The sequence below is a fragment of the Salvelinus namaycush genome, chromosome 22 (assembly GCF_016432855.1).
Source record: "Salvelinus namaycush isolate Seneca chromosome 22, SaNama_1.0, whole genome shotgun sequence".
Classification (NCBI taxonomy): Eukaryota; Metazoa; Chordata; class Actinopteri; order Salmoniformes; family Salmonidae; genus Salvelinus; species Salvelinus namaycush.
The window spans coordinates 21,355,149-21,643,506 of NC_052328.1; the positions used below are offsets into that span (position 1 = coordinate 21,355,149).

At 41.3% G+C, this 288,358-nt stretch overlaps 7 protein-coding genes across 7 annotated transcripts in view; 5 read left to right on the forward strand and 2 right to left on the reverse strand.

Moving 5' to 3' along the window:
- The first annotated feature begins 5,584 nt into the window (after nucleotides 1-5,584).
- Nucleotides 5,585-70,514, forward strand: LOC120017440 (VPS10 domain-containing receptor SorCS3-like). The gene is made up of 27 exons (XM_038960186.1): nucleotides 5,585-6,061; nucleotides 35,071-35,138; nucleotides 44,561-44,654; nucleotides 45,440-45,598; nucleotides 45,797-45,870; nucleotides 47,325-47,389; nucleotides 47,936-48,054; nucleotides 50,362-50,451; nucleotides 50,714-50,893; nucleotides 51,165-51,311; nucleotides 52,107-52,209; nucleotides 52,519-52,595; nucleotides 52,716-52,810; nucleotides 54,065-54,166; nucleotides 55,927-56,044; nucleotides 56,336-56,469; nucleotides 57,021-57,134; nucleotides 57,310-57,481; nucleotides 58,590-58,773; nucleotides 59,064-59,197; nucleotides 59,338-59,461; nucleotides 61,222-61,334; nucleotides 61,547-61,678; nucleotides 61,918-62,017; nucleotides 62,911-63,016; nucleotides 63,194-63,354; nucleotides 70,504-70,514. The coding sequence occupies exons 1-27, from the start codon at nucleotides 5,585-5,587 to the stop codon at nucleotides 70,512-70,514; spliced, it is 3,453 nt and encodes a 1,150-aa protein (XP_038816114.1).
- A 990-nt stretch (nucleotides 70,515-71,504) lies between these two features.
- LOC120017788 (VPS10 domain-containing receptor SorCS1-like) lies at nucleotides 71,505-123,010 on the reverse strand. Its single transcript, XM_038960760.1, has 27 exons — nucleotides 122,684-123,010; nucleotides 114,261-114,328; nucleotides 112,274-112,373; nucleotides 111,733-111,891; nucleotides 110,782-110,855; nucleotides 107,997-108,061; nucleotides 106,841-106,959; nucleotides 106,545-106,634; nucleotides 97,644-97,823; nucleotides 96,393-96,539; nucleotides 96,196-96,298; nucleotides 95,423-95,499; nucleotides 94,899-94,990; nucleotides 94,359-94,466; nucleotides 92,550-92,667; nucleotides 92,081-92,214; nucleotides 83,223-83,336; nucleotides 82,916-83,087; nucleotides 80,891-81,077; nucleotides 80,580-80,713; nucleotides 80,007-80,130; nucleotides 79,406-79,518; nucleotides 78,384-78,518; nucleotides 76,602-76,701; nucleotides 75,353-75,461; nucleotides 74,056-74,210; nucleotides 71,505-73,320 (listed from the first exon to the last, which is right to left on the reverse strand). The coding sequence occupies exons 1-27, from the start codon at nucleotides 123,008-123,010 to the stop codon at nucleotides 73,262-73,264; spliced, it is 3,363 nt and encodes a 1,120-aa protein (XP_038816688.1). The 3' UTR covers nucleotides 71,505-73,261.
- Nucleotides 123,011-203,352: 80,342 nt separating this feature from the next.
- LOC120017661 (gamma-adducin-like) lies at nucleotides 203,353-225,024 on the forward strand. The gene is made up of 15 exons (XM_038960575.1): nucleotides 203,353-203,583; nucleotides 204,963-205,243; nucleotides 212,162-212,306; nucleotides 213,228-213,379; nucleotides 213,687-213,767; nucleotides 214,420-214,569; nucleotides 215,115-215,258; nucleotides 215,537-215,635; nucleotides 218,988-219,161; nucleotides 220,324-220,584; nucleotides 220,900-221,016; nucleotides 221,429-221,518; nucleotides 222,796-222,919; nucleotides 223,098-223,190; nucleotides 223,446-225,024. Exons 2-15 carry the CDS (start codon nucleotides 205,043-205,045, stop codon nucleotides 223,673-223,675), a joined length of 2,061 nt encoding a protein of 686 aa, XP_038816503.1. The 5' UTR covers nucleotides 203,353-203,583; nucleotides 204,963-205,042; the 3' UTR covers nucleotides 223,676-225,024.
- Nucleotides 225,025-232,969: 7,945 nt separating this feature from the next.
- On the forward strand, nucleotides 232,970-245,497 carry LOC120017662 (max-interacting protein 1-like). Its single transcript, XM_038960576.1, has 6 exons — nucleotides 232,970-233,278; nucleotides 236,369-236,471; nucleotides 236,709-236,738; nucleotides 238,239-238,353; nucleotides 242,993-243,170; nucleotides 243,795-245,497. Exons 1-6 carry the CDS (start codon nucleotides 233,062-233,064, stop codon nucleotides 243,956-243,958), a joined length of 807 nt encoding a protein of 268 aa, XP_038816504.1. The 5' UTR covers nucleotides 232,970-233,061; the 3' UTR covers nucleotides 243,959-245,497.
- A 145-nt stretch (nucleotides 245,498-245,642) lies between these two features.
- On the reverse strand, nucleotides 245,643-252,299 carry smndc1 (survival motor neuron domain containing 1). The gene is made up of 6 exons (XM_038960577.1): nucleotides 252,177-252,299; nucleotides 249,483-249,602; nucleotides 249,192-249,334; nucleotides 247,062-247,217; nucleotides 246,781-246,934; nucleotides 245,643-246,443 (listed from the first exon to the last, which is right to left on the reverse strand). Exons 2-6 carry the CDS (start codon nucleotides 249,600-249,602, stop codon nucleotides 246,306-246,308), a joined length of 711 nt encoding a protein of 236 aa, XP_038816505.1. The 5' UTR covers nucleotides 252,177-252,299; the 3' UTR covers nucleotides 245,643-246,305.
- A 1,014-nt stretch (nucleotides 252,300-253,313) lies between these two features.
- LOC120066950 (alpha-2A adrenergic receptor-like) lies at nucleotides 253,314-254,525 on the forward strand. Its single transcript, XM_039018289.1, has one exon. The coding sequence runs from the start codon at nucleotides 253,314-253,316 to the stop codon at nucleotides 254,523-254,525; it is 1,212 nt and encodes a 403-aa protein (XP_038874217.1).
- Nucleotides 254,526-281,315: 26,790 nt separating this feature from the next.
- LOC120017664 (BCL2/adenovirus E1B 19 kDa protein-interacting protein 3-like) overlaps nucleotides 281,316-288,358 on the forward strand; it is a 14,159-nt gene continuing 7,116 nt past the window's right edge. The window contains exons 1-2 of the mRNA XM_038960578.1: nucleotides 281,316-281,498; nucleotides 281,888-282,047. Of these exons, the coding sequence (XP_038816506.1) occupies nucleotides 281,456-281,498; nucleotides 281,888-282,047 (203 nt within the window). The 5' untranslated portion in view covers nucleotides 281,316-281,455. The remainder of the gene's footprint in view (nucleotides 281,499-281,887; nucleotides 282,048-288,358) is intronic.

Genomic DNA, 288,358 nt, shown 5'->3' on the forward strand with positions numbered 1-288,358 from the left:
TGTTTCTCCCACCATGTTTTTTTGCCATCCGCAGTCGGTAGGTTTTTTGTCTTTAATCGATTGACTCACGTCTGTCCATCTAATTAACCAAATAACAAAATCTGCATCAAAATCCGCCTGTTTAAGTTTTTTTTTGTATGAGCTCTTTTGTATGGGCTCAATCATCGGCCTATGTCCACCTTCCACATCAACGTTGGAAAGTGGCAGAGCTACAGCGCTGTTTGTCAGACCAGGAGACATCCCGAAAACCGGTCTTCTTACAAAAATGTCTGTAGCGTCATAACGGTTTGGCCTTCAGACTAATATGAACACAAACATGGTGTTCTCCGTTTTGCTCTACGTCCCCCACTAGTGTCACGGGACTCGTCTGAAGGTAACCCGGTACTGGGGTTAAATATACAGTATGTCCCAAAAATGTATATACAGCGCCTTCAGAAAGTATTCAGACCCCTTGACTTTTTTTCACATTTTGTTAGGTTACAGCCTTATTCTAAAATTGATTAAATTGTTTTTCCCCCTCATCAATCGACACACAATACCCCATGATGACAAAGGAAAAACAGGTTTTAGAAATGTTTGCTAATTTATAAAAAATTAAAAACAGAAATATCACATTTACATAAGTATTCAGACCCTTTACTCAGTACTTTGTTGAAGCACCTTCGGCAGCAATTACAGCCTTGAATCTTCTTGGGTATGACGCTATAAGCTTGTTACACCTTTATTTTCAAGCGGGCTGTCATGTGCCTTTTACTGAGGAGTGGCTTCCATCTGGCCACTCTACCATAAAAGCCTGATTGGTGGAGTTTTGCAGAGATGGTTGTCCTTCTGGAAGGTTCTCCCATCTCCACAGAGGAACTCCAGAGCTCTGGGCATCCAGAGCTTGGTGGTTCCAAACTTCTTCCATTTAAGAATGATGGAGGCTACTGTCTTCTTGAGGATCTTCAAACCAGCAGAAATGTTTTTCTACCTTTCCCTAGATCTGTGCCTTGACACAATCCTGTCTCGGAGCTCTACAGACAATTCCTTCGACCTCATAATTACATGCTTTTTGCTCTGATATGCAATCTAAACTGTGGGACCTTATATAGACAGGTGTGTGCCTTTCCAAATCATGTCCAATCAATTGAATTTACCACAGGTGGACTCCAATCAAGTTGTAGAACCATCTCAAGGATGATTAATGGAAATAGGATGCCCCTGAGTTCAATTCCGAGTCTCATAGCAAAGGAAATAATACCTATGCAAATAATGTATTTCTGTTTTTTGTATTTTATACATTTACTAACATTTCGATAAACCTTTATTCACTTTGTCATTATGAGGTATTGTGTGTAGATTGCTGAGGATTTTTTTAAATGTTTAATCCAAATGTAATTTTGACTGTCGGTTTTGCCATTTTTTAATGTGTTATTCAGTGTATTTCTATGGACTATAGTAGTAAAGGACAAGTTCAATATTTCATCAAATCATTTTTGGATATGCTTTTTTGATACCTACAGGGGTCCTAAAATTCAAAATCAATTAGCTAAAGGATCCATGGTATGACCATCTTTAAACAATTCCATGTCAGCACCAGCCGAACCGAAGCATAAGGAAGACTTTAGATTTTTAAGGGTTAATGGCATGGGGAGAGTGCACCTTGTTGTTCATCTCCAGTGCCGGACTGTGAGTTGTCTGTGTGACGGCCATTACTGTTACTGTTACTTCCAGTGTGTCTGCTCTGTCAGGATCAAGGAAGTGTTGAAGCTAGCAAGCTTGGAATGCAGACAGTGGATGCACAAATGTGATTTTATCCTGAGAGCTTCTGGGCTGCTCCTCCTTGTCTAGGCTCGGTTGGCTGGAGGCTGAGAGGCTGTAGGCTGAGGAGGAGCTGCTGTTTTCAGGGCTCGACTCGGCAAACCTACTTAAAGTTCTGCCCCCCGTTAGAATGAGAGGATTTGATCTGATAATCGAATTAATCATCTAATCAGGGGAGGGGAGTGAAAAGCGCAGATACACACACGCAGAGTTGGAGTCTGGGAGACTCTCTTTTTCTCCATCTCTCTCTTTGTCTCGCACGCAGACACATGCACACGCGCACACACACACGCGCTCGCACACACTTCTGCTCCCCCTTATTCTTTCCTTCTGTCTCTCTCTCTCTCTCTCTCTCAGTCCCCCCCTCCTACACACACACACACACACACACACACACACACACACACACACACACACACACACACACACACACACACACACACACACACACACACACACACACACACACACACACACACACACACACACACAACCACACATGCTTGGAATGGCTCAAGGTTAGAATAGATTAAAAGATATGTCATTGATGGAGGTGGTTTCCCTTACTGGTCTGCCATGGTCAGTTTGGGAACTGGCCACTTCATTTCAGGTGAATAATAGGTAAACAGAGTCTCATCAGTCCAATTAGACTTCCATGTCAGAGGGGTTGTGGTGGCAGGATTGGCCCACATAGTGTGTGTGTGGTTCTGTGTGTGAGTGTGAGTGTGCGTGTGTGTGTGGCGTGCGTGCTTGCGCGTGTATGGCGTCTGCATGGGGCTGAGTTTGAGAGCCACAACAGTAGCACCTGCTGCCCAAGCTTCCAGTTGCATGAATCTCAATTTGTTTATACAGCCGTGCAGAAAGGAGTGGCCAAATGCAAAACTCCTGAGACACGGAGTCACTGGATTCTCTTTTGCTTTTTTGTACATTACACTCTATAGGGATCTACTGTGGCACTGTCATAGGTTGTATCAGCCACAAATTGATTTGCTGTCACTTTCATCCATTATGTCAACAACTCATGTGTTGCGATTTTCAATTAAACCTTCAAGGACACTGAGTGAGTGTTACATGTGATTTAAAACATGCCTTGAGCTGCTTATACAGAGTGTATTTCATAGCAAGTTGGTCATATACAGTAACTACAGAACAATCATGATATACACTGAGTGTACAAAAGATTAGGAACACCTTCCTGATATTGTTTGCCAGGGGATGGACTCTACAAGGTGTTGAAAGCGTTCCCCAGGGATGCTGGCCAATGTTGATTCCAATCCTTCCCTGTTGTGACATGTTGGCTGGATGTCCTTTGGATAGTGGACCATTCTTGATACACATGGGAAACTGTTGAGAGTGAAAAGCCCATCAGCATTGCAGTTCTCGCCACAAAACGGTGTGCCTGGCACCTACTACATACCGCGTTCAAAGTCACTTAAATCTTTTGTATTGCCCATTCACTCTCTGAACTGCACACATGCACAATCCATGGCTTAATTGTCTCAAGGCTTAAAAATCCTTACTTAACCGGTCTCATCCCCTTCATCTATGCTGATTGAAGTGGATTTAACAAGTGACATCAATAAGGGATCATAGCTTTCACCTGGATTCACCTAGTCAGTCTATGTCATGGAAAGAGCAGGTGTTCTTAATGTTTTGTACACTCAGTGTACATGTAAGTGGCAAGAGTTGTTTCTTACGTGAGTTTCATAACTAGCATATTACAGTTTATATTGCAGGTTTTGCTACATTATTGTCATTCATTAGCAAGAATAGGATAGAAACATAATTGTAAAAAGAAGTCATAAGAGATCCAAGTTTGATAAAGTGGGAGTAATTGCATAGCCTAATTATTCTATGTAACGATTGCCCTCTCTTTTGATGCAGCAAAATGCTTTGTCACCTTCCTTTGATGCAAAGACACTTTGGCCTTGAAGGAAATGGAAATCTTTGTTCTAATTTTTCTATCAGAGCGCGATTGACAGGTGATGTAAATATCACATACATTTCACTCACTATCTCCTGCATAATTATGTTCTTCATAGACCTCCTCCCCACTTTGTTCTCCTGCTTCTCAAATCAACTCTGCCATATCCTCAAAGATTGAGATGCAATTATAGGGAGCGCTGACAGACACTGACAAAAGGAAATGCCTCTTGATTTGCTGTGCACCTCTAATTGAACTTAATAATTTTCAATTAGCATATCATTATAAAGAATGCTACTTCTCCTCAAATGCATGTAAGTAGGTATAAATACATTGTTTACTTGATAAGGAAAGTGTATGCACATTAGCATACTTTTCAAAAACAGGCTATATGGCTGGACTTACAAACAGAACATTTAGAACACCAGAATAGGATATAGTATTGCTAGAAGGCATAGAAATTCTTGAAAAATACAGCAACCATACAGACTCAATATGATTTCAAAGCACATTGTTTGTTTGGCCTATTAAAAAAAATTGTACATCCAAATATGCACAGATTTGTTGGATAAAGATAAACTGCTGTTTTTTTTTCTTCAGTTAGACGTTTTCTGTAGCACGGTGATACACAGCAATGAGAGTTTTCCATGACTCCGCACCACCTCTGAAAAACAGCTAGACTGCCATGTTCTGAGCTGGTTTGAGCCAATGACAATACTGTCATTCTTGAATACTTCTTAATACAAGTCGTTCCTATTGTTTTCCTGGGATAGTTCACCCAAAATAAACATTTACATGATTTTCTACTCAATTTATGTTGCAGAGGTTTGGAAGGAACTTCCATGCTAGGATATACCCTGTTGAGAGCCATTTATTTGAGGTCCGATTAAGCGAATGCCAGCCAGAGGCTGCTGAAATGAATGAAATAACCTAAATATGCACAACATATAAACTGTCTAAGTCAAGGTTAGAAGAAAATCATGTACATTTGTATTTTGGTTGAACTCTTCCAAATGTAGGCCTAAATACACATACATGTCAGAAAATTGGCAACATACTCTAGATGTTTCTTTCTTCAAATCTACAAAACATATCCAAAATGTGCCTATTATGTGCATATCCACATGGCTTATTGGTTGTCTATTAAAGCTGTACACTCACCTGTTCTGCAGAAGGAAATTCAATGGTAAAGATTGCCTATACTGAGATTCATGTTTTGTCGATGAACCAATGACGCACTGGAGGAGGCTATTTTGAAACTCTCCAGTTGGCTGGGTAACTATTCCATATGGATTTGGCAAATAATGATACTGCCACAAATTCATGTTGATTAAAAATAAATAAACAAGTTTAGATATTTAATGCGTTTTTAACGTAATTCATGTCCTACACACCCCTCCAATTGCCACAATCACTTTCTGTCGGGCGCATTTTGTCTGCTGTGCAGCGCCTCCCCAACTGGTTGTTGGTCACTTTGACAAATTCCTGGACGTGAGCAGATCAGCTTAAGCGACTCTTGATTGTAACGGTAACGCAGTGAATATTTCACAAGTTGATCAATCTACTACCACCGTCAAACGTATTTTTATTTTTAACATATTTGGCAACAGTGAGTTGAAAACCATGGGCGTCTCGGGGTCAGTTTGGTGTTGGGCTCTTTTGACTTGCATTTTAATCTCTTTTTACAATATGATGACGGCATACGCTGAAATAAGTTGGCCAGCGAGTTCCACGACGACGAACGTTTGGTTTAACCGTATGGATAAATTGCCTTTGGAGCTGCGCGCAAACCTAAAATCCGCATGGGTCAAAGTCCCAAAGTATATCGACAAGGAATCCACATTTTCCAGAGCTTTTAGAATGGAACCAATTGATGGAAAGGCCGTAGTTCCAAAAGGTGAGGAGAAATTGCCAAAGGACTTGGACGGAGTTATTGGGAAAGTGCCACCAGACGCTGTATCTACTGTCAGAGATAAAAAGGCGCCAAACCGTTCCAAGCATTTTACTGCTGACAGCAAAAAGTCTGACAGTTCCTTTGAAGTTAAAGACGCTACACTTGCTTCAAGTAACCGTACGAGGACAAAGCGAAGCACATCATTTGGCGAATATTCGGACAGGAGTCAAATTGGAGGTCCTGGTGACGCATTTTCAGCCGAGAAGCTTGTGGAGCCTTTACAAGGCGTTTACAGTCCGAGGACAGAATACCGACGAACTGGGGAGGACGCAAGAACTAGCCCGAGGCAAAGTGAGCCGCTTCTGGTTACCTCCACTTTCCCTCTGTCCGGAGACTCTGCGCACAACCAGGCAATGGGGCACTGGGTTGGAGAAAACAGCAGCGTGAGTTCAAATTAAAGTTAATAATGTACATAATCACTGTATTTCAAATGGTGTGCATTTCTAAAGACGATGTTTAACTCAACCTTTTAGTCTTTTACTCAATGTATCACCTGCAGTATATTTCAAAAGCCTTGCGTTCAAGTTGCGCATCATTACTCACAGCTTTCTCACCCCGCGCGAAATAATTCATGGTTTTATTGTCAATTAAACTCAGAGGGAGCATTTCTCTGAATTATTTAAATACATGAGATTATTCATGTATAACATGTCTGTCTCATGATTGAGGTTACTTTGCTTTATGGCTAATTAATTATTAGTGCACAGGGGCAGACAGTGACCTGTGAAACATAGTCCTCCTTTTCTCTTTTCAGCAGCTCATGTCTAAGACAAATACAACATGTAAAAACTCTGCTGGTGATACAACTCACCACTATAATTGGGCCTCTGTTGCCTCCCTGTTGTGCGGTCTGTCTCTGCATCTTCTCTGCTGTCTGTCTGTTCTGTTCTGTCTGTTCTGTCTGTCTGTCTGTCTGTCTGTCTGTCTGTCTGTCTTTCTCTCTCTATCTGTCTGTGCTTCTCCTTGTTCTCCTCTGTTGTCACTGTCTGTCTTTGCTTCACCTTGTACTCTGTCTGTCACTCCTAAGTGTTAATGGCTATTACATATAGAGCCAACATATTAAGAAACTGGCAGTACATCTGTGTCTCTCTGTTTTCTTCCTACCTCCACTGCACTCACCTCTGAGCTGTCTCTGCTAAGCCTAGCATCCTTTCTCACATCACTGGTACCAGAAGACCAGGGGACCACACTGCCTGTACTGGGCCCAGCAACATCCTAGATGTGAATTAATAAACATATTTATTAGATAAAGATGAACAATTACTGAATAAATGCCTAATAGATGACCATTGGCCCATAATACCTTATGAAAGCATACCCCCCCCCCCCCCCCCCCCATGCTAAGGGTTAATTACTATTACATATATAATACAGAGCCAAACTATCAATAAACTGGCAGGACATCTGTGTCAGTGTGTGTGTTTCTCTCTCTGTTCTCCCTACCTCCACGACACATGACTGCTGCAGCGGCAGCTGAGATGTCTGTGCTGCTAAGCCTAGCATCACTGGGACCAGAAGACCAGGGGACAACACTATATTTTAAAGTCCATATTAAACCATTTATAAGGCATTATAAGGCATTTACAAACCGTTTGCTCATCATACATTAATCATTACTCCCACATTTGTAAATGTTAGCAAGCTAGTTATTCACACATGTATATATATTCCCTTAAACATCCTGTGTTTTGTGCTTATTCTTTTACCAAGTACTGCAGGAATGTCTACCAATGGCATGCACAACTTTTTGGGGGAGAAATTACACTTGTCACTCAAAACAGTGTAAATAGCACTCACTTTAGATTAGGGGCTGCAAAAATATTTTACTAATTATTAGTAAATTGTATATTAATGTGGTAATAATGATTAATAAATGATGAACACACAATTTATAAATGCCTTATAAATGCTTTATTATGGACCCTTAAAATAAAGTGTTACCCATCCTAGTTGTGAATGAATAAACACATATATTAGACAAAGAACAAAATCACTGAATGAATACCTTATAGATCACCATTGGCTTATTTAATACCTTTTAACAGTATAAATACATATTTCAAATTAGTGCCTGACGTGTTCCCCCCTGCTTACTTTGCTAAGTGTTTAAATATTAGGCTACATATCATTCAATAGAAGAAAACAGAGCGAGAGCGAGGAGAGAGAGAGAGACAGCCAGTTCCTTAATGCTTTGGCTGCAGCCAATGGCTACATTAAGGAACTGGCTGTCTCTCTCGCTCCCTCTTTATCTATTTTATTATATTGAATTCAATATAAAACCTTCTGTGTTTGTCATAGAATGATGCCGGAACTAGTTTATGTGGATGCGGATAGATTTCCCGTGTATGAGTATCTTTCTGCAAAGAAGTTACAGGCCTTTCAGCGAATGAAATAGGCGGGAAATATGCAGGACTTTCCAGCCTCCAGTGGCGGTGACTATGCTCTGTAATTCAACAACAGAGTCACTTGTTACTACAGCTCCTAAACTAAGACCCACTCGCTGGCTGAAGAGACTGAGATTTAGAAGCGAATAAACTTTAATAAAACAATTAAAATACACAGATTGTCCCCGAATTTACCTTTAACAGAGGATTATTTAGCAATTATTGTGCATTAATTCAGTGTTTCATTGTAATACATAATGACTGGTATTTAATAAAAAGCAGTAGCACTGTATGTAATGTCTTATACAGTAGATGGCTATTGGGTTATGTGTTATAAAAGCAAGTCTAATGACTTTTTAGGTTATTGCAAGTTAGTGCCTGTCATATTTGTTCCCCGAATCCCCCATTCTCTAATTAGGCCTAAGTGTTAATTAGCCTACTATTTCATACAATATTCAGCCAAAATGTTAACTGATAGCACTAGGCTTAATCTGTGTCAGTGTGTGTCCTTCTCTGTTTTCTCCCTACCTTGACTGCACTGTAGCAGCAGCTGATCTGTTGGCGTTAAACATAGCATAATTTCTCATCACAGACACAGTCACAGTACTTGGACCAGCAGAACCAGAACCTTAAGAAAATAAGTTGGTTAATTTCATACATTTAGCAGCGTCCGCCTCAAGATCCTTTTTTTGGTCCCTAATTTTTTCGGCACCACCTTTCTGTTTTATACGATCCATGATCTGGGATGACTGATGACAGAAAGTCAGATCGGGTCTCTTTGCTAATGTGAATTTTTGCACGACCTCACCTCAGCCAATCAGAAAAACAGAAGGGCCCATCTTGGTAGGGGAGGGCAGCCATTTCCCACTGATCAGGCAAATGCTCAAACATATTATTATGACAACAGAAAAATTGGCCATTTTTTAAATAAAAAATCTTAACAGGCCCATGGGCCGCCGGCTGTGTCCCTTTTTTTTGTCAATTTCGACCAACCCACCCAACAAATAGATGGTTCGGCGCTTCTGGAATTTGCCAGTATTTCCAAATGGCCAATCCGACCATGTTAGTGCGTAATTATAGGAGAGGGGTTAGAATCAGCAAATGTGAGCGTACCTGTTGGAGTGGACTAAATGGGTAGGCTTTTTGTCTGTGTTGTCTGTGAAGTATTGGTATTTCCGTGAAAAAGGAATGAAGAAAATGTATTGCACTGATATGACTATTCTATCTCATTCCATTATAGAGAAAAACATATTCATAATAGATGAAATACTCTTATACACAACAATCTGCACAGACAACAAACAATCATTTTGTGCAAAAAAATCCAAGTTACACAGGCCCACTGGGCTAAAAATGAAGCAGCCCATCTGGCATTTGCCCAAAATGCCAAATGACCAGTTCACTCCTGGGCTGTAGGCTACCCAGGGTATACTCTGCGGAGCATTTTCAGCTTTTTACAATTAATTGAATACCTCCTTTGTCCATGGCATTTGGCCCACTGTTGTAAGTTCAAAATTAGTAAAAGTGCCAACATCAGTAAGGTATGGCAATAGTAGCAGTAATAGGTGTGGTCTAATCTACACTGAGTGTATAACACATGAATAACAGCTGCTCTTTCCATGACATAGACTGACCAGGTGAATCCAGGTGAAAGCTAAGATCCCTTATTGATGTCACTTGTTAAATCCACTTCAATCAGTGTAGATGAAGGGGAGGAGACTGTTTAAAAGAAGGATGTTTAAGCCTTGAGACAATTGAGACATGAATTGTGTATGTGTGCCATTCAGAGAGTGAATGGGCAAGACAAAATATTTAAGTGCCTTTGAATGGGATATGGTAGTAGGTGCCTGGCGCACATGTTTGTGTCAAGAACTGCAACGCTGCTGGGTTTTTCATGCTCAATAGTTTCCCATGTGTATCAAGAATGGTCTACCACCCAAAGGACACCCTGCCAACTTGACACAACTGTGGGAAGTTGGAGTCAACATGGGTCAGCATCCCTGTGGAACACTTTTGACACCTTGTAAAGTCCATGCCCCGACGAATTGAGGCTGTTCTGAGGGCAAAAGGGGTGCAACTCAAAATTAGGAAGTTGTTCTTAAAACCAGTTAAATGTAACTAAATGTAATCAAAAATGTAATCTACATAGTCCCCCAAAGTAATTATTTATCTTGAGAGGGCCATAAACAATAATTAGTAATGCTGCATACTCCAAGAAAGGTTCAAATTTCACCTTTCTGGTACATTTTTTTGGGGTGTAGTCACTTTTGAGGACACACGCTCAAATACACAGTAAAAATATGATAAAAATATGAAATATTTTATATGATGTATTTCCTATTCAATAAAACTGTATGATTAAGGCCTGAAATGACTTATATGCTTTCTAAATATATCACCTTCCTTATAAAATACATATTTGTATGTTTAGTGTTAGAGAAAATGTGCATATTTGCTAAAGATCTCTCTTGATGAAAACGTCTGCCCCCATCGCTGTGAACGTCTCACATAGCTGTAGCTTGACTTCCTGAACTCGTTAGCTCTATGACAAACAGAAAGTGTTTTTTGTTTAAAATATATTAATTATCTTAGATTACTGGCTATAAATTGATCTCTGAATGTGCTACTGCGACGAAACCACTCTCTCCTGCTGCAATACTTTGCTAGTGGGCTCCCAAGTGGTGCAGCAGTCTAAGGCACTGCATCTCAGTGTTAGAGGCGTCACTACAGACCCTGGTTCGATTCCAGGCTGTATCACCACCGGCCGTGATTGGGAGTCCCATAGGGCGGCGCACAGTTGGCATAGCGTCGTCCGGGTTAGGGTTTGACTGGGGTAGGCCATCATTGTAAATAAGAATTTGTTTTTAACTAACTTGCCTATTTAAATAAAGGTTAAATAGAGCATGTGAGTAGTGTTCAGCCAGGAGTTGATGGACAGTCGGAAGAGCGAATTAAATTGTAGAAGGGACATCCCAGGTTCAAGTGGTGTCAGATTTCACATCCCGCTTCACACAGGCCAAATATACATACTCCTGTGTCCGTGAGAATCAGGGCTATCGCTCAATGCAATCCATTTAGATCTATGGCGATTTATAAGCAAAGATGCCGGTCGGAACCGGTACCAGAACCGGTACCAGAACCATGCAGGTTCCCAAAACGGGACATTACATCTAAGATGTTTTAATGTTTTTTTATAAACTGTGTGGTTCGAGCCCTTAATGCTGATTGGCTGACAGCCGTGGTATATCAGTATACCACGGGTATGACAAAACATTAATTTTTACTGCTCTAATTACGTTGGTAACCAGTTTATAATAGCAATAAGGCACCTTGGGGGTTTGTGGTATATGGCCAATATACCACAGTTAATGGCGTCGCGTCTTGCCTAAGAACAGCTCTTAGCGATGGTATATTGGACATATACTACACCCCCTCGTGCCTTATTGCTTAAGTCTACTCAGTGTATAATAGGTTACCACAGTGTGTAAGTGTAGCAGACACTGTAAGTGTAGCAGACACTGTCATTGACACTGTAGTCCAAACTGTTTAGGGGTCTATTGGAACGTTTCACTTTCTGTAGTCTCATGCTTCTATGAGATCCACTAATTCACTCTTGCTGATGGGGACTATGTGTTGCAGATGTAGTTCAGTGAACTACACTGTGCCTGGGTAACTTTGCCAGAGAGCTGAAGACTCATGTTAGAGCTCAGGGATATTCCTTAACCATAGCTCAGTGGGCTACCGTGGTATTGAGGCGCACATACAACCGGGGGTTGGATACCTGATTGATTACATCATACACCACCGTGGAAGGCTGTAATGAAGACCATATTACTCTGTGAATGTTCCCCCACAATGTCTTAATGACATAGTATTATACGTATGTGGGGTTGATGACAGAATGATTTGCGGTTATTGAATAGTGTTAGTGTAATTATTCCTGTCAGTACAGTGTAACAAATATTGTGATTACTCATTGTTACATTGCACTTGCCATGTGTTTAGGGTTAGAGTGAAGATTAGAGTTAGGGTAAGGGTAAGGACAAGGGTAAGGGTAAGGACAAGGGTAAGGATTACAGTTGTAAGTGCAGTATAACCATTTGTAATTACAATACTTTTTACACTGTACTTACAGGAATACTTATACAGTAATAAGGGCACTTAGAGTGTTAGCCTTCCACTCCTATAACTATATTTGTACTCCTCCAAATGACACTTCTATTTGCCTTTATCATGAATGATTTGTGTGAAGGGACCATAATGCAGAACATCACTGTGGGGCCTCAGCACTTCCACAGCACTCAGATTCATTTGGCTTCACAAAGTGCATTTAAAGTCAATGCTGCACTTCTGTTGCACGCACGCACGCACACACACACACACACACACACACACACACACACACACACACACACACACACACACACACACACACACGCACGCACGCACGCACGCACGCACGCACGCACGCACGCACGCACGCACGCACACACACACACACACACACACACACACACACATGTACATAGGCACACACACACACACATTATGTCATGGACTTAATCAGAGATGAAGCAGGCGGTGAATCAAATTTGACAAGCTTGCATATAATGAATTATGAATAACTGTCACAGCATAGTAATATTGAGGAGTATAGCCTGATTTGCTGTTATTGTTTATCTATTTATTTTCATTGGCAGGAGATATTATGATGTTCCCCATCTTTTTTTCACTCAAATCTCACCTTTAGTTAAATCATGACCCTTTCAACATAAAATTGCAGAGGTTTTGACATTATATAATCTCAAAATGTAACTGTTTGAATGTACAGGTACTGTATATACCAAATTCTTGTACTCACACCTTATGGATGCCAGAATCTACAGAACCTTGTTAACTAAAATATAATGTTGTCATGTGTCATCCCTTACAATGGTGCATGAGCCACACACAGGCACCTGCCTGAAGCAAAACAGATAATGCTATCATGTTCTAAGCTGAGCGAGGTCGTGAAACACTACTCAGCCGATGTCTCGTAGTGCCATTCATACATCCATTATTTCTCAGGTGCTTGGAATGCAAAGGACTTATTATGGAGTAAGGAATCCTCATACACTTTGACGTTTTAAACATAGCAAGCATGGCTGTGTGGATTGGGGATAATGGAGTGTTGGCCTACAGCAAGCATTTAAAGACTAATGTTGTTCGCCAAGCTCAATCAATGCATAAGGGCTTTCACCAGAGTTATGCTTGGATGAAATTGGTACTTCACAGAATAACTTGTCATCACTCACAAAGACAAACAATCAATTCAATCCATATTTGTGATTAGGAAAGACCAAGGTCTTTCTATAGCTAAGCAATATATTTTTTGTTTGTCATTTGCTACTAAGTGTTTTTTTGTAGATGTCCTTTTGTAGATGTCCTTTTGATTACAATCAAGATGGTGTGCTTTTAGCTAACTAAATGTAACCAATCAATATTTCACTGCAGGTGTTTGATGAAAATTATTTCTTATGAATATATGAATACATTAATCCTTATTCATGAGAGCAAAACTTGTCACATATTGTCATAAGTGTTTATCTTAGTGATTGCACAACTTGCTTTCACAGTCTGTTATTAATGTGTGCCTGATTATTAGGTTACCACAAAATTCAAATCTCTGAAAAGTTTGAGGGGTGCCTCGAAACAGCAACAGTAATCAGAGTGAGCATCACCAAATGTGTTCAGCTAATGAAAATACAGCTTTTCTAAATTACTTATTTTCAGCATCTCTTTTTATGCTATTCCAATCCGAGAAGGCAATGTACCAGTTTTAACAATGAATCAACTTGAGATGTATTTCAGTGGCCTCTGAATTGCCTGTGCTTCCCAGTGCAGTGAAATGGGTTGCAATCTGGAGAGAACAACAGAGGCACAGTCACAGTCTTTCTTCTCCTGCTACCTGCCAGCTTTGTGCTGTTTGACAAGTCTTTCTCAGTGGCACTGCAGATCCAACTAGTGTGTTGTGCATCAGGGGCCCAATTAAATGAATGTGTTTGCCACGATGTCTAGAGCAGGGCTCTCCTACCCTGTTCCCGCAGAACTACCGGCCTGTAGGTTTTCATTCCAACCCTAATCTAGCACACCAGATTCTAATAATTAGCTTGTTGATAAGCTGAACCTGGTTAGTTACAACTGCGGCTGGAGTGAAAACCTACAGGAGGGTAGATCTCCCGTAGTGGAGGCTGCTAAGGGGAGGATGGTTCATAATAATGGCTGGAATGGAGTGAAAGGAATGGTATCAAATGCATTCCATTCACTCCATTCTGGCCATTATTTTGAGTTGTCCTCCCCTCAGCAGCCTCCTCTGCTCTCCAGGAACAAGGTTGGACACCCCTGGTCTAGACCTATGAGCCATATTTTTTTTCAATCTTTTGATGCATTCAGACCCCTCCCTACCTCATCTTTTAAGGAATCAGGGCACGACTGGCCTCTCTCACGATCAAGTCTTTTTTTCTTTAGTGGAGATGTTGATGGCTATAGAGTAAAGCATAGTTTGGGGAAAATGCAGTGGTGTTTAAAACCTTGCCATTAGCTGGTGTACGTTAATGGATTGATTTAATTGTTAATGAATTAACCTATTACAGTGAAACAAGGCTATGCCTGCTGGGAAAGCTACTATATGTGAAATCGGGACATTTAGGCACTGTACACCAGATAGTCTTTCAGACCTTTTCAACATTTACCAACTTGGATATTTAAAGGTAATAAAGAAACAAATCAATAATTATTACCAGGAATGAATATACTAGTGGAGGTGGGTAAACACACAGCACGGTGGCCCAGTGGACTCTTTTTACTAGTGGAGTATGCTAGTGGAGGTGGGTAAACACACAGCATGGTGGCCCAGTGGACTCTTTTTACTAGTGGAGTATGCTAGTGGAGGTGGATAAACACACAGCACGGTGGCCCAGTGGACTCTTTTTACTAGTGGAGTATGCTAGTGGAGGTGGGTAAACACACAGCACGGTGGCCCAGTGGACTCTTTTTACTAGTGGAGTATGCTAGTGGAGGTGGGTAAACACACAGCACGGTGGCCCAGTGGACTCTTTTTACTAGTGGAGTATGCTAGTGGAGGTGGGTAAACACACAGCATGGTGGCCCGGTGGACTCTTTTTACTAGTGGAGTATGCTAGTGGAGGTGGGTAAACACACAGCACGGTGGCCCAGTGGACTCTTTTTACTAGTGGAGTATGCTAGTGGAGGTGGGTAAACACACAGCACGGTGGCCCAGTGGACTCTTTTTACTAGTGGAGTATGCTAGTGGAGGTGGGTAAACACACAGCATGGTGGCCCAGTGGACTCTTTTTACTAGTCGAGTATGCTAGTGGAGGTGGGTAAACACACAGCACGGTGGCCCAGTGGACTCTTTTTACTAGTGGAGTATGCTAGTGGAGGTGGGTAAACACACAGCACGGTGGCCCAGTGGACTCTTTTTACTAGTGGAGTATGCTAGTGGAGGTGGGTAAACACACAGCACGGTGGCCCAGTGGACTCTTTTTACTAGTGGAGTATGCTAGTGGAGGTGGGTAAACACACAGCATGGTGGCCCGGTGGACTCTTTTTACTAGTGGAGTATGCTAGTGGAGGTGGGTAAACACACAGCACGGTGGCCCAGTGGACTCTTTTTACTAGTGGAGTATGCTAGTGGAGGTGGGTAACACACAGCACGGTGGCCCAGTGGACTCTTTTTACTAGTGGAGTATGCTAGTGGAGGTAGGTAACACACAGCACGGTGGCCCAGTGGACTCTTTTTACTAGTGGAGTATGCTAGTGGAGGTAGGTAACACACAGCACGGTGGCCCGGTGGACTCTTTTTACTAGTGGAGTATGCTAGTGGAGGTAGGTAACACACAGCATGGTGGCCCGGTGGACTCTTTTTACTAGTAGAGTATGCTAGTGGAGGTGGGTAACACACAGCACGGTGGCCCAGTGGACTCTTTTTACTAGTGGAGTATGCTAGTGGAGGTGGGTAACACACAGCACGGTGGCCCGGTGGACTCTTTTTACTAGTGGAGTATGCTAGTGGAGGTGGGTTAACACACAGCACGGTGGCCCGGTGGACTCTTTTTACTAGTGGAGTATGCTAGTGGAGGTGGGTAAACACACAGCACGGTGGCCCAGTGGACTCTTTTTACTAGTGGAGTATGCTAGTGGAGGTGGGTAAACACACAGCACGGTGGCCCAGTGGACTCTTTTTACTAGTGGAGTATGCTAGTGGAGGTGGGTAAACACACAGCACGGTGGCCCAGTGGACTCTTTTTACTAGTGGAGTATGCTAGTGGAGGTGGGTAAACACACAGCACGGTGGCCCAGTGGACTCTTTTTACTAGTGGAGTATGCTAGTGGAGGTAGGTAAACACACAGCACGGTGGCCCAGTGGACTCTTTTTACTAGTGGAGTATGCTAGTGGAGGTGGGTAACACACAGCACGGTGGCCCAGTGGACTCTTTTTACTAGTGGAGTATGCTAGTGGAGGTGGGTAACACACAGCACGGTGGCCCAGTGGACTCTTTTTACTAGTGGAGTATGCTAGTGGAGGTGGGTAAACACACAGCACGGTGGCCCAGTGGACTCTTTTTACTAGTGGAGTATGCTAGTGGAGGTAGGTAACACACAGCACGGTGGCCCAGTGGACTCTTTTTACTAGTGGAGTATGCTAGTGGAGGTGGGTAACACACAGCACGGTGGCCCAGTGGACTCTTTTTACTAGTGGAGTATGCTAGTGGAGGTAGGTAACACACAGCACGGTGGCCCAGTGGACTCTTTTTACTAGTGGAGTATGCTAGTGGAGGTGGGTAACACACAGCACGGTGGCCCAGTGGACTCTTTTTACTAGTGGAGTATGCTAGTGGAGGTGGGTAAACACACAGCACGGTGGCCCAGTGGACTCTTTTTACTAGTGGAGTATGCTAGTGGAGGTGGGTAAACACACAGCACGGTGGCCCAGTGGACTCTTTTTACTAGTGGAGTATGCTAGTGGAGGTGGGTAACACACAGCACGGTGGCCCAGTGGACTCTTTTTACTAGTGGAGTATGCTAGTGGAGGTGGGTAAACACACAGCATGGTGGCCCAGTGGACTCTTTTTACTAGTGGAGTATGCTAGTGGAGGTGGGTAAACACACAGCACGGTGGCCCAGTGGACTCTTTTTACTAGTGGAGTATGCTATTGGAGGTGGGTAAACACACAGCACGGTGGCCCAGTGGACTCTTTTTACTAGTGGAGTATGCTAGTGGAGGTGGGTAACACACAGCACGGTGGCCCAGTGGACTCTTTTTACTAGTGGAGTATGCTAGTGGAGGTGGGTAACACACAGCACGGTGGCCCAGTGGACTCTTTTTACTAGTGGAGTATGCTAGTGGAGGTAGGTAACACAGAGCACGGTGGCCCAGTGGACTCTTTTTACTAGTGGAGTATGCTAGTGGAGGTGGGTAACACACAGCACGGTGGCCCAGTGGACTCTTTTTACTAGTGGAGTATGCTAGTGGAGGTAGGTAACACAGAGCACGGTGGCCCAGTGGACTCTTTTTACTAGTGGAGTATGCTAGTGGAGGTGGGTAAACACACAGCACGGTGGCCCAGTGGACTCTTTTTACTAGTGGAGTATGCTAGTGGAGGTGGGTAAACACACAGCACGGTGGCCCAGTGGACTCTTTTTACTAGTGGAGTATGCTAGTGGAGGTGGGTAACACACAGCACGGTGGCCCAGTGGACTCTTTTTACTAGTGGAGTATGCTAGTGGAGGTAGGTAAACACACAGCACGGTGGCCCAGTGGACTCTTTTTACTAGTGGAGTATGCTAGTGGAGGTAGGTAACACACAGCACGGTGGCCCAGTGGACTCTTTTTACTAGTGGAGTATGCTAGTGGAGGTGGGTAACACACAGCACGGTGGCCCAGTGGACTCTTTTTACTAGTGGAGTATGCTAGTGGAGGTGGGTAAACACACAGCATGGTGGCCCAGTGGACTCTTTTTACTAGTGGAGTATGCTAGTGGAGGTGGGTAACACACAGCATGGTGGCCCAGTGGACTCTTTTTACTAGTGGAGTATGCTAGTGGAGGTGGGTAAACACACAGCACGGTGGCCCAGTGGACTCTTTTTACTAGTGGAGTATGCTAGTGGAGGTAGGTAACACACAGCACGGTGGCCCAGTGGACTCTTTTTACTAGTGGAGTATGCTAGTGGAGGTGGGTAAACACACAGCACGGTGGCCCAGTGGACTCTTTTTACTAGTGGAGTATGCTAGTGGAGGTGGGTAAACACACAGCACGGTGGCCCAGTGGACTCTTTTTACTAGTGGAGTATGCTAGTGGAGGTGGGTAAACACACAGCACGGTGGCCCAGTGGACTCTTTTTACTAGTGGAGTATGCTAGTGGAGGTAGGTAACACACAGCACGGTGGCCCAGTGGACTCTTTTTACTAGTGGAGTATGCTAGTGGAGGTAGGTAAACACACAGCACGGTGGCCCAGTGGACTCTTTTTACTAGTGGAGTATGCTAGTGGAGGTGGGTAAACACACAGCACGGTGGCCCAGTGGACTCTTTTTACTAGTCGAGTATGCTAGTGGAGGTGGGTAACACACAGCACGGTGGCCCAGTGGACTCTTTTTACTAGTGGAGTATGCTAGTGGAGGTGGGTAACACACAGCACGGTGGCCCGGTGGACTCTTTTTACTAGTGGAGTATGCTAGTGGAGGTGGGTAAACACACAGCACGGTGGCCCAGTGGACTCTTTTTACTAGTGGAGTATGCTAGTGGAGGTGGGTAAACACACAGCACGGTGGCCCAGTGGACTCTTTTTACTAGTGGAGTATGCTAGTGGAGGTGGGTAAACACACAGCACGGTGGCCCAGTGGACTCTTTTTACTAGTGGAGTATGCTAGTGGAGGTGGGTAACACACAGCACGGTGGCCCAGTGGACTCTTTTTACTAGTGGAGTATGCTAGTGGAGGTGGGTAACACACAGCACGGTGGCCCAGTGGACTCTTTTTACTAGTGGAGTATGCTAGTGGAGGTAGGTAACACACAGCACGGTGGCCCAGTGGACTCTTTTTACTAGTGGAGTATGCTAGTGGAGGTGGGTAACACACAGCACGGTGGCCCAGTGGACTCTTTTTACTAGTGGAGTATGCTAGTGGAGGTGGGTAACACACAGCACGGTGGTCCAGTGGACTCTTTTTACTAGTGGAGTATGCTAGTGGAGGTGGGTAAACACACAGCACGGTGGCCCAGTGGACTCTTTTTACTAGTGGAGTATGCTAGTGGAGGTGGGTAAACACACAGCACGGTGGCCCAGTGGACTCTTTTTACTAGTGGAGTATGCTATTGGAGGTGGGTAAACACACAGCACGGTGGCCCAGTGGACTCTTTTTACTAGTGGAGTATGCTAGTGGAGGTGGGTAACACACAGCACGGTGGCCCAGTGGACTCTTTTTACTAGTGGAGTATGCTAGTGGAGGTGGGTAACACACAGCACGGTGGCCCAGTGGACTCTTTTTACTAGTGGAGTATGCTAGTGGAGGTAGGTAACACAGAGCACGGTGGCCCAGTGGACTCTTTTTACTAGTGGAGTATGCTAGTGGAGGTGGGTAACACACAGCACGGTGGCCCAGTGGACTCTTTTTACTAGTGGAGTATGCTAGTGGAGGTAGGTAACACAGAGCACGGTGGCCCAGTGGACTCTTTTTACTAGTGGAGTATGCTAGTGGAGGTGGGTAAACACACAGCACGGTGGCCCAGTGGACTCTTTTTACTAGTGGAGTATGCTAGTGGAGGTGGGTAAACACACAGCACGGTGGCCCAGTGGACTCTTTTTACTAGTGGAGTATGCTAGTGGAGGTGGGTAACACACAGCACGGTGGCCCAGTGGACTCTTTTTACTAGTGGAGTATGCTAGTGGAGGTAGGTAAACACACAGCACGGTGGCCCAGTGGACTCTTTTTACTAGTGGAGTATGCTAGTGGAGGTAGGTAACACACAGCACGGTGGCCCAGTGGACTCTTTTTACTAGTGGAGTATGCTAGTGGAGGTGGGTAACACACAGCACGGTGGCCCAGTGGACTCTTTTTACTAGTGGAGTATGCTAGTGGAGGTGGGTAAACACACAGCATGGTGGCCCAGTGGACTCTTTTTACTAGTGGAGTATGCTAGTGGAGGTGGGTAACACACAGCATGGTGGCCCAGTGGACTCTTTTTACTAGTGGAGTATGCTAGTGGAGGTGGGTAAACACACAGCACGGTGGCCCAGTGGACTCTTTTTACTAGTGGAGTATGCTAGTGGAGGTAGGTAACACACAGCACGGTGGCCCAGTGGACTCTTTTTACTAGTGGAGTATGCTAGTGGAGGTGGGTAAACACACAGCACGGTGGCCCAGTGGACTCTTTTTACTAGTGGAGTATGCTAGTGGAGGTGGGTAAACACACAGCACGGTGGCCCAGTGGACTCTTTTTACTAGTGGAGTATGCTAGTGGAGGTGGGTAAACACACAGCACGGTGGCCCAGTGGACTCTTTTTACTAGTGGAGTATGCTAGTGGAGGTAGGTAACACACAGCACGGTGGCCCAGTGGACTCTTTTTACTAGTGGAGTATGCTAGTGGAGGTAGGTAAACACACAGCACGGTGGCCCAGTGGACTCTTTTTACTAGTGGAGTATGCTAGTGGAGGTGGGTAAACACACAGCACGGTGGCCCAGTGGACTCTTTTTACTAGTCGAGTATGCTAGTGGAGGTGGGTAAACACACAGCACGGTGGCCCAGTGGACTCTTTTTACTAGTGGAGTATGCTAGTGGAGGTGGGTTAACACACAGCACGGTGGCCCGGTGGACTCTTTTTACTAGTGGAGTATGCTAGTGGAGGTGGGTAAACACACAGCACGGTGGCCCAGTGGACTCTTTTTACTAGTGGAGTATGCTAGTGGAGGTGGGTAAACACACAGCACGGTGGCCCAGTGGACTCTTTTTACTAGTGGAGTATGCTAGTGGAGGTGGGTAAACACACAGCACGGTGGCCCAGTGGACTCTTTTTACTAGTGGAGTATGCTAGTGGAGGTGGGTAAACACACAGCACGGTGGCCCAGTGGACTCTTTTTACTAGTGGAGTATGCTAGTGGAGGTGGGTAACACACAGCACGGTGGCCCAGTGGACTCTTTTTACTAGTGGAGTATGCTAGTGGAGGTAGGTAACACACAGCACGGTGGCCCAGTGGACTCTTTTTACTAGTGGAGTATGCTAGTGGAGGTGGGTAACACACAGCACGGTGGCCCAGTGGACTCTTTTTACTAGTGGAGTATGCTAGTGGAGGGGGGTAACACACAGCACGGTGGTCCAGTGGACTCTTTTTACTAGTGGAGTATGCTAGTGGAGGTGGGTAAACACACAGCACGGTGGCCCAGTGGACTCTTTTTACTAGTGGAGTATGCTAGTGGAGGTGGGTAAACACACAGCACGGTGGCCCAGTGGACTCTTTTTACTAGTGGAGTATGCTAGTGGAGGTGGGTAACACACAGCACGGTGGCCCAGTGGACTCTTTTTACTAGTGGAGTATGCTAGTGGAGGTGGGTAAACACACAGCATGGTGGCCCAGTGGACTCTTTTTACTAGTGGAGTATGCTAGTGGAGGTGGGTAACACACAGCACGGTGGCCCAGTGGACTCTTTTTACTAGTGGAGTATGCTAGTGGAGGTGGGTAAACACACAGCACGGTGGCCCAGTGGACTCTTTTTACTAGTGGAGTATGCTAGTGGAGGTAGGTAACACACAGCACGGTGGCCCAGTGGACTCTTTTTACTAGTGGAGTATGCTAGTGGAGGTGGGTAAACACACAGCACGGTGGCCCAGTGGACTCTTTTTACTAGTGGAGTATGCTAGTGGAGGTGGGTAAACACACAGCACGGTGGCCCAGTGGACTCTTTTTACTAGTGGAGTATGCTAGTGGAGGTGGGTAAACACACAGCACGGTGGCCCAGTGGACTCTTTTTACTAGTGGAGTATGCTAGTGGAGGTAGGTAACACACAGCACGGTGGCCCAGTGGACTCTTTTTACTAGTGGAGTATGCTAGTGGAGGTAGGTAAACACACAGCACGGTGGCCCAGTGGACTCTTTTTACTAGTGGAGTATGCTAGTGGAGGTGGGTAAACACACAGCACGGTGGCCCAGTGGACTCTTTTTACTAGTGGAGTATGCTAGTGGAGGTGGGTAACACACAGCATGGTGGCCCGGTGGACTCTTTTTACTAGTGGAGTATGCTAGTGGAGGTGGGTAAACACACAGCACGGTGGCCCAGTGGACTCTTTTTACTAGTGGAGTATGCTAGTGGAGGTGGGTAAACACACAGCACGGTGGCCCAGTGGACTCTTTTTACTAGTGGAGTATGCTAGTGGAGGTGGGTAAACACACAGCACGGTGGCCCAGTGGACTCTTTTTACTAGTGGAGTATGCTAGTGGAGGTGGGTAAACACACAGCACGGTGGCCCAGTGGACTCTTTTTACTAGTGGAGTATGCTAGTGGAGGTGGGTAAACACACAGCACGGTGGCCCAGTGGACTCTTTTTACTAGTGGAGTATGCTAGTGGAGGTAGGTAACACACAGCACGGTGGCCCAGTGGACTCTTTTTACTAGTGGAGTATGCTAGTGGAGGTGGGTAAACACACAGCACGGTGGCCCAGTGGACTCTTTTTACTAGTGGAGTATGCTAGTGGAGGTGGGTAAACACACAGCACGGTGGCCCAGTGGACTCTTTTTACTAGTGGAGTATGCTAGTGGAGGTGGGTAAACACACAGCATGGTGGCCCGGTGGACTCTTTTTACTAGTGGAGTATGCTAGTGGAGGTGGGTAAACACACAGCACGGTGGCCCAGTGGACTCTTTTTACTAGTGGAGTATGCTAGTGGAGGTAGGTAACACACAGCACGGTGGCCCAGTGGACTCTTTTTACTAGTGGAGTATGCTAGTGGAGGTGGGTAAACACACAGCACGGTGGCCCAGTGGACTCTTTTTACTAGTCGAGTATGCTAGTGGAGGTGGGTAAACACACAGCACGGTGGCCCAGTGGACTCTTTTTACTAGTGGAGTATGCTAGTGGAGGTAGGTAAACACACAGCACGGTGGCCCAGTGGACTCTTTTTACTAGTGGAGTATGCTAGTGGAGGTGGGTAAACACACAGCACGGTGGCCCAGTGGACTCTTTTTACTAGTGGAGTATGCTAGTGGAGGTGGGTAAACACACAGCACGGTGGCCCAGTGGACTCTTTTTACTAGTGGAGTATGCTAGTGGAGGTGGGTAACACACAGCACGGTGGCCCAGTGGACTCTTTTTACTAGTGGAGTATGCTAGTGGAGGTGGGTAAACACACAGCACGGTGGCCCAGTGGACTCTTTTTACTAGTGGAGTATGCTAGTGGAGGTGGGTAAACACACAGCACGGTGGCCCAGTGGACTCTTTTTACTAGTGGAGTATGCTAGTGGAGGTGGGTAACACACAGCACGGTGGCCCAGTGGACTCTTTTTACTAGTGGAGTATGCTAGTGGAGGTGGGTAACACACAGCACGGTGGCCCAGTGGACTCTTTTTACTAGTGGAGTATGCTAGTGGAGGTAGGTAACACACAGCACGGTGGCCCAGTGGACTCTTTTTACTAGTGGAGTATGCTAGTGGAGGTGGGTAACACACAGCACGGTGGCCCGGTGGACTCTTTTTACTAGGGGAGTATGCTAGTGGAGGTGGGTAAACACACAGCACGGTGGCCCAGTGGACTCTTTTTACTAGTGGAGTATGCTAGTGGAGGTGGGTAACACACAGCACGGTGGCCCAGTGGACTCTTTTTACTAGTGGAGTATGCTAGTGGAGGTGGGTAACACACAGCACGGTGGCCCAGTGGACTCTTTTTACTAGTGGAGTATGCTAGTGGAGGTGGGTAAACACACAGCACGGTGGCCCAGTGGACTCTTTTTACTAGTCGAGTATGCTAGTGGAGGTGGGTAACACACAGCACGGTGGCCCAGTGGACTCTTTTTACTAGTGGAGTATGCTAGTGGAGGTGGGTAAACACACAGCATGGTGGCCCGGTGGACTCTTTTTACTAGTGGAGTATGCTAGTGGAGGTGGGTAAACACACAGCACGGTGGCCCAGTGGACTCTTTTTACTAGTGGAGTATGCTAGTGGAGGTGGGTTAACACACAGCATGGTGGCCCAGTGGACTCTTTTTACTAGTGGAGTATGCTAGTGGAGGTGGGTAAACACACAGCACGGTGGCCCAGTGGACTCTTTTTACTAGTGGAGTATGCTAGTGGAGGTGGGTTAACACACAGCATGGTGGCCCAGTGGACTCTTTTTACTAGTGGAGTATGCTAGTGGAGGTGGGTAAACACACAGCACGGTGGCCCAGTGGACTCTTTTTACTAGTGGAGTATGCTAGTGGAGGTGGGTAACACACAGCACGGTGGCCCAGTGGACTCTTTTTCTCCCAAGATATGGCTTATGTATTTGTTATGATATGTGAAATCCTGTACATATTCATGAGTATGCAGAGTAGCAGTACACTAGCTCATATTACGTTGAACTTTTCAGGGAACTTGAAAGGTAACTTACATGTGGTATTGCTTCTGAAGTGGATTTTTTGTGAAGTATATTACAAAGAACCTTCTGATAGTTGACTGATATTAACTGGGTGTCCCTGGAAGTTAATTTAAATTGTATGTTTGGCCCCTCAGGATACTCTGAGTCCAACAGAAAAGTGTCTGCAGTCTTCTATCACAGTGTTCCACATTTCTCATACAAAATGCCCTTTTTAAGATGAATGATCATATCGCTCCCCTACCTACCCCATTAGAATGAAGTGATATTTGAGGGATGCAATCTTCTTACAGTACGGTCCAGTGGGAGAGAGAAGGATAAACTAAGTATGATTGGAGGCATGTAGTTGGAAAGCATGACAAGTCCTATATGATCCTTAGGGAGTGAGAATGTCTAGGACCTGGATCTATCACTCATATTGTTTCTAGTTTTAATGAAATAGCAGGAAACAAGCTGTCTTCTCTACCTCTGTTACAGAAGTAGGATCATAATTTGAACCAGTTTGCTACAGCAGAATTGTTTTTATTATTTTGTGGATTATAATTAATGGTCATTTTTGTGACGGTGGATAAATGCTTAGTAAGACAAAATCAAGTCTGAAATTGCAAAGTGGAAATTACAAACTTCTGAAGCCTTTTTAAATCTCAAATACACACAAATGTTTAGTTCTCCTGCAACAGGATGCTCAAATTAAGATCCTGTATCTGTAAATGAAATGCCCTGGTATTTACTGGTGCAGTCCATGCTTGACTGCTGCTTGGCCAACTCTAGCTACATGAGTTACTCTTGACTTAACCTCATCCCCAGGAAAGTTGCTCTTGCACATACCAGTTCAACAGATAGAGAGCCAGCTGGTGGGCGAGAATACTATTGACCAGCATTTCTTCAATCAATTATTATGCCCCTGATTAGGTGTGTTAGCGCTGGGCTGGAACAAATACCCGGGCATCCTTTAGATCTCCAGGACCAGGATGTTTCTCCATTAGCAATGAATGTAGTGATTCAAATCGTTTTAAAGGAAAGTGTCTGTCATAAAAATGCAAATACAAGTTAAGAGCCGATGTAACTGTAATCGGCCAATATGGAAATGTTCTGTTCTGTTTTTGATGATGTGAAGTGTTGTAAGATGTAAGAAATCAGTGTATAGGCTAGGGTATTCTGTGAGACCAAATAATAATCTCAATTTGCCCTCTGCAGCTTTGTGTTGCCTCATCCAAGAAAAGAGAACACTTTGAATTTCAGAGTTTCCGTCCTTGGCTGGAAACCAATAGTTATCTAGTAGCACAGAGAATTGATTTTGTCAGAAGTGTGCTTGTCCATATGTGTGTGTGTGTGTGAGAGGGAGAGAGAGAGAGGGAGAGAGAGAGAGAGAGATGTGTCCAGCTGGTATCACAATGTATATCAAAATGAAATTATGGCTAGAACACCTCTGTTGCCATGGAGTCTGTCCATTCAAGCATCTCCAAAGAATCTAAATCTCTGCAAACAGCTCTTTCCTTTGGTATACCTTTTATGTCTCTGTCTGCTTTCACGTTCCACAAAAGATACAGGATTGGAATTCATGGTTCCATAACAAAACCAGGCACTTGGATAAGCCAATTAAAACAAAACAAAAAACAAGAATAGAATGTTAAGATAAAGGAATGACTGATCTCCACAGAGAGTGGGAGCCAATCTGAAAATGATTGGTTGACTTTCCTGGGGCAAAGTTCTCTCCACATCAATAAAACATAAACATGAATAAATGCACTGCTTTCGGGCCTTTCCTGGGTCCTTACTTAATTTCATGTATGCAAGTGAGTGATGATATGCATTGAAATGTGTATTTACCTAGAAGGCTCAAAATAATTTTAGTTGCCATTATTGTTTGTTTTGTTTTGGATATTTACATAAATGCAATAATGCATCATAAAAACTCTTGAATTTGGAATGTGCCTTTTGCGACATCAATAGTCAAGCATTGCAGATACAGTATGTTAGAGGTTCATTGCTGCTCGGTCCCTGGTGGCTGCAGTATTTGCATGTATAGTAGTTGTTCTCGATTGACATGAGCTGCAGTTGCGCTGCCTACCAATAATGAGAGAGACGTAGGAACATTTTGTCTCCAATGATGTACCCGTGATGAATCCACTTAGGGACAATTTCTCCTTCTAGTTATCTGCCTGGGCAGCATGCTGCCCTGCGGTGGATTGCTGTTGACCTAATTCTATGGGTCAGTATAGTTAACAGTGATGAAGCCAATGGGGAGAAACAACAGATATGTGGAAAATGCTCTCACAATTTAGACAGCATTGACTTGGTAATGGATGCTTAGCCTGAACCCAAATCTTGGCCTGACACTTGTGTTAAGGTCAATTACCCCCAAATCAACAGATCATCTCACATGGAATTGTATGATTTGTTCTTCATTAGGCTAATGGTGGGTGAAATCATGAAACTTATGACAATGATGTCACAATGTAATTGTCACCACACATGCCTCTGGCGTCACTTAAGCTGTTAAAATGAAGGACAACCAATGCCTTTTGGTGTGATATGATATGGCGTCATTATATTCCCTCCAGAAAGAGGTTTAGTTGGCAGTTGAAATCTTATTACAGACAGATGTAATTTACCATGCGAAGTATCAGGCTCCCTTGCCACTGACCCATCATAACCAGCAAAACAGGAAGAAATGAATACTACACTCCTAGCATTTTTGGGATGAGGGTTGTTCGGTTGTCCCCATAGGAGAACCCTTTGAATAAGCCTTTTTGGTTCTAGGTAGACCACTTTTGGTTCCAGGTAGAACCCTTTTGGGTTCATGTACTATCCATTCTAGAACCAAAAAGGGTTATCCTATAGGGACAGCCGAAGAGCCCTTTTGGAACCTTTTTTTCAAAGAGTGTAGGCTACACTGTTTGGTGGACATTTTTTCCTCCTCGTGTTTTTCAAAGAGGCAATTAGTTCGAACATCAGAGCCATTTAACTAAATCTATATTCCAAATTGATTCTGACTCTGGTGTTGGTCCTTGCAGACATGGCGCATTTAGTTATGCAAATGGTTATCTTTCTCCTTGATTGGTTAATTAACCTGGAATGGAGATAGTCCATGCCTAGCAGAGCCGTCGTTTGATGGGTAAATTGTGGGTCAATTGGGTTTTTAGCATTTTGGAGTCGGGCTGGAGGCATGGCATTGTTCTTTAACTCTTTTGCGGCTTCTTTGGTTTAATGACTCGTTCTATGGGTCCCATAAGGTTAATGTGTTTAAACTCACTGTAATTGAGCTTTCGACCTCTCTTTCAGTCCCCATTTTTTATTCATGATGCTACGGCACATTGTTGCTCCTCTCTTGATATTTATCTTCTACTCTCTCTATCTCTCTCCCTCTCTCTCGATCTCCCCCTTCACTCTCTCTTTCTCTATCCCCCCTTTTACCCTCTCTTCCTCTCTTCCTCTCTCTATCCCCCTTCACTATCTATCCCACTTCACTCTCTATCCCCCACTTCTCTCGCTCTCTCTCACTCACTCACTCACTCACTCACTCACTCACTCACTCACTCACTCACTCACTCACTCACTCACTCACTCACTCACTCACTCACTCACTCACTCACTCACTCACTCACTCACTCACTCACTCACTCACTCACTCACTCATCTATTTAGGGCTCCCGAGTGGCGCAGCGGTCTAAGATACTGCATCTCAGTGCTCAAGGCGTCATTACAGACCCTGGTTTGATCCCTCTCTCTCTGTAAGATCCACTTCCGGCCAAGTTTCAGACTCCCGGTTTTTGACTCAAATGTCTTGGTACTTAGGAAATTGCATGATGCCGTTGGCAGTGGTGGAAAAAGTAACTAATTGTCATACTTGAGTAAAAGTAAAGATACCTTATTAGAAAATGACTCAAGTTTAAGTGAAAGTCACCCAGTAAAATACTACTTGAGTAAAAGTCTAAACGTATTTGGTTTTAAGTATACTTAAGTATCAAAAGTACATGTAAATCGTTGTAAATAAGAATTTGTTCTGAACTGACTTGCCTGGTTAAATTAAGGTCAAATAAAAAATAATTGCTAAAATATACTTAAGTATCAAAAGTAAAAGTGTTCCTTATATTAAGAAAATCAGACGACACCATTTGTTTGTGTTTTCAATATACGGATCACCAGAGGCACACTCCAACACTCAGACATAACTTACAAACAAAGCATTTGTGTTTGTGGGTCCGCCAGATCTGAGGCAGTAGGGCTGACCAAGGATGTTCTCTTGATAAGTGAGTGAATTTAACCATTTTACTGTCCTGCTAAGCATTCAAAATGTAATGTGTAACTTTTGGGTGTCAGGGAAAATGTACGGGGTAAAAAGTAAACTATTTTCTTCAGGAATGTAGTGAAGTAAAAACAAAAGTAAAAAAATATATAAATAGTAAAGTACAGATACCCCCAAAAACTACTTAGTAGTACTTAAATAAGTACTTAATTATTATTATTATAATTTTTTTAATGGGGTGGATCAGTTTTAATATTGCGGATAGATTGTTGCTTCCATCAATGTAATTGTCTGCATCATTTCCAATCCCCCATTTTTTGGGGGGGTAAATATATATATCCATATACATAGAAACGTACATACCCACAGATTTTTTAGAATACACCTTCACTTTCCCTGCAAACCCTACCACCCCTCCCCCAATTGGAGTAAACTAATAAACAATAACACTTAGGCTTCTACCTTCAGTTTATACACATTTTACAGACACAGTCTATTTTGCAATATATTATATTTTGTTTGTTTTTAGTCCTTCCTCTATTTCTGATGTCCATCCAGTTTGACTTCCATTTGCTGCTGTGCTATTTCACAAAATGTCTGAACCTTTATACATTTTACATTGGTTATGTTGTTGTTATTAGTCCCACCCTTCAGCTCCATTCAACCCCTCCCATCTATCTCTTAACACCATCCATTTTGGATTTCTATTTGCCATATATTTTTCAACTGTGCTGTGATGCTTCACAAAAGTACTGAATCTTTCTATTCTCATAGCTACTACAGAGTGTAAATTAAAGATAAACATTTTTGCTAAAATAATTATTATATTCTTGATTGACTATGACTTTTCAAATCACCCAGTATTGCTATCTGCAATGTTAGTTCAAGGTAAATGTTGCAATTCTTCAGCCATTCCTGGACCTGTGACCAAAAACGAGCTACATATGGACAGTACCAAAATAAATGATCTAATGGCTCTGCCTCCTCGCAGCAAAATCTGCAGAGCTGGTAAGGTTGTATCCCCCATATACACTACCGTTCAAAAGTTTGGGGTCACTTCGAAATGTCCTTGTTTTTGAAAGAAAAGCACATTTTTGGTCCATTAAAATAACATCAAATTGATCAGAAATACAGTGAATGTTGTAAATTACTATTTTTTATGGAATATCTACATAGGCGTACAGAGGCCCACTATCAGCAACCATCACTCCTGTGTTCCAATGGCACGTTGTGTTAGTTAATCCACTTTTATAATTTTAAAAGTCTAATGATCAGAAAACCCTTTTGCAATTATGTTAGCACAGCTGAAAACTGTTGTTCTGGTTAAAGAAGCAATAAAATTTGCCTTCTTTAGTCTAGTTGAGTATCATGAGCATCAGCATTTATGGGTTCGATTATAGGCTCAAAATGGCCAGAAACAAAGACCTTTCTTCTGAAACTCGTCAGTCTATTCTTGTTCTGAGAAATGAAGGCTATTCCGTGCGAGAAATTGACAAGAAACTGAAGATCTTGTTGTACTACTCCCTTCACAGAACAGCGCAAACTGGCTCTGTCACACCCTGATCTGTTTCACCTGTCCTCGTTATTGTCTCCACCCCCTCCAGGTGTTGCTTGTTTTCCCCAGTGTATTTATCCCTCCCACTCTTTCTATTCAGGTTCGAGACAGTTTGCACTGTTCGTAACAAGTTTCAATACATTTTGGTAGCATTTCTATGTTGAAGATTGAAAAAGAATTTGGTGCATTTTTCCCCATATTCCATCCAGTTTGCTTTATTTTTATAATATTACACTGGATCTTGAATAAGTTCCTCCATTTATTTTTGTTTTTCCTCTGACTTATTCTTATTCTAACTGGACTGTTAGTCCTTCAATTTCCTTTGTTAATATGGACTCTTTTTATCTAAATTGCTTTTGTTTTATAGATGAGTGCTGAATTGCATGGCCTCTAAAGGCACATTTAAAAGTGTCCCATACAATAAGGGGATCTGCTGTACCTATATTATGTCAGAAAGAGTAAGTTACAAATTATTCTGTCCTAGTTATAAACAAGTTATCATCCAGTAGGCTTTGATTACATTTCCAATATCCTCACCCACGTGGAAATTCTGTAAGAGTAATATATATGCCAATTATGTAATGATCCGACCGCATTCTGTCCCCTATCAACACTTTAACTTTTGGTGCCAACGAGAATGACATAAGAAAGTAATCAAGACGACTAGCTTGATTAAGCCTCCGCCATGTATATCTCACTAGGTCAGGGTATTTAAGTCTCCATATATCCACTAATTCCAATATATCCATGACATTCCTGATTTCCTTAAGTGCCTGAGGGTGATAGTTTGTAGTGTGATTTTGTAGTGTGAAGAACAATGCATATGCAGAAAATACTGGTGTGCCGGTGGAGCTTTGATGTTATTGGGCTATTTTTCTTTCACTGATCCTGGGGCCCTTGTTAAGGTCAATGGCGTCATAGCCACCATTTGCCTTGATGACAGCTTTGCACACTCTTGGCTTTCTCTCAACCAGCTTCACCTGGAATTCTTTTCCAACAGTCTTGAAGGAGTTCCCACATACAGTACGCTGAGCACCTGTTGACTGCTTTTCCTTCCCTCTGCAGTGCATCTCATCCCAAACCATCTCAATTGGGTTGAGGTTAGGTGATTGTGGAGGCCAGGTCATCTGATGCAGCACTCTATCACTCTCCTTCTTGGTCAAATAGTCCTTACACAGCCTGGAGGTGTGTTGGGTCATTATCCTGTTGAAAAACAAATGATAGTACCAATAAGCACAAACCAGATGGGATGACGTGTCGCTGCAGAATGCTGTGGTAGCCATGCTGGTTAAGTGTGCCTTGAATTCTAAATAAATCACAGACTCACCAGCAAAGCACGTCCACACCATCACACCTCCTTTTCCATGCTTCGCGGTGGGAACCACACATGCAGAGATCATCCATTCACCTACTATGCGTCTCACAAAGACACAGCGGTTGGAACCCAAAATCTCAAATTTGGACTCATCAGACCAAAGGACAGATTTCCACCGGTCTAAATCAAATCAAATCAAAGTTTATTTGTCACGTGCGCCAAATACAACAGGTGTAGACCTTACAGTGAAATGCTTACTTACAGGCTCTAACCAATAGTGCGGAAAAAAGGTATGTGTGTGTGTAGGTAAGTAAAGAAATAAAACAACAGTAAAAATACATTTGAAAATAACAGTAGCAAGGCTGTATACAGACACCGGTTAGTCAGGCGTATTGAGGTAGTATGTACATGTAGGTATGGTTAAAGTGACTATGCATATATGATGAACAGAGAGTAGCAGTAGCGTAAAAAGAGGGGTTGGCGGGTGGTGGGACACAATGCATATAGCCCGGTTAGCCAATGTGCGGGAGCACTGGTTGGTCGGGCCAATTGAGGTAGTATGTACATGAATGTATAGTTAAAGGGACTATGCATATATGATAAATAGAGAGTAGCAGCAGCGTAAAAGAGGGGTTGGGGGGGGCACACAATGCAAATAGTCCGGGTAACCCTTTGGTTACCTGTTCAGGAGTCTTATGGCTTGGGGGTAAAAACTGTTGAGAAGCCTTTTTGTCCTAGACTTGGCACTCTGGTACCGCTTGCCATGCGGTAGTAGAGAGAACAGTCTATGACTGGGGTGGCTGGGGTCTTTGACAATTTTTAGGGCCTTACTCTGACACCGCCTGGTGTAGAGGTCCTGGATGTCAGGCAGCTTTGCCCCAGTGATGTACTGGGCCATACGCACTACCCTCTGAAGTGCCTTGCGGTCGGAGGCCAAGCAATTGCCGTACCAGGCAGTGATGCAACCGGTCAGGATGCTCTCGATGTTGCAGCTGTAGAACCTTTTGAGGAGCTCAGGACCCATGCCAAATCTTTTTAGATCCTGAGGGGGAATAGGCTTTGTCGTGCCCTCTTCACAACTGTCTTGGTGTGTTTGGACCATTCTAGTTTGTTGTTGATGTGGACACCAAGGAACTTGAAGCTCTCAACCTGCTCCACTACAGCCCCGTCGATGAGAATGGGGGCATGCTCGGTGCTCCTTTTCATGTAGTCCAATATAATCTCCTTAGTCTTGGTTACGTTGAGGGATAGGTTGTTATTCTGGCACCACCAGTCCAGGTCTCTGACTTCCTCCCTATAGGCTGTCTCGTCGTTGTCGGTGATCAGGCCTACCACTGTTGTGTCGTCTGCAAACTTAATGATAGTGTTGGAGTCGTGCCTGGCCATGCAGTCGTGGGTGAACAGGGAGTACAGGAGGGGACTGAGCACGCACCCCTGGGGAGCTCCAGTGTTGAGGATCAGTGTGGCAGATGTGTTGCTACCTACCCTCACCACCTGGGGGCGGCCCGTCAGGAAGTCCAGGATCCAGTTGCAGAGGGAGGTGTTTAGTCCCAGGGTCCTTAGCTTAATGATGAGCTTTGAGGGCACTATGGTGTTGAACGCTGAGCTGTAGTCAATGAATAGCATTCTCACATAGATGTTCCTTTTGTACAGGTGGGAACAAAATCTTATTTTCAATGACGGCCTATGAACAGTGGGTTAACTGCAGTACATCATTCCATGTGTGTTATTTCAATGTAGAAAATAGTACAAATAAAGGAAAACCCTGGAATGAGTAGGTGTGTCCAAACTTCTGACTGGTACTACAATATACATATTTATTTAGAGTTATATAATATACCTCTATTAAACATAAATATATATTTATTAAATATAATATACCTTTATATTTATATATATATAATATACCTTTATCAGAAAATGTTGAGACATCCATGCTTTTCTAAATGGAAAAATACAAAACACCATGACTTTTTACAGAAGGGGGGTCCTTAGAGGAGCCAATGATGTGCTTTGGTGAAGTCACATCACATGCAACTCCTCTGTGTGGATCCCTTTCCCTCACATGCAGTATAGCTAGCTAAGAGCTAGCTACTTAAATGCTCAGAAAGTCATTAAATAATCTGTACATTTCTCCTTCAATAAAAAATGGAAACTCAATCTCTGGTAAATTAAGAGTTTTATTCAGCATTAAACCAAATGTTCATGGAATTTGTTTTTAGTAAATTGCTCAACTGTGAAACTACAATTCAAGTGGGAGGGACCTGAAAGTCATAGGCAAGAGACAATGAAGGCATCATTTTCTGTAATTATTCAGTCATTTTGGCATGACTACTAATATGATCTATTTAAATGTATTTTTGTAAAATGGCCAGAATGATTTCTTCTTTCAAGAAAACATAATTTCAGATACTGTGAAGTACTAAAAACCATATAATTTTAATTCAAACACCTAATTTCTAGTAGAAAACACGCGTTTGTATGATTTTAGTAATTGCCGTTGTGTAGTCCTTCTCCTCTCTCCTGTCTGACCCCTCTATCATCTGTCATGCACCTTAAGCATTCCCAAAATAACTTTAGAATGCCATTGGAGTGACAATAATGCATTTGAACACCATTTCACACTGCCCTCTGTGAATGTGTAGACATTTATGGCCAATATTTCCCTTCCCACAAACACTTTGTGTGCCCATCCACTGTGAAGACAAAACAACATAAGAGCAAAATAATGTACTTGTACAGTGCAACCATAACTAGTACTACAGCAATTGAATGCTTGTAGAACTAGAAAACCTAAATCAACACATTATTGGTTGAATACTGACTGTTCACATTTTTAAGTTGAAGTCTGCACTATGAAAAGTTATCTGATTTTATATATTTGAAGGATAGAGAGAGAAGGAGAAAGAGAGGGGAGTTAGAGATTGAGCGAATGAGAGAAAGAAAGGTGGGAGGACTGGCTGTACTTCATTTTGTTGTTCACTGAACAATTTTCTGAATCCGCTGAGGGACTGTCACACGACTTGACAGCTTGCATGGCTGTTCAGATCATTGCATCCAACAGACTGGCAGATCTAGACAACTTGTGGATCATTTGTCATTGTGCTGTCTTACGAAGATGATATTTTATGCTAATGTAGCAATCATAGTGGATATTCCATGCTGTTAGACACAGGTAATACATGTTGTAAGTGAACTTGATTGCAGACGTACAGTAGATGTGCCTGCAATTGCATATAATTAAAGTGCTTTTGTTGTTATTTTTAGGTGATCCTGACCTTGACGAAGCAGTATGACTTTAACTTGGGTGCTTTCACTGAGAGTTCTCTGTGGAGGTAAGACTTCATGAACATGTTGTAATTCATATGTGCTGAACCTACTGTAGGGCTCTGTTCTCTAATTTTGGTAATTAACAGGTAATCTATGGTAGATTTTGTAATTTATGCTTGAATAACTTTAAAAAAATGTATTCACATATAATATTACTATTTGTTATATCTGTGTCCATATTGTCCATACTTTTTTAGTGGATAGACCATATGGTTCAAGATAAAGTCGTGTAATTAATTTAAAAAGCATGTAATCATCAATGGCATTATTTTCAATTGACTGCATCTCTTCCAACTATTTACTTTTTTCAGACCTGCCACCAGTTTGGAGCCGAAACATTTACAAAAAAGACATACTGACATAGTAAAATAAATGAAAGTGTGTAAAAAAATTAAATAAAGGATATTGTTTGCTGAAACCCTCATATTAAACACCAATGTTATTCACTAAGTTGATGGTTTATATTTAGGATAATGTTTGACAGCTTTACCATTCTATTTGAAAAATAATTTCATTTCAATTGATTATTTTATATATTTTACATGTGATAAGGCTACAAACTTCTTGGAATAACCCTGGATTGTAAACTGTCATGGTCAAAACATATTGATGCAATGGTAGCTAAGATGGGTAGAGGTCTGTCTGTAATAAAGTGTTGCCCTGCTTTCTTGATATTGCTATCAACAAAACAAGTCTTACAGGCCCTAGTTTTGTCGCACCTGTACTACTGCCCAGTCATATGGTCAAGTGACACAAAGAGGAACATAGGCACATTACATTTGGCCCATAACAGAGCTGCACAGCTAGCCCTTAAATGTACACAGAGAGCTAACATCAATGATATGCACGCCAATCTCTCCTGGCTCAAAGAAGAGGAGAGATTGACTGCATCACTACTTGTCTTTGAGAGAGGTATTGACATGTTGAAAGTACCAAGCTGTCTGTTCAAACGACTAGCACACAGCTCGGTACTCACCATCTACCCGACCTTCCCAAATTCCCGGAGACAGTGGAACAATGGTTCTCCTGTGAGGCCCCGGGTTGCCTGGGAGTCCTACCGGAGAGTAGGAAACGAAGACGCTGTCGGAGAGGGAGACGGGGGGAGGGGGGCGGCTTAGTGAGATTGAGACACTGGGCAACCCGTCCTTCATTACTGAGCATACTACTCGCCAATGTTTAATCATTGGGAAATAAACTTGCCGAACTCAGGGCGAGGATCTCCTTCTAGAGGGACATCAGATTCTTTAACATACTCTGTTTTTCAAAGAGCTGTCTTTCCTCCAACATCCAAATGAATTATATACAACCAGCTGGTTTTACAGTTCATCGAGCGGATAGGAAAAGGGCTCTCTGGCAAGAACAAAGGCGGAGGGCTCTGCTTTATGACCAATAACAAGTGTTGCGACGGGGGAAACGTGCAGGAACTTGAGAGCTTTTGCTCTCCCGACATGGAATACTTGGTCATCAAATGTCGCCCTTTTTACCTTCCAAGAGAGCTCTCAGTATTATCGCCATGGCTGTGTACATTCCGCCACAAGCCTACAACAAAAATGTTCTCAAAGATCTTCATTGGACCCTGAAAAAACTGGAGACCGTGTACACGGAGGCAGCGTTCATTATTGTGGGGGACTTTAACAAAAGTAATTTAAGAACCGTGCTGTTACTGTCCAACTCGCAGAGATTCTATGCTGGTCCACTGCTACATGCCTTTTTGACATGGGTATAATCTCCCATCCTCCTTTCAGCAAATCTGACCATGACTCCATTTTGCTTCTTCCTGCCTACAAACAAAGACTCAAGAGGGAATTTCTGGTGTTCAGGTCTGTACAATGCTGGTCTGACCAATCAGAATCCATGCTCCAAGACTGCTTTGATTACGTGGACTGGAATATGTTCCGGGTTGCCTCTGGGGATAACATCAATGAATATGCCAACTCCGTCACTGGATTCATAAAAAATGCATAGATGATGTGATACCGATGCTGTCTTTCAAAATGTATTTGAATCAAAAACTGTGGATTGATGGCAGCCTTGTCGGGAAACTGAAGGAGAGAGATGCTGCTTATGAACACGGCAAGGTGAACGTGGACGATTGTATGGTTAAATAGTACAAATACGACCTAGGCAGATCTATCAAGATGGCGAGACACAAGTATAGGGTCAAAGTGGAGGAGCAATTCAGCTGGTTGGATGCGAGGCGCATGTGGCAGGGGCTCCTAACAATCACTGATTACAAAAAGAAAGCCAGGCACGTCGCAGACACCAACACCGCCCTACCGGACAAGCTACATACCTTTTTCTCACTCTTCGAGCAAGACAATTCTGAGCTTCCGAGGAGAGTCCCTGAGGACAACGAGGACTACGTGCTTACGGTTTCCATGGAAGACATATGTAAGTCATTCAAATGTGTTAACCCTTGCAAGGCTGTCGGCCCAGACAGCACCCTAGCCACGTGTGCAAACCAGCTAGCTGTTGTGTTTTCTGACATTTTTAATCACTCGCTAGCTAAGGCCGTTATCCGCACCTGCTTCAAGATGTTCACTTACATCCCTGTGACCAAGAAAGGGAAAGTAACTGAACTGAATGACAACCAACCATTAGCATTCCCTTCCGTCATCATGAAGTGCTTCGAGAGGCTAGTCAAAGACCATATCAACTCCTTCCTCACTGACACACTCGACCTCTCCAATTTGCCTACTGTCCCATTGCACTGCACACTGCCCTCACCCCCCTGGACAAGAGGAATGCATATGTAAGGATGCTGTTCATCGACTACAGCTCGGCCTTCAATACCATAGTGCCCTCTAAGCTCACCACAAAGCTCACGGCCCTGGGACTGAACTCTTCCCTATGCAACTGGGTCCTGGACTTTGTGACGGGCCGCCCCCAGGTGGTATGCAACATTACCTCCTCCACACTGATCCTCAACACGGGGCCCCACAAGCGTGCGTCCCCTCCTGTACTCCCCGTATACCCACGACTGCGTGGTCTCACACAGTTCCAACTCCATCATTAAGTTTGCTAACGACAGTAGTAGGCCTGATTACTAACAACAACAATGTGGTCTACAGGGAGGAGGTTAGCACTCTGATGGTGTGGTGCCAGGTAAACAACCTCTCTCTCAACATCAGCAAAACAAAGGAGCTGTTTATGGACTTCAGGAGGAATCAGGCTGGGCACGTCCCCATCCTCATCCACGGGGCCGCCGTGGAGGCGGTCAAAAACTTCAAGTTCCTCAGCATACACATCTCCAAGGAGCTGAAATGTTCAAAACCACACGGACACCATGGTGAAGAAGGCACGACAGCGACGCTTTAACCTCCGGAGGCTAAAGAAATGTGTTCTGTCCCCGAGAGCCCTCGCAGTGATTTACAGGAGCACCACTGAGAGCATACTGTCGAGCTGTATCACAGCATGGTACGGCATCTCCTCCGTTGCTGACCATAAGGCACTACAGAGGGTGGTACGCTCAGCCGAACGCACCATTGGGTGCACACTGCCTGCCCTCCAGGACACATACAACATCAGGTGTTGCAGGAAGGCCAAGAAGATCATCAGGGACCTCCCAAGTCATGGCCTGTTCTCCCCGCTTAAATCACTCAGAAGTGGGTGGTACAGGAGTATCATGCTTAAAACTAACAGATTAGCCAATAGCTTCTACCCCCAGACCATCAAGCTGAATAGTCACCACTAGTCAGCTACCTGCTTCCACTGACCCCTCCTGACAGCTTATGTAAATAAAGTATTTATGTTTTTATTTTTAATACATTTGCAAACATTTCTAAAAACCTGATTTTGCTTTTTCATTATGGGGTACTGTGTGTAGATTGATGAAGAAAACATTTAATTTAATACATTTTAGAATAAGGCTGTAACGTAACAAAATGTGGAAAAAGTCAAGCGGTCTGAATACTTTCCGAATGCACTGTACAAGTTTTGGAGAGGTGCGGGGGGCAGGGGGCTGCCACCCTGGGCGCCAGTGAAGCAGCGGTAATAAAATAGCTGGATAAACTGTGATCGCCAGTCCAGGTGAAAAAAGTAACTCTTCCTATTCTTTCAATGTATTTTTCCGCAAAAGGTGGGTAAACTATTGGGGGGTAAAGTGGGTGAACTGTGTTTTGTGTTTACCCTCCACTACACCACTGTTGGGTGCCCCGGGGAGCTGTTGTGGGGGGTTAAGTGCCTTCTTCAAGGGCACAACGGCATCAAGGATTAGATACCAGCAACCCTCCGGCTGCTAGCTCACTTCCCCTCAGATTTTTCCCATCGGATCCGGGATTCATCGACTCTCTAACCACTAGGCTACCTGCCTTATCTCAACTACCTTGCTATTGGTCAATGTTGATTTTCCTCATCCAGGAAATTCCCTGATGTTGGTTTTGATTGAATAATGCCCCTAACCATTTGTTGCAGAGCCAATACACACAGTACATGCAATAACTGCAGGCCTACCAATCCATTCACCCTATATCGTATGTTGAGTTACTGTATGCTGTCACATCATAAATAAGAATGGAATTCATTAAGGATTATATGGAGGCTGATACGGTCTCTTGTATTTTTTCCTCTCACCTTTTCCTAAGCCCACAGGAAACTCATTTCATTTTGAAAATACACCTGACAAAAAGACCATCAGTTCACCAAGCAGAGAGACTCAAATTAATTTCTGTTTCACTAGAGGCACCGCTAAGATTTACACCCGACTTGACACGTTTTGAAGGCCCATATTGTGTACAGGTCTTCCATCATCAAGGTGTCTGGTTAACAATAGCACCGCCAGTAAATTAGACTCTACCTCAGGGGATGCGGCAAGGCTCTTAGTATGATATTAAAAAAGGAAAGCATTTGAATGTTATGAAAAGAAACAGAGTAAATGATATCTGTAATAATACGATAAAGGATTTATGGATATAGCCCCGGGGCACTCTGGATGGCAATGGGAAGATCAATTGGTGCCTCACGAAAGGTATCTTAACAAGCATCTCCTGCAGTACATGTTTTAAAGTAATGACTGCTTCCCTTAGTGAAGGAACTTCCCACTGTAATAACGTCATTTACGATGCCGTCTTTCCAACTACAGTTGGGGATATTTGTCAACGGCAATGAAGAGCTCTAAGACACAAATACAAAAGAGTTGAGGAGGAAACCTTTGCAAATGGTCTCAACAGCCAATGGAATGATCCAGCTTAATGCAAAAGCAGCGATAGCAGACCCTGGGTTTCTATCCAATTATGCAATGAAATTACATTTGGAGGCGCTCAGGTAGAACTGAGAGAGACGAGTGGGTTGTGTGTTTGGTGAGTGGTAATATAACTATGTAGAATAGAGAGGGAGGGAGACATATTTACCCTTGTTATGGAACAACACTAGGAGTTGTAGATAAGGGACAGAGAACGTTCAGAGAAGCAAATGTCTTTTAATGTCTTTCATTTGTTTGTTTCTGGGGGGCAATTCAGCATAGCCTACTGTGTGGACATAGAAGCTTAAATATCTCATCTCTCATCTCACTCTTCAGGAATTTAGGTCAATCGTACACTCATTCAATTAAATAACTTACCAGACAAAATACACTTCATTCACCAAGTTGAAGCACAACAGAGTTTAACTGAATTCTGAAAGGTACTTCATTATATGAAAGAATGTAATGTAATCAAATGTAAAGAGACTGTCCTTACATCTTTTTTTGGCACACAAGGTGCAATTTAGAAATTTGGTTGTGCATCAGCAGTTGTTCTCTTGTTATTTCAGTCACTAGCTAGTCACATCCAATTGGCAACAGATTTTCATGCGAATATTCTAAAATGTGCATGAAGAAAAAATTCACATTTTCCCACCTGTGGTGTATTTCCACCAAACTGACTTGTTGCAGATAAAAATGACTGCGTGATGACTAATGCACACAAAATGTACTTTTTCGTGTACGTTTTCATGTACCGAATACAAATGTAAAATGCAATGTGTTTCCATCGCATTTTCAACATTTACCAATAGCTTTGTCACAAAAACTGTTGCGTTAAATAGCAAATGTGCCTACTCTGGTCTGGGTATGTGTCACGCCCTGACCTTAGAGATCCTTTTTATGTCTCTATTTTGGTTTGGTCAGGGCGTGAGTTGGGGTGGGTATTCTATGTTCTATGTTTTGTAGTTCTATGTTTTGGCCGGGTAGGGTTCTCAATCAGGGACAGCTGTCTATTGTTGTCTCTGATTGAGAACCATACTTAGGCTGCCCTTTTTCCCACCTGTGTTTGTGGGAAGTTGACTTTGTTTAGGGCACATAGCCTTTAGCTTCACGGTTTGTTTTTGCAGTGTTTATTGTTTTGTTCGGCGTCATTTTTATTAATAAAAGGAAAATGTACGCTCACCACGCTGCACCCTGGTCCTCTTCTTTTAACGGGCGTGACAGAACTTACCACTAACAACGGACCAAGCAGCTTGGTAAGGAGGAGCAGCGTGTCCAGGATTCATGGACTTGGGAGGAGATCCTGGACGGTAAGGGACCCTGGAGGCAGGCTGGGGAGTATCGCTGTCCACGGGAGGAACTGGAGGCAGCAAGAGCAGAGCGGCAGCGTTCCGAAGGGACACGGCTAGCAAGGAAGCCCGAGAGGCAGCTCCCAAAAAAAATTGGGAGGGGGCACACGGGGAGTGTGGCTGAGTCCGGTTGGAGACCTGAGCCAACTCCCCGTGCTGACCGTGGCGAGCGTCGTACTGGTCAGGCACCGTGTTATGCGGTGGAGCGCACGGTGTCTCCAGTGCGCGTGCACAGCCCGGTGCGCTACCTTCCAGCTCCCCGAATGGGCAGGGCTAGAGTGGGCATCCAGCCAGGTCGGAGGATGCCGGCTCAGCGCATCTAGCCGCCAGTACGTCTCTACAGCCCAGGATATCCTGCGCCGGCTCTGCGCACTGTGTCTCCGGTGCGTCTGCACAGCCCAGTGCGTCCTGTGCCAGCGCCTCGCATCCGCAGGGCAAAAATAACCATCCAGCCAGGACGGGTTGTGCAGGCTCTACGCTCAAGACCTCCAGTGCGCCTCCATGGCCCAGTGTATCCTGTCCCCAGAAGGACAGGGCCTCTTGTATGTCTCTCCAGCCTGGTGAGTCCTGTGCCTGCGCCTAGAACTAATCCTCCTGTATGTCTCCCCAACCTGGTGAGCCCTGTGGCAGCTCAACGTACCAGACTGCCCATACGTCTCCTCCCTCCAGTGATGATCCACGGCACGAAGCCTCCAGTGATGATCCATGGCAAGAAGCCTCCAGTGATGATCCATGGCACGAAGCCTCCAGTGATGATCCATGGCAAGAAGCCATGGCAAGATGCCTCCAGTGATGATCCATGGCACGAAGCCTCCAGTGAGGAGTCATGGCACGAAGCCTCCAACGAAGGCCTCCAGTCCGGAGCCTTCAGCGACGTTCTCCAGTCCGGAGCCTCCAGCGACGGCCTCCAGTCCGGAGCATCCGGCGACAGCCTCCAGTCCGGAGCATCCAGCGACGGCCTCCAGTCCGGAGACTCCAGCGAGGGTCCCCAGTCCGGTGCCCGCTATGAGGGTCCCCAGTCCGGGGTCGACGACGAGGGTCCCCGCACCAGAGGTGCCACCAAAGTGGGGTGAGCCAGTGGTGGAGCGGGGTCTGCGTCCCGCACCTGAGCCGCCACCGCGGATAGATGCCCACCCAGACCCTCCCCTATAGGTTTAGGTTTTGCGGTCGGAGTCCGCACCTTTGGGGGATGGGTACTGTCATGCCCTGACCTTAGAGATCCTTTTTATGTCTCTATTTTGGTTTGGTCAGGGCGTGAGTTGGGGTGGGTATTCTATGTTCTATGTTTTGTAGTTCTATGTTTTGGCCGGGTAGGGTTCTCAATCAGGGACAGCTGTCTATCGTCTCTGATTGAGAACCATACTTAGGCTGCCCTTTTTCCCACCTGTGTTTGTGGGCAGTTCACTTTGTTTAGGGCACATAGCCTTTAGCTTTACGGTTTGTTTTTGTAGTGTTTATTGTTTTGTTCGGCGTCATTTTTATGAATAAAAAGAAAATGTACGCTCACCACGCTGCACCTTGGTCCTCTTCTTTTAACGGCCGTGACAGCATGTGCGCTCAACAGCTGGCAGATATAGTAAAGAGAGGCTGTGTGGCTAGGCTACTCTACATTATGGGATCATTATGGATAATAATATATATGGAATATATATTTTTTGTCAGCAGCAGTCAAGCATCGATAATCTTGTCACCAGAATTACACCTTCAATATGTATTGGAAAGGAGCATCAAGATCACTGTGCACTTTCACCACCCTGTGAAGTTCATCATAATGAAAATGTTCTTCAGCCTAATAAACCACATTGTTTCCCAAGTCGTAGTGGGAGGACCACACACCATATCCTCGCATAACTCAAAGTTTACTTTGATATGATGGTTATTATCAATATTTGCGCATAAAGGCGTATTGTCCCATCACTGCAACTCCCATATGGACCTTCCTCTAACCCTTGACGACGCTTGGCCAATTGTGCGCCGCCTCATGGGTCCCCGCTCGCTGCCGGCTGCGACATGCCTGGGATCAAACCAGGATCTGTAGTGACCACTGCGCCACTGGTCCATCTGTCGGGTTTTATAAAATTGTACCGAAACTTCCCGTTTTCATCACAGCTGTTGTGATTTTTTTCATATGCTATTACTTTTTTCGCATAAAACTGTGGATAGAAACCATGGCAAAATGAGTAGAATTACATGACATTTGTTATAAAATTGCAAAATCGTCTCTCCTCCCCATGGGAAAATGTGTAAAATTGCAGGAAATCGAAAACGTTTTTCTCTCTGTTGTCAAGAAGATGGCCGCTAAAATGGCTGCATGTGTGGGTATGGATGTGGGTATGCTGACGCACTTTTTTGTGGCCCCGATCAAAGTTGCCCATCCCTGATTTAGACAGCATTGTAACAGAGGGGGAAACAGGTAAGTTGGAGAGAGAGTCAGAAGGGAAAATGCAGGGATTGAACTCTGGTCTCCGATGGGGTAAGTACAGTGCATTTGGAAAGTATTCAGATCCTTGACTTTTTCCACATTTTGTTACATTACAGCCTTATTCTAAAATAGATTACATTTGAAAAAATCCCTATAAATATACACAGAAAACCTCATAATGACAAAGAAAAAATAGGTTTGTAGAAATATTTGCAAAAGCATAAATACCTTATTTACATAAGTATTCAGACCCTTTGCTATGAGACTTGAAATTGAGCTCAGTTGGATCCTGTTTGAATCCTGTCTGAATACTTTCTGAATGCACTGTATGTGGTAAGAGCAGCAGCCGGGCACGTTTCTGTTAAACCACAGGCTCTGCACTTAAAAAGATATCTAAGTATTAGACTTACTCCAGCCATATCAATGGAGAACAAACTCATACTGTGTTCCTTACATGGTCTTCTTTACTGTTCACAGATCAGTGGACTATGGGAGCACTTATATTAAACTGAATAAAAAGGTTGGGTCAACCTTGGCTTGCCTATACGTCTGCCCAACCAACAAGAGAAAGGTTTGTATCACATCTCCATGGTGAAGGACTCCAGTGAAAACCAGAATGTTACATGTTTATTCAGCTGTTCCTTAGCCTGGGTCTCTCTCTCTGCTATAGTAAACTCCTTTGTTGTCTCAGTAGCGTTGGCTAAACCAGAAATACTCTGGCATCCAGTGAAATAAGTAAACTGATGGTGGCTTGTAGGACCATCTTAAAGTAAAGTTTATAGAGTATTGTTGAGTAAAGACTGAAGTTTCTGGAATGATGTTAACTCCAGTTAGAGGGACCAGGACAAGGACTCCAAAGAACATTTCAACATTTATTATCAGCATCATTCTTGGTATATTTCAACATTGTCATTCTTGGTATATTTCAACATTGTCATTCTTGGTATATTCACATTGAAGAACACAGAACACCCAGGTTAGTTCCTAGTGCCAATCGATAATCCTACCCAGACACCAGTTTATACAGATTTCTGCTACCTCACCTTACTAACTACCCCACACTCACACTATTCTACTATACCCCACACTACCCTACTATAACTACCCCACAATGACTAACTACCTCACTAAAACTACCATACTAAAAAAACACTAAGATAGTTTACAACAAGCTGTGATGTTTTGTTGATCAGTTTATTATTGAAAAGGATGTTGGTACATCATGTCGCTTTTACTTTAATCAAAAATGCTTTAATGCTGCTGTTTATTCCTAATGCTGCACAATGACATCATGCAATCATATCCTCCGTTGAGCACTATAATCTATACTCTGTTTCTCTTCCTTTTGTACTTTAGATAATGATGCTTAGCGACCCAGAGCTGGAGCAAAGTGTACTCATCAGCTCGGATGAAGGTGCCAGCTTCGAGAAGTATCCCATTAACTTCTACATGGACGGTCTGCTGTTTCATCCAACTCAGGAAAACTGGCTGCTGGCTAGCAGTCCTGACAACAAGGTAGGCTAAGCGGCAGGACTTTTATTTCCATGTTGAATGGAAAATAAGTCTTTCAAGTTGAAAGAAGTCCAAAGTTGAAAGATAGAAATTCTGTTTTTGTATTTTGCTCTTTCATCACTTGTTCTGCATAACATAATTGTAAAGGTGGAATATACAGACATGATGTAACAATGTTTGATCAAATTCATGTTTTGTCAGGTGTACAGCACAATGGATTTTGGAAGAAAATGGCAGTTGGTTAGTGAGAATGTAACTCCTGGCCGGTTCTTCTGGTATGATTTCATTCCTGCCCATGTTTGTCAATATTCATTTAGAAACACTCCTTTCGGGAAAACACTCCTTTAGCATTTGTATCTTATATAGAATCTCATATGCAAATTAGAAATGCTATCTTGCAGCTATCTTGAAAAATATTATGTAAAGCACATTGTCTTTTAGCCCCGAATTGGTGAAGATAAAAACAGAAACTAAATCATAATGTAAATTGAATGACCAACTTCAGTGTGTGGTCAAAAGTAATTTTCCTAATTAGTAAATGGAGGTTATGTATGGATCCCTACTGAACTCTGTCAGATGGATTTACTAGTGTCTGTCAAAACAGGTCTTGACAGATTATGACAACCAACCTACAGTACTTGAACCCATATCACCTAGCTGGGAATAATGGACTCCTCTTTCTAAAGCCCAAGAATAACATGTTGTTTTTGCTAGTTGTCATTCTGTAATTTCAAGTGCACGTACACAAGGCATATTGATGTGATGCAGTTTATCCCAGTCAGTCACGTTATGTGTCAAACCCAAGTGCCTCTCAGGCTGAAAAAGAAAGGACATTGTTTGGAGGACACCCTCCCCACATGAACAGCAAAACAATTGATGAATAAGGACAGCATGAATGGACTAATAGCACCCCACACAAGACTATAATGTGTTTGGAAAATGTATGGTTTCACGGATGAATTGTTTAACTGCTTGTATTTACTAAATGCATTACATGTTTTTGCCTCTATATAATGTTTTTAGAATAGTAACATATAATAGAGTTTACCTTTCCTTTATATCATGTTAAAAATGAGAAAGAGAGAGAGAGAAAGAGAGCACCACAAACCTAAGTAATTGTGTAGTGTGGAGGCTTTCCCGCTTCTGTCTCCCTTTGTTTACGCTATCACAAATTAAGATGAATTGCTGAGGCTGGCGCAAATTGGAAGTTGGCGTACAGGAAATGGAGATGTGTTGTCTGTGCTGTAAAGCGAAACACAGAATAAGGCTGTCCATCACAGGCTACCACTGTCCTCTTAAGGCCATCCACCTACTTCTAAATCGCTTGTCTGCCCCCTCCTCTTCCTCATCCTCCTCCCCCTCCTCTTCCTCATCCTCCTCCCCCTCCGCTTCCTCATCCTCTCCGCCCCTCTTCTTCCTAATCCTCCTCCCCTCCTCTTCCTCATCATCCTCCTCCGCTTCCCCCTCCTCTTCCTCCTCCTCTTCCTCATCCTCCTCTTCCTCCTCTTCCTCCTTCCCTTCCCCATTCTCTTTTTCCTCCATCCCCTCCACCCCCTCTTCCCCACCTTCTTCTTCTTCTTAGTCCTCCTCTAAATTGCTGTCCTCCTCTTCCCCCTTTTCATTCTCCTCCTCTACCTCCTCTTCCTCCACCTTGCACCTTGCACCTTCCTCCCCCACTCTTGTCCTCTTTCGTCTCTGTTTTCCATCAACTCTCTCTCCTATGTTGCAGGGCACAAACTGGGCTAGACAGAGAGGCAGATGTGGTCCACATGGAGACCCACATTGCCAAAGGACGTGAGTGCTGCTCTGTAGCTTGCCTCCCTCCCCCACAGTAGCAGGACCCCAAGGACCCCTTGCCTCCCATTTAGAGCGAGGTCACTGGAAGATAAGGCTCATTCTGGGCTGCAGGATAGGTCCCAGAAGCACTGTAAAGCAGAGTAGGAGTCTCTTGACAAATATAGAGCTTTATATAATAGATTGATAGAGTTTTTTTCCCTTTAATCGGTCCCTTGTGCCCCATATCAGAACCTTGATTCTCCAAAAACACTAACACTATAGATTTTATTCAATCAAACCAGTTACTGAGATTTCTGGGTGGGACAAAATAGTATTACTTGTGTGATGTGAGAGACAATGATTGAATTATCAACACTTTTTTTGTTTTTGTCACAGTGCAAGAGGAATGCTATTTTTATCCTGTCCCCAGAACATTTAGAATTGGTTTGGAAAGAGTAGTGCCCACTAAAGATAGACAGAAGTCCATTCGTTTGTGATTTCTCCTCATTGGTTGTTTTTTCTAGGATTGTTACTGACAACTAATCTAGTTCTCTTCTGTGTTAGGTGCTCAGTATGTTAAGTGCAGAGCTCAACGATGCACAGAATCAAACAGACAATACCTGTTCCCGGGATACATAGACAAAAATTCTCTGGTTGTTCAGGACAACTATGTGTTTGTTCAGGTGTGTACTGTATCTGTCTATTTCTCCGGTACTTTTTATACGTTCACAAAAGGCTTGTGTTTTTCTGTGAACTCTGTTCTTCTGTTGCGGCCAATCAGTGTTGTACCGTTGAAGTCTTCAAAATGGCTTTCTTTCCAAATACCTGCTACACTTAGATCTTGATTATCTATTGTCCAAGCTGCCTATGATGTTGAAGGATTCTGTGACTGCTGAAAAAATAGGTGGTTTTTTCATCACATCTGCTGAAAGGCTTTTCTTATAATTGGGCAAGGAATCTGTATGGCATTTGAGGTTGTTATTGCCAACTAGGTTGACATGACATTGGCTCACATTAGGCAATGGCATTGTGTGTCATTATGACTGAGTTGATTTCTACTGCCTCCTGTTGCCATTGATTTCCATTTACAGCTGAAGATGTCTGTCTTTCTCTGTCAGCTTTGCTCTTCCTGCATTTACACAGTTTTGCAGCACTAATGAGGGTTTAGGTTCACCTATTGTGTAACAGTATTTAATAATATGATGTAGAAATGGTTTGCTAAGACTTACACGACATACAGTAAATACTCTTCAAGTGTTCTCTTTTGGTTTAGAATGAGACAGATATGTAATGTGGGGTTTATGGTTATGTGGGGCTGCGTCTTGCCTATAAAAATCACATTTGTGAGTATGTAGATAAATGGTAGGATTGTACAGTGGTAAATTGATTTGTTTCAACTATGTCAATTCAGGGATTTAATTGAAAATGCGATTAATGAACAAAATAATTCTCATTCTAAATAATTAGTAACTGTCTGGGTCATAAATGATGATCCAATACAATGTCTGAATCGAATTGGAGTTGAGATGGAATTGACCCCATCATAGATTTTGGCGAAAATAGCCCAGTTGGACACAGCTGGCTTGTCTCATAGACTAGGCGTAACATAGTAAATGGAATTCCGGACACTCAAATTTGTATGATATGTTATGCTGGGTATGGTTACATAAGACAGATGGTTACTTGAGGCAAAAACTAAAGTAGGTTGGTTGGTCGGGGTGGATGGTGGGTGTATAACGTTAATCTCATTACGGGCAACTTTAACATTTTAGCTAATTAGCAACTTTTCATCTGCTTACTACATTTTAGATACTTTGCAACTACTTAGCATGTTAGCTAACCCTTCCCCTAACCCTAACCCTAACCTCAACCTTTTAACCTAACTCCTAAACTTAACCCTAACCCCTAACCCCTAGCCTAGCTAACGTTAGCCACCTAGGTACAATTCGTAACTATCATACATTTAGCAAATTCGTAACATATAATTCAAATTGTAATTCGTAACATATCATACAAAATGGGTGATGGACATCCACAAATTAATACATACCATTCGAAACGTAACATATCATACTAAATGGAGTGTCTTGGATTTCTGTACAGAATAATATGAAATGCTCTGAGACCAGGTTGTGCAGGGAGCTGTGGCGGTACAGATGACTTTCTTGTGACTTTCATTGCTTCGGGCAGTTGGATTTAACTTGACAAAGAGTAATGAGGTTATCGATTGGGCTACAACGAAATAAGCAGTCTTCAACACCTCTCGAATGTCTCTTGGGGGAGAAGGAACAGCCAAGTGCAACATCCTCAGAAATCTGGCCTGTGAAAATGTAGCCCATTGATTTTCGATAGATTATTCCATTAGAGCTCTAATGTAGTCTGTTTGGAGACAATCGCCATCCCTCTAGTTGATTAGAAAATAAGAAATCAAGTGGTGTGGGCCATAGAGTGGAGGGGTGGTAGTGGTACATCTAAGACATGTAGAGAAGAACAAAACCATTTGTTCAGTAACTGTAAATACAGTAGTATTTAATTGGGATGTTGGTGTATAAACTTCTATTGCTTACCGTGCTGTAGCATCAAGTCCCTAAATTATACAAAAACAATTCTGATTTTAAATGTATTTCTTCATTATAATTTTTGTAAATTCTTGTATTGAAATGGCTCAACTCGATTTACCAAAACTGGATTTAAGTTGTACCTACATTTTCACTTCTAGAATATAGTTTCATTCCAATGGTGTAGGTTTGAAAAATAATAGAGTTCTTCTGTGGGGTAAGTCAGTCCTTCCACGACCTCAAGTCAAGGTGCAGTAAAAAATGAGTGTGTTAAAATCATTGACATTTCAAATTGATTCATTTTAATGAAGGCCAGCATGCCTGAAACATCGATGAGTTTAACATACTCAATAAAATATGAACTTGACAAGCTAGCGTTATGCTTATTAGCCCACAAGAGCTCTTGAAGCAAGACGTTTTTTTCTTCCACAGGTTACCAAGTCAGGGCAGGCGAGTTACTTTGTGTCCTATATGAGGGAATCATTTAAACGAATTCAGCTACCCAAATACTGTCTTCCTAAGGTAAGCATCAAACTACCCAAATACACCTTGCAACAGATGCAGCTACAGTTTGAGGAACATGAGACAATTTTCATTTCTGAAGCCTCACTTTACTTAGAATGCTGTCATGTTGTGGAGGCTGTAAGCTGCTCATCTTGAAGCACACTTGTTATTTCGCTCTCTCTACAGTATATTTCTCTCCATCTGTCTGTGTGTCTATCTATTTGTCTCTACCTACCTTCCCGTATGTTCATCCTTTCACCATCTCTCGCTCCTCTAACAGGACATGCACATCATCAGTACAAATGAGAAGCAGGTGTTTTCTGCTGTACAGGAGTGGAACCAGAATGACACCTACAGCCTGTATATCTCAGACTCTCCAGGGGTCTACTTCACTCTGTCTCTAGAGAACCTCCGGACCAGAAGAGAGCCAGGCGGAAATTTACTGGTCGACCTGTATAAGGTACATCTATTGTATGTGTATGTAAGACACTCAGCCTGTGGAACAACCTCCATAAGGTGCTCTTAGGTGTACCATATTACTATGTTAAGTAACGTTTGTTTAGTACCTCTGAAAGGCATACTTCCTGTGTATGATTTCATCTCCACTGTAGTTTTGCGCAGTCCAAGGAATTTTCATAACCATGAAGTTATTGTTTAAAATAATGACATACACTCTCTCTCTCAATGCGATACCTCTTTTGTTTTATCCATTTGGCTTATTGTCATTCTAGGTAGAAGGAATAAATGGCATATTTCTAGCCAACAAATTGGTGGGCCATGAAGTGAAGACATCCATCACCTATAACAAGGGTCAGACCTGGGCCCTGCTGCAAGCCCCCAACACTGATGTGGCTGGAAACAGTCTCCACTGCATCCTGGTGAGTTGAAGTTATGGATGGCGTGGTGGATGATGACCAAATTCATTCGGCTTCTGAACAAATTCATTCATCAAATGTTCCAATCCAACCAAAGCTCATTGATTTAAGAGTTGTAGTTGTTCATGGCAGTTGCTAGTCCACAAAGTGTGTCAAAATCTCCATTAACCTCAACTATTTCAATTTGCCTCCAGTAATCACTGTGCAGATACATTACAGTTAATGACAGTTAGTGGTGTTCTGGGTTAGATATGTTTGATATTAATTTAAATGATACAATCATTTGAAATGTTAAAAGCGAGTTAATAACATAATATGCACATATTATGCATTTAGGAAATAATGAGAGGAATTATTGATATAACACTGTTTTTGTCTGTGTCGTTCAAATGCCCGTTGTACTCTGGCCTCCCTTCTGGGTTTGTAAAAGCTTCTATTAATGTTTCACAAAGTGGCTGAATCAGAGAGATGAGTGATTCAGATTTATCAGTAAATGAAACAAGTTTGTCAGATTTATCTTTGCATCTTGAGGATTTTTTAATTACATGGCTTTAAAATGGAAATGCCAGCTCCAATGTCCTCTGCAGGCAGTTTCAATCTGTTGGTAGAAAAGATTAAAAAAGTGTATTTGTTCCATAAATGGTCTTTGTAAACCTCCTTTTTAAATAGAGATTAGTTTGCGCAGTTTGAATACAGTCAAATATAAATGAGTCAGATATGGATCCGAATAAGATGTTTGATTTGGTGTCTTGGTTTACGTCTATATCTAAATTGAAACCATTGTGTTTGTTTTGGCAGCCATTTTGTTCTCTGCATCTGCACCTGGATACGCCAGTGAACCCTTACCTGCCTGGACGCATCTTCAGCATGGACTCAGCACCTGGGATCATTGTAGCTACAGGTAGGACAGAAGTGGAAATAGGTTGATAATGCCTGTTTCTCTGTTCAACCAACAAATTAGTAAAGGTAGGCACAGCTGTTAAAAGAAAACGTTGTGCAAACTTTTATATGTGGTAGAAATGTAAAAAATCTGTAAACGGAATACAGATCAATAAACGTGTTTATAATGAGATCAGGTCCTTCAATTTATAAAAAATTAAAAGCTGCATAGCTGTGATGATGTTATGCAGGTTTGTTTTCTTTGAAAATATGTGTCTTTACTATGCAAATATATCGGTATATGAATTCATATATTTGTTTTTGTTTTCAGGCAACATTGGTACAGAGCTGTCCTCCACTAACCTTGGAATGTTTATAACATCTGATGCTGGAAATAGCTGGAGACAGGTGAGACCGATCTGTGCCTCAAAATGGGCTCCAACTTCAGTTAGTTTTGTCTAAAATTTGCATTTTGAATGTGAACAACTTCTGATGTAAATCATGTTTATTGTCTTCTACCTTCTTTAGATTTTTGAAGAAGAACTCGGTGTTTGGTTTCTTGACAATGGAGGTGCTTTAGTTGCAGTTTCTTTAGTTGCAACAGTACCCATCCGGCACGTATGGTACGTTCACTGTAATTCTACTACAGCGTATGGGAGTATAATAATGATATTCACTGTATGTAAAGATGCGTTATACTGTAACTTACCAGTTGATTTCAGAAACTGGTGCGCAAAACGTTGAGACTAATGCTGAAGTTCCTATTTCAGGACACAATTAATTTCATTTTGATTTCAGTTTTGGTGTTGTTGTTGCATACGATTATATTTAGCCTTTGAAATGCTGATTGGCAAGGTACGTTTGCATGGGATGTCTATCTCCAGCAATTGTAACTGTTTCTCTCACCACATCAAAACTGTCAGAATCCTTTCAACCAAAAAATGGCTGTTACCGCTTTGTACTGTTCGTGGGTATTTTCGAGAGCTTTTATGCAAATGTAGCCAAGTACAGGTTTGAAGTACCGAGGGACTTTGTTGGCCTGGGTCCTTGTGTTTTTGGAACTCTGTCACACCAGATACTTTGATGTCCCCCGCACTGAAACAGTGTCACAATCAATTAAGATCTGTGAAAGGTGATTTAAGTCCCTCAATTGTTAGAGCGTGAGCCATATCAATTTTTTTATGTTTTGTTGCCTTCGACATTTACCTAGACCCGTGAAACATTAGTTCCATTGTTGAGTGCGTAGTTGGGATCATTTCCCACATAGAGAACAAGCTGATAAGGGTACTTCATTTTTCATCTACGTCATGGTGAGAATGTATCTTACTGTCTTAAGAGCAGTAACACTAGGAATTTGGACACATTTTGTTGACCTCTGTTTGTAGAAATGGTCAGAAATATTATCTGTTATTAAACTCTTTTCATTGTCACACCTTACAAAGATTACAAAGATGCCATAGAGTTACGTCTTTTGGAATTGTGGTGTACTTAAGCAATAAGGCCAGAGGTGTGGTGTACGGCCAATATACCACGGCTAAGGGCTGTTCTTACGCACGACGCAACAAAACCTCAAGGAGCCTTATAGCTATTATAAACTGGTTACCAACATAATTAGAGCAGTGAAACTAAATGTTTTGTCATATCCGTGGTATACGGTCTGATATGCCATGGCTGTCAGCCAATCAGAATTCAGGGCTCAAACCACCCAGTTTATAATTGTAATTATACCATTGCTAACGTAGTCCTTGTTTTGAGTTTGCAAGAAAGGCATGTCACTGTACTTGTGCATGTGACATTAAAACTTGAAACTTGAAACTAATAACTACATTATGTATTCAATCAGATGTTAATAGTTGTTGTCCTGTGTTGTGAAACAGGGTAAGTCTGGACGAGGGTAAGAAATGGGATCGCCACAGTTTCTCTCTGGCTCCTTTGTTTCTGGATGGAGTTCTCATGCAGCCAGAGAATCACATCATCACGTAAGTGGAGTCGGGATTTGGCCAACATTAAGTAAACACAGACCTCATATTCTAGATTCCAGCTCATCTGGTTATGAGAGTAAAATAGTGTTGTTATTATGCATGAATGGATAAATAGCGTTTACACTTAATTTCTCAATTTACAATGTTTTGTTTGCCCAGAGGTGCGATACACGTAATTGTGTTTGCATATATATTATTTTTGTTTGTGTTTAGTTTGTGCGTCTCAGCCACAGCAGCAATATACTGGTCTGAGCAGACCCAGCAACTTAAAACTTCTTATGGCTGCAGGGGCAGTATTGAGTAGCTTGGATGAAAGGCCCATAGTAAACTGCCTGCTCCTCAGTCCCAGTTGCTAATATATGCATATTATTATTACTATTGGATAGAAAACACTCTGAAGTTTCTAAAACTGTTTGAATGATGTCTGTGAGTATAACAGAACTCTTATGGCAGGCAAAAACCTGAGAAAAAATCCAAACAGGAAGTGGGAAATCTGAGGTTGTTCGATTTTCAACCCAGCCCCTATTGAATACACAGTGGGATATGGATGAGTTTGCACTTCCTACGGCTTCCACTAGATGTCAACAGTCTGTAGAACCTTGTCTGATGCCTCTACTGTGAAGTGGGGCCAAAGGACACAGGAATTAGTCAAGTCTACCATGACCTGACCATGCTCTGACCATGCGAGATCACATGAGAGGGAGCTCTGTTCCATCGCACATCTGAAGTCAATGTAATTCTCCGGTTGGAACATTTTTGAAGACTTATGTTAAAAACATTCTAAAGATTGATTCAATACATCGTTTGACATATTTCTAGTGACTGTTACGGAACTTTTTGACATTTCGTCTGCTTTTAGTGAACGTGCTTCCTGACTTTGGATTTGTTTACCAAACACGCTAACAAAAATAGCTATTTGGACATAAATGATGGACCTTACCGAACAAAACAAACATTTCTTGTGGGAGTCCTGGGAGTGCATTCCGACGAAGATCAGCAAAGGTAAGTGAAGATTTATAATGCTTTTTATGAGTTTTGTTGACTGCACAATTTGGCGGGTAACTGTATGGCTTCCTTTTGTGGTTGAACGCTGTTCTCAGATTATTGAATATTGTGCTTTTGCCGTAAAGCTTTTTGAAATCTGATCTTTAGTGTATCTTTAATTCTATGTAAAACATTTATCTTTCATCAAAGTTTATGATGAGTATTTATGTTATTTGACGTGGCTCTCTGCAATTTCTCCGGATATTTTGGACGCATTTCTGAACATGGCCCCTATGTAAACTGAGGTTTTTGGATATAAATATAAACTTTATCGAATAAAACATATGTATTGCCTAACATGAAGTCCTATGAGTGTCATCTGATGAAGATCATCAAAGGTTAGTGATTCATTTTATCTCTATTTCTGCTTTTTGTGACTCCTGTCTTTGGCTGTATAAATGGCTGTGTTTTTCTGTGATTTTGCGGTGACCTAACATAATCGTTTGTGGTGGTTTCGCTGTAAAGCCTATTTGAAATCGGACACTTTGGTGGGATTAACAACAAGATTACCTTTAAAATGGTATAAAATACATGTATGTTTGAGGAATTTTAATTATGAGATTTCTGTTGTTTGAATTTGGCGCCCTGCACTTTAACTGGCTGTTGTCATATCGATCCCGTTAACGGGATTGCAGCAATAAGAAGTTAATTTTACAAGCGACAAAGACAATGAGGCAAACAACTTACCTAATGTTTTGTTTTGTTGATTTAAGTTTCACTGGACACTTAAGCCGTGTTTCAGAATGGCAGCTGATAAAGATTGACTACAAAGCCATCTTTAGCAGGAGATGCATGGATGGAGATTATCAGACTTGGCACCTACATAACAAGGTAAAAGACATATTGAAAGTTATTGATTTGATGCCAACATCAAGATGGGCATGTTCGTTTATTGTAACTGTAAACACAGCACATGAATGCACACACACACACACACACACACACACACACACACACACACACACACACACACACACACACACACACACACACACACACACACACACGCTGAATCACATTGTATATTCATACAGTATAATTTCAGACTGTTGAGCACTAAAAAACATTGAATCAATGTAATGAAATTCCCCACAGGGAATGACATGTCATGTTGTTTGATAGGGAGAGCCCTGTGTGATGGGAGAGAAGCAGACCTTTATGAAACGGAGGCCGGGTAACCGCTGTATGCTGGCCCAGGACTACTCCCGAGTCATATCCTCAGAACCATGCATCTGCAGGACATATGATTTTGAATGGCAAGTAATGGTAGACTTCCTCATTTGTTACGTCAGTGAATAGTCAAGGGCATTGTAAGTGTAACCCATTGACCCAACACTCTGCTGGACATTAAATGTAATTGTTTCTTAATTATTGGAGCCTGACAGACTTAACAGCCCTCCCAATCACACATCTAACCACCACAAATATTAGTTTGCTCAACTTTATACCTCTTCAATTCCCAACATGTTCTCTAGTTTATTGCATATAGCCACTGTTCATGCATACACACAATCCAATTATAGTTTGAAAATTGTGAATATGACTAACAGGCTGGTCTAATTTACATAATGTCAAATGATTTATCATCATCCAATTAATAAGTAAGTAATTGCTAAATGAATTCTAAATGTCTTATCTTTCTGTCTGAAATTCTCTTTGATCCTACATGTCTGACAATAGTCATGTCTCTAGTTATGATTTTAAACCATGTAGTCATACTAGCACTAAGTCTTACCTATCGTTCAACTGAAAATACTTTTTCGTGACAGATAGGGGAAAGGAGACTGAAATGTCTCATGTTTTACAGTGATTATGGGTATGAACGTCAAGCCGATGGAAAGTGTACCCCTGCTTTTTGGTTCAACCCAAGCACTGTGCCAAGAAGCTGTAGCACTAGCCATAACTACCTCAACAGCACAGGGTAGGTAACTTGTAGTACTGTCCCTAATTCCTTCCTTCCTTGGGCAAAATAACACTCTGTGCTGTGATTTGATAGGGCCCTTTGTTCAGCAAATGACTCTCTCTGCATTGTGAGATCACATTAAACCTAGTCTCACTCTCCATTCTAAAAGTACATCTATGCTGTGAATGTTCAGGTACAGAAAGGTTTTGTCCAATAATTGCAAAGAGGGAGGGAAGGATGTGTACTCCCCCAGGAAACAGCATTGTTCCCCCAGGCCTCCCAGAGGCCTCAGACTGACTACCAGCCAGGGAGAGCTCACCGCCACCGTGGGCAGTAATGTCACCTTCCTGGTGTATCTGGACGATGTGAGTTTCCTCTCCCACCACTAACTGAAACTGTGCCATTACTAGCCATATTATTATTATTTCATCAGTAAACTGTGGATGTTTGTCCTGGATTATCTTGTGCTTTTGAAGTGTTGGTTGACGTGACGTCCCCAGAGCCTGAATTTTTCTCGTCTGGTTTTGGGATGAAAGCACTATGACTCACTACATTTGTCTGTGTCTGTTTGGCTTTCTATCTTTATAGAAAATTTAGGGCCCAATTTTTCCAAAGTTATCTGATCATATTTCGGCAATCGAATAGGACTAAATGTTAGAATTGGGTTTTTACAAAACTGAAAAAGGTGATTCTGATAGGGATACAGATTTGGTCATCCAATCCCACCTTTAAACAGGGTTGAATTAAGTGTTTGTGTTTTTCAAAACTCAAAAATAGTGATTGGGATAGTTTTGATGCCCAAAATCTGGATTATCTTGACACCACATGAAGGATGGATTCAGGGTGGATTTAGAAAGGTGAAAGCTCTACAAAAAAAGAAATGTCAACGTAACTAAGGTGACAAGGTTTTTAAAAACGTTCTTACATCTGATAACCAACGTTGAATTTTGTTTAATTGATCGCAGTATAGATATGTTGTTATATTGAGAAGTTTCAAATAAATGTACTTACTTATAAGTGATATGCAGGCTCTATTATTTATAGTCTAGGTACATTTGTTCATGTAGTTTACTCATCTCTGTTTCCCTATGACAGTGTAGAAGTAGTCCCATAACCTGCCCAGTAGATGGCAAGGTGTAGGCCTGTTCAAACCACTGAATATCCGGATTCTGTGATCTTGATATTGTGGTATCTGGATCAGAAAGATCCTATTCGATTATTTTCTGAAAAAAATGGCAAAGAAATGGCCAGATTGATCTGATCCTGGATAGCAAAAAAAGAGGATTACAGAATCCGGCTCATTCTGATTCTGATTTAAAAGTTTAGAAAACCTGGTCCCTGTACTTCTCCAATGTCTAATCTCAAATCTCACCCCAAGTATTTCCATAGACAGCTCTTCCATGTGAAAGATAATGCAGTGTCATAACATAATCTGTTTTGACTAATGATGCCTGTCTTACTTCTTGTCTCCAGGGAAACTCATTGTGGACTTATATCCAGCTAGACTTTGGGGACGGCATCACGTTCATGTACAACCTGAGCCGGAGAGGCGATGGAATCAAACACAGCTATAGAGAAGATGGGATCTTCAGAGTGACAGCACATGCAGAGAACAGCCAGGGTTATGACATTAGCTCCATGTTCCTACACATCACCAGTATGTCAATGAGAAACACTGGTTCTCTTATGTCTAATGTGGTTTAATTACTTTTCCTGCCCAAGCATGTTACCACAGTAAACTACTGACACCAGCATAGATTACGGATGATCATATGTCACCAACTATAGATTGACCTACAACAACCTTTAATGGATTGAATGTTAAGTGCTTATGAAGCTGTTTGATTTTGTTGTTTTGGTCAACTAACCAATTTACTGTTCCCAAAAAGACTGCTTTCAGTTTGTATTGGCCAATGTGCTTCTCTTGTGTGCTTTGGTGTGTCTCAGGCCCAGTGGAGCGTGTGTATCTCTCAGCTCCTATTGTTGCCATCAGGAAGAAAGAAGCTAACCTAACGGCTGTGGTCTGGCCTGTCCACCACAGAACACTCACCTTCTTCTGGTGGTTTGAAAACAGCTCCGAGGTGAGGTTCCTTCACCCAATTACTCTGACCTTGAGTTTATTTGCAGACAGTTATTTTGGTCCTTTGTGTTTTCCATGTGTGCTGGAAAAGGCAAGGTTGTGCAGTTTTCTATGCCATTCTCTTTATCTTGCGAAACCCAGCCCTTAATAACCTTGGATGGAAGCATCTCGTACACGTTTTGGAAGGAAGGCATGAACAGGATCATGGTCCAAGTGTCTTCTGGGTGCAACATACTGCAGGATACCAAGGTCATCATTGTCAAAGGTGAGTGGGAAGGAGTCCTTCGAATGTCTTTATTGGTAATATGAATGTAACGTAGGTATGCAACATTTTAATCACCCATCTTCTATGTTCATGTAAAAACTGCCTCCTTGTTAGTGACAATGTGGATGTCATCTCTACTCCCAGCTAGTCACCTCTACTCCCAGCTAGTCACCTCTACTCCCAGCTAGTCACCTCTACTCCCAGCTAGTCACCTCTACTCCCAGCTAGTAACCTCTACTCCCAGCTAGTCACCTCTACTCCCAGCTAGTCACCTCTACTCCCAGCTAGTCACATCTATTCCCAGCTAGTCACCTCTACTCCCAGCTAGTCAACCCCAACTCCTAGCTAGTCACGTCTACTCCCAGCTAGTCACGTCTACTCCCAGCTAGTCACCTCTACTCCCAGCTAGTCACCTCTACTCCCAACTAGTCACCTCTACTCCCAGCTAGTCACCTCTACTCCCAGCTAGTCACCTCTACTCCCAGCTAGTCACCTCTACTTCCAGCTAGTCATCTCTACTCCCAGCTAGTAACCTCTACTCCCAGCTAGTCACCTCTACTCCCAGCTAGTCACGTCTACTCCCAGCTACTCACCTCTACTCCCAGCTAGTCACCTCTACTCCCAGCTAGTCACCTCTACTCCCAGCTAGTAACCTCTACTCCCAGCTAGTCACCTCTACTCCCAGCTAGTCACCTCTACTCCCAGCTAGTCACCTCTACTCCCAGCTAGTCACCTCTACTCCCAGCTAGTCACCTCTACTCCCAGCTAGTAACCTCTACTCCCAGCTAGTAACCTCTACTCCCAGCTAGTAACCTCTACTCCCAGCTAGTCACCTCTACTCCCAGCTAGTCACCTCTACTCCCAGCTAGTCACCTCTACTCCCAGCTAGTCACCTCTATTCCCAGCTAGTCACCTCTACTCCCAGCTAGTCACCTCTACTCCCAGCTAGTCACGTCTACTCCCAGCTAGTCACGTCTACTCCCAGCTAGTCACCTCTACTCCCAGCTAGTCACCTCTACTCCCAGCCAGTAATCTATACTCCCAGCTAGTCACCTCTACTCCCAGCTAGTCACCTCTACTCCCAGCTAGTCACCTCTACTCCCAGCTAGTCACGTCTACTCCCAGCTAGTCACCTCTACTCCCAGCTAGTCAGCTCTACTCCCAGCTAGTCACCTCTACTCCCAGCTAGTCACGTCTATTCCCAGCTAGTCACCTCTACTCCCAGCTAGTCACCTCTACTCCCAGCTAGTCACCTCTACTCCCAGCTAGTCACCTCTAGTCCCAGCTAGTCACCTCTACTCCCAGCTAGTCACCTCTACTCCCAGCTAGTCACCTCTACTCCCAGCTAGTCACCTCTACTCCCAGCTAGTCACCTCTACTCCCAGCTAGTCACGTCTACTCCCAGCTAGTCATCTCTACTCCCAGCTAGTCACCTCTACTCCCAGCTAGTCACCTCTACTCCCAGCTAGTCACGTCTACTCCCAGCTAGTCACCTCTACTCCCAGCTAGTCACCTCTACTCCCAGCTAGTCACGTCTATTCCCAGCTAGTCATCTCTACTCCCAGCTAGTCACCTCTACTCCCAGCTAGTCACCTCTACTCCCAGCTAGTCACCTCCATGCCATGAGGAACAAGAAGAAATTGTAAATTCATGTCAGATCAAAAGCAATTCTGAGCAAACTGAAGAATTCTTAATGGTACATTGCCACACGGAAACACTTTGTGGTAGAGGGTTCATGCAGCATCCTCCATGTATAACAGATTTCTTCAAATCCCTGCTGTTATCGTTCTCTCCGGCTTTGGACGAGCACAACCCTGACATCCCGGAGTGGAGAGAGGACGTGGGCCGCGTGGTGAGGACAGCTGTATCACAGGTACAGGAAGAAGTTCCCTCTGGGACGACAGTCGACATGAGGTTGTCAAGCAATGTCTTTTATGGTCTTAACAATTTCAAAACATGAGACATTAAGAGGATTACTTCATTCAATGTGACACAATAAGGAAGTAAAGTAAACATAGATGTTTAGTATCATGTGTTTTCCCACAATAGCAGTGTGTATGTTTGACTGTAAGACTGTTATTACAGGTTTCTGGATTTCCAGAGGAACGGCTGTTGGTATCGTTGTTTCCAGGTGTTCCAACAACAGCAGAACTATTTATCCTGCCTGAGACACAGTTGCCTGAACCTGGGAAGCGGAACAAAGAGGACTTAGTGAGTGTAAGCATATTTTGCTTGACATCTTACAAGAGTTTGTCTTTTTGGAAATCTTCTAGAACAGATCTAATCGTCTAATTCATCTGCTCAAAATCCACATTTGTATAAACAATGGGGTTTAACTGACTTAATTGGTTTTCCAAGAGAATGTTATCATAAACTTTTATTCAAATTTGAAAAAGAATAATCTTTGCAAATGCACATTTTGGGGTGCCAAGTAATTTGTCTATTATGTCAAACAGATATCAAACCTTGTTATAAATGCCCTGAACCAAGGATTGGTCCAGTTTGAGTTGAAAGCTGACACTCAAATAATTGTTTACATCACACAGCTAACTTTGGGTAAGTTGCAGTTTTTCTTTGTCTCTTTCACAGTATAAAGTGCAAAATAACAATACATAAACAATTCAAAATACTATAATAAGCACTGTACTGACACTCAATTCACCAGCCAATGTCAACTAATGTCAACAGCAGATATTGATGGACATTTTCCATTGAATCCCTTTTATAACTATCTTATTACAGTAGAGTGTCTTGGAGTCATTGCCATCAATAATACGATTAACAACGGGTATCTTTAGTATGCACCTTGGAAATCAGTGGGGTCATTTGGATATTAGCATATCACCAAAACGTGTCGATCAAGCACACATTACTTTACCCTTTTCATCCAGCGATTGATCTGTCTTCACTTGTGTTTGCATGGAAAGGTCTGAGAAGCCTTTAAAATGCTATGGAAAGGTCATCAACTTCACTGGTCTCATCTTGGAAGAGAGAAATATGGTTTGGGAGGGGTGGGCTAATACATACTCAGAATAATACGCCTCAGCACTTAAAGCCATGACTAAGCACAAACCTTTCAGATGCATGGGGAGATAGAGTGCGACCTCATGTATGGAGGCCCTTTGTATGCCGTCTTAAAATGGCACATGACAGATACCGCTCCTTCTGAACCGCTCAGACCTAATGGGCTCATACTACGTGAAAATGTTTGAATATTTGCTGGTTTCTCCCCTTGTTTTTCTCCAAGTCTTTTTTGTGTGTTTGGCATGATTTTTTTAGTTTATTAGGATCCCTTATGCAGCAGCTACTCTTCCTGGGGTCCACGCAAAACGTACATGACACAGTACCGAACAGTTATAGACAACACAAAGACAATACTACATTAAATAAATGATATCAACAAAGGAATTGGCTAAAGCAGAAACTGGTCTTTCTCTGTCTTTCCCCAGCACCTCTGGTTTACTCCAACCCTATTCACAGTAGCTCAGTCATGCTGATGTTGCTATCTGTGGCATTTGTTGGTTTAGCTGCGTTCTTCATCTTCAAGTTGAAAAGGTATGTTCTCATTATAATATTGATTGGTTGGTTACAGTCAACCTATTTTGTCTTATTTTGTCTTAGTGGCATTCGGAAGCCACATTATACTCTCAACTATTAACACATAAGTGAAGTTCTTACAGTACTGCAGGTTAAGTTTGCATGACGTCAGTCGAGTGGTGTTTGGCTTGTTAGGAAAATCCCTTGGATCCATGTCCAGGCTGAGGAGAACCAGGAAAAGGAGCCGGAGATGATTGGCACAGTCGGGCAGAACAATACCATGTCCAAGATGAAGCTCAGTGAGTTCCCCACAGAGAAGGAACTCATGGAGAAAGAACTGAAGATCAGGAGCAGAGGTAAGTTTGACTTAGCGTCTAGAACAATAACAGACCTGCCTATTGGATCTAGGCCTTCAGAGCCAGGCTCCCAAGAATATTATCACATGTCGTAGCCTACAGTACCAGTCAACGTTTGGACACACCTACTCATTCCAGGGTTTTTCTTTATTTTGACTCTTTTCTACATTATAGAATAATAGTGAAGACATCAACACTATGAAATAACACACATGGAATCATGAAGTAACCAAAAAAGTGTTAAGCAAAAAAGTGTTCTTTGAAGAAGCCACCCTTTGCACACTCTTGGCATTCTCTCAACCAGCTTCATGAGGTAGTCACCTGGAATGCTTTTCCAACAGTCTTGAAGGAGTTCCCACATATGCTGAGCACTTGTTGGCTGCTTTTCCTTCACTCTGTGGTCCAACTCATCCCAAACCATCTCATTTGGGTTGAGGCCGGGTGATTGTGGAGGCCAGATCATCTGATGCATTGCTCCATCACTCTCCTTCTTGGACAAATAGCCCTTACACAGCCTGGAGGTGTTTTGGGTCATTGTCCTGTTGAAAAACAAATGATAGTCCCACTAAGCGCAACCAGATGGGATGGCGTATCGCTGCAGAATGCTGTGGTAGCCATGCTGGTTAAGTGTGCCTTGAATTCTAAATAAATCACAGACAGTGTCATCAGCAAAGTGTCACCAGCAGAGTTGCAAAGAAAATGCCATATCTCAGACTGGCCAATAAAATGAAAACACAGACACTGGACAGAGGAACTCTGCCTAGAATGCCAGCATCTCGGAGTCGCCTCTTCACTGTTGACGTTGAGAGTGGTGTTTTGCGGGTACTATTTAATGAAGCTGTCAGTTGAGGACTTGTGAGGCGTCTGTTTCTCAAACTAGATACTCTAATGTGCTTGTCCTCTTGCTCAGTTGTGCACTGGGGCCTCCCACTCCTCTTTCTATTCTGGTTAGAGTCAGTTTGCGCTGTTCTGTGAAGGGAGTAGTACACAGAGTTGTACGAGATATTCAGTTTCTTGGAAATTTCTCGCATGGAAAAGCCTTCATTTCTCAGAACAGGAATAGGCTGACGAGTTTCAGAGCCAGGTCTTTGTTTCTGGCCATTTTGAGCCTGTAATCGAACCCACAAATGCTGATGCTCCAGATACTCAACTTGTCTAAAGAAGGACAGTTTTATTGCTTATTTAAACAGAACAACAGCTTTCAGCTGTGCTAACATAATTGCAAAAGGGTTTTCTAATGATCAATTAGCCGTTTAAAATGATAAACTTGGATTTGCTAACACAACGTGCCATTGGAACACAGGTGTGATGGTTGCAGATAATTGGCCTCTGTACGCCTATGTAGATATTGTAAGGCGTGCGTACTGGCGGTAGAGAAATCAGGCGCAGGAGAGCTAAGACAGTGTTTCAACGGCGCAGTTTAATGATAAAAATTACTGTGAACAAAACAATATATATACAATGGGACAAAACCCCAGACATAACGTGCACAAGGACTTACAATAAACAAAACCGGACAAGGACAAGGACATGTGGGGAAAAGAGGGTTAAATACACAACATGTAATTGATGGAATTGAAACCAGGTGTGTGGGAAGACAAGACAAAACAAATGGAAAATGAAAGGTGGATTGGCGATGGCTAGAAGACCGGTGACGTCGACCGCCGAACGTCGCCCGAACAAGGAGAGGGACCGACTCCGGAGGAAGTCGTGACAGATATTCCATTAAAAATCCCCCGTTTCCAGCTACAATAGTCATTTACAACATTATAAGAAACAATGTGTTGAATATCCCAAATTGTTTGCATAGTCAACTTACACACAGCTCTGACACACACACTTATCCCACCAGACATGCCACCAGGGGTATTTTCATAGTCACCAAAACCAGAACAAATTCAAGAAAACGTTCAGTATTATATAGAGCCCTTATTGCATGGAACTTCCTTCCATCTCATATTGCTCAAATAAACAGCAAACGTGGTTACAAAAAACAGATAAAGCAACACCTCGTGGCACAACGCCTCTCCCCTATATGTAGGCTACATGTGACTTTTTTTAAATGTATGTAGTTCTGTCCTTGAGGTGTTCTTGTTTTATGATGTTCTGTATTATGTCATTATGTATTATGTTTCATGTTTTGTGTGGACCCCAGGAAGAGTAGCTGCTGCATTTGCAACAGCTAATGGGGATCCTAATAAAATACCAAATACCAAGTCTACACTGTATTTCTGATCAATTTGATGTTATTTTAATGGACATAAATGTTGCTTTTCTTTCAAAAACAAGGACATTTCTAAGTGACCCCAAACTTTTGAACGGTAGTGTATGTTGATTTGTTTAGCACTTTTTTGGTTACTACATGATTCCATATGTGTTATTTCATAGTTTTGATGTCTTCACTATTATTCTACAATGTGGAAAATAGTACAAATAAAGAAAAAACCCAGAATGAGTAGATGTGTCCAAACTTTTGACTGGGACTGTATGTAAATCAGCTGTCCACACATAACATACAGAGCAGAAGACACATTTCCATCGTGCTATGTAACATATGGACAATAAAGTTGTATTGTAAAATGCCGTAATATACATCAAGCTCGTTCGGACCCAGTCAAGCACGCAATTTTATCAATTAATCACGCCTAATGCGTTGGGTAAAACAAAAAGTATAATTGAAACATTGTATTATGTTTTCATCTTTGCTTGGACAGCAAGTTAAAAAGCCATAATTATCTAGTTAGCTAACTCACACATTTTCTAAGAAATGGCTAATGCATCAAGCGAGCTGCAATAAAAACCACAGTGAAGCACTCTCTAGAAATCCATTTTACCTTATATTCTATCAGAATAGGTTTGTGTCAGATATGAGTTCTGTCAGAATTATGGATTGCAATGGCAAGCATTGTGTACATCTCAAGTGTCATCATAAGCCACTACAAGATACAGAAAGATTTACGGTATAGGCCTACTTTCCAATTCAATCTGCACCATAAGCTTCTGTAAGCATGAAGCATAAAGGTTGACATAGGGAAACCACTTTGGGTTGTTAAAGCAGGGGACTGCTAACTGTTTTTGACAATTGTGGCACTGCAGTGGTCCTGATAGACATTTGGGCTGGAGGCTTTTTGGGAGGTCAGCACTTTGGCCAATCTTCATCTCACAGCAGGTCTCTCCTCCAGCAGACCTTGGTGATCTGAGACAGATTGATTTCTCTTCTGTTGCCTTCCAACTTTTTATTTTCAATGGGCAGAGCAATACAGGAAATGTTATTTGTACCATTAGATTCAATGAATTGACCACCTGTTGTCTGTCTGCTAAGATTCCATGATTACTCTGATGCCTGCAGTGGTTCCTATGCTAGTTTAGTTGGTAGGCGACACAAAGATCCACAAAATGCTGCCAACATCAAAACATTCTATTATTGAGGGGTTGGTGACAATAGTGTCTTTGGGGTCACTATTCATAATAATTCTACTTTGATTTATGTATTCTATCACCAGGAGAATATGGAAGAAATGGGGAGAGAGTGATCACAAGAGAATTTCCTACTTGTACTAATGTCTAAGAAATTAGATTCTGAGTACTGTAAGTACAGATTATGGTGTTTCAATGTGCCAACTTAAAAAATCTTTGTTTTCACCATTTCCTTTGGTCGCTGAGAACTGCTACTAAATATGTATTTCACAAGACTTTAGAAATCTACTATATAGCAGGAGAATATATTATTTAGTGTATATACATCATTTCAGTATTGAAGAAGTGTAATTTGACATCTGTGGATGTTGTATTTGGCATTAGAAAATGCCATTGTTGAACAAAAAAATATTGTGTTCTTAAGTGCCAGATTGTATTGCTAATTAATTATTTAGCTCAACATGATTATCTCACGGATGTTCTCTTGATAATGACAACTGCATCTATTGTTCTATTGCACAGGGGAGGTGGAATGTAGGTAATAAGACAAAAGGCATACTATACTGAACAAAAATATAAATGCAACACGCAACAGTTTCAAATCAAATGTTATTTGTCACATGCGCCAAATACAACAAGTGAAATACTTACTTACAAGCCCTTAACCAATAATGCAGTTCAATAAATTACAGTACATATAAGGAATTACAGTTCACATAAGGAGTTACAGTTCATGTAAGGAAATCAGTCAATTGAAAGAATTCATTAGGCCCTAATATGTGGATTTCACATGACTGGGCAGGGGTGCAGCCATGGGGAGCCAGGCCCAGCCCATCAGAATTAGTTTTTCCCCACAAAAGGGCTTTATTCCAGACACTTCTCAGCACAGGTGAAGATGCCAGATGTGGAGGTCCTGTGCTGGCATGGTTACAGGTGGTCTGCAGTTGTGAGGCCGATGGACAGACTGACAAATTCTCTAAACAACGTTGGCGGCAACTTATGGTAGAGAAATTAACATTAAATTATCTGGCAACAGCTCTGGTGGACATCCCTGCAGTCAGCGTGCCAGTTGCATGCGTCCTTTAAAACTGAGACTGTGGCATTGTGTTGTGTGAAAAACTGCACATTTTAAAGTGGCCTTTTATTGTCCCCAGCACAAGGTGCACCTATGTAATAATCATGCTGTTTAATCAGCTTCTTGATATGCCACACCTGTCAGGTGGATGGATTATCTCGGCAAAGGAGAAATGCTCAGTAACAGGAATATAAACAAATTTGTGAACAGAATGTGAGAGAAATAAGCTTTTTGTGCTTATGGAACATTTCTGGGATATTTTATTTCAGCCCATGAAACATGGAACCAACACTTTATATGTTGCGTTTATATTTTTGTTCAGTGTACAAATCAGTGTGGCTGCTTGGTAAGCAATCTCTGGACTACAGTTGAGGCTGTTAGGATGTGTACAGGTCGATACAAAACATGTAGGCCTACATTTTTTCTTAAACTGACCATTCAAAAAGCTTGGTACATTGAACAGAGTTTGTATTATTTATTAGCCTACTGCTCATCTTACAATAAGTACAATACTATTGTTCACCTTTTCTAGCATGTCATAATTCACCTTTTAGCAGTAACATGTAAGATAATACGAAGAAGTAGTGTTGATCATGGTGATTTTAAGATTAGTCAAAGTATTAAACTGTTTATAAAACATTTGTCTGATGGTCTTGTTGAACATGTAGCAAACGTTGCTGTAGCGCATGAGCTGTACTGTATTGTTCATTTTGTTAGCGGAGCTAATATTTTAGTTTTTACTTCACATTTCTTACTGTAAACAAAATACAATTTTCAAATTGTTCAAAATAAATGTATTTTTCTATGAAAGTGTGTTGTTGTTGTTTTTTTACATATATTGATGGAGATGAAAACAAATATTTAAAGGAAACTAACCTTAAGTTCCAAGCTTTACATTCTCCATAAGCACGGATTCTGAGAATTAAGTGTCTCGGTTCGCAAGACTTTAACGAAACCAGCATAATTATCATGACCAATGCTTCATGTTATTCACCATTGTTCGGGGATAGTCTACCTTATAATAACTATTTGCCACACAAGTGATAGAGAAACAAAGCTATTTCCATTAAATAATGTATGCATGTCCTCTGTCAGAGGAGTTGTCTGTCTGTACTGTCATGGGGACAGCCTCTAACACAAACACCCCCCAGCTTCCTGAATCTTTGTTTCACTATTACCCCCAAAGGTATTGCAGAGTGAATCCTGGCTGGAACACATATTCCTTATATCTGCCAACTAAGGCTAGACATGCACACACGCACACGCACATGGACATGCACACACACACAAACACTTCCTTGTTATTCATCATAGGCCCTGAAGTTATTTATTTTTGCCAGAAGTATGATACGTTTGTGTGAGATTTCATTCCCCTGACATTGAAGTAATGTTTGGCTCTGAACCAGTGCATTTCTTTCTCTCTCACCACCCCCTGTCTCTATTTCTCTCTCTTTACTTTTTTGTGTCACTATTTCAACACCATGATGTCAGTCACCAACCTCCATCATTGCCAAACAGCTCCATGACCCTGGGAGTCTCACTCTACCTCAGTTTCTCATTCCAAATTATTGGCACTGCATTCCTGTAGCAGAGGCAGATACTATAATGCAGTACTCAATGAAAGGAAACATGCTCGTCAATTTTACACTGGGTCTAACACAATATTGCTGCAAGCTATTGTTGTAGGATATTTTCATTCAAGGCGCTATTCCACTTATGGAAATCCTGCTTGACTGTGTGTTGATATCCTGGAGAGGGGATAATTAATTTGTTGAGCAGCGGGGAAAATGTGAAACTAGTCCATTAGATACACTCCAGGCTTCATTGTCCTCCCAGTCGGCCCCCAAGTATATGCAAATGAAACCTTAGAACACATTGTATGCTAAATAACACTTGTTACAGTTAAAAACAAAACTGTGGATGGTTATCTTAAAGATCCTTATCATGAGCTAATCCCAGTCCGTTTTCTCCAAGATCGGTTCTCCTCCTACTCATCTTAATAAGATCTCAAATCTACTGTAACTAACTCAGGTTTATCAGCATCTAAATCAAACTGTTATCCAACCAACTGTTAGGGGCAGTTGGAATAATTATTTTCATGAACTAATCAAAACAGAATATCTATAGAAATAGGTCCTGCCTCTCGCTGAATAGTAGAAAGCAGATTATTCAGTCAACGTTCCTATCGGTTCTAGACTATAGCGACATCTTTATGAACGCAGCTGCCACTTCATTAAAACCGTTAGATGCGCACTGCGCTTTATTACGGGCGACAATTTTAGAACTCATCACTGCATTCTCTACCAGAAAGTTGGTTGGCCCTCTTTGACGTCACGTACTTTAGGTTGATATATTGCTATGTTTTCATTTATAAAACCCTTTTACAAAAAGTACCACTATACAGAACATCATTACTAAACTTTACACATACGAGTTACCACACCCGCTCTCAGGGATGGCTAACTCTGGAAATTCCTTTGGTCTCTACTGAGTTAGGTAAATCAGCTTTAAGTTTTCTTGCACGTTATTTGTGTGACAGTCTTCAAAATGTTCTTAAATGTGATGTTCTGGTCCCTTTAGGGCAAGTTTAGAAAGCTGATTGAGGATCTTATTACTGATGAATGTGTTTGATTTTTATGACTGTGTTTTTCTTCCAGCTTATATTTAGTATTTATATTGATGTGTGCATTTTCTGTAAAAGAGACCTTGGTCTCACTATGACTCCCTGATAAAATAAAGGTTAAACAAATACAAATAAAAATGTAGTTTCAGATAATCTTGAACCAAAAAAGATCATGTTCATTATGTTTGACCCTCTAGATCTTAATATTGCCAGTATTTTTTACATGTATTCTTTCAACTCACTTTGTCTGGTATGGAAGGATATCACCCAAAAACACATCTGAATTGATGAACCATAAGTTCCGTTTATACTTGATTCTAACATGTGTCCTTTGTCCTGATATTGTCCACATTCCTGATTGTGCCCACATTTTTAAACAGGTGTAGTTGATTAAAAGAAACCAACTCCGGAGGTAGTCTGAAATGCATTGTGTCTGGATCTTTCAAGTGTAGACGGATCTGGACTGTGAAATCATCACTATCCCACCCACTAAAGTCCTTGACAGGTGACATCATTGACTTATGGAATATATATGTGTCCTACAATAAGTAAATATTATTTTGAAAGAATATCTGTTAAATAATTTGCATACAGAGACAGACCAGGATATCTGGTCACAATAGGTACACAGTGGATGTGTACAAGACACATTTTACTACCATGTGTAAATGCAATGGCGCAGCGGTCTAAGGCACTGCATCTCAGTGCTTGAGGCGTCACTACAGACACCGTGGTTCGATTCCAGGCTGTATCACAACCGCCTGTGATTGGGAGTCCCATAGTGCGGCACACAATTGGCCCAGCGTTGTCCGGGATTGGCCAGTGTAGGCCGTCATTGTAAATAAGATTTTGTTCTTAACTGACTTGCCTAGTTAAATAAAGGTTACACAATGGCTACAATAAGGGCACAATCAGAATGTGGATAAGATCAGGACAAAGGACATATGTTAGCACCAGGTATAAACGGGGCTGTAGAGGACTCACAACACCTACTGTAGCTATAGCCTGTTTGCAAATGGAAAGTACTTTACATTTATCCAAATACATATTAGCTGTAACTCTATGTGAAGTGAAAAACAAATAACATGACAATAAATATGTACAGTTTTCTTGCACAGTATGCTTAACAAAGCGTAACAAAGTGTTGTTTTAGAAATGCCAAGCTATGAATAAAAACGGAATTGCTGATGTATGGTTTGAGTTGTTGAGTTCATTTATGTGTTAGTCTGTATTGAAGGAGTGTGGAGGCAAGTGGATAGCTTCTAGTTAATTTGTCTAACTGACATGTTATGCTGACAATACATTAAAAGAGAGTTTGATTCAGAACTTCTGTGCCTCTCCCAAAGAGACAGCCAACCAACCGAAAACTGTCAGTCATCTCAGGCTAGCAGACTGTCGACAAGAAGGAATATTCTTCCATTTCTCAGTCCCAATTCGGGAAACAAGGAGATTGGAAGTGAATCTTTCCCCTACAGCATTTTGCCCAAGTAAAGAAGTTCCGATGGCAATGTGTGCAACAATACTGTAAGTTGAGTGGTAGCATCCAGAGTTAATACCATGACACATATCCAGTGTGAGAATAAACGTAAAGAAAAAAAAGAGCATGCAAATACTGTATGTCCCTTTCTTATGTGCAAAACCTCTTCAGAAAATCCAAGCTTTGACAGACATGGAGTCTGCATGGTAAGTCCTGAACTATAACCTTCTCATGCAAGCCCCTGGGGTCTACCAGTCTCTTTCTGCAAGGACAGCGCTCCAATTTCAGTGTGGCCTCAACTTCTGATTCAGGCAGAATCCAGCAGAGCCAACCCACTGAGCACAGGCTTTCAGTTCAACGTCTAGTTTGGATTTACATTTGTTGTCAACTAACATGCATTCAACGAGAAATCAACAACAAATGACACCATATCATTGGATTTAGGTTCAAAGTTGGGTGAAATGCCCTTACGTTGGTGACCATTTGCAAATCCAATCAGTTTTCCACGTTGATTCAACGTCATCACAATTTTTGAGTTGAAATGACGTGGAAACAGCGTTGATTCAACCAGTGTTTGCCCAGTGGGAAAGATCTCGTCTGATATTGATATGTACTAAGTGAAAAGTTCCATCCTCTTACAACCAGCAGATATAACATAGGTTCTGTCATAACATTGTCATAAGAATGGCATAACACAGTCATAGATATGACAGGTCTCAGGTCACTGATTAAACTAGCGCATTTCTTATAGGCTGAAACCAAATTTGAGAAACAAGTGCAGAGTTTGTGCATGAATCTCAAGTTAGAACTCAGGCCAATGTGATAAAACCAAACATTCAGACATTTCTTTCACATCTCATTCAAATACAGCATTTCCATGTAGTTAGTCACTAAGTACACTTCACTTACATATCCTCCACACACCTACCACTAGAGATGAACTATAAATGGAACACTCAAATTAAATAGATTACTGTACATTACTGATTTATGTCTTGAGGTCATATACACAACTGTAACCATCTGAGTCAAATAATCTTTAGTTCAGCAATTCTGTATTTACACTATTTCCATAAACAACTTCATTGTTCTGGCAAAAATACAAGTATTTCGATCAAAAATTTCCTTTTTGAAGACGCATGTAAAAATCTGTACAGTTCCCCCCCCCCCCAGAGTCCAGGCAAAATAGTGTAAGCTGGTCTGTCCATGCATGGGTAGAAAACACCCGAGACCATCCATTGGTTCCATGACTTCAGAGTTTGCTGGAAGTAACTGCCAAAAAGATGTATTACAAGTCGGCTGTAGACTCTGAGAATTAAAACACATGGGGAGTTTCATCTGAGAGTTTGATGTCAGTGAGAGATGGCAGGTATCCTAGCCAGAGAGAAGTGACACAAGAGACAGAGCAGAAATGATATATCAGCATTAGCACACTAGCATATGTATTTTAGCATGCAAGCATATCCATCTTCGATACCAACAAATCTTGCTTGACAATGGAAAGGAGTATATCAACCACTAGAGCTCTACAGAGTCGCTTATCACCGCACTGCTACATTATTCAGGACACTCATTTATTCATAAACATAAAAATAACTGCTGTACACAATTCAATTTAATGAGGTGTATTGGCATGGTAAGGCCGTCTTACAGTACCAATGCAAACCTATGGGAACGTATCAACTTAAATGATGAACGTAAGGACATTTTCATTTCAATTCATTGATTTGATCTACCTGTGAAAACTTTTTTTTTAAATAAGCCAAGCAATAAAAGGATAGTGCAACATGTTGGCAATTAATGTTGGCCTTGTTTCTACTTCCCCAGAGTCAGATGAACTCATGGATACCATTGGTATGTCTCTGCGTGCAGTTTGAAGGAAGTTGAAGGTAGTTTCTGGTATCATGTTAGCTGTTAGCAATGGCTCCAGAAACGACCTTCAACTGACTTCAAACTCTAAGCAGAGATATAACAATGGTATCTATGAGTTCAGCTGACTCTGGGTAAGTAGAAAAAAAGGACTTGATTGCCAAAATGTCGCACTATCCCTTGGCATGAGTTATTCTTGATTACTTATCAGTAATTGCCCTTTTATGAAGGATACCTTACCTATGCCACGTGCATCTGGCCCTGTGTCCAAGTGCTCCAAAGAGGTCACCATGTCTCCCTCAGGATTTGGGACAGCTATGGACGCCACCGTAGGGATCACTTCCTGTTGTTTCTCTGACCTCTCCTCTGTGTATATGTTGATGCCAGGGATCTTCCTATAGGAAATATACATTGTACAAAAGAGTTAAGAGGAACAGCAAAGGAATAGTAAATACATCGTTATCTACTTAATCCCTTCTGTAATATATCTCATAAAATATACTGTATTTACCACCAATGAGGGAAAATGGAGTAACACTCCCTGTTAAATTTTCTGATAATTCTGGGTTTCATGGGGTAGTTACAGTCCCTTTTCATTCTGGTGATAAATGTTAAACTATGTACTACCCTCATTATGTCTTGAAAGTGACAGATTCACACACTTAACATCATTTTATAGCTGCAATATTGAACTTTTTGGGCGACCCGACCAAATTCACATAGTTACATAGTGAGTTATAGATCTGTCATTGTCAATGAAAGCAAGTCTAAGAAGCTGTAGATCTGTTCTATGTGCGCTATTTCTATGCCTCCCGTCCCGTCTATGCCTCCCGTTAAGTTTTGTTTTTGCATCTTTTACTTTCGGTTTAGCACACCAGCTTCAAACAGCTGAAAATACAATATTTTTGGTTATGGAAAATATATTTCACAGCGGTTTAGATGGCACAATGATTCTCTCTCTACCCAATGACTTCTTGTTTTGTCACAAACTGAAATTAGGCGAGCTATTCGAATTTTAGGAAATGGTGGTGCGATTTCTGCATAATGCACCTTTAACTTGTGGGAGAGTGTGCTCTTTTGCAATGTAATGGAAGCAGAGGATACTATCCATTTCATATGGCATTGTATGTTGTCTCAGGTCTTAACTTTTCAACCATTGCTGCCATTCTGTTGAATGCCTCACCCTGACTGGCTCTATTTAGCATTTCAGAAAGGTCAACTTTCACATTGTCAGATAGATTAATATTGATAAACTGCAGAATACTGACACCCATTCAGAACTTAGAGAATTGATTAAACTGTAATTCCCAGGAATATTCAAGAGGATAGGAAAGAGATGAGTGGCTTCGAAGAAGTTCAATTGTTAGGATTACTCTAAAGATAGTTAATTATATTTTGGCTCGTTTTAGCGATTGGATTTGAGGAGTAAGATGTACAGATGAATTTGCTTAAGGATTGGTGTGTGAGAATGGCCTGAATTGACAATATCACTCTCATTTGAATCAGCTTCATTAAAATGAAGTCTGGGATACCTTACCTTTTGAACTTGTAGATAACGAAAACTGCCAAACCCACAAATACTACAGACACTAGCATAATGACTGCAGCACCATTGTGCCCACTCTCACTGGTGTCCACGAGAGGAGCTTGGAAAAGAATAAAGGAGAAAAAAGGATATAGACATCAGACAAAGAGAGACATACAGGGTTCAGTCTTTTACTTCTGGCATCAAACTCCCAGGTGCTGTGAGGCTTTTCACCAGGGGTGATATCTGGTCCAAGTTTTTTACATTTTCACCACCATAGTGTAACTGAATTTGACCTTAACAATCAAAACCAACATGAGTTATGTCTTTCTTATATCGTTCTCATGAAGATATTGTGGCAGTAGACTTCTCTGGGTTGCTGGTTCAAATCCCAGGTGCAATATCCTGCTGTTTTGGCCTTGAGCAAAGCACTTAAAGATGCAGTCCAGGATGTTAAGCTCTCAAAAATTCGTAACATATCGTACGAATTAGAATTCGTAACATATCATATGAATTAGAATTCGTAACATATCATATGAATTAGAATTCGTAACATATCATATGAATTAGAATTTGTAACATATAATAAGAATTAGAATTTGTAAAATGTCATACAAATTGCGAAAAATAAATAAAATATTTTTTTTTGTGTGTGCAATTTGTAACATATACAAAATGGATGACGTACTATACAATTGTGTACAATTTTCAGGGACACGTTTTGGCTCGTGAGCACTATTTTCAAAACTACTGGCTGAAATTATACAAAACCTTTGGAGCATCATATGAAAGGGATACTTCAGGATTTTGGCAATGAGGTCTTTTATCTACTTTCCCCAGAGTCAGATGAACTCTTGGATACCATTTTTATATCTACTAGCGTGCTAGCACAGAGAGTTCATCTGACTCTGGTGAAGTACATAATGGGCCTCATTGCCAAAATCCTGAAGTATCCCTTTAACTTAAAGATTTGCTCAGGTGTATTGCTCTTTGGCTGACCCTGTGCTAACAACCTCTCAAGTATATGTGTGTGTGTGCGTGTGTTGTCTTGGGGGTGTTGAGACTGTTTCAACAAATATGAATACCTACTGAATATTCTACTATTTTATTCTACTACATGATAGCATCATTCCAAAATGGCCAACATCCATAACTCTTAATTCTAATTACATAGTAGTACTGTAGGTAGGACCTTATATCTGTAACTGTACTATGACCAGACATCAGACTATACTGTGAACACAGCAGCAGACTGGCTGACCTGGAGACGGTCGTGTGGGGTAAACGTTAACCTGAACCCCGGGCCGCAGAGTAAACTGGATGAGGTCTTGGTTCAGGGCACTTAGCAGGACCTGAGAAAGCTGTGGAGGAATAAAACACAGCTCTGGTTACCAGCACCATTTCACACTCATCAATATTTAAACTTCAGTCATGAATAGTAAATACTGCTTTGTTTTAAAGAAGGGCACGTGCTGATATGACATGAAAAGGCCTACTGTAATTCAATTCCTGTCGAAAGGCTGACAGACCAATCATAGCAATTGAAATCTTATCAGGAAAAATTGCCTTATGAGGCAAGAGTGAGTGACATTTGAAAAATGTATACTGTACAACAGTATGTCGCTTTTCCAATACTTTGGATGTTTTTTCTGATTAATAATATGGTAGGCCACTATAAAATACATTGCCTTAAGTAACCTTCTCCTCCTTTTCTTTCCAATACTCTATGATTTCCCCTGCTTTTCACACCTAGATGAAGCAGTCATTTAACAAGAGACCAGAAAGCCTTCCCAAAGCCCATTTGAGTCCTTAGCCATGGCTCACGTATTCCATCTCGTTCTTTCTAAACTCTTCCCATTGGTTAAAATTAGACTACTCTACTCTGTATGAATAATTACTTTTTATTCTAGTGGCATATCAGGGTCAGTAAATCTATTACACATTTTAATAAGCTGCACCAGACATCACGCAAGCACTCATGCACACACGCATGGACACACAAACATGCGCACACACGCCATGCCACTCACGACACAAGAAGACGTGCAACAGTGAACTAAGATGTATTACCCCATTGTCTGTAAGGTCTTGCCAGGTAATCAGACAGGCTGTAGATAAATACATCCCCCTAATTCCCAACTCAGGGTGCCCCACCACTAGTCTCCTCACTACATGTGTCCTACTACATGATGCATCATTGTTAAATACCTATTAACTCAGTTCAAGGCTAACTGATCCACTGGAATTGTGTTTACTTGTTGCAACATATGCAAATATGTCCTATGCAAATACGTGGATTTGGGATTGTAACAGATGATGCAGAATAAAAGTGTCTGATGACGGACTGAAATGGATATCCATTTTACTATAAGCTTGAGCTGCTGAAATGCGGAGGAAAACGTGGTGTGTTTTATCAGTTCTATAGAATGCCAAGAATTATAGAGCTGTTAAACAATTAGAGCGCAGTGCCAACATCTTAGTCATTCTATTCAATGTGCTTCTATTCGAAACAAACCCTTCGATATTGGAGTGAATGGTAAAGTATAGTGTGTATTAGAACTATCCACTTCTCATGGTTAGAATTGAGTTATGTGAAATAAATTGTGATGCAGATTACAATGCTGTATTGAGATGAATGCAGGTTTTCAAGGCTGAGGTTCTATTATTTTGATGTGAAGACATTGCCCTCTAGTGGTGAAAATGTGTCCTGAAAAGTCATTTTGTTGAGCTTATATTTCTAATAAAATAATAGTAGGCTCCACATGCACTTGTGATTAAAGCAGCAAAGAGAGAAAAACTCATTATGAGCAAATCATGACGCCACCATGATATGAATAATATAATCAAGAGGAAATGTGTTTCTACATTGTGCTGCTAGTGATGCTGATATTACTTGCTTGTATTGAATGTTGAGGTTGACCTAACTTTGGCATGATTCAAGTAATGGAACTATGTAAATGAGAATAACAATAATAATCAAAAATAATTCATTAAAAACTCAAAATGTGGATGTGTTTGACTATGAAGCCTGGTGACACATTACCTGCTCTAAATGTGTCCCTTTTCTATTCATCGTCCCCTCTGTTGACCTTTTCTCTGGGATGATAAACAACTCTGCTGCTGTTGGCAACCCTGGGAGCACTGACACCAGAAGCTGCTCTCCATTGATCCCTGTGACCTTCAATTAAAAAGTAATGAAAAATAAATACAATTCTGGGATCTCAGTTTCTTCTTTATTTACATAAGGTTGTGTTATACTGTATAGCATTGCACTGTAATTAAGCATGGTAAAGGCTAAATCCACCCAGTTTTCTGCTTTAGATCTCATTTGACTAAGTACCAGTCACTGTCAAGATATAATGCACAAATCAGCCCAAACATGCAAGTTCCATTTGACAGTCTTTGGTAAAGGGCAGGCCTTTTAAGTGCATTTGCGCTGTAACCAGAGGTCCCCTGTCACTTTCCTCGTATAAAACGTGGGAATATCTGACAAGACAGAAGGTCAAAGTGAATGTTTCCCACTGTGAGGGGTATATATAGCTCAGTGTCCGTTATGTAACCCAATGCGCTTCTTGACATCCTGAGAGAGACGAAGGGGACTGACTGGAAGCACTTTTCCTTATATGGTGTACTCTACCTGTTATTTACAATAGGCCAAATACTTATAGGGAAATAACCTGATTTGTGGCACTTAGAAATGGTATACTGCTAGTAATGAAACATGAAACATTTTTGGTTCAGAGTAGAATCCTTTTCAGTTCCATATAGAACCCTCAGCAGAAATGGTTCTACATGGAACCCAAAAGGTTCTACCTGGAAGCAAAAGTGTTCTACCTGCAACCAAAAAGGGTTCTTCAAAGGGTTCTCCTATGGGGACAGCCGAAAAACCCTTTAAGGTTCTAGATTTGTCTAAGAGTGTACCATTTGCTACCAAATTGTTCGCAATGCTGATAAAATTACTTATGAATTAATCATTAGAGATCACCAATTAGTCACTGTAATCCCAGTAATTCACTGGTAAAAAGTGCAGTAGTAGCACTGTAGAATATTTAAAGAAGGACTCACTTGGACCATGGAGTCCTTGACCACTCTACTGATGTCCTGTCTCCATTCAGCCACAGCAGGATTGAAGGCGTCCAGATTAGAGGAGAATGCTAAAACGTGTGACCGGAAATATTCTACAGGAAAATACAAGACATGTTAATTGCTAATGGATACTAGATAATAAGAAAGAAACTGTTAATAGATCATAAGAGATTATAAATGATTATAAACTGGGTGGTTTGAGCTCTGAATGCTGATTGGCTGACAGCTGTGGTATATCAGACCGTATACCAAGGGTAAGACAAAACATACATTTTTACTGCTCTAATTACATTGGTAACCAGTTTATAATAGCAATAAGCCACCTTGGGGGTTTGTGATATATGGCCAATATACCACAGCTAAGGGCTGTAACCAGGCACTCTGCGTTGCGTCGTGTGTAAGAACAGCCCCCTCGTGCCTTATTGCTTAATTAAACATTAAACATCTATATTATTATAATGATCAAGTGGATGAACATCATAATCAATATTTTATATCACAGATCATTTACCACCTGGTTGTTAGAAACCCAGCTATAACACCTCAGTAATACAGAGAAGAGTCATTTCAAAGACCTCACCATAGACTGCAACAGTTATTTTGTCTTGAAGGACGGTGTTGCCTACTGACACTTGCACAGTGACAGTATGAGTTCCCTCCTTGTAGAAGGTGAAGGACATTCCTCCCACTAAAGTCACGACAGGCTTACAGACATAGAAATGGAATGCATACATATTTAATACATTTCCATTTGAGTCATTCAGCAGACATGTTCATCCGGAGCGACTTAGAATTAGTGCATTCATCTTAAGCTAGCTAGGTGAGACAACCACAATGGCAGCAAGTACATTTTCCTACAATAAAGTAGTTATCAGCAAAATCAGTGGTAGGAGGAAAAGACAAGCGCATTTTATTTGTGTCATTATTTTTTTGGGGGGGGTATAGTCTTTATATGTGTATAGATGATATTATCAATGATGCCTGTAGCATGTTTGACTATGTTCGTTTTTTTGTATCACACCTCAATCTGTGTCACAATAGGTAGGTTTGTCCATACAACACACAATATTACAATTCATACTGTAAATGAGGCGAGTAAAGTTCTGTAAATCTAAAAAGTTTGAAGATATAGTGGAAATGTTGATTGACTGACCTCGGTGTGGTTGTTGAACCACCAGTAGTAGGTGACTGTTCCAACGTAACTTGGCTTTAGGACTGTTGACAGATTCACTGCTTTATTCCTAACAACCACAGAGGGAGCTGAAAGCTGCACTTGCTCAAGTGTACCTACAACACCAAACAACAACAAAAAATGTGTTTTCTTTCATGGAATTGTAGTCTTTTCCTACTGCAGACACATCATTTACAGAAAGTTATTTTCAGGTAGAAATGCTGCAAAGAGCACCTGTACTGTAACTCTACAGCAAAGTAATTCTATCCGTCATTCATTTTTGTTTCACTTACAGGTAACATGTAGGTATAGTAAGACTCTCTCAGAGCCCAGGCTGTTGAGTGCCATGGCAGCCACTTGGTAAATGCCGACTTTACTGTAGGTATGTTTGACCCCATCTTCTATGGAGCTGATGTTAGCGTAGGATATGGCCGTCCCATCTCCAAAGTCCACTGTTATACTTGTTGTGGAGCCATCACCCTACCAATGGAAACGCATGTTTATGGCAAGATACAGTGTGCATGTTTAACATAATAATTTAAATGCACTATTTACAGTATATTGATTTCTATACCCTACACATATTCTACCTGTAGCAATACATTGTTATACAGATGTAGGATCTTCATTTCAGCCAGTTTGCTACAGCAGGAAAATATTCATGCAGGAACAGGAAATGTGAATTATTAGTTGGATCATAATTAATGGCCATTTTGGGGAAAATCAAGTTTGAAATTTCAAGGTGGAAATTACAAACTTCAGAAGCCTTTTTAAACCTCAAATGCATTACAAGTTTAAATGTCCTGCATTGCAGGAAAGTTCTCCTGCAACAGGCAGATCATATTAAGATCCTACATCTGTACAGTATGTAATAACTGTTGTATGACAATGGCTACAAGTGTTACACAACAAACATCAAGGTTCTTAGATAAGGCCTATGAACCAACAAAATGTAAAACATGATGAACTGCTGCTCATCTCAATCCATTGGTCGACGAATGAGTGTAGATCAATGTGAACGTAAATGTATTTTGTGCAAATGCAAATTTGTTTACAACCCTGTTAGTGAGCATTTGTCCTTTACCAAGATAATCCATCCACCTGACAGGTATGGCATATCAAGAAGCTGATTAAACAGCATGATCATTACACAGGTGCACCTTGTGCTGGGGACATTAAAAGGCCACTCTAAAATGTGCAGTTTTGTCACAATACAATGACACAGATGTTTCAAGTTTTGAGCGAGCATGCAATTGGCATGCTGACAGCAGGAATGTCCACCAGAGCTGTTGCCAGAGAATTTAATGTACATTGCTCTACTATAAGCCGCCTCCAACGTCGTTGTAGAGAATTTGGCAGTACGTTCCACCGGCCTCACTACCGCATACCGTGGTGTCATGTGGACGTGCAGTTTGCTGTTGTCAAAGTTGTGAACACAGTGCCCCATGGTGGATGTAGGGTTATGGTACGGGCAGGCATAAACTACGAACAACGAACACAATCACATTTTAGCGATGGCAATTTGAATGCACAGAGATACCGTCACGAGATCCTGAGGCCCGTTATCGTGCCATTCATCTGCCGCCATCACCTCATGTTTCAGCATGATAATGCACAGTCCCATGTCGCAAGCATCTGTACACAATTCCTGGAAGCAGAAAGTGTCCCAGTTCTTCCATGGCCTGCCTACTCGCAAGACATGTCACCCATTGAGCATGTTTGGGATGCTCTGGATCGACATGTACGACAGTGTTTACCAGTTCTCGCCAATATCCAGCAACCTTGCACAGCCATTGAAGAGGAGTGGGACAACATTCAACAGGCCACAAACAACAACCTGATCAACTCTATGCGAAGGAGACGTTTTGCGCTGCATGAAGTAAATGGTGGTCACACCAGACACTGACTTTTTTTCTGATCCACACCCCTACCTTTTTTTGTTACGGTATCTGTGACCAACAGATGCATATCTGTATTCCCAGTCATGTGAAATCCATAGATTAGGGCCTAATTAATTTATTTCAATTGACTGACTACCACATATGAACTGTAACTCAGTAACATTTTTGACATTGTTGCATGTTGCGTTTATATTTTTGTTCAGTATAGAACCTAAAAGGGTTCTTTGGCTGTTCCCATAGGAGAACCTTTGAAGAACCATTTTTGGTTCTTTCTACATGGAAACTAAAAGGGTTCTACCTGGAACCAAAAAGGGTTCTTCTATTGGGACAGCTGAAGAAGCCTCTTGGAACCTTTCTTCTATGAGTGTAGCTTTCAATAGTTTGATAAGATCTCTAAGAAATATGCCAGACCATTACCTCCTCCAGAAACACCAGGAAGGTCACGTTGTCCTCCAGGGTGGCTGTGAGTGTTCCCTCACTGGTGACCAGCTGCAGACCTCTGGGGGCCTGGTGGGGACACCTCTGTCTCCTAAGGCGGTACTTCCCAAGGGTTCCCACAGTGCAGTTATTGGACAGAGCCTTACGGTATCTACAACATACACACATACAGACATAAATAACTAGACAACCTGTACTCCACCTTAAATACATATGAAGAAATAAAACACGGAAATACTCTGTCTACTTCACTGAATTACTTTAAATGGAGAAGGATTTACCATACCCTGTAGTGTTTAGGAAGCTGTCCCCGGTGGTGCAGTCTCTGGACACGGAGGATGGAACAAACCAGAAGGCAGCAGTGCATCCTCCATCACTCTGCCTCTCAAAGCCATAATCACTGTTTGGGGTGGGTGAGAAAAATCAATAAGCTACAGGTCGAGGTCAGTAATATGGATGAACTATAGAAAGTGGATGTCTGTTTTCAAGGTTCATTTGTTTTATTTCCTTGATTTTTAACACCAATCATTACTTAGCTTGATATACTATTCTGTTTGACGTGTTCGACATCAATATCACCATTAGAAATTAAAATGTCTAAATACACTACATGAAAAAGTATGTGGACACCTGCTCGTCAAACATCTCATTGCAAAATCATGGGCATTAACATGGAGATGGTCCTCCCTTTGCTGATATAACAGCCTCCACTCTTCTGGGAAGACTCTCCACTAGATGTTGGAACATTGCCGCGGGGATATGCTTCAATTCAGCCTCAAGAGCATTAGTGATGTCAGGCACTGATGTTGGGCGATTAGGCCTGGCTTGCAGTCGGCGTTCCAATTCATCCCAAGTGTGTTCGATGGGGTTGATGTCAGAGCTCTGTGCAGGCCAGTCAAATTCTTCCACACCGATCTCAACAAACCATTTCTGTATGGACCTCGCTTTGTGCACGGGGGAATTGTAGTGTTCTATTGGCAACGCCAAACCCAGATTCATCTGTCGGACTGCCAGATGGTGAAGCGTGACTCATCACTCCAGAGAACCCGTTTCCACTGCTCCAGAGTCCAATGGCGGCGAGCTTTACACCACTTCAGCCGACACTTGGCATTGTGCATGGTGAACTTAGGCTTGTGTGCGGCTGCTCGGCCATGGAAGCCTATTTCATGAAGCTCCCGACGAACACTTGTTGTGCTGACTTTGCTTCCAGAGGCAGTTTGGAAGTCGGTAGTGAGTGTTACAACTGAAGACAGATGATTTTTACACGCTACGCGCTACAGCACTCGGCGGTCCCGTTCTGTGAGCTTGTGTGGCCTACCACTTCGCAGCTGAGCTGTTGTTGCTCCTAGACATTTCTGAGTCACTGAGTCACAGTAAGGCCATTCCACTGCCAATGTTTGTCTATGGAGATTGCATGGCTGTGTGCTCGATTTTATACACCTGTCAGCAACAGGGGTGGCTGAAATAGCCGAATCCACCAACTTTTGAACAGTATATATAGTGTATGTTTACTGGCTTTGGAACTCTGTAAGAAAATGTTATATAAACAAATATCGTATAAACTTGATTGATGGGCAGATGTCAGTGAACCTTTCAAAGTATGTTAGCTGGAATTAAAAGGTATGCTCCAGTAAACAAATGACAGCATATTGATGAGTGGAGTGCATACCCTTCATTAAGACCCACAAACACACACACACAAAACACACACACATACACCTATTCAAATACTGACATTCAAGCACACTCAACATCCTGAGACCTTTCTACATGCATACGCCTCCCCTATTTGGTGGGTGGAATGGATTCTACTTTACGGAGTATGAGCTCACTGAGACCATCATCAGGTAATAACACAGGAGGTGCATTGTTTGTATCTGAAAACCTGTTTATACCTGGAGCTAAATGCGTCCTGATCTTGTCCTTATCTTGTCTGTTTACACTTACACTGAGTGAACAAAACATTAAGAACACCTGCTCTTTCCATGACAGACTGACCAAGTGAATCCAGGTGAACGTTACATGAATATCTTATTGATGTAACTTGTTAAATATACACTTCAATCAGTATAGATGAAGGGGATGAAACAGGTAATTAATTACAGATTTTTTGAGATATGGATTGTGTATGTGTGCCGATCAGAGGATAAATGGGCAAGACAAAAGAATATGTCAAGAGTGTGTCAAGAACTGCAACGCTGCTGGGTTTTTCAAACTCAACAGCTTACCATTTGTATCAAGATTGGTCCACCACCCAAGGGACTTCCAGCCAACTTGACACAACTGTGGGAAGCATTGGAGTCAAAATGGGCCAACATCCCTGTGGAATGCTTTTGACACCTTGTAGAGTCCATGCCCCGATGAATTGAGGCACAATCAGAATGTGGACAAGATCAGGACTAAGGACGCATGGTAGCACCAAGTGTAAACGGGGCTACTGTACACATAAAGTGGTCCTCGACTCCACTCCACTCCACTCCCTTTTAGATTATACGGTTATTCAGACCCCTTGACTTTTTCCAAATGTTGTTACATTACAGCCTTATTCTATTTTCCTTATCATTCTATACACACAATACCTCATAATGACAAAGCAAAATCGTAATTTTAGTTTTTTTGCTATTTTTTATATTTTTTAATAATGGAAATATTGCATTTACATAAGTATTCAGACCCTTTACTCAGTAGTTTGTTGAAGCACCTTTGGCAGCGATTACAGCATAGATTCTTCTTGGGTATGACACTACAAGCTTGGCACACCTGTATTTGGGGAGTTTACCCCAGTCTGAGGACCTGAGCGCTCTGGAGCAGGTTTTCATCAAGGATCTCTCTGTACTTTGCTCTGTTCATCTTTTCCTCGATCCTGACTAGTCTTCCAGTCCCTGCCACTGAAAAACATCCCCACTGCATGATGCTCCCATCAACATGCTTCACCTTAGGGATGGTGCCAGGTTTCCTCCAGATGTGACACTTGGCATTCAGGCCAGGCCAAAGAGTTCAATCTTGGTTTCATCAGACCAGAGAATCTTGTTTCTCATGGTCTGAGAGTCTTTAGGCAAACTCCAAGCGGGCTGTCATGTGACTTTCACTGAGGAATGGCTTCCGTCTGGCCACTCTACCATATAGGCCTGATTGGAGGAGTGCTGCAGAGATGGTTGTATTTCTGGAAGGTGCTCCCATCTCCACAGACAAACTTTAGAGTTCTGTGAGCGTGACCATCAGGTTCTTGGTAAACTCCCTGACCAAGGCCCTTCTCCCCCGATTGCTCAGTTTGCCCAGGAGGCCAGCTCTAGGAAGAGCCTTGGTGGTTCCAAACTTCTTCCATTTAAGAATGATGGAGGCCACTACGTTCTTGGGGACCTTCAATGCTGCTGAAATGTTTTGGTACCCTTCCCCAGATCTGTGCCTTGACACAATGCTGTCTCGGAACTCTACAGACAATTCCTACAACCTCATGGCTTGGTTTTTGCTCTGACATTCACTGTCAACTGTGGGACCTTACATAGACAGGTGTGTGCCTTTCCAAATCATGTCCAATTCAATTTACCACAGGTGGACTTCAATCAAGTTGAAGAAACATCTCAAGGATGATCAATGGAAACAGGATGCACCTGAGCTCAATTTCGAATCTCATAGCAAAGGGTCTGAATACTTATGTAAATAAGGTATTTCTGTTTTTTATGTTTAATAAATTTGCTAACATTTCTAAAAACATGTTTTTGCTTTGTCATTATGGTGTATTTTGTGTAGATTGCTGAGGATTTTTTTATTTAATCCATTTTAGAATAAGGCTGTAACTTAACAAAATGTGGAACAAGTCAAGGGGTCTGAATACTTTCCGAAGGCACTGAAGGAAGTCACAAACTTCCAGTGTTTACTCTTCAGCTCGCGACCTGCTGCTGTGGACAGAAATCTGTCTCTGGTGAGTACAGCATATGTTCCTTAAAGATTACTGATGAAGTTGTTATTCATTTGGTCCTATTTTCGTCATTATACAGCATTTATGCAGCTCATTTTTATGCCATCTCTGTTACTATTGTTAGATACATTTTTACTGCCATTATTAGCTGATTAGCGTCAGTGGCGTTATTTCAGCTAAACCTAGGGTATGGCATTCTTTGGAAATTGAAGCTAATTTACTGCATTTCTACACATTTTAAAAACCTAAAATGCTATTTGGAGAACAGCGAAAACAAAACTGACCCCAGCCATTACTTATATCACGGCAATATTAGGTTTAAAGGTCTGTGGAATGGCATATACAATGTCAACCACTGCTCAACCTCATCATAAATTCACAAATGTACTTGTGGAAAGCTGCATACAGCGCAACATGAAATAGATGCATAATACACGCTATCAAGTCACAAAAAGGCTGACTTCAGATGCTGACATCAATAGGCGGCAAGTGAGTTTCAAGTTTGGGGAAGCTATTTTGACACCATAAAACTGCACCTTAATAATAAAGGATTCCATGCATCTATCATCGCATTTGCAGACTAATGTAAGGTAGGCTACTATTCCTAATGTGATGAGTAGATTGCTTAGTCAGAATTTAGGCTAATAATGTGACTCAATCACTGTTAGCAAAACAGACCGTTTTGAACAATGAATGTGTTAGCGCGTAGTGACAGAGTAGGCCTAATCAGGGTTTATATCAGGGTTTCCCAAGCCTCTCCTCGGCCCCCCCAGACGTTTCAAATGTTTGATTTAATCCTAAACTGGCACACCAAATTCAATTAGTCAACTAACCATCAAACCTTTGACGAAATGTATTCAGATGTGCCAGTTTAAGGTTAAAACAAAAATGTGAAATGTCTGGGGGGGCCCCGAGGAGAGGGTTGTGAAACCCTGCTTAATAGGACTGGAGACACAAGCAACATCTCTTTTAATACGACACAAATTAGTAGGCTACTCTGGTGACACTGACAAACAGTAAAAACTACATTTTCTTGAATACAACCTTCTAATCTTGGCCTAAGAAAAGGGGAGACACAAATTGTACAATATGACGTTCATCTAGCCTGGAGGAGGAAATTATTGTCCCCAAAAAAACTTCCCAGTGACCAGTTGTACTGATCCAATGATAAAGACAATGAATATGCCAGCACTCACCGGGGATATGGCCGATGCTCTCCGCTGGTGCCAATAAGATAGGCTACTGTTCGCTCAATTGGGTGTTGAGAATTCTAGAGACAAATTAGAGTCTTCTCTTTTTAGCAATAGCCATTTACTTTCTAAACAAATGTTTTCCTACGATTGCATTTGGAAATTTTGCGATAGGCCTATTTAACTACTTTTCACTGACAGCTGCTACTCATAAGCTATTTAATAGGCTATTTGCCGCACGTTCTGCCCAAATTTCTAATGATCCTCTGGGGCCAAATCATGCTCTCTGGTGTAGTATTTTAAATTATTTTATTTATTTCTGTATATGCATGAGTAATTATATAGCAATTTTTGTCAAATATAATTCAATTTACTTTACGGAAAGCTTATCTTCCCCTAGCCTATTGGACATGCTGCCTATGTTGACATCGATGTGAAAGTAACTAGTGTTTAAAACAGCTGGCTATGAAGCTTAAAGGAAAAATCCACTCAAAACCACTTATTTCTTTAATTTACAGTGTTAAATAACACTAATATTTGAGAATCTTATGTTTTTGTTAACAAATGTTTCATTTTTGCATTATAATAACGTTGGTTGCAACATGGAAAATCTTTGCGGAAACCTGATAAGTAGCTAGCTATCTAGCCAACCAGCCAGCCCATAGAGAGAGCATTGAATTGCTAGCTAGGTAGCTAGCTAGCAAATGTAGCTACATACAATAATACCAAATACAATCAGCATGTAAAGTAGCTAGTTAGCTGTGAATTCACCTAAACAAACTGCACAATCAATTTAGGAGTCTACAATCTTACCATGTTCAACCTGCAGATCGATGTGCCTCACAGAGTGGAGTCTGACATTCGCAATGGCAGATATACTTTTGAGGAGATGGGAAACGTTGTCCATGCTATGTCAATGGGCCATGCGGTTCATTCTGGGTGATTCTGGGACAAGGAGTGCTCTCCTTCAAATAGTGAATACAAGTCTATTGTGCGCTAGCTCAAAAACCCAACATTAGCAAGACTTTCGTCAATAAGAAGTACAACATTACAAGTCTTTTCTGAGATGTGAGATAACTTGCTATCTGTAATATGTATAGCTTTGGGAATCGTAACATTACGTACTTTTGAGGAAAATAGGCACGTTTCTCTATATGTACACTGTCTTTGAGAAGGGATTGCTTGATGATTAGCTTAGCAACCGCAGGACAACATGAACGTGATTGGTCGACAGTCTGCTGGGTGGGGCGTTATACGTTCCTAAATTCATTGGATTCCTATCTCCTTTCTATAATATCTCAGGCAATGGCACCATGCAATGCACCCTGGACTAAAAAGGCAGACAAATAGGAAAAATGTGCTATACCCTCTGTTAAATTGCACTATTCTCAAGGTAGGAATATCACAAAAATATGGTCAATGGCTCATTCGAGAGAAGACAACCTCCCGAGTTATGACATCGGCCAGTATTGAAATCTGACATTTATGATAGAAGTTTTCGCGACCTAAAAGTTGTATTCCTATTAACCTCCAGTGTAGTGAGAGCGACTTTATCACAGTGCTACGTCATACCGGGCAGATTTTTGCCTGCTTGAACACCAATAACTCAGATACACATGAAAACATGAAATGACCCTGGGAATCAATAGAACATCACTCAGAAATGCACAAAAACAATATAACATTCAGAATGGGTGAACCTTTCCTTTAAGGCCAAGTTCAAATGTCAACATCAAAATCAAAACAATTAGCGCACTGCCTAAACGGCTGATCGGCAAAGCATACTGTTTGCACTGTCTCTGCTCACTGCTTTCTTAAAGTATAATAGAAAGGCACAGGCTGGCAGCTTCTCTCTGAGCGATGCTCCGCATGGTCCTAAAGCCAGCCATCAAATACGCTAAACAGACGTTGAATTTTGATCGGGATTGGAACAAATTTAAACTGCTTTTTTTGAAGCCTCCTTTTACATTTTTGGTCTTGAGTCGACTGCCATACCCTGCCATACTCAACTGATGCCCCTGTTTAGCTTCATCTTGCTAGCTATCTGTATCTCATTTGAGTCATTTGTATTATTGGGAACTGTTTATCTTGTCTGTTATTACTAATTAGTGTCTTATTCTAACCTGTCATGTATTGATACCATTCTTGTTTATTTTTTCCTGACACACAGTATGGATATGGAGCTTGTATAGATAAAACACCGTTTAGTTGGATAATCACGGCTGAATGATATGGCAAAGACGTCTGAACATTTACGTTAACCTGCAAGGTTATAGAGCTTTATTAACTGAGGAACTGCTAACGCTCTCTTACACAATCTACATATATACAGATGTAGGATCTTAATTTGATCCCTCTTTTGTTACTGAAATGCAAACTTGTAGTGTATTTGATTTTTAAAAATGCTTTTAAAGTTTGTAATTTACACTTTGACATTTCAGACTTGATTTACCCTAACAAAAAATGTATCAACCCCTACAAAAATACACCTGACTGACTACGCAGTTGAATAGCTCGCTCCCCAAGATCAATGCCTAGCCTCAACACAGGCACTGCTCTGACAAGGACGATGGAGTAGTCGAGCAGATATACTAACAAAGAGCAGTGTGCCCAGCTCCAGATCTAGTGCCCACTCGGTGAGCCAATTCCCAGGCCTTTCTGACCTCCAAGCAGCTATGTTGGAGGAGAAAATAAAGCTCATGGAGCGTCAGCTGGATGAAAATTACAGTGCCGACATGGATTGTGAAGGTTTAGACTCCCAGGCCAGAAAGCTCAGCAGGAAAGGGAACAAAATCTGCGGCTACAGGAGAAAGCATAAATAAAATAGAGAATGAGCTGGAGCTATTCAAGCTCACCACATCTTTCCTTAACGATGAAGAGGAAGATGATGATACCTCCAGGAGCACCTCCCCAGCACTATCTGACGGGTCCCTCCGCACACCTTGTGACACCTTTGTGCCTTTCCCACAGGCAGAACAGGCACCACAGGCAGAACAGGCACCACAGGTAGCACAGCGAGACAGACACCTTGAGGAAAGTTGAGCCTACGTTGACTCACCTCCACTTCTCCCTGTCTATCCATGGTACCCTGGACCAGCAACTGGTTACTCACCCCGCTCCAGCATGGTTCCGCAACCTGCCCCACGACCTGGTATGAAACAGCTAATTGCCTCATTATACAGCATCTCAAAGTCATCGTTGCCCCATTTTGAGAGCGGAAGAGAGAGTGACTCAGAACAGCTACGAGCTCAGATTTGTTTCCCATGTCAACCCGCTCTTGAGCAAGATGCCACAGGACTACCGAGATTAATTTGTGGAGTACAGTTTTGACCACGGTGTCGGACAGGCCAGATGTACGCTTTACCTGACTTGACAGCCAGGATCCAGAAGAAGTCCAAGGCTAAGCATATATCAAGCAGAGAGGTGGCCCTCTACCAATGTGACAGTTAAGAATGACCAACGTGCCTCCACTAGACCAAAGGAGAGAGCCGCTTCAATCCTTAACATCAGTGAATATCCAAGCTCCTAGGAGCCTGCTCAAGCCAAGACCCCTTCCAAACCCTAGCTATTCTCTCATCACTGTGACAACACATAACAAAATCTCAACTCATGTCCAGAGTTCAGGAAGTTCAACACAGGACAGATCGTTAAATGGATAAAGGATAAACAACGGTGCTGGAAATGTGGACAACCCCATAAACCTGATGCTTGCACCCTCGAACAACCCAGCCATGCAACTAGCAGCACCTAACGATCTTTCACGATTCCTTCCAGCAAAACCAGAAGAGCGTTCTTATGGGGAGTGTCCCTACTACAAATTTGTACCTGGACAGACCCAACAGATCACAGAAATGTATGATGAAGGTTGTGAAACTTCTCCTTCACAATGGAGATAAATGGTTACAAACAGTCTGCAATTGTGTTATTGTGCTCCAATGGCGCCTTTTTAAATTGCAGCTAAAAGGATTAATAAAGACTGTAGTGAATTGAATTGAATGTTAAATAAGCGACAGTAGCAGGCAGTAGGCTCCTCACCACTCAAAGTCAGCCTCAGTGCATGGACAGGAGTCTGACATATGGGAGATGTACTGATCTTTGGTTTTGACACATCTGGCGTCGGGCTTCAGATTCTGGAAGATTCTCTTCACTCCCATGATGCAGACTTTACCCTGTGAGAAATAATGCATTATTTGAATAATTAACTAAAACATTTCAGAATTTACTTTATTTTTTATTTAACGGCTTCAAAGGAAAGACACTGATTGATGGAGTTAAAAAATTCATTACAGTACATGAAAATGTGTATAACTTATACTTTGTTATCTGGAAGTTAATACACAGAAAATAGCCATAATATTCAGACAAATTTGAGATAGACTATTGGGTGAGATAGGACATGTTTATCTTCATTGTGTCCATGTAGAAGAATAAGCTTGAGCAGATGTATTCCATCGAACCAAGGTCCCCAAAGCCATTATAAATGTATCAAAATGGTTGCTCTTACGTCATTGTGTAACTGCCAGGTCTGATAGTCGTCTGTGGTGCACCTTCTGTTGAAGATGGGCCTGAAGTCAATCTTGACGAGCTGCCATTCAGAACGATGGCTGAAATGGCCAAATATTCTGCAAACACAAAAAATCAGGCATGAGAAAAAAGGGAGGAAAAAAGGGTTATTAGCAAAAAACTATTTTTTAGCATATAGTCATGGCCAAAAGTTTGGAGAATGACACAAATATTAATTTTCACAAAGTTTGCTGCTTCAGTGTCTTTAGATATTTTTTGTCAGATGTTACTATGGAATACTGAAGTATAATTACAAGCATTTAATACGTGTCAAAGGCTTTTATTGACAAGTACATGAAGTTGATGCAAAGAGTCAATATTTGCAGTGTTGACCCTTCTTTTTCAAGACCTCTGCAATCCGCCCTGGCATGCTGTCAATTAACTTCTGGGCCACATCCTGACTGATGGCAGCCCATTCTTGCATAATCAATGCTTGGAGTTTGTCAGAATTTGTGGGTTTTTGTTTGTCCACCCGCCTCTTGAGGATTGACCACAAGTTCTCAATGGGAAAGGCATTGTTCGTCACCAAACTGTTCCTGGATGGTTGGGAGAAGTTGCTCTCGGAGGATGTGTTGGTACCATTCTTTATTCATGGCTGTGCTCTTAGGAAAATTGTGAGTGAGCCCAATCCCTTGGCTGAGATGCAACCCCACACATGAATGGTCTTAGGATGCTTTACTGTTGGCAAGACACCGGACTGATGGTAGCGCTCAACTTGTCTTCTCCGGAGAAGCTTTTTTCCGGATGCCCCAAACAATCGGAAAGGGGATTCATCAGAGAAATTGACTTTACCCCAGTCCTCAGCAGTCCAATCCCTGTACCTTTTGCAGAATATCAGTCTGTCCCTGATGTTTTTCCTGGAGAGAAGTGGCTTCTTTGCTGCCCTTCTTGACACCAGGCCATCCTCCAAAAGTCTTTGCCTCACTGTGCATGCAGATGCATTCACACCTGCCTGCTGCCATTCCTGAGCAAGCTCTGTACTGGTGGTGCTCCGATCATGCAGCTGAATCAACTTTAGGAGACAGTCCTGGCGCTTGCTGGACTTTCTTGGGCGCCTTGGAGCCTTCTTCACAACAATTGAACCACTCTCCTTGAAGTTCTTGATGATCCGATAAATGGTTGATTTAGGTGCAATCTTATTGGCAGCAATATCCTTGCCTGTGAAGCCCTTTTTATGCAAAGCAATGATGACGGCACGTGTTTCCTTGCAGGTAACCATGATTGACAGAGGAAGAACAATGATTCCATGCACCACCCTTCTTTTGAAGCTTCCAGTCTGTTATTCGAACTCAATCAGCATGACAGAGTGATCTCCAGCCTTGTCCTCGTCAACACTCACACCTGTGTTAACGAGAGAATCACGTACATGATGTCAGCTAGTCCTTTTTTGGCAGGGCTGAAATGCAGTGGAAATGTTTTTTGGGGATTCAGTTAATTTGCATGGCAAAGAGGGACTTTGCAATTAATTGCAATTCATCTGATCACTCTTCATAACATTCTGGAGTATATGCAAATTGCCATCATACAAACTGAGGCAGCAGACTTTGTGAAAATGTATATTTGCGTCATTCTCAAAACTTTTGGCCACGACTGTAGAAGTGCAAGTAAAAAAGGAGCTGGGCACAAGGGATGTTTGTGATTACAAAGAGAAAATAGAAACAAACTTTTTTTCTTCTCCAAGCATCCAATAAACTTTCAGTGCATTGCATAATACATACTATATCCATATGGCATTTGTTTTGATTCTTACGTCATGATGAGGGTGTCCTCCCCTGGCTCTCCTAAGACTCCGTCTACATAGAGAGGAGAGGAGGTAAAGCTGAATTTCTTCCAGTGTCTTCCCTCATCAAAACTCAACCTGGATGGAGAAACAACATGTTTTTTCTCATACATGTGGATCCCTCACTGTGCATAGAATTATACTGTAGTGCATAGATTATACTGTAATTCATTTGATCACCCTGTTGCAGGAGAACATTTCTGCAATGCAGTGTATTTGAGGTTTGAAAAGGCTTCTGAAGTTTGTAATTTCCATTTAGACATTTCTGACTTGATATTCCCTTACGGAAAATGTATCAATCCCTACAAAAAATGTCAGTTCAGTACAATCCACATAATAATTCACATTTCATGTTGCTGCAGGATTATTTTCCTGCTGTAGTAAACTGGCTCAAATTAAGATCCAACATCTGTACATAATACAGTCCATAAAACATTTAAATAGACAAACGTAAATCAATGTTGATAATTTAACAGTGTGCACGAAGTTGAATGTTAAAGGAAACAATACCAAATGTGTCTGATGGGGAGAGGTGTGTGTCGAATGGCCACTAGGGCACCGCCCTGGTTAAGAAAGAGGATGCTATACTCCTCCTCAAATACCTACAAACAGGGACAGGATTTCATCACATTTTCACAGAGGTCAGAGATGTACATAACCTTCATGTACACTTTTGATGAGTAATAGACCATAATATTTCATGACTATACTGCTATTCTACTATATCATGCAACACAGCTACATAGCACATGAAACACAGCAACATAGCACATGCAACATATCATATATACATTTTTTTAAAGAGGGCTCATCAAATAAAAACTGCTCCTAAGAAGCTGTATAGGAAAATAATAATAACTGCCCATGGCGTGTGATCAAGGGTAATGTCAATCTATATCATGCATCATTCATTCAGAGTTTGCTCCCTCCTCCAAATGATTGAGTCATAAGCCGATTGATCTTTTCTTCTATGTGTCTGTCGTCTTGATTTTGTGTCACACTTCAGTGGCGCCTGTCTCTTTCAATCACAGTACCTCTCTCCAAGTGTTGCCAGCATCTGAGGTGATGAAAATGCTGACATTATTGGCGGTCAGCTCAGGCCCAATGGTACCTTGATGTAGAAGGTATAGCATAGTTACAGTGTAAACACATTGAACAATTATGAACTTTCATTTTATGCTTTCTCATCCCACATTACAAAATATTTAATGAACAATTAAATAAAAATAAAGATGCATACACACTGCATCAGGCTACAGCTCTCCTAAAAAGTGAGTATTTACTGAGACATTCAGACATTCCAATCTTTTCTTCAATATCTGTTTTTGTCAACCATCTGTGAGTATAGATGTGCAGGCATACTGTGATCAATTTCACAGTGCAAACAGATCTGACCAAATGGTTTTAAGGCAGAATTGCCAGCAAGATAACAGGGGTCTTTAACAGTGGAAAAAGAGCAAAGTGCAAGAGTTGTATAAAAACTGCAAATTGGGAACCATAGGCCTATACTACAAAGCAGGATCAAGGAGTTAGCCAGTTAACTTGCCTAATTATTTGGAAATAAAAAATAAAAAATTGGAAAGATAAGCTTGAAATTGGCATGGTCAAATTGACTCAATAACCTAAAATACATATCTAAGTTTATCTTTCTTAATGAACAAGAAAATCTATAGTTATTTCTGGTTGTTTATCAAAGTTAGCTGGCTAAGTAATTGATCCTGCTTTGTTCTATACCCCTCTGAGGGAGAGCAGAGGTCCTTGTGGGCATTGCTAAAAAAAAAAACTAAAGTTATCAAATAGTGCTTACCTGATGCCACTATAATTCCTGGAGCTGATTCTTTGCTGACTATGTTTCCAGAAGTGTACGGGTTGTCAGACACATGGAGATGCAGGTGCAATGAACAATAGGGCTAAAAAATACCAAAACAAAAAGACATAAGGTGGTTTATAGACCACAACTGTTACACGTTTTCAGATATTGCTCACTTGCAAATGCAGACTCACCTGTACACAGTAGAGTCTGGTACCGCTCAGATCAGTGGTAGGAGCATGTAGAAGACGCCAGTCTCGCCCCTTATTGTAAGTGATAAATGTTTTCACTTCGTTCTCGACAACTTTATTTGACAAGAACACCCCTTTTATCCCTGCTACCTAGGAACACGTGAGAAACAGAGACATTAAAAAAATATTGAGGGTCAAAAGCTACAACTGTAAATGATTCAAACATAAGTAAAGCTGAAGCCTTAGTTTTGAGGTGGAACGCGATAGCATTTCTGACAGGGAGCACTACTTTGGACCATCTGTGGGTCTCTGCAGAGTGAAAACAACATATGGCGGAGCCCAAAGACATTTCTATTTCTTTGTATTTACAAACGGAGATGCATGCACTGCACTCACACAGCACTCACTCCAGTACATCCTGCTCCTCAATCCAGAGTGCACACATTTTGTATCAAGAAATGTCTATGACCTTTCGTAGCATTACTGGATAAGCCATTTCCTATACATATTCAGAGTGCCTTTACAAAAAGGGTTTACAGTCAGTGTGTTTGGTCCTGTGAGCTTCAACACGTATTCTGGTTTTAATGGAGACAATGAGCAATGAGAGTAATCGTTGCTGATAGCTATCTAGGCTGTATGGTTGTATTAACGTAATTACATGAGTAGCTTTTACTGCTAGTTCAGGATGAAGGTAATCAGTGCTGATTACATGTGCGGGTAGGCATTGCTTTGTAGGGTCGTCAGTAGCGCTATACCTAGCGGTCAGTGAAGACAGATATGGGTGCAGGTTCTACAGTAGCTGAAGTTAATATAGTAGAAGTGAATCAAGAATTATTGTGTGTAGACCTGGAAATGTGCTAACGTAACAATGATACATACTGTACCTTATAAAATGAGATCATCTTGGTTACGCATGGACCTGCTAGTTAATGGCTAACAAAACTCTATACTTCATAGATGTAGATTATAACGATCTGATATTGTATGAGTAAATGTATGCTAATATATTCTAATAACGCTGCATACTTGGATATGGCAGGTCTTCATGATTGATGTACAGTATGTGTTCGCTTAAATTACTAACATATGAAATAAGGGGGAACAGCCGGGATCGATGCTTCAAAAAGATGCCCAGCTGTTACAAGGCAAGGGCACTCCAGTACCATCTGTGCCATAAAGGTTGAGACCTCTTGTCAGAAGTGGTAGTGTGCATACAAACAGGGATGGCACTCTAACTAAGCCGTTGCTACATACCTCATAGAGGTCTATCATAACGTTGCCCTCTGGTCCCCCACTGCTCACTACGTTCTCCAGGGCCAGAGTGAAGAAGAGACCGCGGGCCTCTGACATGTACAAGTTGTAGGAGTCATTCTGGTGCCAATCCTGCACTGCTGCCACCACCTGGTTATCATCTGTGCTGATTATCTGCAAGTCCTGGAAATAAATTATTAGTTAGGATCCTATACCATACAATACAAACATTATTTTCCTTAGGGATTTTGTTTCAGGACTGCAGTGGAACCCAATGACCACAAATGGGTTGAATTAACGTTGTTTCCATGTTATTTCATTTAGAAAATGCAATGTGATGATTTTGAATCAGCGTTGAAAACTGATCGGATTTGCAAAAATTCATCAACTTAAGGGAATTTCTGTGATGTTTGTCTTTTTTTCACCCAAGTTTTAACTTAAATCAAACGACATGTTTTTTTGTTGTTTTTTTTACGTTGAATTCCCGTTAGTGTCCAGTGGCGTAATTCTGCACACAACTGTAGGGGAGAGTGGGGCAAGTTAAGCCATTTTTTATATTAACAAACATGCAGTCTCTACATACAGTACCTGTCAAAGGTTGACACACCTACTCATTCAAGGGTTTTTATTTATTTGTACTATTTTCTACATTGTAGAATAATAGTGTAGACATCAAAACTATGAAATAACACATATGTAATCATGTAGTAACCAAAAAAGTGTGAAACAAATCAAAATATATTTTATATTTGAGATTCTTCAAAGTAGCCATCCTTTGCCTTGATGACAGCTTTGCAAACTCTTGGCATTCTCTCAACCAGCTTCATGAAGAATGCTTTTCCAATAGTCTTGAAGGAGTTCCCACATATCAAATCAATCAAATCAAATCAATTTTATTTGTTTAAATACACATGTTTAGCAGATGTTATTGCGGGTGTAGCGAAATGCTTGTGCTTCTAGCTCCGACAGTGCAGTAATATCTAAAAAGTAATATCTAACAGTTTCACAACATATACCGCAAAAAACATAGATTAAGAATATACATACATATATGTCAGAGTGGAATTGGACTAAGAAACAGTGGCATAGTATAGAGTACAGTATACATGAACTCAGCAAAAAAAGAAACGTCCTCTCACTGTCAACTGCATTTATTTTCAGCAAACTTAACATGTGTAAATATTTGTATGAACATAACAAGATTCAACAACTGAGACATAAACTGAACAAGTTCCACAGATATGTGACTAACAGAAATGGAATAATGCGTCCCTGAACAAAGGGGGGGTCAAAATCAAAAGTAACAGTCAAAATCTGGTGTGGCCACCAGCTGCATTAAGTACTGCAGTGCATCTCCTCCTCATGGACTGCACCAGATTTGCCAGTTCTTGCTGTGAGATGTTACCCCACTCTTCCACCAAGGCACCTGTAAGTTCCCGGACATTTCTTGGGGGAACGGCCCTAGCCCTCACCCTCCGATCCAACAGGTCCTAGATGTGCTCAATGGGATTGAGATCCGGGCTCTTCGCTGGCAATGGCAGAACACTGACATTCCTGTCTTGCAGGAAATCACGCTCAGAACGAGCAGTATGGCTGGTGGCATTGCAATGACTGCCTGCAACGACAACAAGCTCAGTCCGATGATGCTGTGACACACCGCCCCAGACCAAGACGGACCCTCCACTTCCAAATCAATCCCGCTCCAGAGAACAGGCCTCGGTGTAACACTCATTCCTTCGACGATAAACGCGAATCTGACCATCACCACTGGTGAGACTAAACCATGACTCGTCAGTGAAGAGCACTTTTTGCCAGTCCTGTCTGGTCCAGCAACGGTGGGTTTGTACCCATAGGCGATGTTGTTGCTGGTGATGTCGGGTGAGGACCTGCCTTACAACAGGCCTACAAGCCCTGAGCCCTGAGTCCTCTCTCAGCCTATTGCGGACAGTCTGAGCACTGATGGAGGGATTGTGCGTTCCTGGTGTAACTCGGGCAGTTGTTGTTGCCATCCTGTACCTGTCCCGCAGGTGTGATGTTCGGATGTACCGATCCTGTGCAGGTGTTGTTACACATGGTCTGCCACTGTGAGGACGATCAGCTGTCCGTCCTGTCTTCCTGTAGCACTGTCTTAGGTGTCTCACAGTACGGACATTGCAATTTATTGCCCTGGCCACATCTGCAGTCCTCATGCCTCCTTGCAGCATGTCTAAGGCACGTTCACGCAGATGAGCAGGGACCCTGGGCATCTTTCTTTTGGTGTTTTTCAGAGTCAGTAGAAAGGCCTCTTTAGTGTCCTAAGTTTTCATAACTGTGACCTTAATTGCCTACCGTCTGTAAGCTGTTAGTGTTTTAGCGACCGTTCCAAAGGTGCATGTTCATTAATTGTTTATGGTTCATTGAACAAGCAAGGGAAACAGTGTTTAAACCCTTTACAATGAAGATCTGTGAAGTTATTTGGATTTTTACGAATCATCTTTGAAAGACAGGGTCCTGAAAAAGGGTTGTTTCTTTTTTTGCTGAGTTTAAATGAGATGGGTGATTAGCCATGTTCTGTTATAATCTCCAGCCGGCACAGCCAGACTGGCCACTCCTCAGAGCCTGGTTCTTATCTAGGTTTCTTCCTAGGTTCTGGCCTTTCTAGGAAGTTTTTCCTAGCCACTGTGCTTCTACATCTGCATTGCTTGCTGTTTGGGGTTTTAGGCTGGATTTCTATACAACACTTTGTGACATTGGCTGATGTAAAAAGGGCTTTATAAATACATTTGATTGATTGATTGATTGAGTGATGCAATATTTACAAACAATTAAAGTGACTAAGATACCGTAGAATAGTATAGAGTACAGTTTACACATATGAGATGAGAAATGCAAGATACATTATTAAAGTGGCGAGTGTTAAATTTCCTTAAAGTGTCCAGTGATTCCTAATCTATGTCTATAGGCAGCAGCCTCTGATGTGCTGGAGATGGCTGTTTAACAGTCAATGGTGTAGTATAGAATACAATACAGTATATACATAAGAAGGAGTATATGTATATGTATATGTACCTAGGTGTCTGGTTAGACCGTAAACTCTCCTTCCAGACTCACATCAAACATCTCCAATCCAAAGTTAAATCTAGAATTGGCTTCCTATTTCGCAACAAAGCATCCTTCACTCATGCTGCCAAACATACCCTCGTAAAACTGACCATCCTACCGATCCTCGACTTTGGCGTTGTCATTTACAAAATAGCCTCCAATTCCCTACTCAATAAATTGGATGCAGTCTATCACAGTGCCATCCGTTTTGTCACCAAAGCCCCATATACTACCCACCACTGCGACCTGTACGCTCCCGTTGGCTGGCCCTCGCTTCATACTCGTCACCAAACCCACTGGCTCCAGGTCATCTACAAGACCCTGCTAGGTAATGTCCCCCCTTATCTCAGCTCGCTGGTCACCATAGCAGCACCCACCTGTAGCACGCGCTCCAGCAGGTATATCTCTCTGGTCACCCCCAAAGCCAATTCCTCCTTTGGCCACCTCTCCTTCCAGTTCTCTGCTGCCAATGACTGGAACGAACTACAAAAATGTCTGAAACTGGAAACACTTATCTCCCTCACTAGCTTTAAGCACCAGCTGTCAGAGCAGCTCACAGATTACTGCACCTGTACATAGCCCATCTATAATTTAGCCCAAACAACGACCTCTTCCCCGACTGTATTTATTTATTTTTGCACCCCATTATTTCTATTTCTACTTTGCACATTCTTCCACTGCAAATCTACCATTCTAGTGTTTTACTTGCTATATTGTATTTACTTCGCCACCATGGCCTTTTTTTGCCTTTACCTCCCTTATCTCACCTCATTTGCTCACATTGTATATAGACTTATTTTTCTACTGTATTATTGACTGAAAAGATCATGATCATTAGAAAGCAAATTACGGACTCCTCTTTAAATCTGCGTATTCCTCCAAAGCTCAGTTGTCCTGAGTCTGCACAACTCTGCCAGGACCTAGGATCAAGAGAGACACTTAAGTGTTTTAGTACTATATCTCTTGACACAATGATGAAAATAATCATGGCCTCTAAACCTTCAAGCTGCATACTGGACCCTATTCCAACTAAACTACTGAAAGAGCTGCTTCCTGTGCTTGGCCCTCCTATGTTGAACATAATAAACGGCTCTCTATCCACCGGATGTGTACCAAACTCACTAAAAGTGGCAGTAATAAAGCCTCTCTTGAAAAAGCCAAACCTTGACCCAGAAAATATTTAAAAACTATCGGCCTATATCGAATCTTCCATTCCTCTCAAAAAAATTTGAAAAAGCTGTTGCGCAGCAACTCACTGCCTTCCTAAAGACAAACAATGTATACGAAATGCTTCAGTCTGGTTTTAGACCCCATCATAGCACTGAGACTGCACTTGTGAAGGTGGTAAATTACCTTTTAATGGCGTCAGACCGAGGCTCTGCATCTGTCCTCGTGCTCCTAGACCTTAGTGCTGCTTTTGATACCATCGATCACCACATTCTTTTGGAGAGATTGGAAACCCAAATTGGTCTACACGGACAAGTTCTGGCCTGGTTTAGATCTTATCTGTCGGAAAGATATCAGTTTGTCTCTGTGAATGGTTTGTCCTCTGACAAATCAACTGTAAATTTCGGTCTGTTCTTCAAGGTTCCGTTTTAGGACCACTATTGTTTTCACTATATATTTTACCTCTTGGGGATGTCATTCGAAAACATAATGTTAACTTTCACTGCTAAGCGGATGACACACAGCTGTACATTTCAATGAAACATGGTGAAGCCCCAAAATTGCCCTCTAGAAGCCTGTGTTTCAGACATAAGGAAGTGGATGGCTGCAAACTTTCTACTTTTAAACTTGGACAAAACAGAGATGCTTGTTCTAGGTCCCAAGAAACAAAGAGATCTTCTGTTGAATCTGACAATTAATCTTGATGGTTGTACAGTCGTCTCAAATAAAACTGTGAAGGACTTCGGCGTTACTCTGGACCCTGATCTCTCTTTTGATGAACATATCAAGACTGTTTCAAGGACAGCTTTTTCCATCTACGTAACATTGCAAAAATCAGAAACTTTCTGTCCAAAAATTATGCAGAAAAATGAATCCATGCTTTGTTACTTCTAGGTTAGACTACTGCAATGCTCTACTTTCCGGCTACCCGGATAAAGCACTAAATAAACTTCAGTTAGTGCTAAATACGGCTGCTAGAATCCTGACTAGAACTAAAAAATTGTATCATATTACTCCAGTGCTAGCCTCCCTACACTGGCTTCCTGTTAAGGCAAGGGCTGATTTCAAGGTTTTACTGCTAACATACAAAGCATTACATGGGCTTGCTCCTACCTATCTTTCCGATTTGGTTCTGCCGTACATACCTACACGTACGCTACGGTCACAAGACGCAGGCCTCCTAATTGTCCCTAGAATTTCAAAGCAAACAGCTGGAGGCAGGGCTTTCTGTAACGGCAGTCTAAGTCGTCCTCCTCATCGGACGAGGAGAGGCGAGAAGGATCGGAGGACCAATGTACAGCGTGGTAAGTTTCCATGATTTAATAACACGAAAACTAGACAAAATACAAAACAACAAACGAACCAACCATCACAGTCCCGTGTGGCACAAACACTGACACAGGAAACAACCACCCACAAAATCCCAACACAAAACAAGCCACCTATATATGATTCTCAATCAGGGACAACGATTGACAGCTGCCTCTGATTGAGAACCATATTAGGCTGAACACAGAAACAGAAAAACTAGACACACAACATAGAATGCCCACCCAGCTCACGTCCTGACCAACACTAAAACAAGCAAAACACATAAGCACTATGGTCAGGACGTGACAGTACCCCCCTCCTGAGGTGCGGACTCCGAACGCACCCCTAAAACTCAAGGGGAGGGTCTGGGTGGGCATCTGTCCGCGGTGGCGGCTCCGGCGCAGGACGAGGCCACCACTCCACCATTGTCTTTGTCCCCCTCTTTAGCGTCCTTTGAGTGGCAACCCTCGCCCCCGACCCTGGTCTAGGAACCTTCACAAAAGTCCCCCCTAGACAGAGAGGTAGCTCAGGACAGAGAGGTAGCTCAGGACAGAGAGGTAGCTCAGGACAGAGGGGCACCTGACTGGCTGGCGGCTCTGGCGGCTCCTGACTGACGGACGGCTCTAGCGGCTCCTGACTGACGGGCGGCTCTGACGGCTCGGGACAGACGGGCGGCTCTGACGGCTCGGGACAGACGGGCGGCTCTGACGGCTCGGGACAGACGGGCGGCTCTGACGGCTCGGGACAGACGGGCGGCTCTGACGGCTCGGGACAGACGGGCGGCTCGGATGGCGCTGGGCAGACGGATGGCTCAGACGGCGCTGGGCAGACGGATGGCTCAGACGGCGCTGGGCAGGCAGGCAGCTCAGATGGCGCTGGGCAGGCAGGCAGCTCAGACGGCGCTGGGCATGGTACCGGCACTGGAGGTACTGGGTTGGAGACACGCACCATAGGGAGAGTGTGTGGAGGAGGAACAGAGTTCTGGAGACGCACAGGAAGCCTGGTGCGTGGTGTAGGCACTGGTGGTACTGGGCTGGGGCGGGAAGGTGGCGCCGGATATACCGGACCGTGCAGGCGTACTGGCTCCCTTGAGCACCGAGCCTGCCCAACCTTACCTGGTTGAATGCTCCCCATAGCCCGACCAGTGCGGGGAGGTGGAATAATCCGCATTTTGTATTTTGTCTTTGCGCATTCACCCTCCAAATGGCACACATTCACAATCCATATCTCAATTGTCTCAAGGCTTAAAAATCCTATTTTAATCTGTCTCCTCCCCTTCATCTACACTGAATGTTAAAATGGTCAGTTTCAATCGGCTGATTATAGCCGTCCCTTCAAGTTAGTTCTAGTCGGTCAACTTAATCTCCTATTCAGACGACCCCCAGTTTTGTTAATTTCTTATTGGTCAAGGTCACGCTAAAAACGTATCACCACATCTCGTTCAGCCTATAAATAGCCTTGGTTCCCAGGACTTCAGATTCAGTTAGTCTATGACCTCAGCATGCTGTGTGGTCAGAAACATGCTTTCCCTAATCTGATGAGCTCTTCCACAGTTTCCCTCCTGCTGAACTTTTCCTCCTGTGGACTGGATACCTGTATGTCTGATGTTTATTGTGCGTGCATCTGTCATATTATGTGGAGCTACGTTTTTTGGTCTATTGTGCATAATTACTGTGTGTTGAGTTGTTAGCTAGTTGTTAGCTAACTCGCGCTCCCGCTAGCATCAGCACTACCGTTAGCATTAGAATGCATGAGCTTTTTGTTATGACTGTTAGCGATTAGCCGTTTATTAGTATTACTCATGTATGGTGTAAGGCTATTTTCTATTATATATAGTGGTTGCTACAGGCCTTAAGTCAGCACCTAAGGTTTCTTATTACATTCATGGTCCTTCAATTCTCCCCAACCCTACCCTTAATTTTCACTGATTGAAATGGATTTAACAAGTGACATCAGTAAGGGATCATTGCTTTCACCTGGTCAGTCTATGTTCTTAAATGTTTTGTACTAAGAAAATAAAGCGAAAATATAAATACAACATGCAACCATTTAAAAGATTTGAATGAGTTAAAAGTTCATATAAGGAAATCATTTAATTTTAATTAATTAATTAGGCACTAATCCATGGATTTCACATGACTGGGAATACAGATATGCATCTGCTGGTCACAGATACCTTAAAAAACAGGTAGGGGCGTGGATGAGAAAATCAGTCAGTATCTGGTGTGACCACCATTTGCCTCATGCAGCACAACACATCTCCTTCACATAGATCAGGCTGTTTATTGTGGCCTTGTGGAATGTTGTCCCACTCCTCTTCAATGGCTGTTCGAAGTTGCTGAATATTGGTGGGAACTGCAACACCCTGTGTGTCTTACACGTCGATCCAGACTACCCAAACATGCTCAATGGGTGGCATGTCTGGTGAGTATGCAGGCCATGGAAGAACACGGACATTATCATCTTCCAGGAATTGTGTACATATCCTTGCGACATGGGGCCGTGCATCATCATGCTGAAACATGAGGTGATAGCGGTAGATGAATGGCACGACAACGGGCCTCATGTTTCATTGAAATTACCATGGATAAAACGCAACTGAGTTCACTGTCTATAGCTTATGCCTGCACATTCAATAACCGCACCGCCCTATGGGGCACTCTGTTCACAACGTTGACATCAGCAAACCGCTCACCGACACGACGCCATACACATGGTCTGTGGTTGTAAGGCTGGTTGGACATAATGAAAAAAAATTGTTTAATGATGTTAGAGGTGGCTTATGGTAGAGAAACGAACATTCAATTCTCTGGCAACAACTCTGGTGGACATTTCTGCAGTCAGCATGCCAATTGCACGTTCCCTCAAAACATCTGTAGCGTTGTGTTGTGTGCACATTTTAGAGTGGCTTTTTATTGTCCCCAGCACAAGGTGCATCTGTGTGATGATCATGCTGTTCATTCAGCTTCTTGATTTGCCACACCTGTCAGGTGGATGGATTATCTGGGCAAAGGAGAAATGCTCACTAACAGGGATGTAACCAAATTTGAGCACCACATTTTTGAGAAAAACGCTTTTTGTGCGTATGGAACATTCCTGGGATTTTTTATTTTAGCTCATGAAACAAGGGACCAACACATTACATGTTGCATTATATTTTCTTTCTGTGTATATATACTTTCTATTAAATGTTTTTCTGATTATTTCATTAAAGTTGGCCTTGGGAAAGCAGGAAAAGCAACAACATTTTTTATCAGTGTTGTGATATCAAAACTGTTCAAAAGGGTAAGAAACTGTTGCTCACTGGATTCATAACAGGATAGTAGTAATACAAGTAATACCCACCTTTGGAAATGTGTACTTAGGTAGCTTCATGGGGAAGAAAGCATTTCTTTTGTATGACACATAATGGACAGGCCGGCCACCCATTGGTACCTAGAGAAACAAAAGTATTACAGTAAATCACTGTAAATTGGGCTGACAGACTACTAATTATGTAACAGTCTTAGTTTTAAGTTTTTATACCATTCTCTGTTGATTTATGGTCATTATTCCTTACAAGGTTACTGTACATTAAGATAGTATTTCACACAACAGTTTTAGTGCCTTTTTATTACCTCAGAAACATTTGAAATTCCCACCTGAATGAATACATACTGGTCCTGAACCACCAGGGAATCCGGGCTGATAAACCCAGGGAAAGGCCTGCCTTTGTTGGCCTCTGTGCAGTTCTGCAGCTTACATGTTATATACTGGGATCCTATAACAGAAGTTAAATAATTGCTACAATGTAACAGGAGAAAAGAAGTGCTCTGTGACTATTCAATCAGAGACTAGCATTTAATGCCATTGATAGTAGAAAGCAGAAGAGCAGGGAGGCCAATTTCTATTTCCACTATTAACAGAGATGGAATGTGTCCCTCTGTGTTAGCTCTAGCCAAATGAGCCATTCTCCACAGGGACAAGACATTAACACTGGAGCCCTTATGGAACAGACACTCTAAACACTCCATCCAACTTAAGAGCCCAGTCAGACCAACTGCCCCTTAGTAAATTAATAAACTTAATTGTAAAGTAGTGAGTGTGTCTAGATCCAGCCAATTTGCATGGGTGAGAGTTCCAATTTGCATGGGTGAGAATTATGTGTACTTGAAGATCAGTTTCCTCTCAACATGATGACTACTATTGTATAAAAGAGGACTGCTTAGGGCTTTGCACCCCCTTGTAAGTAAATACTGCTGCTACTGCTGTTTATTATCTATGCATAGTCACTTTACCCCTACCTATATGTACAAATTACCTCAACTAACCTGTACCCCCACACATTGACTCAGTACCGGTACCGCCTGTATATAGCCTCGTTATTTTATTATGTTACTTCATATTTTATTTTTTACTTTAGTTTATTTGTAAATATTGTCTTACCTCTATTTCTTGAACTGCGTTGTTGGTTAAGGACTTGTAAGTATTTGGTGCATGTGACAAATACATTTTGATTTAATTTGATAAGTGTAAGTGTAAATATAGATAAGCGGGTTTTATGCTTTGTTTTTTGGTATTCTATTCCCTTCTGAAAACAATACCTGCAAATGTATGCTGCAGTATTCCAAACTCATTTTGTGTTAAGTTCCCTCCTGTCTGTTTGAAATACGATGGTTATAGGTAAGGTCTCTGCAATTTTGCACCCTGTAAAGGCTGTTTCGCAGATGGAAGATGTCACTTGTGTGTGTAAATGATCCCTAGATTCCCAATAATAAAATCCCTGAATGTGATGTCCTAGATATGATGATGACTCACGTCTGTCAGAAACACTTGTCTCCAAGTGAATCATTCCTGGTTCTTTGTCCAAACCCAGTTTTGACCTGTGGGGAGAGGAGAGACAACTGAGGAACATTGCAAGTCAGAACATTTTTTCAAATAAGATATGTGCATTATATGGTAATACCTTATGTTTGGATTTATAATAGTATCAGTTAATTTATGATAGAATCTCAACATTTTCATCAATGACATGTACATTTAGCTCATGATCTAGATATGATCGGTTCATTGAAGAGCATAGGTGTGCCTAAATAAATAATCAGTTCAACAAGATGAAGAAAGGCACGCTGACATCAAACTGTACGGGAAACATGAATAATCATTCTGTTGGTTCTCATCTATTCCAAAAGGATCCTGTGAACAAAAACAGCACTTCACAGTCATAAAAAGTGAGAGACAGAGAAATTAATCAAAAACAGAACTCAGAACAGAGATATTAATTTACAAATGTCAACCCCTCTGTTCAATCATGCTAGTTCTACCTTTCTATTAAAACGTCAGCTTCCTTGAGAGGACAAAGTCATGTCGGAAGACATTTGACGGATGACAATATTTGGGATTTCCATTTTGATTCAATTAAAGTATAATAGGGAACCTAGCTGCTTGAAATGGCTGAAAAAAATAACAGCGACAACAAAAATTTCCCGTAAACATGGCCCTGTCAATCACTTGGCCTGTGGGGTAATTCAGAGGGAAGGTGCCTCAGAGCCATTTCCTCCTTTTTCAATAGAGCCTCAACTGGGAGGCAGCGGTTAAGTGCGGAGTGACAAGAGTGACCACTTGTTGTATAAATAGCAGCTATTGTGGAAGAAAATGGGTTTCTCCTCATTTTCTATACTGTGTCAGTGTCTGAGCCATAATAAAAAAGGTCCCATCCTGCTTCCCTCAGCACTCTGTAATTGCCTTGCTGCTCCATCTATTTTAATGGACTTTCTGTCAAATACTTCATCCTCTTCTATTGGAGAACAGCAGCCCCATGTTCTTAAACAGGTTCCTTATATGTTCCTCTACCACTATGGACTGTATGGACTACATGCTTGCATTGTGTGATCTATAAGGCTTGTTAACAGGTTGATGGTGTAAATCTGCCAATGCGAGTCTACTGTTAACAGTAGATAAACTGCAGTTATGTGGAGCAGCAAAACATATGAAAAGTTAAATGAACTGAAGATATGAGCTGTATTTTCTCCTTGCTGAAATATGCATGCCCTACCTGAATTTAATATTCATACCACAAACAAAACAGATATATGTTTGGTAGGAGGGTGTACACCTTTGTTTGCCTCAGAGAGGACAGTTTTATAATTGATGGCAATAATAGCAGGATCATAGAAGTTGTAAACAACAAAGAAATATAGAATAGATACGTAAACCCAAGCCATCTAAAGTAAACCTCTAAATCAAACATTTCATCAATAATATAAAAAGGAGGGCCTCCCGAGTGGTACTAGCTGTGCCACAAGAGATCCTGGTTTGAGTCCAGGGTCTGTCGCAGCCGGCCGTGACCGGGAGACCCATGGGGCGGCGCACAATTGGCCCGTCATCCGGGTTAGGGGAGGGTTTGGCCAGCAGGGATGTTCTTGTCCCATCGCGCACTAGCGACTCCTGTGGCGGGCCGGGCGCAATGCACGCTGACAAGGTCGCCAGGTGTACAGTGTTTCCTCCGACACATTGATGCAGCTGGCTTCCGGGTTAAGCGGGCATTGTGTCAAGAAGCAGTGCGGCTTGGCTGGGTTGTGTTTCGGAGGACAGACGGCTCTCAACCTTCACCTCTCTCGAGTCCGTACGGGAGTTGCAGCGATGGAACAAGACTATAACTACCAATTGGATAACACTCTGTTAAAAAAATTTAACATTTGATGAATGGAATTGAAAGCAACAATTTTCTAAATAATCCATACAGTACAACCTGTACAGAAACCTCCATGCAAACTGGTATCAATTCATCGTATACCTGTAACTAATTAAAAAGCTAATGTGTTACTCAATATTGCATCCAGCTCTACTCTGGTATCAACTCCATCAGGAAAACTTAGGGCAAATATATGAACTGTTCAGAACAAGAGACCAATAATGACTTTACTTCGATGATACATTGCTTCCACTGCATCTTTCTTTGGCTCCTGTCTTGGGCTAAAAAGCACTTGATCATCATTTGTTCCCAAGTGATACAGTTTGTGAAAAAAGTTTTAGTCAAGTTTTGGCCCAATATTAGTAAATGTGAAATATGACCTAATTCATGTATTTTAATTGACTCATCCACTTTAAGAGATGACGTTGTCCTAATGGCATTATTTTTAAAAATGTTAAAAGCTGCCCGATCACCCAATAAGTATTGATCTCCCTTGCCCCCTTTTAAATATAAATTATTTTGTGATTACACATATTCATAGTATCGTTATCTGGCAACAGGGACTACTGCATTAAGCTACTGTATGTCATGGCAAATAATGTAGATTAGTGACAAGTACTAAATACAGTATTTCTTAATCACAACTGTTGGACCTTAATAAAAGAGTGTAAGAATATCTATTTAAACTATTCATGTGTTCATCAGGACCATAATTGTACATACTATATGCCATGTATTGAGTTCAACTCAGGTACCGGCAGAAGACTAAATTCAATACGACAATTCTGATAGGCTATCAGTTCAGAATACTGTCAGTAGAGGAAGGAATGGTACTTTTAATGAAATTTTAGTACTACTACTTGAAGAATGTGTCCAAAGATGGTGGAAAAGACTGATTTATACTCTCACCAGTAAAATCTGTTGGGGACCACACTGTCATGTACGAGCTGCCATCGTCTTCCAAATTCAACAGAGACGTAGAGCTGAAAGAAAAGAACATCCAAGAGTTTGAGAAAATCTGAAGAGAAAACATGTAATAATATTCCAGAGTTCAAACTAAGAGTTAAAATGAAGAAAATGTCAGACCTGGAGAATTCTCTTTCCCTCTATTTTAGGGACTGTCATGTAAGTCTAATGGAGGCCCATACAAAATGTTAATTATATTGACATGTTTTTTCCCCCTTTTTGCAATTTAGAGCACTTTGTTTGAATGTTTTTGTTGAGTGCTGTACAGTTGAAGCTTTAAAGAAGATTTGAAAATAGTACTTTATATTTGAAATACACTTTCAAAGAGTTTCTATTATGACAGGCTCGTTTGGATCAGCTTCTCCCAGTGGTACCTCTCTACCTCCATAGGATTTGTTCCTAATTGACAGCGACACACTTAACCATCAGTATAATCCCTTTGCATTATGCTATTGAGCTCCCTCTTTTAGCAGAGTAGGGCTGTTATCCAAGCTCTCGAAAGACATGTCATCCATCCTGTTATAACAGGCAACTCTTTTTAGAGTTCAGGCTAATTCATAATGATAAGACTTCTACATCATCTGAGAGCACATCACACATACTATTTTACAATACAATCATTTTCTACAGTACTATTGCACTGTACAATACAGCAAACAACTCAATGTATGTAAAAATAGAAATTGGTGCTTTCCCCTCTGGGAGAAGGTAATGCTAATGCAAGAACAAGAACAAGCTTACATGTAGAGCACACAGCTACCATTGAAGTAAACATCTTGTTAAAGTCAATAGACTCACTGACATTAACAAGACCCTTGGCTCAATCAATCAATTTGTGTGTGTGCTTTCTCGCCCCTCCTCACTCCTCAGTTCTAATTGACAGGAGTCTCTTACCTTCTGGTCGTGGCTGTAAGCCAGGATCCAGTCCTCCTGCTCGGGGTGGAAGAGGAGGCTGAGGATGTCGAAGGCTAAGTGGTACCTCTGATAGGATGCGCCCTCGTCAAAGCTAATGAGCAGGCTGCTCTCCACCTCAGGGTCGGTCAGTAACATGATCTGAGATGAGAGAGGACAGGTCAGGAGATGAGGAGGGAGAGTTATCCTCCTGCTATGACAGCATCCAAAAGGCATTAGGTGTGCTGTCTATTAGGTCTGCTGTATATTCTGAGGGTGCAAACCATTTTATATAAACGGAGATGATATTAGTAGTAATTCAAATAAAAATGCTGCCACACAAGAGAGTATGAATAAGATTGATATTAGCTCCAAAATCTAACAGGCATGTATGTATGTGTTTTATAAATCACAACATTTAGCAAAGATTATTATTATTATCCATTCATGTTCATAATGATTAAACTTGATAATTCTACTATTGTTAAGAGTTTTAAGGACATGACAGATATGGTTATGGTAAGGTACATGTATGAGGACGTACCTTTCGTTTGTTATTCGGACTCACGTACAAGTAGCTTAGTATGGTTTTTGGCCCGACCTTTTCATCAAGTTTCTCATACGTGGTTCCATAGTCTGTTGACCTAGAATTCAATTAGGGGATTAACTAAATGAGTTATTCTACTGTTAAAGCGTGAGTCTGAGAGCACAGAGCAATATCAATAATAATACCTATGGTTTAGTACAGTGACGGTATCATTAGGCTTTCGCAGGCAAGCAGAAAATTGGAACTGGAACGACGTAATTTGCTAGTTGAATGGAGAATTGTTCAATTATAATAATAAACATGGATATATGTATGACAGACTACGCAAGGGAATTATATGATTTGTAGTTCATCTAAAACATGTGTCCTAAAACATTGACACCACAATATACATTACAAATGCCTACCCTGTTTCTCACTAACATTCAAAACCAAGCTTGATAACAACTGTGTTGGAGTTGGAGACAGTTACGTAATAATATTAGAAAAGCTACTCCAGAAGCATGTGTATTTCACATTGCCATCTGGTATATTCTGGATGTCAGAAATATTTCAAGTTTAACCCTCCTGTTGTGTTCGTTTCATGTTAATTTATTCTGTGTTCCCAGTCCAAAATGACCGCCCCATTATAGCTGATTATAAATCCATAATAATACATATATTATCACCTAATGTTGTGTTAGATCTTTTTATCAACTTAAGTTCTTGTGAACATTACAAGTTTTGAACTTCTATTTGCTATTTATGGCCTGTAGGCCTCATTGACCTGAGCTCATACAACTTGGACTCTCCTTCTCACCAGTGTCATGATCAAAGATATGATCAAGAGCCTCACATACAGTATATCGTTTGGTCATTGTGCTGCCACAGAATGAATTGTGATCAAGACCTCAAAAAAGCTTTATATACCAGAGCTGCTAGAAAAATTCTTTATATTATTGAAACAATGTTGCGATTGTTTGTGAGAATGCCAACAGGTGTGGTTCCCGTGGGGGAAAGATTCTATTGGGGAAAGGTTCCGGTGGGGGTTGCCATGGAAGCCAAGAAGGGGAGTGAGGTGTGTGCTCAAACACAAATGCATGTTGGGGTCTGGGAGAGGAAGTGTGTCCATCTGATGAATGGGCATGTGCCTGAACTCAATTTTATACACTAATTGTAGTCTCACCCATTCATTTCTAATGACCGGTCATTTTTGACCGGGAACAACCCAGGTGTACAAAAGTAAAATAAAACACCCAAAATTTAATGAAAATCATCAAAATGTTCAGATGCCCTGTGTGGATGTCACGCCCTGACCATAGTAAGCTGTTTTTTTCTCTGTGTTGGTTGGGGCGTGATAGTGACTTGGGTGGTCATCTAGGTGTTTTTTGTATTTCTATGGTGGCCTGATATGCTGTTTATCGTTGTCTCTGATTGGGGATCATATTTAGGTAGCCATTTCCCCATTAGTATTCGTGGGATCTTGTCTACATTGAGTTGCCTGAGTGCACACCTGTAGCTTCACGTTTCGTTTATGCTTTATTGTTTTGGTGAGTTTCAGTTTATTAAAAATATGTGGGACTCTATTCACGATGCGCCTTGGTCGACTCATTTCAACGATCGTGACAGTGGACAAAGTCATGGAACCTTATGACAATCAGATTAAATTAACTATATTTTTCAGAGAGAAAACTTGTAAATCAGTCCAATTCGACCGGAACACAGCAGAAGGGTTAATATGCTACATTCAGGAACATACATTACAACACTAGTTTGCAATATTTGAACACAATGTTCCCAGTGTACTGTCTCTGTTTCTTATCTCCCTGCTTCCCAGTCTCTTATACACTTGTATAACCAACATGCAACATTCAAATGGACCATTCGTTTTTCCTAAGCATGTGATAGGCAATCACTCGGGCCCATGGTCACATGATCAAGAGCAACTCTTGGTCCTGAACATGAACATGGAAGCCAGACCGAGATGAATTGAACCCCTCCTTACCTCCATAGAGAGCTCTCTGTGACACTGCCAAGGCTGAAGTCAAAGTACTTCGTCAGCATTAGAATCACCTACAAAACAGAACAAAGTTCCCATCTCAGCGTACAGTTTTAGAAAATACTAGTAATAGACAACCCTCTGTTAAGGTAACACGTCTGTGCATCATTTCATCTGGTACTATGGTGGCACTTGAAGTAATGGGTGAATGGGCACACACTGGTTAAATCCACGTTGTTTCCACATTATTTCAATGAAATTACATTGAGCCAACATGGAATAAACGTTGAATTGACATCTGTGCCCAGTGGGGAGTTGCCTACTTTGCATTCTTTCCCTATTGAGGTGGTAAATAAGCCTAAAATACAAAATAAGGGAGAAAATAAACTTTTGACAACCTCATCTTCAAACTTACAAATGTTGTTATTTTTATCATTGGAAGCGGTTTGAGCAGGATGGCCTTAGGAGGTGTGTATCATACATTTTACAACAGCAGCTAGCAACACATCAGCCTTAATATGGACGCTTGTGTCAACAGCCACACACATAAACAAAACCCAAATAAACTTCTGAGGACTTGTCAAGGCATAATTTTGCATGAGGATGGTGCATCTTCTGTACAAAGGTAAATCAGGGAAAATGCACTATGTTGTGCTTTTTTAGGGCTCAGCGGGATTCTTCCATGGCAAACACTACCAACGGTGGTCTATAAATAAATGAATGAATAAGTAAACAATGCATCTATCGTTCATCCTAGGCACAGCAAGACTCTCCTCGTAAATATCATGGACATCATTTTTGAGGAGATCGTAAAGAACACCATTGTTATATGGCTGTTATACAAGCCTTTACTTAATAGGTATTAAGACACATAAATTGCGAGGTGTCACGTAAATTGTTCCAGATGTTAACGCATGGCTCTCTGTGGACAGGTCTATTTTCCCCATTGTAATTTGAAAGGATAAACTATTTTCCTATTCAGCGTTTGTTTGAACCTAAATCAAAGTCTGTGTATCACTTCATTAAAATTATATAAGCCAATGTTAACAGATTGATATTTCTCTTTCCCTCCGCACTAGATACTTGACAAGACAATAAGGAAAAATACCATTTGAAAACATGCAAAATTATGCAACAGTCTCAATGGTTCATTGCATAAGAAACCAGTGTAAAGGTCTTCTACTGCTTGGAGACGACCTCTCTTCTGGGACCATTTTTCTTCCCAATTGTACCCATTTATTTTCTTTGTTATTTGGCCTTTTAGTTGATACAATAAATCAAGAAATGTGGTTATTTTCATAAAAACGTGTATATATTGTGGTTGGCCAAAGTGTGGTGAGGAATAATCTCAGTGCCTTGTAAACACAGCAGCAATATAGAACCCTGCAGATTGGGAAGTAGAGATTAATGGTCTACCAATAACATGGCCTTTATAACTTCCAAAAGTCCCAATCTGTTGGACATTGTCATACACAATAAATGACCTAGAGCAGTTTGGAAAGTAGAGCCAATTACTTCCTGTCTCCTGGATAGTCATTAATTTAACCATTTACTTGGAGAAGGTCCAGTGGAAGTCTCAAATCATTTGCACCCCCTCAAGTGCCAGCTGTAAAACTTGAGGTGTTCGGCTAGTGTTGAAAGTACACGCTGAAGCTCTCTAAATGTTGTCAATATTTAATGTACCAGGCATCAATATACATAGATACTTAATTTTGTAGATTGTTCTGTACAGAGGGTATGGGCTGGGTACTTACTTGCTATCTTACTGTAGCCATAAACATTAGTGTTAGAGAGAGTCATGAAGAAACTCTGAACCCCCAAGAGCAATACAAACCTATTAAAATCACCAATGCTCTGAAGCTAAAATGTGTAGATGAGGGATTTGGTTGGGGTAAAGATACATTACAAATTCCTAGATAAAAAAGGGCATGGCAGGAATGATACTTTATCAGTTTGCTAAATAAGTGCACAGATCCATCCCTTCCACATCTTGACAAAGATGAGATGTTAGAAAGCTTTTAACATGTCGAACACTCATCATGCCATGTTAGCGACAAAGGTCTCCCAAAAAATCATGTGACATAGGAGAATAAGAAAAATGATTTCCAAGCCCTGTGTAAATCTCAACCCTTTTAGAGTGAATGCATTGGTATGAATCTGATCATTATTGAGGCATGAAAGGGGTTTTATAGTGAATTAAAAGAGCTTAGTATGAGGAGATTACCGCGGTGCAATGAAGGCATTGTATTAAGACGGTTGGAGGGATAGAGGGTGGAGATGGGAACTTTCTATTAGTGAAGGATGAGGAGCACCTGAAAGAGACAAATTGAATGCAAGACAGACTATACATTACGATTCATTCCCAGACTCAGTGACTCCCTGATCCAGCCTTATCAGCTTCAGGAATTAAGTTACCTCATCAATAAAACTGTCGACATATTTACCCACTGCAATTAAATAGATGGATGACTGCATAAAAGCAATTGTTACCCAAGTAACTGATCAGAATATTAATAGGGTAGTTTTCTATTTGTACCCTATAAATGGAAAAGCACAACTAACACATTACCCTTTTTGGCTTTTAAGAGTTTATCTCACAAACTATTTCCACTATTACAACACTAATGATGCTGATGAAACAAGCCAGCTCAAGTCTCGCCCTCATGTTCACCCCTTACTGTACAGATGTGAATTGTTACACTGCAGTCACAATACAATTTAGTGCTTAATTGCAATTGAGTAGACACCCGCATTCTTAGAAATGTACAGTACATTTTGGCAAATGAATATAAGATTTAAATTAGCATATGCGGTCCAACACAATAAGTCTAAAGAATTGTGACAGATTCCCTGGGAGCGGAGCAGGTGTTAACTTTCAAACAGATGTTTCTGCTGGTTCATAATGATATTAACATTAAAAGCTATGAATTTTGAAAGTACAGAGTTTCGTATCGTCAGCTATTCATACAGCTATATGTGAAAATCTGACTTATTTACTGTGTTTTACTGGGTGAACCTCCTTTTGTAAGAATAAAATACATAAACAATACTTTCTGTTTCCAGCTATGTCTGTTGGTACAAGCAAAAGCATGTGAATCTCAGTGCTCTCTACCATACAACCTCAACATGTATTATTGGCTTGCTTTTGTCCGCCACGTCAATTTATATCTCTTTATTCACACAGACATTGTTTCCTGGTAGACCAGATGTTAGCTAGGGCTGGATTGTTTGACGTCTGAGCTATTTGCTCTCCCATGGATAACAGGTCAACTGGATCATGAATTATAAGGTGACATCACAGTAGTATATTGCAAAGATAAATGATTTAATGTCCTCGCATGACTCTCATAACCACCAGGATTTTCAAAGCATGCCATACCATGACTGCTAAAGGTAAGATTACTCGACAACAACAGAATACTCTAGATCACGGTCATATCTGCCTCCTCCAACCACATTAGTATCTTCTGACATTCACTACTGTCAACTGTGAGCTTTATCATGAACAAAAGGATATTTGAATATCTGTAAATATGAGAGTAGCTACTCAGGATAAGTAAAACTCTCTGGATTTCTGACATTAACATATTTATTCAGCACATACAGTGGGGAGAACAAGTATTTGACACACTGCCGATTTTGCAGGTTTTCCTACTTCAACTGTGAGAGACGGAATCTAAAACAAAAATCCAGAAAATCACATTGTATGATTTTTAAGTAATTAATTAGCATTTTATTGCATGACATAAGTATTTGATCACCTACCAACCAGTAAGAATTCCGGCTCTCACAGACCTGTTTGTTTTTCTTTAAGAAGCCCTCCTGTTCTCCACTCATTACCTGTATTAACTGCACCTGTTTGAACTCGTTACCTGTATAAAAGACACCTGTCCACACACTCAATCAAACAGACTCCAACCTCTCCACAATGGCCAAGACCAGAGAGCTGTGTAAGGACATCAGGGATAAAATTGTAGACCTGCACAAGGCTGGGATGGGCTACAGGACAATAGGCAAGCAGCTTGGTGAGAAGGCAACAACTGTTGGCGCAATTATTAGAAAATGGAAGAAGTTCAAGATGACGGTCAATCACCCTCGGTCTGGGGCTCCATGCAAGATCTCACCTCGTGGGGCATCAATGATCATGAGGAAGGTGAGGGATCAGCCCAGAACTACACGGCAGGACCTGGTCAATGACCTGAAGAGAGCTGGGACCACAGTCTCAAAGAAAACCATTAGTAACACACTACGCCGTCATGGATTAAAATCCTACAGAGCACGCAAGGTCCCCCTGCTCAAGGCAGCGCATGTCCAGGCCCGTCTGAAGTTTGCCAATGACCATCTGGATGATCCAGAGGAGGAATGGGAGAAGGTCATGTGGTCTGATGAGACAAAATTAGAGCTTTTTGGTCTAAACTCCACTCGCCGTGTTTGGAGGAAGAAGAAAGATGAGTACAACCCCAAGAACACCATCCCAACCGTGAAGCATGGAGGTGGAAACATCATTCTTTGGGGATGCTTTTCTGCAAAGGGGACAGGACGACTGCACCGTATTGAGGGGAGGATGGATGGGGCCATGTATCGCGAGATCTTGGCCAACAACCTCCTTCCCTCAGTAAGAGCATTGAAGATGGGTCGTGGCTGGGTCTTCCAGCATGACAACGACCCGAAACACACAGCCAGGGCAACTAAGGAGTGGCTCCGTAAGAAGCATCTCAAGGTCCTGGAGTGGCCTAGCCAGTCTCCAGACCTGAACCCAATAGAAAATCTTTGGAGGGAGCTGAAAGTCCGTATTGCCCAGCGACAGCCCCGAAACCTGAAGGATCTGGAGAAGGTCTGTATGGAGGAGTGGGCCAAAATCCCTGCTGCAGTGTGTGCAAACCTGATCAAGAACTACAGGAAACGTATGATCTCTGTAATTGCAAACAAAGGTTTCTGTACCAAATATTAAGTTCTGCTTTTCTGATGTATCAAATACTTATGTCATGCAATAAAATGCAAATTAATTACTTAAAAATCATAAAATGTGATTTTCTGGATTTTTGTTTTAGATGCCGTCTCTCACCATTGAAGTGTACCTATGATAACAATTACAGACCTCTACATGCTTTGTAAGTAGGAAAATCGGCAGTGTATCAAATACTTGTTCTCCCCACTGTACATGTAAAACTCCTTCAAACTGGCCTTAACATAAAAAGAAAACATCTACCCTAAACATGTATTACATGTAACAATAATGTTAAACACCAAAATCCAAATGACCGATCATTACATTTGCAACCACAACAGATGTAGGATCTTCATTTGAGCCAGTTTGCCACAGCAGGAACATAATCCTGCGGCAACAGGAAATGTGAAGTATAATGTGGATTGTAATGGACTTGTGTTTTCATGAGGGAAAATCAAGTCTGAATTGTGAAAGTGGAAATTACAAAATTCAGAAGCCTTTTTAAACCTCAAACACAACAAGTTTTCAATTTCCTGCGTTGCGGGAAAGTTCTCCTGCAACACGGTGATCAAATTAAGATCCTGCATCTGCAATTGAATATCCATTTTGATCTCTGTTTCCCTGAATCTCAGTGAACCATATAATGTTAATTGGGTACCAAGAATATATAGTTAGCCACCATGTTAGGGATACGCTGATGCTATCATACTATTAAGAAAAGCCAAAATTAAAGAGGCATTACAAACACCCCTATGGCGGACATTTTTGTTGTTGTTGATTCTTGACGTGATAAATCATCAGAAGCCCCTCACTTCTTCTTTGAATGTATGCTTTTGCCGTAGTAACTCCTCCTTTAAAAGAGCGAAGTGCAGCTGTATCTCCAGCCAGACTATGGCAGCCTGCTGAGCCTAGAAACTTCATCGTGCATGAGGGAACTCTGATCAATGCTGGCAAGATTAGACATCGAGTGGGTTTGTTTTCTACCCAGCCCAAAAGTAGCACCAGCTGAGCAGAGGATGCTTTAAAAAAATACTTTTAACTCATATAAATGCCTTCTGAAATGTGGGTGCTCAGAGATAAAGGTGCAGGGTTGTGTGTGTTCTGTTGACAAAGTCTAAGCTACATCACCAGCAATGACATTTGTTTAACTTTGATATAATTCATGCTAATTAGATGCACATTTTGTTAGAGCTGCAACCAAAGCAAATGTCCATGAAATACCTCTGCTATAAATCTACTTCGGTAATTTGTTTTGAGGTTAGGACATGAGCCATGACCATAGACATTAAAACCAGTAGACAGTGATACAATAGCATCCATGTATTCCTATGGAAAACTCCCGATAGCGCATGAAGCCGGAGGTATTTGACTTTAAAGTACGCCATATTGCTGAATGGGGCTGAATGGCACCAAAAAAATCGTTAAGGATCATGGTGAAAGTGGTCGTAACTAGCAATGGATCATGGTTGATGTAGTCGTTTTCATCCTGCCTGAGAGAGTCAACCTTAAGTCAACCTTAACCTCATAGCCTGCCAGCCTGTGAAAACTCTGTGTCAGCACGTGGTCTTGTGTGACAACAAATGTAGTAGTCAGAATGACTCTTGTATAATGTCCTCAATTTTGCAACCCTACTAGTGACCCTTAGGCGACATGCTGAGGTCTAAAAGCCTACGTTCCCTCTCTGCAGCACACTCAGTGCAGGACTGAGGTCCAACAGAAGTCTCCAAAATATGAGTCACAGAAATACATTGAAGATGTCAACTGAACAACTCTGGTGTTGCTAATGTAACGTTGAGACTGGTAGATTGATGTTGCAAGAGAAAAGGCAAGAATGAGTGCTGATGCAGGTTGATCGTGTAATAATGGTGATGACTTAAAATAGCTAATATAAAGAGGATGATGCATCTAATGCAAAGGGGAAAGTAAAGACTGGTGGAAAAGACATAAAAAGGTGCAAATGTTGCCCTAGCTTCTGTCAATATAATATGCAATATAACATCCCATTTACACCTTTAAATGCATTTTGGGATCACACCTAATGCCATACCCCTTTTTGAGCGTTGGACCAGTAACTGAAAGGTTGCTGGTTCGAATCCCTGAGCTGACTAGGTGAAAAATCTGTCGATGTGCCCTTGAGCAAAGCACCTACCCCTAATTGTTCCTGTAAGTCGCTCTGGATAAGACCATCTGTTAAATGACTAAAATGTCAAATGTAAATGATAGCCATCTGTTCGTGATCAGATCTGGTGAACTAGCAAAGCTTGCATAGCCTCCCTTGTATAGTGATGCATTGGTTGTAACATCCACATGACAATTAAGGAAAGTTGATGGGAGGTAGAGTGTGATCTCACTCATTCTGTATGATCCTAATCCAATGCGAAATGAAGATGAAAAGCATACACGTATTAGAACAATAAAGTATGTACAAAATTATCCAAAATAGAAATGATATAAATGAGATGTGTACTGAATTATATAACACACCCAGGGCCACAGCACTGCTTCAGTTCTAGCATCACCTTAAGAAATAGACTGTTCCACTACAAATGCTGTCTTTGAAGAGAAATCCACAATGGTCTGCTGCATTTGATGCCAATCTAATGAGGGATTAACTCCCATTAGCCTGATATTTTGAGGATAAAGGTTCGGGTTGCTGTTAAGCATTTCTTTTGACAAATGGATTTGTGAGAAGTGTCATGTAAATAGGCTAACAATGGATTGCTTGAACATGTACAGCAGAGGTAAAATAACAAAAATCATTGGACCATGCCTTAATCCTCACATCTACCCTTAATTCCTGGGTCACGCAAAACCTCCACCCACACAAAGACAGACAGACTAAAAGAAACACACTGATCGTGAGTGAGAGTGTTTGTGTGTGAACGTGTATGTGTGAGTAAGTGTGTGTGTGTGTGTGTGTGTGTGTGTGTGTGTGTGTGTGTGTGTGTGTGTGTGTGTGTGTGTGTGTGTGTGTGTGTGTGTGTGTGTGTGTGTGTGTGTGTGTGTGTGTGCGCATGTGTGTGTGTGTGTGTGTGTGTGTGTGTGTGTGTGTGTGTGTGTGTGTGTGTGTGTGTGTGTGTGTGTGTGTGTGTGTGTGTGTGTGTGTGTGTGTGTGTGTGTGTGTGTGTGTGTGTGTGTGTGTGTGTGTGCGCATGTGTGTGCGCATGTGTGTGCGCATGTGTGTTTCCAATTTCGACAATCTAGCTCTTCAGCATCCTCTCATTGAACCGCCTGGTGCACTGGTCTGCACTGCCCACTGCTCTCCCAATGCCTCCCAATGTTTTCCAAGTGCCAGGATTTACACTAGAGGCCTACACACAACTAATTAATTACATATCAGACTCTTCAGAAGACCAAGTCCACCACCTAAAATGAAATTTTAAGAGGCAAAAACATTATAGGCTAACTGTTATACATTCAAAATGATTATGCCATGCGCTATAATGCAAGGATGCATTCATCATTGCCAAATTTCACTTACGCTGCTATTTTGGCCGGACCAATGCACCATGGCTTGGTTATGAGCTGAATCCCCCGTGAGTGCGAATGTAGAACTACTGAGTTTCAACTCATGTTGCCCGGAGGTTGACGCATCTTCACTGTTCCATCGGAATCCGGACCAAGATGTTTTGCTCTCCGCCGTTTGGAAGCTGCGCTTTCGTCGACGGCGAAGGTTCCTCAAACTTGACCCAGCCTTGTTTTTTGATAACTCATGTCTTTTAAGTCTATTTTCTCTTCCAAAACTATTAATTGTATTATGTCTAGTGTTATTGACGGTTACTTTATTGAGGGTGGCAGGTGGCGGCATAGGCCTATCTGTGAGTTTGGAGGTGTTGCCCGAGCCACTTTGATGTTGATAGAGCACTTCAGAACTGTCCACGAGCCGACGTTCTTCTAATCCACGGCTGTATGATTTATTTACAAACGGCTGCTCGGATTCAGGGACTGAACTTCTTCCCTCGCCATCACCGGAGACGCGCGCTAAATATTCCGCAACATTGGCTTTTTTACAGCTGCTTTTAAAGGGGTGACAACCTGGTGACTTCTCTGCAACCCCCACAACTTCATCCTCAGGTCCCTTTCCAAATGGATCAAATCCCACTTTAGAGAGTTCCCGGGGAGCCGGCTTGATAACAGAGAGTTGGCTTGATGGAATGCACCTTATATTCGTTTTCGTCATGTCCAGGGTGGAAGTTAAGGTAAAAAGACACATCCACATAGCAATGAGCCAATGAGGGCAGCAGCCGACGGTTGTTCCCATCCCTCGTTTAGGTTAGTCCGATTTGAATTGTAACCTGAAGATAAATAGACTACTTTTTAGAGTTTGATTATTATCTGCTGAATTGCTTCGGGAACGGAGGTTGCTACAGTGTGCGAAGATACGCTCACAGAAGTAGTAATGCTTACGATGCACCGGAGGAGGAGCTGGCGGTTGGATTCGGTCATGATAGGAGAGAGAATAGCCAGAATCCGACAAGACGTTCATTTGGAGAGAGGAGAAAAGGGAGCTATCCCCTGTACTTTAACATGATAGCAACCCTGATATTAAAGTGGTCTTACTGTTTAGGGGAAGTTATTCTCTGGATAACATGGAAAATGACACATTGAGTATTATTTCAGTCATATTTTCAGTAAGGAGTAGCCTATAAAACATACTGATATATGCATTGTAAATAATGCCCTCAATAGGACCAATTGATGCACATAGGCTGAATGAATGTTGCCCACATTTTCAAAGCAATTTTTGAATTTATTTTTGCACATTTCTGTCTTTGGGACTTTAACTATGTCCATAATGAGTAACACTTTATATTGTCATTAATAAGTCAATAATATACCAATTATAAGGCATGTGTTCATGATTTCGTATTTATTATTAGCCCATTACATTTTCAAACGCAAGTAAGCTATAAAAAACGGGTAAGAGTTATAACATATCATTTATAAGGCATATCTTAATTAACAGTATATAATTTATAAATAATAACGATTTTCACATGACATATTAAAACAGCTGTTCAACATCATTCGATCAATGTCATTCTTACAAATCGATTTACTAATCATTAGCATGGGTCTCGAACCAGCGTCTGTTGCAACGCAGTTTGCACTACGATGCAGTCAGTGCCTTAGACCGTTGCGCCGCCGGGGATGCTCAAGCAACCAGTTTTTCATGCTTATCAATTGGCTTGCACAAAGTATCAAAATACTAAAATACTACACAGGTCGCTTATTAAAGAATTTAAATGTTAATTGTATTTTTTTGCTCACAGAAACAATGAGAAAATATAGAAAATATATATAATGAAATGTTAATTTTATAAAGCAGCCCATACAATCATCTGCCAGAGAGTAGCCCCAATCGGCCCGAGCCCCAAGTAATACATTTGGGTCAGATAACTCTCTCCAGAATCGGCACGAGCCCCAAGTAATACATTTGGGTCAGATAACTCTCCCCGGAATCAGCCCGAGCCCCAAGTAATACATTTGGGCCAGATAACTGACACCGGAATCGGCCCGAGCCCCAAGTAATATATACATTTGGGCCAGATAACTCTCCCCGGAATCAGCCCGAGCCCCAAGTAATACATTTGGGCCAGATAACTGACACCGGAATCGGCCCGAGCCCCAAGTAATATATACATTTGGGCCAGATAACTCACACCGGAATCGGCCCGAGCCCCAAGTAATACATTTGGGCCAGATAACTCACACCGGAATCGGCCCGAGCCCCAAGTAATATATACATTTGGGCCAGATAACTCACACCGGAATCGGCCCGAGCACCAAGTAATATATACATTTGGGCCAGATAACTCTCCCCGGAATCAGCCCGAGCCCCAAGTAATACATTTGGGCCAGATAACTCACACCGGAATCGGCCCGAACCCCAAGTAATATGTACATTTGGGCCAGATAACTCTCCCCGGAATTGGCCCGAGCTCAATCCCCGCATCCTAGCAAGTCCTAGCCGAGTCTGACTATCAGCCGAGTTCCCGACTCTCAGCTGGAATCAGCCCAGATCCATCGTGTTAGCTGGGTAACGTCCTGAAATTCTACACATTTTGCCATGGGGCAAAGAGAAAAATGTGCAGTTTTATAGCTAACCTCATGTTATTCTACATATCTTGCCATGAGGCTGAGCAAAACTTTTACTGTTTTCAATTTTATTTCCTACAATTGTACACATTTTGCCATGGTGCAGAGAGGAAAATGTGCAGTTTTATAGCTAATCTCATTCTATTCTACACGTTTTGCCCTGAGGCTGAGAGAACATTTTGCATTTTTAAAGCTAATTAAAGCTGAAGGCACTGGATTATGACCTGTCTTGTTTGCTAAAAGAACAAATGAAGTAGGCAGTGGCATGGTGCATATAGCCATAGAAGCATAGTGGCATATGCCTCAATGCAGTCATATTCGTGGCTTATTGGGGGTGTGGCTTTCAGTTGCTTATTTCTGACTACCCATCCCATGGGAGTGAATGTGATTCCAGTGCACTGCTAGCTACAGTATGAATTCTATCTGATGGTGTTTGCATGTTTAGGCAAAAAGAAAAATAATGTCCAATTTGGAACACTGACAAGTTGAGAGCATACATTATTTATTTCTTTGCTCAATCTGATTGGGTGGTTCTGGCTCCCCAGTAGGTGGGTCCAGGCCCACCCGTGCCTAAGCGCCCGAGTTAACTTAGAGCAAAGAGCATCAGATATTCAGCAGCAACATTTCTTCAGACAGCGATATGTAGATCATGACTGGGACATTATCCTGCCCTCACCGTGACATTTTCTCTGAACCTTCACCTTAGTTATTGCCATCAGGAATTACAGGTTTGAAATATTGCTGTGAAATACAGTGGGGAGCTCACAGAAAAGTGTGTTTGTTGTGCTGCCATTTCAAAATTGGCCCATGACCTGTTGTCATCTTTGGAAAATGTCCCTTTTGCCAATCTAATTGAGTGTCCAGGGACCTACAACAATGCACTGTCATTGTACCAACACAGCTAAAATAATGAGCAGGTCAGACTCTAAGAACCATCATGCTGTGAGTTACAATTGTCTAACGGTGTGGGGTGCTAATATTATAATTTTATCTTCAGGCTGGCATATTGGTATTCACCTGAATCTCAGTGGGTTGCAATGGAGGTGTGGCCAATCATTTTGCCAGCCTCCTATTCTGGGAAAGTAATACAACATCATTCACTTTATTAGCAGAATAGTAACACATGAAGCTGCAGAAAATATGCTAAAGGATGGCAATACATTGGCCATAGCATACAATATATGAAATCCTTCATACTGTGCAATAAGCTAATTGGATTGAATGCAACATTGGTGCAAACCATTAGAACTCCATTAGATGTGGAAGCCATCCTCACCATGCTAGCTATTTGGTTCTATTCCTGGGTAACATTTAGTCAATAGGAGGAGGTTGGTCTTGACTGATGCCTTAGAGAGTCTCTATATTGATCTGTCCTCCCCATCGCTTTGCTTGAGCCGGGACGTGTTCCTGTTACATGGAAGGGTCAGCAGCACAGGGCCGTCTTTCATTCAGAGCCATTAGCAATGCAGTGTGCACTAGCTCTCTCAATCTGTTTCAGTTATCCTGCATCAGACAAGAAGGAAACCTGCCTAATGCAGATGAATGGTTGATTGGGAATTTCAATCACGCTTAGGCCTGTGTGTATACAAAACACATTTGATCCACTGCTAAAAGTTTTTTTTTATATGACTATTTTTGGGGCGGAAATATACCACAGAACATTAATCAGTGTATTAAAGGTTTCACATGTGTTTAAGTATTTTTAAATGTATGATAAAAAGTCGTGAAATAATGTAGACTGGCAGTATTTATAGAAGAATACATAATAGGAGATTAAATGTTATGTTCCAAGGGCAGTTGAAGGGAACATGAAAAGAAACATGAATTTAACTGCGATCTCGGTTTATCGTGTCATTATCATATATGGGTGTAAGCTTTAATAACTGCTTACATATTAGGCCTACCTGTGGGTGTGCACACACCGTGGCAAAAGGTATGATTGTCTTTCAAGAGAGAGGATCGCTCTAGCTTTGGCTGGCTTTCTGTCACACACACAGACTGAATACAAACTGCATAATTCTCCCTGGCATTGGGGGTAGCATTGAGGAGTTTACCACACCAGTCTCCAGCTTCATTAATAAGTGCATCTACGACTTCATCCCCACAGTGACCGTACGTACATATCCCAACCAGAAGCAATGGATTACAGGCAATATCTGCACTAAAGGCTAGAGCTGCCGATTTCAAGGAGCGGGACACTATTTAATTTATTTATTTCACCTTTATTTTACCAGGTAGGCCAGTTGAGAACAAGTTCTCATTTACAACTGCGACCTGGCCAAGATAAAGTAAAGTAGTGTGACAAAAACAACAACACAGAGTTACACATGGGATAAACAAACGTGCAGTCAATAGCACAATAGAAAACCTGTATACAGTGTGTGCAAATGGAGTAAGGAGGTAAGGCAATAAATAGGCCATAGTGGCAAAGTAATTACAATTAATCCAGATACCTATAAGAAATCCCACTTCGACCAAACGACAAGCCATCAAACAGGCAAAGCATCAATACAGAACTAAGATGGAGTCCTATTACGCCGGCTCTGATGCTCTTCGGATGTGGCAGGGCTTGCAAACTATCATGAATTACAAAGGGAAACTCAGCCGTGAGCTGCCCAGTGACGCAAACCTACCAGACAAGCTAAATGCCTTCTATGCTTGCTTCGAGGCAAGCAACACTGGACAATGCATGAGAGCACCATTTGTTCCAGACAACTGTGTGATCATGCTCTCCGCAGCCAATGTGAGTAAGCACTATAACAGGTTAACATTCACAAGGCCTGATTACAAGGATGTGTACTCAGAGCATGCGCTGACCAGCTGGCAAGTGTCTTCACTGACATTATCGAACTCTCCCTGACCCAGTCTGTAATACCTACATGTTTCAAGCAGACCACCATAGTCCCTATGCCCAAGAACATCAAAGTAACCTGTCTAAATGACTGTCGCCCCATATCACTCACATCTGTAGCCATGAAATGCTCTCCTCACTGGTGCCACTCAGGGGTGTGTGCTTAGTCCCCTCCTGTACTCCCTGTTCACCCACGACTGCGTGGCCGCACACTACTACAACACCATTATTACGTTTTCTGACCACCGAAACCGGTGAGACAGCCTACAGGGAGGAGGTCAGAGACCTTGCAGTGTGTTGCCAGGAAAACAACCTCTCCCTCAATGTCAGCAAGACAAAGGAGCTGATTGTGTACTACAGAAAATGGAGGGCTGAGCATACCCCCATTCACATTGGCAGGGCTATAATGGAACGGGTCGAGAGCTTCAAGTTCCTCGGTGTCCACATCACTAAGGATCTATCATGGTCCACACACACCAACACAGCCGTGAAGAGGGCACAACAACGTCTCTTCCCCCTCAGGAGGTTGAAAAGATTTGGCCTGGGCCTACATATCCTCAAAAGGTTATTCAGCTGCACCATTGAGAGCATTTTGACTGGCTGCATGACTGCTTGGTATGTCAACTGCTTGGCATCCAACCGCAAGGCACTAGAGAGTGTAATGCGTACAGCCCAGTACATCACTGGGGTCGAGCTCCCTGACATCTAGTACCTCTATACCAGGCGGTGTCAGAGGAATTATCTATCCTTTTGCCTAGTCACTCTATGCCTCCTAGTTATATGTACATATCAGTGGAGGCTGCTGAGGGGAGAACGGCTTACTTTTCTACTATTTCTCAATTTTCTTTCTCTCTGCATTGTTGGAAATGCCCGTAAGTAAGCATTTTACTGTTAGTCTACACCTGTTGTTTGTGAAGCATATGACTAACACTATTTTATTTTATTTTATCTTAAATTGTTAATTTGCAGACTTGTGAGCATGCCCTGCAGAATGCACTCTTAGGAGAAAAGATGGATCCTAGCTGTTGATTTCCCCTGTTAGTTAAATTGAACATCCTTTGTAGAATTGTAGCCTATATTCAAGGTCTCTTCCTCTGTCTAGAAATAGCTTCAATTGTTAGCTTCCCTCTTACACCTTTCTGTAACAAAGGCGATGCAAAAGAGGAGAAAAGAAACATAGCATTCGTCCAAACAGAAGATGACAAGACAAAAAGGCAATGAAGGATGAAATGCCAGGGCATTAGTTATGCACAGTGTCCACCCCGCCTCCCCTATGCTCCAACAAACATCTGCCTTTACTGCAGTAGGATCTGTGGCAATGGATCAGACTCAGCATCACCTCCAAAACTCACAGATATCACTCCCATAGGAAGATAATCCTTTTGATCGCAGATTATTACTTATCTAATCCTGTCTTTTCTGTTAGAGGATTGAAAACGAAAAGAAAGTCCATCTGCGGTGTGGGTTGATTGATTCTGTTTTGGTCAGCCGTGCACTGTACTACTATCAGTGTTGAGTTGATGGGTTTTTTCAGCTAGCTCATTTTAGTGATGGACACTTGAGACTTACACTTCAATTAGTACCCACCACACCTCTGGGGCAGCTGAAGAGACGATCGCCTTTTCAACTAATAATTCCAAATACATTACTAAGAGATAAATTGCAAGACAATGCAGGCAGCGGGTTAAGTGTTTTGACCCTTGTAGAATGCTATAGGCCATATCTATTGACGGCACAAATCCTCTGGTCTATTTAGCTGAAGAAGAAGGATATACAATGCAAGCCTTTCAGGTTCAGTGGCTGCTATGATGTTGGTATCACAAACCAGAGAGATGATAGTCTATGCACAAAGAGATCAATTAATTATAAATGTGTTGATATACAGTTTGTACAGATATAAACATCAATGTCGAACCAGTTTAGGATCAATAGATAACAGACAGGTGGATGAATTTCACAGCACATACAGTAACATTTAAAAGGGAATATGATATGAACTTCTGAGAAGCTTATTTTAGAGATAGTGTAATGCAAGAAAAACTAACAGTCTCATTGTGGCCTTTCGCACATATGCTGTCTTCGAGTGTTTGGTCTGTTGCCTTCCGCAGATTAGACGGAGTCCTCTCATCTCTCTGTCCTCCCTCTATTCTCTTCTTTCTGGGTAGAACACAGTCACTCTCTCCCCTCCCTCTCAGTGTCCCAGTAGTAGCAGCTGTGGGAGTTCAATATGATGATAGTGTGATGTACGCCAGCGTCTCTGCTCTCTCTGGGTCCCATTCTTTAAATCAACAGCCACGGGGCTTGTGTTGCTGTTGCTCTGTCTATTCTACTATGGTGGGGGCTTCTTGTGGAGCTGAAGTAATTCTAGCCTGGCCTAGAATCAGGTTTACGGTAGTTTCAGTGTTTTGTGTAGCTCCGGTGTAAGAAGGTTCCTCATGGCTAAGTTGAGGTTTCCAGACTTTTTTGCCTGCCTAATTAGTCATGACGAGACATATAAACAATGAGAAGGTCACTCTTGTTGTTTCTTCTGTAAAAGTCCTGCAGGTTGCTAGCTCCATATGCTAGACCTCTAATGAGGTAATTCTAGTTTATCCTGAGCAGTCAAAAGGCCATGGCAACAGTTAAACCACTGAGGTTTGCACAAGTACAAGGGGAAAACTCCCACACAATGCATCAGTCATTCACAAAGGAAAATATCTCATCTTCCAGGAGACCCCTGAAATTTTCAGGACTGTCGTTTTTTAGCCTTGTGAACAGGGCTTGAGAGAAACATCCTCCTATTCATAAATTATTAAACAAAGCATATATCACAACCTTTGAGATCAAAACAGCATGCTTGTAAGATACAGGGGGGCAACTCTGATATTTAGCACTGCAAAGTGCAAAACAAATCTAAAATGGAAAGGTTAGATGTTTGAAATCTGACACAAGCACAGAGCCTTTGTAATTTCCCTGACAGGTACACAATATGGCAGAGGAGCACTGTAGGGTATATGAATCTATCTTTGTACCTCTCCAAGAGGCTGAGGATTTTGCACCAACACACATAATAGGGTTCCTGTGAAAATGAATATTTGATGATATTGCTAGCAGGCTATGATTGGAAGCATGAGCGGATTAGCATTCATAACCGCCTCTTGAGCAGAACTTTCATCATTATCAACCTTTAAGTTTAACAGCCAGCATTAATGCCTACGCTGCTCCTAGGGGCTGTAGAATAGCATGTTACTGTCTTCCTGGGGTTGAAAACGACAAGGCAGGTAAAAAATATTGACCCTCTTTTACAGTTTCTCAATCGCTTTGGCAATTTTTTTTAAACAGTCTTAACATTCTCTAAACTGTAAGTGCAATTGTCACAACTGTTTTATGGGACATCACAACTCTACTGCATGTCCACAAAATGTAGTAACTCACCCAAAACATATAATTCATGCTTCAAAACCTAGTTATTGTGTCAGTAAATTGGCCAATGCCACCAAAAGGAAATGGTTTTTTTTGTCATCGTGTGAGCCGTACTGGTCAAAAAGTTACGATGTTTTTTCACCATGTCAGTCAACCCTGGAAATGTTTGTTATATACAAATGTCAGTTTTGTTCTACTTTTTTGTTGACACTGACTGCTTACTGTACTATACCAGAATGTCAGTTGTGTCGAGCTGAATTCTATTGTGTATCACACAGAGCTTTTTAGATCCCAATTTCAACAGTAGGTAAAAGTTTACTGGGAAAAGTCAATACTGTACAATACTGCAGTACACAGTTAAAGGATATGCACATTTGTATGTATACAGTACATTTATTTTTGTAGCATGTAAACAGAAAATTCACATTTGCATGTTCATTTTTACATATTTCTTACATGTAAAGTCATATATAGTGACGAGAAAATTTGCCACAAAATTACATCCATGCAAAAAAAAAACAAAAAAAAACGCAGCAATGAAAAAACCTAGTTCTGTAAAAAACAATAAATTGAACCTTCTCACAGTACGTAACACTACAAGTTCCCATCTTCTTGGTAGACATCATGTCACTCTTGTTGGTCTGGCCAGAGATTTTCCTCAACATCACATCTGATGATTCCCTTGCGATGCACTGGGGGAAAAAATATCCTGCAATGATCGCCTGTGATGTCCTCACAAGCAGCATTCATGGCATCTAACAGAGACATCTGATCTTGTGCCCGATAGTCATATACTTTCCACCTCCATGCTGAACAAACCTCTTCTATCGGATTCAGGAATGGGGAGGATGGTGGAAGGAACTCCATTGTTATCCTTTCATGCGCAGCAAACCATCCCCTAAAAATGTTGGTTTGGTGGAAGCTGACATTATCCCACACAATTACATAATTTGGCAAATCTGGTCTAACTAAACCTCTTTCGTGTTCTGGTATTAGATCTCTGTAAAGTGTATTTAGGAAGGCCAGGAGAAGTTGGGTGTTATAGGGCCCAATGTGTGGAACATGCGTGCTCACACCATTCTCAGAAATGGCACCACACATTGTAATATTGCCCCCACGTTGGCCTGGTGTGCCAATTGTGGCTCGGTGTCCAATGAGATTGCAGCCACGCCTCCTGCCTTTGGCCAGATTGAACCCAGCCTGTGGGTCATTTCATGTCCTTCCTTCCAGCTCCATTATTCTCTATGTAGTAACACAGAAACAAAATATAAAGTCAGTTTTACATAGCCTATTCTAGAATCTAACAGTTTAGTAAAGTATAAATGTTTTATGTTCTTACGGGTATCTACAACTTCAAGAAGTATATACAGGCATTATTGAAGTACAGTAAAACTCCCTCTACAATATACCATGTGCACACCAATGCTTAACCTGGACATACTGGTACCGCAGCTCCTTCACTCTGTCACTATTCCTCTCAAATAGCACCTTGTAGAGTTGTTTCATAGTCATTTGATTTTTTTCCCCGAACTTTGTCCATAGTGGAAATGCTGACAGAATTGATATTTGCAAAGATATTGTTGTCATTTATGATATCACTTTGGATCTGCCTTAACCTGATGGAATTGTTGGCTATGACCATGTTGCAAATGTCTTGTTCTTTCTGATGGCTGAATACTGCTGCTCTGCCACCAGCATGAGGTTGTTGTGCAGTCCTATATATGACATGTACTGTAGAATTCACAAATAGATCATGTTACAGATTATTTTCAAATTGTGCTGTGTTACTGTATATTCCTCATACATATCTTACGGTACATTGTGATTTTCAGACTTGCATAAACTTTTACAATAGTTGCTGTATTGTTGTGAATGAAATGCTGTAACAAAAGTAAAGAACGAGTATCTATTTACCTGTTTTCCCTACGGATTGCACAATTGATGACACTGTGGACCTGCACTCTCCGACCAGCCTCTTCCATTGTAAGACCATGGGACTCTTATTCTTTGTCTTCTACCTCTTCCTCTATTATGTCTTCCCCTAACACCACCACCACCACACATTCTTACACATCTTCTTATTTCTCTTCCACGAGCATGAAGCTGCTGTTCAGGGGTGTGATGTTCCGCCATGTTCAAAAATGGTAGTGATTGTGCTGTGGGCACGCTCCATATACACTACCGTTCAAAAGTTTGGGGTCACTTAGAAATGTCCTTGTTTTTGAAAGAAAAGCAAAAAAAAAAGTCAATTAAAATAACAACAAATTGATCAGAACTACAGTGTAGACATTGTTAATGTTGTAAATGACTATTGTAGCTGGAAACAGCAGATTTTTATGGAATATCTACATAGGCGTACAGAGGCCCATTATCAGCAACCATCACTCCTGTGTTCCAATGGCACGTTGTGTTAGCTAATCCAAGTTTATCATTTTAAAAGGCTAATTGATCATTAGAAAACCCTTTTGCAATTATGTTAGCACAGCTGAAAACAGTTGTACTGATTAAAGAAGCAATAAAACTGTCCTTCTTTAGACTAGTTGAGTATCTGGAGCATCAGCATTTGTGGGTTTGATTACAGGCTCAAAATGATCAGAAACAAAGACCTTTCTTCTGAAACTCGTCAGTCTATTCTTGTTAATTTATGCTTAACTGGATGATTAAATAAACATCCAATGTAACTCCCTGTGATTAAGTATTGGCTACCATCCACAGCTAGTGATGCTGTCTCTTATATTTTTGGTCCATGTTGCGATAAGCATGGTTTTTGTTTAGACTCAAAATGTTGTAGCGAAAGGAATAACGAAGATTATATAAGAAGAAGAATAATAAGAAGAAGAATAATAAGATTATGTACCTTGCTCTTAGAGGTATGTGAGCTGTTTCAGTATCCTATGTTTAATGTGTTGAGTGAACTTCAGTAGGTCGTGCGGGAACAGGGCTTTCCAAAACAGTGAACCAATTCAAACAATTATATAATTCTCTTGCTCCTTGAAATGTCTCATGGAAATCTGAAAATGAATAGCCTATTCTTCAAATCCATGCATAGATCAAACTGCTCCTTTTGTCTGGCTTCTACCTCACAATGCCTGCTCCACCAAGATCCAAGGAACCTGTCACTTCTCACCCTGTGACACAAACACTGCTGCAGGCGCCCACGGTACTCTATTCTGTTTTGCATTTTATGTCAGGTTCTTTGGTCCGATGCCAGTAAGAGGATAAAAAGCCTTGGCCCCATGATATGATGGGGGTCCTGATTGAAAATCTAGTCAGAGTGGCTACTCTCCTTATAGGAGCTCATTAGTCGGAGAGACCTGTGTGCATTGTTCCAAGTCTGCAGAGTCAGCGAGGGAGCCACTCATCACTCCACCCAATCCAGTCTCCTGCACATCTGGTCTGGCAGCTCCAGGGTGACCTGTGCACGCACGCACACACACACACACACACACACACAAACACACGCTAAAGCAAGTGCGCATACATCGCCCCTAACACATGCAAAGTTATGCGTACAGGTCCATACCTACTCACACATACACATAATGTAGAATACACAAAGCTGCATACACACCAAGGAAGTGCCTCCCCACATACACAGAGAAACCAATGCACACACACATATCATCTTCTGTGATTTACAGCCAACACATAAATACACAGACACACAAACAGACAGACACACACACACCTCTGTGATTTACAGCCCACTTTACACACAGCTCAGGTGGCCATCTCCAGCTCTGACCCTGTACTGCAGCTCAGGGACAGAGACTCAGCAGTAGGCTGCAAGGATGCCAGAACACACCACTGCCAATAGCCAGTGAGGGCTAAGTGTCAATCTTCAGTTATGAAGGTTTTAAACGCTTTATTGTTGAAAGATTTGTTTTACACAACAGAGCTACTTTTAGCCTGTGATCACCCTCCGTTAGTATGAATGTTACACTGAATATATAAAATAACGTATATAATATGTAGCTATGTGCTTGTATCTATCAGAATACTTCATTGCCTTTATCAGAATACAGCAGGATCAAGTAAACAAGTTGTCTTTCTTGAGTCTTGAGTGAAACAGAGAAAAGAAGATGGGACAGTTTCAATCCCATACTGAGAGAGAAAGGACGTGATAGTATTGAGAACATGTCACTGTACATTCATCTGACGGACATTCAGGCAGTGTTCCATTGGCGTCACTCAGACAGAACGAAAAAAACAAGTATAAAACCTGGAACAGTGGCAGAAGCTATCAAATTGACTGAGCGTTTCGGCATAGATGAAAAGCATGAGCTGCCGTTTCAAAAGCCGGAAGAATCAATGGAGTCCGTTGATATAGCCTCAACATAATGGCTCTCATATAGGGAAGTCCTTTCAGATTAAAGCTACTATAAGAAATCAATGCTTATTTTTCTACCAACGCCACTGGCTGTGAGGTACAATGAATTATTTTTTATTTAGGGCCCTATTCAATCAAAACTGGTGTCCTGAGGTTTCTGAATAAGATAAAAGTAAACGATTCCTTCACAGTGTGACTCATATTGATTTACGGTAATCAATAAACTGATGCTGAATATGTGAAACTGAAGGGAACTCAACTGGATGACTCATACTGTACAGAAATACGTTTTTTGAATGTACTTGGTAGGCTGATTCATTCTTTCTGCCAAGTGCACATGTTTGAACACCAAAATCCTGGAGGCCGCTGCAGCTTTGGAGAGTACCACTTTCACTTTACCTCTCCATACCCCCATCCGTCCAGCCCACTGCCAAGCTGGAGAGGTTTTCGCCCAGCCTCCGATGGCCACCTGTGTTTCATGACTGCAACACATCCCTGGCACCATGGCAACCATTTCCGCTGAATTTCCATTGTGCTGTGGACAGATGCTCTCACTAGATGAGGCCACCTTTGACCCGCCAATGTCACCTCAATCATCACTTCTGCTTACCTCAAATTGAGTGGATTATAATTCGGCACACTAATAATTTAGCAGTGACTGAATTGTCAATAATTTTGTAGTGAATTGTAAAATGTATTCTGTCGCTGTCACAAAAGCCCTCCTGAATTGGAAGGTCTTTGCTTGTTTTGAGAAGAGAGAGAGAGAGACAGAGAGACAGAGAGACAGAGAGACAGAGAGAGAGAGACAGAGAGAAACTAAGAGTTGTTTCTCCTTAGATAATTGGTGTTGTGAAAAGTACTGTATATAAAGGAGCTTAGATTCCTGTTAGCTTTTTTGGCCTCTGGAAAAAATACAGTTGTCAAGACAATGAGAATATAGCAGTCTAAAATCTTGCATATGATTCGAATTAGCTCTATGTTTTGTGTCATCCACAGACATTATTGTTACAATATAATTAATATAGCATCTCTATTTGCCCAGGATTTAATCAGATCATAACAGAAGAGATACAAATGAAGATAAAAGCATTGATATAATGTATACTTAAAACATTGTTTCTGAGATGTTGATTATGAGTCATAGCCTCAGCTATTTCCTATGGTGGCACACTAAAACAGAGGAAGTATAGAGAGTCTTAATACTATGTTGTATATTTTAGATGTGACTGCATTGGAATTATTGCTAACATCAAAGGTAACACTTTTTTAAATGTATTTTTGTGAAGATCAAAACCAAAAACTAATACCATTCATTTCAGACTCCAAAAAGTGACAACTTGGAAACTCTGATTGAGAAAAATACTATATACAAAAAATATATGCTTGTCATGGTACAACAATAATGAGGTACCACTTAAATAACATGTCCCTGATGCTGTGGGATGAGATTTAAATGAGAAATGTTTTAATTTGATTTATAATAAAAAATTCCTATCTGCTTTATACCTTACTAGTCACCTTTTAAACTATTGGATATTCTGATATGAATATTAGGAGAGATTCATGATCATTTCTGAGAGAACGTTATCAGTAGTGCCAACCCCAAATGTTTCTGACTACACACTGGTCCATTTTTGCCCCTGATGTTTAAACACTGACATGTTTTTTCTAACCAATGTGAAGATAATAGTTCCTATAAGCAACGTTTCTGAAGCTGCTGGCATATTGAAAGACACAGGGATTCTCTCCCTTCAGCTACCTAGGATGCTGTCCAAAAATATGTCAGGTAGGAGTCTTGCAGAGGCAAACCAGTCAGACCAGGTTAGATAAGACAAACCATCTCTTAGCTCATATATTTAATAAATGGAGATACAGGTCAGTGGAGTGCACCATAAAAATCAATTTCTGGGATACAAAGTGCATTTTTCCCAAACTTCCGAGGTGAAATGAAATAATTAAAAACAACATGTCTGAACTCTTCTTTCTGAGAGGAGCTGGTAAATCTTTTATGAGCGCCATCCACCCATTGAGAATACAAGCTCTAGCCTTCTCTGTGGCACACTTTCCAGACTTATGAATAAAATATGGCCCTCACATGGGTCTGCTTAAACAACAAAAAGAGAAGCTGTCAATGATTTAAAATGGAGCTTTAGTTTAGGATTATTTTTTATTTTAATAAATGCAAACAGCTAAATTCTCATATGATTACATTCCCTAGAGGGGTCAAGACTTCCTCATAAAATTGCTCTGACATCAATCAAAAGTGAAGTTTCCGAGATGACTGTGTGTTTGGCTGTGAATTGGATGCCAAATGACTTGATTGACCTATAATGCAGTCAGAATTCATTTCTCTGTTTGCTAGATAGGTCTGTAATTGATAAAGCCATCCAAAGCTGGTGGGCATGTCATTAATTATTTTCATAAAAATGTCACAATTATGGCAATAGTCATGCCAATATTGAAATGGATATCCAACCGCTGCTAATGCAAATGAAACGTGTCATAAACAAAGTACTGAGTTTAGCACAAAAAAGTTTGCTCTCATCAGAAATCTGCTAACTGCTTTTAAAACTTCCTGAATGATCTTAAAACGGCATGTAATTGCCTGTGTGATATACTTAAGCAATAAGGCCTGAGGAGGTGTGGTATATAGTCAATATACCACAGCTAAGGGCTGTTCTTAGGCTACCAGCTAATCAGCATTCAGGGCTCAAACTAGCCAGTTTATAATATACCATAGACTCAGTTCACTTAAATCAAATGCAAGACAAAAAGGGACAAATCAATAATTACCATGATGAATTGCATGTCTACAGCTCCTGTCATCAGATCTCAATCACATCTCATCCACCCACAATGGGAGGCTCTCATTAGGATGATTGAAGGCAGCCATTTTGTCTCAATGGGTTAAATTACTATCATTAAATGGCCCAGGGATGAGGGTTGTATGGGATAGGTAGCCAAGACACTGAGGTTGCATCCCCTTATTTCTCAAATCGGGTCCTGTGTGGTTCAGCCGGTAGAGCACAGCACTTACAACGCTAAGGTTGTGGGTTTGTGTCCCACAGGGAACCAGTAAGAAAATGTATGCACTACTATAAGTTGTTCTGGATAAGAGTGTCTGCTAAAATTACACCTTGTTGATGTCATTGAGCAGTATGCTTTGAATCAGAGTTGTGAAAATCTCGTGTTACAATGACCCTACAAACACTTCCCAATAAAGTTCAACAATCTAAAGTGCATTGTCTAGAGAAGAATGGCGAGAAAGCCATTTTAAACTATTGCGATGCAACCCTTGAGTACGTCACAACCTATCTAGGGCACAGAAAGAGAGAATAGATTTGGCAATAGCATACCCTCAGGTAACTCCAAAACAACATTAGCAGACACACATGAATAGAAACCCACAGGGCAAGAGAAGGCTATGAGACAAATAACTCATTAGAGAAAGACAAAAACAGTCTGGAGAAAGTAAATGAAAATTACTACAAAACTAGATTCAACTTAGAGGCGTTGTTGATGCTCTTTGCTCCATATGTCATTTATTATGTGTTGTCATCAAAGTTTATTTCTGTCTCTGTATGAGATTACTTAGGTCCTATGTTATAGTAGTAATGCAAGGACATGCTCAGCTAGCACACACTTTTCCTTAAGAAAGTATTCACACCACTTGACTTCTTTCACATTTTGTTGTATTACAGCCTGAATTTAAAATGGATTAAGTTGAGATTTTGTGTCACTGGCCTACACACAACACCCCATAATGTTAAAGTAGAATTATCTTTTTGCTTTATTTTATTACATTTTTTTTTTCTTTTTCTGAAATGTCTTGAGTCTGTAAGTATTCAACCCCTTTGTTCTGGCAAGCTTAAATAAGTTCAGGAGTATACATTCACTTAACAAGTCACATAACAAGTTGTATAGTGTATAACATGATTTTTGAATGACTACCTAATCTCTGTACTCCACACATACAATTATCTATAAAGTCCCTCAGTCGAGCAATGAATTTCAAATGCAGATTCAACCACAAAGACCAGGGAGGTTATCCAATGCCCCGCAAAGAAGGGCACCTATTGGTAGAGGGGTAACAATAAAACAAGCAGATATTGAATATCCCTTTGAGAATGATGAAGTTATAAATTACACTTTGGATGGTGTGTCAATACACCCAGTCACTACAAAGATACAGGTGTCCTTCCTAACTCAGTTGCTGGAGAGGAAGGAAACAACTCAGGGATTTTACAATGAGGCCAATGGTGACTTTAAGAAAAGAGTTACAGATTTTAATGGCTGTGATAGGAGAAAACTGAGGATGGATCAACAACATTGTAGTTACTCCACAATAGTAACCTAATTGACAGAGTGAAAAGAAGGAAACCTGGACAGAATATGAATCCTGTTTGCAACAAGGCACTAAAGTAATACTGTAAAACATGTGGCAAAGCAATTCACTTTTTATCCTGATTACAAAGTGTTATGTTTGAGGCAAATCCAATACATTACTGAGTACCACTCTTCAAATTAAAAAAAAATCATGCTATGGGTATGCTTGTAATAGTTAAGGACTGGGGAGTTGTTCGGGATAAAAAATAAATGGAATGGAGCTAAGCACAGGAAAAATCCTAGAGGAATACCTGGTTCAGTCTGCTTTCCATCAGACACTTGTCACCACTTCCGCCGAAGTCGGTCCCTCTCCTTGTTCAGGTGGCGTTCGGCAGTCGACGTCAACAGCCTTCTAGCCATCGCCGATCCACTTTTCATTTTCCATTTGTTTTGTCTTTGTCTTACACACCTGGTTTCAATCCCCCAATTACCTGTTCATTATTTACCCCTCTGTTCCCCCATGTTTGTTTGTGAGTGATTGTTTCTATGTAGGAAGGTCCGTTATTGTGGGCTCTGTTTTTGTATTGCATTTATTATTATTTTGAGTAAAATACGTTTATTTACTCATATCTGCTGTCCTGCGCCTGACTCCTATACACCAGCTACACACAGACTTCCTTACAACACTGGGAGATTAATTCACCTTTCAGCAGGCAATAACCTAAAACACAAGGCAAAATCTACACCAGAGTTGCTTACCAAAACAAAATTGAATGTTCCTGAGTGGCCTAGTTACAGTTTTGACTTAAATCAGCTTGAAAATCTTATTGAAATATTCAGTAAAAGTTTTAAGGAAGTTATTCAAAAACCTCCTATTAACCTATAATTTCTGTTCTCAGAGCGTTAATAAAACCTCCCAGGAAAACTTTCAAGGAAGCAGAGTAAAACGTTCTCAGAACATCCCTGCAACCTAAAAATAAATGTTTGCAGAACAAGCAACATTTTCACTTCTGTTCTCAGAACATTTAAAAAACGTTCCCTTTTACCGTTCAGAAACGTATGGCTTCGTTCCAACAACTAATGTGAAGCCAAAAACATGCATTCCCACAACTTCCAAGGAACCAAATGTGCTAGCTGGGATGTTCTGTCCATGGACAACTTAACTGCAACAACAATTGCCTGTTAAATAATGGATGTATCCAGAATCTTCACATTGGATTAACACTTGACTAGACAATCCTTTCATAGCCCAAAAGTCATTAAGGCTATTTTCTAGTTCACCCTGGGTGTGTGCGGAACTATATTGCCAAAAATAACTTGTTTCTGTGCATCCAAATCATCTGCAGCGGCCAAAGTTAAGTGTAGTTCAAACTCAGGAGACTGATGTTTGCCACACAGTTTTCATTGGCTTCATTTTTCAAACCGGAAGGTCATTGACTCCCTCTCAGGTTTGTCAACTTTCATTTTTAATGGTTCAATGCAGGGCCGTAACCAGGATTTGAGTTTTAGTGAGGTCCACGATTTGTTTTATATTGAAGCTCATTTACTGCATTTCTATACAATAAAAAAACTTTAAAATGCTATTCGGAGATCAGCAAAAACAGGCAAAAATGACCCCAGCCTTGATCACTTTGGCTGCTGTAGATTCATTCACCTCAGTCGATCTACAAACACATAGCTAATATCTATACAATTGTAATATTATACCCCTGAACGGGGGGAAATATGAGAAATGATTCACACTGACACGTAGCATCAGTGACTGTTCAGTCAGTTGTAATGATGAATTGCATAAAATCATGAACTCTTTACATAAAAAAAAAAAAATCTAATTACATAGCGTTCATATTTGTATTCTTAGGCATTATTAATCAAGCTCTGCACAAACAGACATCGATGGAGCCCACAGATGATTGTATTATCACATTCACATGAATTATTAGAATACGACTTACTATTCCGTATCAAAATCAGTGATGTAGTGGTAAAAAAAAGTAGGTAATGGGTCAAATATAAACTCCAGTGGGCGATCGAGACAAAACAAACAAACTACGATATAAACAAGAACTATAAAAGAAAATTGAACTGTATTGTTTGCCCTTTGATTGCATTTTAATATTGGCCCAGGCCTATAGGGAAGGTAGACCATGTGGAGATGTTCATCTTGAAACATATCAGTAGGGTTTAATCTGTCAAACTCTTCTTCACACCTCATGATTTATGAGGGGGGCTTGGCAGGAGGTAATAGAATGTTTTTTTTTTCATCCACGTGGTTTCACCCATGGTTGTAAACATCCAGTTTGAGGGGAGACTGATGTCGGGGGTTGGTAATTAGGTAGGGATTTGTTCTCATGTGGCTGTGGGCTTTAATTATGTTCATTAAGACTATAAGTTAGAGGGAATGAGATGTGTGTGGGGGTTGTCTGTCATTGATGTCTGTTTATGACAAATTATGCAGTGTCAGGTAGAAACTGACCCGGGAGTTGTGACTTATGACCACAGATCTGTCTCCGTGGACATCTAATTAAAAACAAAAACAGTAATACCTTATTTACTTAAGAATTCAGACCCTTTGGCTGAGACTCGAAATTGAGCTCTTCAACTTGGTTTGAGTCCACCTGTGGTCATTTCATTTGATTGGACATGATTTGGAAAGGCACACTCCTGTCTATTGTATATAAGGTCCCACAGCTGACAGTGCATGTCAGAGCAAAAACCAAGCCATGAGGTCAAAGGAATTGTCCGTAGTGCTCCGAGACAGGATTGTGTTGAGACACAGATCTGGGGAAGGGTACCAAAAAATGTCTGCAGCATTGAAGGTCCCCAAGAACACAGTGACTTCCATCATTCTTAAATAGAAGAAGTTTGGAACCATCAAAACTTCCTAGAGCTGGCCGCCCGGCCAAACTGAGCAATCGGGGGAGAATGGCCTTGGTCAGGGAGGTGACCAAGATCCCGATAATCACTCTAACAGAGCTCCAGATTTCCTCTGTGGAGATGGGAGAGCCTTCCAGAAAGACAACCATCTCTGCAGCACTCCACCAATAAGGCCTTTACGGTAGAGTGGCCAGACTGAAGCCACTCCTCAGTAAAAGGCACATGACAGGCCACTTGAAGTTTGCCAAAAGGCACCTAAAGGACTCTCAGACCATGAGAAACAAGATTCTCTGGTCTGATGAAGCCAAGATTGAACTCTTTGACCTGAATTCCAAGCGTCACATCTGGAGGAAACCAGGCATCGCTCATCACCTGGCCAATACCATCCCTACGGTGAAGCATGGTGGTGGCAGCATCATGCTGTGGAGATGTTTTTCACCGGCAGGGACTGGAAGACTAGTCAGGATAAATGGAAAGATGAACAGAGCAAAGTACAGAGAGATCCTTGATGAAAACCTGCTTCAGAGCTCTCAGGGCCTGACTAGAGCGATGGTTCACCTTCTAAGCACACAGCCAAGACAACGCAGGAGTGGCTCCGGGACAAGTCTCTGAATGTCCTTGAGTGGCCCAGCCAGAGCCCGGACTTTAACCCAATCGAATATCTCTGGAGAGACCTGAAAATAGCTGTGCATCGACACTCCCCATCCAACCAGAGAGCTTGAGAGTTTCTGCAGAGAAGAATGGGAGAAACTCCCCAAATACAGGTGTACCAAGCTTGTAGTGTCATACCCGTGAAAACACGAGGCTGTACACAATGCTAAATGTTCTTCAACAAAGTCTGAATACTTATGTAAATGTTATTTTTCATTTTTATTTTTGCTTTTTCATTATGGGGTATTGTGTGTAGACTGATGAGGGCAAACAACGATTTAATACAGTTTAATCAAATCAAATCAAATGTATTTATATAGCCCTTCGTACATCAGCTGATATCTCAAAGTGCTGTACAGAAACCCAGCCTAAAACCCCAAACAGCAAGCAATGCAGGTGTAGAAGCACGGTGGCTAGGAAATCAGTGCATCACAGGCACCTCAGTACATGTATTATATGAGAACAAGTATTTGCAGTTACTATTTAACACAAGTGGAAGTCCTCCTAAGACTAATTATACAATTTTCTTGACAAAGTTGGCAATAATCTGACTATTACTCAATCATGTCAAACAAAGGATTGTCTGCACAAATGTGTAGAAGTTGACAAGGAATTATCATAAACTCAGCAAAAAAAGAAACGTCCCTTTTTCAGGACCTTGTCTTTCAAAGATAATTCATAAAAATCGAATTAACTTCACTGTAAAGGGTTTAAACACTATTTCCCATGCTAAACAATTAATGAACATGCACCTGTGGTACAGTCGTTAAGACACTAACAGCTTAGATGGTAGGCAATTAAGGTCACAGTTATGAAAACTTAGGACACTAAAGAGGCCTTTCTACTGACTCTGAAAAAGAGCAAAAGAAAGATGCCCAGGGTCCCTGCTCATCTGCGTGAACATGCCTAAGGCATGCTGCAAGGAGGCATGAGGACTGCAGATGTGGCCAGGGCAATAAATTGAAATATCCGTACTGTGAGACGCCTAAGACAGCGCTATAGGGAGACAGGACGGACAGCTGATCATCCTCGCATTGGCAGACCACATGTAACACCTGCACAGGATCGGTACAACCGAACATCACACCTGCGGGACAGGTACAGGATGGCAACAACAACTGCCCGAATTACACCAGGAACGCACAATCCCTCCATCAGTGCTCAGACTGTCCTCGTTAGGCTGAGAGGCTGGACTGAGGGCTTGTAGGCCTGTTGTAAGGCAGGTCCTCACCAGACATCACTGGCACAATGTCACCTATGGGCACAAACCCACCATCGCTGGACCAGACAAGACTGGCAAAAAGTGCTCTTCACTGAGGAGTCGCGGTTTTGTCTCACCAGGATTGATGGTCGGATTCGTGATTATCGTCGAAGGAATGAGCGTTACACCGAGGCCTGTACTCTGGAGCGGGATCGAGTTGGAGGTGGAGGGTTCGTCATGGTCTGGGGCGGTGTGTCACAGCATCTTCGGACTGAGCTTGTTGTCATTGCAGGCAATCTCAACCCTGTGCGTTACAAGGAGACATCCTCCTCCCTCATGTGGTACCCTTCCTGCAGGCTCATCCTGATATGACCCTCCAGCAAGACAATGCCACTAGTCATACTGCTCGTTCTGTGCGTGATTTCCTGCAAGACAGGAATGTCAGTGTTCTGCCATGGCCAGCGAAGAGCCCGGATCTCAGTCCCATTGAGCACATCTGGGACCTGTTGGATTGGAGGGTGAGGGCTAGGGCCATTCCCCCCAGAAATGTCTGGGAACTTGCAGGTGCCTTGGTGTTACCCGACGATGTTTCATCGTCGGGTAACATCTCACGGCAAGAACTGGCAAATCTGATGCAGTCCATGAGGAGGAGATGCACTGCAGTACTTAATGCAGCTGGTGGCCACACCAGATACTGACTGTTACTTTTGATTTTGACCCCCCCTTTGTTCAGAGAAACATTATTCCATTTCTGACAGTCACATGTCTGTGGAACTTGTTCAGTTTATGTCTCAGTTGTTGAATCTTATGTTCGTACAAATATTTACACACATTAAGTTTGCAGAAAATAAATGCAGTTGACGTTTCTTTTTTTACTGAATTTATGTCAGGTTAAAGACAGTGGACTTTGAACAGTTCATCAAACGCACACAGATCACTAGTTGCCTGGCAGGGAACTAGCCTCTTGTCCACCACGATGTTAGTTGTCAATCTTGCTCTGTATTTTTCCGACGGCAAGGAAGTATGGCTGTCGACCATGGCTCCCATCAAGATGGTCTTCAATGCTGCAGCATGACTGCAACACACAAAGGGTCTTAAGTCACTCTCTACATGTTAAGACAATGAAGAGACAACACAAAAAAGAAATTACACAACAATTACTGTATCATCTTACCTTATGAAAGTGCACTAGTCTGCCCACAGCATCACTGGCACTGAGCTTGGTCCTCTTCCCCTCCTGCTGATGGTGGGAGGAGATGAAGCAGCAGGAGGGAAGAGGACCAAGCTCAGTGCCAGTGATGCTGTGGGCAGACTAGTGCACTTTCATAAAAGAAAAAGCAAACAACCACAAATCACATAAAACAATATCCCCGAATTTGAAATATTGCACTACCCACGAGAGAATCCATTAACTGGTTTCACTGTCATTCTACCGGCAGTTTTTCTGCAGACTTCAGGAGCGGTGGTAGTCAGGGATTTTGCCAGTTTGATGACTTTAGGCTTCAATACAGTGTCCCACTTTTCAAGGAGCTCAGAGGATGTTTCATCGTCGAACATCAGCAAAAAGTCCTGATTCACCCAAAACAAAGTGGATCAACTCAACTTTATGACCAACACAAAATCATGTTCTCAATCAGACAAATAGCCTGTAGTTCTGATTCCAAGACATACTACAAACTCACCAATCCTATGTTGGTGAAAACCTATGTTTCCCATAAACCTGGGAAAGACTGAGGACATCTGTGCTTCTGTCTGGACTATAAACTAGCTCCTGGCGATACTGGAATACCTCCTACATCTTCTGATAGATTTGTTTTTCATTGGCTGTGTGGACAAGGAATGATATGGCCTCCTTGCAAGCATCACCAACAAGCTGGTGGTCCAGGTCAGTTTTCCTCCTATGGGTTGGGCCTCCTGAATTCCAAGAGCATAACATTCTCTCTATGAGTGGGCTCAAAAACAATAAAGCATACACACAGCAAATATGTTTAACCATAGTTTTGTTGATGAAGGTACTGTATCTTTCTACAGTCTCATAATGATGGCAAATAACATGAATGTATAGTTTGATTGTTTTGATCCATTGTTTGTGGCCAGATTGGTTAATGAGAAGCTTACTCGTGCATCTCTTTCATGCGGCTGACTAAGATGGCAATCATCTCTCTCCTGGTTCTGTGGTCCAATGTTTTGGTTGTCTGGTACTCTTCTAATACGCATTTCCCGCCAGGTCTACTAGTCAGAGCATCTCGGATCATCTGTTAAGACAAGAGAAAAGTTAAATAATTTAGGGTTGGTTTATGCTGTCAGAATCTCCATGAAGAGCAAACACAGAAATGGGATTATCAACCTACAATATCAATTGTAATTATACCTCTTTTGCTGCTACGGAGTCGATGGCCTCATCTCCTAATGTTGTGTGGGCCTTTTTAGACAGTCTTTCTGGAGAGCTCAGGTCTAAGTCACTTGACGAGAGGGATAATGTGTCTGTGCACGAACTAGGTGTCGAACAGCCTGTAGGAGACAAGTCTGAGCACCAACAATGGATCAAAGCAATCAATCTAAACATTGATGTAATTTGATATCATTATTTGAGACTGTAGAAAGATACCTTCAAGATCTTTGACTGTGAGGCATAGGTCTGGATTGGCCTCAATCAGGTCCAGCAGGACATCCTCCACCTCCGTTTGGGAATCATCAAATTGTGTATTTGTGCTGCAAAGGGCAGTCCAAACCTATTTTGGTCTATAAAAAGAGACTAATCAGAATACAGGGAGATAAGCCACCTAGGGGGCTACAGAATGAGTCTGACCCAAATCAAGCCCAAGGGTTCAATTAAGAAAACACAGACAGTTCATATATTCAACTTGATTGATGAAATCTCCATAAGGGAACCCAGGCTGCAACTTCATTGGACCTTCTCCAACACGTTACACTGCAATTACACATAATGTCATATTTAAGTAAAATTTGGTTGCAAACATTTGATGGTATAGCTGTACATATAGAAACAATCTCACAAAATGCCCCCTAATACCCTTTGTCTTCCCTGCAGTGGATCAACCATTTGTTCCAAATGCCACTTTAATGATGTAACAGGTGTCTGCCTGCCTGCAGACCTCAGGCTTGGCAAGGCAATATTCCAGTGAAATCAACCAACCAAACTAGCAAGCTAACAAACAGTTACCACCACCACTCCTATAAATAGGAAAGAAAATGGCCAATACATTTCAAGCCGTATTGTCTTCAACACAATGTCTGATCTGTGATTAAGAACAAGCACACACCCTATCACGTCTAGCTACGTGCGCTACCTAGCTAACGTTAGCACTAATTTACAAGATGTTGAGGTTGGTGTTGTAGCTAGATATATAGCTAGCTAGCTAGCTAGCTTTCTAACAATTTTTGGCCAGACAAACATCCTTATTTATATGTGTTTTTGAAGAACAAATTAACAGATATTAGCCATGTTGTTTCCTTCACTTCCAGGCTAGCTACATGCTGCACCAAACAAGGCTCAAATTTATCACACTAGGTCACACCATGCTCCTGCTGCACCACTAATGTTAGTTGGCCTCATGAACTCAACATGCACATGATTGAAATAACCTACAGTAACTGTACAGCCTAACTCTGATCCTTTTGGATTTCGATTCATTTTCTTAAATAGAATAGTTTGCTAATTTTAGCGAACCAATTAAGTTGAGACAAAGTTCCCGCTAATTAATCTAGCGCAAATATTAACTAACCACATTAGCTAGCTAGCTAGCAACTTTCTAAATCTAAACATCGCAGATGTAGACAAATTTACAAACAAAGATTTTGACCATTCACTTAGCTGATATAACAAGTTTGGCCACCTGCTAACTTATTAAAAAATATATTAAAACATGAACATATTACTTCCCTTTCACAATTCCAACTGCCCTTGCACCATCGGCAATTAGATGAAAAGGAAGTTTCAAGTTAAAACCGGAAGCTCAATCAACAATGCTCAGTGCCACTGCCCAACCTCTGTACAGTAACTCTCAATTGGGAGTTATATTAGCACAGGGTGTAAAAACATCTCTTAAATCAACACCTCTTAACACAAAAAATGTGACACCAAGAAAATGAATACTTGTTTACACTGGCCAATTTTACATGGTCTAATTATCAAAGTAAAGTTATTCTAATAAAATGCTCATTCTCGTTGGTCAATTTAATAAGTGTGGGTGGAGTTGAGGCGCAAAGGGATAAATGCTGTCCTCTCAGTTTAGGGTTGAACATAATTTTACATTGTGCTCCATGGCAGTTTGTTTGTTGTGTCCTGTGTGTACAGGCAGTTTATTTAGGCTGTTCTGGTAGACTCTCTTTAGTACCAGTAAGGGTAGAGTAGGTTCTGCTTAGAGCTGGAAAAGGGGTAATCCCTAGTTATGCTGTTTAGCATTTAAGTCTAGTCTTAGCTGCAGTTTGAACCCTCTTGAGGGGCTGAGCTTTAGACTCGCTGTCATCTGTTGTTTTTGTGAGTATGGACAACTGTTTTTCGAGACAAGCCATGTATCCTGAGACCCTGCATCTGTAATAAATTCAAGTATTGTTTTTGTACAATCATGGGTCGTCCTCATTCCCACCTATCACCTCACTTGGCTACTCTGGATCTGCTATTCTACAGTATCTTGTACTCTGAACAAAAATATACAGTTGAAGTCGCAACTTTACCTACACTTAGGTTGGAGTCGTGAAAACTCATTTTTCAACCACTCCACAAATTTCTTGTTAACAAACTATAGTTTTAGCAAGTTGGTTAGGACATCCACTTTGTGCATGACACAAGTAATTCTTCCAACAATTGTTTACAGACAGATAATTTCACTTATAATTCATTGAATCACAATTCCAGTGGGTCAGAAGTTTATATACACTAAGTTGACTGTGCCTTTAAACAGCTCGGAAAATTCCAGAAAATGATGTCATGGCTTTAGAAGCTTCTGATAGGCTAATTGACATCATTTGAGTCAATTGGAGGTGTACCTGTGGATATATTTCAAGGCCTACCTTCAAACTCAGTGCCTCTTTGCTTGACATCATGGGAAAATCAAAAGAAATTAGTCAAGACCTCCACAAACTGTAGACCTCCACAAGTCTGGTTCATCCTTGGGAGAAATTTCAAAATGCCTGAAGGTACCACGTTCATCTGTACAAACAATAGTACGCGAGTATAAACACCATGGGACCACGAGCCGTCATACCGCTCAGGAAGGAGACGTGTTCTGTCTCCTAGAGATGAACGTACTTTGGTGCGAAAAGTGCAAATCAATCCCAGAACAACAGCAAAGGACCTTGTGAAGATGCTGGAGGAAACAGGTACAAAAGTATCTATATCCACAGTAAAACGAGTCCTATATCGACATAACCTGAAAGGCCGCTTTGCAAGGAAGAAGCCACTGCTCCAAAACCGCCATAAAAAAGCCAGACTACGGTTTGCAACTGCGCATGGGGACAAAGATCGTACTTTTTGGAGAAATGTCCTCTGGTCTGATGAAACAAAAATAGAACTGCTTGGCCATAATGACCCTCGTTATGTTTGGAGGAAAAAGGAGGATGCTTGCAAGCCTAAGAACACCATCCCAACCGTGAAGCATGGGGGTGACAGCATAATGTTGTGGGGGTGCTTTGCTGCAGGAGGGACTGGTGCACTTCACAAAATAGATGGCTTCATGAGGAAGGAAAATTATGTGGATATATTGAAGCAACATCTCCAGACATCAGTCAGGAAGTTAAAGCTTGGATGCAAATGGGTCTTCCAAATGGACAATGACCCCAAGCAGACTTCCAAAGTTGTGGCAAAATGACTTAAGGACAACAAAGTCAAGGTATTGGAGTGGCCATCATAAAGCCCTGACCTCAATCCCATAGAAAATTATTTGTGGGCAGAACTGAAAATGCGTGTGCGAACAAGGAGGCCTACAAACCTGACTCAATTACATCAGCTCTGTCAGGAGGAATGGGCCAAAATTCACCCAACTTATTGTGGGAAGCTTGTGGAAGTCTACCCGAAATGTTTGACCCAAGTTAAACAGTTTAAAGGTAATGCTACCAAATACTAAAGCTTATGTAAACTTCTGACCCACAGGGAATGTGATGAAAGAAATAAAATCTGAAAGAAATCATTCTCTCTACTATTATTCTGACATTTCACATTCTTAAAATAAAGTGGTGATCCTGACTGACCTAAGATTTTTACTTGGATTAAATGTCAGGAATTGTGAAAAACTGAGTTTAAATGTACTTGGCTAAGGTGTATGTAAACTTCCGACTTCAACTGTAAATGCAAATGCAACAATTTCAAAGATTTTACTAAGTTACATTTCATGTAAGGAAATCAGTCAATTGAAATAAATTAATTAGGCCCTAATGTATGAATTTCACATGACTGGGAATACAGATATGCATCTGTTGGTCACAGATACCTTAAAACGGTATTGGCGTGGATCAGAAAACCAGGCAGTATCTGGTTTGAACACTATTTGCCTCATACAGCGCGACACATCTCCTCCGCACAGAGTTGATCAGGCTGTTGATTGTGGCCTGTGGAATGTTGCCCCACTCTTCAATGGCTGTGCGAAGTTGTTGGATATTGGCGGGAACACAGATTCAGAGCATTCCAAACATAGTCACTGGTGACATTGAGTTTCAGGCCATGGACGGACTGGGATATCTTCAGCTTCCAGGAATTGTGTACAGATGCTTGCGACATAGGGCCATGCGTTATCATGCTGAAACATGAGGTGATGGTGGCGGATTAATTGCACGACAATGGGCCTCAGGATCTTGTCACGATATCTCTGTGCATTCACATTGTCATCGATAAAATGCTTTTGGGTTCTTTGTCTGTAGCTTATGCCTGCCTGCCCATACCATAACCCCACCGCCACCATGGGGCACTCTGTTCACAATGTTGATGTCAGCAAACCGCTTGCCTACACAATGTCATACACACTGTCAGCTATCTGCCCGGGACAGTTGAAACCGGGATTCATCCATGAAGAGCACACTTCTCCAGCATGCCAGTGGCTATCAAAGGTGAGCATTTACCCATTGCAGTCGGTTACAACGTCAAACTGCAGTCAGGTGGATGGATTATCTTGGCAAAGGAGAAATTATCACTAACAGGGATGTAAACAAATTTGTGCACAACACTTGAGAGAAATAAGATTTTTTGGGCATATGGAACATTACTGGGATCTTTAATTTCAGCTCATTAAACAAGGGGACCAACGCTTTACATGTTGGGTTTATATTTTTGCTCAGTATAATTTTTGCTATTGGATTAAATCATAGTTAAAATTACTAAATGGTGAGCCTATTATTATCTGATGTTTTGGTGACTAAACAAAATGTTTCCATGGTACTGTATTTCAATGAAAACTTCCACTTCGCATGAATGACTCGGAGGTGAAAGATGTGTGAAACCCCAATAAATGCACAATCAAAGGTTGTGAACAGAAGATAGGAGGCATTACAAGTGTTATCAGTTTAGAGTTTGGTACTTAGAGTTTTGAAAATATGACACTTACTGTACATCTGAAAAATGTGCCAAAGTGATTGAAAAGAACTGTAACAGAAAAGGAACACAGTGTATGACACTAGTCTTCTGTAACAAGCAATACAAAGTAAATATGTTTACATTCATCCATGATTGAATAGTTTCAAGGTTTTCATTCAGTTGTAACAATGTGATCAAGGCTCTTTACTTGTTGATCATCTTAGATGTGAGATTTTGTTGTAGGGTATATTTACTGTTATTGATGAACATTTATTTACACAAACTGTATTTTGGTGGGATGTACTAACATAAACATTTAAGATATCAATATGAAGTATAATATTACATTGTTCAGCTACATTATTTATAACTAGAGTTTGGGAAAATAACATTACCTGTTTGTTTCTATTGTCTTCGTATTAACACTGCTTAGTTGTCTGAACATAGGATCAACGCTCCCTGCTTTAGTTAGCCCACAGTTGCCTAGCCTGCCAGGTCTAGAGCCTCCTGTTCTACTGGGCCCATAGCTTATGCTCCAGGCTTGCTGTTTCCAGACCCAGTCAGCCCACAGCTCCCTTGCCCACCAAGCTTAGGTCCCCCTGCCCTGCTAGGCCTCAAGTTACCTGCGCTAGGTTCTCAGTCCTCAGCTCTCGTTGGCCCTCCATCCCTAGCACTAGGTCCTGTGTAAATATATATTTTTAAAATATATTTTCCCCTAACCCTACCACCCCTCCCCTAAGAGTAAACTAATGGTGTTGGCCTCCAGAGTGGCGTAGTGGTCTAATGGCACCGCATCACAGTGCTAGCTGTGCCACTCGAGAACCTGGTTAGAGGCCAGGCTCTGTCGCTGCCGGCTGCAACCGGGAGACCTATGGGGCGGCACACAATTGGCCCAGCATCGTCCGTGTTAGGGGAGGGATTGGATACCATGAAATTGGGGAGAAAAGAGGGGTAGAATAATACAAAATACAAATTTAAAAAAACTGATGGTGTTACGAACCGGCTCGTAAACCGTAACAAAGAGGGAGATAAATAACAAACATTTATTAAATAAAGTAAACTATGAACAAATAACAATGGTATGTGTAGTCAGTAGTGTAAGTGAGTGGATACGTGCATAGATGGTGATAATAAAGTGTGTTGAGAGGTGCCAAAATAAATTAACACAAAGAAGCCCCCAAAATGCAACAACCCAAAAAAACAATGTGTCTGCGAAGAGAGAGTCTCCTCGATGTATGGGGGAAAGGTGTATTTATCTCCCAGACACACCCGGGTTCAGGTATGTCCCATTTCGCTGACGACCCTCCTGGCTCCACCCACCGACATCCTATTATTAAGGAAAACAAGCGCAAAGAGAAATCATTTGGCAGACAGAGTGGGAGGGTCGTCACAATTGACAACAACACTTAGGCTTCTACTTCCAGCTCATACATACTATATACATTTGACGGACACTGTATGTTTTACAATAGTTATATTTTGTTTGTTTTTAGTCCCATCGTTCAGCTACCCTCAAACCCTCTCTGAAGACCATCCAATTTTGATTTCTATATGCCATGTTTTTTTCAACTGTGCGGTTTCACAAAAGTTCTAAACCTGCAGTGCATTCGGGAAAGGATTCAGAGCTAGCTAACTAATCATTATATAGGTATCGTATATTTTACTGGTAAAATAGCAATCTTGCAGTAGCCCTCTCTTGTTGTGGCTGGCAAGCTTGCTGCTATAGAATCAGACACTAGTCAGTAGAATCAGACAATGACCACTTCATGAAAAAGAGCTACAGTGCAGTCGGAAAGTATTCAGACCCCCTGACTTTTTCCACATTTTGTTACGTTACAGCCTTATTCTAAAATTTATGAAATTGTTTTTCCCCCCTCATCAATCTACACACAAACCCCATAATGACAAAGCAAAAACAGGTTTAGACATTTTTGCTAATTTAAATAACAAACAAAAAACTGAAATATCACATTGACATATTCAGACGCTTTACTCAGTTCTTTTTTGAAGCATCTTTGGCAGTGATTACAGCCTCAAGTCTTCTAAGGCATGACGCTACAAGTTTGGCACACCTGTATTTGGGTAGTTTCTCCCATTCTTCTCTGCAGATCCTCTCAAGCTCTGTCAGGTTGGATGGGGAGCGTCGCTGCACAGTTATTTTCAGGTCTCTCCAGAGATGTTTGATCAGGTTCAAGTCCGGGCTCTGGCGTAGCCACTCAAGGACATTCAGAGACTTGTTCCGAAGCCACTCCTGCATTGTCTTGGCTGTGTGCTTAGGATCGTTGCCCTGGTGGAAGGTGAACCTTCGCCCAAGTCTGAGGTCCTAAGCGCTCTGGAGCAAGTTTTCATCAGGTTTGGCCTGGCGGCCAGCTCTAGGAAGAGTCTTGGTGGTTCCAAACTTCTTCCATTTAAGAATGATGGAGTCCATTGTTTTCTTGGGGACCTTCAATGCTACAGAATTTATTTGCTACCCTTCCCCAGATCTGTGTCTCGACACAATCTTGTCTCAGAGCTCTACGGACAATTCCTTCGACCTCATGGCTTGCTTTTTTCTCTGACATGCACTGTAAACTGTGGGGCCTTATATAGACAGGTGTGTGCCTTTCCAAATCATGTCCAATCAATTGAATTTACCACAGGTGGACTCCAATCAAGTTGTAGAAACATCGAGGATGATCAATGGAAACAGGATGCACCTGAGCTCAATTTCCAGTCATAGGAAAGGGTCTGAATAATTATGTAAATAAGGTATTTCTGTTTTGTTTTTTTATAAATTTGCAAACATTTCTATAAACCTGTTTTTGCTTCCTCATTATGGGGTATTGTGTGTAGATTGCTGAGAATTTTGATTTATTTGATACATTTTAGAATAAGGCTGTAACTTAACAATATGTGGAAGAAGTCAAGGGGTCTCAATACCTTGCAAATGCACTATATATATATTTTACGGACACAGTGTCACGGCCGTTAACAGAAGAGGACCAAGGTGCAGCATGGTGAGCCTACATTTTCTCTTTATTTGATATAAATGACGCCGAACAAAACAACAAACACTACAAAAACAAACCGTGAAGCTACAGGCTATGTGCCCTAAACAAAAGTCAACTTCCCACAAACACAGGTGGAAAAAAGAGCTACCTAAGTATGGTTCCCAATCAGAGACAACGATAGACAGCTGTCCCTGATTGAGAACCATACCAGGCCAAAACATAGAAATAGAAAATCATAGAAACACAAAACATAGAATGCCCACCCCAACTCACGCCCTGACCAAACCAAAATAGAGACATTAAAAGGATCTCTAAGGTCAGGGTGTGCACACAGTATATTTTACATTAGTTATCTTGCTGTTTTTAGTCCCTTCAGCTCCACTCAACCCCTCCCATCTATCTTTGAACACCATCCTGATTTTCAACTGTGCTGTGATGTTTCACAAATGTTCAATTCTCATAGTTTTCACAGATTGTAAATTAAAGAATACATGTTTTACTAAGATTATCATTATATTACTGATCGTTTGACAATTACTTTTCAAATCACCCAGCAGTACTATTTGCAGAGTTCCAGATAAATGTTCCAATTCTTCAGCCATTCCTGAACCTGCAACCAAAACCAAGCTACATATGGACAGTATCAAAACAAGTAGCAAAATCTGCAGAGCTGGGATGGTTGTATCCCCAATATATATATAACATTCTGTTAGTTGCAAGAATTTTGTATAATAATGTAAATTGAAAAACTCTATGTTTTGAATCCGGTGTCATTTTGTGTATCAGTTTATTAACCATGTGCCAATTTTGGTCTTTAATGCATGACCGACAGACAGGTTCCTTACCTTCTCCCTCTTCCACTTGCCTCCTCCATTTTGCAGTAATGCTGCAATCAGTTGGTTGTAATTTTGGATAGAGCAGACATACATTCATGTGCTCCTTCTCTGGTTCGGGCTGTTGAAGAGCTCCAGACTTATTTTCAGTCACTGCAGGCCTCCCTTTATGGTATCAAACTGGTCTTGAATGTACAAAAAAACTAAATTCATGACCTTTACTAGAGCTCGCACTCAGCCAGAGAAGGTTAGCATTGTCACATCTGGTGGCTTATCCATTGAAAAAGTGTCATCCTACAAATACCTAGGTATATGGGTGGATGACAAGTTGTCCTTTAAAGTTCATGTGGATAATCTTGTGAGGAAGCTTATATTGAAATTGGGTTTTTATATTCGTAATAAGGCTTGCTTCCCGCTTATGGCTAGAAAGAAGCTTGTTCAGTCCACTTTTCTCTCTGTAATTGATTATGGTCACTTGTTGTACATGCATTCAGCCTCCTCTGTCTTACAGAGACTGGACTCTGTTTATCATGCATCCTTGCGCTTTATCACAAATGCGAAGTCGCTCACCCACCTTTGTACGTTGTACCAAATGATGGTTTGGACCTCACTTTATTTGCGCAGAAAGCTACATTTGTACTTGTTCATCTACGAAGCCCTTTTGGGTAAGCTCCCTCTTTACCTCTGTAGTCTGGTCTCCCTCACCACCAGCAGTTACCATAGCCGGTCTGCTAGGTGGTTGCTGCTTAAAGTCCCCAGGACATTTACAGTATTAGGCAAGACTGCCTTCTCGTGTTGTGCACCAGAGGCATGGAATAGTCTACAATCCATGCGTCATCTAGAAATGTTAGTGCCACTGAATTAATTAAACATTTTTATGGCAGACTCTGTTACAGAGGAGTGTAAATACTTTTTTTGGCTGGGTCATGTTGTATTGTATTGTTGTGTGTTTTAGTTCTGTAATGTATTGATTGTTGCTGCCTTCTTGGCCAGGTCTCCCTTGAAAAAGAGACTCTGGGTCTCAATGGGCTTTTGTTGATTAAATAAAGGTTAAATAAAATAAATAAAAATATACATATATTTTTGTTAACTGCATGTGTGATATAACTCCACCAGTCCTATTTATGATATAATTTACAAAGATTATACCGTTTTAAAATCTACAACATTAGATATTAGATATTTTTTTAGATCAATTGCTATATTGAATTAAACCATAATATTTGTCGTAATGTTTGTTCTGTCTTTTTTGGCGGATTAAACAAACCAGCTTTCTATGAAAAAAAAGAATAGCGATATTTTGGAGATTATTTTTGAATAACCGAAAGTGAGAGGTGGTAATCTGAATGAAGGGAAAAAGATCATTCTTGATCACGGGGTGAGTCCTTCTTACTTATCTGTTAGAGAACCAGTTCGGATTTAAGTAAAGTTTTTGTGTGACTGAAGCCTTAAGTGAGAGGTCCAATGCTTTAATATTTAATACTTTCTACCCTCTGAATTCATATTCATTATATAAATAAACCCATTTAAACATGTCTGGCTTGCTGTTCCAAATAAATTGGAATATTTTTTGTTCATATAATTAAAAAAGCAAGTCATAAATAAATAGGTAAACTGGGATATGACTAAAGAATTAATCAGGGTGATTTTTCCACAAATAGACAGGTGTTGTCCTTTTCATGGCAGCAAGAGTTTATCTAATTTGGCTAGCTTTCTATTCAAATTTAACAAATAAAAAATACAAATAAATCACTCGTCAGCGGACAATGAAACCTTTGTTTTTAACCCCTGGATTTCTATTCCCTTCATATTATTGTTGGATCTGATTTTAATAGCTAACATTTTGATGTCCATAATAAATATATATGCCGATAGTAGACACCCTTGTCTTACTCCTCTTGAAAATTCAATATTTTCTGAAAAGTAGCCATTATTTACTATTTTATAACTGGTGTTACTATACATAACTTTAACCCATTGTATAAGAGATTCTCGAAAATTAATATATAAATTCCATTCGTACATAATGAAAGGCCTTTTCAAAGTCAGCTATGACAGAAAAAATTATAGAAATAATGGCGCCGGAGGGAATGGCATTGTTTGTAATTTATTTAGTACATAATGTTGCTGCTACTGTCACTTATGACCGAAAATAGCTTCTGGATATCAGAACAGCGATTAGTCACCACGAACTGGACAAAGATTATTTCTTTAATGAGTCCGACGCAAAGCATATACTGCTTCTCCGAGACCAGGCCCAAATCCCTGTCATTCGCGTGAAGGAAAGACAGAAATACAGGGGGCGGAGATCAGGGTGCCTTGTGAGAATTCTTTGGTGAGTGGTTAACCCGCCTCGACCATCCGTTCTTTTGGTCAACGTGCAATCACTGGAGAATAAACTGGATGATCTCCATTCGAGACTATCCTACCAACGGGACATTAAAAACGGTAATATCTTATGTTTCAACGAGTCGTGGCTGAATGGGGGTGTGTGTCTATTTGTCAATAACAGCTGGTGCGCGATGTCTAATATTAAGAAACTCTCAAGGTATTGCTCTCCTGAGGTAGAGTACCTCATGATAAGCTGTAGATCACACAATCTACCAAGAGAGTTTTCATCTATATTTTTGTAGCTGTCTATTTACCACCACAAACCGATAATGGCACTAAGACCGCACTCAACAAGCTGTATAAGGCCAGAACATAACAAGAAAATGCTCATCCAGAAGCAGCACTCCTAGTGGCCGGAGACGTTAGTGCAGGCAAACCTAAATACATTTTACCTAATTTCTACCAGCGTGTCACATGTGCAACCAGAGGAAAAAAACTCTAGACCACCTTTACTCCACACACAGAGACACAGATAATACCTACACCTTTCAAGCAGACCACCAAATTCCCTGTGCCCAAGAAAGTGAAGGTAACCTACATAAATGACTACCGCCCCATAGCACTCACGTCGGTAGCCATGAAGTGCTTTGAAAGGCTGGTCATGGCCCACATCAACACCATCATCTCGGAAACCCTATACCCACTCCAATTCGCATACCGCCCCAACAGAACCCCAGATGATTCAATCGCACTCCACACTGCCCTTTCCCACCTGGAGAAAAATAACATCTATGTGAGAATGCTGTTCATTGACTACAGCTCAGAGTTCAACACCATAGTGCCCACAAAGCTCATCACGAAGCTAAGGACCCTGGGACTAAACACCTCCCTCTGCAACTGGATGCTGGACTTCCTGACAGACCGCCCCCAGGTGGTAAGGTTAGGCAACAACACATCTGCCACACTGATCCTCAACACGGGGGCCCCTCAGGGGTGTGGGTTTAGTCCCCTTCTGTACTCCCTGTTCACCCACGACTGCGTGGCCAAGCACGACTCCAACACCATCACTAAGTTTGCTGACGACACAACAGTGGTAGGCCTGATCACTGACAACGATGAGACAGCCTATAGGGAGGAGGTCATAGACCTGGCAGTGTGGTGGAAGGACAACGTCTCCCTCAACATGAGCAAGACAAAGTAGCTGATCGTGGACTACAGGAAAAGGAAGGGCGATCACACCCCCATTCACATCGACTGGGCTGTAGTGGAGTGGGTCGAGGGTTTCAAGTTCCTTGGTGTCCACATCACCAACAAACTATCATGGTCCAAACACACCAAGACAGTCGTGAAGAGGGTACGACAGCACTTTTCCCCCTCAGGAGACTGAAAAGATTTGGCATGGGTTCCCAGATCCTCAAAAAGTTCTACAGCTGCACCATCAAGATCATCCTGACCGGTTGCATCATCGCCTGGTATGGCAACTGCTCGGCATCCGACCGTAAGGTACTACAGAGGGTAGTACGTATGGCTCAGTACATCAATGTGGCCAAGCTTCCTGCCATCCAGGACCTATATACTAGGCGGTGTCAGAGAAAGGCCCCAAAAAATTGTCAAATACTCAGTCACTCAGTCACCCAAGTCATAGACTGTTCTCTCTGCTACCGTACGGCAAGCGGTACCGTAGCGTCAAGTCTAGGTGCAAAAGGCTCCTTAACAGCTTCTACCCCCCAAGCCATAAGACTGCTGATAAATTAATCAAATGGCCACCCGTACTATTTACATTGACCCCCCCCTCCCTTTGTTTTCACACTGCTGCTACTCACTGTTTATTGTCTATGCATAGTAGTCACTTTTTATAGTCACTTTTTATTGTTATTTTATTGTGTTACGTTTAATTAAATTTTTTACTTAAGTTCATATAGTAAATATTTTCTTAACTCTATTTCTTGAACTGCATTGTTGGTTATGGGCTTTTAAATAAGCATTTCACTGTAAGGTCGACACGTGTTGTATTCGGCGCATGTGACAAATACGATTTGATTTGATTTGAATACCCGGCCTGGTTTCCCAGATTTTTCATAGTGTTCCATCGTTTCCAGTACTTGTTTATATTATCTCCAATGTATCGTCCATGTAAGAAACGTGTCTGATTAGGATGAATAATATCCGACAATACCTTTATAATTCTATGCGCTATCCATTTTGCTAGAACTTTGATATCACAACACTGAAGTGTAAGGGCTCTCCAGTTTTTTAGGTGGACTGGATCTTTATATTTACCAACTGGGCCCTGTTTCAGTAATTGTGGAATCAGACCTCCTTGCTGAGTATCTGATAGATTACAATTTTTATAGGAGTGGTTAAAACATGTTAATAATGGACCTTTGAGTACATCGAAAAATATTTGATATACCTCAACTCGCATGTCATCCAGCCCTATTTAGCTTACTTTGATTGGACTAAATTGTTTTTGGTATCTTAGTTGTCACTGTATTAGACTAAGCATTGATGATTTAATGATGTTGAAATATTGAAGTTGAAATGGTCCTGGAATAGTGGAGGCATCTCCTGTTTTCTTTGCGACTTGCAGTAACTCTCCGTGGTTCTAAATCAATAGTTGACCATGCTATAGTAGGTCATGTAACTGTTTGTTTGTGGACATCACGGGACATATGTTTCTCTCCGGTTTTGTGATGAAACAAAGGTGTGGTTGAATTTATTCTGCCACTGTGTCTTCTTATTGTCTCAGCCTTAGGCCTATATATAACAGCGGCAAGAGATATAAACTAACAGGTTATAGAGCAAAGGCAATTATCACAACACATAAACTCAGCAAAAAAAGAAACGTCCCTTTTTCAGGACCTTGTCTTTCAAAGATAATTCGTAAAAATCCAAATAACTTCACAGATCTTCAATGTAAAGGGTTTGAACACTGTTTCCCATGCTTGTTCAATGAACCATAAACAATTAATGAACATGCACCTGTGGAACGGTCGTTAAGACACTAACAGCTTAGAAACGGTAGGCAATTAAGATCACAGTTATGAAAACTTAGGACACTAAAGAGGCCTTTCTACTGACTCTGAAAAAGAGCAAAAGAAAGATGCCCAGGGTCCCTGCTCATCTGCGTGAACATGCCTAAGGCATGCTGCAAGGAGGCATGAGGACTGCAGATGTGGCCAGGGCAATAAATTGAAATATCCGTACTGTGAGACGCCTAAGACAGCGCTACAGGGAGACAGGACGGACAGCTGATCATCCTCGCAGTGGCAGACCACGTGTACCAACACCTGCACAGGATCGGTACATCCGAACATCACATCTGCGGGACAGGTACAGGATGGCAACAACAACTGCTTGAGTTACACCAGGAACGCACTATCCCTCCATCAGTGCTCAGACTGTCCTCGTTAGGCTGAGAGAGGCTGGACTGAGGGCTTGTAGGCCTGTTGTAAGGCAGGTCCTCACCAGACATCACTGGCACAATGTCGCCTATGGGCACAAACCCACCATCTCTGGACCAGACAGGACTGGCAAAAAGTGCTCTTCACTGAGGAGTCGCGGTTTTGTCTCACCAGGAGTGATGGTCGGATTCGTGATTATCGTCGAAGGAATGAGCGTTACACCGAGGCCTGTACTCTGGAGCGGGATCGAGTTGGAGGTGGAGGGTCCGTCATGGTCTGGGGCGGTGTGCCACAGCATCATCGGACTGAGCTTGTTGTCATTGCAGGCAATCTCAACGCTGTGTGTTACAGGGAGACATCCTCCTCCCTCATGTGGTACCCTTCCTGCAGGCTCATCCTGATATGACCCTCCAGCATGACAATGCCACTAGTCATACTGCTCGTTCTGTGCGTGATTTCCTGCAAGACTGTCAGTGTTCTGCCATGGCCAGCGAAGAGCCCGGATCTCAGTCCCATTGAGCACGTCTGGGACCTGTTGGATTGGAGGTTGAGGGCTAGGGCCATTCCCCCCAGAAATGTCTGGGAACTTGCAGGTGCCTTGGTGGAAGAGTGGGGCAACATGTCACGGCAAGAACTGGCAAATCTGATGCAGTCCATGAGGAGGAGATGCACTGCAGTACTTAATGCAGCTGGTGGCCACACCAGATACTGACTGTTACTTTTGATTTTGACCCCCCCTTTGTTCAGAGACACATTATTCCATTTCTGTTAGTCACATGGCTATGGAACGTGTTCAGTTTATGTCTCAGTTGTTGAATCTTGTCATGTTCATACAAATATTTACAGTTTGCTGAAAATTAATGCAGTTGACAGTGAGAGGACGTTTCTTTTTTTTGCTAAGTTTAGGTTGTAATATGGCTTTTTTCCCTGGCTTGGGTTCCTCAGTGATTTTACCCACGCAACGCTACTGCTGACTGAAGTTCGGAGTCGTAAACAACTTCAGTGTGCCAATGCACACCTTCGATGCATGACCCCATGTTGCAACAATCTGCACACAATTCCTGGAAGCTGAAAATATCCCAGTTCTACCATGGCCTGCATACTCACCAGACATGTCACCCATTGAGCATGTTTTAGGATATTCCGGATCAACGTGTAAGACAGCGTGTTCCAGTTCCCATTGAAGAGGAGTGGACAACATTCCACAGGCCATAATCAACAACCTGATCAACTCTATGTGAAGGAGATGTGTCGCGCTGCATGAGGCAAATGTTGGTCATACCAGATACTGACTGGTTTTCTGTTCCATGCCAATAACCTTTTAAGGTATCTGTGACCAACAGATGCATATCTGTATTCCCAGTCATGTGAAATCCATACTTTAGGGCCTAATTTATTTATTTAAATTGACTGATTTCCTTATATGAACTGTAACTCAGTAAAATCTTTGAAATTGTTGCATGTTGCGTTTATATTTTTGTTCAGTGTACTATGTCTGCATATCATTAGTCTACCATGAATATATCCATACTATCCTACTAAAGCACATTTTGATGGGTAGCCAGTCCCTCGTACAGTCAGTCCAAAACCTTTGTCCAGGGGTGTCAAATTCAATTCCTAGAGAGCCGCGTGTCTGCTAAGTTATTTCCTTTGAATTTGTGTTTAGTTATGACCTAGAAGACCAGGTGAGAGGAGGTCCAAACTAATTAACCAACAGACACTCGCCCCTCCAGGAATTGAGTTTAACGCCCCTGGTTTAGTCCTTACGTCAAGAAAAAAAAAGAATGTAAAAAGTTATATGGCCTATGTAAACAGCCGAGCTCTGTGCCCCGATTTTAAGTCCCCATGTGGGGATTCGATTAAGCTGGTCGAGGTGCTAGGTTGGGTGGAAATTTCACCGGTTGAAAAGTGATTGCATTCCTTTTGAAACCTGGGCTGCCTCTTGGGTGTGAGCCGGGTGACATGGCAAAGTTGGCTCAAAACAAAGTGGCGTAAGTCATGCACGTGGAGTAATGATTGCAACACATGCAAAGTGCTTGCTCTTGATAAAAACACATACAGTATGTACTTTATCTGCCTTAAACTAGTTTGAAAATGTTTACATTTATTTATGGAAAATACATGTTGTATGTTCCTGAACAATGCACCATGCTGCCTTGATGACAATATGACCTGGTGGCCCAGATTACGGTTCTATTTGAGCAGGACACTCCTCCCTCACTGCTTTCGCCTGTTCATGTCATGAGCCATAGCCCGGTGCACACCGGTTCAGCTTAATCGAACTCCCTCATTCATATGCTGAAACAGTGTCAAACAAGGCATATCCATATGGGCAGTAATATGAAATACACTTCAACAAAGGTTCAGATGCTACTCGATAAGCTAACAAGGAAAGTAAGTGTTAAGTAATTACACTGAGGTATTTTTTTATAAAAAAATTAAATAAATGTTAAACCCTTTTTCTCCCCAATTTCATGGTGTCCAATTGGTAGTTACAGTCTTGTCTCATCGCTGCAACTCCCGCACGGACTCAGGAGAGGCGAAGGTCAAGAGCCGTGCGTCCTCCGAAACACAACCCAACTGCTTCTTGACACAATGCCCTTAACCCAGAAGCCAGCCGCACCAATCTGTCGGAGGAAACACTGTACACCTGGCGACCGTGTCAGCGTGCACTGCTCCCGGCCCGCCACAGGAGTCGCTAGTGCGCGATGGGACAAGGACATCCCTGCCGGCCAAACCCTCCCCTGACCCGGACAACGCTGGGCCAATTGTGCGCCGCCCCATGGGTCTCCCGGTTGCGGCCGGCTGCAACAGAACCTGGACTCTAACCCAGAATCTCTAGTGGCACAGCGCCTTAGACCACTGGGCCACTCAAGAGGCCCCGACACTGTGATATTACATGAGAAGGAGATCAGCTTACTTTAAAACAAAAACAGTATACTTTTTTGGTGTTTGTGTACCTCCTCTGTAAAATCTTATCACATACCATGGGGATATGCAAAAAATAACAGTAGATTGGATTGTTAAGCACAAACTGAAGTCCTTTTAAGTATGTGCCACTACACTATACACTACATTGAATGTATCTTCATGTTGTCTTTTTTCTTTCCTGCTGCCAGGACCTGCCAGCTGCCTGGCTCAGAACCAGTCCCGCCTGGCCAAGTCCACTCATGCTTCTGGCCCCTCACTGTGCTGGGTAACAGGTCACAAACCATAACAGGCTGGAAAAGTAAGTGAAAAAAGTTGTCATTGAGTTTCAAGATAGTAGGTAGCTAGCTATGCGGCCTCAAAGACAAGAATAGGCACACAAAAAGGGCAAGGACATCATTTCAGTATGCTTTCCTACAATCGGGGCATTCCTACAATGCTTTCCTACAATGCTTTCCTACACTTCCACAGGATAGTGGAAGTGGCTTCTAGCTTTATACCTGCCTCCATAAGGCTATTGAGTGCTGCACTCTGTCCTCTCTGTCCTCCTAGGCACCCTGGCTGCCTATTTAGAGATTTATGGATACATTTATTAATAGGCTACACCAGGAGTAGGCAACCCTGGTACAAGAGTGCCGCAGGCACTTAATGTATTTGATTTAACCATCCTGGAAGACCAGGTGTGTTGTATTTAGTCAAACATTGAACTGATCAATTAGCTCAGTTGGTCTGGTGTGTTGCCTAGTTGGGACAAAATCCTGCAGTATCTGTGGCACTCCAGGAACAGGGTTGCCTACCCCTGGGCTACACCCTCATGCACAGTATTTTATTTGCTAGTGCACGCACACCCTGTTTTTTATGTAATAATGCACTGTTGTGAGCTTTAAATTGTGCTTGATGTATCTGACACCACACATTTCTCTCTGGGAAAATAAAGTTATTTATACATGCTGTTTTGCTATGATGTTTTTCCAGTAGCCTTAACTTGAATATTCTATCCATTTGTCACGTGAATGCTGCAACAGTACTGTGCTGTTTATCTCCGCCACAGGCAATTTACTTATGTACAAGACACATTCTTACTGCTCTTCCATGTTGGTATGGAAGAGCAAGAAGAACACTTCTGTCCTCTGTTTCCCTATATGTAGACGGGCCAAGTGGGAGTGAGGTCAGTGAAAAGGAGGGAGGTAAAGCAGGGGCAGGAGGAGTTGGCAGAGTAGACCTATATGTAACCCGAGCTGGATGTGGTAAAAGAGAATGAAATGGAGAGTTAGATGTACACTACCAGTCCAAAGTTTTAGAACACCTACTCGTTCAAGGGTTTTTCTTTATTTTTACTATTTTCTACATTGCAGAATAATAGTGAAGACATCAAAACTATGAAATAACACATATGGAACCATGTAGTAACCAAAAAAGTGAATACCCAAGAGTGTGCAAAGCTGTCATCAAGGCAAAGGGTGACTATTTGAAGAATCTCAAATATATTTTGATTTGTTTAACACTTTTTTGGTTACTACATGATTCTATATGTGTTATTTCATAGTTTTGATGTAGAAAATAGTAAAATAAAGAAAAACCCTTGAATGAGCAGGCGTTCTAAAACTTTTGACCGTAGTGTATGATATGGGATATTTTATGCTGATAAATGGTAAATTCATTATCTACCATGATCTATATCCCGAATTGGTTAAAATAAGGTTAGGTTAAGGGGGTGAGGGACGTTTTTATCTCAATATCAAATCATTTCTGACCCTGGTTAACAATTAAGTGCCTTACTATGATTGTTTTTAATGAATATGGTCAAAAAGAAAGAAAACAAAAATATTCACAAAGAGCAATTTCTGAAGCAATAATTTTAGACCTGTCTGGGAGTGGTCTGATTGGGGAGTGGACATCTAAAAATGTGCTGTTATTGGCAGGCAGGTTTGGAAATCTATTGATGTCACCCTTATTGATAAGGGATCATAGCCTTTACCTGGTCAGTCTATGTTATGGAAAGAGCAGGTGTTCACAATGTTTTGTCTGTTATTCCTGAGTCCTTGGTGATAATCCGATAGTTTATAGCCTGCAAAATACGTATATAGTCCTCTGAATAAATGTCTGGGTGGATGCAGTTTGTCACATTCTCTGAGAATGAATTCTCATGGCCCTTTTGCTCCAGCATCTATCTGATGATATACACTTTTGAGGTGTGCCCATCATTGATGTCGAATGCCACATAGGCCTAACAGCTGTTTGCCCCGGTGTCATTTGGCTGCCGTGTCATCTTTCCACAGTAAAAATGAAGGGGTTGTGTATTCTGACTTTTGCAGACATTTGGCCCATCAAGGTCACTGATGTCGCTTTCGATGAACTCCTCCACCTCAGTCTCAACCACTTTCACCTCCACCTTTGCCCCATGACTCCTTTTGATAGCGCTCTCTCTTAATTCAATTAAAAAGATACTTCTCAAGAAATCCATTCTGGAAGAACATAACAAATACAGCATATCATTTTACTCCTCTACCTCACCTCCCCCATGTCCTTTACCTTATAAATTGCCTCTACCTCCCCCACAATCATATTTTTCTTTAATGTCCAATTCAGGGTTAGTGAAGCCCACCAACCGCATTTTTTAAACAGGCCACCAAATTGCAAAGTCCCCTGCAAGTAGGCCTACTGAGAGCACTCTCTCTGAGGTGAATTACCTCAGACTGCTGAAGTGATGTACCTCAAAGCAAGCACTCTCAGATTGTCTATCTACCAAAAGCTATTGTAATGTTTTACATGATATACAAGTCTATCGTAATGACGGGTCATAAATCCTAGACAATCATATTTTCGAACTATTGTATCTATTTTCATGTCATTGAGACTTCACCTACCTCTCTCTCCAATAAGTTGCTCCTTACACACATTTTACAACAAGTTCACTTCTGAGGGGAAAACACAGAGGCCTCTGATTGGCAGATAATTAAAGTATTCGTATATTCAAAACCCATACCAGGAAGTTTAGTAATAAGAGACAACTCAAGTCATATCAACTGGTATCAGTCAACAATTCAGCTTTATTAGACATAGATAGAAATATGTACATCATTGTTATCAACACCTTGCCTTGGGGGACATGGTAGCTGTACACCAGTGGTTCCCAACTTTTTATAGTCCCATACCCCTTCAAACATTCTATCTCCAGCTGCATGCCCCATCTAGCACCAGGGTCAGCACACTCTCAAATATATTTTTTGCCATCATTGTAAGCCTGCCACACACACACTATACAATACATTTATTAAACATAAGAATGAGTGTGAGTTTTTGTCACAACCCGTCTCGTCGGAAGTGACAAAGAGCTCTTATAGGACCAGGGCACAAATAATAATATAATAATCAATAATTTTGCTCTTCAGGTGGTTGCAAAGGGCATCAGTGTCTTACAGCGCAATTTGCCAAGGCAGGATACTTTAAGCGCAGCCCAATCCAGAAATCTGGCAGTAGCTTCTGATTAAATCAAATTTTCATAGAACAGCTTGTTGCAATTTTGATGAGGCTCTCTTGTTCGGATATTGGTAAGTGGACTGGAGGCAGGGCATGAAAGGGATAACGATTCCAGTTGTTTATGTCATCCGTTTCATGAAAGTACCTGCGTAATTGCGCACCAGCATACTCATGTGCTTCGCTATATCACATTTGACATTGTCCATAAGCTTGAGTTCATTTGCACACAAAAAATCATACAATGCTGGAAAGACCTGTCTGTTGTCCTTGTTAATGCAGACAGAGAAGAGCCCAACTTCTTAATCATAGGCTCAATTTTTAATCTTAGATTCAGATCATTCAGGCGAGAAAAAACATCACCCATATAGGCCAGTCGTGTGAAAAACTCGTCATCATGCAAGCGATCAGACAAGTGAAAATTATGGTCAGTAAAGAAAACTTTAAGCACATCTCTCAATTAAAATAAACGTGTCAATACTTTGCCCCTTGATAACCAGCGCACTTCTGTATGTTGTAAAAGCGTTACATGGTCGCTGCCCATATCATTGCATAATGCAGAAAATACACGAGAGTTCAGGGGCCTTGCTTTAACAAAGTTAACCATTTTCACTGTAGTGTCCAAAACATCTTTCAAGCTGTCAGGCATTCCCTTGGCAGCAAAGGCCTCTCAGTGGTGCAGTGTAGCCAAGTAGCGTCCGGAGCAACTGCTTGCACAGCGTTACCACTCCACTATGTCTCCCTGTCATGGTGTTTGCGTCATCAGTACAGATACCAACTCATCTTGACCACCAAAGTCCATTTGATGTCACAACACTGTACAGTACTTTAAAAAATATCCTCTCCTGTTGTCCTGGTTTCCAGTGGTTTGCAGAAGTGAATGTCTTCCTTAATTGATCCCCCATAAACGTAACGGACACAGGAGCTGTGCCAGGCCCGCCACGTCTGTTGCTCATCCAGTGTATAGAATTCACTGGCTTGTATGCGAAGCAATAATTGTTTCAAAACATCTCCTACCATGTCACTGATGCGGCGTGAAACGGTGTTGTTTGATGAAGGCACTGTCTGTATAGTTTTTTTTGCCTTTTCCCCCAGCATTGTCCCAGCCATATCCGGGAAGCAGGAAGAATTAAGTCCTCCACGATAGTATGGGGCTTGTCTGTCCTAGTCGGTAGCTCACCATATTAGACACTTATAGCCCCTTTTTATTAATGGTATCTGTTGTTTTTATACATGTCTTACTACTCGAAAGTTGTCTTAATTCTCGCTCAAAAAACTCCTGTGGCTTATTTTTCAAATTGTCATATTTTGTTTCTAAATGTCTGCACAAGAGTGAAGGCTTCATCGAGTTGTGAGATAGTACTTTTGCACATATAACACACTGTGGCTGAGGAAAGGCACTACTCCCAATATAAGTGAACCCCAAATCAATGTAGTTCTCATCATATTTACGCCTCTTCGATGGTCCAACATCCCTGTCTGTTGTTCGGTGCTTTCCCGGGTAAGGGGGCAGTAGCTCTTTGGCCACATCAGATTCACAACTGTCAGTGTCCATGCTAGCTGGGCTAACAACAAATGTAGAATTACTGATGTCAGCATTGGATGTGCTTGTGGAAGCAGAACAACTTGTGTCGTCGACAGGTGCAGGTGTAGTACTGCTGGTAGTAGCAGTACTACCAGTAGAGCTGGTATGTGTCTCTATGGACGCGGGCCTTACTTTTTTAACCATTAATCAATTATCGAGCAAACGGAATGAGCAGCGGCTACGTTTGGCTACATATAGACCATTAGTGGAATTCCCGCGAGGGAGTAACGGTTAATGTGATTGGATGTTAATTATTTGACTATGCTACCTGTATTTGACATTGTGTTGTTATTTCGCTGAACTCTAGATGGTTTAATTTTATTTTTGGCAGTGAAACGAGGCTACTCAGGCGAGAAAATAACCTCACCCAAATGTATAGCCCTATTGGAAAATGTAAATGGACTGTTTGAAAATGTGTTGAATTATATATTTTAAATAAAATAGCTAGCTAGCGTGCTTCTTTGCTGCTTTGGACACAGAAGGCAGACTGCTTCTCCTAGTTATCTAGCTAGCTAACTAATCATTATATGGGTATCGTTTATTTTACTGTTGTGGCTGGCTAGCTAGCTTCTATAGAATCAGACACTAGCCAGTAGAATCAGACACTAACCAGTTCATGAAAAAGACAAGAGAAGAGCTACAGTGCAGTCGGAAAGTATTCAGACCACTTGGCTTTTTCCACATTTTGTTACGTTACAGCCTTATTCTAAAATGTATTAAATAGTTTTTTCCCCTCATCACTCTACAACCAATACCCCATAATAACAAATCAAAAACAGGTTTTTATAAATGTTGCACATTTATAAAATATAGAAAACTGAAATATCATATTTACATAAGTATTCAGACCCTTTACTCAGTACTTTGTTGAAGCACATTTGGCAGCGATTACAGACTTGAGTCTTCTTGGGTATGATGTTACAAGCTTGGCACACCTGTATTTGGGTAGTTTCTTCCATTCTTCTCTGCAGATCCTCTCAAGCTCTGTCAGGTTGGATGGGGAGCGTCGCTGCACAGTTATTTTCAGGTCTCTCCAGAGATGTTTGATCAGGTTCAAGTCTGGGCTCTGGCGTAGCCACTCAAGGGCATTCAGAGACTTGTCCCGAAGCCACTCCTGCGTTGTCTTGCCTGTGTGTTTAATGTCATTGTCCTGTTGGAAGGTGAACCTTCGCCGCAGTCTGAGGTCCTGAGTGCTCTGGAGCTGCTTTTCATTAAGGATCTCTCTGTACTTTACTCCATTCATCTTTCCTTTGATCCTGACTAGTCTCCCAGTCCATGCCGCTGAAAAACATCCCCAAACATCCCCAACATCCCCTTCACCGTAGGTATGGTGCCAGGTCTCCTCCAGACGTGGTGCTTGACATACAGGCCAAAGAGTGTAATCTTGGTTTCATCAGACCAGATAATCTTGTTTCTCATGGTCTGAGAGTCCTTTATGAAGTGGCCTGTCATGTGCCTTTTACTGAGGAGTGGTTTCTGTCTGGCCACCCTACCATAAAGGCCTGATTGGTGAAGTGCTGCAGAGATGGTTGTTCTTCTAGAGAGGAAAGCTGGATCTCCATCAGAGTGACCATCGGGTTCTTGGTCACCTCCCTGATCAAGGCCCTTCTCATCCAATTGCTCAGTTTGGCCGGCCAGCCAGCTCTAGGAAGAGTCTTGGTGGTGCCAAACTTCTTCCATTTAAGATTGATGGAAGCCACTGTGTTTTTGTTACCCTTCCCCAGATCTGTGCCTCGACACAATCCTGTATAGGAGCCCTTCGGACAATTCCTTTGACCTCATGGCTTGGTTTTTGCTTTGACGTGCACTGTCAACTGTGGGACCTTATATAGACAGGTGCGTGCCTTTCCAAATCATGTTTATTCAATTGAATTTACCACAGGTGAGCTCCAATCAAGTTGTAGAAACATCTCAAGGATGATCAATGGAAACATTATGCACCTGTGCTCAATTTCGAGTCTCATAGCAAAAGGTCTGAATACTTATGTAAATAAAGTATTTCTGTTTAGTTTTTCTTATACATTTGCAAAAATGTGTAAAAACCTGTTTTCGCTTTGTCATAATGGGATATTGTGTGTAGATTGATGAGGGAAAAATATTATTGTGTACATTTTACAATAAGGCTGTATGGTAACAAAATGAGTAAAAAGGGAAGGGGTCTGAATACCTTCCGAATGTACTGTAAATCACGTAGATATCTAGCTATACAGCTGCCTTGCCTTGTTTCTGCAGACTATCTACTCGGCTTGTTATGAGAAGTTCATTTCACAGACTCATCTTATAAATCTGACCAGATACTATAATTACCAACATAAAACCGAAGTTTATACCGTTTTTTACTTTAATATCATTGTCCTGATCTCATGACAAAGCTGTCAAAGTTGTGAGAACCCTTTATGCCTTGATCACACCAATAGTATATTTGTGAAAAATAGTGCACAGCATCATCTGGATATGTATGCAACAAAAGTTTAACATTCACCTTCTGCTACCATCTACGCATACAGTTTGACGCATATGTTTGATAAATCCAACGTATGCACCACACCGAACGCACTGCAACTGCCTCTGCAATGCAATGCTGCAAGGCAAACGCAGCGTTTCATTGGAAATGAATGTAATTCTGGTGTACCAAAATGCGATGACGCTGTCGGTGTGATCGAAGCATTAAGGTCCAGTGGAGGCAAGGCACCTCCCAGTGGCAGCATTCACTTTCAGTCCCCTGGCAAAACATTGGCGTCAGTCGTTACTATGGCAATTCAAGTTGGAACTACCCATACCTCTAATAAACCTTGTTCAATATCAAAATCCCCAAAATACAGATGTTTCTATGTATTAAATGGGCATGTTGAGTATTCGTGGATGGAATACATCTTTTTGCTTAGCTTTACTTCCTAAAGGGTTTCCATTCCCCTTTAATTCAACAGTTGTTGTGCTTCAACATGAAATGCTTTATGGGATTCATTCTACATGACACCCTTGAACAGCATACCCTATCAGTGGCACGGTGGCAGAGCTTCCGTCAGTGTCGGTATCGATGTGTGAATGTGCGATTGTCTGTGTGATGAACAATGGCACATTACAGATAACATCAAATGGAGGGTACACAAACCTCTCTTCTCTGTGACCCTGTCACTAAATTCTGTACAGAGCTGAACGCTTCTGTCACACTGAGTGTATGCCTTTTTGTACTGTGCCACGAATAACCTCATAAACTGGACACTGAAGACTGCATCAAGGTTAACTTCAAGATTATGTGTGAAGTAAAGCAGACATCTGCAGATACTGTAACACAGTGTTGGTGTGCATGCGGGTGCATGCATGTTTCCTGTTTGTGTATATATCCTTGGGTTACCATAAAAGCACGATAGCATGTATCTTAGCGTTGGATACATGGTTAATTAAACCTCTTGAGCTGACCACTTTCAATCTAGAGAGGGATTAGTAGAAGAATAGCAAAACCTTATATGGAAGGAAAGCTGGAGAGCTGTAGAATAGCTATGGATTTCATTCCTCAATGGCAAATACAGCTTCAGTGAATTGTCCGTTGTGGCTGTGTCCTATAGAAAATCGTTCAAGATCGTTTAGTCGGTCTGCTGCTTTATAAGTAATGCATTCCCAAACAAATTCCCAAACGGACTGCTGTTTAGCCAAGCGAAAATGCTAACAATTTAAACCATGTACCCTAACGACCAATAAAATGAATACCTTTTCTATTTATTAAAATAAGTAGCTCTTAAATAGCTATTTCATCAAATAAATAGCTCATGTGGTCAAGGCGAGTGCCAGGTGTGCATCACAATTAGGCTGCCCCACGACGGCATGTGTTTTTTTGGATAGTGTGGCATGTGGTTGTTTTGAAAGTTTTGAATGTCCTGGCAACCCTGCATTTCCATCAAAAAACTAGCTCGGAGAGGAGGGGGCACCAGTGGTTGGTCGTTAACGGGTTGCCATTTCTGAGGTTGACGTTACACCCATCTCAGTTAGGTACTCCCATCACTATTGCGTTTGCTGCTGCTATTGCTGCTGGGTTCTGCATAGTTAACAAAGGCAGCAGCGCATTCTCTTTGTACAAACTCGGTGACTCACTCAGTGGCACTCTTCTTGATGCACCAATCTGAGAGAATGCCATACACATTGCCGCTCGATACACACAGGTGCTATCCTACACTGACCGTAGCTCAAACATGCTTATATGTCTCAGAGCAGAGGTCCCCTCAGTCCCCCTCAACAGACATACTCATGGCCATATAAAAATGTGAACTTCTCTAGTGAACTCGTTGCCAATAGCACTGCTATAATCTGTCGTAAACTCATCCCACTAAGCATGGACTGACACTGACGTCTTTTGGACGTCTTTTATTGTATTTTTATTTTTTGATCTGGTCTGAACCAAACCTGAACCAATCATAGACGTTTTTGTTTTGTTCAGATTTGGTCTAGTCCGGATTGGCCTTGATTTTGCAGAAACATAGACGTCTATGTTTAGTTCAGATTTGGTCCTGTCCGGACCGGCCTCAATTTCAACACCCACAGACATCCAGAACGGCCTATATTTGGCCCAAACATAGATGTCTATAATTGGTTCAGATTTGGCCGGTCTGGACGTCTGTCAGTTTTAAAGCTTTTGAAAAAGCTAATATAAATGTGTGACAGCAATACTAAATATTCTATGTTGTAATCTTCAGTTGGCTCCTCTTTCTTATTCAGTGGTTTAAAAAATAATTATTGTAAAATAATACTTACTTCATTGAGAATGTACAGCGTGTGCAGTTGAAATTCTCTTAACAATCATCTTGAAAGAACGTATACTAAAAACTTGGAAATCAAGCAATCTGTAATCATTAACACAATGGAAAAATAGAATGATTTATTATTGAAATGTTGAAATAGCATGGGTGACCGAGAATAAGGAATTGTTAGAATTTGAGGCCATGTGGCAAACAATAATGAAGGTAAAAGGGTTGGGGGTGTGAGCATGTTGGTCTGGACAGAGGAGATGTAGTCATTGTTTGCATGTCTGAAAATTGTTGTTCGTATGTATTTTTATTTTACCTTTATTTAACTAGGCAAGTCAGGTAAGAACAAATTCTTATTTTCAATGATAGCCTAGGAACAATGGGTTAACTGCCTTGTTCAGGGGCAGAAAAACAGATTTTTACCTTGTCAGCTCAGAGATTCGATCTTGCAACCATTCAGTTACTAGTCCAACACTCTAGCCACTGGGCTACCTGCCACCCCATATACCTTTGTATATGTAGTAAAAATCGCAAATAAAAGGGAAAGACAAATATTAGAAAAAAATTATAATAATAAGCGTTTTCAGCGTCCGTAAAATACATATTTTCCGAGTCCCAAAGAATACGTATTTTCACCATTCATTCAGAACCCAAAATGAACCTAACTTCAACGTCTGGAAAATACGTATTTTAAACCTTTGTTTACTGGGTTATGTCTCTGAGGTGCCCATGCAGGTGGCTCTCACATCTGAACTTATTTATTATGAATAGGTTGCTGAATTTTGGCCTGTATCCAGTCTTACTCTAAACTTCACTCTAAACACTTAGCAGAAGTTGCAATTGCCTCATGTGGAAAGTTTGAGGTTTGACTGCCTGTGATATCCACAATGTTCTCATCTGTTCATAGGGTAATTAAGGCATCGGGTCACCTCAGGAGAAATCGGTTTGTCTGAACTAGCTTTGGCAATCTGTGAAACAGGGAGGGAACTCTAGGCTCTCCTGTCGACATGAGAGGTTCTAGTAAAGAGCTCTTGAGGTGGTGAATGATGAAACGAGGAGCTTTTACAGAGTTCAAAGACTGGCTAGGCTGGAGTGTGTAGAAGTGTCTTATGTTTACATGAGTGAGCATGTCTGGGATAATTCATATTGTTTGGGGTGACTTCTTCGTAAGTGTCTGAAAATGTCAGCATATTTCTGTCTAGGTCGTAGTTTTGTGGAAGAAATTAACCAAAAACGCATTTTACATACATATCTTTAGTATTTCTCCACAATCTGCTCTGGACAAGTCCAATTCTGGCCTAAAAGGTTTAACACCATCATTGAATGAGTTATTATCTTCCTTATCCATTCTGCATCACACCATAAACTGATTCTACCAACAACCCTTTGAACATTCTTCCTAGAACCCTCCAAAAACAGTTCTACCAGCCTTATTTACACATCAGGCCTGCAAGTCACATTATGCTGGTTTGCAAAGTGATGTGTGATTCTTATGGGAATCCAGTCAGAGTGAAGTTATCCAACAATTTGAACCACCTGCAACCTGCATTCAGAATGAGTGTCAGGGTAGGGATGACTGAGTAATGAGATGACCTACATTTTCTAAACTGGAACAACTATCTCATTAACGGGTGCTATAGTCTAACTGCTAACACATTGATTAGTTTAGAAAAATGTATGTTATTTATCTTCGTGCAGCATAAGGTTAATCAACCAATAAATGCACATGCAAAAAACAAGATATTGAAATAAACATTTCTGAAAATCAACCTGCAATAGAGCATGCTGGGAAATATGATAATGAGTTTCCAGTGTTTTTACTCTACACAGAGTGAAAATGACACAATCACACTCAACTCTGGTTATTAATACACCAACACTGGAGTTCTTGTACACCACTGAGTGTAAATTTTCAGGACCTCTTTGAAGACAGAATGCTGCCTCCGAGGCAAAATGAGTTTGACACCCCTGCTAAACCATTACTGTTTTAGCAAAGGTTTAAAAGAGCGTCAAAATGATTAAATCATGAATATGGTTGTTTCTTATCTTTTAGTTTCAAAGCCAAGCCGAACACTTGGCAGAAGTTGTAATTGCCTCCTTTGGAAAGTCTGAGGGAATGCAGTGAGACTGCCTGTGATGTTCATAAAGTTCTCATCTGTTCATAGGGTAATTAAGGTATCGAGTCACCTCAGGAGAAATCGGTTGGTCTGAACTAGCTTTGGCAATCTGTGAAACAGGGAGGGAACTACAGTACAGGCACTTCTGTCGACATGAGAGGTTCTAGTAAAGAGCTCTTGAGGTGGTGAATGATGAAACGAGGAGCTTTTACAGAGTTCAAAGACTGGCTAGGCTGGAGTGTGTAGAAGTGTCTTATGTCTTCTTGAGCGAGCATGTCTGGTCTAATTCATATTGTTCGGAGTGACGTCTTCGTAAGTGTCTGAAAATGTCAGCCTATTTCTGTCTAGGTTGTAGTGCCGTGGAACAAATACACCAGATTCCCAGTGGTTATATGGCTAGGTCATCTCAGGATTCAGTTGAATCTAGTTATTTCAGGTAAGCATATCAACATATCATATATCAACATATCAACATTCATCACCATGATTGAATGAGTTATCATCTTCCTTATCCATATTGAAACACACCATAAACTGACCACCAATATGCAGTATTTGAGGATTTTGAAATCTTATTGCAGCAGGAGTATGAAAAAAACCTTTAACGCACTGTGGGAATCAATTGTGTCTCAAATTTCAGGAGCATAATTGTCAGGAGTATAAGCTCAGCCTATTAAAGGCAGCAATCAGGTAATGTCTGTGTGCAGGTTTCTATAGGGACATGGAGGAAGTCTCCTGGCTGTATCTTGTCCCCTTTACTGAGTGCCTGACCCATAGTCCCATTAGATTAACATGGGGTGCAGTAAAAGCTTTTGCAGAGAGAGAGAAAGAGAGAGAAAGAGATGGATAGAGAGAGTTAGGAAGAGAGAGATTTTTAAGCTTTAAAAATATGTATTTCAATAGCTGTGTTTACCCTAGCTTGCCCTGAATGATATTGACTTTGAATCTTTCATTGTCACACACTCCCTGATTTGAGCGTATATTGAATAATCTTATAGGCCTATTGATCTTGAAGTACACAGAGTTCTTTGATTGATTTAATTTGGCTTCTACAGTTCTTTTCCAGACTGAATAGAAATGGTCTTGGCATTAACCAGTCTCACGTAAACAATTTTACTCTGGCCCATCTACAAATGTGTTCATCCTATGGAACGTTTTCCAAGAGCACAAAACATGTAAATGCTAAACATATGATGGGTTTTATTTACATTCATTGTATATGTCTTTCTTTTTTGTAATAAATGTAGAAAAAAAGGAGAGAGGTAAAACTGAAAAAAGAATAGTATTAGGTCTATAGCCCTTTCATTACTGTATATTTGTTTCACTAGATGGCAGTGTCAGCAAGCACTGGTGTTGTTACAGATATTTCCAAATATGCTAATAGGCCTACACAAAATCCAAAACGGTATGAGCCAAGTGTTGTATTATTGAGTTTTTAGACTCCTCCTACGAGAAAGTGTTGCTTACATTTTCATGCACGTATTGCAGAGATCTTAGCCATTGACATGGGCTTGTTTACAAATGCTTAACTCCTAGTTTTAAATCCACATGACACCTCCTAACTTTATGACACTGGCCTTTTTGGGTGTGCTCCTGGGATGGGGTGTTATCCTGCGGGTGTGGTTTACTGATTGGAGAACGTTCAGGAAATGAACATTTTATCAGCCTATTAAAAACAACAACAACATGGTGGGTGGGAGAAGCTGCAGCCAATCTAAATAAGGGTGGATTTACATTAGTAAAATGTGTCTAGTGAGATCTATCTCTCTTCAACATCCGATTTGCAACTTTTCTGTTTACACTAGCCTTGGATGTGTTGTGGCCCAAGCCACATTCCTGCTTCTTGTGTGAGTACAGCTATTACTATACTATACAGGAGCTTCTCATCTAAACCATATTGCACATGGGGTTGCACACTTGATTAATGCAATGATTCACAAAAACATTTCATTTTCTGTTCGGCTAACAGAGCAAAAATGCTGTCTACTGTTAAAGTAATGAAGGTAATTATTGCAGGGACGTGATGTGGGAGAAAAAGGGTTTACCCAAAAATGCATACTATGTCACATATAATGCCTTCAGAAAATATTCATACCCGTTGACTTATTCCACATTTTGTTGTGTTACAGCCTACACTTTTTAGGCTTACAGCCTACATTTTGTTGTGTTCTCCCATCTACACACCATGCCCCATATTGACAAAGTGAAAACATGTTTTTAGAAATGTTTGCAAATTTATTGAAAATAAAATACAGAAATAAGTCTCTAAAATCTTTGCACACTTGGATTGTACAACATTTGCGCATGATTATTTTAAATAAATGTCAAGCTCTGTGAAGTTCATTTTTGGTCATTGCTAGACAGACATTTTCAAGCCGATTTCAGTCAAAACTGTAACTAGGCCACTCAGGAACATTCAATGTCGTCTTGGTAAACAACTCTAGTGTATTTGGCCTTGTGTTTTAGGTTATTGTCCTGCTGAAAGGCAAATTTATCTCCCAGTGTCTGTTGGAAAGAAGAACCAGGTTTTCCGCTAGGAGTTTGCCTGTGCTTAGCTCTATTCTGTTTATTTTTTCCTAAAAAGCTCCCTAGTCCTTGTCGATGACAAGCATACCCATAACATGATGCAGCCACAAATATGAAGAGTGGTACTCAGTGATGTGTTGTGTTGGATTTGCACCAAATATAGCACTTTGTGTTCAAGACAAAGTTAATTTGTTTGCCACATTTTTTTCAGTTTTACTTTATGCATGTTTTGGAATGTATTCTGTACAGGCTTCCTTCTTTTCACTCCATCGTTATTGTGGAGTATTGTGGAGTAACTAGAATGTTGTTGATCCATCCTCAGTTTTCACCTGTTACAACCACTAAACTCTGTAACTGTTTTAAAGTCCTCATTGGCCTCATGGTGAAATCCCTGAGCAGTTTTCTTTCTCTCTGGCAACTGAGTTAGGAATGATGCCTGTATCTTTGTTGTGACTAGGTGTATTGATACAGCATTCAAAGTCTAATTTAGGGATGCCCAAAGGGATATTCAATGTCTGCTTTTATTTATTCTTACCCATCTACCAATAGGTGCAATTCTTTGCAGTGCATTGGAAAACCTCCCTGGTCTTTGTGGTTGAATCTGTGTTTAAAATTCACTGCTTGACTGAGGGACCTTATCGATCATTTTATGTGTGGGGTACAGAGATGAGGTAGTCATTTAAACATCATGTTAAACACTATTATTGCACACAGAGTGAGTCCATGCAACTTATTATGTGACTTGTTAAGCAACTGTTTTATCCTTCATTTATTTAGGCTTGCCATAACAAAGGGGTTGGATATTTATTGACTCAAGACATTTCAGCTTTTCATTTTTAATGAATTTGTTTTAAAAAAATCTCAAAATCATGATTCCACTTTGACATTATGGGGTATTGTGTGTAGGGCAGTGAAACAAAATCTATATTTAAATTACTTCTACTTGGTCACAATCCCGGATCCGGGAGCACCCTCATCAGTAAAAAAGCTTACTAGCATAGCCTAGCATAGCGCCACAAGTAAATACTAGCATCTAAATATCATTAAATCACAAGTCCAAGACACCAGATGAAAGATACACATCTTGTGAATCCAGCCATCATTTCTGATTTTTAAAATGTTTTACAGGGAAGACACAATATGTATTTCTATTAGCTAACCACGATAGCAAAAGACACAACTTTTTTTTCCCACCATTTTTTTCCTGCATAGGTAGCTATCACAAATTCGACCAAATAAAGATATAAATAGTCACTAACCAAGAAACAACTTCATCAGATGACAGTCTGATAACATATTTATTGTATAGCATATGTTTTGTTAGACAAATGTGCATATTTCAGGTATAAATCATAGTTTTACATTGCAGCCACCATCACAACTCTCACCAAAGCAACTAGAATAACTACAGAGACCAACGTGAATTACCTAAATACTCATCATAAAACATTTATGAAAAATACACAGCGTACAGCAAATGAAAGACAAAGATCTTGTGAATCCAGCCAATATTTCAGATTTTTTAAGTGTTTTACAGCGAAAACACAATATAGCATTATATTAGCTTACTACAATAGCCAACCACACAACAGCATTGATTCAAGCCAACAATAGCGATAACGAATAAACCAGCAAAATATATAAAAATTTTCACTAACCTTCTCAAACTTCTTCAGATGACAGTCCTATAACATCATATTACACAATACATATAGAGTTTGTTCGAAAATGTGCATATTTAGCAGCACAAATTGTGGTTATACAATGAGAATAGTAGCCAAGCTGCCAACAAAATGTCGGGAGAAATCTTGGGAGAGGCACCTAATCTAATCAGTAACTAATCATAAACTTGACTAAAAAATACAGGTTGGACAGCAAATGAAAGATACATTAGTTCTTAATGCAACCGCTGTGTTAGATTTTTTAAATTAACGTTACTACGACATACAGCGTGCGTTAAAGCGAGACCGCACCGAAATTAATGGCGGAATAGTAGTTTGACATTTTTCAACAGAACAACGAATTAACATCATAAATAGTTCTTACTTTTTGATGAGCTTCCATCAGAATCTTGGGCAAGTTGTCCTTTGTCCAGAAGAATCGTTGCTCGGTTGTAGATTGTCGCCTTCAACTTTGGAATTAGCAGTAAACATTAGCCATGTGGCGAAGACGTGCCCAACTCACTATAACGCAGCACTAAGAAAATTCCGAAAATCGCAATATACTGATATAAAATGATATAACTCGGTTTAAAATAACTACATTATGACGTTTTTAACACCTATATCGAATAAAATCAGAGCCGGATATATCTAAGGCCTATAACGAGAGCTTTCCAGAATGCCATCCTGAGGTCTGTCTTGCGTCATGGCGAATGTTGAAAAGAGTGTACCCCACGTACCCAGACCCTTTATATGGCCTCAGATCTGCCTAGCAACTCCATTCCAATTCTCACTACTTGCTGACATCTAGGGGAAGGCGTATGCAGTGCATGTCGACCAATAGAATACATGCAAATTAATAAACTGACCCTAGAACAGACTGCCTGATTTCAGATTTCTCACTTCCTGACAGGAAGTTTGCTCCAACTTGAGTTCTGTTTTACTCACAGATATAATTCAAACGGTTTTAGAAACTAGAGAGTGTTTTCTATCCAATAGTAATAATAATATGCATATTGTACGAGCAAGAATTGAGTACGAGGCAGTTTAATTTGTGAACAAAATTTTTACAAAGTGAAAACAGCACCCCCTTAATCCGTTTTAAATTCAGGCTGTAACACAACAAAATATGGAAACAGTCAAGGGGTGCGAATACATTCTGAAGGCACTGTATGTGCAGATATGTGCACCACATCATTGCTCTATCTCGTTCTGCTATGTGTGCATCTTACTAGCCGTCACTCAAATGGCAAGGGGCTGAAACTCATTGGCTAAAACTCTAATTGTGCAGATTGACATAAAGTGGAGTTTATTACAGGGGCTGAGTCACTGGCTTACTGGTGCTCTTTCATGCCATCCGTCCCTAGGAGGGGTGCGTCACTTGAGTGGGTTGAGTCACTGACGTGATCTTCCTGTCTGGGTTGGCGCCCCCCCTTGGGTTGTGCCGTGGCGGAGATCTTTGTGGGCTATACTCGGCCTTGTCTCAGGATGGTAAGTTGGTGGTTGAAGATATCCCTCTAGTGGTGTGGGGGCTGTGCTTTGGCAAAGTGGGTGGGGTTATATCCTGCCTGTTTGGCCCTGTCCGGGGGTATCATCGGATGGGGCCACAGTGTCTCCTGACCCCTCCTGTCTCAGCCTCCAGTATTTATGCTGCAGTAGTTTATGTGTCAGGGGGCTAGGGTCAGTCTGTTATATCTGGAGTACTTCTCCTGTCTTATCCGGTGTCCTGTGTGAATTTAAGTATGCTCTCTCTAATTCTCTCTATCTTGCTTTTTCTCTCTCGGAGGACCTGAGCCCTAGGACCATGCCTCAGGACTACCTGGCATGATGACTCCTTGCTGTCCCCAGTCCACCTGGCCATGCTGCTGCTCCAGTTTCAACTGTTCTGCCTGCGGCTATGGAACCCTGACCTGTTCACTGGACGTGCTACCTGTCCTAGACCGGCTGTTTTCAACTCTCTAGAGACTGCAGGAGCGGTAGAGATACTCTTAATGATCGGCTATGAAAAGCCAACTGACATTTACTCCTGAGGTGCTGACTTGATGCACCCTCGATAACTACTGTGATTATTATTATTTGAGATATCAGCTGATGTACGAAGGGCTATATAAATAAAATTGATTTGATTTTGATTTGATTAGTCAACTTTGTTTAAATTCAGAAATAATCTGATTGGTTTAGGGCAGAACAAATCTGATTGATTTCTAAAAGGTCAATGGGCGGATTATATGAGATTCACAATTTATGAAAACATGGTGGAGGATTGAACCAATTATTTGTATATGCACTATTTGGTGTTATTTTAATTTTTTACTCATATTTTTTACTTAACACTTATTTTTCTTAGAACTGCATTGTTGGTTAAGGGCTTGTAAGTAAAATTTCACTGTAAGGTCTACACCTGTTGTATTCGGCACATGTGACAAATAAGATTGATTTGATTTACATTCATTCCTATGAAGGACTACTCCGAATGGGGAGTGGCAATATGGCCGACTGGTGGCTTCAAAGCCTCTCAATGGCCGATACATAGCATCATCTGCAATCCAGGGTTTTTATACACCATTGGTTTGTACTGAGAATCTTGAAAATAAAACTTTGAGTTAAAAGTTGTAGCTAACATTTTGAAATCATTGTGTTAAAGTAGTTAGACAAATGTGAGTCAGTGAAGGGAAAGGGGTACCTAGTCAGTTGCACAACTGAATGCATTCAACTGAAATGTGTCTTCCTGTCAAGATCGTCTTTAGGTGAAAGAGAGGACCAAGGCGCAGCGTGATATAAATACATCTTCTTTTATTTTGAAGATGAAACGAACACTAAATACAAACGTGAAGCTAACAAACGAAAGTGCAGCCACAAGCTACTAACGTCAAACATAGACAATTACCCACAACCTACCTCATGCCTATGGCTGCCTTAAATATGGCTCCCAATCAGAGACAACGACAGACAGCTGTCTCTGATTGAGAACCAATTCAGGCAACCATAGACTTACATAAACACCTACACTGAACACAACCCCATGAACTCTACAAAACCCCCTAGACAATACAAACACCCTAGACTAAACAAAAACACACAAACATCCCCCATGTCACACCCTGACCTAACTAAAATAATAAGGAAAACAAAGATAACTAAGGCCAGGGCGTGACACTTCCGCATTTAACCCAAACCCTCTGATTTAGAGAGGTGCAGGGGCTGCCTTAATCGACGTCCACGTCATCATCGCCTGGGGAGCAGTTGTTGTTGGGTGTTAACTGCCTTGCTCAAGGGCAGAACGGCAGATTTTTCCACCTTGCCGGCTCGGGAAGCTCTTAACTGCTAGGCAAACTGCTGCAAAGAGTAAAATGTAGCAAGCTAGCAGCAACATGCTAAGTTAATCAGAGTTGCTAGCTAGCTAAGCATTTAGCAACCTCTTAGCTACTCATGTTGAATTAATAAATAGAGCAAGCGAGAAGATAGAACAAATATTACAACAAATGTTATGGTTAAACTCAAATATGCTGATTAATAATAAAAAACATTATTTATGGAGAAAAAAAATAAAAAGTGTATTATATTTATTAATGTATTGTGAATATAAACGGTGGAGTTATGTCACATATGCAGCTATCGAAAATATATGGGAATGTCTGCTCAATCCAAATTTACAACCAACTGATTGCAGCATTACCACAAAAATGGAGGATGCAAGTGGAAAAGGGAGAAGGTAGGGAAATTGTTTGCCTGCCATATACTAAAGATACAAATTGGCTGAAAGGAATTGGCATGAATAGAAAAATATACCAGTTTCATTTAAGTACAAACATTTTAACAGCTGCGCCATACAGGTTGCAAAATAAATGGGAAGAGATTTACAATGTACCGATTCCATGGCACATGGTTTATGAACTGGTACCAAAAACAACACTTGACTCAACACTTCGAGTTTTCAATTTAAATTATTGCACAAAATTATTGCCACGAGTAGAATGCTATATATATGGGGCATACAACAATCTCAGCTCTGTAGATTTTGCTGCGAAGAGACAGAATCACTAGATCATTTATTCTGGTATTGCCCCTATGTAGCTTGTTTCTGGTCACAGGTTCAGGAATGGTTACCTTACAAATAGCAGTGTTGGGCGATTTGGAAAGCCAGTCAATAAATAATATAATAATACTCGTAGGAAAGGTTTTCATCTTTAGCTCACAATCTGTGGATACTATATGATTAGAAAGGTTCATAATGTTTGTAAAACATCACAGCACAATTGAAAAATATATGGCACATGGAAACCAAACATGGTAGTCTATGGTGATAGGTGGGATGGGCTGAGAGTGACTGAGGGGTGGGATTAATACTTTATGTTTGGTAATGTATTATTGTTATGTGATTGCTTTATAAAAAAGTACCATGTATGCAAAATGTATATGTAAAATGTATGTATATGTAGCAGAAAAGCTGTAAAAAAATGTTTTTAAAGATATGTCTCCTCCGAAGAGGGGGGGGCTAAAAAAGTATATATATATACAGTATATATATATATATATATATATATATATATATATATATATATATATATATATATATATATATATATATAAAATAGAGCAAGTAGATGTCAGATATACAAGTAAGTCAGCTAACATTTGCTTTATTGAAATGTTAAGTTGAATAAACTATATGAACTTAAACAACAGGAATGGACAGCCCCAGGGGCAGCAATGTAAATGCTAAGTTGAACAGAACGAGTTGGCTAGCAGATAGCTATCTCTTACTAATGTTGAGTCATAGAACATAGGTAGCTAGCTCCCACTTACTATATAAAAAATATTTTGAATAAGCTGTATAAACTTAAAAATTGGAATAGACTGGTATACAATGGGGCAGAAATGTAACATGCTAAGCTAAATGTAGTTTAGCTGAGCAGAGAGCTACCTCCTACTAATGTTGAATTATAAAATAGAATAGCTAACAAGCTAGGTCTCAAATCTGACAGTTTGTCAGTTAACATTTGTTTTATTAAAAGTTTAGTTGAATAAGCGATATAAACAAAACATATTGGAACAGACTGTTTACGATGCCCTGGGGGCAGAAATGTTCATTTGGGTCAAGATCACTTGAGGCCATAAGGGCAGACTTCAAGCACAAACGGTAATTTAAGAAAGTCAACTGCCTTCGAGGCAGCCTTTTGAATGCACTCTTTAAATACTTCCCCAGGGCCAGTAATGTTAGTTTGGGTTAAGATGACTTGGTGCCCATGGACTTATCTAAATCGTATTATATGGTTATCTTCTTAGGGGTGGCAGGTAGCCTAGTGGTTAGAGCATTGGGCCAGTAACCGAAAGGTTGCTAGATCGAATACCCAAGCTGCCAAGGTAAACATCTGTCGTTCTGCCACTGAAACAAGGCAGTTAGCCCACTGTTCCTAGGCCACCATTGTCAATAAGAATTTGTTCTTAATTAACTGACTTGCCTAGTTAAATAAAGGTTAAGTTAAAAAAAAAAATGAATCACCCAAATGTAAGTTTGTAAGTAACAGTGGGCTAACTGCCTTGTTTCAGGGGCAGAACGACAGATGTTTACCTTGCAGCATTTAAACTAAATATTCCAATTTATAGTATATTAAGCTTAATCTTACCAATTCATTTTGCTTATCATTTTCTCATTTACTGGCAAATTTGAAAGCTAGCTAGCTAGCTCTGCTTTTTAATTCAACATTAGTAATAGGTAGTTCAGCTTAGTGTAGCATTTTACATTTCTAACCCCAGGGAAGCATAACAATCCGTTACAATTTTTAAGTTTATATTACTTATTCAACTAAATAGTTTGATAAAGTAAGTGGGAGATGACTTACTGGTATATTTGAGACTGAGCTAGTTATATTCTATGACTCAACATTAGTAAGAGATAGCTATCTGCTAGCCAACTAGCTCTGCTAAGCTTAGCATTTTACGTTGCTGCCCCTTGGGCAGCATAACTGTCCATCCCTAATTTTTATGTTCATATATATTATTCAACATAACATTTCAATAAAGCAGATGTCAGCTGACTTTCTTGCATATTTGACACCTAGCTAGCTAGCTCTATTTATGAATTCAACATTGGTAGGTAAGAGGTTGCTAAATGCTTGCTTGCTCTGAGTAGTTTAGCATGTTGCTGCTAGCTTGCTGTATTGTACCAGTTGTATCTTAGAGATTTTGTCACTTTTTTCCTGACTACTGTAATACAATAATGATATATTACAACTTGTAACTCAAAGTTTTCTTTACAATATTCTCAGTTGAAAACTCCACCTTTGTTTTAAAAAGTTATGCATCTGTTAAACTCCGCCCATTGATCTTTTTGAAACCAATTGGATTTGTTCTGCCCTAAACCAATCAGAATATTTCTGCCCTTAGAGAAAAGTTCACTACACTTTATGTCAACCTGCTCGAATTGCTAGAGGCTGGCCCGCATAGCGGAAAATGTAGTGAAAATGGCACACAGCTTCCAGAAAAACAGTCACTTTCAAACTAGGGATTTCATGGCTAATTGAGGTAAGTCTGTAATTCTGTTCATAGATTATGCATGTTTTATGCAGGTTTCAAAAATATTTAGTAGTCTCCAAAGTTCCGGTTGATGTCTTCAAAGAGAGATTTGAATCTACATCCGGCTCTTTAATACATTTTACAAGTATCTCTCCTGAACCTGCTTTATGTTGTGAAAGCAGTGTAGTGTAGAGAGGCCGTAAAATCACTACTGATGCTCTTCCCTTTTTCTTTCCTTAAAGTTTATCATTCATTATCAATGTTGATTCTTTGTGTTAAAGTTATATTGTCTATACTTGTGGATTATATGTGTGTATTCGATTGTCGTCTAATCAAATGTGTAATAGATACATAAAAGAACAACGTGTTAGTCGGTCCCACACAATGTCTACAGTACTGGGTTCCCCTATAACATCGTGAGAATACCCAGTACCCCTATGATAGGTGTTCATATCTCCTATATCAAAAATAATATTCCTCTTCTCCATCTCTCTGTTTCCTCCCACACAAACACTCTCTGGCACTCTCTCCCTCTCTCTCTCCCCCTCTCTCTCTCCCCCCTCTCTCTCTACCTCGTTCTCTCTCTCTCTCTCCCTCTCACACACACACACACACTTTCTCTCTCTCATGTTGTATTTCTTTGTGTTAGTGTCTTTGTATTGCTTTACTGATTCTTTATGCAAATGCTTGGCTCTAGGCCACAATGTACTGAATAAAATGTACTATATGTCATGTATTCAGGCAGGCAGCCAGTGGAGAAGGGAAGCAGTGCTCTTTTACTCATCCACTCATGTGTGGGAGGATGAGGTGATAGTGGGCAAGCATTCTCTGCATTGTCCTCCGAGCTGCACAATTTACAACATGTAGCCTAGCTGCACACAGAAAACAGGTTGAAAATATCTCATCCAGACAACAGAAAGTGAAAAAAGCAATAAAGTATGAATTGATAAAATGATTTATTTAATTGGTAATCCCTGATTCATCATTGTAATGGCACAGATCTTTGTGTAACACTCCATTACTACCATTTCTTTAATTTGATATGAACTATTTAGTCATTTAAAGCCCACTCTCAAAACTTTGAATATTCCTGTTCTAGTCATCTTTGCCAGAACATATCTGGTGGGTGTGTGACTGTATTGCTCCTCCCACTTTTGCACAATACAGTCCCTTACAACAGATTGGTATCTCCACAACCTCGTCTGACATGTTTGGAGGTTTTTCCGAGCAAGCTGTGAGAATGTACAGTACATGTCAGTGAGGAACTGAGGGAATAGGAGATGACAGGCAAAGCAGCAGTCCTTCATCCTAGTTGGAGCTAGATTTTTACCCTTCCCATTGTGATAATGTAAACTGCAGACTGACAACTGGCAGAACTGTGGGAGTTTGACGTGACAAATTCCCCCACAGAGAGGTAAGTGGAACAGAGTTCAAGTTTTTGCAATGGTGGTTGTTGAGAAAAGTGTATTGAACTATAATAATAGTTTGTAACTGCAAACAGGGCAAGTTATTTGATATTTTATGTCATATCTGTGAATCAGGAAATGTTTTGAAAGTAGCTCCTCATTTTAAGACGATTACTTTATATAGACTCCATAAAGACTTGCTCAATGACTGATCAGAATGACAATCCATATCATGGGTGAATGGAATTAATCACCTGTGAGTCTGTTTAGAAGGAAACGTTGGACTGATAAGGCTTTCACTTACCAGATGTGTTATCTTATTCAGTAGTCTTTTTTACTTATTTTTTTATTAACCCAACAAGCCCCCCTCCCTCTTCGGAGGACAAAAATATATATTTATATATTTTTGACACCAGTCTCAACGTCAACAGTGAAGAGGCGACTCTGAGGTGCTGGCCTTCTAGGCAGAGTTCCTCTGTTCAGTGTCTGTGTTCTTTTGCCCATCTTAATCTTCTCTTTTTATTGGCCAGTCTGAGATATTACTTTTTATTTGCAACTCTGCCTAGAAGGCGAGCATCCCGGAGTCACCTCTCACTGTTGACGTTGAGACTGGTGTTTTGCAGGTACTATTTAATGAAGCTGCCAGTTGAGGACTTGTGAGTCCTCCTGTGTCCTTGTGAGTCCTCCTGTGTCCTTCTCCTCTTGCTCAGTTGTGCACCGGGCTTCCCACTCCTCTTTCTATTCTGGTTAGAGCCTGTTTGCTCTGTTCTGTGAAGGGAGTAGTGCACAGCGTTGTACGAGATCTTCAGTTTATTGGCAATTTCTCACATGGAATAGCCTTCAATTCTCAGAACAAGAATAGACTGACGAGTTTCTTTGTTTCTGGCCATTTTGAGCCTTTAATCGAATCCACAAATGCTGATGCTCCAGACACTCAACTAGTCTAAGGACAGTTTTATTGCTTCTTTAATCAGTACAAATGTTTTCACCTGTAACATAATTGCAAAAGTGTTTTCTAGTGATCAATTAGCCTTTTAAAATTATAAACTTCGATCAGCTAACACAATGTGCCATCGGAACACAAGAGTGATGGTTGTTGATAATGGGCCTCTGTACGCCTATGTAGATATTCCATAAAAAGTCTACACTGTATTTCTGATAAATTTTATGTTATTTTAATGGACAAAAAGTTGCCTTTCTTTAAAAAACAAGGACATTTCTAAGTGACCCCAAACTTTTGAACGGTAGTGTACATATATACTGTACATACATACAGTATATATACACATACAGTGCCAGTCAAAACTTTAGGCACAACTACTAATTCAAGGGTTTTTCTATATTTTTACTATTATTCTACATTGTAGAATAATAGTGAAGACATCAAAACTATGAAATAACACATATGGAATCATGTAGTAACCAAAAAAACTGTTAAACAAATCAAAATATATTTTAGATTTTAGATTCTTCAAAGTAGCCACCCTTTGCCTTGATGACAGCTTTGCACACTCTTGGCATTCTCTCAACCAGCTTCATGAGGAATGCTTTTCCAACAGTCTTGAAGGAGTTCCCACATATGCTGAGCACCTGTTGGCTGCTTTTCCTTCACTCTGCGGTCCAACTCATCCCAAACCATCTCAATAGGGTTGAGTTCGGGTGATTGTGGAGGCCAGGTCATCTGATGCAGCACTCCATCAAATACCCCTTACACAGCCTGGAGGTGTGTTTTGTGGTCATTGTTCTTTTGAAGAAATGATAGTCCCACTAAGGGCAAACCAGATTGGATGGCGTATCGCTGCAGAATGCTGTGGTAGCCATGCTTTGAATTCTAAATAAATCACAGACAGTGTCACCAGCAAAGGACCCCCATACCATCCCACCTCCTCCTCCATGCTTCATGGTGGGAACCACACATGCGGAGATCATCCGTTCATCTACTCTGTGTCTCACAAAGACACGGCGGTTAGAACCAAAAATCTAAAATTTGGACTCATCAGACCAAAGGACAGATTTCCACCAGTCTAATGTCCATTGCTCGTGTTTCTTGGCCAAGCAAGTCTCTTCTTATCATTGGTGTCCGTTAGCAGTGGTTTCTTTGCAGTAATTCGACCATGAAGGCCTGATTCACGTAGTGAAGTTGATGTTGAGCTGTGTCTGTTACTTGAACTCTGTGAAGTATTTATTTGGGCTACAATCTGAGGTGCAGTTAACTCTAAAGAAGTTATCCTCTGCAGCAGAGGTAACTATGGGTCTTCCTTTCCTGTTGCAGTCGTCATGAGAGCCAATTTCATCATAGTGCTTGAATGGTTTTTGCGACTGCACTTGAAGTAACTTTCAAAGTTCTTGAAATTTTCCGGGTTGACTGACCTTCATGTCTTAAAGTAATGATGAACTGTCATTTTTCTTTGCTTATTTGAGCTGTTCTTCCAATAATATGGACTTGGTCTTTTACCAAATAGGGCTATCTTCTGTATACCACCCCTACCTTGTCACAACACAACTGATTGGCTCAAATGCATTAAGAAGGAAATAAATTTCACAAATTAACTTTTAACAAGGCACACCTGTTAATTGAAATGCATTTCAGGTGACTACCTCATGAAGCTGGTTGAGAGAATACCAAGAGTGTGCAAAGCTGTCATCAAGGCAAAGAGTGGCTACTTTGAAGAATCTCAAATATAAAATATATTTTGATTTGTTTAACACTTTTTTGGTTACTACATGATTCCATATGTGTTATTTCATAGTGTTGATGTCTTCACTATTTTTCAACAATGTAAAAAATAGTAAAAATAAAGAAAAACCCTTGAATGAGTAGTTGTGTCCAAACTTTTGTCTGGTACTGTATATACATACACAAATACATAAAAACATTAGATTTTACTCCGGTATACATTATACTACATGTAGTGTTTTCAATAATATATTTTCCGATCATGAGCTCTTTAATCCCACCCCTTAGCTATTCTCAGCCCATCCCACCTATCACTGTATACCACCCTCATTTGGTTTTCATGTACCATATATTTTTCAACTGTGCTTTTATGTTTGACATCTTATTCAGTATCTTATTCAGTATTACTGTATACAGTATGTATACAGTAATAACTGTATACAGTATGTATACAGTAATAGTATGTATACAGTAGTACTGTGTACATAAGGCTGTGTAAATCAAATAAAATGTTATTTGTCACACGCTTCATAAACAACAGAGTAGAGTAACAGTGAAATTCTTACTTACCGGCCCTTCCCAGTAATGCAGAGAGAGAAAAAAATTGAATAACAGAAAGATAATAACACAAGGAATAAATACACAATGAGTAACGATAAGTTGACTATATACATGGGGTACCAGTCCCGAGTTGATCTGCAGGGGTACGAGGTTATTGAGGAAAATATGTACGTATAGGTAGCGGTAAAGTGGCTAGGCAACAGTATAGATAATAAGCAGTAGCAGCAGCGTATGTGATGAGTCAAAAGAGTTAGTGCAAAGGGGGCAATGCAAATAGCCCAGGTAGATATTTGGTTAACTATTTAGCAGTCTTATGGGTTTGGGGTAAAAGCTGTTCAGGGTCCTGTTGGTTCCAGACTTGGCGCATCAGTACTCCTGCCTTGTCGTAGCAGAGAGTACAATCTACGACCTTCAAACTCAACTCTGGACCTTGAAGCCAGTTCCACTGCACTTTTTTCATTGTGCCCCTCTAACCAGGGACTGATTTAGACCTGGGACACCAGGTGTGTGCAATTAATTATCAAGTAAAACAGAAAACCAGCAGGCTCTGAACCTCGTACGGTAAGAGTTGAATACCCCTTGTCTATTACTTGGGTGGCTGGAGTCTTTGACCAATTTTAGGACCTTCCTCTGACACCACCTGGCATTGAGGTCCTGGATGGCAGGGAGCTCAGCCCCAGTGTTGTACTGGGTTGTACACACTACCCTCTGTAGCGCCTTATGGTCAGATGCCACACAGTTGACTTACCAAGCGGTGAGGCAGCCAGTCAGGATGCTCTCAATAGTGCAGCAGTAGAACTTGAGGATCTGAGGGCCAATGCCAAATCTTTTCAGCCTCCTGTGGAGGAAGAGACATTGCCGTGCATTCATCATGACTGTGTTGATGTCTCTGTGGACCATCTTAATTCATTAGTAATGTGGACAACGATGAACTTGAAGCTCTCAACCCACTCCACTACAGCCCTGTCAATGTGGGGATGTGCTCGGCCCTCTGTTTCCTGTAGTCCAAGATCAGCTCCTATGTCTTGCTGACGTTGAGGGAAAGGTTGTTGTCCTGGCTACCAGGTCACTGCCCTCATCCTTATTGGCTTTCTTTTCGTTGTCGGTGATCAGGCCTACCGCCGTCGTGTCGTCAGCAAATTTAATGATGGTGTTGGAGTCATGCACGGCCACACAGTCATGGGTGAACAGGGAGTACAGTAGGGAACAAAGAATGCACCCCTGAGGGACCCCCGTGTTGTGGGCCGGTGTTTGCCCGATGTATTGTTGCCTACTCTCACCACCTGGGAGCGGCCATTCAGGAAGTCCAGGATCCAGTTGTAGAGGGAGGTGTTCAGTCCTGCGGTCCTGAGCTTAGTGATGAGCTTGGAATGCACTATGGTGTTGAACGCTGAGCTGTAGTCAATGAACAACATTCTCACATAGGTGTTCCTCTTATCCAGGTCCGGTATACCCGGTGCCACCTCCACGTACCAGTCCACCGGTGGCAGCCCCCCGCACCAGGCTGTCTCTCCGGGTTCTCTCTCCAGCTGCTCCCACCTGTCCAGCGCTGTCTGAACTGTCTGCCTTCCCAGCGCTGTCTGAACTGTCTGCCTTCCCAGCGCTGTCTGAGCTGCCTGCCTGCCCAGCGCTGTCTGAACTGTCTGCCTTCCCAGCGCTGTATGAACTGCCTGCCTTCCCAGCGCTGTCTGAACTGTCTGCCTGCCCAGCGCTGTCCGTCTGTACTGAGCCTTCAGAGCCGTCCAGCCAGGACCAGCCAGAGCCGTCCAGCCAGGACCAGCCAGAGCCGTCCAGCCAGGACCAGCCAGAGGCGTCCAGCCAGGACCAGCCAGAGCCGTCCAGCCAGGAGCTGCCAGAGCCGTCCAGCCAGGAGCTGCCAGAGCCAGCCAGCCAGGAGCTGCCAGAGCCAGCCAGCCAGGATCCGCCAGAGCCAGCCAGCCAGGATCCGCCAGAGCCAGCCAGCCAGGATCCGCCAGAGCCAGCCAGCCAGGATCCGCCAGAGCCAGCCAGCCAGGATCCGCCCCTCATTCCGGTGTTGCCCCTCATTCCGGTGCTGCCCCTCATTCCGGTGCTGCCCCTTAATCTAATGGGGGTTATAGGGAGGGTGGCCATTGGGAGGAGGCCAAGGAAGCGGGGTTTGACTATGGTGGGGTTGGGACCACGACCAGCGCCAGAGCCGCCACCGTGGACAGACGCCCACCCAGACCCTCCCCTAGACTTTATGCTGGTGCGCCCGGAGTTCGCACCTTAAGGGGGGGGTTATGTCACGTTCCTGACCTGTTTTTCCTTTTTCTTGTGTTTATTTAGTTGGTCAGGGCGTGAGTTGGGGTGGGTTGTCGATGTGTTTGTTCTATGTTGGGATGTTTGTGTTCGGCCGGGTATGATTCTCAATCAGAGACAGCTGTCAATCGTTGTCCCTGATTGAGAATCATACTTAGGCAGCCGGTGATTCACGTGGTTTTTGTGGGTGGTTGTATCACGTGTCTGTGTTAGTACCACACGGGACTGTTTGCGGTTTGTCATGTTTGTTGTTTTGTATGTTAAGTGTTCAGTCTATTTTCATTAAATATGAACACTAACCACTCTGCATATTGGTCTGATCCTTCTCGCCTCTCCTCCTCGTCCGAGGAGGAGGATTACGACGATCGTTACAATGGTGGTCTGCTTGAAAAATGTAGGCATTACAGACAGGGTCAGGGAGAGGTTGAAAATGTCAGTGAGGACACTTTCCAGCTGATCAGTGTATGCTCTGAGTACTCGTCCTGGTAATCCATCTGGCCCCGCGGCCTTGTGAATGTTAACCTGTTTAAAGGTCTTACTCACATCGGCTAATGAGAGCGAGATCACTCAGTCATCTGGAACAGCTGGTGCGCTCATGCAATGTTCAATGTTGCTTGCCTCGAAGCGAGCATGGAAGGCATTTAACTTGTCTGGTAGGCTGGTGTCACAATGTAGCTTAGCATCCACTTCATCGCACCAGTTCCGTATTGAGCACTTCACTGTTACATTCTGTTTGAGTTTTTACCTGTAAGCAGGAATCAGCAGGATAGAGTTATGGTCAGATTTTCCAAAGAGATGCTATAGTACCCCTTCTTAGGTAAGAACCATCTAGATGTTTTTTTTTTGCTGATGTACTCTATAGTTAAAGCTGTTTTTACAATCTTGTCGAGATATATTTTTTATTGTTTGTCTGGTCTTTCTGTGACCAGAACCTCATCAGTTCCAGATGCTGAGTTAATTAAGTTACCAACAGCTGTTTCAATGAATGTCTCTCTCTCTAGAAATATTATACACTGGGTAGGTGTGTGTAGTGGAATTGAGACAAGCAAGATTTCATAGCTAATTGTGTCCTTTAATCTAGGTTTTCAGACACCCATCAAGTTCACATGCAGTGGGTCGTGACCCAAACCATTTTAACCATGTAATTGAGCATTAGCAATTAATTTGTCAAGTTTAAGCAATGTTTCGGCAAAATAGGGGGTGGGAGGGACAGATGCAGTATATCATAATGAGAAAGACATAATTTGGAACATATTGGATATTTTCTACACAACACAAGTCTCTTTAGCCATGAATTTTACTCAAATAGTTGCCATGTTCTTAAAAGTAAAGTTATTTTGGTAAACACTGAGTGCACAAAACGTTAACACCTTCCTAATATTGAGTTGCACCCTCTTTTGCCCTCAGAAGAGCCTCAATTCGTCGGGGCATGGACTCTACAAGGTGTCGAAAGCGTTCCACAGGGATGCTGGTCCATGTTGACTCCAATGCTTCCCACAGTTGTGTCAAATTGGCTGGATGTGCTTTGGGTGGTGGATCATTCTTGATACACACGGGAAACTGTTGAGCGTGAAAAACTCAGCAGCGTTGCAGTTCTTGACACAAACCGATGCGCCCGGCACCCCCTTCAAAGGCCTTTCAATTTGTTGTCTTGCTCATTCACCCTCTGAATGCCACACATACACAATCTATGTCTCAATTGTCTCAAGGCTTAAAAAATTATTATTTAGCCTGTCTCCTCCCCTTCATCTACACTGTTTAAAGTGGATTTAACAAGTGACATCAATAAGGAGTCATAGCTTTCACCTAGATTCACCTTATCAGTCTATGTCCTTTGTATACTCAGTGTATATGTTTTAGCTTTCAGCTTCATCTTCCCATGGTCTAGTTTTATATGATAAACCCACCAGGAGTTAAACTTGGCCAGACCCTTACTCCAGCCCAATAGTCAGCCGCACCCTAGACCACATCCTATGATGGAGGCAATAGAGGCCAGTCCAGTCTCTGCCAGGTCCTCCATGTACTGTAAATAAACAAAGCTTGGCCGTCTCCTCATTCTCCCCCATCCAGCTCAATCCTCTCTGCTAGTCATTATTTATGTGTTGTATCTGTCAGTTTTAAATTCTATATAAAGCTGTGGAAAATACTGTTCTGACTGCAGCAATGTAAATTGCTCCAGGTCCCTAGTTGCCTGTACATGTATATTGCTGCTTATCACCCACACTGCTAAAGTGAATAGCAGAACCTTGTTCAAGTCTAGTGGAGAGTACAATGCATATTCATAAGTAGTGTGATTGTATTGAAAAGATAGACTTGCAGTCAGAGGGTTTATTATTTAGAAATTCCATATGATTATGTTCCCGTATAGCATGTTCTTCATATTATAGAGTTCAGCATACATGTAAATGTTTGTAACAGTAGTTCTCTTGTTTGTGCATCTGACAGTAAACTTAGAACACTACAAGGGGGAACAATAGCTCAGACCAAAGGCAGAAGGAGTAGCCTTCAGTTAAGCTATGCAGTGTTCAATATCCTGAAATAGGGTTTCAGAAATAGATGGTTCTCAGGCCTTTGACACTGACTTGGTTATTACATAAGGCTCTTGGGGGAAATTATCTACATTTCCATTATATGAGAAAGCTGTGCACCACCCATTTACAGCGAGGCATCAATTTAATCAGCATTACAGAGGCTTAATCCTATTTCATTACTTACAAAAAGGCTTGAAGTGGGTAACAAATTCAGTGGCTAAGACGCTCTCAAAGCAAATGTGTAAAGGTTAATAATGTTCATGTTTATGCATACTGTATCTAGGGAGTTGTGAAGTTGTTCAACATTGGTCCATGGTGGTATTCTCTTGAGAGAACTGTTGTTGATGGATATTTTTTCTCAGTGGAACCGACTTGAAGGCGCTGTTGGTGAAATTCGATGAGGTATCCATTTCCTCAAACTCTGAAACTATGCGGTGGGATATTTTACTGTATCAAATTAGCTCATAAACAACATATGTTATTTTTCTCCCAAGAGGACTGTGGTGTCTGTTGGTTCTCAACAGTTGGTATCAATTAGTTGGGTTAGGGTCAAAGGTCCTTTTGTTGATAATATAATATGGTGTTCCCCATCACAGAGGCCAAAGGATAATTACCAGAAATTGAGGTAGGGGAGGGGACAGACATGGACGTAAAAGTCTCTGGAAATATTTCATAGACCCTAGAGAGAAAAGTTGCCCTTTCAATCTTTAAAGAGTCATTAACTAGACACAAGAAAATCAACAGATATGAGAGCGAATGCGAATGGCCGATAAGGGGATATGACCTTTAACATTTTGCTCTGACGGCAGGAATAATCAGTCAAGAAGGCAACATGACCTGTAATATTGACTGATGAGAATAGGATGTTTCCACCTCCAAGACACCTAGACTCCCCCTGAAAAGGACTTGTAACAACTGCTGATGTAAAAATGGCTTTATAAAGAAAATGTGATTGATTAATTGAAAAAGGAAGTTTGGGGGATGATAGGGCTGGCTGGTCTACATTATTATGATTCTCGCTCTCTTCTTTCTTTCTCTGTGATGACAAACAGATGATTTTCTGGCTGGAAGCCCGGAGTTCACCATGAGGCTTCCTGTGAAGACATGTCGTTTTTCTCATTATCCCCTCACTTAAGTTGACAGCCACCATGACGTGGAAATTATTTCCTCAGTTTGAGCAACAGACATAATAATAATGTCTATAAACTTTAATGGCCTCCAACGAACCAGAAGTCTTGTGAGCTAGAAACATTTGGCGGAGTATGTGAAGGAGATTCCATGATTAGATTCATTGATAGTTAATGTTGTGTTACATTTCAGATTAGTACAGTAATAACTATTAGCATAGCTTGATAAATAAAAGTCTGTTAGAAAATGATGAAAATAAAATGTGAACCCTGAAATAGAAAAAACATTTTCATCAAGAGTTCTTGTGACAATCAAACAATTACTGACGGAGTAAGCTAAAAAACAAACAACAACAAAAAGACACTGGCCAAAACATTCCTGTTTGACCACTGTTGATTTAGATGCTCTGATGGGAAAAACAGCTAAAGAAAACAAAAAGCTAAATTAACACATGGTGACAAGAACCAAATGGAGAGAAAGGTATAATTTCATGATTTTAGTTGCCATTACAGTCAGTTTATTAGGATATACTACTGTATGTCTTGCCTGCCAGAGTTCGGATCCAGTGATTCATTAAAGCTGAAATCTAATTGAATTCCTGCCAAACTTTCTCTTTCACAATTATTTTGTGAGTTGTAAAAAACATTGGTTGGAAGTTATTATGCACATTTTGACAATGAGAACAGAAAAGAGCAAACCACATAACTGACCCAAAAGACGTGCAGCATATTGCATCTTCTGGAGTGGATATGTGCCATTCACATGTTACCAATCTAAAAGTCTAAGCCATTTGGGTGGAAGGGGGAGGGGGCATGGGCTTTACTAAGCTAACATATGGAATTGTTTTAAGATGGTCCTAATATGGATCAGTTAGCTATTTCATTTTGAGGACCCCTTTAGGTATCCCCCCAAAATATATAAAAAATATTTTATAAAATATTGAATTTGGCATTTACTACTATAGCCCACAGAAACGCATTGAATAACACATTCATAAATGGTCAAAAAGACCGTCTAAAAATAAATCATAAGGTATAAGGTTTTGAAGTGTTTGTCCTGTATCTAGGAGATATAAGAAAGCTCAGGAAATATGTGTTTTTATGGACACATAATTAACCCCTTATTTTTGTTGGCACAAAACATACTTCCATTTGTTTGTATGGGTTACCTTCAACGAGTCCCGTGACACTTGTGGGAGTCTCCCCTTTCCATGGAGTGGTCATAATAGTTTGTAGGCCAAACCGTTTGGATGCTACATACGTTTTCATGAGAAGACCGATTTTTGGGATGTCTCATGGTCTGACAAACACCGCTGGAGCTCGGCCACCTTCCACCACAGATGCGGAAAGCTGACATAGGCGGATGCAGTGGATTGCAAAAAAACTTATATCTCGAGCTTACATTTACGGATTTTGATGGGGATTTTTTAAATTATGTTACTTAGATTGACGCACGAGTTTTAATCAGTGGCTCTGTATGTAAATGCATAACTTTGCGATGAGTCTAGAGTCAAAACAAATCAAATTTTATTTGTCACATGCCCAGAATACAACAGGTGTAGACCTTACAGTGAAATGCTTACTTATTAGCCCCTAACCAACATTGCAGTTAAAAAAAATATGGACAAGAATAAGAGATAAATGTAACAAGTAATTAAAGAGCAGCAGTAAAATAACAATAGCGAGACTATATACAGGGGTGTACCGATACAGAGTCAATGTGCGGGGCACCGGCTAGTTGAGGTAGTATGTACATGTATGTAGAGTTATTAAAGTGACTATGCATAGATGACAACAGAGAGTAACAGTGGAGTAAAGGGGGAGTGGGAGGGGGGGGGGCTGCAAATAGTCTGGGTAGCCATTTGACTAGATGTTCAGGAGTCTTATGGCTTGGGGGTAGAAGCTGTTTAGAAGCCTCTTGGACCTAGACTTGGCGCTCCGGTACCGCTTGCTGTGTGGTAGCAGAGAGAACAGTCTATGACTAGGGTAGCTGGAGTCTTTGACAATTTTTAGGGCCTTCCTCTGACACCGCCTGGTATAGAGGTCCTGGATGGCAGGGAGCTTGGCCCCAGTGATGTACTGGACCGTTCACACTATCCTCTGTAGTGCCTTGCGGTCAGAGGCTGAGCAGTTGCCATACCAGGCAGTGATGCAACCAGTCAGGATGCTCTCGATGGTGCAGCTGTAGAAGCTTTTGAGGATCTGAGGACCCATGCCAAATCTTTTCAGTCTCCTAAGGGGGAATAGGTTTTGTCGTGCACTCTTCACGACTGTCTTGGTGTGCTTGGACCATGTTAGTTTGTTGGTGATGTGGACACCAAGGAACTTGACGCTCTCAACCTGCTCCACTGCAGCCCCGTCGATGAGAATGGGGGCGTGCTCGGTCCTCTTTTTCCAGTAGTCCACGATCATCTCCTTTGTCTCCTTCTACTTGTTAATAATGTTAGAGTGGACATATTGGAAGTTCATTGGAAGCCTTTGGAAGAACAGCGAGACTTGTTACTGTAAACCCATTTTATTCTATAAATCAGCCTTTTATATGGTTCCCTCTGCCAAGGAGTGAGGTCAAGTTCATGTCAGGGATGACGTAGGATCTCATAAACGCTTTTGTGCTGTTATCTCTCTAGTTGTTATCCTAAGATAATGTGGGTTTCCTCAGTTCTTCATGAAAACTTGTTTGCTGACAAGCAAAACATTTTGAGTCTATGTCAACAATGGACTAATGAAACAAATAACAATATATTGTTTTTGAGTGGAATATATTGTGTTTTGGGGGATTGTATTTAGGCCCTTAGTAATCAATCATAAGAAAGAGGTATGCTTGTGTTTCTGATATATATTTCTTACTGTTTATGAATAAGATCTCTAGTAATAACACAAGACATGTGGTCAATGCTACACGAGAGGGATTGCCCTGTTAAAAAAGTCAAAATAGAGTTACAGAGAATGTAAGGGTTCAGTGGGAGGATGCTGAGTATGTGTGTGTATGTGCACTACATGTTTAGTGTAGTGTGCAGGCAGGGTTGAAACCATTCTAGCCTTTGGGAGTTTAAGGGTCACACAACTCTGCAGTGAGAATGTTCTGCTTTTCATTAAATCAACCCATATGTCCCCGTATCTGCCTCGCCGTGGAGACTCCACTCTGCTTTTCATTAAATCAACCCATATGTCCCCGTATCTGCCTCGCCGTGGAGACTCCACTCTGCTTTTCATTAAATCAACCCATATGTCCCCGTATCTGCCTCGCCGTGGAGACTCCACTCTGCTTTTCATTAAATCAACCCATATGTCCCCGTATCTGCCTCGCCGTGGAGACTCCACTCTGCTTTTCATTAAATCAACCCATATGTCCCCGTATCTGCCTCGCCGTGGAGACTCCACTCTGCTTTTCATTAAATCAACCCATATGTCCCCGTATCTGCCTCGCCGTGGAGACTCCACTCTGCTTCCTCTCCCCAAGTGTGTGTGTGCGTGTGTCACCTTTTGAACCGATAGGTTAGAGGTCCTTGGTGCAGTAAGAAATGTTTACGTTTGGTGCATTTGGAGACCAAATTCTACTCTAAACTTTCTGTGTGTGTTTGCGTAGGAGTGAGTGCATCTGTGTTCGTATAGTAAGTCAATGTTATTAATTGCTCCTAAAAGTTGCCAGAGCACATCAATGATTTGTTGTCATTTGTATGTCTTTGTGTTTGTGTTCTGCCAACTTTTGTGTCAATCTTATTTCTATTTTTGTGCAACAAAGCCATTTTAATTTCTCAGAACAAAAATATTTTGCGTGTGGTTAGAACACAACCCAGAGTGGGAGTTCATTAACAGAGTTAATAGAGTTAAGTAGTATTATTTCCTGAATGGGTTAGTGAACCACATTCCCAAGGGACCAAAACAGGGGCTAGAGATACACATTTGATCAAAATATAGTTTTAAAAGGATGCCAGAATATACTATTACATTTAATTCAAGTAAGGAATAAAATGTTTACATCAATCTGAAGAGGTAGTGAACTGTAATTTCTATTTTTTAAATGTTCTTAATTCATTCAACCCTTGACTAGAACTGGAATAATTGTATCTATGTCTGTAGGCTAATCAACACGATATTTGCACAATCCCACCAGTGCTCGAGGGGCATATCACTATGTTGCTGTTTGAAATGTGATGTCTATGTGTGCCCTCTATGGCACAGGAAATATAATTTTGTCCATTTGATACATAATTGTTCAATCTAAAGTTCTGAGAGTTGTGAAATATACCCTTGAGTTAGACTTGGTGTCAATGGTATTTATAGAATAGTCAGATTATTCAAGAAACAGATCAAGTGTAGCTATGATGTCTTGACTCAAGAGCTCTCTCAGTAAGTGATGCAATTGTATGAAATGCGTTGCCCTTCAAAGTGCTTTGTAGGTTAAGTCATATTCTGACAAACCCAAGATTGTGGAAATGGGATTATTTCAGTGTGACACATACACAATACTCCTGTTCCTAAAAGGATGTCTGATCACTGTGAACTGAAAGGACAATCCTGTAATGTGTATTATTGAGGCATGCATATGTGAACATTTGTGTTGCATTGCTTCCACTGAGCCACAGAGCAAACCACCTGATTTAGAATAGCCTACTACTTACTGCCTGCATTCACTTTTTGACTGTATTCACCAGGGGAGATACACAGCACATTGAGGCTTTTAAGTTTTATTTGTTGGTAATGTTGGGCCAAAGACTTGACGTCAACCTCTTCTCCAAGGCCATGGGAAAGGCAGATTTCTCAATTATTCATGAAATTAAATAGCCGATAGTTATTTTCAAGATCGTCATACACGTACGCACTTCCACACACACACACTCACGTGCACACACACTTTTCCCAACAGTGACATCATTCCTATTCCCATTGTTATAAGTATAAGTATTCAGGAAATTAGTCCAGCAATACGATCTATTCATGATCTGTTTTACTGTAGCCTATTGGAGGTCTTGATAACATAACTGATTTTCACTTCACTTTATATGTAATTAGCCTACTCTTACTGAAGTCAGTCAATTGATCATGAGTTGGATTCGGTTAGATTGAGAGGGGGTGCGAATTTCCATTTTTTTGTCCCGCCAAATTGGCAAATTAGTAGGCGGATATGAGAAGTCACATGGTCTCTCTTTTCCCTTTTTCCCCACACAAACACACCCACTCCAAAGAGAGTACAGTATGCCCACACACAACACGCGGACGTACTTGCATCGTGCACACACAGCTGTTTAGATATTCACTAGCTACAATGCACATACGGATAAATGTTTTACACCATTGCAGTCAGAATGCATCGAAATCTGGAATACATTTAACACTTTTCCGTCTCGATCTTTGAATTCTAATTCTGTCCAGGACTGTGGTTTCTTCTTCGGTTAGATAGCCTACGAGGATACGATCACTGCCAAAAAGGTTTGATGTTTCAAATAGTTACTGCATACTATGTTGTCTGTTTCCTGTGGACTGGTTTTGTGCAAAGTGTTGTAACACTGCGTCTTGATAATACTCATGGAAGGTGAAAGTCACTAGTCGTTGTCGACTATAAATTGGCATGCATTTAACTTTTTGTCTTGATGCGCTCCTCAATGGAGTAGCCGATTTCGAGTTTTCTAAGTATACTCGACTACGTCCATAATATACATAATCTCTATTTCCAGTGAGTTGAGTATCTTCGTTAAACTTTTGATTGATCTCATGCATGCAATGTTCTCTTAGTCTGCTCTTCCATCACATCACATTGTTGGATGTGATTTTAAGCGTTAACTCTATTGAGTGCCTCGGTATGCTGCTTGCCAGTACGAAATAGCAGAGCATGGTATTGTTTTACTCATTTTTGAACAAATGGTTGATTTCATTTACCATTTATTTTGATTAGAAGCCCCCCATCATTTGTTATTCTATGGGTACAATACAGGAAATGCTCTGCTGATGTTTACTGATAACTTAAACTGTTACCTGAAAATAATATACAGTAATCTTTGGCATTTCATTGCAGAAAAGTACATTGAATAGCCCACGTTTGACACTGTAAAACGAGTAAAATATTTGTTGCCACAATTTTTGTCCAGCCTTCATCACATCTAGTTGTGTTGATGAGAACGTGCTGACGACCATGCCATTGATCAGGCATAGTAGAGCAACAAAAAAAGTATGTTGCCCACCACCCCAATGGGTGTTACTTTAACAACCGAGGTGCTAACTGCCCTCCAAAACTAGTTGATTTACATGAGGTGGTAACACAAAGCACCCCTATGATGTTTTATTGACATGCTTTATGGCTGTTGGCATGACAGTAGATGCAGGTGGTTGTCGTTTCCTTCCCTCACAGATAACATTTGACACTGGATTCTCTGTCTGCCTGCAGAGATAGTGGTTAGAGTTTTTTAAATTTAATTTAACCTTTATTTAACTAGGTAAGTCAGTTAAGAACAAATTCTTATTTACAATGTCGGCCTACCCCGGCCAAACCCTAATGACGCTGGGCCAATTGTGCGCCACCCTATGGGACTCCCAATCACGTCTGGTTGTGATACAGCCTGGAATCGAACCAGGGTCTGTAGTGACGCCTCTAGCACTGAGATGCAGTGCCTTAGACTGCTGTGCCACTCGGGAGCCCAAATTGTGTGTGTGTGTGCAACTTGGTGTAAGCCTCCTATTAGATTTCCTCAGCAATAAAATGAACTGATTTAGTATCAATCAAGTTTCCTGTGAAATAAATACATTTTCAACATTTGGCCCCACTTGTTGATTAGCTCTGGTGAGAAACTGAAGTTTTGGTCTATCCCCAACAGATTCCCAGAGCCAGCTGTCCTGCAGTGTGGCAGGTGAGGACCAGAGAGAGGTGAGGCGCGATCCTGAAAATTTGGACAGTATGAGTTTGGTGGAGATCAGACAGGCTGTTGGGTCCATGACCCTGTCCTTATCCAGCACAGACTCCAAGGAGAGGTACTTTGACCGGGTGGATGAGAGCGACCCTGAGTACCTCCGCAGCAGGAACATGTCACCTGAAATACAGCAGGACTTCAACATGATGGAGCAGAAGAAGAGAGTCACTCAGATTCTACAGAGTCCAGTATGTTGCTTGTTCTCTGTCTATGTTAATGTGTGTACACAGTACAGTCACTTTCATTATCTGGTTGCAGACCATCAAATGGCCTGAAAAGTTTTGCTCCTTGAGATCCAGGCCTATGTCGTTGGCTCTTGTAGAGATACTACACCTTTGATGTTTTCATCAAATGTTATTGGTCATATACACATGGTTAGCAGATGTTATTGCAAGTGTAGTAAAATGCTTGTGCTTCTAGTTCCGACAGTGCAGCAATATCTAACATGTAATCTAACAATTCCACAACAACTACTGAATACACACAAATCTAAGTAAAGGAATGGAATAGGAATATATAAATATTTGGATAAGCAATGACAGAGGCAAAGGCAAGATGCAATAGATGGTATAAAATACAATATATACACTACCATTCAAAAGTTTGAGGTCACTTAGAACATCGAAAACTGGCTCTAACCAGAATAGAAAGAGGAGTGGGAGGCCCCGGTGCACAACTGAACAAGAGGACAAGTACATTAGTGTCTAGTTTGAGAAACAGACGCCTCACAAGTCCTCAACTGGCAGCTTCATTAAATAGCACCCGCAAAACACCAGTCTCAATGTCAACAGTGAAGAGGCGACTCCAGGATGCTGGCCTTCTAGGCAGAGTTGGAAGAAAAAAAAGCCATATCTCAGACTGGCCAATAAAAATAAAATATTAAGATGGGCAAAAGAACACAGACACTGGACAGAGGAACTCTGCCTAGAAGGCCAGCATCCTCGAGTCGCCTCTTCACTGTTGACGTTGAGACTGGTGTTTTGCGAGTACTATTTAATGAAGATGCCAGTTTAGGACTTGTGAGGCGTCTGTTTCTCAAACTAGATACACTAATGTACTTGTCCTCTTGCTCAGTTGTGCAACGGGGCCTCTCACTCCTCTTTCTATTCTGGTTAGAGCCAGTTTGCGCTGTTCTGTGAAGGGAGTAGTACACATCGTTGTACGAGATCTTCAGTTTATTGGCAATTTCTTGCATGGAATAGCCTTAATTTCTCAGAACAAGAATCGACTGACGAGTTTCAGAAGAAAGGTCTTTGTTTCTGGACATTTTGAGCCTGTAATCGACCCACAAATGCTGATGCTCCAGATACTCTACTAGTCTAAAGAAAGCCAATTTTATTGCTTCTTTAATCAGAACAACTGTTTTCATCTGTGCTAACATATTGGCAAAAGTGTTTTCTAGTGATCAATTAGCCTTTTAAAATGATAAACTTGGATTAGCTAGCACAACGTGCCATTGGAACACAGGAGTGATGGTTGCTGATAATGGGCCTCTGTACGCCTCTGTAGATATTCCATAAAAATCTGCCGTTTCCAGCTACAATAGTCATTTACAACATTAACAATGTGTACACTGTATTTCTGATCAATTTGATGTTATTTTAATGGACAAAAAATTTGCTTTTCTTTCAAAAACAAGGACATTTCTAAGTAACCCCAAACTTTGGAACGGTAGTGTACATATGAGATGAGTATGAGGTTGTTTTCCTGACACCACACTCTGACTTGCCTCACCTCCTCCTCCCTGTGAGCTGTCTTGTCGTTGTTGGTAATCAAGCCTACTTGTGTCGTCTGCAAACTTGTTGATTGAGTTGGAGGCTTGCATGGCCACGCAGTCATGAGTGAACAGGGAGTACAGGAGGGGGCTGAGCACGCACCCTTGTGGGGCCCCCAGTGTTGAGGATCAGCGAAGTGGAGATGTTGTTTCCTACCTTCACCACCGGGAGGCGGCCCATCAGGAAGTCCAGGACCCAATTGCACAGGGTGGGGTTGAGACCCAGGGCCTCAAGCTTAATGATGAGCTTGGAGGGTACTATGGTGTTGAATGCTGAGCTATAGTCAATGAACAGCATTCTTACATAGGTATTCCTCTTGTCCAGATGGGATAGGGCAGTGTGATGGCGATTGCATCATCTGTGGGCCTATTAGGGCGGTCTAGGGTGATATGATCCTTGACTAGCCTCTCAAAGCACTTCATGATGACAGATGTGAGTGCTATGGGGCGATAGTCATTTAGTTCAGTTACCTTTGTCTTCTTGGGTACAGGAACAATGGTGGCCATATTGAAGCGTGTGGGGACAACAGACTGGGATAGGGAGAGATTGAATATGTCCGTAAACAAACCAGCCTGCTGGTCTGTGCATGCTCTGGGGACGCGGCTAGGGATGCCGTCTGGGCCGGCAGCGAGGGTTAACACGCTTAAATGTCTTTATCATGTTTGCCACAGAGAAGGAGAGCCCACAGTCCTTGGTAACTGGCTGCGTCGGTGGCACTGTATTATCCTCAAAGCGGGCAAAGGTGTTTAGTTTGTCTGGATGCAAGACGTCGGTGTCCGTGGCGTGGCTGGTTTTCCTGTTGTAGTCCGTGATTGTCTGTAGACCCTGCCACATGCGTCTCGTGTCTAAGCCGTTGAATTGCAACTCCACTTTGTCTCTGTACTAGAGGTCGGCCGATTTATGATTTTTCAACGCCGATACTGATTATTGGAGGACCCAAAAAAGCCGAATCCGATTAATCGGACGATTTTTATATTTGTAATAATAACAATTACAACAATACTGAATGAACAATGAACCCTTCTATTTTAACTTAATATAAAACATAATCTATTTAGTCACAAATAAATAATGAAACATGTTCAATTTGGTTTAATGAATGAAAAAAACTGTGTTGGAGAAGAAAGTAAAAGTGCAATATGTGCCACATAAAAAAGCTAACATTTAAGTTCCTTGCTCGAACATGAATATGAAAGCTGATGGTTCAATATTCCCAGTTAAGACGTTTTAGGTTGTAGTCATTATGGGAATTATGACGCGTCGACTATTTCTCTCTATACCATTTGTATTTCATATACCTTTCACTATTGGATGTTTTTATAGGCACTTTAGTATTGCCAGCCTAATCTCGGGAGTTGATAGGCTTGAAGTCATAAACAGCGCTGTGCATCAGGCATTGTTAAGAGCTGCTCGCAAATGCAGTAAAGTGCTGTTTGAATGAATGCTTACGAGCCTGCTGCTGCCTACCACCGCTCAGTTAGACTGCTCTATCAAATATCAAATCATAGACTTAATTATAATAAACACACGGAAATACGAGCCTTTGGTCATTAATATGGTCAAATCCGGAAACTATAATTTCCAAAATAAAATGTTTATTCTTTCAGTGAAATACGGAACCATTACGTATTTTGTCGAACGGGTGGCAACCGTAAGTCTAAATATTACTGTTACATTGCACAACCTTCAATGTTATGTCATAATTATCTAAAATTCTGGCAAATTAATTACGTTTTTTGTTAGGAAGAAACACAGTTCGCAACGAGCCAGGCGGCCCAAACTGTTGCATATACCCTGACTCAGCTTGCACTGAACGAAAGAGAAGTGACACAATTTCCCTAGTTAATATTACCTGCTAACATGCATTTATTTTAACTAAGTATGCAGGTTTAAAAAAATATACTTCTGTGTATTGATTTTAAGAAAGGCATTGATGTTTATGGTTAGGTACATTTGTGCAACGAATGTGCTTTTTTCGCAAATGCGCTTTTGTTAAATTGTCACCTGTTTGGCAAAGTTGAAGTAGGCTGTGATTCGATGATAAATTAACAGGCACCACATTGATTACATGAATGGACAAGCTAGTTAACCTAGTAATATCATCAACCATGTGTAGTTAACTAGTGATGATGTGAAGATTGATTGTTTTTTGTAAGATAAATTTAATGTTAGCTAGCAACTTACCTTGGCTCATTGCAGCCACAAGGTCCTTTTGACGCTGCACTCGTGTAAGAGGTGGTCAGCCTGCCATGCAGTTTCCTCATGGATTGCACTCTAATCGGCCATAATTGACGTCCAAAAAGGCAGATTTGTTATGAAAACTTGAAATCGGCCCTAATTAATCGGCCATGCCGAAGCGTGGATTCCGATTGGTCAGAACAGCAATGGTGGCAAAACATTTAATCAACTGACACCATGTGTTAGTGTTAATATTTGTTGCAATGAAGTGAAATGTGCTACTGTCAGAGGAAACAATATTAAATATTAACCAGTCCAAAAATAAATGTCAGCTTTAATATATATTGCCTGACCAAGTTCACATTTTAGCATTATTAAAGGTCCAATGCAGCCATTTTTATGTAAATTTCAAATAATTTCTGGGTAACAGTTAAGTATCTTACTGTGATTGTTTTCAATTGAAATGGTCAGAAATTATCAAAAAATAGCTTCTTAGCAAAGAGCCATTTTCTCAAGCAAGAATTTTGCTAGGACTGTCAGGGAGTGGTCTGAGTGGGGAGGGGAAGAATGAAAACTAGCTGTTATTGGCAGAGAGGTTTGGGAAACATAATGGGCTTAGAACCTCTAACCCAGGCAATTTGTGGGGAAACAACCTGTGGTTACCTAGGTTACCCCATTGGCTCACAGCAAAAAAAGTTGACATTTTAGTGTTGTCTGCTTGTTTTAGTCAATTTAAAAAACTACATTTTAAGAAAAGTACAACATGTCTAAAGATTACTTTTCAACATTGCCTGCTCTCGATTGTTGTCACTACTTAGAAAAACGTTATATTTTAGGGCTTCCCTCATGCCCCATGATGCTAGCTAGCTAGCCAAGACCAACAACACAAACGGACTATACTAAACAAGTTAAATGTCTTACCTGTGGGGAAATGCTTTCCACACATATAGTTACGTGTAGCCTACATGGACAACGGGTCCCCACATTTCCAACTCTTCCACGCTGAGTAGCCCAGAAGTCACAGGGCTTTTCTCACAGGCTCCATTTCCCTACGTGAGAGCGTTGCGAACCTTAGGTCTGGATTTTTTAGCTGGTTACATGTACATTGAACAACACAGCAGCACTTCGACATGTTTTGTTTTCTCTGTATAACAAAAAAATCTACGGCGAAGTTGTCTCTTTTACAATGGGGGTCAATAGTATTTTGGGGGGGGGGTTTCCCCAATTTGTGGGTGTGGTCGATGGGGAATTGCTTATTATCATGTGATGATGGCTGCCTGGTATTGTGATGCAATAATTTCCATGGTAATGTAGAATGTTCATTCTAACTGATGTGCCTCATGTAATGGAATGTATTTTTTGTAATGTCAGTTGAGTTGATTCAACAAATCACAGCACAGATTTATGGGTACACTTCCTGCTTTTACTTCCTGCTTTGCTCCTATGGGTACACTCGCAATGGCCACAAGTCCACCCATTATGCCATCAATGACTTGAATGGGAACGCCCGTCTATTCAATCTATTTCTATGTTTGGAACTTTTTCTTATTGGTCTACTAATTTACCACCTGGTGATGTCACCAGGAAGGCCAAAACGCCATCCCACCAAAACAGGCTGAAATTTCAGGTGTTTTTTTCAAACAGCTCTTACACCAAAAGGGCATTATCATCCTTTTTACAATTTTATGGTATTATTTCAACATCACAGTGTGGAAATATATATATATATATATAACACAAGACAATCACGTTTTTGACTGCACTGGGCCTTTAATTAAATCAAATGGAGAGATATAACAACATATAGGCATGAACAGAAGAAGTATTGGCATCCACTCTATGTATTCCTATTTGACTCAAACCCTTGAGTATAAGGAGAAAATGTTGCCTACGTGCACTGATGATAAATGCATCATATATGCCATTGTGAATCAGAGGGGCAGATAATCAAGCAATAAAATGTGGTTAGAGAGGCTGCTAGGAGGTGCAACAAACACATGCCTGTAAAAAATGAGATGAGCCCACGCTCATCTGTGATTGCATAACAGACCCCAACAAGTGGAACTCAGCTCATCACCATGGGAACCGCTCTGAGATGGTGTGGAATGCTGGCGTTCCACCAAAGAGGCTTGCAGAATAATCGTCTTTTTTTTGGGAAGGATACCCAAGATTCACAACAATACTGTGAGCATAAATTAATAGGCTGACTTAATGGGAGGGCTACCTCCCAGTCACCTCTATTCACATGGACATAAAGAGGGGTTTAGAAACCTCTAATGTGATTTGTGTAAACTTGTAATAAAGAGGGCCTCGTTAGGCCTGAAAGTACACTGTGCACCCTGTCCTAATGCGGACGGCTGAATAGACATGGAATTGGAACAGGGTCAAGGTGAAAAGTATTGCGTAAATACACAGACCATACCAGCAGTTTTAATAATATTTTTCTATATATAATTTAGCCTAACAGGGTGGAAATGTATGAGTGGGACATACAGACTAACAACATGAAACATGGACAAACAGATAAAACTGAGTGTTGATGTTTATTTAGCTTTGCACCATAGTTTCCCACCAAATAAATGATGACACTTCTTGAATGTGGGGTCATTGTAGGAAGAGGTTGTTTTCTTAAATGGAGAAGTACAACAAACTAACAGGGTGGAAAGTGGTATCAGGGACACAGAAAATCTTAAATAAAATTATAATAATAAATACAATAATCATGAAGAAAAAAAAAATTGATGAAAGAGACTAACTAGGACTATAAAATAATGAAGAAAGATTTGATTTATTTCATGCCTAATATTTCTTGTGGAAGTTGATAAATAACACCTGTGGACAGCAAACAAAAAGTGTTTAAAATGCATAAAATTCCCTTTCAGGATCCATATTTTGGTGTTTTTAAGGTAAAGGACACCTGACCTTATAATTAAATCCACATTTTACACTAAATAAGAAATTATATTTCCTAGGGACAGAAAAGGCACCGCAGAGTAGGAATGACCCAGCTTTCCTCATTTTCTTTGTGACCTGTGACCACTATCCTGGAGTGGTAAGCATTGATAGATGTAAGCCAGTGGTCATTGGAACTATTTTCACTGAGTCATGGATTCCAAGGTGTGTAATTTTAATATGTCGTTGTTTGGTTTCCAGGTGTTTAAGGATGAACTGGAAGGACTGATCCAGGATCAGATGACAAAGGGCAATAATCCAACAGGGCTGCTGGCTCTGAGGCAGATCGCTGATCTGATCATGGCCAGTTCTATGGGAGGGCCAGGCTCCTTCACATCTCCTCTCAGTAAGTAGCTGTGTGCGTGTAGGTCTGCGCATTCTGCATAGTCTTTCAGTGATGCATCCTGATTCTCTGCGTTGTCAACGTTTTGGGACATGGAATTCACAAAAACGTGTGACATTGAGAGCCCTTTATGCAGCAAAATTCTGCTCAATTACTTGTTGACCACATTCCGAATGTTTCTAAGTGAACCAAATGTTCCCGGCTTTATAATGAATTACAGCTGTCTGGAGCGTAAATTATGTTGCCCTCCGTCTTTCAATGGGGGTCACTATGAACCCTAGGGCTAAAAAGTTCCATTTTAAAAACACTAGGAATGCTTACTGTGACTGTTAGGAAATGTAAAACGAACTGTCGTCTCCTATGGCTTTGAGGTAATGGAGGCAGAACTGTCTCTTTATAAATCAACAGTCCCTCCTAAAGTACTTGTAAAAGAATAGGGTTCCGGTTTGTCCAATGCCCTTATACAGTAGGAAAAATATACTACTCACAGCTCTTATGAGAAGTACTGAGAACAGCCGCTTTTATGATCCAAAAGTTAAGCATGGGATGCTGAGATGTAGTGAGTTTATGAGGAAGACATTTTTTTTATAGCAATCATTTGAACTAAATGTTGTAAGAGAGAGGCACGACCATTTAAGAGCTGCTCAAGTTAAACAAGTAAGCATAGATGGTGCTTGTAAGCTCAAACCAAAGAGAAAGCAAATGACATTGACCGTGTCATAATGCAACTTCAACATGAAGAATGTTCTTGTTTCATGAACATTCATAAATGTTATATCTCTGAAGTATGAATGGTTAACACACCAGCTTGTTTAGACACACAAAGAAAGCTGTAATTTGTGGTGGTTGTCACGAAGGCTGTGGGATGTTAGTCACTGTGCTCTTGTCACATCAGTTCACTATGAATGCATGTGTTTTCTCCAGGCCTAGGGATGGTCACCCCGGTCAATGACCTCTATGGGGTAGAGTCTGCATCCTTTACTAAAGGGGAGAAACAGTGTCGCTGTAAGCTAGCCAGTGTCTACAGACTGGTGGACCTCTTCAGCTGGGCCCATTTCACCAGCTCATACATTACTGTGAGTATTACCCTCGTAAAAAAACGTATTAGACCTCTCTACTTACATGTAACACGAACTTACTGTAGCATTATAAGCACATTAGGAATTGTGATTACTGTAGGCATGTCAAAACGACACAGAGTCCTCAGTCACCCAATACACATTTTATTTGAGCAATTGTCAAGCATTGTTGAAATACAAATAAATAGTCTAGACATTTTTATCTTGAGAATAGTCTACATCCAGTTTACTGTATGTAACCGGTGCAATGTTGTTCTTGGCAATGCCTTTTGACATTTTGCTTTTTGACCTTTTCCTTGTACAGGTCCGGGTTAGCAAAGAACAAGACCATGTTCTTATCATCCCACAAGGGCTCTCTTTCACTGAAGTGACGGCTGGCAATCTGGTAGGTATAATGGTGCATGCTTTTTCATATTCCAGATTTATTAGAACTACCATAGAAAATAACAGTTTGTGCTTTTCTCCAGTGGGTGAACAACACTATCATTACCAACAGTATCCAGAAAACCCCATTGAGATGTGAATCATGCAGAATATGTGTTCAGACTATTGACATGGCCACATAATCAATAACCAGCCACCCAGACAGCCTCTGGGTGTGCTGAGACACGCCTCACTCTACTTCACCAAGGGGTCAAGGAGAAATTACAGTTTTGTTGAATGGATGTTTTTCAGCTTGTTGTCAGCATGTAGTTGCCAATAGTTACAGTATTGATGGAGCGCTAAGTCCCAATAGAATGATAACTAGATCACTTGTAATCCTCTTGCAATATCATAATAACAACTGAATATAGTTGAATTCAAATATGAAAAAACAAGAGTGGAATAATGAATCTATTTTAATAGTGCAGCAATATGGTAGCACCGTTTAAAATGTTTTTATTTAACTAGGCAAGTCAGTTAAGAACATTCTTATATACAATGACGGCCTACAGTGAGTTGGAATAATTCCCAATACAGTTGTGCGGCTTTGCATCTGACTCAGTATCTGGCTGCCATGGTAGCCCTACTGATATTGTGTCCTGGTCTGTTTCCAGGTGAAAGTGAACATGATTGGGGATGTTGTCGACCAGGGACCAACCTATTTGGAGGTGGACCACTTTGGCTTCAGCCCTCACTCTGCTATCTATTCCATGCGCCCTGACATCAGGTGTATCATACACATCCACACCTCTGCCACCGCTGCAGTGAGTACACTCTCAACTAAAACTCAGTGAGTGGCCATGTCACCTGGCCATGATACTCAATGACTGAGTTAACCAATAAGGCCCGGGGGGGTGTGGTATATGGCCAATATACCAGGTCTAAGGGCTGTTCCTTGCACGACGCAACGCGGAGTGCCTGGACACAGCCTGTAGCCGTGATATATTGGCCATATATCACAACCCCCAAGGTGCCTTATTGCTTTATAAACTGGTTGCCAACGTAATTAGAGCAGTAAAAATAAATGTTTTGTCATACCCGTGTTATACGGTCTGATATACCACGGCTGTCAGCCAATCAGTATTCAGGGCTCGAACCACTCAGTTTATAATTAAGAGAAACCTCTTGGTTTCATTATTGTTTGTACTGTAAGTACACCTAATGTACTAGTACTGTTGCCTTTTGAGGTCGTTTCTTATAGTTCATGCAATGTCTGATGTTTTACCAGCCAGAAATAAAATAAAAGGTGCCTTTAGGTAGTTGTTGTTGACACAGCATAGTCACGGTTGCTTTTATCTTGAATTCACAGGTGTCCTCAATGAAATGTGGCGTCTTGCCAATTTCCCAAGAGGCTCTGGTTCTGGGCGATGTTGCATACTTCAGTTACCAAGGCTTTTTGGATGATCAAGACGAGAAGGTGGAGTTCCAGAAAGCCCTAGGGCCCACTGCCAAGGTAACTATTGGTTTCCTTAACAACACCAACAGGTATTGTAGTGTGTGCCATACATAGAAACAGAACACACAGAATTCCATCACCATGGAGATTAGACTGCCTGCCATTTAATCAAACTGTTTTGTTACTGTAGTAATTGGTGTTTTTACACAGGTATAAGAGCATTCTATATGTAATGTGTTATTGGAAGTTGTTTTCACTTTGTCTTCATGTATTTGTATTCACTTATCATTTCACCTTTTGAACTTGTTGTTGTCCCGCTCTTCATCTTTTTGCAGGTGCTTGTTCTGAGGAATCATGGCCTGGTTGCTCTGGGGGAAACTATAGAGGAGGCTTTCCACTACATTTACCACTTACAGCAGGCTTGTGAAATCCAGGTAACACTTTAATTAATCAGCCACACTTGTTCTACCACATCATTGTATAGGTCATGAAATAGTTAGTTCACTGCTATTTCTGTGTTCTTATCGTGTAAATTCGATGAGGGTGTGTTGCGATCCAATATACAGAATATATGTGTTATTTTGCTTCACTTAACCTGTGTGGTCTAAACACATCAGTATGTATTAAATGAATAACTACTTGTACACTACATGACCAAAAGTATGTGGACACATGCTTGTCGAACATCTCATTCCAAAATCATGGGCATTAATATGGAGTTGGTCCCCCCTTTGCTGTTATAACAGCCTCTACTCTTCTGGGAAGGCTTTCCACTAGATTTTGGAACATTGCTGCAGGGACTTGCTTCCATTCAGCCACAGGAGAATTAGTGAGGTTGGGCACTGATGTTGGGTGATTAGGCCTGGCTCGCAGTCGGCCTTCCAATTCATCCCGAAGGTGTTCGATGGGGTTGAGGTCAGGGCTCTGTGCCGGCCAGTCAAGTTCTTCCACACAGATCTCAACAAACCATTTCTGTATGGACCTCACTTTGTGCACGGGGGCATTGCCATGCTGAAACAGGAAAGGGCCTTTCCTAAACTGTTGCCATGAAGTTGGAAGCACAGAATCATCTAGAATGTCATTGTATGCTCTAGCATTAAGATTTCCCTTCACTGGAACTAAGGGGCCTAGCCTGAACCTTGAAAAACGTTTCGAATTTAGTGTTTCGGTAGTGAGTGTTGCAACCTAGGATGGACGATTTTTACGTGCTGCGTGCTTCAGTACTCAGTGGTCCCATTCTGCCAGTTTGTGTGGCCTACCACTTTGCGGCTGAGCTGTTGTTGCTCCTAGACGTTTCCACTTCACAATAACAGGACATACAGTTGACCAGGGCAGAAATTTGACAAACTGACTTGAAAAGGTGGCATCCTATGATAGTGCCATGTTGAAAGTCACTGAGCTCTTCAGTAAGGCCATTCTACTGCCAATGTTTGTCTATGGAGATTGCGTGGCTGTGTGCTCGATTTTATACACCTGTCCGCAACAGGTGTGGCTGAAATAGCTTATTCCACTCATTTAAAGGGGTGTCCACATACTTTGTATATATAGTGTATATTAGGTATGTACCAATATCCAATATTTTCCTTGCCAATAAACCCGATACCGATAACCGATATTAAACATTTTAAGCATTCTAGTTAAGTTAAATAGTTTAAACACACACACACTGACCAAAAAGTTATTTTGTTGGCGTTTACGTATGTCCCCATTACCAGTAAAACATAATCAAAACCTATTTCTTTCACCTACTTGCTGTGCTGTTTTGCTGTTCATTTGTTTAGTCGTTTCATTCTCAACCAGGATTTCATCATACATGTCAAGCAGAGAAGTTTCAGCTCTGTCTGTCCGTGGCCTCTCTTCCTCAGTGTGCACTGTCACTGTGTCCGTTTCCATCTTGTCCAGCTGTGTCTGTAACATTTCACGTAAACCCTGTTTCTTGTCTGCATCGAAGTAGCGGTCCTTGTACCTAGCATTGAGCATAGTGGTGACACAGTAAAGAGGCTCAGAGAGAATGCCACCGAATCGCTTGTTCACAGCCTCTAGTAGAGTACTTTTGCAAGTTTAACCCCACTGTCTGTCGGAAGTTTTGTTGAGCAGGCGTTTCAATGCCGTGACACAGGGTATTACGTCTGCTGCAGACGCAGTTGAAGAGCTTATTTCTCGAGTCAGTTGTTCGAATGGTGCTAGGAGTGTGTTCATGTTTCAAACATGTTCTCAAATGCCATTGAAATGGCAGCAGCGGTATGAGAACCAGCACATTCTTGAGCATGCAATACGACTTTCCTCAGTACGAAATCCTTGTCGACCCACAGTGCTGTCAGACTCAGCATGCTCATGGGGCTGACATCGCTGGTCCAAATGTCAGTCGTGAAGCTAATAGCAGTGACGCCCATGGCAAGTAGCTCATGGATGTGTGTTTCAACAATATTGTGTAACTCCATTAGGGCTACATCTGAAAAATAGCGCCTACTTGGTAGTGTGTACCGGGGCTCGAGGTGCTTGACCAGTCGGCGAAAGCCAACATCATCCACGACAGAGAACGGTTGATTGTCAAGGGCAATGAATCCCATTATCTTGGCATTAATGGATTTCGCCTTTGAGTTGTCTCACTGAAATGTTCTTACTCTTTCAAATGACTGCTCGACTTGAACTTGTTTAGTTGTTGGAAGTGTAGCTTAGTTTTTTTGTGCTTTTGTTCTAAGTAGTCACTGAACTTCAAAAATAGATCCACACAGCAGACATTATGGGCTAGGTTAGAAATGCTGTGTAGCGCTGCATTTTTCGTGGCGTCATTACGTCATCTACCTACATTAATATAGGTATGCACGTCAGCTTTAACATCGGTTTTGCACATCGCTGTTAAACTAGACATCAGGCCAATGCCGGTGTTGGAATTTTTAGCTGATGTCGGCCGATACCGATATGCTTACTGATATATCGTGCATCCCTAGTGTATATACTGTATAAATCACTGGGTTATACTTGTAGAATGGTTTCACTCGTGTAAAGAAAAATGGTCCCTGGTTTTGTAAAGGAATCAAACTTGGTGTTGGTCGTTTTCCCAATTGAATGGTTTTACATTCTCTGCATGAGAGAAAAAATTGTGATAAGTCAGACATCTGTTAAAACAAAGCTAAATCAAGGACTCTATGTGTCTTTGAAACCACTGTTCTCAAAGAGCACCAGGTGGAGTTTAGTGTTCTACGACTTGGTTGAGTCTCATTGTAGCTCATAGCTCTATGTGGAGCAGACAGATAGTATTCTCCTATCATCATATGTCTGGGATAGTGTTTCCATTGAGCAGGTCATTCCACATGTGGTCAGTTTTGGATTCCTGTGCTTTACTAGACTCTACTGTCGCCTTGTGACACACATTTTTACCTCATATTTTCACTATAATAGCTACAGATGTCGGATCTTAATTTGATTACCCTTTTGCAGGAGAACTTTCTTCCAATGCAGGAATTGTAAAACGTGTAGTGTATTTGAGGCTTAAAAGGGCTTCTGAAGTTTGTAATTTGCACCTTGAAATTTGAATAGATTTTTTTCCCTTACAAAAAATGTATCAACTCCTACAAAGATGTCCATTAATTATTATCCACATAATAATTCACATTTCCTGTTGCTGCAGGATCATTTTTCTTGCTGTAGCAAACTGGTTCAAATTAAGATCCTACGTCTGTAGTTTTAGACTTTACTCATTATTCACCAGACCTGGTCTTTTCACATGGTCAAGACAAACTCCTGGTCTTAACTATGATATGTGTTTTTGATGTGGTCTTTCAGGTCAGTGCTCTGCAGTGCTCTGCAGGAGTGGAGGACCTGGTGCTCCTGGACAGGGAGAGGCTCAAGCCCCTGACCCACGGAGTGGCTGCTGCTGGGTTCACCGTGGACAGCGAGATCAAGTGGAAAGTGGGCGAGGCAGAGTTCGAGTCACTCATGAGGATGCTGGACAACCTGGTAAGTGACCTCACTATTTTATCTGACTTTTCCCACAATGCTTAGCATTTCCTCTACCATGCACATCCTGAGGATGTGTGGGAATACATTGACATCATAATCCCAACCAGATCTCCCATGAATCAAACATGGGAGATCATGAATGCCAGCTGTAGCTCCTTGAACTAATGCACGATTATTGTCCCATATAACCTATTAAAGAGTGCCACACCGTTGGGGGTTTATCAAAGACGAACGTCCAATCTTAGCCTGCGGCTAGCAGACTGTTTGCTAATGCTGGGTCTGTTTAGCATCCCCTGTAGATAACTGTGATGTTCAGAGGGCTTCTCCCCTTTAAACACTACTATTTCAACATCACTACTAATGATAAGGGACAGACACAATCTCTGGGCACAGCACACCCTACTCTGAGAAATCCTCTATTGAAACTACTAATGACATGCTACTTCCTGGGTAGGCTACAGCTGTGTTAGCTTGTACAGACCTGTGTCATCATAGCCCGCCTCCCCCATCATGGATTCCAGATGGCAGGCCATGCTGTGTGGAGTAAAGAGCACAGACCACACAATCCTTCAGAGTCGATTGACTGGAAAACTCAACACACTCCCTGGGTTCCGCTCAACATGGTTGAGTTTGGGGTTTGCGGTCCCCCACCCCCCTTTTCTTTGATGTGTTCCACACAACATTTCCCCTGCCAACTGCACTGTGTGGCCAGACTTTATCTATTCCCTTTGAAATCAGGCACTTCTGAAAGCATTGTTTATATGTACTGTACAAAGTGTTCCAACAATGTAAAGAATGTCTTCACTGGAGAGGCTGAACATTGGGTGTTCTAGGAACTGCTTAAACCACTGGCTTAAGTCATTTTTATGGAGTGTAATGTTTCTGGAAATAATCTTACAAACTTTGTGGTGGAAAACTGCAGGACCAATGTCCGAAAACTTGTCTTTGGGAGATTGATTTTATATGCTGCCACGGTGCAAATCACATAACAGAGAACACCTCGTGGTACTGAGCGTAATTATGTTGCACAAACCTTTTCCTTGAAAATCACATTTCCTAATTAACATTCATGTATAAAGGCTTTACAGTTGATGGATAACAGAGTTTTCATGGAGTCCATTTTGACAGGTGGACTGAAACAATGTCTCTGTGTTGCTAGGGTTACCGGACAGGCTACGCGTACCACCACCCCATAGTGAGGGAAAAGATTCGGACCAAAAACGACGTGGAGATTCCTGCCACAGTCTACACTGTCCCGTTGGTGGACAGTGATCTGGGTCAGAGGAAACCGTTTAACGTCCTGGTGCAGAAACAGAAGAGGGAGAGGACCCGCTGGCTCAACTCTCCCAACAGCTACCTGAAGGTCAATGTGCCTGAACGTTCACCCAGTGGAGAGTGCAGCCCCAGGACCAAGACCATGGTGAGCTGCTATAAACCATTGTTCTTCAATCTACCTTGTGTAACGGTAGACATGCAGTAATATCTCTATTGCTTCAACATGACAATCTGTGTTCCTATGGCAGAGCTCAAATATTTGCTCAAATATAAGGCTTTTTTGTAGGTTGCCAGAGCAGTTTTAAATGTGTGGGTTAGCCTGCCCTCTTGTGGAATCTTGTGTATGTATGAAACACCAACATCTTTCTACACAAAATCTTCTTAGCTTACCCAATGCATCAAATGTGTTAATGAGCTCCAGTCTGAAATGTCTTTATTAAACCAATATCTTTCCTTTTAGTGGATGAAATCTGAAGAGACCAGCAATGGCACTGGCACCCCCATAAAGATCGAGGACCCCAACCAGTTTGTTCCCCTTAACACAAACCCCACTGATGTTCTGGAGAAGAGGAACCTGGTGAGCTAGAACATTGTGTTTTCTAATCATGTTCCTGATTGAAAGTTCAGACATATTGGGCTGGGATAAATATTGAGTTCAACAGCCTGACCATAGGAGGTACTATTGAACTCTCTTCCCAAGAAAATTAGTATTGATCGCAGTGACCTATAGGGTGCAACCTGTCTCCCTCTGGCATGACAGCTGGGTGGACCAGAGGATCAATAAGTCATAAAACCTTTCTGTTAATTTTTATGGAGTCAAAATGTGGTGTCACTGAATCATTTCAGAACAAAAACAGACAAAAAAATAGACACCCGTTAGTCTAGGGACTCATTTGGGTGTAGTAGATAGTTCTAATTACCCAGAGAGTTATGCCAATGTCTTGAAAACAGAACTTACAATTATTTGTAATGGAAATTTGTTTTTTTAGATAAGGCAACAGAACACTGGTGATCACATGACTTCAGGACCAAAGTCCCATCTTCTAGCTGGCATCGTTGTGGACACCATACCAGGACCTGTAAGTACTTGGATCAACTTCACACCACACAACCCTAACATGATATATGTCGTTCCACGAAATGTTTGCCTTTTGCGTCCCTTTGATATTTTAAGTAGAAATTGTGCACCAATAAAATAAATAAAAAAGCCTGTTATATTAAATGAAGTGCCCTCTAATATAGACCACATGGAGAATTCAATAAATCAGATGTATATTATGACTAAGGGACTTGCTAAAGTGCCAAAATTAAGCATTTTGACATGTCCATTTTGACATGTCCGTCAACCCTGTGTCACCTCTAGGAAGATTTTAACCCCATCATTTCGCCAAGTTTTCACCATCATTCTAAAGCCCAAGTTATTTTGTTGCTTTGACAGTCATTTCTGAAGATGATTATTTATTTCATGTGATTCGTGATTAATTTACGTCTGTCCCTTATTATAAAGTCAACCCAGTTACCTGAACTCAATTCTCGTTTTATAATGGTGAAACTATTCCTTTTTAAAATATTTTTTTCAAAAGGAACATTGAACATCTAATAGTCATATCATAGTGTAAAAGTAGATGAGCTGGTTCTACTATTTTTGGCCATTTTGTGGTGGAAAACTGAGTGTGTCGAGCACACCACGTCAACCCTGTTATCCATAGGCTAGAAATGTTTTTTTGTTTTGTTGTGAAGCTTGCATTCAATTGCCCATCCCTGTTGCACACAACACGCTTCCATTCCAACTTGTTTTTTTATAAAGTTGAAAATGTGCTCTTTATGACAGAATGTTACTGCACTGTTGGAGCTAGAAACACAAGCATTTCGCTACACCCGCAAAAACATCTGCTAAACATGTGTACATGACAAATAACATTTGATTTGTCACAAGAGGTTTTATGGCTGATTTAAGATTAAATCGTCAACCCTGTATATATAGCACTTACTATAGTCCATTTTTTTTATTTAACCTGTTGATGGGAAAACTTGTTTTTTATCAAGTTGAACATGTGATCTTTATGACAGAATGTTAAAATTAGGTGAAATCAAAAAAAAAATGTTTTGCAAGTTGCACTTCTCAAAAGGCACCTAATTGGTGGACCGGCCCATATGGTAGTGAGTTTCATAGTTGTCATGATCAGAAGACTAATGTGGGTCTTCGTTGGTCCATCCTTATATTATGTGTTCAGTGAAGTAGTTGGGTTGGAGATCACGGGTATGTATTGGCCTTACCAATGGCTTTAGGTTTAACTGCATGTATGTCTAGCAGTTAAAAGTTTAATCCCATTTTTATATACCTCTCTCCCCTCAGGCCTTTATCATTGAGGATGAGGAGCAGACACGCTCTCTTCCTCCCAACCCCTTCAGTGAGCTGACAGAGAAAATGCTAGAAGAGTATAAGAGTGTTTTGGAGCAAAGGCAGCTGGGTCAGGATGGTATGATTCTCCCCTATCTCATTACAAATATCAACTCTGTCATGATGAAGATCATTTTATTGCCACCTCTGTTATCTACAGTAGTGATGACTAGGGCCCAAAGTTTTACCTGGCCAGGTCACATGGTCAGGATAAAACTCCAGGCCCTATTGATAACCCTTGAACTTTGAACTTGCAGATGCTGATGATGTCACAGATGCAGATGAGATGACAACTTTTGACGAGTCCACCATCTCACTGTCCCTGTCTCCACTCATGTCTCCAGCCAAAGGTATAGGCTATTTCATTCGAAAGTAACAAGACCATTGTGTGAAAGAAAGTTTCAATGAGATGCTTAATTCCTAAATCGGGTCATTCCTTCTCTTAAACATTGAATTGGTTCTAATCCATATCGTTTTGGAAAGGGTGCACTACAGACAAAATTGTCATCTTCATACTTCCTGTAAAGGAGTATTCTTTGTTTTAAGTGTATAAGTGCTTCGTTCACCAACCCTTCCTCACTGCCTTGGTTTCTTCCTGTTAACAGAGATCATACCCAATGGGAAAGACTATATGGAAGAACTGGAGGAGAAACTGAACATCAAGGTATCCAAGATCAGCATCAGCACCACCGAAACGGTTGAAATCTCCATAACAGAGAAATCAGGGGGAGACAAGACCCCTGAGAGCCAAACCAAGTCCCCAAAGAAGAAGAAAAAGTTTCGCACTCCTTCCTTCCTAAAAATGAATAAAAAGAAGGAGAAGGCTGAGGCCTAGAGGGAGAGAACCTGAAGAAAGCCAGGTCAGCTTGTTTGGTATGGGATCATAGGATGAGGTGCGTTCCTTAGAGAGGGAATGTATGAGTCACTAAGATCTTAATAGATCTCCAGCTTTTGGGAGGGAGCAACTGTGACAATAAGTCTGTTATTACAATCTTCTTATTACTCAATTACTTCCTCTGAGGACTCCACACATGAATAGCAGGCATGGTGATGAACATGTAGTGTATCAGCTTTATTGTTCTCAGTATGTACAATAGCCAATTTGCCATAGTGTAATCAAAACACATGATAGTATATAGCTACAGAAACTCATTCTTTAAAATAGAAAACTCACTGAAATACCACATTTAGCCTGCTATGTATTTGTGGTCAGATCCTTTTTCCAGTCGGCTCATCCTTGAATGTACAGTAGCCCATAGTTGAAGGTAAGACATGTAAATGTCATGAGGCAGTGTCAAGTGAGTGTTGTATCCTGGTGCCTGGATGTATTGAATGTATAAGAAGTGTGGTTGGTTTGTATCTGGACCTAGACATAATAATGCTGTTTTAGTAGATTTTTAGGATAAGTAAGTAGGATAAAGTATGGGTTGTAGTTGTGTTTATGATTATTCGGTTAACATTTTGATATACACTACAGTACATATTTCTGTTCTTAATAATCCATTTGTTATACATAATACTTTTAACAATGCAAGACAGAGAAGGCAGTTTTAGCTAGGCAGAAACTTTTCAACTTTTATTTATGCCAGTGATATTATTTTAGTGGTTGCTGCTTATTTGTTATTGTGACTAAATGGACTGAAAGTATGATGATTAATACAATCTTCATGAGCTCTATATTGCTGAATACGTTTTACCACATTCACCGATATGTAGGCATGGATATCATATGACTGAAAGTGAAATGACAAATGTAATGATATGAGATAGCTAGGCCTATATAAGGCTATGGAAATGTTATATGAATGTGCTGTGTGTGTGAAAGATTTGTTGAGACAGTATTTTGATAGATCATTTGAAAGTTGATTAGGCCATACAAATGTAATAAAATGTTAAACGGATGCCCCTCTTAACATATATATTTTTTGGGGGAGAAATCTGACATTGAAGGGAGAAATGCAAGATTATAGCAAAAAACTATGTTGTGAAGCTTCAAGTAGAGATATACAACTTCCTCTCTGATTATGGCTGAATTGTATCTCTTTTTGCCTCCCCAAGAGGCTAAAATCTCTTGATTAGGTCACCAGGTGTTAAACTAAGGTCACTATAGTATTTTAACAAGAGGGAGTCTACTTTTCACAAACATTTAATTAAATGTGTGTGGCCTTAATAGCAATATGTTATTTAAAAAAAATAAAAAAGCTGTTCTCTGAGTTAAACCTAAAGACAAAGTAAAACATCCAGAGATGGTATAAATCGAGGATTGGATTTATCCCAGTAAGCAATGTGAATGATTTGCTTCGATCCAAAAGGAGAAACATGGTTTTCCTTTGTAAATACTGTGTTTTGTGAAGCTGTTTTAAATGTAATACTGAAATGAAGGTTGATCAATTTGCAACGGTCTGACATTTTACTTAGTATGTTTTGATGCTTGTCAGTTTATCTTCTGTTGAAGTATTACAAGTTTAGATGCATAAACCCAGTATATCGTGTTCACATTCCCAGTTTGTAACCTGCATTACTAATGCTTATATTGTCCTTGTTCTTTTGTATGGACTGAGCTTTTGTAATATAACTTGTGCTCTGTATAGCAGCTTCATAGAATTTCATTACTTTCCTTAGGAAATGACATTTCACAACATATAATAAAAACAGTGTGCGTTTACGTGATTGTTTTATTTTACCATGGTCCATTGTTGATTGAAACATACAGTATTGCTTGCATTTTTTAAATATATTTTTGCATTTTTATGTCATTAAATCATGCAACAAACATTGACATACTGTCACGACCGTGTGTAGAGACGGACCAAGGCGCAGCGGAGGTTGAGTTCCACATCTTTATTTCTAAGTGAAACTTAAGCAAAGCAAAACAATAAAGAAACAACGAAACGTGTCTAAGTGGTGCACATGCACAAAACACAAAATAATATCCCACAAACAGGTGGGAAAAACAGCTAAAACAGCTACTTAAATATGGTCCCCAATTAGAGACAACGATCACCAGCTGCCTCTAATTGGGAATCATACAAATCACCAACATAGAAAATAAACTAGAACACCACATAGAAATAAACAAACTAGATCACCCCAGTCACGCCCTGACCTACTTCACCATAGAGAAACAATGGCTATCTATGGTCAGAGCGTGACACATACACTGAGTGTAGAAAACATAACATCTGCTCTTTCCACGACAGACTGACCAGGTGAAAGCTATCATCCCTTATTGATGTCGTTTGTTAAATCCACTTCAATCAATGTAGATCAAGGAGAAGAGATGGGTTAAAGAAGGATTTTTAAGCCTTGAGACAATTGACACATGATTGTGTATGTGTGCCATTCAGAGGGTGAATGGGCAAGACAAAATATTTAAGTGCCTTTGAACGGGGTATGATAGTAGGTGCCAGGTGCACCAGTTTGTGTCAAGAACTGCAATGCTGCTGGGTTTTTGATGCTCAACAGTTTCCTGTGTGTATCAAGAATTGTCCACTAAAGGACATCCAGCGAACTTGACACAACTGTGGGAAGCATTGGAGTCAACATGGGCCAGCATCCCTGTGGAACACTTTCGACACCTTGTAGAGTCCATGTCCCGACGAATTGAGGCTGTTCTGAGGGCAAAGGGGGGTGCAACTCAATATTAGGAACATATTCTTAATGTTTTGTCCCCTCAGTGTATATCTGGCTGTATGAGACCATCTTCAAACCCAAATGGGAACACCAACCAGGGGTGTATTCCGTGATGTTAGATGTCAGAATATTGCAGATGGAAATGTCATGAATAAAGCTGCCTCTTATTTGAAGATACTTTACAGTCAATCATATTGGTTCTACATAACACTTTTAGATCAGAACATTCTATAATGTTGCATGCTCCTATCAACAGGCTCCAGGTAGAATACCCCTGGCAATACCCACACGCATACAATACCGCAGGTAATAAGGCTTTCATTTTCTAGCAGACACAGCAGTGTGCTAGAAAATGGTGGTATCACCCAAAAAAACTGTGCATCTTCCTGATTGATAATTGCCTGTGAAGCCCTTTCTATATTCATTCGGTCTATTGCTGTAGTACCTAAATAGAGGTTGCCATGGTAATCCAATGAGAGGGGCCGTGGAGACAAAGAGGTGATTTACAATCCGACAGGTGTTCCTGTAAGGGGTGTGAGACAGGATCATACCACCACCCTCATCTCAGGAGGTGACAGATTGACTATAATTGGGAGTGAGATCTCCCTGCATTAAGCAGTAACTTAAATTATTCTTAAAGTAGTCAAAGAAACATTTGTAATCCAGTTTTATTTGGAATTCATATAAGACGCATATTTGTATCCTCTAGTGAACCACACAATAAGTGACAGGCAAACATGCAGGATTAAATCATTCAGAATGTAATTCAGAAAAAGTAGGTGACAAACTTTCAAAAGTTTTCTGAACAACAACCCCCGCTTTGTCTGAGTGTTAACAGTAGGAGGAGTCTGTGGTGGTACGCTTTAAGGAACAGGTGACACTCTGGCCTGGTGGAGTGACCGTCTGCTGTGACCTCAGGGCAAAGAACAAACATTGTGTTCAGACAATAGGCACAACTGCATAATGCCTCACTACAGACATAAATAGCATCTCAGATCAGATGACCACCATGGTATGTAATAACATAGTTATATATAGACAATATGTTCCAATAAGGTCAGATAAGAAATATCTTACTCTTTAAAGTAAAATATAATATCTTAGAACACTTACACAATATTTCATTTTGTGTAACAGTTTTGAGAACAGTCAGTCAGCAGACAGTACAGTGGCAAGAAAAAGTATGCAAACCCTTTGGAATTACCTGGATTTCTGCATAAATTGGTCATCAAATTTGATCTGATCTTCATCTAAGTCACAACAATAGACAAACACAGTCTGCTTACACTAATAACACACAAGCAATTATACATTTTCATGTCTTTATTGAACACACTGTGTAAACTTTCACAGTGTAGGGTGGAATAAATGTGAACCCTTGGATTTAATAACTGGTTGACCCTCCTTTAGCAGCAATAAATCAACCAAACGTTTTCTGTAGTTGCAGACCAGACCTGCACAACGGTCAGGAGGAATTTTCAACCATTCATCTTTACAAAACTGTTTCAGTTCAGCAATATTCTTGGGATGTCTGGTGTGAACTGCTCTCGAGGTCATGCCACAGCATCTCAATCGGGTTGAGGTCAGGCCTCTGACTGGGCCACTCCAGAAGGTGTATTTTCTTCTGTTGAAGTTATTCTGTTGTTGATTTACTTCTGTGTTTTGGGTCGTTGTCCTGTTGCATCACCCATCTTCTGCTGAGCTTCAATTGGCGGACAGAAAGTCTAACATTCTCCTGCAAAATGTCTTGATAAACTTGGGAATTCATTTTTCCGTCGATGATAGCAAGCTGTCCAGGAGCTGAGGCAGCAAAGCAGCTCCAAACCATGATGCTCCCTCCACCATACTTTACAGTTGGGATGAGGTTTTGATGTTGGTGTGCTGTGCTGTGCCTTTTTTTGTCCATACATAGTGTTGTGTGTTCCTTCCAAACTCAACTTTAGTTTAATCTGGCCACAGAATATTTTGCTTTGTGGAACATCCAGGTGCTCTTTTGCGAACTTCAGACGTGCAGCAGTCTTTTTTTGGACAGCAGTGTCTTCTTCCGTGGTGTCCTCCCATGAACACCATTCTTGTTTAGTGTTTTATGTATCTTATACTCGTCAACAGAGATGTTAGCATTTTCCAGAGATTTCTGTAAGTCTTTAGCTGACACTCTAGGATTCTTCTTAACATCATTGAGCATTCTGCATTGTGCTCTTGCAGTCATCTTTGCAGGACGGCCACTCCTAGGGAGAGTAGCAACAGTGCTGAACTTTCTCCAATTATAAAGAATTTTTTCTTATCGTGGACTGATGAACATCAAGGCTTTTAGAGATACTTTTGTAACCCTTTCCAGCTTTATGCAAGTCAAACATTTTCATCTTAGGTCTTCTGAGATCTCTTTTATTCGAGGCATGGTTCACATCAGGCAATGCTTCTTGTGAATAGCAAACTCAAATTTTGTGAGTGTTTTTTATAGGGCAAGGCAGCTCTAACCAACATCTCCAATCTCGTCTCATTGATTGGACTCCAGGTTAGTTGACCCCTGACTCCAATGAGCTTTTGGAAAAGTCATTAACCTAGGGGTTCACATACTTTTTCCAACCTACACTGTGAATGTTTAAATGATGTATTCAATATAGACAAGAAAAATACAATACTTTCTGTGTTATTAGTTTAAGAACACTGTGTTTGTCTATTGTTGTGACTAAGATGAAGATCAGATCAAATTTTATGAGTAATTTATGCAGAAAACCAGGTAATTCCAAAGTGTTCACATACTTTTTCTTGCCACTGTATGTTAGAATCAATGCCCTCCAACCCCTAGCCATGGCTGCACCCCTGCACAATCATGTGAAATCCACAGATTAGGGTCTAATGAATTTATTTCAATTGACTGATTTCCTTACACTGTATGAACTGGAACTTAGTAAAATCTTTTAAATTGTTGCATGTTGCGTTTATATTTTTGTCCAGTATAACTGATTTCTGGTCACTATGTGATAGCATTTGTTATTAGTCAGGAGACACAATTGCATTCAAAATGTGACCTGCATTAGACAAATCACCCACATTATGTCTGTACACGCTGAAAGAGACAATGTTAGTAATTTCCACATGCCTATTATCTATAGTTTTCCTTCCTCTTTAAGAGCACACAGCTTGCTGTTCAGAACATTACATGTGATACACTCCCTACTGAGGGTAACCATAGGGACTGCTGGTTTGACTGACACACACACACACACACACACACACACACACACACACACACACACACACACACACACACACACACACACACACACACACACACACACACACACACACACACACACACACACACACACACACACACACACACACACACACAACGTGTGACTTTGCCTCCTCTGTGACAGCCGAGCCACTGGTGTAATCCTCAAGCTTTTCAGATTACTCCAGTTAGGGTCATATTCTACACCATCCTACTCTGGGTCAGTTTTCTATGTTGTCTGTGTCAAAGCAGAGAGCTGACAGTCTGTCCACTAGCCCAGTCTGTAATATGGACAGGACATTCTCTAGTCTAGACAAAATCCTCACCCTCTCTGCTCTATGAGTGTGCTTTTAATTTGCATATTCATTAGGTAGAAATCAAAGTGTATATCTATCCAATAAGAAAAAGACAGCGGATTAACCTGGTAAACCTCACTACACAGCTGACTATCCCCGAGCATGCGTCTCAGCAAGCCAACGAATATAGTTAATAACAATGGATTGCACCGAGCAAGGCCTGGCAAGGGACATACTGTTGGAAAGGCCTGCTAGAGTGCTAGTTGAAATAGTTTTTCTAAAGAAAAGATGTGCCTCAGTGTACCACACAAAACGGGTTATACTAAAAGGCCTTGACTATTCGTACCTAAACCCAGTCCTCATACGCTTTCAACATGAGCATCTGTCTCACTCCCTTTCTCTAACTCTCTGTGTGTGTGTGTGTGTGTGTGTGTGTGTGTGTGTGTGTGTGTGTGTGTGTGTGTGTGTGTGTGTGTGTGTGTGTGTGTGTGTGTGTGTGTGTGTGTGTGTGTGTGTGTGTGTGTGTATCAGTCCTTGCCAGGCAGCTGAAATAGACTCCGTGGGAGGGTGTTCTCTCGCCAGGCATCCGTTACAGCCACAGCCACGGTCACTTCTGCAGTGGGGCAGCCATCTGCGGCCATTGTCTCAGTTGCTCAACACAGGCTCACACGCATGGCTGCCCCCTAAAAGCCAGCCCCTCTACCCTCTGTCCTCCCCCTTACTTCTCTGCCAAGGAAAAAATGACTTCTTAATCAGTCAAAGGCACAATAGTAATAGACTGTCCAACTAGAAATTAATTCAATTTCAAAGTAAGCTTTATTGTAGAGCTCTGGGGCTTTCAATTTTAGATGGTGAAATATGGTCATTTCATGGTATCCTATATATATGGGCCAATAAATATTATTCTGTACTTCATTTGAAGTGGTCCCACAATGGAACAATTTATTTAGAGTTGACTCTTTCAGAAGTCAAGTCTATTGAAGTCAAACATAACAATACAAAATGTTAACTTGGTAAATAAAGCTCGTCTCCAGAATATGTTATGTTTACATTGTCTTCAAAAACTATTCACACCCTTTGACTTTTTCCACATTTTGTTGTGCTACAGACAGCATTTAAAATTGATTAAATTGAGATTGTGTCACTGGCCTACACACAATACCCCATAATGTAAAAGTGGAATGTCTTTTGAGATTTTTACAAATTGAAAAAAAATGAAAAGCTGAAAAGTCTTGAGTAAATAAGTATTCAATACCTTTGTTATGGCAAGCTTATGGCAAGTCCAGGAGTACAAATTTGCTTAACAAGTCACATAATAAATTGCATGGACTCACTATGTGTGCAATAATAGTGTTTAACATGATTTTTTAACAACTACCTCATCTCTGTACCCCACATTTAATTATACGTAATGTCCGTCAGTTGAGCAGTGAATTTCAACCACAGATTCAACCACAAAGATGAGGGAGACTTTCCAATGCCTTGCAAATAAGGGCACCTATTGGTAGATGGGTAAAAAAAATTGGGGAAAAAGCAGACATTGAATATCCCTTTGAGCATAGTGAAGTTAAACTTTGGATGGTGTATCAATACACCCAGTCACTACAAAGATACAGGTGTCCTTCCTAACTCAGCTGCTGGAGAGGGATGAAACCGCTCAGGGATTTCAATGTTGACTTTAAAACAGTTAGAGTTTAATGGCTGTGATAGGAGAAAACTAAAGATGGATCAACAACATTGTAGTTACTCCATAATACTAACCTACATGACAGAGTGAAGAGAAGGAAGCCTGTACAGAATACAAATATTCCAAAACATGCATCCTGTTTACAATAAGGCACTAGAGTAAAACTGCAAAACATTTGCCAAAGTAATGAACTTTGTGTTGTGAATACAAAGCATTATGTTCGGGGCAAATCCAACACAACATATCACTGTGTACCACTCTTCATATTTTCTAGCACGGTGGTGGATGCATTTGCAAATATTTCTGAAAACATGTTTTCACTTTGTCATTATGGGGTATTGTGTGTAGATGGGTTAAAAAGTATTTCATACATTTTGAATTCAGTCTGTAACACAACAAAATGTGGAATAAGTCAAGGGATATGAATACTTTCTTTAGGCACTGTATGTTTTAAACCTGGCTCAAAGTAGCAACAGGGGGTGCTAAAGTAACTAAGAGCTCTATTCAACCCGCATCCCGGAAGTTGAACTTTACAGCGTGATTGAATAGAGCTCTAAACTTTGGGGAAGGAACACGTGGGATATATAATCCCAAATGCTTCCACAGTGTGTACTCATACTCTAAACTGTAACTTTGGAGGCACACTCCCAATCACATCAAGGCCCTGCAGAGCATCCAATTTCAATACATCAAAGTGATTGAGGCCGGATGACAATGCACTTTATGTGAGGACTTGATGTGATAGGTAGAAGAAGACATTTCCAGCAGGTTAATTTCCCCTCTCCTTGGTCACACTTGATTTTTTAGAACTGATAACATCCAATGCCCTCCAGCCTCATTTGTTTTTACCTCATAACTTAAGTTTGTGTTTTGATACAGATGCTAGTCATAATGACGGTAATAATATACAAGACAAGTAAAGCAATTATTTGAACCAGTCTAAAACCAAATACATTAAATAATGTGTTACAAATTATGTGAACTATTTGTATCATGAAGGTGGAGTGATCACTTGAGCAAAACATTTTAAGTATATTATTCAGTCCATTTCAGGGAGTTGTAATTGTTCATCGGGTTTATCTATATTGTGCATAATGATGTAGTGCGTTTAAGACTACATAGGCTACATGTATTAATGTTACTTTCCAGCAATATGTTTATGACGCTTCAATACAGTTGACAAAGTTGAATGCGACGCATGCGTTGGTGGGAGGGATTAACCACCAAGTAGGTAGGGCAAGTGGCTCAAGGACTGCACAATTTCATCTACTCCAGTTCATTTCAGTCTCTCTCTCTGCACATTACAGTCTGGACAAGAGGACCTTCAGTCTCACTGGCAGTTGTCATAAAATAAAATAGTTAAATATATGAGACAGCAGAGCGAGTTGAAATCCAACGAGGTTGTTTTGGAGTCGGATGAGTCCATGGACCAACAAGATTTTAGCGAGATGTCTGGTTATTCTATTAACGACGTCATATACTCCGAATGTTCCGCAATGGAGCAAATCGACACTTTTATGAAAAACGTTCAGGTGTTGCTGGATGCAGCAAATTACATTGAAAACCATGAAAAGAACAACGGAAGTAAGTAATGTGGTCTATTCTGGTGATTTCAGACGCAGACTGGCCAAGGCAGACAACAATGCAATGGACCGAAATGGCGACAAAAGACGCAAACATGAGAGGCAACCGTAAACATGAGGCAATTTGCCTGATTGTGAATCATATTTAAACCTATTATGCCAATGCAAATTGGTTTAAATGAAAGAGAGCCTATAGCCTACAAATAACAATACATGGTCAAAAACAAACCCGTGACATCGAATTACTTTCTCACCCTCTGGCATTTTCCATGAACGGTAACCGTATTTAAATGTATATTAAATTGCGCATTTTCGAATTGGATGAGACTTGCCTATGGCTCCATGAATTCCTTTCCTTAGAGACAGTCTAAACTAAACAGGCTAATGGTATCCGTGAAGGCATCCCTGTGTTTGTAAAATAGACTGTCTTCCTTTGAGCACGTCGAATTACGTATTAAAATATTTAGGCTACATAATAGGCTAATCGATCTATCAAACTCACTCACTTTTTTTTATTTTTACCTAGCCTACTCAACATTTAGCATAGGGTTTCCTTCAACTTCTATCTGTGGATGCCTGCAGGCCGAAGAAAAGCAATTTAATTCCTAGGCGGCCTGTTTATTTCAGACCAAAGTCAAATGAGGCAAATCAAACCTTTTACAAATGTTAATTTTCTTTGAGAAAACTCGACATATTGTGCAGAAACTGAATAGAGAAACCCTATAATTCCATCCCTATAATTTCTTTATTCCTGTCATTTGCGCTTCCTCTCTATCCACATGGAGCAAAATGTACCGTTTTGATTGGACTAAACACATGTTCCCATCTTCCGAGTCCTTGCAGTTATCCAACCAAACACAGGTTCAACTTTGACGTCGCATTCCGATTTGCAAAGTGTCTCTGGGATTTGTAGGCTTATAGACACTAGTCTTCTATATGCATTTGATTGCGTGCTGTAATAGTCTACTATGTGATATTCCATCATTACCTAATTAATGAATAGGCCTATGTCTTGAAGAAAGAGTTCGATGGTATTTTTCAATAAACCATGTACAAAATATAGTTTTAGTCCTACGTGCTTTGCAGCACGAACACTAGGTTGCTGCTAATGATGTATATAAACTGGATCGATGACGTTGCTATTTATTGGCATTTGGGGGGGGTTGAAGCCACATGTCGGCCATATTGGCACTCCCCAGTAGTAGCAGGCCTCCATAGGAATGAATTATACAGTAATTCAATTAAACGTTTCAAGTACACAATTACATGTATTTAATATTTTTTGTTTTTGTAGTGGGGACAGTAACATTAGTTATCTCAAATAATTATACTTTATGTTTAGCTCACATATAATTTAAAAGTATGCATTAAGGTGTCTGTAATATAATACAATGTGTCAAAAACGAATGTAGATATTAATAAATGCATTTCTATAGCTTCCAAAACATTTTTAAGCTATACTGACATGCTTGGTGCCCGAATTGATGACATCTGATGAGTGGAGATGAACAGATTCGGTTCAGTCAGTTTCAGTCAGTTGTCCTGATGAGCCCATCCCATCTAGCCCATCTATTTTATGCTTGTGGATAGGAACTTCAACTGGAATTTTAAACTTGTCTGCCAAAGTTAGGACATGGGAGTGTTTAGAATAATTCCGTTTTTACAAGAGTGATTATTATTTTACAAAAATGAAATGTTAGATGTTAAAGCCATAACTTTGTACATTTTCGGTGAAAATCACTACAATACATCTTCTTTAGTTGTCACCCTGGCCTGATATTGGCTGCACTATCTAGCGGCCGCTTCCCTCTCCTTACTGTGGCAAGCGGGAGCAATGGACACTGTGTCCAGTGTGGTTGTGTTGCCGGCTTTCAGCGCAAACTCTCCCCATTGAGCAGTGTAGATTGCATCACAGTGACATCCAGATGGTAACAATCAATAGTACAAGTTATTTCTCATGTAGGCAGCTATACTACTCTAAATAAAATCAAGTGGAATGGAAAGAATTGGAGATGGTGAACAAATCCAGATGACAAGTTTCAACTAGCACCATGCTGCTGTTGCCAGCATAACCTTGCTGGGCCTGGGAAGGGCTCATCAGGACGACTGCCTGAATGGTGGGGGCCTGAATGGTGGGGGAGTGCCAAGATGGAGGAACAGTGGCTTCAACACAGAGCCCCCTATCAGTAATCTAGTGTGTATATACAGTATATATAAATCACTTGTTGCTGCTCAAACAAAATAACCTTGATCGAATTTATCCCAAAATGCATTGCAGGTGGCTTTAAAACTGTCCTCTTGTCAGCTGTTGAGAAGGTAAACGACAGTGTTGGGTCAAGCTACAGGCATATATATACACACACACTACATTCAAACATTTGGGGTCACTTAGAAATGTCCTTGTTTTTGAAAGAAAATAAGAAAAAATGTCAATTAAAATAACATCAAATTGATCTGAAATACAGTGTAGACATTGTTAATGTTATAAATGACTATTGTAGCTGGAAACTGCAGATTTTTTTATGGAATATCTACATAGGCGTACAGAGGCCCATTATCAGCAACCATCAATCCTGTGTTCCAATGGCACTTTGTGTTAGCAAATCCAAGTTTATCATTTTCAAAAGGCTAATTGATCATTAGAAAACCCGTTTGCAAATATGTTAGCACAGCTGAAAACGGTTGTACTTATACACACTGAGTATACCAAATATTAGGTACCCCCCCCCCCAGTGTTGATACACACAGGAAACTGTTGAACTTGAAAACCCCAACAGCTTTGCAGTTCTAGACACAAACCTGTGCGCCTGGCACCTACTACCATACCCCGTTCAAAGGCACATGAATCTTTTGTCTTGCCCATTCAACCTCTGAATGGCGCACATGCACAATCATGTCTCAGTTGTCTGAAGGCTTAAAAATCCTTCTTTAACCCATCTCTTCTCCTTCATCTACACTGATTGAAGTGGATTTAACAAGTGACATCCAACATGAATCATAGCTTTCACCTTGATTCACCCGTTCAGTCTATGTCATGGTAAGAGCAGGTGTTCTTACTGTTTTGTATACTTAGTGTATATTTCATCACCAGAATGTGAACATGGATATGCCTCAACATACCCTGCAACTCAGAGCACGCATCATCAGAGACAACGGAAATTCAAGAATAAAAAAATGGACAATATTCACAACAGGTAAATTAATCTTGTCATAATTATTCATAACTCTTATTATAAATACCCATGTTACAGTTGCATGATAACATTTAGTTTTTATCCCTTCTTCATTATTGGACTTGGCTCCAACATCAGTCAAATGTGGGGAAAAACACTGTGCAACTACAAACTGTCAAACCAGTCTTTTGTTCTCTCTTGCTAACATCTTGTTTTTTGATTTATGTCTATAACCTGTCCATTTTCTTTTACACCCAGGTCAGCACACAATGAGCTGGAAAAAAACAGGTGAGTCAGAAGGGGTTGTGACCATCATTCTGTGTTAGAGTCCATTACGAGTATTTCCATTGACAGTTAATGGTTATTATTGATCAATTGAAGATCTCCGTAAGTACTACATTTGCATTAATCTGCCATTTTCTTCTCTACTCCGTTCCCTACCGAACTGTGATTTGCTCACACAACTGTGTACTACGGGGTAAAACACTTGAGTTACAAGATAATTCATTAGTCAAAGAGATATTGTGCTTATATCTTATGGTGCATTATGTGTCCACAAAATCATTCAACTGTGCAGACCGATACATGGTTTGATAGCACACATATAATACAGGGATGGAAATATTGTTTTTCTACAAATTTCATACAATTTTAAGTAATGTGGCAAATAGCTATTTCCGGGGAGTTTATCTCTAGAGCAAGCTGTCTTGTCAAAATGGAACTTCAAGCTGATAATCCAAAATACTCTGGAGGCTGCATATATTTTTGGATATCCTGGTGATATGCTAAATATATTGACCCACAATTTGAAATGTAATACTGACTTATTTATTATTTCATGGCTGGACTTCAAACACCACTTATTTGATCAACATCTTCACAATTTCAAGCTTGTTTGTACAGTGGTGGTCATGCTAGCATTCTGGGGGTAGCATAATGCATAGAACAAAGATGTCTGTTTTGCAAGGCAAATTAGGGCGTGTAGTCCAGTACAGGTTCTTAACCATACGTTGCCACAGTTGGAACTGGAACTGCTTGTTTTAGATGGTGTGCCTCCCTCCACATAAACTAAGCTTTTCTGTGCATTGAAAAACCAGCTTATTGCACAGGACCTGATCTTTGTTTCCAATGAAAAGCACATGTCAGGGCACGGCTCCCAAAATACAGTGACAAGTGCTAATCTGGAGAGAGCAGCCAGTGTGGGAATCATGTAGATCACAGAGAGCGAAGGGCCAGGCATCTGGATGATAAAAACGTAATCTCAAACAGACTCTTTGTACTACAAAGGTTTGGTCATCATTAGCCAGACAGGAGTTGACATCCCAACTTGACCTACATTTCAATACATTTGATAGTAAGAATAATGCCCTTCCAAATCTAGACACTAGGATGTTCAGTTTTTATGGTGCAAAGGCCCTGGCCTTAAAATGAGATTGTCTGCCTGCCTTCCTGTCAGCTCATAGCTCTGGGCACAGACTATGTATTCCACCTAAGTAATGGATTAGCCTGTCTATCCAACAAAATTGAAAAAAATATATGAAGGGTCTGCTTTTATAGGTAAAGTCATTACTAAAAAAACAGATCAATGTCTGATTTGTCCAAATATATGAATTTATTCATCCATCAATGTGGAGGGGATGGGAATAATAGGGTCTCATCAAGGAATTAATTTATGTATAAAATCAATCATGTCATTCAATTCCAGGAATTGCATCTGGATGTAGAGAGACTGTTCCTATTATTGTTTTCACTAAAGATTAGTCCTCTATTGTTTCTTCCCCCTCTCAGACGAGCACATCTCCGCCTGTGTTTGGAGAGGTTAAAGATGCTGATCCCACTGGGACCAGACTGCAGTCGGCACACTACCCTGGGGTTGCTTAACAAGGCCAAGGGTCACATTAAGGTATTGTAGTCAACAATGCCGCCATGGTGGTGTCATGGGGACCATGGTGTCATGGGATCTGGTGAATGGTTAAATTGAAGCCCCTAGCCTATGGATAGAGAAGCTTTGTGCTCCCATGACCTGCCATAGCACTGCAGCACAGAAACACAATGTGATCTACTTTCTCAGCCTGCAAATCACTTGCTACCCCTGACTGCACACTTCTGGGCCTGACTCAAGCAAATCCAATGGAACTTAAGCAAATCCAATGAAAATGTGAATATACCTTTAATGGGTCTAACTGATTGATCAAACATGATTGGTTAGAAAGGTTTTCCCCCCATTTTATCTAGTTGTAGATGTAGTTTGGACAGGGCCAGCTCTAACGAGAGAAACATTTACGTTTTAAAGTTAATTTCCTGAAATTGTACACATTTTGCAATGGGTGTACAGAAGATTTTGCAGTTTTGAATGAAGTTTTCTGCAATTCTACACATTTTGCAATGAGGCAGAGTGAACTTTGCAATTTTATACAAAATGTCATGCAATTCTATTCTTTTTGCTATGGGACATTTTTGCAGTTTTACAGCTAATTTCCTGAAATTCTACATATTTTGTAATGACTTATGCCTAATTATATCTGAGTGAGAATGACAAAATCTATGGGGGCCCACTGGAGGTCAGGGCTCCTGGGCACGTGCCCTGCATGCCCGGTTGGTATTCGGCCATGATTACTACAAGTTTAGATAGTCTAGCCAGCTATCTAACTACCAATCTAAAAATAGTTAGCCGACATGCCTAATTGAGTGACTGCAGTGGTGGGCCGTCAGGGCCTGCAAGGCCTTCTCTGCTGGCCTAAACATCATCAGAATATATATATTTTTTTAAATATATTTTCCCACAAATATGTATTAAATTATTCCCCAGAGTAAGCGTTATACTCTTCATTTCATAGCTTTCCTCTTGGTTGCACTGCTTCCAGCCCCAGGTTGAGATTTTGAGGGCTGGTCTTTATGTTAGATCTTTTATCCAATCATATTCAGCCATCATGTGTTGCCAGGGGTCTAAAATCTGCCCTCAGGCCTTCAGAATCAACAGTGCGGGCGCTTGTAGCTTATAGTGAATGGAAATGAAAATTTAGTGTCAACCAATCAGCTTTAGAGTTGGCTATTGTACGCCTTCTGGCTGGCTCCAGTGTTACACAGGAGCCAGCTAGCAGGCGTAGTGCGTGCACGTCTTTTGATTGGATTACCAATATTGAGAGGCAGGTCCTATGGAGATCTAGGAAACTGAATTTGATAAACGAATTAATTCGCGTACTACTAAGCTGTTTTTTCAACCCACAATGGCGGAAGGAGGAGAAGATATCGATTTGGTCGAGGATATAATTATAACGCCATTCTCAAGACGAACTTTTCAAGAAAAGTTAGACATTGTAAGGAGAGGTCGCCCGACGCCACAAAGCCTGTCACAGGCGGGAAAGTGCTTCGTTCGCTCGCCACTTTCAAAGTTTCAACTACGAGCGCTGTCAATGGCTCACAGGCTCCTTGGCTCCGAGAAGCACTGCAAACTGTACTGCTGGGAATGCCTATTATTTGCAAGTGATCGATTTGGTGTTTGGAGCCACACTGGCTTTGCAAACTTGAGTTGTCTAACCAAGGCAGCAACGAGACACCAAAGTACGGCTGGGCACTAACAAGCAATGGTGCTTTTGAAAACTTTTGGGGACACCGGAGTGGATCTACAGCTCAAAGAACAAACGCGCAGGGCAACGGAGCTGCACAATGAAAAGGTGAAGGGAAATATTGAAAAGACTCATTGATTGTGTCATGTTTTTGGGTAAACACTGTTTACCCAAAAATGTCAATTTGTCAATTTCAAGGTGACGCAACGCCTGGTTATACTGCGTTTCTGTCTAAATGTATAGTTTCTAGAGCCATGGCATCATAATGAGGTGGATTAATTCGGGTGGGACTGTGTAGTACCTCACTGAAGGCCCAGGCCCCAGGCCCACGGCACGCCACTGAGTGACTGACATAGCCTACTCTAACAAGAGAGAAACTGCTGATGCACAACCAAATGTCACCAGGTGTATTTTCCTATTCTTACTCTCAATAGTAAATTGAGACCCCAATGGAGTTCCTAAAAATATATATATACAGTACCTTTCGGAAAGGATTCAGACCCCTTGACTTGTTCCACATTTTGTTACGTTACAGCTTTATTTTAAAATGGATTAAATAAAACATTTTCCTCATCAATCTACACATAACACCTCATAATTACAAAGTCAAAAACAGGTTTTTAGACATTTTAGCAAAAACAGAAATACCTTATTTACATAAGTATTCAGACCCTTCTGCTATGAGACTCGAAATTAAGCTCAGGTGCATCCCATTTCCATTGATCATCCTTGATGTGTTTATACAACTTGAGACCAACTGTGGTAAATTCAATTGATTGGACATGATTTGGAAAGGCACACACCTGTCTATATAAGGTCTCACAGTGCATGTCAGAGCAAAAACCAAGCAATGGGGTCGAAAGAGTTGTTCATACAGCTCCGAGACAGGATGTGTCAAGGCACAGATCTGGGGAAGGTTACAAAAACAATTCTGCAGCATTGAAGGTCCCCGAGAACACAGTTGCCTCCATCATTCCTAAATGGAAGAAGTTTGGAACCACCAAGACTCTTCCTAGAGCTGGCCGCCCGGCCAAACTGAGCAATCAAGAGAGAAGGGTCCTGGTCAGGGAGGTGACAAAGAACCTGATGGTAACTCTGACAGAGCTCCAGAGTTCCTCTGTGGAGATAGGAAAACCTTCCAGAAGGACAACCATCTCTGCAGCACTCCACCAATCAGGTCTTTATGGTAGAGTGGCCAGACGGAAGCCACCCCTCAGGAAAAGGCATATGACAGCCCGCTTGGAGTTTGCCAAAAGGTACCGAAAGACTCTCAGACCATGAGAAACAAGATTCTCTGGTCTGATGAAACCAAGATTGAACTCTTTCGCCTGAATGCCAAGCGTCACGTCTGGAGGAAACCTGCTACCATCTCTACGGTGAAGCATGGTGGTGGCAGCATCATGCTTTGTGGATGTTTAACAGTGGCAGGGACTGGGAGACTATTCAGGATCGATGGAAAGATGAACGGAGCAAAGTAGAGAGAGATCCTTGATGAAAACCTTTCCAGAGTACTCAGGACCTCAGACTGTGGCGAAGCTTCACCTTCCAACAGGACAACGACCCTAAGCACACTGCCAAGACAACGCAGGAGTGGTTTCGGGACCAGTCTCTGAATATCCTTGAGTGGCTCAGCCAGAATCCGGACTTGAACCCGATCTAACATCTCTGGAGAGACATGAAAATAGCTGTGCTGTGACGCTCCCCATCCAACCTGACAGAGCTTGAGAGGATCTGCAGAGAAGAATGGGAGAAACTCCAAATATAGATGTTCCAAGCTTGTAGTGTAATAACCAAGAAGACTTAAGGCTGTAATTGCTGCCAAAGGTGCTTCAACAAAGTACTGAGTAAAGGGTCTGAATACTTGTGTTAATGTTATATTTCAGTTTTTTATATTGAATACATTAGCAAATATGTGTTTTGTCATTATGGGGTATTGTGTATAGATTGATGAGGAACAAAAACAATTACATCCATTTTAGAACAAGGCTGTAACATAAGAGAATGTGTAAAAAGTCAATGGGTCTGAGTACTTTACGAATACAATGTATTCTTTGGGGGAGGGGGGGGGGGTGACTGCTTAAGCCTGCAACCGGCCCTGAGTCTGGAGAACCTATTTGTCTCCCCCTTGTTAACTCAGAAAAAGCCTTTGCAATGGATCTGAGATGTTTGGCACATTACTGTGTTTCAGAGTTAAAATACAAAATTAAAGGAAGTGTGGCTTGTATGTTCAGCCTTAACCAACACAGCTGTTGCCTTTGTTTTCCTCCAAGCAGCAAATACAGGTCTACAATTGGCCATCATACAAAAATGTCAGGAATTACTTTGCCACTACAGCCGTTTGGATCTGTTGGTATTTTTAGCCTGGTCTGATGTGGATGAATTCACATATGATTATTCAGGCTCAGAAGAACACAACACACAGTTTGTCCCTCAATCTTGAATGTTGCAAGAGTAGAGTAAAATGAAAAACATTAAATTAAAAATGTTTGTAAATGGCAGCTGTTGAAGATTCTATAATTTGTACAGTAAAACTGAATGTGTACTGTGAGACAGTGCTGTGTTTTTTTGTATTTATTTATCCTTTATTTAATTAGGCAAGTCAGTTAAGAGCAAATTCTTATTTTACAATGACTGCCTACCCCGGCCAAACCCTCCCCTAACGACGCTGGGCCAATTGTGTGCCGCCCTATCGGACTCCCGATCATGGCCGGTTGTGATACAGCCCAGGATCGAACCAGGGTCTGTAGTGATGCCTCTAGCACTGAGAGGCAGTGCCTTAGACCGCTGTGCCACTCGCGATGTGCAGATGTCTGAGGAAATTTGATAAATAGCTGCTCTTTAGCCTACACCATTTATATGTTAAATAAAGGTTACATTTAAAAAGTGTATATATATATGCAATTATTATTAATAAAATATTAAGGGTTATGCACACGTTAGGTTGATTAACTCTCTCTCCTCTCTGTATGTTTGTAGAAACTAGAGGAGATGGACCGGAGGAGCCAGCACCAGCTGGAAAGCCTGGAGCGAGAGCAGAGGCACCTGCAGAGGCAGCTGGCCCACCTGCAGACCCCCGGAGGCAGAGACAGGGACAGGGTCCGTATGGACAGCCTAGGTTCCCCTTTGGCCTCAGAACACTCTGACTCGGACCAAGGTGAGCCAACCATTCCACAGAGCTTAGTCCCTTAGAGATAGAGGGAACAGAATAATCTGAAACACACCCCAAACAAAAAGCAAATGCACCCAACACATTTGTAGTCACAAGCTTGATGTAGTCATTGTGTGTTATGAATATGGGAGCAAATACTAAACTTTTTGCTTCTTTAATACATATAGGTGAATTTGTCCCAACACTTTTGGTCTTTTGGGGGGAGAGAGAGAGAGAGACTATGTACAAAAAGTGCTGTAATTTCTAAACTGCTCATCGCGATATGGATGAAAATACCCTCAATTTAAAGCTGACAGTCTGCACATTAACCTCAGTCATTGTTTCAAATTGAAAATCCAAAGTGCTGGTGTAGTGCCAAAACAAAACAGTCACTGTCCCAATACTTTTGGAGCTCACTGTATTTTGTCTGACAGTGGCAATGTTATATTATACTAAGACAGTTTAGTTCAGTTCCATTTCAAACCAGTCAATAGAATGTACATGTGTTACAGTCTATATAATGTAGCATTGGGTGTCATCAAGCATTAATTGTCACTCAATACATTTACCTGATTAATAAGTGTGGGAGTATCATTATTACATATTTTCCTCTGACTCTAATTTCTGTAGAAGAGATCAAGGTGGACGTGGAAAGCACTGACCTCTCCCATGGAGATTTGGACAGTATCAGCACCAATGGCTGCAGTGACTTGGAAGACCACAACAGTCGGCAGAGCCTGGCCAGCGACGAGGGCTACTCCACCTGCAGTCTAAAACTGGCCTTTTCCTCCTAAGAACCAGCCTGAAGCTCCTCATCCACCCTTGCAGTCTAAACTGGGCTTCTAAGAACCAGTCTAAAACTCCACTCCACCTGCAGTCTATAACTGGTCCTCTACTACGAACCAACCTGAAGTTCAACTCCTTATGCAGTCTAAATCTGGACTCACCTCCTAAGAACCAGCCTAAATCAAGAACCAGCTAAAAGCTAAACCCCACCTACAGTTTGGAAGGACAGATCTTACCTCAACTGTAAAATCTTGACTCTGATGTGTCTGTTACCCGTCTCCTCCTAAAACCAGCACAAAAACTATATAAAACCAGCCAGAAGCGCACCAGTGACAAGGGCAACTTTTTCCCCCACTTTGGAAACCCCTAGCAGATGACCATCTGAGAAAAGAAACAATTCTTGTCAATCACCAAGCAAGTTACTAGGGCTTCTCTATCTCCAATCCAAACCGTTTTTCTTATACAGTACCCACAGTTATACCCCAAATCTTTGACAAGCCACCAATGTTATTCCTACCTTTATGATTAAGAAATGTATTTATTTTCCCAATATTTATCGTGCTGTACTGTCTTGGTCACACTTGAATTATGAAATGAATGGATAATATTATTTGGATGTTTTGACAACTGTAATGTTTGGTTTTATATAAGTCTTGTGGTTTTGAATTGAGCGTTGACAAGTTCTTAGACAAAAGCTAGTGCAATGGTACATGACACGCTAAATGTATCACTCTGGTCTGTTGTGAGATTGACATTTATCCCCGTTGAGATGTCAAAATAATTGTTTGTATACATTAGGCAGCTATGAGATATACCGCACTTCAAGGCCCAAGCACAATTTTGAAGCAATAACACTTGCCATTTCATGTCAACTCTTGAGTTGGCTGTTTTAGGCACACCATTTTGGCCACCAACACCAAATTGAATGTGCTTGTTTTGTAACTTCAATAGCTTTAATTACAAATAGTAATCAATATTAAGATAATGGTTTGAACAAAAGTCATGTTGCATGTGTATTGAATGTAGTTCTCCATTTTTTCATCATGGGCTTTGGATTGATGAACACATGGCAGAGTTTTTACTTAGTAACTTATTTGTTGCATTGTAGCTGAGAAGCATTCCAATGTTAAAACCCTGACACTGTATATTCTGAGTATTTATGTACAAAAATCACACTTTCCCCCAATTGCACTGCAAGACTATTCCACTAACCAAATTGGAAATGTCATTTTATGACCATACCCATATTTTTGTGGTACAACTAAATAGATTATCACCACCAACTGTGTCTTAACATGGCTAAATTGACTCTTGCACAGGTTTCTTAGTTCCAAGTCTTTATTCAATGTCAGTGTTGGGTAATTTGTAAAATGCACTATGAAAAAGACTTGTTCTAAGAAAGTGTCTCTTAACACTACTGCGCTAAATCAGCCATCAAAGGTGACTTTTACAAAAGAACATGTTGCTGGCCCCCTGCCACCATTTTGTGTTTCCTGGTAGTGGTCCCTTAAACTGGATCAATAAACCTCTACCACCCCATGTACCTATACAGTGTCCAGTTGTTCCTTGTTATTGGTGTGTCCAAAGCTATAATCATATATATACTATTCATTAATGAAATCATGTATTTTCTATGCAGTACACTTCTGCGCTAGCACCAGACAGATGCAATAAATCACAAACATAGGAGACTACACAACTCATCCCTGATTTTAATTGAGAAAAAGAAAAGCTTACGTCGCCAGCAGTGATACAAGGTCATTGATGTACATCACGGAAACAAAGATGGTACAAAATGCATTACTGCCATCTGGAGGAACTGTTAAACATTCAGTACCAATATGGAAACCTACTCGTAATTTCAGGGCAAAATGAGAGGGACATCTTACCTCAACAAAAATGACAATTTGTTTTACTGTAAATGTACAAAACTGAAATGCTTTAAAAAGAGTTATTACCACTAAACAGCAAAAAGTAAAAATGTCTAATATAGTCCAGTTCACCCAGAAAAAGCTATAAAAAATGTGTAACATTGAAACATGCACATATTATAGTTTTTGCCTTTGTTGCATCCAGAAAGATACAGCAACCCAGACGAATGTCACCACAATCTAAACACTTGAGTACACTTATTTGTGCTGATCCATTACAGGGGTAATTTATTTTATTAAGAATTCTGCTGTTCTATATGACATACCGGTAAGAACAATATTCCAATGAGCCGACCAATGGTGAGTAAGCGATTAGTTTCAAAGCTCCTTTACTTGAGTAACCTAAGCCATATAAACACAATGGTAAACACTGATCCTCCTACTATACAATGGGATACTTTAAACACCAAGAAAACATTTTTGGTCACTGTGGCATGAGATGCCTGACGTTATATTTGGATGTGTCGTGATACGTGGTCATGGGTTTGTCTGCTATGCCACATGTTCCTACTCCCACCTTTCCATTTACGCTCTCCGGCGATGCAAATATACTCCTCTTCACCTGCAACACACAATGGAAATCTCTGACTATTTGTGATGGTACTCTCTCCTGCAACAAAGCAATGGCTGAAAATGTGCAAATAACATATGAAATGTTACTTAGTTTAAGACTAGAAGCGCAGAGACTGTCATTTTAACTTCACATGAATTTCAAATTGTAACATCTTTGCCATTTTTTAAGTCGTGTCCCCATTCATCCTTACATTTTCCTAAATAAGTCTATTTAACACTGACGTTGTTAGAATGTCAATATCACAGAGTTAGTGTTATAAGCAGTTTGGGGAGGAAATGTTTTCTAGTGTTAAGATGTGTGTGTAAAGTAGATGAACATGTGTTACCTGTCCTTTCTTGTTCTTGTTGTAGGCCTTGTTGTTGAAACTTTGCCACTTGGATTTCTGGTCTTCTCGCTCCTGTTCCAGCTCCTTCATCCTCAGCACCTTCTTCTGGGCCTTCTTCTTCTTGTACTCCCTCTGGTCTGCTATCTGCTCTTTCCTGTCATGGCACGCACACACAAAGTTACAATTTTAGATCCTCCATGGACTGTTCGGGACATCATGGAAAAGTGAAAAACTTCTGACCCTACACAGAACATATTTAACATAAGCGTTGTCTCCCCTACCTGGACTTGGGTTTTCCATCCTCCTCAGAATGCTTGCCCTCCTCGGCAGGTTTGAGGTTCTGCAGTGGCACCACCTCTGCGTTCCCGTAGCCGAAGAAGGTAATGGCCGCCGTGCCGTTCTCGCCGTCTATCTCCTCAATCTCAGCCTCATACACCCTGTCAAAGAATCACGGCTGTAAGCAGGTGAGTACGAGCCACAGACCCAAGCCCTACTACACAACATTGTGAAGAAATACAGTTGAGTGTTTGTTATTGTTCTTATTCAGGGCCTAGGCTCTTAATTAAAAATATCTCAGAACAGTTTTGTCAGGTCTATCACTGCTTCATTGAATATATAAATTACAAGAGTGTAGGTCAAATGGTAAGTCAAGACCATAGTGTGCAAGCAAGATTAACAAAGTTGACCTTCCCACTTAGCAGCATTGTAAAATTGGTCATGTATCAGTTGATTATTTTACACTGAACAAAACTATAAACGCAAAACATAAAGTGTTTACATTTACATTTAAGTCATTTAGCAGACGCTCTTATCCAGAGCGACTTACAAATTGGAAAGTTCATACATATTCATCCTGGTCCCCCCGTGGGGAATGAACCCACAACCCTGGCGTTGCAAGCGCCATGCTCTACCAACTGAGCCACACGGGACCAGTGTTGGTCCCATAATTATTTGGTGCTGGGGACAATAAAAGGCCACTAAAATGTGTAATTGTTTATGGCGTTGTGTTGTGACGTCTCAAGTTGAGGGAGCGTGCAACTGGCATTTTGACTGCAGGAATGTCCAACAGAGCTGTTGCCAGAGAATTTAATGTTAATTTCTCTACCATAAGCCGCCTCCAAAGGAGTTTTAGAGAATTTGGTAGTACGTCCAACCGGCCCCACAAGCGCAGACCACGTGGAACCATGCCAGCCCAGGACCACCACATCCAGCTTCTTCACCTGCGGAATCGTCTGAGACCAGCCATCTGGACAGCTGATGAAACTGTGGGTTTGCACAACAGAAGGACCTCTGCACAAACAGTCAGAAATCTTCTCAGGGAAGCTCATCTGCGTGCCTGTCGTCCTCACCAGAGTCTTGACTGAACTGCAGTTCAGCGTCGTAACCGACTTCAGTGGGAAAATCTTCACTTTCGATGGCCACTGGCACGCTGGAAAAGTGTGCTCTCCACAGATGAATCCCGGTTTCAATTTTACCAGGCAGATGGAAGACCGTGTGTGGCATGGTTTGGGCAAGCGGTTTGTTGATGTCAACATTATGAACAGAGTGCCCCGTGGTGGGGTTTTGAAGGAGTTTTGAGGGAGCGTGCAATTGGCATGCTGACTGTGCAGGAATGTCCACCAGAGCTCTTGCCAGATAATTTCATGTTAAGCCGCCTCTGTCATTTTAGAGAATTTGGCAGTACGTCCAACCGGCCTCACAAGCGCAGACCACGTTAATGGCATCGTGTGGGCAAGCGGTTTGCTGATGTCAACATTGTGCCCCATGGTGGCGGTGGGGTTATGGTATGGGCAAGCATAAGCTACGGACAACGAACAATTGCATTTTATCAATGGCAATTTGAATGCACAGAGATACCGTGACGAGATCCTGAGGCCCATTGTCGTGCCATTCATCCGCCACCATCACCTCATGTTTCAGCATGATGATGCACGGCCCTACGTCGCAAGGACCTGTACACAATTCCTGGAAGATGAAAATGTCCCAGTTCTGTCACCCATTGAGCATGTTTGGGATGCTCTGGATCGACAGCGTGTTCCAGTTCCCGCCAATATCCACCAACTTCACACAGCTATTGAAGATTGAGACAAAATTCCACAGGCCACAGTCAACAGCCTGACAAATTCTATGTCAAGGAGATGTGTCGCGGTACATGAGGCAAACGGTGGTCATATTGACTGGTTCTGATCCACGCCCCTACCTTTTTTTAAGGCATATGTGACCAAAAGATGTATATCTGTATTCCCAGTAATGTGATATCCATAGATTAGGGCCTAATTAATTAATTTAAATTGCCTGATTTCCTTTTATGAACTGTAACTCAGTAAAATGTTTGAAATTGTTGCAGGTTGCATTTATATTTTTGTTCAGTGTAGGTTAATATTGACTGAGGAACTTCTGGTGACACTCACTGTCCATCCTGACTCCACACAGTCATACACCTGTCCCCAACGCTCCAGCTGTGTTTCAGGGGGGCTGCATCGGAGCTGTTGGCACTAGCAGTACCTTCAGAGGGCTGCGACGTCAGGAGGTCTTTTGTCAAGTCTATGACTTCCTGTGAAGGATACATAACATTGAGGTCATTTTGTTCCGAGATAATAATCACATTTGAAGACAGACACACTAAGAAACCTATTGACACTCATTGACTTAAAAAACAAAAAATGTCATGGCTAATACTCGTGACATGGATAGCTAGTTACCGATAAGTCTTTCTGTAATTTGAGAAGGTCTTCATTCTCAGGATCGGTTGATAAGGCGGCTTCCACTTGTTGTAACTGGGCTTTGTAGCTGCCCAACTGTTTCAACAAATCCTCTGACATCTAATAATGGACAATGAAAGGGGGGGATACAACAGAGTAAAATTACACTTGAAACAAAGTAACAATAGCAAATAAACAACTCAGCGAGGATGGCAAGGCAGTGGAAAGATTTGCAAGGCGGAGCCAGGCTACTCGCAAGTCGTCGCAACTAACGGGTTTTGGACAGCGAAGGACTATTTAAATGTGTTATTGTTTTGGTCTTTGCATTCTTTCATTATTTTTGGTGATGGTTACAATTCAGCTTTTAGCTGTGAATGGGTAACATGATTTATATTTTTGAAGAGCACCACAATGGAAATAAGTTGTGTTATCCATTTTTGAATGCATTGTATCCACATGTGCTTGTATTGTGTTTTTAAAGTGTCAAATAAAATCAATACATTTCTACTACTTTGTTAGTGGTGCTAACTATCTATATATTAACAACAAATATGGTTGTCACTAGTTACCACAGCCACAAAGTCAAAATGGGCTACATTGTAAAAATTCATGAAAACTAAAATGTGCTTTTTGTCTTCATTTAAGGTTAGCCGTTGATTATGACTCTTAGTGCCATTACATTACACATAAAAGTCATTGGACGAAGGCTTCTTTTGTAAGGTGGCGGGGGGGGGGGGTTCTGAGTGGCAGTCCGGTTTTGGAAGCAAACGTCATATTTCCTAGGGTTAGGCTAGCTCAATATTGGACTAACGTTACTCCTTAATCAAAGAACATTACATGTTCTGTGGAAAGGATGAATTGGCTATGGATTCCACTCTCAATTACAGTATACAGTTCTATAAACAGAAATCGCTACTTCCAATCACAAAAAATTATTTCACAAATACAAAATACACATTTACTCGACAATTTTTTAACCGGTTTTATAAACTGGATGTAACGAGCCCTGAACGCTGATTGGCTGACAGCCGTGGTATATCAGACTGTATACCACGGGTACGACAAAACATATTTTTACTGCTCTAATTAAGTTTGTAACCAGTTTATAATAGCAATAAGGCACCTCGGGGGTTTGTGGTATATGGCCAATATACCATGGCTAAGAGCTGTATCCAGGCACTCCGCGTAACAGCCCTTAGCTGTGGTATATTGGCCATATACCACACCCCCCCACGCCTTATCACTTAATTAACACAGTTAAAAATAACGTCTTTGAGGCGTCTGCCTTCCGTTAAAACACAGTGGTGGAAAAAGTACCCAATTGTCATACTAAAAGTATAGATACATTAATAGAAAGTTACTCAAGTAAAAGTCAGACAGTAAAATACTACTTGAGAAAAAGTCTAAAAGTATTTGGTTTTAAATATACTTACATATCAAAAGTAAATGTAGTTGCTAAAATATACTTAAGTATCAAAAGAAAAAAGTATAAATCATTTAAAATTCCTTATATTAAGCAAAGAAAACACCACAATTTTCTTGTTTTTACAATTTACGGATAGCCAGGGGCACACTCCCAACATTATTTACAAAAAGATGCATGTGTTTAGCTAGTCTGCCAGGCAATAAGCAGTAGGAATGACCACGTGTTCTCTTGATAAGTGCATGAATTTGACAATTTACCTGTCTGGCTAAGCATTCGAAATGTAACGAGTACTTTTGGTTGTCAGGGAAAACGTATGTAGTAAGAAGTACAACATTTTCTTTAGAAATGTATTTCAGGAAAAGTTGTCAAAAATATAAATAGTGAAGTACACATACCCCCCAAAACAACTTGAAGTATAAATACTTTAAAAGTAATACTTAAGTACTTTACGCCACTGGTGTTTGACAGCCAATTAGCACAGCTACTCCACTCGGTTTTCCATCTGTTTTCATAAACAAGCGCTGTAACATGGAAATATGTCCGCGTGGGAACCATAAACCCATAAAAAGGTGAGTATCAATTTAACCTTTTTTCCGCCGATTTGAAAATATATGATCTCTGCTCCTTATGCTTCCAAAACATAACCGCAAGCGATGCGTGTTAATGTTCAGACCGAGCGTCGCTGCTCTTAATTAACAAAAGTCCCCCCCTTCAGAAGACGGCTTTGTCCAAAGCAAATAACGTTACTTGTGTGAAATTGAATGACACTGAGTCATGATCAAGGGATATGGTTGGGCATAAGGTTAGCAGTGTGGTAAAGTTTATGGTTAGATTTAAAAACGGATTTTAAACAGAGATTGTAAAAATAGGCAGTTTATCTATAATTATGACTTTGTGGCAAGTTGTGACGACCAACAAATAGCAAATAAGTTAGCTAGCTACAAAGCTAAGTAGTAGTAGGCTTAGCTAACGTTAGCTAGTTACATTTCGGTGTTAGGGGAAGGTTAACACATTTTCACTCGTTTTTAAAGTAACTAGTTAGTTATTGACCTATATTTCCATACTCTGATAGGTATAAAATCTAGCTACCGACTTTCAAATTCATTTCAAATAGGCATCACTAGCTAGAATGTTAGCTACCACTAGATAGCTAACGTTAGTAGCTAGGCCATCATCACAACCACAACACAGCGACCGCTGGCAGCAATGACAATTTTGGCAATAAAAAAACTCATTCACAATGATTAAATGTTCATTAATAATCTTACCTTCCCGTATTTGCGTCAAATTAATACAGACTCAAGATATTCAGATTTTACTTTAATTGTTTCTAATAAAATCAAATCGTAGACAACAACAAAACAGTTCCCTTCCTCCTCAGCAAATTTTACCGGAAATGCCGATTGTTGATATAACATGTTCTTCTCGCGATACTACAGTATCCTAAAGTGTCATATCGTGGTTTGTCAGCAGATGGGGCTTCATCCCAATAATTTTTGTCCATGGTGATTCAATTTAACAATTGGGTCTTTAATTCGACTCCCTGACGAATTACCTGTAAAAGGTCAACTCTGACTGTAAATCTTATTCTATAATATGTTGTCTTCTTAAATAAAAGCCATTAAGTTGTCTTCATGTCAATTTAACCCCCGCTCCAATTAGTATATTAAACAATAATTTACTGCTTGCAGCGTTTATCTTGGGCTATTTCCTGTCATTAACATTTTTATCAATGTCTAATTTGGCTCATTAATAAACAGTAGACGTAGTCACAAAATACAAAATATATATGTATATCCGGAGAATATTCGGAATGACGATATATTGTCAATGTTCAGTTTGGAAAGCAGCAATACAACTAATCTCTAGCTGCGATAGTAGTTGGACCCCGCCCATAATTCCCACTGAAATATACTGACTGAGGAGCGAAGGCTCCAAACCATATATAAAGCAGCAATCCCATCCTCTGCCACATAAAGGTCTGTTTCACCAACTACTGTTTCAGTGGGCAGAGAAATATCATCCTGCTCAGATGCTATTCTACGCACAACGTGGGGCTATTTTACGTTTTTGAAGGATAACAATTGACCACTTTTTTCCTGAATTTGTAGTTGGTAAAGCTGAGTTTTTGGATGCTGGAAAACAAAGAGGGAGTGTAACTACAGTTCTGTTTAAGGAGTATTTTCTCTTTTACCTGGTTATTTATTTTTTTATCAACTTTTTTTATCAGCAAAAATAACTAACATTGAGATGATTTGTTTGTTAGATTGTTCATATGACATTATTTTCCCCAGTGGGCAAAAATGAAGGCTACTTCTGCTTCATTAACAAATGTGTGAAAATAGTGGATCGGTTGTGGCTCTTCGAACAAGGACTCTTCTTATACAGACACACGCTTCATCCTTATGGGTTGTGATAACTTGACCAACAGCAACGGGACTTTGCCTGCTAGGCTCCCTTACACTGTGCAGACTTCTGTGCCTCTGACAATACTGGTGGGTATCCTTATTCTACTCACAGTGTTCGGCAATGTCCTAGTGGTCATCGCTGTGTTCACCAGCCGGGCCCTAAGAGCCCCTCAGAACTTGTTTTTAGTGTCCTTAGCATGTGCAGACATTTTAGTGGCCACTCTGGTAATGCCCTTTTCTCTGGCTAATGAACTGATGGGATATTGGTACTTTGGTCAAGTGTGGTGTGAGATCTACCTGGCCCTGGATGTTCTGTTCTGCACCTCGTCCATCACACATCTGTGTGCCATAAGTCTGGACAGATACTGGTCGGTCACTCAAGCCATTGAGTACAACTCAAAAAGGACGCCCCGCAGGATCAAATGTATAGTGTTATTCGTGTGGGTGCTGGCTGCCATTATATCATTCCCACCTCTCATTTCGATGGAGAAGGAAGGAGCCAAAGAGGAGGGTCCCACATGTAAGATCAATGAGGAGAAGTGGTACATCATATTCTCCAGCACCGCCTCATTCTTTGCCCCATGTGTGATCATGATTCTGGTGTACGTTCGAATTTACCAGGTTGCCAAGAAGAGAACCAGGACCCCTCCGGGTGAGAGGAGAAGAGAAAACGATAATCCAGATAAAAGTCAGTATGGCTTAGTTCAGCAGGACCCTTTGGAGAGAGGGAACAAAGGAGGGAGAGATGGAGTGGAGGAGGACGAGGAGGTCAATGGACTAAATGTGGAGGAAGAGTGCTCCTCGTCTGATGGGAATGAGAACCAGTGCTCCATCAAAATGAAGCGGAGCAAGGAAAAGACCAAAGTGTGTCAGGTGAAACTAGGAGAACCGTCCCCTAAAGGTGATGATGCACAGCAGTATGTGAAAGTGAGCCGGTGGAAAGGAAGGCAGAACAGAGAGAAGCGCTTCACATTTGTTCTGGCTGTGGTCATGGGAGTGTTTGTTGTCTGCTGGTTCCCCTTCTTCTTCACGTACACACTCACCGCAATATGTGACTCCTGCTGTGTCCCTGAGACATTGTTCAATTTCTTTTTCTGGTTCGGATACTGCAATAGCTCGCTGAATCCAGTCATATACACTATATTCAACAATGACTTCAGGAGGTCTTTCAAAAAGATCCTTTGCAAAAGGGATCGACGAGGGCTATGAATAAGCTTTTTTTGGACTAGCTACTATTTCCTGTCTGAATACAGATTTCATTGTTTACAAGTTGGGGTCATGTACAGTCTCTTATGGAAAGAAAATGTACCTATTGGGAAAAACTTCCCAACTTCCCAAAATGTTCCATATTCAGTTCTGTCCCACTGGGCACACACTGGTTGAATCAATGTTGTTTCAATGTAATTTCAATGAAATTACGTAGAACCAATTTGGAATATACGTTAAATTGACATTTGTGCCCAGTGGGGTGCTGCAAGCAAACTGTGATCAATTGTAATGCATCTGTTACAGTTTTTATGTGTGTGTCAATGTACAATAGTTTTGAGTTCATTACAATATTTAATCCCACTACAACCATTTAGATGTATTTGACTTTGAAACTAATGAATGCCATGTTGTTTATTACTTCACGCATGTTGTGAGGGAGCTGGCTAATATCTCCATGGATCTTGCTTAATAAAAATACATTTTAAAAAGTATGTTTTTATTGTCACATACACCGGATAGGTGCAGTGAAATGTATTGTTTTACAGGATCAGCCATAGTAGTATGGTGAGCAAAATATGGAGCAAAATATTTTTCACCCAGTAGGCTCAGGTATTCAAACCAGCAACCTTTCAGTTACTGGCCCAACACTCTAACCACTAGGCTAACTGCTGCCCATAATGTAATGTTAAATGTTAATATCTAGGCTATAATTCTTTCATGCATAATGTCAGGGAGCATATGCATGTATTATGAATAAACATATTTAAACATGTCTTCCCTGAATATTACAGTATTCCCTGAATATTACAGTAAGTTCTATAAGCATACATGCATTGGGGTACCAATTGAGTTTGAGGGGTATGATTTTTGTACATTATGTAAATGTTCCAGAAAACCAGTACTATAACTCAAAACACTACGCTCTAAACGTGTTCATTGTATTCTACCTACTGAATAAGGACAATGTTTCAACCTTCATGTACCATATTGCACAGACCCAGAGGAGATAACAGAAAGAGATCCCTGGTTTCCCACATGGCAAGACAGACTGAATCATCCTACTGCAGACATCCCTACCAGTATAATTTGATTATTTCTGTCTTTATCAGTAGCGAGAGGAAACACCATGCCAGTAATCCACCCAGAATCAACTGATTTTATGGTGCATGCTAAATACAGTATATTATTTATATGATCTTTCACTCACAACCTGCAAAAAGCCAGGATGAACACAAAAGAAGAAAAGGTTATAATTTTTTTCACTAAAACATCAGTACATTAAAGGAAAAGTCCACCCCAAAAATGTATTTTGGTATTTGTTTCATTAGCCCATTGTTGACAGTCTCAAAATGTTTTGCTTGTCACTGATCAAGCTGATCAAGTTTCAAAATATATGTTTTTTTTGCATCATATGATAGTGCATTTTGCATCATATGGGGATGATTTTTATATTTTGAAAGTTGCATATCTTGAAAACTTGATTGCTGACAAGCAAAACATTTTGGGACTATGTCAACAATGGACGAATGAAACAAATACCAAAAGATAGTTTTTGGTTGGAATTTTCCTTTAATCGATGGGTGTTGGATTTCTGCCATCAGAGAATAGTAAATTATGTTAGTGATGCACACATGACTCACTGCAACCCCTGTTGATGATCCATAGCAAAACTAACTATATAATCATAATATGTATTGACAGGTTAGCTGACAATGTCACAAAACGATGCGTGCTTCAATGGAGCAGAAGGCTGTGTGTGGTTATAATTCTGGATGGCCAGATAGCTAGCAACAATGACAAGAAGCTGCCATGTGGGGAATCGTATGTGGCTCATTTCAGCTAGTTTTATCTTGTTCTTGATACCATGTCTTGTTTTGAGGTGTTTGACAGATGTCATATCTATGCTAATGCTAATATAGCTAAATATTTGCGAGCCAACTAATCAACATCTGTAACAATGTATTTGAGAGACAAGAGGTGCTCACTGTGTAAATGTATTTATGTTTTCAATAAACATTGGAGACAAAATATAGTTTACATGTTGTCAACAATCTATGCCAACCCTGTCTGTTTTGCCCCATAGTTGTGCACGCATCGGTTTTGTTGCTAAACAACCAACCTGTCTATGCAGTTGTCTTCACTTCCTTCTCTCTGGGGACTTGCATTTGCTTTAACACAACCATTTCAGATAGCTTGAATTAATCCAAATAGAGGAATTCTATTGCCTTATCAATGTGACTGAAAGAAAAAACGGTTTTCCATACTATATACGGTGTATTCGGAAAGTATTCAGACCCCTTGACTTTTCCAACATTTTGTTAAGTTAAAGCCTTATTCTAAAATGTATTAAATACATTTTTTCCTCATCAATCTACACACAAACCCACATGACAAAGTGAAAAACGTTTTTTAGAAATGTTTGAAAATGTGTGTGTATATATATATATATATATATATATAAAGAAATACCTTATTTACATAAAAATTCTGACCCTTTAGGATGAGACATGAAATTGAGCTCAGGTGCATCCTGTTTCCATTGATAATCTTTGAGATGTTTCTACAACTTGATTGGAGTCCACCTGTGTTAAATTCAAGTGATTGGACATTATTTGGAAAGGCAAAACACCTGTCTATATAAAGTCCCACAGTCGACAGTGCATGTCAGAGCAAAAACCATGCCATGAGGTTGAAGTAATTGTCCGTAGAGCCCCCGAGACATCTCTGCCGCATTGAAGGTCCCCAAGAACACAGTGGCCAACATCATTCTTAAATGGAAGAAGTTTGGAACCACCAAGGCTCTTCCTAGAGCTGGCCACCCGGCCAAACTGAGCAATCGGGGGAGAAGGGCCTTGGTCAGGGAGGTGACCAAGAACCTGATGGTCACTCTGACAGCGCTCCAGAGTTCCTCTGTGGAGATGGGAGAACCTTCCAGAAGGACAACCATCTCTGCAGCACTACATCAATCAGGCCTTTATGGTAGAGTGGCCAGGCGGAAGCCACTCCTCAGTAAAAGGCATATGACAGCCCGCTTGGAATTTGCCAAAAGGCACCTAAAGGACTCTCAGACCATGAAAAACAAGATCGAACACTTTGGCCTGAATGCCAAGCATCACGTCTGGAGGAAACCTGGCACCATCCCTATGGTGAAGCATGGTGGTGGCAACATCATGGTGTGTGGATATTTTTCAGCGGCAGGGACTGGGAGACTAGTCAGGATTGAGGGAAAGATGAATGGAGCAAAGTACAGAGAGATTCTTGATTAAAACCTGATGCAGAGCGCTCAGGATCTCAGACTGTGATTAAGTTTCACCTTCCAACAGGACAACGACCCTAAGCACACAGCCAAGACAACGCAGGAGTGGCTTCGGCTCAAGTCTCTGAATGTCCTTGAGTGGCCCAGCCAGACTTCGGACTTGAACCCGATCGAACATCTCTGGAGAGACCTGAAAATAGCTGTGCAGAGACGCTCCCCATCCCACCTGACAGAGTTTGAGAGGATCTGCAGAGAAGAATGGGAGAAACTCCTCAAATACAGGTGTGCCAACCTTGTAACGCCATACCCAAGAAGTCTCGAGGTTGTAATCGCTGCCAAAGGTGCTTCAACAAAGTACTGAGTAAAGGGTCTGAATACTTACATAAATGTGATATTTCAGTTTTTTATTTTGAACAAATTTGCAACAATTTCTAAAGACCTGTTTTTGCTTTGTCATTATGGGGGATTGTGTGTAGATTGATGAGGATTTGCATTTATTTAATCAATTTTAAAATAAGGCTATCGTATCAAAATGTGGAAAAAGTCAAGGAGTCTGAATACTTTCCGAATGCGCTGTAGTTAGTAATTGTTCTGTTTACGTTATCACATAAGTAAGGATTATGCAACAGGCTGTGGAACTCTCCTTTAATTCATCACACGCCATATTCTGTGTTATGTCCTTCCTTAGCTCATCAGGCTAATTGGACTAGAAATGGTCTCCATAAGGAATAAACCTTTGAATAAAAGCTTATTTGAGAATGACATATTATGAACATGAGCAGGGGAATATAGCACTGAAATCAATACAAAATGGCAGAAAATCTAGAGCATGAACATTACATTAAGCCCTATTCAGGAGGGCAATTGGAACATGATAAGTGTATTCCGAGGAGCCAAGATCTCCTTATGTTTCATCATCTGCTCACAATTGGGTGATGAAACTTTTGATCAAAACAAATTGCATTGCCTTCAAGGAGCCCCCTCCTCTCCAAACTACCAATGAGAACAAGGCAATCAAATGAGAGGGAAATTATGCCTACAAGGTTGGCACAACAATATTGAACACAGAACAGTTCAGCTCTCAAGAAATGATAACGTTACAGTTTGAGATATCATTACATCCTTCCCCCAAGTCAAACAAGGAACATACCAAGAGCCACATTTTATTGGTTATTGTTATAGGCCCTGCACACACATTATGGGGCATGTAATTTCATTGTGAGGTTATATTCACAGCCTTATTTATGGTTGCCTCCGTGCCAGACAGTTTCTTTGATTAGCATGCTCTTTTCTTCTGTGGAAATGTTAGAGGCTACTCTATTTGTTTCCCTTTGAAACAAGTTTGCACTCATTCTTCAAGTCTTATACAACAGAATAATGGTGGCATTCTTATTATCAGTTGAAATATGAGTTATTTCATTTTGTTGTTGTTATAAAACATTTTCATATCTGTATTTGCCAGTGAGGAAGGCACACAGTAAAATACACACCATTTGGTATTCTCATAACTCATATCCAAAAGTCCTTTCTCATTCTAGTTGATGGACTATGTCTCTGTTGCAGAAGTTCTGCTGTTTAACATTCCTGTGCTACACATACTTGGGGTTAGCCATGTTGCCAGTCTTAAAATACAACTATTACTCACCACAGACGGTAAATTATAGATCCATCTTTGATGGATTCCCACGAACCATCTGACAGTGCATTCGAAAAGTATTCAGACCCCTTCCCTTTTTCCACATTTTGTTACGTTACAGCCTTATTCTAAAATGGATTAAATAAAAACATTTTCTCATCAATCTACACACAATACCCCATAATGACAAAGAGAAAACAGGTTTTTAGAAATGTTGACAGGATTGTGTTGAGGTACAGATCTGGGGGAAGGGTACCAAAAAAACTTCTGCAGCATTGAAGGTCCCCAAGAACACAGTGGCCTCCATCATTCTTAAATGGAAGAAGTTTGGAACCACCAAGACTCCTCCTAGAGCTGGCCACCCGTCCAAACTGAGCAATCGGGGGAGAAAGGCCTTGGTCAGGGAGGTGACCAAGAACCCGATGGTCACTCTGACAGAGCTCCAGAGTTCCTCTGTGGAGATGGGAGAACCATCCAGAAGGACAACCATCTCTGCAGCACTCCACCAATCAGGCCTTTAAGGTAGAGTGGCCAGATGGAAGCTACTCCTCAATAAAAGGCACATGACAGCCCACCTGGAGTTTGCCAAAAGGCACCTAAAGGACTCTCAGACCATGAGAAGCAAGATTCTCTGGTCTGATGAAACCAACCTTGACCTCTTTGGCCTGAATGCCAAGCGTCATGTCTGGTGGAAACCTGGCACCGTCAGAACGGTGAAGCATGATGGTGGCAGCATCATGCTGTGGTGATTTTTTTCAGCTGCAAGGACTGGGAGACTAGTCAGGATCGAGGGAAAGATGAACGGAGCAAAGTAGAGAGAGATCCTTAATGAAAACCGGCTCCAGAGTGCTCAGGACCTCAGACTGGGGCAAAGGTTCACCTTCCAACAGGACAATAACCCTAAGCACACAGCCAAGACAGTGCAGGAGTGGCTTCAGGACAAGTCTCTGAATGTCCTTGTTTACCTAGCTCTTATCAATATTTTAGCCTCTTATCAATTTGTAAATTACAATATATGGAGCATGCCTGGTGTTATTTCTATGGGAAAAAATAAAGTAGATGTTGTTCCACTTGGAACCGCTAGGTTGCCCGACCTTATTCATAATTTCATCACGCATAAAGGTGGTGGAATTATGAGGGAATTAAGTCAAGGTCAAAATACGGTGTATCTGTAGACACACCTCTGCCACACCTTGATTTCTTTGATATTCACCCCAAACGAATAGCAGGTGAAAATAGCATGCTATTCTCATGCTTAAGTTCAAGGTCAGAATACACCTAGGGAGAAAAGTGCATAAAAAGGGAATTACGTTCCATTTACCTGAGCTTAACTCAGGTCGGAATGACCCCCTTGGTAAATAAGCAACAGGCTCTCACAGTCTCACTGCAGAATCAGATGTTCATGTTGGAGCTAGGAACACAAGCATTTCTCTAACACCCGCAATAACATCTGCTAAATATGTGTATGTGACCAATAAAATATGATTTGATTTGATCCACGTTCTCTGTGTTTTTGTTGCTCCTGCTGCTCTGTATATTCCGTTTCTCCAAAAGTCACATTTTTTAAAGTTAATAAGGGTTAAGTTTAGGCAATCATTCTGAATGGTTAAGTTAATCTTGCTTCTCATGGTCAACATAAAACAATGTGTCTACGACTGGGATCAAACACACAACCTTCTGATCCAGAGTCATGAGATTACACCTATCCACAACGCCCTAGCAAAACCCAACCCTACTTGATGGCACTGTTGCCCTAGTGTCTGGTTTTGAAGTAATTTCCCGACGTCCTCAGGACATGAAAATATGTCCAATTTCGACGGCAATTTAGAGCAACTTGGCTGAAATAAGGACATTTGCAGTGTGGTGACCTCATTATGTCACATCCTGCTGAGAGTCTGAGACAAGCCTGTCCTGTTGGGATGGACAGAGAGATAATGGTGCTGTGTTATCTCCATGGTAACTACAGACAAAGGCTCTCTGCCAGAAACATATCCTTATGCCTGTTGTTATGGAATAAAACACAAAGATGTAAACATTTTGCTGGCCACGGTACCTCGCTATATAAAGTTGAGTTACATTACGGATAACATAGAAAATATCATTGGCCAGTTGCAGCTGTCACCAGGAGTCACATAATATAATAGTTTAATTTAATAGAAGTCTTGCTGCCTATTTGAGTCTCTACTTGGGACAACATGGTTTCATATAGTTTCCAATGTTCTTTGAGAATAAGTGGTTGGAGCATAACTGATTACATGAAAAATCCAAGGAAGCTAAAGTGACAGATATAAATGTACACTACTGTTCAAAAGTTTGGGGTCACTTAGAAATGTCCTTGTTTTTGAAAGAAAATCAAATTTTTTGTCCATTAAAATAACATCAAATTGATCAGAAATACAGTGAAGACATTGTTAATGTTGTAATTGACTATTGTAGCTGGAAACGGCTGATTTTTAATGGAATATCTACATGGGCGTACAGAGGCCCATTATCAGCAACCATCACTCCTGTGTTCCAATGGCACGTTGTGTTAGCTAATCCAAGTTTATAATTTTAAAAGGCTAATTGATCATTAGAAAACCCTTTTACAATTATGTTAGCACATCTGAAAACGCTTGTACTGATTTAAAGAAGCAATAAAACTGGCCTTCAACAGCATTTGTGGATTCGATTACAGGCTCAAAATGGCCAGAAACAAAGACCTTTCTTCTGAAACTCGTCCATCTATTCTTGTTCTGAGAAATGAAGGCTATTCCATGTGAGAAATTTCCAAGAAACTGAAGATCTCGTACAACGCTGTGAACTACTCCCTTCACAGAACAGTGCAAACTGACTCTAACCAGAATAGAAAGAGGAGTGGGAGGCCCCGGTGCACAACTGAGCAAGAGGACAAGTACATTAGAGTGTCTAGTTTGAGAAACAGACGCCTCACAAGTCCTCAACTGGCAGCTTCATTAAATAGTACCCTCAAAACACCAGTCTCAACGTCAACAGTGAAGAGGCGACTCCGAGATGCTGGCCTTCTAGGCAGAGTTCCTCTGTCTAGTATCTGTGTTCTTTTGCCCATCTTAATCTTTTCTTTTTATTGGCAGGTCTGAGATATGGCTTTTTCTTTGCAACTCTGCCTAGAAGGCCAGCATCCCGAAGTCACCTCTTCACTGTTGACGTTGAGACTGGTGTTTTGTGGGTACTGTTTAATGAAGCTGCCAGTTGAGGACTTGTGAGGCGTCTGTTTCTCAAACTAGACACTCTAATGTACTTGTCTAATGAACTTTCAGAAGAAAGTTCTTTGTTTCTGGCCATTTTGAGCCTGTAATCGAACCCACAAATGCTGATGCTCCAGATACTCAACAAGTCTAAAGAAGGCCAGTTTTATTGCTTCTTTTATCAGTACAACCGTTTTCAGCTGTGCTAACATATTTGCAAAAGGGTTTTCTAATGATCAATTAGCCTTTAAAAATGATAAACTTGGATTAGCTAACACAACATACCATTGGAACACAGGAGTGATGGTTGCTGATAATGGGCCTCTGTACGCCAATGTAGATATTCCATAAAAAATCAGCTGTTTCAAGCTACAATAGTCATTTACAACATTGTTAATGCCTACACTGTATTTCTGATCAATTTGATGTTATTTTAATGGACAAAAAATGTGCTTTTCTTTCAACAAGGACATTTCTAAGTGACCCCAAACTTTTGAACGGTAGTGTACATTTATATCTGTCATTTGCGCATGGCTACAGAAGCCTATAGTTAGTCTCCAACTTCACTGTGGAAAATGTTATATGTTGATATGCTTCTGTTCTCAGCCGTATTACTGGTTTCCCATTTGTCTCCAGCGATTAAAAGGTCAAATATATCTAAAACAATTGTCACGATCGTTATAATGAGTGGACCAAGATGCAGCGTGGTATGTTTCCATCCTTTTATTTAGAAGAGAAACTAAAAGAACAAAAAAACAATAACGCGAACAAATGAAACGTGAAGCTCAGAGTAGTGCTCACAGGCAACTATACCTAGACAAGATCCCACAAAGCACAATGGGGAAATGGCTGCCTAAATATGATCCCCAATCGGTGACAACGATAAACAGCTGCCTCTGATTGGAAATCATACCAAGCCAACATAGATATATAATTGCCTAGATGACCCACTCTAGTCACACCCCGACCTAACCAACATAGAGATTAACAGGCTCTCTATGGTCAGGGCGTGACAACAATTGTCATTTATATTTACAATCCTCTTATCCAAACAGCTTACTCATTTACCTAGTTCTTATCAACAGCTCAGCCTCTTATCAGTTTGTAAATTACAGTGCATGGAGAATGTTATTTGTATTGGACAAAAAAAAGTAGGTGTTTCACTTGGAAACGACAGGTTGCCCGACCTTATTCATTGTTTCATCGCGCATAAAGGTGGTTACATGTAATCAGATTAAAACAAAAAAACAGTAACTGTAATCAGTTATGTTATCAACAAAAATATTGTAATCAGGTTACAGATACTTTTGGGAGTAAAACAAGATACAATATTGGAAAAGTTATAGCTAGCTCACTGAGATTGTCTTGATTTTCCATGTCTTGCATATATTTCCATTCTTCAATTTTCCATACCTACATTTCCCTTAAATTAAAACAAAAGCTGTGATAGCTGGGGACTTTGGTAGAGTTTGGGGTATTATGATGAATATGAAAAATATGTTAAATCAAGACAATTATCCCACATAGTAGAGCGAGGGTCTTAGTTGGACTGACAGGTCATGGGTAACTGACTTTCTCTCCATCATAGAATGTTAAATATTAAAGATAGTGATAGGTGCACCCATTGTTATTCAAGGAACACATTGCCAGAGGTTCCTACTTCACCACTGCCAAATGAAAATGATGTGTTATAACTTGAGGCATTTACAGGTAAACAAAAACAGAACACCGCTCCTTTTGGAGAGATTCCTTGCGCCTACAAATCTGAGTGTGATGGTTAATCACACCATCGTCCTCTGTTGTGGGTGTTCATGTGTGCCGTTGTTGTTTATCATTTTAAAAGACCATACATTTGCACCTAGTTGACAGACATTTCTACCCTCTTGCTGATAAATTCTCAGGCTCTTGTGTCTACCAGGAGGTTTAGTCACGAGATATGTAACAATGGAAACATCTTGAAGTCCTTCAGTGCTAAAGCCATGCAGCACTTGACAGAGCTATTGGATGGATATGTGTAGTATTTTATCATTCTGCCAGAGAGCACCTGTCTAAATGAGAGAATATCTGGATGTCTGGACAATCCAATGCCACTTGCAGCGGCTAACAGAAGCAGAAAGACCATTGAGGAGGGATTTATGGCACATAGCACTGTAATATACAGCAAGTGGAATGGTAATAGACAACATACTGAGGGGTAATTTGTGATCCAGCACTGCTGACTGCTGACTAGAGAGATAAAGTACAGCAATGATGGGAATCTGATCTGAGCTGCTGGGTAGAGGTAGCCAGTGGAACCAGGCATCAGGGAAGGTGGATACAACAGGGGAGGGGAGGAGAGCAGAGCAGAGGAAAAGGCCAGGCTGGAATTGAAGTAGATCGATAGTGTAGACAAGGTGAGGCGGCTAAAAGAGAATTATGGCGTCCAGAGTGGGAGATTAGCCAGAGCAGGGTTTGGCATCAATGTACTGTAGAATTTGTTACAGAGAGAAACGAGAGCTGCAAGTGGATGCAGGGTAGAGCATCTTTACATCTGATTCATGTGATGAGTTATGAAAAACCATTCCATTAGTAAGAAGAACTATGAGCAGAGACACACTCTTTGGCAGAATTGAGTGTACACTATTAGAAAAAAAGGTGCTTAGCTGTTCCACTAGAGATTCTGGGTTCGAGTCCAGGCTCTCGCAGCCGGCCGCAACCAGGAGACCCATGGGGCGGCGCACAATTGACCCAGCGTCGTCCGGGTTAGGGGAGGGTTTGGCCGGCAGGGATGTCCTTGTCCCATCGCGCACTAGCGACTCCAGTGGCGGGCCGGGCGCAGTGCACGCTGACACGGTCGCCAGGTGCACGGTGTTTCCTCCGACACATTGGTGCGGCTGGCTTCCGGGTTAAGTGGGCATTGTGTCAAGAAGCAGTGCGGATTGGTTGGGTTGTGTTTCTGAGGACGCACGGCTCTCGACTTTCGCCTCTCCCGAGTCTTTACGGAAGTTGCAGCGATGAGACAAGATTGTAAATACCAATTGGATACCACGAAATTGGGGAGAAAACGGGGTAAAAAAAAGGTGCTGTCGAGAACCTAAAAGGGTTCTTTGGCTATCCCCATAGGAAAACCCTTTGAAGAACGGAACCAAAAATGGTTCTTCTATTGGGACAACCAAATAACCTTTTTTTTCTAAGAGTGTTGAACCGACTGGAAATGTTCAAGGACTTGACAACCTATGATACAGTACATCCCTCTGTAAACAAAATGCCCTCATCTCTCTCTCTCTCTCTCTCTCTCTCTCTCTCTCTCTCTCTCTCTCTCTCTCTCTCTCTCTCTCTCTCTCTCTCTCTCTCTCTCTCTCTCTCTCTCTCTCTCTCTCTCTCTCTCTCTCTCTCTCTCTCTCTCTCTCTCTCTCTCTCTCTCTCTCTCTCTCTCTCTCTCTCTCTCTCTCTCTCTCTCTCTCTCTCTCTCTCTCTCTCTCTCTCTCTCTCTCTCTCTCTCTCTCTCTCTCTCTCTCTCTCTCTCTCTCTCTCTCTCTCTCTCTCTCTCTCGGGGTCAGAGAAGTTCACTCAAAGGATCCATTAGTGTATTTTAGTTGTTTACATTTATATGGTGGGAGGACTTTATAAATGTGTGTCAATGCACTCAAAATAAAATCTGTGGCAGAGTGTCCCCAGAAAATCCTGGTACCTCATTTGTCTGGAAAGTAGTAACCTCTAGTGAGGCAAACTTAATAGACTTCTCATAGGAATGTTTGATTTACGAATACCACATTGAATCCTGGCCAATCATTACACAGTAGGGGTTTCAGAGACAAATCAGAGAAAGTAATCCAAACTGATGATCCAAACCATCTAGCAATCATACACCATTTGATAAAGTCTTTGACGTGTGAGATAGGTTTACTGCTGATATACAGTAGCTATGTTTTAACTACATGAATATGAAGAAGAGCTCTAATCAGGTGAATATCGACATAAATTTAAGCACGTAAAAACGGGTATGGCTTTGAGAACATACAGTGAATAATCTTCGACTGCTTGGAGATATCTGATCCTGATTTGATGTCCCATAGTCCTGATCTTTTCATCTTTAAGTAATGAAACACCAGGCTTAGTGTACAGATGTAATCACTTTAAAAAATGCTCACTCTTAGCACCTGAAAAAGGTATTCTGTATTTTCTTTTCACGATGGTAAAATTGAACACCAGATGAGATGTTCTCTGTGAAAGTGTTGTGTAGTGTTTGAATAATTTATCAAACTTTCAAAGCAATGGCCTAAATAAATAAAAAATCAAACTTTGCTATTTGATACAGTCTGTAAAACACAGACAGTCTGAGTGTACTCTACAGAAGCTCCCCCGGCTGTCCCATAGAAACTGAAATCTTATTTTTTGATTGGTGTGTTATCCTTTGTCACATCCACATGCTCTATGCTCTGTGAGTTTCCCATGGGGGTCATGAAACCTTATCAGACAAGCACGTTTTGCATTTTCTGATGAGCAAAGCAAAGAAAGAAACCAAAGGAATTTGTTCATCCAAGCGATCACTCTCTCTCATTATCTTTCTCATGTAAGAGAGATCTCATGCTTGTTAAAAGGCAGCCGTTTTATAACATTCCAATAGGAGTGGTCTCAATGGCCACAAAACAGTACACTAGCATAACTTTCTGAGAATAACCAGGGGTTTAATCTAATAGAAAACACTGCTTAGTAGAGCTGAGTTACTGCAAGACAAGTTAGTAATCTCTTTTTAGCCTGATCGATCATCAAACAGTAGGGAGGCACTGAATGAGCACTCCAATTGGACAGACTATACTTGGCAGCTCATTTGCTGATGCGGCAGGTAGCCTAGTGGTTAGAGCGTTGGGCCAGTAACCAAAAGGTTGCTGGATCGAATTCCTGAGCTGACAAGGTAAAAATCTGTCGTTCTGCCCCTGAACAAGGCAGTTAACCCACTGTTCTCTAGTAGGCTGTCATTGTAAATAAGGGAATGCCAAGATACAAATATGAGTTATTCAACAACTTGCTGTGCTATTACAGTGGCTGAATAATAAGTTGGCCTACCTCTGAAAATAGAAACTTTGTAATCAATGTCTTGTCTGTCTGTATGCTACGTCTTGCTTGTCCTATGTTGCTCTGTCTGTATGCTATGTCTTTCTTGTCCTATGTTGCTCTGCGTGTGCTCACTGCTCAATGATTGTCTATATTGTAATTGTTTTTAATAACCTGCCCAGGGACTGCGGTTGAAAATTAGCCGGCTGGCTAAAACTTGCACTTTTACTGAAACGTTAATTAATGTGCACTGTCCCTGTAAAAATAAAATAAACTCAACTCAACTCAATGAGGTAGAGGTATAGAAAATGTACCATATATAATCCTATGTTGTATCTGGTAAATCTCAAGAATATTGGCAATGCACTGTACAAGGGCAAGAAAAACACAATCAATTACCTTGGCAAAGATAGGGTACTGTTTGGCAATAGCGAGGTACGGTTGCTGTATGTCCTACACAAGGAAAAATATTGCAATATCCCCAACACAATATAGCCTAGCCGACTTCATGCTAAGAAAAGACTGAAATGAATAAATCTATATGCCCATGTTCCCTTATCTACAAATGTCCACTCAAAGATCAGAAATAAGAAAAAACTAGACCAACTTCTTCAACTGTCTTTTGAGAGATGGTTCATAGAAGAGAATGATATTTTCAATTCATTATCATTATTTTGTATTTATTCAATAAATTGTCCCAACTCTGTATATACACAAACGTTTATTGGCTTACACCATCATCAGGGTGTATTTAAAAACTAACTTAACCCACTTAGGTTTTATATTTCATCCCCATGATATCCAATTACAATCTTGTCTCATCACTGCAACTCCCCAACAGGCCCAGGAGAGGTCAAGTCATGCGCCCCCCGAAACATGACCTGCCAAACCACGCTTCTTAACACCTGCCTGCTTAACCAATATGTCAGAGGAAACACTGCTCAACTGACAACCGTAATCAGCCTGCAGGCATCCCGCCTGCCACAAGAACACGATGAGACAAGTAAAAGCTGCTCATGGCTGGTTGTGACACAGCCTGGGAACGAACCCGGGTCTGTAGCATTGCAATGCAGTGCCTTAGACCACTGCGCCACTCAGGAGCCCACTTAGACTTTTTAACAAGTCCCTGGACTAGGATTTTGTATGCCACTTCGCACCTATTTGTGGTTAGAATTTTTCCTTTTGCTTTTCTAGTAGGCCTAGCTATTCCCCTCCAAGAGCACCTGTGGTTGTTTTGGAATACCTGAAGCGGTCATGCTACTTCTTTTTCTTCTGCTCAGTATATGCTGATGATAATCCACCTCTCTTCTCATGGTTTTCATATCCATACTGTATGTCAATTAACTTTCCAAACAATTGCATGTAGTGATGATAGAAGCTACTCTTTGTTGTGGTCTTGCAGGATCTTTTTTTGATTATGTACACTTTACCCTCTCAGTATTCCTGGCATGTGCTCTGACACTTTGTGCCTTGGTTTCATACTTTTTCTCATTCTTACAGGCGCTCCTCCCTCAACCTGTTCAGTATTGTATTTGACCTTCTCTCCCTACTGCGTGAAACCCCCTCCGGCACTGACTACACCAGCAATGTTTCAGACAGCGCAGTCGAATTTTCCAGAATCACTGTGACTTACTGTGGCTTATATAGAAGGGTGAAATAGGGAGAGGCAGACTTGAGAGCGATGTGAAAGCAGTGGGAACTATTGCCATACGCAGCTTATAAAGCATACTTTTACCAGCCTTGGTTTCACAACCATAAATTGCGACCATGTTCGAGAACCTTAGAGTGGGAAATAAATCATTGACGGAAATCCAGAGTAAAAACTGTATGTGTGCGAAAGTGTAGCAATGACAATAGTGCTACAGTGCTATCGTAACCGGGAATAAAAGAAAAAATCTGCGTTAAATTTATGCTAAATCAAAGGGGTTATAGGTCAAAAGGTAATACTTGTTTGATCATGCCTGTAACATCCATATGTAAATGAACATAACTTATCTGTGATGACGGCATTACTTTCAGCAATTATCAAGTCAAAGGTTCAACAAATAGGCTACCGTCTTTGCTTCCACAATTTCCTCAACACTTTGAGCAATTGAGATTAATACACATGCATTCACATTCAACCTTTTTAGTGTCAGTTAAAAACTGTGCTTTAACCAAAGCTTTTAAGTGGTCTAGGGCACTGCATCGAGGTGCTAGCTGCACCACCAGAGTCTCTGGGTTCGCGCCCAGGCTCTGTCGCACCCGGCCGCGACCGGGAGGTCCGTGGGGCAACGCACAATTGGCATAGCGTCGTCCGGGTTAGGGAGGGTTTGGCCGGTAGGGATATCCTTGTCTCATCGCGCTCCAGCGACTCCTGTGGCGGGCCGGGCGCAGTGCACGCTAACCAAGGGGGCCAGGTACACGGTGTTTCCTCCGACACATTGGTGCGGCTGGCTTCCGGGTTGGAGGCGCGCTGTGTTAAGAAGCAGTGCGGCTTGGTTGGGTTGTGCTTCGGAGGACGAAAACAAAAAAACTATTGTAAAACTTAACAAAAAGCATAAAGTAGAAGTAGATTAATCAACAAATACTGTACATACAGTACCAGTCATAAGTTTGGACACACCTACTCATTCCATTCCTACTCATTTTCTTTATTTTTACTATTTTCCACATTGTAGAATAATAGTGAAGACATCAAAACTATGAAACAACACATATGGAATCATGTAGTCACCAAAAAAAAGTGTTAAATCAAAATATATGTTATATTTGAGATTCTTCAAAGTAGCCACCCTTTGCCTTGATGACAACTTTGCACACTCTTGGCATTCTCTCATCCAGCTTCATAAGGCAGTCACTTAATTAATTAATTAATTAACAGGTGTGCTTTGTTAAAAGTTAATTTGTGAAATTTATTTCCTTCTTAATGCGTTTGAGCCAGTCAGTTGTGTTGTGACATGGTAGGGGTGGTATACAGAGCATAGCCCTATTTGGTAAAAGACAAAGTCCATATTATGGCAAGAACAGCTCAAATAAGCAAAGAGAAATGACAGTCCATCATTACATTAAGACATGAAGGTCAGTCAATCCGGAAAATTTAAAGAACTTTGAAAGTTTCTTCATGTGCAGTCTCAAAAACCATCAAGCCCTATGATGAAACCGTCACTCATGAGGACCGGGCACAGGAACGGAAGACCCAGAGTTACCTCTGCTCAAGAGGATAAGTTCATTGGAGTTAACTGCACCTCAGATTACAGCCCAAATAAATGCTTCACATACATAGGTCAACTAACAGACACATCTCAACATCAACTGTTCAGAGGAGACCGCGTGAATCAGGCCTTCATGGTTGAATTGCAGCAAAGAAACGACTACTAAAGGACACCAAAAAGAAGAAGAGACTTGCTTGGGCCAAGAAATATGAGCAATGGACATTAGACCGGTAGAAATCTGTCCTTTGGTCTGATGAGTCCAAATTTAAGATTTTTGGTTCCAAACGCCGTGTCTTTGTGAGACGCAGTGTAGGTGAACGGATGATCTCTGCATGTGTGGTTCCCACCAGCATGGCTACCACAGCATTCTGCAGCGATACGCCATCCCATCTGGTTTGCGCTCAGTGGGACTGTCATTTGTTTTTCAACAGGACAAACACACCTCCAGGCTGTGCAAGGGCTATTTGACCAAGGAGACTGATGGAGTGCTGCATCAGATGACATGGCCTCTACAATCACCCGACCTCAACCCAATTGAGATGGTTTGGGATGAGTTGGACCGCAGAGGGAAGGAAAAGCAGCCAACAAGTGCTCAGCATATTTGGGAACTCCTTAAAGACTGTTGGAAAAGTATTCCTCATGAAGCTGTTTGAGAGAATGCCAAGAGTGTGCAAAGCTGTCATCAAGGCAAAGGATGGCTACTTTGAAGAAGGAGCAAAAAAAATGACAACAAGCTATCTTATGATATACTGAGATATTCACAGTAACTTGATGCCAGAGCAATGAAGCGCAGTATAATACATTCAAAGTGACTATTAAACTGCAAGACAATAATTTCTACAGTATTTTACTGTAATTGCAAGGGATTAGGGCAAGCAGGTTGGCTAAAGGCATTTGCATATTAAAGAATACTTGTTTTATGTCACTTGCACTTGTAGAGGCCTAAATAAAGGCTTCCAAACTGTCTGTGAATACAGGGCAAAACAGATCAAATGAACATGGGTAAATATTTAACCATTAATTAAAAGGTTTAAGACACACTACCAGTCTGATCTGTTCCCTACAGACATTTAATTCTTAGGGACCTACTACCACATATCACTTAAATTGGTACAGGACTCTCACTAACAGGTACAACAAATATAGGCACTTAAAACAAGTCTTAAAATATGTTAATGTTCCAGCGATTCTTTCTCCTCCCTCAATATTTCTCCACAATGCACCATCATTTACAGTATGCTGCAGTAAATGTACAGTTGAAGTCGGAAGTTTACATACACCTTAGCCAAATAAATTTAAACTCAGTGTTTCAAAGTTCCTGACATTTAATCCTAGTAAAAATTCCCCGTCTTAGGTCAGTTAGGATCACCACTTTATTTTAAGAATATGAAATGTCAGAATAATAGTAGAGACAATGATTTATTTCAGCTTTTATTTCTTTCATCACATTCCCAGTGGGTCATAAGTTTACATACACTCAATTAGTATATGGTAGCATTGCATTTAAATTGTATAACTTGGTTCAAACATTTCGGGTAGCCTTCTACAAGCTTCCCACAATAAGTTGGGTGAATTTTGGCCCATTCTTCCTGACAGAGCTGATGTAACTGAGTCAGGTTTGTAGGCCTCCTTGCTCGCACACGCTTTTTTAGTTCTGCCCACAAATTTTCTATAGGATTGAGGTCAGGGCTTTGTGATGACCACTCCAATACCTTGACTTTGTTGTCCTTAAGCCATTTTGCCACAACTTTGGAAGTACGCTTGGGGTCATTGTCCATTTGGAAGACCCATTTGCGACCAAGCTTTAACTTCCTGACTGATGTCTTGAGATGTTGCTTCAATATATCAACATAATTTTCCTTCTGCATGATGCCATCTATTTTGTGAAGTGCACCAGTCCCTCCTGCAGCAAAGTACCCCCACAACATGATGCTGCCTCCCCCATGCTTCACAGTTGGGATGGTGTTCTTCGGCTTGCAAGCATCCCCCTTTTTACTTCAAACATAACGATGGTCATTATGGCCAAATTGTTCTATTTTGGTTTCATCAGACCAGAGGACATTTCTCCAAAAAATACGATCTTTGACCCCTTTGCAGTTGCAAACCGTAGCCTGGCTTTTTTATGGCAGTTTTGGAGCAATGGCTTCTTCCTTGCTGAGCGGCCTTTCAGGTCATGTCGATATAGGACTCGTTTACTGTGGATATAGATACTTTTGTACCTGTTTGCGGAGTGCCTGGATACAGCCCTTAGCTGTGGTATATTGGCCATATATCACAAACCGCCGAGGTGCCTTATTGCTATTATAAACTGGTTACCAACGTAATTAGAGCAGTAAAAATAAATGTTTTGTCATACCCGTGGTATATGGCCTGATATACCACGGCTGTCAGCCAGTCAGCATTCAGGGCTCGAACCACACAGTTTATAATACAACATACCAACTGATATTTGGTGTTTGATATCATTTGCACTTTAAGTCTTAACAAAGGCTTCTAAACTGACTGTGACTAAAGAGCAAAACAGAACAAAAAGACATGGCTAGCCACTCAACCATTAAAAGTTTGAGACTTGCTGCCATTCTAATCTGCCCCTTTTAAACATTTTATTGTTAGAGTACCACTACCACATATCACTTAAATTGGTACAGCACTTTCACATACAGGAGCAAGAAATATAGGCTCTTACAAGACATGCCTCAAAATATGTTAATGAGTGAGAAACAACAATACCATATACCCACTAGCATTCAAAAGGCTTTTGGCATTCCAAAAATGCAGTATGGTACTATATTCTGAATTACAGTAAATTACTGGCAGCAATTGGCAAAGTTTGTAGAATTCCTAAAAAAAAACATGATATTACCGTATTCTGTGGGGGTACAACATTCTCACTCACGGGTGCAACAAATATAGCCTGTTACAAGGCACACCTTAAAATATGTTAATGAGCCAGAGACTCTTTCGCCGCCCACATTTTCTCACAATACACCATAATTAATACTGTAAAACACATTTGCTGTATTTTACTGTGCATTCTACAGTGTTTTACTGTTGAGATTACAGGAAGGTCTTAGAATGCACAGTAAAACAAATGTACAGTATTTTACTGTGCATTCTACATTAATTTACTGTATTCAGTTCATACATTATCATACTGTTGATTAAAACAGTTAGTTACTGATAAAATTACAAAAACGGCTAACTGTGTGGGCCTGCCGGGAACATACAGTATGTTTCCACATTATTATAGGACGACTTGGGAGAATTACGATCTGCAACAGACAGCACATCTCAGTATCAGAAGTAGAAATACAGTCAGACTGGCCTGCTACTGTGCCTTTCTAGACCTTATAAACTGTTGAGTAGACCCCCAACTGATCCACATGGAATGGATGTTCAAATACAGGGCTTTTTGCAGAATTATTCTAATGACATTTTCACTGTAGAGTGGAATTTTGTACTCACTTGAAAATAATAATGAAATTATTAATTTCGTTGTGGTGTTGTAGGCTTGTCTAGTTAGGATAATTGTACTGTCCGTAAACAAGATCTATAGGGGAGCTTATTGAGCTGCGTGTCTCATGTCTTCACTGTTCTTTCATGCGCAATGATACACCTGGTTTCTCCACTGCCTATCAGCTATTCCTATTTGTTCTTGTGGATTCATATTGAAAATTGATGCAGCATTGAAGGCTTTTATGTGTGATATGCTAGTCAGCCAATTGCAAATCTGGACAAACGATCCACCTGCTACTGTTGTCACTATGAATGGTGGATAATGGGCAAGATAGACAGACTGGTAGACTATATTGACCCATGGTATAGTAAAAGTTAGCAAGCGGAAAAGCATAGTGGATAAGAGAGGTACCAAAACACCTTGATATAGGAGAGGCATATGCAAGCAGATGAGGAAATTTGGCTAAATTATATAGTAAAACCTTATTATATAGTTAATGTGAATGGGGCATAAGTTTGAATCGGGCCCCAAGAGTGCAAGTATTGGAGCAAACACTGAAAGATACCAAAACTTATACGAATCAGATCTGCTGTGCTAACTGCAGAAAAAAACGATATGTCATTTCTATGCACTTTTCATATTTGTGTCGATTTAGTCTCTTTACGGATATCTACAGAATGATCACATTCAATTTTTCCAGTATATATATTCTCCTAAACACTGACAAGGAAGAAGGTAAATAACAGGAAGTATAGGTTGCATATAAAACGGGGTGACATGTCAAGCTTTCTGAATCTTGACTGGCTGGCTAACTGCATCCACTGTAAGACTGTTTTTACATAAAACAGAGGTCAATCTAAGTTCAAATAACTTTTAGAATTTCCACCCAAAAAATAAGTATATTTTGGAGAGCAGTTTTTTTTTAAACTCCATACTAGCTGAAGATGAATGATGGTATAAGAGGTTCAGTGATTAAAATATCCTGCCATCCTTTGATAAATATTTTCATCTCCTGTAACCTTTCAGAAAAGTCACCTACTGTTGAGGCCATAGTCATTTTGATAATGTGGATTTCTCTGAATATATTTGCCTATTTTGCAATATGTTTACTGTAGGGGATTCAACACAAAGCATTGCACCTTTTAACCATGCAGTCATTGCACCATTCCATCTGAACAACAGAATCACACCATGCATAATAGTTAGCCTGGGTACCAGTCTGTTTAGCTATCATTCCACTGCTTGTCACTCCTTGTCATGTACCAAACAAATGACACAGAGTACAAGGAGGGAATGTTAGTGGAAACAGACTGGATTTCAGGCTATAATATGGTATGCATTTTCCTGAGAATGTATAATAATAATAAGGGTGTGAAATGTATCTGTTTGATGCATCCGCTGGTTTGCTTGTGAATTCCCATACTAACTTTGAAGTGTAATTTTGTGGTGCAGTGCGACAAAAGTATTCTTTCCATCTATGGACTGGAGAGAATTCCTATATCATGTTATATCATTCTGAACTGTGAGTGTGGGAGAGATAGGGAAGAGAGAAAGAGAATGAGGACATGCAGGTACAGTATATGGAATCTGAAGCTGAATTGATTAGTGCATCACAATAAATTCCCAGGAGTGTTGAAGTTGAAATGTCCAGTGCATTGGACAGCTTCCGATTTAGGGGCAGTTTGAAACAAGACAGGTCTCATAAGCAAAAGAAAGCGAGAGTTGGGCATCCAGGAATTACTACAGACCTTCACTGCCATCTGCAGAAAAACTACTGAACTGCCTTCAAGGATCTTATTACCTGTGTTATATTTTTCTCATCCTATTATCTTATTTTCACCCAGAGAGGAATGAAAGATATATTCTTATAAATGGATTAAAATGATCCAGTGTAAACCTTCTCACTCTCACTCCCCATTGGTTGAAGTTATAGCCAAATTTAATTTAATTTCAATCAACTTATCTCCTTACAGCAAGTCCACATTACAATGACTATCGATTCTAACAGCTTCTATCTTGGGGCAATTTGTATTAAGCTAGTCCTCACCAATAAGCAAAAAGCCCAACTTCAACCATCTTATCCTGCCAAGAACCAGTCCTTTGAGGTAGCTGGCATCCAATTGTAATGTCAGCTCCCTATATTTCCTATCCCCCTAGGATAAGAAAACAAAACTACAGTTCACAAGTTGTTCAAATTAAGTTTGTCTTTATTCCAGAGCCTTTCAGACTTGAGGCACAGTACATTATCTGTCCATTCAGGACATTAATCGAAACAAAAAGTCACACAGAGAGGGAGAGAATTTGACACCAGGACCAGGAATTTACAATGGACCTTCACTGCCACTTGCAGACAGACAAAATACTGCCTTGAAGGATATCTTTATCGAACCAGGGTCTGTAGTGACGCCTCTAGCACTGAGATGCAGTGCCTTAGACCGCTGCACCACTCAAGAGCCCAATCTTATGGCAATGTTCTTCAAATCTTCTTCTTCTCTTCTTTTCCAGATATAAGGATTCAATTATTTATATACTTTGTGAATCTATTATTCCAAATGGTATCTATGAGCTTGTCCCGAAGAGTCATGAAAAGAAGACACTGAGTATTTACATATGGGGTTTTGTGCAAGACCAATAAGAATCTTTGACTAAACTGCTGTATTTTCCACAATATACATCATTGCTCACAATGCATTTTGTTGACTATAATTCTATCCTCCTGATTCTTGGATTACAGGCAACATCCGTACCGAGCTAAAGGATAGAGCTGCCGCTTTCAAGGCATGGGACACTAATCAGGACGCTTATAGAAATCTCGCTATGCCCTCAGACTAACCATAAAATAGGCAAAGCATTCAATACAGGACTAAGATTGAATCCTACTACACTGGCTCTGACGCTCGTCGGATGTGGCAGGGCTTACAAACTATTACAGACTACAAAGGGAAACCCAGCCAAGAGCTGCCCAGTGAAGCAAGCCTACCAGACGAGCTAAATGCCTTTTATGCTTGCTTCAAGGCAAGCAACACTAAAGCATGCATGAGAGTACCAGCTGTTCCGGATGACTGTGTGATCACGCTCTCCATAGCCGATGTGAGCAAGACCTTTAAATAGGTCAACATTCACAAGGCCGCACGGCCAGACGGATTACCAGGACGTGTACTCAGGGCATGCGAGGACGAACTGGCAAATGTCTTCACTGCATTTTCAACCTCTCCCTGATCGAGTCTGTAATACCTACATGTTTCAAGCAGACCACCATAGTCCCTGTGCTCAAGTAAGCGAAGGTAACCTGCCTAGATGACTACTGCCCCGTACGACTCACATCAGTAGCCATGAAGCACTTTGAAAGGCTGGTCATGGCTCACATCAACACCATAATCCCGGAAACTCTAGACCCACTCCAATTCGCATACCGCCCCAACAGATCCACAAATGACGTAATCTCAATTGCACTCCACACTGCCCTTTTTCATCTGGACAAAAGGAACACCTATGTGAGAATGCTGTTCATTAACTAAAGCTCAGCGTTAAACAGCATAGTGCTCACAAAGCTCATCACTAAGCTAAGGACTAGGGATGCACGATATATCAGTAAGCATATCAGAATCGGACGATATTAGCTAAAAATGCCAACATCAGCATCATCCCGATGTCTAGTTTAATGGCGATGTGCAAAACCGATTTCAAAGCTGACTTGCATACCTATATAACGTAGGTAGATGACGTAATGATGCCACGAAAAATACAGCGCTACACAGAACAAAAGCAGAAGAATACTAAGCGCACACCAACAACTAAACAAGTTCAAGTCGAGCAGTCATTTGAAAGAGTAAGAAAATTTCAGCAAGACAACTCAAAGGGGAAGTCCATTAACACCAAGATAATGGAATGGGGCTTAGGATCGAGCCTTGGGGTACTCCCTTGGTGACAGGCAGTGGCTGAGACAGCAGATGTTCTGACTTTATACAGTACACTGCACTCTTTGAGAGAGGTAGTTAGCAAACCAGGCCAAAGACCCCTCAGAGACACCAATACTCCTTAGCCGGCCCACAAGAATGGAATGGTCTACCGTATCAAAAGCTTTGGCTAAGTCAATAGAAATAGCAGCATAACATTGCTTAGAATCAAGGGCAATGGTGGCATCATTTAGGACCTTTAAGGTTGCAGTGACACATCCATAAACTGAGTGGAAACGAGATTGCATACCAGAGAGAATACTATAGACATCAAGAAAACCAGTCAGTTGATTATTGAAAAGTTTTTCCAACACTTTTGGTAAACAGTGGAAAATAGAAATTGGCCTATAACATTTAGGATCAGCTTGATCTCCTCCTTTAAATAACGGATGCAGCGTCATTGCCTTCCAAGCAATGGGAACCTCCCCAGAGATGAGAAAGAGGTTAAAAAGGTCAGAGATAGGCTTGGCGATGATAGGGGCAGAAACCTTAAAGAAGAAAGGGTCTCTAAACCATCTGACCCAGATGTTTTTTTGGGGTCAAGTTTAAGGACCTCCTTTAGCACCTTGGACTCAGTGACCGCCTGCAGGGAGAACCTTTGCAGTGGGGCAGGGGTAAAAGAGGGAGAAGCTAGTCACATTAGAAGGGGTGGGAGATGAGTAAATGTTAGACGGGCAAAGAGGCATGACTGAGTCAAATTGGAATCCTGACTTAATGAAGTGGTGATTAAAGAGCTCAGCCATGTGCTCCTTGTCAGTAACAACCACATCATCAACATTAAGGGACATGGGCAGCTGTGAGGAGGAGGGTTTATTCTCCAGGTCTTTAACCGTTTTCCAGAACTTATTGGGGTTAGACCCACAGAGAGAGAACTGCTCCTTAAAGTAACTAATTTTGGCCTTCCGGATAGCCTGAGTGCACTTATTTCTCATTTGCCTGAACTAGAGCCAGTCAGCCTGAGTATGCGTGTGCCGAGCCTTTCACCAAATGGAATTCTTGAGGTGGAGTAACTCTGCCAGATCACGGTCGAACCAGGGACTGAACCTGTTTTTAATTCTCATTTTCTTTATGGGGGCGTATTTGTCAACAATACCACTGAAAATTAAAAAAAGAAGGTCCAAGGTCTTCGACAGAGGGCATCAAGCTGATTCTATACCAATTTACAGAGGCCAGATCATGAAGGAAAGCTTGCTCATTAAAGTTTTTTAGCAAGCGTCTATGACAAATCAGGACAGGTCATTTCACTGAGCAGCCATTACAAACACAGGCTGTAAAACATTGATCACTAAGGTCATTACAGAAAACACCAGACTGATACCTGTCAGGATTATTTGTGAGGATAACATCAAGGAGAGTAATCTTTTCTGTTTTTTTCCCCCCAGAGTTATCTTGTGGGATTGTTAATAATCTGAAAAAGATTTAGGGAGTCCCATTGCTTTAGGACTTCGAAAGGTGGTTTAAACATGTCCCAGTTTAGGTCACCTAGCAGGACAAATTCGGATTTAGTGTATGGGGCCAGGAGAGTGCATAGGGCATTTGGAGTACAGGCCGGTGCTGATGGTGGACGATTACACCCAGCAAAGGCAACAAAGAGCTATTTGAAAGTTAATGCTTAAAAACAGCATATTAAATTATTTGGGGACAGACTTGGTAGAGGCGACCGAGCACTGAAGGTGTTCCTTGGTAAAGATTGCCACTCCACCACCTTCGGAAGATCTGTCTTGCCGAAAAAGGTTATAACCAGAAAGGTTAACATCAGTGTTCAAAAAACTATTTCTTAACCATGTCTCAGTAATGACCAACACATCTGGATTGGAGCTGTGAACCCACACTTTCAATTTATCAATTTTAGGTAATAAGCTTCTAGTGTTAACGTGCAGAAAACCCAGGCTTTTATGAGAGCAGAAATCAGTGAAGCAGATATTGGAGCACAAGTCAGAATTGGGCCAGGGTGTACATGCACATTGCCAGATATCAAAAGCAGTAAAACAATCAGGCAGAGGATAGGGAGAGCTCTGCAGTGTTGATTTATGACATTTGAATGTGCATTAGATGGCTTTCTGTCTCTGACTGTCACTCGATGGCTCGTTGTTCCTTGCATGCGATTGGCTCTGGTCTTGGGGGCAGCATGCAGCCTGGGAGACAGTTTTGCCTGTCAGGCACTGTTCAGGGATTAAACGCCCCACGAGCCTCAAGCTGGAGTGGCAGGTAGCTTAGTGGTTAGAGCATTGGACTTGTAACCGAAAGGTTGCAAGATTGAATCCCTGAGCTGACAAGGTAAAAATCTGTCACTCTGCCCCTGAACAAGGCAGTTAACCCACTGTTTCTAATTGTAGAAATAGGTGGGGTTTGTGACTTTGTGGCTATTGTAACTAGTGACGACCAGCTCCAAGTGTGCACTTATATCAGTGCATTCGTACCTAAACAAATATTATGGATATAATGTCAAGATAATTGTCTTTCTGCCCTAACAGTTGGATTAGTTGTCCACAAAGCAGCACAGCGGGCTGTCTAGCTCCCGCCTATCCTTTCTTTGGATTGGTAGATACATCTCATTATTTTAATAATTGAATATTCGATAAGGGTTGTTGACGTCAATCATTTGTATTCAATGGATAGAGATGCTATGCTACTAGCCTCATGTTATGAATATGCATAGCCATCTCGACACAACTCCGATATAAAGTGTTTTTTTCACTAAACATTGCGGGGATGTCATGTATCCTACTTATATCAGTGCATTCGTAACAACCTAAGCATTACGGAACGTATATTCAATCAAATAAACCTGACACAGTAAATAAGACACTCATTTTTTTGTTGACCAAATTTGACTCTCTCTTGACCTCCACACAAAAAAATGATCGATTCCTGGGTGATAAACGCCACCTGCTTGAGGGAGACGAATTTTCTCTTCCTCTGACCAAAGACCGTACACACTGTGCTAGTAGTGTACATGTGAGCAGTGCATGCATGATGTTCACCAACGACAGCCCATAAGTTACTAGCCAATCACATTTCAGTTAGCCGATGTCAACAAAAGATTTCGTTATAATTGTTTTCCTGCTGCCTGGTAGTGTTGCACAACAACTTCTAGTGCTTACTTGTGTGATCGATTAATATAAGACCAAACGTTTTCATAGTTCGTCGACAGAGCTCTATCGGTAGATTCGAACGCGTTTTAAATAAACATGTCGCTTCAGAAGGAAATTCCGTATGAGGAGAACTTGCAGGGTCAGTACAGAAATTAAATATCAAATACGCTACTTTTTAGCTAACGTTAGCTGACCACATCATTTTTATGTAAGTCTATATAGCTGACTAACAAACTAGCTAATATACCTAACGTTAGTTCAGCTAATGTTGGCCTCAACTGGAATTATCAGGTCAGGGGAATATTGTTAAGGCCTGTCAAATAATAGCTAACGTAACTAACTAGCCCTATGACTGTTAACATAGTACTACATTTATATTTCTCACGGAATTGGATCACGTTATACTTCCGTTCATTCCTGACTGGCAAGATTCAACACTAAACGCGACAAAGGAAAATATCTAGCTAACGTTACTAGCTAAGTTGCCAAACTAGTTTCTATCTATCTGTGGGTAATATGTATCCCCAGGTTCCTGGGTGGAGCTGCACTATAACATTGGCAGTGGGAGTCAGGTGTGCCAGGAGCAGATCTCAACAACCACTCTTGATGTAGACCTGGAGAAGTTACTACTAGACGCCCAACACGAGTCAAGCAGGAGTACCTCGAGAGGAAGCTCACAATGTGACAGGTATGGGGAAAGGAAATGGTTACAGTGCTGAGCCTTAGTGTCTCAGGAAACCAGAAGATGAATTGCATTGAATTCTATGTCGGTCAGAAATTAGTGTTTCTATCAGGGAAGTTACCTCTCACGACCTCTACAAGCAAGAATGTTGAATACAGTTATATTTTAAACTACCTGTTGCCTGTGCAGTTGGACCTTTTGGGGTTAGGAATGTGAAACAATATATCCACAGGAGAGTATAATTAAATAAACGTTTCAAAGCCCTGGTAGTGCTTTCAGATTTCTATCATCTGAAGCATGTGCAGAACTGTGTAAACCCGTATTTTTATCTTGTGCACATGCTTCAGGTTATAGAATTCTGAACGCACTATACCATCTCTTTGAAAACTAAATCAAATCAAACTTTATTTGTCACATGCGCCGAATACAACAAGTGTAGACCTTACCGTGAAATGCTTACTTACAAGCCTTTAACCAACAATGCAGTTCAAGAAGAGTTAAGACAATATTTACCAAATAAACTAAAGTAAAAATTCAATAAAAAAATTAGGAAAAGTAACACAATAACAAAAACAAGGCTATATACAGGGGGTACCGGTACCGAGTCAGTGTGCGGAGGTACAGGTTAGTTGAGGTAATTGTACATGTAGGTAGGGGTGAAGTGACTATGCATAGATAATAAACAGCAAGTAGCAGCAGTGTACAAAACAATTGGAGGGGGGGGTCAATGTAATAGTCCGGTGGCCATTTGATTAATTGTTCAGCAGTCTTATGGCTTGGGGATAGAAGCTGTTAAGGAGTGTTTTGGACCTAGACTTGGCGCTCCGGTACCACTTGCCGTGCGGTAGCAGAGAAAAAAGTCTATGACTTGGGTGACTGGAGCCACTTGACAATTTTATTGGCTTTCCTCTGACACCGCCTATTGTATAGGTCCTGGATGGCAGGAAGCTTAGTCCCAGTGATGTACTGGGCCGTACGCGCTACCCTCTGGAGCACCGTACGGTCAGATGCCGAGCAGTTGCCATACCAGGCGGTGACGCAACCGGTCAGGATGCTCTCAATGGTGCAGCTGTAGAACTTCTTGAGGATCTGGGGACCCATACCAAATATTTTCAGTCTCCTGAGGGGGAAAAGGTTTTGTCGTGCCCTCTTCACGACTGTCTTGGTGTGTTTGAACCATGATAGTTCGTTGGTGATGTGGACACCAAGGAACTTGAAGCTCTCGACCCACTCCACTACAGCCCCATTGATGTTGATGTTAAATTTTCCTGTAGTCAACGATCAGCTCCTTTGTCTTGCTCACATTGAGGGAGAGGTTGTTGTCCTGGCACCACACTGCCAGGTCTCTGACCTCCTCCCTATAGGCCCTTCTCATTGTTGTCGGTGATCAGGCCTACCACTGTTGTGTCGTCAGCAAACTTAATGATGGTGTTGGAATCGTGTTTGGCCATGCAGTCGTGGGTGAACAGGGAGTACAGGAGTGGACTAAGTACACACCCCTGAGGGGCCCCAGTGTTAAGGATCAGCGTGGCAGACGGGTTGTTGCCTACTACCCTTACCACCTGGGGGTGGCCCATCAGGAAGTCCAGGATCCAGTTGCAGAGGGAGGTGTTTAGTCCCAGGGTCCTTAGCTTAGTGATGAGCTTTGTGGGCACTATGCTGTTGAACGCTGAGCTGTAGTCAATGAACAGCATTCTCACATAGGTGTTCCTTTTGTCTAGGTGGGAAAGGGCAGTGTGTAGTGCGGTTGAGATTGCGTCATCCGTGGATCTGTTTGGGCGGTATGCGAATTGGAGTGGGTCTAGGGTATCCGGGAGGATGCTGTTGCTGTGAGCCATGACCAGCCTTTCAAAGCACTTCATGGCTACCAATGTGAGTGCTACGGGTCGGTAATCATTTAGGCAGGTTACCTTCGCACAATTGGGCACAGGGACTATGGTGGTCTGCTTGAAATATGTAGGTATTACAGACTCAGTCAGGGATAGGTTGAAAATGTCCTGGTAATCATTCTGGCTCCGCGACTTTGTGAATGTTTACCTGTTTAAAGGCCTTGCAAAAATCACTGAGGTTGGAGACTTATATCTCCCTCACTAACTTCATGCATCGGTTGTCAGAGCAGCTTACTGATCGCTGCAGCTGTACACAGCCCATCTGTATTTTTTTTAATTTCACCTTTATTTAACCAGGTAGGCTAGTTGAGAACAAGTTCTCATTTACAACTGCGACCTGGCCAAGATAAAGCAAAGCAGTGCGACACAAACAACAACACAGAGTTACACATGGAATAAACAAACATACAGTCAATAATATAATAGAAAAAGTATACTACAGTGTGTGCAAATGAGGTAGGATAAGATAAGTAAGGCAATAAATAGGCCATAGTGGCGAGATAATTACAATATAGAAGTTAAACACTGGAGTGATAGCTGTGCAGAAGATGAGTGTGCAAGTAGAGATACTGTGGTGCAAAGGAGCAAAATAAAATAAAAAATTAACAGTATGGGGATGAGGTAGTTGGATGGGCTATTTACAAATGGGCTATGTGCAGTGATCTGTGAGTTGCTCTGACAGCTGGTGCTTAAAGTTAGTGACGGAGATATGAGTCTCCAGCTTCAGTGATTTTTGCAGTTAGTTCCAGTCATTGGCAGCAGAGAACCCCTTTTGGGGGTGACCAGTGAGATATACCTGCTGGAGTGCGTGCTACGGGTGGGTGCTGCTATGGTGACCAGTGAGCTGAGATAAGGCGGGGCTTTACCTAGCAAAGACTTATAGATGACCTGGAGCCAGTGGGTTTGGCGATGAATATGAAGCGAGTGCCAGCCAACGAGAGCATACAGTCGTGGCGAAAAGTTTTGAGAATGACACAAATATTAATTTTCACAAAGTCTGCTGCCTCAGTTTGTATGATGGCAATTTGCATATACTCCAGAATGTTATGAAGAGTGATCAGATGAATTGCAATTAATTGCAAAGTCCCTCTTTGCCATGCAAATGAACTGAATCCCCCCAAAAACATTTCCACTGCATTTCAGCCCTGCCACAAAAGGACCAGCTGACATCATGTCAGTGATTCTCTCGTTAACACAGGTGTGAGTGTTGACGAGGACAAGGCTGGAGATCACTCTGTCATGCTGATTGAGTTTGAATAACAGACTGGAAGCTTCAAAAGGAGGGTGGTTCTTGGAATCATTGTTCTTCCTCTGTCAACCATGGTTACCTGGAAGGAAACACGTGCCGTCATCATTGCTTTGCACAAAAAGGGCTTCACAGGCAAGAATATTGCTGCCAGTAAGATTGCACCTAAATCAACCATTTATCGGATCATCAAGAACTTCCAGGAGAGCGGTTCAATTGTTGTGAAGAAGGCTTCAAGGCGCCCAAGAAAGTCCAGCAAGCGCCAGGACCGTCTCCTAAAGTTGATTCAGCTGCGGGATCGGGGCACCACCAGTACAGAGCTTGCTCAGGAATGGCAGCAGGCAGGTGTGAGTCCATCTGCACGCACAGTGAGGCGAATACTTTTGGAGGATGGTCTGGTGTCAAGAAGGGCAGCAAAGAAGCCACTTCTCTCCAGGAAAAACATCAGGGACAGACTGATATTCTGCAAAAAGTACAGGGATTGGACTGCTGAGGACTGGGGTAAAGTCATATTTTCTGATGAATCCCCTTTCCGATTGTTTGGGGCATCCGGAAAAAAGCTTGTCCTGAGAAAACAAGGTGAGTGCTACCATCAGTCCTGTGTCATGTCAACAGTAAAGCATCCTGAGAGCATTCATGTGTGGGGTTGCTTCTCAGCCAAGGGAGTGGGCTCACTCACAATTTTGCCTAAGAGCACAGCCATGAATAAAGAATGGTACCAACACATCCTCCCAGAGCAACTTCTCCCAACCATCCAGGAACAGTTTGGCGATGAACAATGCCTTTTCCAGCATGATGGAGTACCTTGCCATAAGGCAAAAGTGATAACTAAGTGGCTCAGGGAACAAAACATCAATATTTTGGGTCCATGGCCAGGGAACCTCCCAGACCTTAATCCCATTGAGAACTTGTGGTCAATCCTCAAGAGGCGGGTGGAGAAACAAAAGCCCACAAATTCTGACAAACTCCAAGCATTGATTATGCAAGAATGGGCTGCGATCAGTCAGGATGTGGCCCAGAAGTTAATTGACAGCATGCCAGGGTGGATTGCAGAGGTCTTGAAAAAGAAGGGTCAACACTGCAAATATTGACTCTTTGCATCAACTTCATGTAATTGTCAATAAAAATCCCTGACACTTATGAAATGTTTGTAATTATACTTCAGTATTCCATAGTAACATCTGACAAAAATATCTAAAGACACTGAAGCAGCAAACTTTGTGAAAATAAATATTTGTGTCATTCTCAAAACTTTTGGCCACGACTGTACATGTCGCAGTGGTGGGTAGTATATGGGGCTTTGGTGACAAAATGGATGGCACTGTGATAGACTGCATCCAATTTGCTGAGTAGAGTGTTGGAGGCTATTTTGTAAATGGCATCCCCGAAGTCAAGGATCGGTAGGATAGTCAGTTTTACGAGGGTATGTTTGGCAGCATGAGTGAAGGATGCTTTGTTGCGAAATAGGAAGCCAATTCCAGATTTAATTTTGGATTGGAGATGCTTAATATGAGTCTGGAAGGAGAGTTTACAGTCTAACCAGACACCTAGGTATTTGTCATTTTCCACATTAGAGGTCGACCGATTATGATTTTTCAACACCGATACCGATTATTGGAGGGCCAAAAAGCCAATACCGATTAATCGGCCAATTTTTATTTTATTTAATTATTTATTTATTTTATTTTTAATTATTTTTTATATACATTTATTTTTTATAATGACAATTACAACAATACTGAATGAACACTTATTTTAACTTAATATAATACATCAATAAAATCAATTTAGCCTCAAATAAATAATGAAACATGTTCAATTTGGTTTAAATAATGCAAAAACAAAGTGTTGGAGAAGAAAGTAAAAGTGCAATATGTGCCATGTAAGAAAGCTAACGTTTAAGTTCCTTGCTCGGAACATGAGAACATATGAAAGCTGGTGGTTCCTTTTAACATGAGTCTTCAATATTCCCAGGTAATAAGTTTTAGGTTGTAGTTATTATAGGACTATTTCTCTCTATACCATTTGTATTTCATTAACCTTTGACTATTGGATGTTCTTAAAGGCACTTTAGTATTGCCAGTGTAACAGTATAGCTTCCGTCCCTCTCCTCGCTCCTCCCTGGGCTCGAACCAGGAACACAACGACAACAGCCACCCTCGAAGCAGCGTTACCCATGCAGAGCAAGGGGAATAACCACTCCAAGTCTCAGAGCGAGTGACGTTTAAAACGCTATTAGCGCGCACCCCGCTAACTAGCTAGCCATTTCACATCGGTTACATCAGCCTAATCTCGGGAGTTGATAGGCTTGAAGTCATAAACAGCAGAGCTGCTGGCAAAACGCACGAAAGTGCTGTTTGAATGAATGCTTACGAGCCTGCTGCTGCCTACCACCGCTTAGTCAGACTGCTCTATCAAATCATAGACTTATTTATAACATAATAACACACACAAATACGAGCCTTAGGTCATTAATATGGTCGAATCCGGAAACTATCATCTCGAAAACAAGACATTTCTTCTTTCAGTGAAATACGGAACCGTTCCGTGTTTTATCTAAGGGGTGGCATCCATTAGTCTAAATATTCCTGTTACATTGCACAACCTTCAATGTTATGTCATAATTACGTAAAATTCTGGCAAATTAGGCGGCCCAAACTGTTGCATATACACTGACTCTGCGTGCAATGAACGCAAGAGAAGTGACACAATTTCACCTGGTTAATATTGCCTGCTAACCTGGAGTTCTTTTAGCTAAATATGCAGGTTTAAAAATATATACTTCTGTGTATTGATTTTAAGAAAGGCATTGATGTTCATGGTTAGGTACACATTGGTGCAACGATGCGCACTGCATCGATTATATGCAACGCAGGACACGCTAGATAAACTAGTAATATCATCAATCATGTGTAGTTAACTAGTGATTATGATTGATTGATTGATTGATTGTTTTTTATAAGATAAGTTTAATGCTAGCTAGCAACTTACCTTGGCTTATTGCATTCGCATAACAGGCAGTCTCCTCGTGGAGTGCAATGAGAGGCAGGTGGTTAGAGCCTTGGACTAGTTAACTGTAAGGTTGCAAGATTGAATCCCCCGAGCTGACAAGGTAAAAATCTGTCGTTCTGCCCCTGAACGAGGCAGTTAACCCACCGTTCCTAGGCCGTCATTTAAAATAA

Bases quoted from the DNA above. Each gene is read 5' to 3' on its own strand.
- LOC120017788 (XM_038960760.1), bottom strand. From the start codon at position 123,010: ATGCCGCCACCTGCCACCCTCAATAAAGTAACCGTCAATAACACTAGA. The intron at 111,892-112,273 runs GTACGTCCTCAT...CTCTCATCTCAG, and splicing joins GTCCGAATAACAAACGAAAG to ATCATGTTACTGACCGACCC. The intron at 81,078-82,915 runs GTAATGGTCTGG...TTCCATTGGTAG, and splicing joins TCCTGGTGTTTCTGGAGGAG to GGTGATGGCTCCACAACAAG.
- smndc1 (XM_038960577.1), bottom strand. From the start codon at position 249,602: ATGTCAGAGGATTTGTTGAAACAGTTGGGCAGCTACAAAGCCCAGTTA. The intron at 249,335-249,482 runs GTAACTAGCTAT...TATCCTTCACAG, and splicing joins AATTACAGAAAGACTTATCG to GAAGTCATAGACTTGACAAA. The intron at 246,444-246,780 runs GTAACACATGTT...TGTGTGTTGCAG, and splicing joins ACAAGAACAAGAAAGGACAG to GTGAAGAGGAGTATATTTGC.
- LOC120066950 (XM_039018289.1), top strand. From the start codon at position 253,314: ATGGGTTGTGATAACTTGACCAACAGCAACGGGACTTTGCCTGCTAGG.
- LOC120017440 (XM_038960186.1), top strand. From the start codon at position 5,585: ATGGAACCAATTGATGGAAAGGCCGTAGTTCCAAAAGGTGAGGAGAAA. The intron at 56,045-56,335 runs GTAAAAGACATA...GTTGTTTGATAG, and splicing joins CTTGGCACCTACATAACAAG to GGAGAGCCCTGTGTGATGGG. The intron at 57,135-57,309 runs GTAGGTAACTTG...GTGAATGTTCAG, and splicing joins AACTACCTCAACAGCACAGG to GTACAGAAAGGTTTTGTCCA.
- LOC120017661 (XM_038960575.1), top strand. From the start codon at position 205,043: ATGAGTTTGGTGGAGATCAGACAGGCTGTTGGGTCCATGACCCTGTCC. The intron at 213,768-214,419 runs GTAGGTATAATG...GTCTGTTTCCAG, and splicing joins AAGTGACGGCTGGCAATCTG to GTGAAAGTGAACATGATTGG. The intron at 214,570-215,114 runs GTGAGTACACTC...TTGAATTCACAG, and splicing joins ACACCTCTGCCACCGCTGCA to GTGTCCTCAATGAAATGTGG.
- LOC120017662 (XM_038960576.1), top strand. From the start codon at position 233,062: ATGAGACAGCAGAGCGAGTTGAAATCCAACGAGGTTGTTTTGGAGTCG. The intron at 236,739-238,238 runs GTGAGTCAGAAG...TCCCCCTCTCAG, and splicing joins AATGAGCTGGAAAAAAACAG to ACGAGCACATCTCCGCCTGT. The intron at 238,354-242,992 runs GTATTGTAGTCA...GTATGTTTGTAG, and splicing joins AGGCCAAGGGTCACATTAAG to AAACTAGAGGAGATGGACCG.